The following is a 288358-nucleotide window of genomic DNA, read 5'->3' on the forward strand; positions in this document are numbered from 1 at the left end:
TTCCCCTGACGTTAAGTCCAGTCATGTCTGACTCTGGGGGTTGGTGCTCATCTCCATTTCTAAGCCAAAGAGCCGGCGTTGTCTGTAGACTCCTCCAAGGTCATGTGGGATGACTGCATGGAGCGGCGTTACCTTCCCGCCGGAGCAGTACCTATTGATGCACTCACATTTGCATGTTTTTGAACTTCTGGGTTGGCAGAAGCTGGGGCTAACAGTGAGGGCTCACTCTGCTCCCCCAATTCAAATCTTAGGAAAAGATGTTCTTTTCGAATTCATTTCCTGATTTTGATCATTGCTTGCAACATCAGTAATTTGAGCAGTAAATCTTAAAGGTAAGGTGGAAAAAAGTGATAGATTGTTATCCACTTTCCTCCCTCATCAGTTTTAAAAGATTAACATCCTCTCAGAAAAATTCCAGAGTGAACTTTGATCTTATCTTTTGTAAAAATAGGTAGTTATTCCAAAACTAATATTTAGTTTTGGAATAATACCCTTTAATTGGCACATGTCCTGTGCATATTTTGTTGTTGCTAACTGCTGTGAAGTCAATTTTAACTTAGAGCAAACCTATAAATAAAAGACCTACTGGTTACCCTATGTTCAAGAACCCCAATCAAGTCCTGCAAACTTAGGGCTATGACTTTCTTGATTGAATGTGGTCTCCCTCTTTTCCTACTGCCTTCTACCTTTAAACATTACTGTCTTTTCTAGAGTAATGTCTTCTTAAGATATGGCCAAAGTACAATAGTCTTACCTGGCTTCTAGGGGGGAGTTCAGGCTTGATTTGTTCTGAGAACAAATGGTTGGTGTTTTTAGCAGTCTACAGTACATGTAGACTTATTCTCAAGTACATTTCAAATATACTGTATTGATTTTCCTTCCTATCAGTTTTCGTCACTGCCTAGGCTTTTACAATCTTTCATTGAAATGGGAAATACAATGTCATGGATAAACCTAACTTGAATTGAAATAGGAGAATGCACAAAAAGTACAGACATTTTGTCACAGCTGTTCTTCTAAGTCAAGTCTTTTGATTTCTGCAGTCTCCATTCTGAGCCAGAATATGAAAAATCTTGAACTATATCAGTGCCTTCTTCATCTAACTTTAAACCAGTGGTTCTCAACCTTTTGTCCTCCAGATGTTTTGGACTTCAACTCCTGTAAATTCCTAATAGCTGGTAAGGTGGCTGGGATTTCTGGGAATTGAAGTCCAAAACACCTGGAGGACCAAAGGTTGGGAACTACTGCTTTAAACTATGCAAATACAATCTGTTGTCATTTTGTTCCTTAATGTTCAACCTGTCTTTGTGCTTTCTTCCTTGACTTTCTCAGTAATCACTCCATGTTTTTGATATTTTCTGTTAGTAGTATGGTGTCAACTGCACATATTAAATTGTTGAGGTTCCTTCCTCAAATTTTCACTCCTGCTAAATCTAATCCTGTTGTACCTATGGTAAATTCAGTGTACAAATTAAATGTAACCTTGCATGATCCTCTTTGCCAATTGAAATGATTCAATTTTCCTATAGGCTGCTTAAGAGTAGCCCTTGAGTACAGGTTCTCTTAATTATATGTTACTTGTAACTCTTTTTCTGTACCATCTTTGTATGACTGAAAATCTTGTGAAAGAAAAGCTTGGACATACAAAAAACAGGGTTTACTCTGAGAGAAATGGGAGTGGAATCATGTGGTAAAATACAAGTTTCATGTGCAAAAGGTCACTTCCACCAGCACTGAGTGCAGCATAGGCTGTTTCCAGCACGGAATATGCTGATTTATATCCAAAATACCCACATGCTAATTTTGTGCATGATAGTCCCAAATTGCAAAGATTTTTATTAGCCCAGGATTATTCTTGTCAGTTTCTTAATGCTAAAGAACCATTTTTCTAACCATTTCTCAAACATTGTCAGATATTTTATCCATCTGTAATATTATCTCACCAATCTTTGTAACAATCATTCTAAGATGGGGAAGGATCATTTCTCTATAAAGTGGAGAGGTAATGACAGGGGCTCAGGAAACAGTGTGTCTGATAAGATGACTGACCTGAGCTATTGATCAAATAATGAGTCAACACAAGGCAGATGCTGAGGAACCACTTTCCCTTTCAGAAAAGTAGCATGGCTATCAGAATCTTCCTCTACAAACACTGAGATTATATAGAAGAGAAAGTGAGATTTCAACAAGACCATAAAGATAAGAAAAAAGCATCTTTAATTTTCCTGAAAACAAAGTGTTACCCATGGAATTCTTGTTTGTTCCTAGTTTGCTCCTAGCAGTTATGTGTAGCGGTTAATGCGACTGTCATATACTTGACTAAATTATCTTCTGAATTTTGTTAAATGGGCTGGTATAATACTTGAGTGACAAGATCCTTAGGATGTGTGCAATGGCGGCATAGAGTTGTTTCTTCCAGGAGGAGCATAGCTGCCAGATCCACTGAATATGATAAATTACAACTTAGGTTACAACTTCCACATACGACAACAACAGCCAAATCAGCCAGAGATGATGTTTCTACTATATTCAGTTCTAAAAGCACAGATGCTCAAAGCAGGTTTTGGAGTGGATTTTGGCCACTTTGTGGTCAACAGAATTGAGATCACAGCAATAACCAAAGAAATGAGTTGCAATAGCATAGGTCCATCGTACACCATTGTAATTCACTTCCAGGCTGTGAACTCAAGTTTTTCAGGTGGAATGTCCAGAACTGGTGACATACCTCCATCCCCAGATTGGGATCCTTAATGGCAAGCTTATCTGGATTCAGTTGCAATGTGTTTTTCATTATCCAACCGATTATCTCCTCCTGGCATTCATTCAGGGGAGACACAGTATCCTTAGCTTAAGGATGTTTTTGAAGTCATACTGGGGTGTCACAAGTGTACTGCCCCATGCTTCTGGATGATTTCTCCAAGCAGCTTCATGTAAATGCTGTTGGGAAACCAGAAAGCACCAACAGGGAACACTCCACACCAGTGTTAACACAGAGATCATTCACTAAACCTGGGGTTCCCAAACTATGGCCCATGGGCTGGATGCAGCCCTCCAAGGTCATTTACCTGGCCTCTTCCCTAAATTTTAGACTTATAAGTCGCCCTAATTCAGGAACGACTTGAAGGCACACAACAATCCTAATTAACTGGACCACCTCATCAGCCAAAAGCAGTCTCACACTTCCTATTGAAATACTGGTAAGTTTGTTTGTTAAAATTGTTCATTTTAAATATTGTATTATTCTTTCATGTTTCTTTTAATAAGGTATGTGCAGTGTGCAAAGGAATTTGTTCATGTTTTTTTCCCCCAACAATAGTCTGAGGGACCGTGAACGAGCCCTCAGCTTAAAAGGTTCGAAGACCCCTGCCCTAAGATCTCAATTCCTGTTGGATACATCCCCACACTGAAATTGCCATGTAGTGGCATGGTGCTGTGGATTGAGTTTGTTCTCAAAGCTGCAGTGTAAAAAGCATTACACACAAAATGTTCACTCCATTTTGAATACTAAAAGAGACAACTGCAAATGAATTCCAAGTGAAGTTGTAAAGTGTTTATTATACAAGGATAAATTGTTCAAACATTAAAGTCACTCTTATACAAGTAAATACATGTTATTTAGACATATCGCACTAGAGTACTGGGTGTCAAATTTACATCCTTTATAATGAAATCTCAAAATTTGTAAATGTATTACATGCACTCATTTGAACTTCCCTATTTTTTTAAATGAATTGGATGAAAAGATACGGTATTCTAATAAGCTGCTGCTGCTGCAAATCAATTTCCAAATAAAGATGCAAATCAAACAAACTGAAGATAGAGCTTAACAGATACTTCGGCAGTCTGTCTTTCAACTCCCTTTCAACACACCTTCTTTGGGACATTTAGGATTTAAATATTAAAGTGGTCTCCAGGTTGCACCCAATGCTATTCTATAATTATCATTTAAAAGGGAGTAGTGGCATAGAGCCTCTTATCTTTCTGAACCAGGATTATTAAGAATACTATGTTTATTATGTTTCTTTATAACCCACTTTTTCTCTCCACAAGGAAATTCAAAGTGGCTTACATTGAAAGCATTTCAATACAATTTAAGATCTACAAATATACAAACATTGAAACAGAATTACTGTTTGTATATTTGTAGATTTTAAATTGTGTTGAGATACTTTCAATGCAAGCTGCTTTGAGTCTGGGTTGCTGTGAGTTTTCCAGGCAGTATGGCCATGTTCCAGAAGCATTCTCTCCTGATTTTTCGCCCACAGAGGTTGTGAGACCTGCCATAGATGGGGGCAAAACATCAGGAGAGAATGCTTTTGGAACATGGCCATACAGCCTGGAAAACTCACAGCAACTCCGTGATTTTGGCCATGAAAGCCTTCAACAACGCATTGCTTTGAGTCTCCCTATGGAGAGAAAAATTGGGATATAAATAAACATAATAATAAAAATAATAAACATATTATTATTATTAAATAATAAGAAACATATAATATGGTAATAATAATAATAATCCTGGAAAGACAGTAGAGATAGAGGCCTTTTCCTTCTACTCCCTTTTAAATGATAATGCTAATTCCTAGACATGGCTTGATTAAATTGGCATCTTGCTGAATTCAACAGATCTTACTCCACAGTTAGTGCACATAGACGATTTTACTTTTTGACCTGCCTTTTGACCAATGAAACACATGCATTTATAAGTTCTAGATTAACTGAAAGTGGAGGTTGGACCTATATGCAGCCTTTTGGGCACCGATTCTCCAAAAATATATGGACGAATATAGGCTTTTGTAGATGATAAGACTGGCCACATTTGAGATTTTTTATTTCTCCTCTTAACATCCATTGTTTAAGGATATACCAAAATAATAAACAAAAAAATACCTCGATTCAGGGCGTATTGCTGAATGCGTGCATTTAAGATTGTATTTTTATTACACTTAAAGCTGAAAGTAATTTGTTTTTCCAAGCCCATCTCAGACTGTCCAAACAGATTCATCATTGAATATTCCAGTCTTCAGAGATTATTGATATTTGATAACAGACATGCAAAGGTATTTAGTAGCTAACAGTACTAATAGCTGTTACAGAGCTGGTATACATAAGCCACCGTTCCTTTCAAACTTTCTGCCTTTTTACATGGGTTTGCCTGCCAGGGCCTTCAGCATGTTTGCCAGAGAACCTCTGCGTAATGCAGGGACTTCTGGGCTTTGTTATAGATGAACACTCAGTTCATACAAGGCACAGTTGGGCTTCGCCATTATGAATGGAAAGTGCAATTTCTGGAGCAGCCAACATCCTCTTGTGGTTTTGCACTTCAAAGAAAGATCACAGCGGTGGTCAAGTAGTTTTTTTGAAGGACTCTTGCTCACCACTGTGGATCTTTTTACAATCGCCATAGTCAAATGTTTGAAAAGCTCACACGAGAAGGAATTGGACATTTGCAACATTTACACTCATTTTGGCTCTGGTGTTATAGTCTCTGTGAAATCACCATAAATAGGCTCACTGGTTTCAATGGGACTTAACCAGAACTGACTTGACTCTCTCAACTAGGGACACAACAGTTATTTTTTTTAAAAAACAGGAGATCTAACCATAATGAGTTTCAACTAGAATTGCCTGGGAGGCAGTAAGGGTTGATGCTTCATTTTGAAGAGAGAAATCCATTTTATGATTGAATAAAGAGCTTCCATTCTAAATTCCCTCTAAATTCCTTCCCCTGATCAAGCAGTTCTGGCAATTAAGCCTGACCTCTAGTGGGATATTTGAGAAACGGCCAACAATTTGGCAGTTTTTAATAAAAAGTTAAGAATTATTTGCTGACGAGTGCTAGTTCAGCTGCTTCTGGTGCTAAGTCGCTACTTTGGAAGGTTATGGTACATTAAACATGAAACAAAATCATGCATTTAAAGCATCTAAAACATTTTAACAATTGTTAAAACTTTAGCTGTCTAGCTAATATAAACTACAGGGCAGCAAGAGAGTCTGACCAGGACTGATGGGAGCTGGAGTCCAGATACATTCACTGAGCTACATGTTTCCCAGGGTTTGATGGGAAGAATGTCACTCCAAAGAGAAAAGAAAGGGGTCTGAACCAATACAGCAAGATTCAATATGTATTTATCCAGGACTGACATGACTTATATCTAAAGAATTTGGAACATCCATGCATAAAATTAGGGTATTATATTTTATCAGCTATTTTAGCAGCTTTGTTCTTATTAGACTGGAATAAATATTAAAATTAATATCCAAAGAGTCACACTGCAAGACTTGGCTGCTCAATTTAAAAGGCATGGTGGGGTGGTATTTCAAATTCTAATACAAGGATATGAGTTGTATTGATCAATAAAATGTCACTGAACAACTCTGCAATTTTTTTTTATAAATTACCTTGAAAGCATTCAAAACACGATTAAAATCTAACAATATTTGTAATGTGCATCTAATAATACAATAGTGCTTACTGCAAATATAAATCAGAAAAGTTATGCAAGAATATAATACAAAAGTTGATTTTTACACCACACTATGAAGGGTCACAAACATGGTGTGTTCACTAATCTTTGCCTCCAGGGGCAGCTCTATTTTGTTCATTATTCTAACGACGACGTTACCATGCAATTTCAAAAGGATCTGTATGCATTACAAAATGGGGTGCGTTTTGTACTTATACAGATTAATGACTCACATCACAATACATTTTTTTGAAAGAGCATGTAATGAGGTAGAATTTTTTTAACAAATCAGTGCATATTAACAGACCATAAGATGAGTTCTGAAACACAGTATTGTCTCTGCTAGAAAAGAGAATCCATGATTGTTTGCCACCTGCGTTTTGAATAATGTCTTCATATTCTAGGCAGCAATGCATCAAAAGGGATGCATACTAGAGTTCTGTTGTGTGGGCTTCTGCTTTTAAAATGGAAATGTTTTTAACATTTAATGGTTGCAACAATAAGCTTGAAACACAGTGGACAGCAGACAAAACCTCAGAAGTCAGTGAGGAAGCTGATTGTCAAGTTGTTGGGAATAGAGTTCAGAGCTCTGGTGCTTCCAGTGCTATCTGAACATTTGAAAATGCCTTCTCCATTGGTCCATGTAGAGCATTATTTTGTGTTATGATTAGTTTAAGCTTTCCAAGGTCTCAGGGAGAGGTATTTCGCATCACTTACTATCCAAAGTTTTTCAGTGAGTAATGTGTGGGGTCCGCCTAGAACAGTTTGCATGCAAAACATCTAGCTTAATTTACAAGCTACAGTTCTATTCACATCTGAATTATGCAAAGAAATAAATTCTGGAGATTGGTTCGATTTGCATAATTTAGACAGGTTGTAAAATACCACTTGAGTGCAGAAATCTACTTTATTGCATGTTATACAAGGAGTACAAAGTTTACTGTTTTAGTATTTGAAAACTGGTCTGCATATTGGAAATCATATTGACAGACATTTCCATATAAAAAGCTTTTCTCGTATTGAAAAGTCACAGAGCATAAATACTATTTTAAGAGCTTACCATCCTGAAGCATTACTTATTGACAGGAAAGTTACATGTAATCTAATAAAAAAAAGTTTGGAATCTTACTTTCCCAACCACTGTACATATGACAACCAACTCAATTCCACTACCACCCTGGAGTTTGAGAAAGGGCTATGCTCCAGAGATTTTGCATTGTAAGGACTCTGCGAGAATCTATCCTTTCATTTCTGACTCAGCAGCACCATCTTTTTAAAACCCCACAAAGACTCTTAGCAAAATTACTGGGCTTTCAAATCAGACATTCATTGGCATCCTTTCATTTTATGTGTGGAAAGTACAGTGTTTGAACTCAGTGAAGCAACTAAAATGCTCAAAAATGGGCTTGCCATCAGCAAGCAGACACACAAACACTTCAGAAAGGCATTGTTCATCTCAAATATAACCTTAGAGAAACCAAATTTCTAGCTATTTTCTCAAAGAAATAAGTGTTTGGGTTTATTTTTCATGATAGTTTCTCCTTTAGCACAGAAATAAAGCTGCATACACGGATCACCATTTACCAGTAACTTAAGAATGAACCAAGAATGGCAAGTGCTGTTTCTCTTAGCCAGTCTTCCCCAAATGTTTGCCTTCAAAAAGTCAAAACAACTCTGACTATCCCCAGCCATTTCTTCATCCAGGGATAAAGGCAGTTGTAGCCCAACACATCTGGAAGATGCCCAGACAGGGAATATAAAGAACAAGTATTTTTGGAGTTTGTATAAAAAACATGGATCGGTGCCCACATGATTATCTCATTGGTTATCAAATGTTTGAAATACTGGAAATGTAACTTAGGACAAAATGAAAAAATTTACGAAGAAATGTCAGGTGCAGGAAAAAGAAGACATGGATGCAGAATGTCAAACCCACCTGTCAGTAAACTGGGAAGAATGCACAGAGGCCTGGTTGTCTTTTGCTGGAATTCCCTTTATATAAAACACAGTCTGATGGCCTCCCCTGCCATACCACGAAAGTGAGCTCACTTTTTGGAAAACTGAGCTTACAATCTATCTTTAAAATGGTACAAAACTCTACTGTCACATGATCAAATTTTTAGCCATGAAGCTCATCATAGCCTTCTTTCTTATTAGATGTTAACATTTTCTGAAGACAGATACATGAATGTCACAAATGGATAGCGACAGATTTTACTGGTGTGGATGCAAAGAACCAAGAATGAGACAGAGACACAGTTGGCTATTGCTTAGGAAGAAAATGCTGAAAGAGAAATACCTAGTTATACGGCACTGTAAGAGACCTCTAAGGGCCCTTCCACACAGACATATAACTCGAATATCAAGGCAGGAAATCCCACAATATCTGCTTTGAACTGTAATATATGGCAGTGTGGACTCAGATAACCCAGTTCAAAGCAGATATTGTGGGATTTCCTGCCTTGGTATTCTGGGTTATATGGTTGTGTGGAAGTACCCTAAGATAAGCTCCTCAGCTCTCATGTAGTTCAACAGGCCAAAGTACACACAAACATATGCAACTGCTCAGCTCTAGGTGAAGTTTCAACCAGAAATTTCTTTTCCCCAAAAAGGATGTACAGATACATCATAGTATTTTCTCCAGGGGAGAGCATTTATTATATCCCATCCTCTCCCAAAATTACGCTAGCAGTGTGTGGGTTTACTCCCATTCAGCACTGATCCTATATGGAAAGCAAAGAGAGGGTAACATTTAGTGTAAGATGGGAGTGAAGCGGAGGAAGTGAGTGGTCAAGACACATCTTATCCCTGCAAAACTGGCATATTAAAATAAATAAATAAGGTAATTATCCAACGTTTGAAAACTACAAGGACACATTTTGATAGAACAAGTGAGTACAACTTTTCAAGCATAAACTGCAGGTATGATTTCACTTTGGGAGGGAAAGGAAATGCATATCTTTCTTGTTTAAAGTAACCCAGTAGAAAAAGGAGATATTAATATACTAGGGTGTTGTTTTAAGAAAGAGTGATCTTAAAAACCCCTGAACTATATTTGCCAATATATTTATCAGTCAAATTGTACATAAGTTAATATTCCTTTTTATAGCCTCCTACAATGCTAGCATCTTTGAACTGATTTTAAAAGTTTTTTTTAACCTATGGCACTTAATTATTGCTGAAATCAATGTTTCAATTTCTTTAAAACTAATCCTTGTTAAGAGTCATTTTCTGGGTCTCCAAACTTTTCAGAGTGGTTAATACATGAGCACTTCTCTCATGGATGAGGTTTTTTTATTTATCAGACAGGGACCAAATGATTTCTAATCTCAAACAGCAATGGCTCTTTTGAGTTGCTGGTGCACTTAGGTACAAGTACAGTAAATAATAATAATTCTGTACACTGCTACATCAAAAGGCAAAATATCACAGAGTGCTTCTTTCCCAAAATCCCTGCAGCATTCTCCTATACCTGCAGCTCCCTTCTCCTGTCCAAATCAGCAAGCCAAATAACATGACTATTATTCCAATTAAAACACATCACCTTCCCATATGATTTCAGGATGCTAAACACAGTAGAACTGAGGCAACATATATTCCCTGCTGGCTCTCTTTGTTGGTTCTATTATAGAAAGGATTCTACATTTAACTATAGCAGTGATTTTATTGAAGCTTCTTCAATCTTTTGCAACCTTTTCCAAAACAGATTATTAAAACATATACAAACAATCAAAAAACTCAGAAAGCTGATACTTTTTTATGGGCAGCTGATCACATCACACTGAAATGAGTGATCCATCTCAAATGCTCAGTTTGACCACTATACTTCAATGGAAGCTCAGGGGGCTGGATTCCAGTTTGATTGGTTTCTCTTTTTTAATTTTGAGAGTCAAAGGCCCACCACTTCCTGCATCTTTTTCCACAACCAGTTTTCTGAACTGAACTGCTCAATGTTTGACTGAGGACAATGATGGAGCAAAGTCACTACAAACTCATTCAAAAACAGGTCTTGGTGAATAGGTGTGCTATGTACACCTTCCATCAAGAACAAAGCAAAACAAGTTGATGATTACTTGGTTTATTTCACATAAGTACAGTATCTGCAGTGGAAAAACATGGTAAAAAGTGTTTTCAATGAATAGCGGCAGAAACAATGCCAAAGGATGTGCCAGTATGTTGTTACTGCCAGAGGAGAAAACTTATCATTTCAACAACTTTTTGGCTGATCTTTATATACATGACTGGTAAGCTGTGCAGCTTACAGCAGGGCAAAATGTCTGCCCACCTGCACTAGGCCTGCTCATAGATGAATTCGCATAATTTTGTGACTTTCAAGGCACATCAGTTATAAGCCAACTAACATTAGTCCCTCTGTAAATCAGAAGAGCACTGAGCAACATTCAATTTCGTATTAAGTAAAATATTTTATTCGCTCAAGACTTTTGCAGTAACAAAGATCCATCAAAGGTTTACGCCACAATTCAGCAGCATGTTCTCTTGTACAGGCCTCACTGAACTGTGAACCTCTTCCAGAGCTTTGAAACTTCCATAGCTCTTATTTATTTTCTTATGCAGAGAATGTCCTGCTAGACTGTGAACCCAAGTGTTTGGGCACTTACTAAGAGATCAAACATTGATTCCAATCAATGTCCAATGATACTACAAAGGTGCTCCTATGCAAGACCTGTGAGGACAAATGTTAAGTTATCCAGTTTTTCTTTAGCAACCAAGGAAGAGAAACTGTGCTTCCAGTCTTGGGTGATGGCTGCACAATGCATAAGGGTACAATTTTTAGGTCAGCTAACAGAACTACAGCAGAATAGCAAAATGTGATTAAATCATTTTGTTGAGTTGTTCACAAAAACAATAAATGCCTCTGTGGCATGTAGCTAAGGTAGTGTGCAAGAGAACTGTTTCATAATCTAGGTAGAGAAGAAGATACAGCAAAATCTAGAACCCAAGAAGAGATAAGGGAGCTGAAGTCCAGTTCAGGGAAAGATGGACATCAATTCCTCCCAAACCCTCTTTCGCACAAACAGTCATACAGAAAGACAGGCTTATGGATGCCACCGTGTTCTATCCAGACAGCATCAGTGGAATAAGCAGGAGTAAAAGGGGAGAATGCACAAAAGTACGATGTGCAAATTCAGAGTCACAACAAACAAATACACGCTCATGTAAAGGGCGGGACTAAAACTTTCAATCTTTTCAGGAATCAGAGGAACTCCAAGATTACAAGATTTTTTTTTCTTAAAAAATGAATACTCCAACTAAACTGAAGTAATTTAAAAAAACAAACACTAGATGTTCCTTTCAAGGCCAGAGGTACCTAGAACTTTGGCTGATATAAAGAGACGCGACCACTAAGGCACCCAGAGGCAATCTGACAGTGTGTTGGGGAAAACTTGGTGGTCAGGACCACATCGCCGTGTGAATAGAGCGAGCGGATCTCTTGCAAGGGGGCTGCTTCTTTGGGCAAGCAGTCCACCAGTTCGCTGCACTGGGTGTCAAACCCCAACAAGCGGATTCCATAGCCGTGCGGGGAGGCAATCATCCTGCCGTCGGGGCTGAAACAGAGTTCTTTGATATAGCCCCGGCCCACGTTGGCTTCCTCAATGCAATGAGTCAATCGGAGGGAACAGCGAGGGGAAATTGGCCGCACGGGGGCTCCCTCTTGGAATTCATAGACACAAGTCCACTGCACAAAGTGGGGAGAAAAACAACAGTCAATCCAGACCAGCATGATCAGTTCACCACACACATCTCTGCACAATATCACAACTGTAAAGAAACAAGTGATGCCTTGATGGACGACAGAAAACTTTTCTCAGAAAGAACCAAAGAGTTCCCTGTGAGAGCAGCAACTACCCTTCCCTTCTGTATATTTGTGGGTTTGGTTTTTTGTTTTGTTTTTTTGGTATTTCAAGTGTGCACTCAGGTTTCATTTATTTATCAAGCCCACAGAATATCCCCCCTGGATTCCCAACCTAATACACAGAAGATCCTCTTCTTAGTGGCTGCTCCCAAATTGCAGAACGACCTTTCACAAAATATAAAATATAAGGATGTAAATATAACAAAAGAATATACCATAATTCATTGTATAATCGTCACTACCACATAATCAATGCACCTCTTTTTTTTTTTGGCTCCAAAAATTGGCTTCCAATCTTTCTTTGCAAAATGGCTTATTTCTTCCTTCCTTCGCCAAAAGTAAAGTTTAAAAAAAACTGAAATGAACGTTTCTGAAACTTGTATCTCCCCTCCTTTCTCCAAAGACATACATTCCAGATTTTGTAAACTGCTTTGCCTTTGGAGAAAAAAGGAGGAGAGGGTGAATCTACTCCTTCATCCTTTCTTCCAGGCAAGGCGATTTAAAAAAACAAAACAAAACAAACAGAAAGGGAGGTGTTTGTTTGAGGGTGGGTATCAATCCTCCTCCTCCTGTCTTGGAGGCAAGGCAGTTTATTTTTATTTATGTAAAACAGAAATTGTAAAGTAAAAAAAAGCAGAAATCGGAGAATCAAAATGTTGTAAATAAGTAAATAACTAAAAAAGGGATAAAAGTGCAACTCTTATGCGCTGAAATATGGTAAATGTAAGAAAAATTGAACACCCCGGTTGAAGTGCAAAACTCAATTCCATGGGAAATCTGAGTGCTCACTTGAAATATTAGAAAATGCAAAAAAAAAGCAACCTTGCGGTCTTTTCACCAGCAAGAAAATGTCTTTTAATTTAAAGTTTCGTTTGTTGTACACTGCCTTAGATTCCATGTTGAGAGAAATGCAGGATGTAAATATATATATTAAATAAAAACATAATTTTAAACATCCTTCATCCTTATTTAAAGCCCATAAGATGATGGCTATTGTCACAATCCATGGACTTGTATTATCCTTCAACATGCACTGGGTGATGCAATAGTTCAGACAAAGACTGGGAAAGGTTCAGCCATAAAGTTCACTCAGTGACCACGGACCAGTCACTACCTCTCAGCCTATTATACTTCACAGGTCTGTTGTGAGTAATACCATCCTGTTCTCTTTGGAGGAACAAAAAACAAATATCATGACTGAATATGCAGACCAGGTGTGCATGTGTTGATTCAACTGGCTATGGCTATTGTTCAAATTTAGGTCTATAAATACAGTCACAAAGCTATGGTAGATCACACAAAATCATAAAATTACATTTCTAATAACTTATCAGCAGAACAACAGTTCACTGCTATCTCTCCAAGGAACTTAACAGCAGAAGGAAACTCCAATGTCTCTTCAGGAGAACAATCTGGTGCCTTCTATCCCCACCATGACTTACCTCTTGGTCATCAGTGTTACTTGAGCATCGGAGAAGTGCTGCCCACCCTTTGGGATGCAGCTGCAGCGAAGTGATGCAGTTCCCCCGGTCCCTTTCTCCAGGAACCTCTGGAGTTAAAACCTCAAGGCTATTGCGCGGAGATCCACCTGTGAGGAGGGGAAGTACCATTGACAATCACTATCTTCTCTCAAGATCCAATCTGCACAAAAATCCAAGGAAGTGAGGGAGCGGAAGCACAAGGGGATGAGTTGTAATCACTCATTCCCGCAACTGAGGCCATCGAACAATGAACATGCATATCCATGATTAGCCTACCTAATGCTAAACAGGCATGGCTAGATCAATTTTCTTTTACCAGAAAGCATGTTAAGTATATGTATTCAGTATGCAGAATACCCTGTGTGCAATACCAACTTGCTTCAGCTGTGTTTTAACGCACCTTCTCGCTGGGTGGCTCGTACCGTGTGTTTCTCAGACATGGGGCTTGAATCTCCCTGATGACCTGGTGACCCGGAACTCCTAGGTCCAGATGAGGTGGCAGATGCCAGATCTGGAAATAGAAAAGCAGTATCATGTACATCCACACAATAGTGTATTAGCTAAAATGATTTCATTTTTTTCTCTGCAGGGGTTTCCTAATGTCATTGTCTAATGATCTTCTTTAAGACATTTTCATCTTAAATTATTTGACAATAATATCATTGTTGAAATTCAACCACATCCTGCACAAGCTTGTATTCCGCATCAAGGACTTAGATAGGCAGATAAGTTAGTTGGCAGGGGAAAGTCCTTCCCTCACTGATCCCTTTGCCTCCCTGTCTTCCTTTTTCTACTTCTATCACCTTTCCTGTTATACTGATTCATTTCAGGGACACACCTCCTTTTCTGAGCACATGGCAAGCCTCTGAGTCCCCCATTTTTTTGTTCTTCTGTGAGCATGTCTGCTGTTAGACAACTAAACCCTGTTAACTTTCCTGTCTGGATTTGTAGTTCTTTGAATAAAATCTTTTATTAACTTTGAAAGTTTGACTCTATTCCTGAATTGCTTAAGCTCAATCGCTCTACTGCTGGCACTAGAAGCTTCTGATCTGCTGAACTACTACTGCTGCTACTGCTGTTGTTGTTGCGTTACCATTTTGAATGCTTTTTCTTTTTTGAAAATTATCCCCTGCAACAGTCATTACATGTTTTTAAGTCACACTGTTCACTGAAATAATTACTTGTTCTAGCTAGCCTCAGAGTAGAAAAGGTGTAGAGATTGTTAAAGGCTACAAACATCTATAAAGCAATCATTTGACTGATAGTGCTTGAAGGACCTCCAAATACCAAGAAGTAGAGCTTTAAAGAGAAGATTTGGCAAAATGTTCCTGAAAGGGACCTTGACACATCATCACCACTGACTTTTTCCTCCAGTAAGTGCCACTGGAAACTACTAGATACATCAAGCATATCCAGTTGATTTTGCGGTAATGGGAGCACAAGTCCACTGTGAATGTTCTCCTAATTCTTCTGCAACCTTTGGTGGATCTTCGGGTTGGCAAATTTATTCATCACAAATAGCATGGATTTCCATCTCAAGTTAACTTTTGCTACACACAGGAATAGTCCATATGATAACTTTTTTTTTCTTTGACGCATGGACTCACCTGAATTGGATGTGGTTCTCCTGGCTCTCAAAATGGGGTAACTGACAACCTCTAAAGATTTGGTTAAATCAAGGTCATGCAAGATCAGAAGATACCCAGAGGAAGTTGAGATCAGCATTTTGGAACAATCTGGGGTCAATCTCATGCGCATGAGAAAGCGAGTGTGAAAGAACTTCTTGTGGGGGCAGCCATCTTCTGTGCACCTGCAGACAGAGACATATCAAGCCATGTCCACAGTCATACTCTAGTTCTAAGAATCTAGTTCCCAGACCTATGTTAAAGGTGGCATTTAAAACGAGTATAAATCCCTCTGTCTCCACCTCAAAAAACACAATCAAAAGATCCGTTTGTTTATATTTTTACAATGGTAGCTGGTTGGGTTCTGTTTCCCTCAAAGTTTTCCAAACCCACTAGGTGTTTTAAAATTATTGTTACAAATACACTTTTTTTTTTACAATTCAAGTTTAATTGTTCATTTATTAATGTCTAAACCAGTGGTGTCAAACTTGTGGCCCTCCTTTTTTGGACTTCAGCTCATAGAATTCCTGGCTATTGGACAAGCTGGCTGGGGCTTTTGGAAATTGGAGGCCCAAACATCTGGAGGGCCACAAGTTTGACACCACTGGCCTAGACCATAGGTCATTTGCATTCACACAAATAAATACAATATGTATAAAGGCAACAATATAAAAGAAATAAAAGAGCAACCATACAAAACATTATAGAAGGACAACAATATAAAACATTATGAAGGTACTGCACAAAACAACAGGCATACAAGTCTTGTGTATTAAAATTCAATAGCATTAAGATACAATGTAAGATCAAAGATAAAATTATTTAGTGAACAGCATCCCCATGACAGTCAACTGCAATGTCGGCAGTAAGCTGAGCCCAAATTTTCATTGCTGCCAAGGCGAAAGGAGAAACCTTGCAAATGACCATAGAACTGGTAACACACAGGACATTTTTCACAATTCAAAATACCTCCTTACTCTCTTGAGGGAATGTTATGAGGTCAATTCCACCATGTTTTTGTACCCAGTGAACTGTTTGAGATCCAAGAGAGGCCATTCTTCAAAATTAGAAGTGAATTTTGATTTATTTCCTGGTTGGGGAAAAGTCCCTGCTGGTCTTAAAATAGTTGAGTTAGTGTGTGTGCAAAAACACAGCATAATTTCCCCCACCACTCTGAAGGGAAGGCATATTTAGGCAGCATAGTCTAATAAGGGGCCTGCATGACCCTTGGATCTCAAATACCTATCCAGTACAACTCAAGTACTATAAATATCATGCCTGCACACAACTGGAAAGTTTGAAAATAAAATAAAAAGGAATGGGCATCTTCAAAAATTCTGTTCAAGAAAGGCACACAGTGACAATGTTGGTTACCTGTTGGTATCCCAAATGATAACGTTCCCATCAAATCCAGATGTGACTAGCAGTCTTGTGTTAGTGTCATATTCAATGTTCTTGACCCAGCTGGTGTGACCATGTAAAGTGCACACTTTTGAATCCAACTTTCTCAGATCCCAAAGTGCTATGGTAGTGTCGTCAGAACATGTTGCGAACAGCCTGTTATCAAGAAACCTACAAATAAAAAGGAAAGGATGAGAGGGCCCCTCGTATACTGAAATCCAGACCAAATAAAAAAGCAGCTCTTGGGTGACATCAACAGATATCTGCAGTGACAGGGCATTTCTAAAGAATGCCAACTATGAAATAAAAGAAGTGGACACAAAGACTGATTTTGCTGTGATGGAGATGAACATTTGAGAGCAAGCAGTTGAAAAGAAATCCGGTGAGACATTTACATGTTTGCCATTCTTCTACATTTGGAAGAATTTCACAATTTTGTCAATGTGTGTTCATTACTAAACTCTAAAAACATTTCTGGTTATATATTTTGAATGTTAATAAAATGATCTTATCTATTAAATATTTGCCTGATCTGTAGCTAAGAAGATTTGGAGCAACCTGAGAGACACTGAACCCAATATAGAGCCTGTCTTAAGGCTTCAGGTTTTCCCTCAACAGAAATGTGGACAGGAATTGGTTGAAAAGGCCAGGAGCTACAGCAACACAGTAGTTTATGTTCTAAATTTTAAGACCAAGGTTCAGATATAGCCATGAGCTTAGGTAAGCTTTGTTTGCCTCAGATACCTCCCCTCTCCATACCATTTACTATGTGGCAACAATAATACTGACCTAATTTGTAAGATATTTATTTGTTTACTGTTTATTTACATCCTGCCTTTCTTCCAGAATGGGATTCAAAGAGGCATGTACTAATTTTTAAAAGATATCTTAAAAGATAGTTATTTTAAAAAACACTAAAAATAATTGAACATGCCAAACATACTTAAAACACTTACAGTAATACATTTTATAAGGATAACTGGGATAAAGTATGAAAAGCGATCTTAACAAAACAACAAAACCCCTGCAGATTTAAGTATTAAACTATACATTTGCAATTCCTTCTCAGGCACACACATACTTATGACAAAGAGATAAAACTACAGAACATGTTAATGGTCCCAACGTTTATTTGAAATGTAATTTTTTTAGTTCCTTATGCATAGCTTTACTACTTTTACTACTTTTATTTCAGACTTTCAAAAGCCATCTTTCTTCTGCCTACAGAGACATCCTGCCATTAATTCTCTCAAAGCGATACCGATTCACCCTGATAATCTCTAGGTCCTGAGTAAAAAACCCACAACACTTAAGTAGCTTAAACAGTCAGATGGGAGAGCTGTTATACTCAAGACTCACTGTGGAAATGTGACATCAGATACCAATGAGCTCATTAGCTGACATGCATACCATAGATAGCTTCAGAGTTATAAGAACAAATCTCAGAGGAAGAGGTGCATGTATCTACTGCAGCAATTACACACAACAACAATTACTGCCTTATAGCACTTCAAAATGTTTTTTTAAAATACCACGACACCTTTCAGCCATAAAACATCTGATATTCAAGATACCAAAGCTAAGAGGAAAAAGTGCTCCTGCCAGTCAGAGAAAGGACTGAAATCCAGTAGAGGCTCGAGGTCAAAGAAAAGGGGTGAGATTTCGGGAGTGAAACTGCCTAACCCCTATTTCCTCCCCATACACAGAGTTTCTCTCACTGGAACTCTTGGGATCCAGCCTAAGCTGGTTTTCCACAGAAAGATTTCCCCCCATGAGCCACTGCATTTGCTAAAATCCTAAGGACCATATTTTTTTGGGCGGGGGAGGCAGGGTCTTCTAATGCTTTCAAGAGGAAACATGGGTATGGCACGTGACATTTTCCAAATAGGACTTCTAGCTACCATATACAACTCATGTACAAGCGTAGAAATTTTAATTAAAAAATCAAAGCCCAAAAAGCTGGGCAATGTATGCAGAGGTCAATGTGAGTATTGTGCCTTAACACTCATTAAAAAAAAGGAGTAGACTGGAGTAAGGCATCCTGGGAGAAAGGATAAGAGAACCAACTCTTTCTACTCTCTCCACTATGGTGCTGCTTCTGACCTTTATGAATGACTGGGTGTGGAAATGTTAGTGGCGGGCAGGACTACTGCTTTTCCCTATTCATGGAATGACCCTCGACTTATCCATAGGTCATATGAAAATTCACAATTCTGGGCCCAAAATCTGTCCTTGTCTTATACATGAAGTCAACTTATATCTGAGTACATGTGGCAAGTCTTTAGATCCATCATTGCAACACAGAGAAGGTAGGCATGCCATCCTGTATACAGTGTTGGGGCTCAGCAAGATGCTGGGGATTTCTCAGAGGATGAGGGGGATGATGGGTTTCCTACTGAGGAGTCTGTGTGTGATCAGGGTGAATTGCAGGCCTTAGATCAGAGAGAAATGAAGAAAAGTGACAATGAGACAGATGATGTTTTGGATTCCAATGTTCGTTCCTTAGCAACAGGGGAAAAGTCAATTTCTCTTGATGGGGAGTTTTCCCGCAATATCAGATTAGGTCTCCTAATGGAGGGAGTAAAGGATACATTAATTAGGCGGTCAGAGAGACTCTGTGGGAAGTCCTTGAAAACCAGCTGTCTGAGGCATGACCTCATGGCTTCTTGGTCGGGGCTGGGCTCGAGTTCATGATTCAAGTTTCCTGTGTTGCCTATGTTCCTGAAAGAGTTTTGCCTTGGGAAAAGTTTCTGCTTTCATGCTTATTGATTTATACTTGTGATCTTGACTTCCTGAATTTCATATACCTTGCCATTTTTGGACTACTGCTCTTTTGGAAAATGCCCTTTTTCAATTTGTACATGCTTTTCTTAATAAACTGTAGTTAGTACTACTGGACTCTGGCGTGGCGCTGGGTGAAAAGGTGTCTCAAGGCTGGAGTGCAACATACATTTAGGAACTGCCTCTGTTTTCTGTGGCTGTTAGCAACTTCTGTGACTTCATAATAACCATAGAATTTTGAACTGTGGATTCAGATTCAGCAGAGAATAGAGACTACTGTCAGGCTCCTTGTCTGTGGTCTCACAATCTGCAGATTCAATGAACCATATTTCTCTCATATTTGTCTCATATTTCCTCAGCCCTGTCTGGTGGCCATGTGAGGACCATGATAGAAACTGTTCTGTGGTGCTTCTCTGCTGAGGGTGAAGATGGGATTGGGGAGAAAGCTGCTGAGGTGGGGTTGGGGAGAAAGCAAGAGAAGGAGCTGGTTATTAGAGTCGCCTGGGAATGATGGAACTTGAGTGCATAGCAGTTGTCTTTGGAGTGCGCATGGGGGGAGTTGGATGGCATTCAAGCTCCCTCCCCATTATGAGGAATTGTTACCCATGAACTCAAGAACCAATCCCACATGGGGAAAGAGGACTGACAGTAGTATGATGTATCATATTTCCTACTGGGGGGAGCACCAACAACAAAAAGACTGATATGGGATGTCATAAGTTCCAGCCTCCCCCGTCTACATTTTCAGAACCGAAGAAAACTTTACTGGAATTTTAGACTTCTGTCTTTGGTTTTCGCATGCTAACAAACTAACCTGATATTATTTACACAGTCCTCATGAGCTGTGGAGAGAGTTTTGATGTGCTTTGAAGAGATAGGATCAAAAAGTAGGACTTCAGTCTGTTCACAAGCGACTGTTAGGACTGACCTGGATAGGAAAGAAAAAGCAGCAGGGTATTATGCACAAAGAAACTCAACACCCTCTCACTTATATGCACCTAAGATTAAAAGACATACACATATACAGAACTGAGAACAAAGTGCTGGATCAGGGATCTTCTTTACATGTGCAGAAAGGCTTTACATGGAAGTTGCATCTGATCAGTTTTCCAGATGTTTCCCTCCCACTGTCATTGCACCAAGCTCAAAACATGCAGGAGCTTACATTTCCCAGCTTCCTAAATAGCCTGTACTCTGGGACTGTGTAAGCTTGCTTCAGCCAGCCTAAATCTGGATCTAACCCAAGAAGAAATGCTTTAAGGACAGAGATACTCCCTAGAGAACAGTCTGCAGAATTTCTACACAGGTGTACACCTCTGGCAGAGAAGCTCCTTTACAAAGTCTTTTTATGGCCACATAGCCACCTACAATACTTCTGCAATGCAATAAAAGTTCAGCTGAGAAAAGGTGGGATTTTACTTTTGATGGGCCTGCTATAGCCATGTGTGTCTGTCTAAAACAGGAAAGGTGAGCAGCAGCTGCCTCCCTAATCCTTTACAAAATATGAATAGCCAGCATAATAGAGAAACATGGGGAGAGCAGATAAGTTTGCCTCAACAGTTACCCCCAGGATATTAAAAAGAAAATCATACATTTAAAAGTCACCAAAATTGAAATCATAAGTCAAATTAGGGCTGTGAAAGAAAGAAAAAAAATCATTAGATATTTCAATGAAGCTTTCAAGTGGTCTCTAGGAAGTTCAAAATATTTTATGTTGACTTGGACCTGGTTGTGCTATTTCACATGTGCATAATATTAGTTGTGGGGAAAAAAACACTGAACTGCTCTTATTTATATATTTACAGTATTTATATTCTTTTCTTGTGGTGCAGGAACCTATTTTTATTCTTTCAATTTAATTCTTTCTCTGGTATCAAATTTTCTGTTAAAGAAGTTACACTTAGCAACGCATCAATTTGGCTACGGCACACCTGTATACTAGACATTCTAACAAGAATCAAAACTTGTTGGTTCATTTATACTCAACACTGTCGTTTGTGGCTTGACACATCTTTTATCAACTTCAGTAGCATTCCTAGCAAATGAGCAAATATCAATGCTGCATTCAGACAACAGACTCAATCATAAGCTAGAGACAAGCTGTAAAATATATGCCTTCAACTAGCCAGGTACTCTAAACAAAGAGGAATTGAAATTTGTGCAAAAGTAAAACAATCCAACTTCTCCATCAAGTGGGACCAAGCAATAGTTCATTTATGTTTCAAGGAGTCACAAAGCCTCTCAATGTGAGTAGATGTATTCCTGAATGATAGCCAACAGGTTTGTATGTCAGCTTTTTTTGTCTAATAGTAAAACTGGGCCATTTAATGAGACAAAAAGTATCACTTTGAGACATTTCAGAGCATTTTTTTCTATATATGCAAAAATTTAGTCAGAAATGCAAACATTTCCTCAGAAATTAAAAAGCTGGTTTCTCTCAGGCATAATAGGGAGAGAGAAAAAAAACCCAAGAAAGATATAAATGTAAAACAATTTGTCCATTTCAATGAATCACAAATTTGCTTATAATTTTCTTGTGATCAGATCTCATAATGTATTTTTGATGTGATATGAATCAATGTGGAATAAAAGATCATACTAAGGAGCAATCTTTCTGGAAACATCGCATAACTACCACAATCACCCTTTACAAATAGTAGGATTATATAAAAGAGCAAGTGGGCTTTCAACCAAACCATATAGATAATGGAATAAACCTTGCTTTTAGCCTGAAAATAAAGTGTTTGATACTCACATAATTTTTGTTTGCTCCTACAAATAAATTTGTGAAAAATCAGACACTGTGATTTTCTGGATGTGTTTTCTCATGTTTTCTCTCATAGTTGAGGTCTACCTATGATGTCAATTACAGGCCTCTCTCATCTTTTTAAGTGGGAGAACTTGTACAATTGGTATCTGGCTAAATACTCCCCCCCCCCCCCCCCACTGTAACCTCACTTTTCTGCATTGTCTGCCAGCCTAACTTTCTGCTCCCAGAAGATGAAGTCAAGCATTTCAGTTGGTTTAATCTTCATAATGCCTTGTCAGTTAACACATTACTAAACAAGAGTGACATCGATTTTGGGAAACAGGAGTTGGGAAAAAATAGACCACATAGGCAGGGCCGTAGCCAGAAAAAAAATTCGGGGGGGGGGGTCTGAAAATTTCAGGGGGGGGTTTAACCCCTAGCACACACCCCTCTCCGCTACAAACCTGTCAATATCTGCTTGAGATAGTGCCTGGAGGGGCTCTTAATGTTTTGTGTCTCATAGACTTAGCATGGGGATTTGGTTAACCAGTTAAAATTCATGAGTAAACCAGGGTTTTTTTATAACCTGAAAAATTTTGGGGGGGCGGTTGAACCCCTAAAACTGCCCCCTCGCTACAGGCCTGCACATAGGGCAGTAATGGTGAACCTATGACACGCGTATCAGCACTGACATGCCTAACCATTTTTGCTGACACACGGCCATGTGCCAAGAAGGACGTTTCATCCTTGGCTCCTGCACGGCCAGGTGCAGGAGCTGAGGATGAAACATTTGCTGTAATGTGGCGGCTGCCCCTAATGCGGCAAAAGGGGCTCCACCAGGCCGGGCCATTGCCTCAGTTCGGGGGGAGTGGCCAAAGCCCCGGATGAGGGAGCGGAAAAGGAGGGGGAGCGTCATCCAGGCATAGCGAGGGAAGAGAGGAGGAACTGAGGAAAGGGAGTGAGAGCCACCACCAGCCTTCGAGGTGGGCGTGGAACGTAACCCCCGCAATAAGTGAGGGAACACTGTATTAAATATTGTTACAATTATACATTTTTTGTTATTCGAACTATAAATATCGCAAAATTATGGGGTTTTTCTCGAAGTGACACACCACACAAGTTATGCTTGGTTTTTTGGCAAATTTTGACACACCAGGCTCAAAAGGTTGCCCGTCACTGACATAGGGAATGATCTGAATTATTTATTTGATTTATATTTACTAAAGGCCAACATGATGTAGTGGTTTGAACACTGGACGAGGATACTGGGAATCCAGGGTTCAAATCTCTGCACAGCTGCAGAAATCAATTGGATGACTATGGGCAAGTCACTCTTTCAGTCTCCAAGAAAAGAAAGGGCAAAACTCTTCTGAACAAATTCTGCAAACGAAACCATGTGATAAGTTCTCATGAAGTTTGCCATAAGTCAGAAATTACTTCAAGACACACAACTACAACATATTTACTAAACAAAATATTTTAAATATGCTAAAACTCACAAACATTGACCCAATTAGAAAAAAATAAGCACAATAATGTGGAATACTATATTGAAGCAATACTTTATGTGCAAATGATTTTCACTGGAATACTTGTTTCTCAATTTAATAGGTAGCAGCTTCACATGGTCTGCTAGAAACTCCAGAGAAAGAAACACTGACAATGGTAAACATGTCCATTTAGGACACCCAACAAAGTGTGACAAGTTGTGGTTATCTACTTACCTGCTTCCCACAGAACCTTCCACCGAGGTTGATTGGGAATCTCCTGTTTCTCTATTACTGCTTCTCTGGCCCCTTCTACGCTGCCATATAAAATCCAGATTATCTGCTTTGATAATCTGGATTATATTGCAGGGTAGAAGAGGCCTCAGTTCCTGTCTTTACAATCACTTTATATCATAATGTATTGGAATTTGTGAACCATATTCCCTCACACTGCATAACAGTCACATCCCCATGTTTGCTGTTCCTCACATAATAGTCGCATCATTCATTCACTCATCTGTGCACCTGCCCCCTTTGCAACTATGGAGCTTCACTTGGCAAGTGAACATTATTTTTTTAAAACTTTTTTCTACTGAAAAATAAAGTATTTTGGAAAATTATTACATGTATAAAGCTGTTTTAAAACATAGCCATCTAAAAAATACTAGGAAATAGGGAATGAGACAGAAAGAGAAACTCAGACTAACTGGAATTAATGCAGCCATTTGAGAGCCAGAAGACAAGGAGCCTTTCTGTCTTTGATTTTACCTTTAGGGGCAGTAAATAAGAGACGATCCTCTGAAAAGCAAAGGTATATATTGAGTATCCCTTATCAGAAGTGCTTGGATCAGAAGTCATTTGGAGTTAGGATTTCTGAATATCTGTATTTGCATACTTTTACAAAGTTGCTGTACACCGAAACTTCAAAAAGATAAGGGATGCTCAACCTATAACAACAACAACAACAACAACAACAACAATAGCATTGTAGGCATACTGTTTTCTTCTACTGAATGTGCCATGTTATTTTTTAACCCTTTCCCAGCCTCAAAGCTTCTTGACACCCAAGGATGTATCTGCCTTGTAGAATGAATGCAGTCTGACACCACTTTAACAACCATTGTTTAATGTTATCAAATCATGGATTTTGTACTTTTGCAAAGTCTTTAGCCTTTTCTGTCAAAACGTGCTGGTACCTCACTAAACTAGAACTCCCATGAGTCCACAGATTTTAGCCATGGCAGTTGAAGTGGTGTCAAATTGCATTAATTCAACAGTGTAGATACACCCCAGGTTGCTGCAGGAGAACTTAAAGAGTTAAGAATACAAAAGCATAACAGACACAATTCCAAAAATATTAAACAATTTTTAGATACAATCCAAAAGACACTTCCATGCATAGATATTTTAAGTAATGCCCTAATTTAGAACGTATTTGTTTACAGGTGATACATACAAGTCACAGCATAGTTAAAATAACCCAGCAGGTTCAATTATTGAAGAAGGCAATGTACTTCCAGTATTGTAGTCAAGAATCCTGGATTATTCTAATGACCATTTTTATTGGATACAGTGTGCATTGTGAAAAAAATATTCTCAGGGAGATTTTCTTGTGTGCATTCAAGTTGTTTTCAGTTATGGTGATCCTACAGAGACCCTCATAGGGTTTTCTTGGCAAGCTTTGTTCAGCGGGGATTTGACTGCCTCTGGGGCTGAGGCAGTTTCCATCCACTGCTCAAACCACTATACCACCTTAAACTCCCGCAAGAAGATATACAAGATACACAGTCTTTTTCATGGCACTCAGAGATCACATTAAATGCAACTGGGTGGAGAACATCTTGCACAAGTTCACTGGTGGATAAAACCAACGCAGCAATTTGTAAGGAGTGGAGTTAACAAGGGGCTTGAAGCCTTCCTCTCAAGTTGTAGTGAAACATCTTCAGCAGAAAGTCATTCATGCTGGATAGTTTCACAGCCTGCAATATTGTGCATGCCTTAGCTTAAGACTACAGAATTCTGGGATTTGTAGTTCAGTAAAGCACCCGGGAGCTGAGTGAGCGCCCGCTGTTAGCCCCAGCTTCTGCCAACCTAGCAGTTCGAAAACATGCCAATGTGAGTAGATCAATAGGTACCGCTCCAGTGGGATGGTAACGGCGTTCCATGCAGTCATGTCGGCCACATGACCAACCCCTAAAGTTGGACTCGACAAGACTTAATGTCAAGGGGAAACTTTTACCTTTACAGACAATGTGGTCGCTGTTGCCCCTTTTTGGTCAAAAGATTTTTAGCCACTTGTGCTCCTTCTATTTCTATCAGTACAGTAGAGTCTCACTTATCCAACGTTATGGATTATCCAACGCATTTTTGTAGTCAATGTTTTCAATATATCGTGATATTTTGGTGCTAAATTCGTAAATACAGTAATTACTACATAACATTAATGTGTAATGAACTACTTTTTCTGTCAAATTTGTTGTATAACATGATGTTTTGGTGCTTAATTTGTAAAATCATAACCTATTTTGATGTTTAATAGGCTTTTTCTTAATCTCTCCTTATTATCCAACATATTCGCTTATCCAACGTTCTGCCGGGCCGTTTATCTTAGATAAGTGAGACTCTACTGTATTAAACTATTTTATGCAAAATGTTTTTGATACGAAATAAATACGCCAGGCCTTACCCTCCGGGGGAGTACTCCAGGTTGAAGACGGCGCCGTGGGTGCGGGTGATGGGGGAGACGGAGTCGGCGGGCTGGATGGCGCCGTAGAGGCCCGTCATGGCCCCGAAGGTCTCCCTGGCCGGCTCCACGCAGCGCCCCCCGCGGCCCAGCTGCCGCCCGCGCACCCAACTAAACAGGCCCTCCCCGCCGGTCCACGACGACGAGGACGAGGGGCCGGAGCTGCAAGAGGCGGGGGCAGTGCTGGCGGGCAGGGAGTCCGGGGCGGCTGCGGGCGGCGGGGGCGAGGGGGGCCGCGGGGAGGGCGGGGGCGAGGGCGGCGGCAAGGACAACGACGGGCCCCCCGAGCCCTGGCCCAGCGGCGCCCGCCCGCGCCCCTGCGCGCACCTGCGCGCCCTCCAGCTCATCCCGAGCCCGGCGCCGCCTCTCCGCGCCGCATTCCTCCGGCCCCTCCGCCGCCTTCCCCACTTCCGGTGTCGGGAGCGCCTACCAAGAGGCGCCGGGCGGGAACAGGCGTCCGCCGCGAAGGGTCCGCTGCTATTCCTTTCCTATCAAGTGAAAGAAAAGCGTCCCCTTTGGCAAGAAGAAGAAAGAGGAAGAGATGAAGCAGAAGAAGAAGCGGCAAAAGAAGCAGCAGTAATAATAATAATAATAATAATAATAATAATAATAATAATAATAATAACCCCCCCGCAGGTGCCACCTTGTCGTGGTGGGGGGGCTGACAAAGTTCTGGAACACCACATACCAGACATCACAGTTGTGGAAAAGAAAAAGGTTTGGATCATTGATGTTGCCATCCCAGGTGACAGTCGCATTGACGAAAAACAACAGGAAAAACTCAGCCGCTATCAGGACCTCAAGACTGAACTTCAGAGACTCTGGCAGAAACCAGTGCAGGTGGTCCCGGTGGTGATCGGCACATTGGGTGCCGTGCCAAAAGATCTCAGCCAGCATTTGGAAACAATAGGCATTGACAAAATCTGCCAACTGCAAAAGGCCACCCTACTGGGATCTGCACGCATCATCCGAAAATACATCACACAGTCCAAGACACTTGGGATGAGTTCGACTCGTGATTTTGTGATACAAAATCCAGCATATCTATCTTGTTTGCTGTGGCATAATAAAATAATGATAATAATAATAATAATAAAAAAAACTTTATTTATACCCCGCCACCATCTCCCCGCGGGGACTCAGGGCGGCTTACATGGGGCAGTGGCCCAAACAATATAGGACAAAATATAGGCAATATGATACAAATCACATTATAAAAAGATAAAACGGTAATACAATATATCAATTAAAAAATACAGGATAAAAAATTGCATTTAAAACACATAAATGGTAAAATCGTAATAAATACAGGATAAATTATTAAAAACCCTCTGGGGCTGATTAATTAATGACTGCATCTCCAAAGGCCTGCCGAAACATCCAAGTCTTCAGTTGTTTCCTGAAGGAAGGTGGAGAGGGAGCCAACCTAATCTCCCTGGGAGAAAAACAGTAACAGAAGAAAAAGAAGGAACAGCAGAAAAAGCAGCACCAGTAGTAGTAGAAGCAGCAGAAGAAGAAGAAAGCGAAAAAGAAAAAGAAGCAGCAGAAGAAAAGATCATTAAGGAAGTGGTCTGCAAACATATCTCACAACCTCTGAGGATGCCTGTCATACACCTGGGTGAAACGTCAGGAGAGAATGCTTCTAGAACATGGCCATACAGCCCAGAAAATGTATTGTTGAAGGCTTTCATGGCCGGAATCACTGGGTTGCTGTGAATCTTTCAGGCTGTATGGCCATGGCCATAGAGCCCGAAAGACTCACAGCAACCCAGCCTGGAAAATGCACAGCAACCCAGTGATTCCAGCCATGAAAGCCTTCGACAACACCTTGGTCTGCAAACACTTAGAAATGAGAATTGAGAGTACAGTAATGCTGGACCACTCTAACAACCACTGTTGTCAGACTACACAGAAAGCCACTGAAATCCACAAGCATGTGGGCAATTTCAACAGAACGGAGGAAACCATGAAAATGAACAAAATCTGGCTACCGGTATTAAAAAAAACTCTAAAATCAGGACAGTAAATAAAGAACAACATTCTGAAAATAGAGGAATTCCAGACACTTCTCAACAAAAGATCCCCCCTGGCAGGAAATAGCCCGGCCTTGAAGCTGGCAAGGCCATTAATGCTAATCAAGGTGATTAATTACAACATTCACACTGGCCTCCAACAGACAAGAGGTCTTTCTCTCCCCCCCCCCCCCCCCAACATTCCATGGATATATAGACTTCCTTTACTTAGTTTTCCTAAGCAAAGGAAACCTTTGAAGATGCCTGCCATAGATGTAGATATCTTTTTTCGATAGAGTTGCAGTTTGAAGATCCAACTTTCATGGATTTGACTTTGGATTAAAAGGAGTACTTTTTGCATCTTTGCCCCTTCAAAAGGAAATATGACCTGCATCTGAAAGTTGGGTTCATATAGAAACTAGTGCAGATTTCACAGGTCCAATGAGAATGTTATGTTCTCGACCTGTTGACAACACCAGTAGCACCTGATATGCTGAATTGGGGATAGTATTAAAACATTCAATGGTGGGAGAGGGGGTGACTGGCACTTTGTCAAAAGTAGTGTTTTCGCAGCTCTGTATTTCTTCACAACAGCGAATCTATCAATAAAATTCAAAGTACAGTAGAGTCTCACTTATCCAACATAAACGGCCCGGCAGAACGTTGGATAAGCGAATATGTTGGATAATAAGGAGAGATTAAGAAAAAGCCTATTAAACATCAAAATAGGTTATGATTTTACAAATTAAGCACCAAAACATCATGTTATACAACAAATTTGACAGAAAAAATAGTTCATTACACATTAATGCTATGTAGTAATTACTGTATTTACGAATTTAGCACAAGAATATCACAATATATTGAAAACATTGACTACAAAAATGCGTTGGATTATCCAGAATGTTGGATAAGTGAGACTCTACTGTATGTATGCTTGCTTCTCTGTTTGCGCCATAGAAGCTCTTGCTAGGTGACAGTGCCCCCCCCCCCCCATGGTGTCATTGGATTGGCTGTTGCTAGGTGTCTCCCTGTGATATCACAGTGAAAATAAGGTGACATGTGCATGAAGGGATGGGATGAAGGAAAAGATCTGAAAGATAGGAAAGGAGAAGGGAGGAAGAAGGAAGATAGGAGCCAAAGGACCCAAGCTGCACCATCAACTTTGTTGTTGTTTATTTGTTCAATCGCTTCCGACTTTTTGTGATCTCATGGACCAGCCCATGCCAGAGCATCTTGCCCTTGGTCGGCCCCTCTTCCTTCCATTTTCTACAGCATTATCATCTTCTCCAAGCTTTCCTGTCTTCTCATGATGTAGCCAAAGTACTTCATCTTTGCCTCTAATATCCTTCTCTCCAGTGAGCTGTCGGGCATTATTTCCTGGACTATGGACTGGTTGGCTCTTCTTGTGGTCCAAGGCACGCTCAGAATTTTCCTCCAACACCACAGTTCAAAAGCATCTATCTTCCTTCACTCAGCCATGCTTATGGTCCAGCTCTTGCATCCATAGGTTACTACGGGGAATACCATTGCTTTAACTATGCGGACCTTCGTTGCCAGTGTGATGTCTCTACTCTTCACTATTTTATCGAGATTGGTCAAATGGAAACATTAAAAAAGGAATCTGAAATGAAGCAACAATTTTTTCTGTGCACTTCCCATCCTTCCCTCCTTTCTTCCCATATTCTTGACAGCCTGAAGGATATTGGGAAATACGTTTCTATATTTTTGTGGAGTCCACAAAAATCCCTTGCAGCTCTGATCCCCAATAGCAGAAGTTTGCTCACTTCTCTAGAGGGTTTTCAGTGGGATCACATTGTGTGGATGGCCTCTTTCATTACACACCCAACTAGCCTTGTGTTTCTTGTTTGCTGTTAACAGCAAAGGACTTGGCTGCTGAGAGGGAACTGCTGGAAGAATTCACTATTCTCAAAGTCATTAGCAAGCTTAGAACATATTCTGCCTTGAATTACTGTTTTATGTACTTATTAGTATAGAATACAATTGAAGAAATATTTTATGGAATCTTCTGCAATAAAAGACAATTTTTTTTTCACATTGCAGCCAAATATAGACTTAAAGGCTAGATTCGTTCATATCTGTTATATTAATAAATACTCTATGAAGAATTGGCTAACAACAACTAACAACATATCAGCTGTGCAAAAAATGGACTAAACAAAGTTGACGTTACTGGTGTTAATGAAAAATGCAAGATTTGGGACAGAATTAAAGAATGAAGTAGCTTATGCATATAGTACTTATAGTTCAAATGTCTCTTAGCTCTGTGCAGTAGGCAGACTGAACAATCTCATCCCAACCCATTGAAAACCTGAGCATTCAAACAAGTTGAGAGATGTGAGCGGAAAAGCAGATGTAAGAATAAAAGTTTACAGTACATTATTGGAGATGGTAATGATGATGTTTGTGTGGATTTTACTGGCAATCGAAATTAATTTTTCCATATGTAGCATTCACATTGGACAAGAGTATGGCACATCATTTTAAAAAGAAACGCTTGCACGTTCACCTTTCCTTACAAGTGCCATGAAAATATGTAGACCTTAATGTTAGTTTTAAAAGCTTGGCAGTGTCAGTCTTCAGGTAACTTTCATATCTGTTTAGTTTTACTATATTTATAAATAAATAAATAAATAAATAAATAAATAAATAAATTTATCTATATTCCGCCTTATCTCTCCGACGGGACTCTGAGCGGATTCCAACAGCAGAAGGTAATCATTCAAGGGGCTGGGCTAGCACTGTGGTTTAAAACACCTGTCATAGAAGATCCTGCCAACCAGAAGGTTGGCAGTTCAAGCCCAGGTCGGGGTGAGCTTCTGCTGTCAGGCCTGCTTTTGCTGAGCTAGCAGTTCGAAAACAGCAATGTAAGTAGATAAATAGGTACTGCTTTGGCAAGGAGGTTAAGGTGCCCTGAAAAATATGCCGGCAAAAATTCAACCAGGAAAGATGTCCACAGACAACAGGCTCTTCGGCATGAAAAATGAAACAACAGCACCTCCCCATGGCCAAGTTGAGCACAGCCAGATGCCAGAGATGAAAAGAGGTTAGCCTTGCTTCTGTTTATGTACTGTCTATCTTTGTCAATTGAATGGCGGCATTGAATGTTTGCCATATATGTACCTATAATCCGCTCTGAGTCCCCTCATTGAGATAGAGCAAAATATAAATAAAGTATATTATTATACAAGGTTAAATCCTTGTGTCGGCAGGACTGATGACTTGAAGGTTGGGTTGCTGACCTAATGTGGATGAGCTCCCTCTATCAGCTCCAGCTCCATGCAGGGACATGAGAGAAGCCTCCCACAAGGATGGTAAAAACATCAAAACATGAGTGTCCCCTGGGCAATGTCCTTGCAAATGAGCAATTATCCACACCAAAAGCGACTTGTAGTTTCTCAAGTCACTCCTGACACAAAATAATAATAATAATAATAATAATAATAATAATAATAATAATAATAATACGAAATCCAGCATGTCTATCTTGTTTGCTGTGTCATACAATATAATAGTAATAATAATAATAATAATGTGTGATGTATTTTCGGATGATGCGTGCAGATCCCAGCAGGGTGGCCTTTTGCAGTTGGCAGATCGTAATTTTGTCAATGTCTATTGTTTCCAAATGCCGGCTGAGATCTTTTGGCATGGCACCCAATGTGCCCATCACCACCGGGTCCACCTGCACTGGTTTCTGCCAGAGTCTTTGAAGTTCAATCTTGCGGTCCTGATAGCGGCTGAGTTTTTCCTGTTGTTTTTCGTCAATGCGACTGTCACCTGGGATGGCAACATCAATACATCCGAAAATACATCACACAGTCCTAGACACTTGGGAAGTGTTCGACTTGTGATTTTGTGATATGAAATCCAGCATATCTATCTTGTTTGCTGTGTCATAATAAAATAATATTTGGAATATTTGGAATCATACAAATGCTTGTGCGAAGATTTACAACAAGACCAACAGAGCAGAGATTATATTCTTATTTATTTTACACCCTCCCTTATTTGTATCACCAGAACAGGTTTAAAGGAAGCAAAACAATTAACATGTAAATACATAATTTTAAATTATTAAACTATATTATAAGTCAGAATGATTAAAATTTCTTCTAAAATACATGAAAATGTAAAAAAGTATTTGCTCCAGCTACAATCAATTAAGTGGGCATCTGCTTTCGGAGGAAATGAGAAAGATGTCTTCCTGAATTTCTTTTCCAGTGTTTGAGTAAATCTTCCCAGGTTTTGATCAATAAAAGGTTTTCTGGCACAGATAAATGCTAGGCCAACTAGATTTTATATGGGAAAACCCTGTAGAAAATGGTAAATTATAGTAAAATTACAATCAAAACAAATTGAGCAGCCAGTGTCTGATCTTCAGAGTACTTCATTTCAGTTGGCTCCCTACTGGAAAACCACTCAGAAATACAGATCAGAGGTAAGTAGACTTTTGCAACCTATATCTTTTCTTTTTCTGTCTTTGCAACTTCTATAACACAATGAGTGCAGATTGGCCTCCGTGTATCACTGCAAAGATCTGGTTAGCAGGAAGCTTAATTAGGATGATTTTGTGTCCTGTTTTTCCTTCGGTACTCTTCCCATGGAGAAGAATTCTGGGTTTGGCTTCATGTCTGTCAAGTGAGCAACACGATTTGCCATGGCAAAGAAGGCTGTAATGGTGGCTATATCCCAGGCATCATCTCGGTCAAATCCCTGAGCCTCTAACTTCTGAAAATGCTCTTCAGTTATATTCTCTGCTCGACAGACAGCTAGCGCAAATTCAATCATGGCCTGCTGTCGAGCATCAAGGTCAGCCATCTTCCAGTTCACAATGACCTGCACACAAAACAACCAAAGTTACAGCATATTACACACTTTGACCTAGGGAATACAAGACTTGAATTTTATTATTATTATTATATATTGTTGTCTTTCTGGCGGCAGGCTAAAACCTTTATTTTCACGCAGGGTTTTAAAGCAGGGGTGCTGTGAAGTGTTTTCACCATGTGAATAGGTTTTCAATTGATTTTAATGGTTTTAACTGTTTATTTTAATAGTTTCAATATTTATATTCTATTTCAATGTTTGTACGCTTTCTAAGTTTTAAACTGTTGTGTTGCTTTTACTGTTAGCCACTTTGGGTCTTTTTTAGAGAGATAAAGCTGAATACTACATTAAGACCTAACCAAAAAAAAAAAAAAGCTGACTTGTTCTAAAATTATTAAGGAATGTCCCTCAACATGACCTCACTACCTTTGAGGATGCCAGCCATAGATGTGGGCGAAACATCAGGAGAGAATACTTCTGAAACATTGCCATACAGCCTGGAGAACTCACAGCAACCCAGTGATTCCGGCCATGAAAGTCTTCAACAACACAATGAACTACAATGCTTGTGCTTTCTGAACAGGTTGATCATACGCAGAGCAGTAAAGGGTTCCCATGTACTTGATATATTTTACTTATAGAAGAACTCTGTACAAGTGCAGTGCCTCAATCTTATAGCATGATGACATGACAAGTCACATTCACCCAAACGCCCTTCTATACAATTCAAAACCTGAAGGACAGTTGGCCAACAGCTCTTCCAAAAATTATCTAGATACATTTATCTACTGAAGCAGTACAAACTAATCAAAATCTATAGTTTGGAATATTTAGGTAATGATGAGTTCTGTTCAAAACTTAAGATGCAAGCCATTAACTAACAGTTAACAGATAGTTCCACAATATTTGTTATGCATATGGAGTGTGTAACTCATTTTCGAAGCTGATCAGTGCTTCAAGGGGTACCCCATCTGCCTTGTTTGTACCGCCACACTGCACTGCTTTTTCTTGCTGCTGCACCACTCTACTTCAGCTACGCGGTGACAGCTATCTGTTGCACAATTGGTTATTTGCTGCATTAAGCAGTACAGAAGTCAAAACACAACACACACACCCTCCAAAAGAAAAGAAAAGAAAAGATAAAAGAAAAGGAAAGGGGGAAAGAGCCAAGTAAGAAAGATGTGAGAACTGACCTGGTCAGCTAGAGTTGGTTTCTTGGAAAATATTCGATGCAAAGCACTGTGCGCAGTGACACAGTAGGGACACTTGTTGACAATGCTTGTAGCCACAATAATGAGCTCCTTATCTGCAGCGCTTAGGTTCCCTGTAGGACAAAAGACATGCAAAAGGCAAGTCATATTCCTAAAGTAATCTCACAGTTTGTTTAAAGATAATAGATGTATGCTCCCATGAAATCTTTAACATTTCTATGAAGGTGCAGAGATAGCCCATTAGAGCAGTTTTTAGTCAACTCCAAAGGCTTTCAAAGTTATATTTCTCATCTGGCCCCATAGTTCAAGAATATTATTTGCATGCATGTGGAAGATCCATGTGCTCAAGTGATGGATTAAAATGACTTTGAAGTATCTAATGTACATGTGTCAAACCCAAGGCTCATGGGGTGAATCCATGCTGCCATGTCAATTTATGTGATCCTCCAGATGCTGGACTACAACTCTTGAATTCCTCATCATTAGCTATCATAAGTAGAGCAGATTGGAGTTGTGATACAGCAACACCTGGAAAGCTACAATTTGTTAAGTTTAGCCTGAATAGTGAGGTTAGGATTAAGATACAAGGCTTGGGGAAATGATGTCTGACTCTAAAATATCCTTTAAGCTTTGCCCAACCTCTGCGCCACAAGTGCTCTTGTGTTGCAATTCTCATTATCCCCACATGGCAGATAATTAAAAGTGATGGGTGCTGCCTTCAATAACACCAGGAGACCCAAATTGGGTAAGAACTAATGAGAACTGACAACTACGGTATGTAAAAAAAAAAAACCCTTATAGTTGGCCCTCTGTATCCACGGATTCTCCATCCATTGATTAAATGGCCCTTTGAAGACAACCATGAGCCTAATGTGGCTCTGGGTGAAAATGAGTTTGACCCGCCCGATTTAATGCATCAGTGACATGGAGACAAGCCTTTTCTTAACTTTAGTTCTCAGACTGGAAAGTGCCTTACTGCTTTTGTACATGCGGGAAATGCTATAGAATTCTCTTCTTTTCACCATGGTCATCCAGAGTCAATTGTCTGCAGTACAGCATTGGCATGCAGCATATAATTTGACAAGAAGGAACAAACAGGGCATTCTAGAAGATGGGTTATTTTTGTACCAAGAGTACCAATGCAACATGTGGCAAGAATGTAAAATCAATGGAAGTAGATATTTGCTCCTAATTACTCCTACTGATAGACTCAAGGAAGGATAGCCATTCATTAGCGCCATATAATTCCATCAACCACCAGTGGTTTATTACAATGATATTAGAAAATATATTTTCTCAATTTCCACATCTGGTTTCTTTTCTTACCTGATTCCTTGTTCATGATGGCATTGTAATAAGCAAAGAATGCTCTGAATTCGGCTGGTCGATGAGACATCACTTTAAACACATTGGGTAAAAAACCACTCTGTGAATTAATAAAAAATAGTAAGACATTTGACATTCACAACTAAAAGGTCTTCCAGATGGGCCAATAATTTTGGGCTTTTTAATGGTGTCAGAACCAATTTGAGAACATACTGCAAGTTGATTCTGGTGTGAGAGAATTGGCCATCTACAAAGACATTGCCCAGGGGATGCATGGATGTGTTAGCTAGGAGGCTTCTCTCATGCCCCTGCAAGCTAGAGCTGACAGAAAGGAGCTCACCCTGTCTCATATATTCGAACCAGCAACATTCAGGTCAGCAACCCAACATTCAGATCAGCAGTTCAGCTGGCACAAGGGTTTAACCCATTGTGCCACCGCGGCTCCCTAATAATTCTGGTAATAGTTGGGATATTCTGTTTCAGGATTTTACACCTTGTGAAAGAAAGAAAACCCTATAAAATTCATGAAGTTGCCATAAACTGAAAAATTCCTTGAAGGGACATATCACACAACAGCCATAGAGGTAAATTGCTACAACACTTCGCACTAGAGCAAGAAAAATGAGAAAGAAAATACAGTATATGTAATACTTTGAATGCAGTCGAATTTGCATAGTAACTAGAAATAGTGTGAGAGAAGGAAGGTTCAAAAAAAAGCTTGATGGTACAGATCGAATGGTGATAGAACGTGCCATCAACGGGACTGCTGAGAAGAAGGAATGCAAAAAGAGATGAATACAAATGTGACTTTTACCCTTGCCACTGCTAGATACGGACTCCCTTCAACCCAAGTTTTAAATGTCCTAGCTAGTCCCCAAAATTCAAAAGAAAATAGAGTGTGGAAGGATTTTGTACTTAGCTTTTGTTTATTTAAATTCTCCAAGCCACAAATCTTAAAGGTAAAAGTAAATGTTTCCCCTGACGTTAAGTCCAGTTGTGACCGACTCTGGGGGTTGGTGCTCATCTCCATTTCTAAGCCGAAGAGCCGGCGTTGTCCGTAGACACCTTCAAGGTCATGTGGCTGGCATGACTGCATGGAGCGCTGTTACCTTCCCGCCGGAGTTGTACCTATTGATCTACTCACATTTGCATGTTTTCGAACTGCTAGGTTGGCAGGAGCTGGGGCTAACAGCGGGCGCTTATTCAGCTCCTGGGATTTGAACCTGGGACCTTTTGGTCCGCAAGTTCAGCAGCTCAGCGCTTTAACACTGTACCACCAGGGGCCCGCCCAAATCTTACCAAGCCATGCATTTTTTGGACAATCTAGAGGAGCCCTAAATTGAATTACCATGCAATGCTAATACTATTTCCCAAAGTCTTGAAAATGGCTTATGCACCACTTTGGCTAGGTGGCTTTGGACACACAGGATCAGGATTCCTTAAATGAGACAAATGTAAGTCCTAAGATCAAATGAAAATGATAATGTAGCCGTTTTACTCTGTCACCCACCAAAGAAAGATACGCAACTGTCTGGCAAAGCAGCAACTCACACAGTAGCCTCTATTGCCTTTACCTTCTCATAATCACTGTCTTACTGCTTTTTGCATACTCCTTTCCAAGTACAGCACTTACCTCTGTACCATCTGGTGTAATAGTTCTGTCACACATCCATATCAAGGCAATGTTTATTAGGCTTTGAGTTACTTTTTAAAACTCAACAATTACTAAATACTGTGCAGACTTTTAAGTGCTCCAGAATTCTTCATTATCTGAGAGGTTAAATAATGCCAAAGGCAGGAGAGGGACAGATTGCACACTGGGACATTTCCAGAATGTACTCTACAACAAGGCTTCTTAATGTTTTTCTATTTGTGACTCCTTTCAACTTGTGAAATTTTTACATGCCCCTGGGATAAAAATCAAACATTAACTGATAATAAGTCAGCATTTGCAATGCTAGCTAAACAGGCATGGCGACTTTCCTTTTTTCTGGAGCGCAACTGAAGCATTTTCCACAGAGTCCACTGTAAACACTACATGTTGTTGCATGGCAGGGGGTTGGACTAGATGGCTCACGTGGTCTCTTCCAACTCTAAGATTCTATAATTCTAACATTTGTGTAAACGGCTGGAATTCAGAAACCTTTGAAGCGTTGCCAATTTTTTTGTGACCCCAACAATGAGCTAAGGGAGCTAAGCAGTGTTGTAGACTCTCCCAAAGGTTACTGGGAAGATATACAAACAAGGGCAGCTTTCAGAAATTTGAAAATAGGAAATCCAGCAGTTACTCAGACTTGATCTGTTTGTGATGTGCCACGCAACATCAAAACAAAAACATTCACTTTTGTTCTCAGTGTTTTCCTTTGGCTTCAAACAAAGGCTATGCAAACCACTTTGAAGTGATAACAAACTCTGCACTCAATCCTAGCCAAAAGGCAAAGAAACAATAAGTTTGTTGTTTTTGTCAACCCATGGAGAATGACATTCCTACCTTTACTTCTACTTCCTCCAAGAGCTCTGCGATATCATATGGCAAATCCTTTTTATTGGGTACTGGATAGCGTCCGACAGACTTGTCTATGTTTCCACTCTCGGTGCTGTATGCATGGTTCAGGACCATTCTTTGAGGCCTTCTCCATAAAGTCCCTGATAGATTCTGAGAATGAAGCTAGGAGACAAAAGGGAAGAAAAAAGTCCAATTTGTTAAGGTACAGTCTCCACTTGATTTCAAGCTACAATTCCAAGGATTCCATAATGCTAAGTAGTGTCAAACTGCATTCATTCTACAGTGTAGACCAGAGCTTTCCAAACATTTCATGTTGGTGAGACACCTTTTTAGCCATGAATCATTTTGTGACCCGGTAATTCAGTTTTGCCAGCAAACCAGAGGTTAAACCAACCCATAATAATAATAATAATAATAATAATAATAATAATAATAATAATAATAATAATTGATTAGCCCTTAGGCCGTATCACAATACCAAACCAAACAACAAGGCTTGATAGGACTTCATTACACTCTATGTAATAAAGATTACTGCTGTTTTTACCTGGAGCAATTGTTGTGTTTTACTGTTTTTAATTGGGGGCACTGTGAAGTTGTGATCATTTTATCTGAGTCCACACTGAGTCCTTTGTTGACCATAGTCAGCCATAGTAGAGCACTTGATGAACCAACCTGGACACAGAATATTATTTGAGAACAGAAATGCTGGATGCCTCCAACAACCACCATGTCAGACTACACAGGGAAGACATGGAAATCCACAACCAGGTGGACAATTTCAACAGAAAGGAGAAAACCATGAAAATAAACAAAATCTGGCTACCAGTATTAAAAAAACTCTATAATCAGGACAGTAAATGAAGAACAACACTCAGAAAACAGGGGAATTCCAGTCATGAAACAATCAGGGCCAGGTAACATCTCCCAACAAAGGATTCCTACAGGTAGGAAGCATCCAGGCGTTGGAGCTGCAAGGCTCTTCAATGCTAATCAAGGTGCAACATTCACACTTGCCTCCAATGGACAAGAGTTCTTCCTCCCACCCTGGACATTATTCCACAGATATATAAACCCCAATATACCTCACTACCTCAGAGTATGCCTGCCACAGATGTGGGCGAAACATCAGGAGAGAATGCTTCTGGAACATGGTCATACAACCTGGAAAACTCATAGCAATCCAAAGCAGTTTAAGTTTACATTGCCATATAATCCGTCCAGTTCAAGTCAGATAATCTGGGTGTATAGTAGAGTCTCGCCTATCCAACATAAACGGGCAGGCAGAACGTTGGATAAGTGAAAATGTTAGATAATAAGGAGGGATTAAGGAAAAGCCTATTAAATGTCAAATTACATTATGATTTTACTAATTAAGCACCAAAACATAATTTTTTATGACAAATCGACAGAAAAAGCAGTTCAATACATGGTAACATTATGTAGTAATTACTGTATTTATGAATTTAGCACCAAAACATTGAAATGTATTGAAAATATTGACTACAAAAACACTGACTACTAAAAGGCAGACTGTGTTGGATAATACAGAACGTTGGATAAGTGAAGGTTGGATAAGCGAGACTCTACTCAAATATGGCTCTGTGATCAAGCCTTTGGAAATCTGGTGCTGTAATAACGAAAGATGTGTAACTGACTAATGGAACGGCCCGGACTACGCCTATGGATCACATGTTTGAAGTTAAATGTTTTAACTGTTTTTTAATTGTATCCTAATATTTTATTTTATTTTATTTAACAGGTTGTTTTTTGTACTCTGTTTTAAAGGCATTGAATTATTTTCATGTTGTGAAGCTGCCTTGAGTCCCCTCCAGGGTTGAGAGAGGCGGGGTAAAAGTACAATAAATAAATAAATAATGTATATGGCACTTTAGATGGGGCCTGAGTCTCATAGGGCGCTTCCATATGGACATATAATCCAGAATATTAAGGCAGAAAATGTGTGCAACATCCCGCCAAGTGGAGCTCACTGTCCTGTCGCCAGCCCCAAAGTAAAATCTAACATCACACTCATTTGCTTTTGTATGCAGAATGAAGGCAATGTAACGCAGCAGTCTTGGGGGGTGGGAGTGCAAGAGCAAAACTGCCCAGAGAAGAGGGGGTGTTGCATATACATCTGGATCTGCACTGCCATATAATTGTATGCTTATTGCAGACCCATACAACACAGAGTGAGCGCACTCTGTTAGCCCCAGCTTCTGCCAACCTAGCAGTTCGAAAACATAGGAGCCTCCAATGGCCTAGGGGATAAAAAGCCTTCTGACTTGAAGGTTGGGTTGCTGACCTGAAGGCTGTCAGGTTCGAATCCCACCAGGGGAGAGCACGGATGAGCTCCCTCTATCAGCTTCAGCTCCATGCGGGGACATGGGGCCGGGCTGTGGCATAGGCTGGTAAGCAGCTGCTGCAATAAATCACTCTGACCATGAGGTCATGAGTTCAAGGCCAGCCCGTGGCGGGGTGAGCATCCATCAATTAAAAATAAAATATAGCCCCTGCTCGTTGCTGACCTAGCAACCCGAAAGACAGTTGCATCTATCAAGTAGGAAATAAGGTACCACTTATAAAAGTGGGGAGGCAAGTTTAACTAATTTACAACGTTGGAATGAGGAAGTGAGGAAGTGCCATCAGAGTGGATGATGAAGCAGCTGCTCCCCCCTGTGGCCAGAATTGAACATCCCCTCAGGAGAAGGTTAAATTGCCTCTGCGTCTGTCTGTCTGTCTGTCTCTGTTCGATGTGTTTATGGGCATTTAATGTTTGCCTTAAATGTACATAATGTGATCCGCCCTGAGTCTCCTTCGGGGTGAGAAGGGTGGAATATAAATACAGTAGAGTCTCACTTATCCAAGCCTCTGGATAATCCAAACCATTTTTGTAGTCAATGTTTTCAATATATTATGATATTTTGGTGCTAAATTCGTAAATACAGTAAATACAACATAACATTACTGCCTATTGAACTACTTTTTCTGTCAAACTTGTATAACATGAAGTTTTGGTGCTTAATTTGTAAAATCATAACCTAATTTGATGTTTAATAGGCTTTTCCTTAATCCCTCATTATCCAAGATATTCGCTTATCCAAGCTTCTGCCGGCCCATTTAGCTTGGATGAGTGAGACTCTACTGTACTGTAAATAAATAAACGAGAGAAGCCTCCCACAAGGATGGTAATAACATCAAAACATCCAGGCATCCCCTGGGCAACGTCCTTGCAGACGGCCAATTCTCTCACTCCAGAAGCAACTCAGGTTGCTCCTAACACGTAAAAAAAAAAAATTGTTCGAAAACATGCAAATGTGAGTAGATCAATAGATACCGCTCCGGCGAGAAGGTAATGGCACTCTCCATTACTAAGCCGAAGAGCCGGCGTTGTCCGTAGACACCTCCAAGGTCTACGGACAATGCTGGTTCTTCGGCTTAGTAATGGAGATGAGCACCAACACCCAGAGTCGGACACGATTGGACTTAATGTTAGGGGGTAACCTTTACCTTTGCTATAACGCAGCTCAATCTGCATTACATGGGTCTCTATGCTGGCCATGCAATGTACATCAAACTGTATCATATGGCAGTGTAGCTCCAGCCAGTAGTGTAGCATGACTGTAGTTTTGACAGCACTTCCACTGCTATGGGGACGCTAGAGTTGTGGTTTTGCAAGCGGTTTAGTGCACCCAGTTACACCAAAGTGCCACTCAGGTATAGCAGTTGAAGATGGGGTGCTCCCTCCCTGCCTGCAGGGCCATAGGGGGCAGTGGGGCTACTCACAGCCAGGGGATGAGGGCGGCGGAGCTGGAGGAGGGCGGCGAGGAGAAGGCGCTTCATGGAGCTGCTTTCTGGCGGCGAGGAGCGAAGAAGAAGGAGAACAGGGGCGGAGGAGGAGGAAGAAGAGGAAAAGGAGCGCGCATGCGCGGAACACGCCCATCCTCGCCCAGCTCTCCTGTAGAATCACATCGCAGTGTGACGCCCCTTCGCTCCATTCACTGACCCCAGCGTTCCATGGCAGCCAAAGCGGTACTAAACTGCGTTCATTTTACAGTGTAGGCGCACCCTCAAGTCCGATGGTTGGAATGTGCTCTCCAAAGATTGAGGGTGGAGTATAGCAATCCCTTCGTACCCACAGTTTTGAGGTCATTATTGGGGGTTCTGGTGTTTCTGCCTGGATCTACACTGCCCCTAGGGCCCCTTCCACACAGCTGAATAAAATTCCACATTATCTGCTTTGAACTGGGATATAGGGCAGTGTGGACTTTCAGTTCAAAGCAGATATTGTGGGTTATTCTGTCTTGATATTCTGTGTTTTATTTATTTATTTATTTATTTCCATCATCCTGCTTGTTGATCTTAATGATTGTTTTTATTGATGTTGATGTTTTTTACTGGGATAATTGTTTTATCGCTTTGTTACTGTTATTTGTTTGTTTTATCGGGCCAGGCCCCATGTAAGTCGCCCCGAGTCCCTTCGGGGAGATGGGGCGGGGTATAAAAATAAAATTATTATTATTATTATTATCATCATCACCCGAAGGGACTCAGGGCGGCTCACAATCTGGCAAAATTCAGTACAAAAGATTAAAACAATCCATTTAGCATAATACAATAAATACCTTTAAAACAGTACAATAAAAATACTTAAGCCATTCGTCCACAAAAAACCTTGCACGTAAACCTTAATCCGGACCGAGTCAAAGCCAACATAGTTCATTCATTAAACGCTTGCTCACAAAGCCAGGTAAAATAAATACTAAATGATTAAATAAAATATACAATAAATACTAAAACACACATGAACAATAAATAGAATAATATGCTTAATAAAATAAAATATAAAATAAATACTAAACAAGATAAATACAAACAGGATAAAATAAACAAAAGGAAAATAATACAGAAATGAATACATACATAGAAAATAAATACTAAAATGAATGTAAATGTAAAAATATATATAGAATAAATACTACAATGCATAAAAATACAAATAAATAAAATGCACAATAAATACTTATATTAAAATAATGTTAAATAAATGCATATATATATATGCATTATATGGCTGTGTGGAAGGGCCCTATACCCCAGGATCTGGTCCCAGGTTATCTGCTTATCCCAGATAATTATCTAGCAGTGTAGATTCATGTAATCCGATTCAAATCTAATACAGTAGAATCTCACTTATCCAACATTCGCTTATCCAACGTTCTGGATTATCCAACAGAGTCAGCCTTTTAGTAGTCAATGTTTTTGTAGTCAATCTTTTCAATACATTGTGATGTTTTGGTGCTAAATTCGTAAATACAGTAATTACTACATAACATTGCTGTGTATTGAACTGCTTTTTCTGTCAAATTTGTTATAAAACATGATGTTTTGTGCTTAATTTGTAAAATCATAATGTAATTTGATGTTTAATTGGCTTTTCCTTAATCCCGCCTTATTATCCAACATAGTCACTTATCCAACGTTCTGCTGGCCTGTTTATGTTGGATAAGTGAGACTCTACTGTACAGTAAAGTCTTGCTTATCCAACCTTCGCTTATCCATTATTCTGTATTATCCAACGCAGTCTGCCTTTTAGTTTATGTATTGTTTTTGGATTGTCTTGTCACCACAAATGTCTATTAGTTCATTCTTTGTTTGGGGACTAGTATACTGGGCATTCGTAGCTGCAGTTTTGAGATGACTTTTCAGATCGCGTCCACTATATTGGCTATTTTTGCTATTGCCATGTTAATGTACAGAAAGGTAGATAAGGACAGTGTGAATAAATTATCAAAGTTTGGTTGAGATAGTGGTTGCAGTTCGTGAGGAACTCTTTTTTTTTTTTTTTTTGCTTCTCATAGACATAGCATAGGGGCCCCTGGTGGCACAGTGCGTTAAAGCGCTGAGCTGCTGAACTTGCGGACCAAAAGGCTCCAGGTTCAAATCCCGGGAGCAGAATGAGCGCCCGCTGCTAGCCCCAGCTCCTGCCAACCTAGCAGTTCGAAAACATGCAAATGTGAGTAGATCAATAGGTACCGCTCCAGCGGGAAGGTAAGGGCGCTCCATGCAGTCATGCCAGCCACATGACCTTGGAGGTGTCTACGGACAACGCGGGCTCTTTGGCTTAGAAATGGAGATGAGCACCAACCCCCAGAGTCGGCCACGACTGGACTTATCATCAGGGGAAAACCTTTACCTAGACATAGCATGGGGATTTCATTAACCAGTTACAATTCATGAGTAAACCAGATTTTTTTTAACTTGAAAAATGGGGTGGGGGTGAACCCATAAACACACACACACACATACCCAGGTATGGGCTTGTGTGTATATATATCCTTTCTGCTTCTTTCTTGTAACAATTTAAGGACCTTTTTTGGTGTGGGTTATTCAAGTTATCTTGGAACTATTCCATGACACGTTCATGTTCCTTCATGTTCCTTTTAGGGCATTTCTTTTAGAAATTCAGGTTCTCTACTGTACCAAAGGTCCCACTATACCAAAGGTCTCTCTGATTTTTCCACCCCACATGCCTGATGGCTTTTTTGTCTGGAGGCACTATTTCTAGTTAATCTACCTCCTTCCCACCCTCTCTGCTGGTGTCCTTCACTGCTCTCTTGTCTTCTCCCACTGCCTGTTTGTAGATAGCATATATTTTCAAGGTGCTACACATGGTACAACCACTAAGGACCAATCTGGGCCCTACACACAGTCTGCTTGCCACATGTGTTGTGTTGGTAAAATGTGGTACATGCCAGATAAACAGTAAAGAAAACTAAGTTTTTTTCCAGAGGGCTAGTCCTAATTCAACGGTTAAATTGCTCACATTTTAAAACTCAGACTCATGATATCCCATGCTTCTCATCTCACGACACTGCCCCCGTACCGTCATTAGCCAAGGAGTTACTGACAGAAAACAGCATGCTCCTTGTTTTCTTTGTAGTTGATTTGGAACCAGCTTCACCTATAATCATAGAATTACAATCATGCACATAGATAATTACAATGTAAAACATTAAAATTCATAAAATGCTGTTATAGCTGCGGATAAAACAAGTTGTTTCTAATTGACACAGTCCAGTGCCAATGTGATGCCAACAGTAATTCCTCGGACTAATCCTAAAAAACCTATGTAAGATCAAAGGCTTGTTTAAAAAGCCATGTTTTAAAACTGCAATGGAAGGCTTGATGGGAGGGGGCCAGCCTGATCTCTCTAGGGAGGGCATTCCAGAGCCAGGGCGCCGCCACCAAGAAGGCCCTCTCTCTTGTCCCCACCAACCGTATTTGAAATGGTGGTGGGACCGAGAGAAAGGACTCCCTAGCAGATCTCAATGCCCACGCTGGTTTGTAGAAGGAGATGCGGTCTCGATAGATCGAGCTCAAAGCATATAGGGCTTTATAGGTAATCACCTGCACTTTTAATTAGACCCGGAAACCCATTGGGAGCCAGTGGAGCTGTTTTAGGAGGGGCATGGTATGCTCCCTAAAGCTTACCCTGGTTAGTGATCTGGCTACCGACTTTTATACTAACTGCAGTTTCCGAGTCGTCTTCAAAGGCAGCCCCACATAAAGTGCATTGCGGTAGACCATTCTGGATGTAACTAAGGTGTGGACCACCATGGCCAAGTCAGGCTTTTCGAGGTATGGTCGCAGCTGGCGCACAAGTTTTAATTGTACAAAGGCCCTCCCGGCTACCACCGATACTCAAGCTTCAAGTGTCAGCCATGAATCCAAAAGGATCCCCAAGCTGTGGGCTTGTGTTCTGAGGGGGAGTGTGACCCCATCGAGCACAGGTTGCCACCCCATACCCCAATCAGCCTTGCAAGGACCTCTGTCTTGTCTGGATTAAGCCCCAGTTTGTTGACCCTCACCCAGCCCATCACAGTTGCCAGGCACTGGTTTAGGATCCAGGGAGCTACCCTGGAATTCGGTGGAAAAGAGTAGTAGAGTTGAGTATCATCTGCATAGAGATGGCACCCGACTCCAAAACTTCGGATGACCTCACTCAGCGGTTTCATGTAGATGAACTACATGAAACCTTTTAAGATTCTAAGACACATGCTTAATCTTCATGAGAAAAAGTAGTGTTATTGCATGATTTTTTTAAAGAAATGGGCATTCAATACGATGGAATAGGCAGAGACAGGCACTTCTCATGTGATGAGAAAAATGTGCTTCCATATGCTTAAATTCAGGAAGAGTGTGATGGGGAGAGTTTACTTTCATCTTCTTAGAAGGCGGACTGAGAACTGAACGTGATGGCAAGGCGATTCCTTAAGCCCCTTCTGTCTTTCATGGGATGAGGTCCTAAATTCCATGAGTGTATTTGAGACCCAGAAACCCTATTCCCTGATGCGAAAAGCTCCCTAGATATACTGTCGTGGGATAAAATGTTACCCTTTTCTCCTTGCTATTATTATAGTAGTAGTAGTAGTAAACTTTTATTACGGTCAATGACCATCTCGATTGCTATTATTATGTATTACTACAGTATATGTATTTATATCCCGCCTCCTCTCTCCCAAAGGAGACTCAAAGAGGCTAACACTGAAAATCATGCAATAAATGTACTGTTGTTTTCAAACTTACAGGGTAGTTTGTGAATCATAGAATTATAGAACTGGAAGAAACCCCCATGGGCCATCCAGTCAAATCCAATTCTGCCACGCAGGAGTACATTATCAAAGCACTCTCAACAGATGGTCATTCAGCCTCTGTTTAAAAACCTCTAGAGAAAGAGTTGCCCCTCACTTTCCCAAATTTCCAGACCCCTTAGCCTTGGAGAACTCAACAAATATTCACCCACACTATCCTTCAGGGAAGGTGAGCCCAATATCTTCTGTTGCCGGAGGAGGGACAGCAATCTTTCCAACCCATTGTCAAAACACACAGTAACCATACCTGATCACATTCTTTGGGCACTTGAGGTAAAAATCCTGTAAGTTCACATTATTACTTTGACCTGGGGTGGATCTACACTGACCTCTATATAGATCTTTCTCCCATCGAAGGTGCTCCTATCCTTAGATCAATCAATAAATATTTTAAATTATGACTAAAATAAATTCAATACCATTGTTATATAATGGACAGCTTTTTCAGATATTTCTCAAAATCATTTAATTTAAAGACATTCTTATTAAACCTCATGTCTGAGAATCAGAAACAAACAAAATAACAACCTTTTGCTATGTGAATTGTCGCATGTATTTGAGGCTTATGAGAATATGGTTTGTTGTGTGCCTTCAAGTCCTTTCTGAGTGATGGTTACCCTAAAGTTTACCTTATCACAGGGGTTTTATTGGTAAGATTTGTTCTGTTTGGGGTTGCCATTGCCTTCCTCTGAAGGCCCTTCCAGACAGGTCCTATATTCCAGGAACTGATCCTAGGATTTCTGTTTATCCCAGATTATCTGGGAGTGTGGACTCATATAATCCAGTTTAAAGCAGAAAACCTGGGATCAGATCTTGGAATATAGGGTCTGTCTGAAAGGGCCCTGAGGCTGGCCCCTTCCACACAGCTGAATAAAATCCACACAACCCACTTCAAAGCATTTAATGTGGAGCATCTGTTTTTGATTAAATGACAGTGTAGAAGGCCGCATCTACACTGCCATATAACATCCAGATAGTCTGTCTATATCAACTGGATTATATAGCAGGTAGGCTCATATACGTAGGGCCCCTGGTGGTGGCGCAGTGTGTTAAAGCGCTGAGCTGCTGAACTTGCAGACCAAAAGAATCCAGGTTCAAATCCCGGGAGCGGAATGAATGCCCACTGTTAGCCCCAGCTCCTGCCAACCTAGCAGTTCGAAAACATGCAAATGTGAGTAGATCAATAGGTACCGCTCCGGCAGGAAGGTAAGGGCGCTCCATGCAGTCATGCCGGCCACATGACCTTGGAGGTGTCTACGGACAATGCCGGTTCTTCGGCTTAGAAATGGAGATGAGCACCAACCCCCAGAGTCGGTCACGACTGGACTTAACATCAGGGGAAAACCTTTACCTTTACCTAGGCTCATATAACCCAGTTCAAAGCAGATAATATGGATTATCTGTATTGATAATTTGGATAATATGGCAGTGTAGATGGGGCCAAAAGGGCTTGAGGAACAGAACATATTACTTCTGTTTCACTGGACAACCTCAGGATCATTTCCGCAACGTAATACATTACTATGGCTATATCATAACAAAGCAAAACAAAATATTAAGTTGCAAAAGGCTGATGTCTGAGAACATTATTTACAGCTCTGGAAGTGACAAAGCCACAGGATGGCTTCATTCTTGGTCTTATTCTTCAGGTTCTGCGGCACTTAGTGGATAACACACCAAAAAGAGACATTATTCTCATTACAGGAGATTGGAATGCTAAGGTGGGCAGTCAAATGATAACCGGGATCACAGGCAAGCATGGTCTGGGACAACAAAATGAAGCAGGACGTAGGCTGATAGAATTTTGCCAGGAAAACTCAATGTGCATAATAAACACTCTCTTCCAACAACCTAAAAGACGGCTTTACACATGGACTTCACCAGATGGTCAACACCAAAATCAGATTGACTACATCCTTTGCAGCCAAAGGTGGCGGACATCCATCCAGTCGGTGAAAACAAGACCTGGAGCTGATTGTAGTTCAGATCACGAACTTCTTATTACAAAATTTAGAATCAGACTAAAGAGAATGGGAAAAATACACAGACCAATTAGATATGATCTCACAAATATTCCCAGTGAATATACAGTGGAGGTGAAGAATAGATTTCAGGGACTAGATTTAATAAATAGAGTCCCAGAAGAACTACGGACAGAAGTCCACAACATTGTTCAGGAGGCAGCAACAAAGTTCATCCCAAAGAAAAAGAAAACCAAGAAGGCAAGATGGTTGTCTGTTGAGACACTGGAAGTAGCCCAAGAAAGAAGGACGGCGAAAGGAAACAGCGATAGGGGGAGATACACCCAATTAAATGCACAATTCCAGAGGTTAGCCAGGAGAGACAAGGAACTATTTTTGAACAAGCAATGGAAGACAATAGGATAGGAAGGACAAGAGATCTCTTCCAGAAAATCAGAAACATCGGAGGCAAATTTCAGGCAAAAATGGGCATGATCAAAAACAAAGATGGCAGGGACCTAACAGAAGCTGAAGAGATCAAGAATAGGTGGCGAGAATATACAGAAGATCTGTATAGGAAGGATAATAATATAGAGGATAGTTTTGATGGTGTGGTGAGTGAACTAGAACCAGATATCCTGAGGAGTGAGGTTGAATGGGCCTTAAGAAGCATTGCTAACAACAAGGCAGCAGGAGACGACGGGATCCCAGCTGAGCTGTTTAAAATCTTGGAAGGTGATGCTGTCAAGGTGATGCATGCCATATGCCAGCAAATATGGAAAACACAAGATTGGCTATCAGATTGGAAAAAAAACAATTTATATCCCCATACCAAAAAAGGGAAACGCTAAAGAATGCTCAAACTTCCGTACAGTGGCACTTATTTCCCATGCCAAAAAGGTAATGCTCAAGATCCTACAAGGCAGACTCCAGCAATACATGGAGCGAGAGTTGCCAGATGTCCAAGCTGGGTTTAGAAAAGGCAGAGGAACGAGAGACCAAATTGCCAATATCCGCTGGATAATGGAGGAAGCCAGGGAGTTTCAGAAAAACATCTACTTCTGCTTTATTGACTATTCTAAAGCCTTCGACTGTGTGGATCATAATAAACTATGGCATGTTCTTGGTGGTATGGGGATACCAAGTCACCTTGTCTGTCTCCTGAGGAATCTGTATAAAGATCAAGTAGCCACAGTAAGAACAGACCACGGGACAACAGACTGGTTCAAGATTGGGAAAGGAGTACGGCAGGGCTGCATACTTTCACCCTCCCTATTTAACTTGTACGCAGAACACATCATGCGACATGCGGCTTGAGGAATCCAAGGCCGGAGTTAAAATTGCTGGTAGAAACATTAACAACCTTAGGCATGCAGATGATACCAGTCTGATGGCTGAAAGTAAGGAATAGCTGAGAAGCCTTATCACCAAGGTGAAAGAAGAAAGTGCGAAACCTGGGTTGAAGTTAAACGTCAAGAAAACCAAGATCATGGCAACTACACCTATTGATAACTGGCAAATAGACGGAGAAGACGTGGAGGCAGTGACAGACTTTATATTTCTAGGCGTGAAGATCACTGCAGATGCAGACTGTAGCCAGGAAATCAGAAGACGTTTACTTCTTGGGAGGAGAGCAATGGCCAACCTTGACAAAATAGTGAAGAGCAGACATCACACTGGCAACGAAGGTCCGCATAGTCAAAGCAATGGTATTCCCCATAGTAACCTATGCATGCGAGAGCTGGGCCATAAGGACGGCTGAGTGAAGGAAGATAGATGCTTTTGAACTCTGGTGATGGAGGAAAATCCTGAGAATGCCTTGGACCGCAAGAAGATCCAACCAGTCCATCCTCCAGGAAATAATGCCCGGCTGTTCACTGGAGGGAAGGATATTAGAGGCAAAGTTGAAGTATTTTGGCCACATCATGAGAAGACAGGAAAGCTTGGAGAAGATCATGATGTTGGAGAAAATGGAAGGAAAAAGGAAGAGAGGCCGACCAAGGGCGAGATGGATGGATGGTATCCTTGAAGTGACTGGCTTGACCTTGAAGGGGCGGTGACGGCCGACAGGGAGCTCTGGCGTGGACTGGTCCATGAGGTCACGAAGAGTCGAAAACGACTGAACGAGATCAGCAGCAGCTGCAATAAAATATCACAAGGTTGAAATGCCTCATACTGGTGCATGGAAGGAAGAAAATGAACCCCCAATAACCAGTGCTAGAATGGAGACTTTTATTTAGAAAGTTGCAACACACACAGAGCCCCATATGTCATGGAACCAATCCTCCTGCCTATCCTCCTCCCTCCCTCTCCCCCTCCCTTCCTCCACCAAGGAAACTACAGCTCCCAGAGTGCAGCTGGCTCGTCTGAGTCTGATGTCATGAGGAAGGGACGTTTTCATAGCGAGGGAGCCGGTTGCTGTGGGTGGAAGGAATTCCTGCCTGAAAGAGGAGTCTCTGCAAATTCCTGCTGGAGGGAAAGCAGCTCAGGGCCCTTGATCTTGGAGAGAAAGCATCAGAAGGACCAGAGGAGAGTGATGGGATTTGGAGGCCATGTAGATCGTTGAACCGTGTAAGTTACGGGACTGGAACCCCCCCCCCCCCAAACAACAACAACTACTACTACTAGGCTCTTTGGAGGCCCAGGACTCCTAAGGGCCACAATGGAAGCATCTGCAGCTATTGACCCAGACCTGCACAACCTGTGGCTCTCCAGGTATATTGGACTTCAGCTCCCAGAATTCCTCGCCCTTGGACAAGCTGGCTAGGGCTTCTGGGAATTGGAGTCCCAAACACATGAAGGGCCACAGGTTGTGCAGGCCTGGGTCAAGAGCTACAGCTGCTTCCATTTTGGCCCCCTGAAGTCCTGGGCCTCCAAGGTGCCTAGTTGGGTGTGTGTGTGTGTCTCCAGTGTCTTGATTCCTTCAAAGAGCCTTCCATCCCCTCCTGTCTTTTGGGGGGGGGGCTCTTTAAGGGGGGCTCATGGGGTCCCTATTGGGGTTTGAGGGCAGCTGAGGGGGAGGGAAGCAGAGGGGGGAGCCGGTCCACCCTGGAGGAGAAGACTCTGGCTCCTCTGCCTTTGACAAACCCATCTCTCTGTGTGCATTCTTATGTCCTCTGATTTGGAGCCACACAAATCTTGTTTTTAAAGGTGGGCAGTGGCATGTTTATATATACATAGAGGGGCTGCAGAAGATTGACAGTTCAAATCCCCAGTTGGGGTGAGCTCCCACTGTTAGCTCCATCTTCTGCCAACCTAGCAGTTCAAAAACATTCAAATGTGAGTAGATCAATAGGTACCGCTTTGACGGGAAGGTAACGACATTCCATGCAGTCATGCCGGCAACATGACTATGGACAATACCGGCTCTTTGGCTTAGAAATGGAGATGAGCACCATCCCTCAGAGTCAGACTCGACTAGATTTAATGTAGAGTGGAAATCTTTACTTAGTGGCACGTTTCACACTTTCAGGTGACAAGGGCTTCCAGGTAGTATGGCCTGCCTCTGTGATAGAGGTACATAAAATATGTAGCCCATCTTCACCAAACATTGAGTGTGAAAGGTGCCTGATCAGCTGTTGAATGGGTTCCCACAGGGCAACTACTTTTATCTAGCAAGGGACTAATTAGACTTTTCCCACTCACAACCCCTTTCCACTGGATAAATTTTTACATGACCCCAAGCACAGCCAAGTTATGAACAAGATAGATTCTCTAGGTTTGTTCTTCAATTGAATTTGTATGTAAGTTGGAACAGGGACATTTCAATAGTGTAACTCCAGCCACACACACACACACACACACACACACACAAGCTTTGAAACAAACCCTATGGTTTTTGTTTTGGTCTCTATGCCCCTGTTCAGAAGATTTCACTTCACTTTCTATCCCTGTGATAATTGGATTTTGAAAAATTTGGGAACAAGGATTGGTGAGAAAGCTTCAGTGGAAACACTCTTTCCCCATGATAACTCAGGAGTGAATTTCCCTTCTTAGTGGTAGATTTCTCTCACTTTCAATTGTAACTATGAGGCATTTGTAAATTGGATGCTTGTAATTCGAGGACTTCCTGTATATAGGTATAAGAATCAAACATGACTGATAATAAGTATTTGCAAGGCTTCCTGACCAGGCTGGTTTTTCTTTTTGTGCAGCAAAAGCATTTCCTGCAGAATCCACTGTAAACACTACCCTGTTAACAGATTGAAAACCTGGATGTTTGGGCTGGCCTTTGGAGAGACAGCCATTGGATGACCAGCCTCATTATAATTATAATTCTATTCTGAATGTTATTAGGTTCCTTTCACTGGGATATTTTAATCTAATGATTTTATCTTATATTGCTGCTATAGTCCCCCCACCTTTGAAGTTGACTGAATCGCATTGGTGGTTGTTTGATATTATTACTATTGATATTATTGTTGTTTAAATCTTTGTTTTAACTTGTTTTATCATCTTCTTGTGTTTTAAACTGTGTGTATTGTTAATGTATTTGTGCTGTTACTTTTGTAACATTGTGAGCCGCCCCGAGTCCCCACGGGGAGATGGTGGCGGGGTATAAATAAAGTTTTATTATTATTATTATTATTATTATTATTAAACGGATGGCATTCAGAAACTTTTTTATTGTTGCCATTTTTTTGTGACCCCAATATTGAGCAGGTGGGATCCCATTTATGGTCGGGATCCATAGTTTAAGAAGCAGTGATCTAACAGACAGCATAGTGTCCTATGAAGTTCAGTTCTGTGGCTCAACATTTAACATTTCCGTCTCTCTCCATCCCATTCCCCCATTAGGCTGCCTCATCCAGAAGTGATGTTCTCTCCTGAGAATGCAGCCAGAAAAAGTCTCTGTGGAGGCAAGCCTGATCCACTGCAGACCCAAGGGGTCACTTGCCAGGAAGACCCAAGTGGGGGAAACTTGTGGGACACTTTTCAACTGCTGCAGATCGATGTGGATTGTGAAAGCTCAAGGGACCAGTTTACTTCAAACGAGAATGGATGTTCGGTATGTACAGTGCTAAAGTTAGACCTGGCTTTGGGAATTGGATGAAGAATGGGATGAATAAACCCAGCCCCATGGATGTATCTCTGGTCATTATTACCTAGCAAACACTTTTTGACAGGGATCCTGTTTTGCTTTGAACTGTAAGACTGGAATTGTTGGCTTTGTGGCTCACATAAGCCAAGACACAATCCCTTCTTGCCAGTTCAGCTCACCCTTCACATTTGCAGGTTTCACTTTTGCAGAGTTGATTATATGTGGATTTGATTAACATGGTGTCTCTGGGAATCTTGGGGTCTTCTGGTGTGACTCTGTGGTTAACTTATGCTAGAATTTGATCATAAACTCATGCTGGAAGACTTGGTGATTCCTAGAGAAAATCACACTGTTGAACAGAGGTCCTCAGACCTTTTAAGATGAGTGCCAGTTCAAGTTCTCTCAGACTGTTGGCCTAGACTATAGTTTAAAAAAAAACCATGAAAGAACAACACAATATTTAAAATGAAGAACAATTTTAATCAACACAAACTTACCAGTATTTCAATGAGAAGTGTGGGCCTGCTTTTGGCTGATGAGATAGTCGTCGTGTGCCTTCAAGTTTGCAGACGACACAAAACTGGGAGGGATAGCTAACACTCCAGAAGACAGGAGCAGAATTCAAAACGATCTTGACAGACTAGAGAGATGGGCCGAAACTAACAAAATGAAGTTCAACAGGGACAAATGCAAGATACTTCACTTCGGCAGAAAAAATGGAAATCAAAGATACAGAATGGGGGACGCCTGGCTTGACAGCAGTGTGTGCGAAAAAGACCTTGGAGTCCTCGTGGACAACAAGTTAAACATGAGCCAACAATGTGATGTGGCAGCTAAAAAAGCCAACGGGATTCTGGCCTGCATCAATAGGGGAATAGCGTCTAGATCCAGGGAAGTCATGCTCCCCCTCTATTCTGCCTTGGTCAGACCACACCTGGAATACTGTGTCCAATTTTGGGCACCACAGTTGAAGGGAGATGTTGACAAGCTGGAAAGCGTCCAGAGGAGGGCGACTAAAATGATTAAGGGTCTGGAGAACAAGCCCTATGAGGAGTGGCTTAAAGAACTGGGCATGTTTAGCCTGCAGAAGAGAAGGCTGAGAGGAGACATGATAGCCATGTACAAATACGTGAAGGGAAGTCATAGGGAGGAGGGAGCAAGCTTGTTTTCTGCTGCCCTGCAGACTAGGACACGGAACAATGGCTTCAAACTATAGGAAAGGATATTCCACCTGAACATCAGGAAGAACTTCCTCACTGTGAGAGCTGTTCGACAGTGGAACTCTCTCCCCCGGGCTGTGGTGGAGGCTCCTTCTTTGGAGGCTTTCAAGCAGAGGCTGGATGGCCATCTGTCGGGGGTGCTTTGAATGCGATTTCCTGCTTCTTAGCAGGGGGTTGGACTGGATGGCCCATGAGGTCTCTTCCAACTCTACTATTCTATGATTCTATGATTCTAAGTCATTTCAGACTTAGTCCTAAGTTTGGGGACCCCTGCCACAGAGTCGCACTGGTGGATTGAAATTCCTAGGGAGGTGTTCTCTTGGGTTTAAAAAGTTTTTTAAATTACATGTTTGTTTTTTGTGAGGGTTTTCCACCCCTAACCCTAGCAAATGTAGAGGGCTGACTGTAGCAACAACAACAAAAAAACTTTGCAGTGGTTGTTTTCATTTAAAATGTTTTTAATTATACTTTATTTTGAAGATTCCATTCAGTGAACTAAAACTCTTTATACAAATGCATGCATAGAATATGATTGCTTGATATCAATGTATTATGATAAAACCAGGATATAATATACAGCAACTAATTAAGCAAAATAAATATACAAGAACACAAAACAGACATATAATTTTGCGGTTTCTCCCAGCACGCATAGTCTGTTCTGTTGCATCGAAGCATAAGTAAACTCTTGTTCTGAATGCTGTGCAAAAGTTTTAATACAAAAGTAATGTATTTAATGCATCCCACATTTGCAGCTATTTAAAAATGGCTGCAGAAATAGTTGCTTATCTGTATAGTAAAATTATTACTCCTAAGATTGTGGTAAAAAGGACACAACTGGGGAAAACCAATCTTAACCCACTTAATTTTCACAGACACAAGACATGTGTTTTAGATGGACTGGAGCTAAATTATCAAACCTTTAAAATAAATATAAGTTTAACTGCATTACTTTCATTTTTGACAATAGGATTGTTTGGCTCGCTCCTGAATATTATCCCCTCCTCTGCATAAATATGACTTAGTTTTTTTCTTTTATTCATATTAAGAGAAATGTTTTAAGGAAACAGAGGCACTGGGAAAAGATTGTTTCAGCAAAAAGGAGCAAAAGAAAACTTGAGAGAGAAAGGCGAAAAGCAAAACATGCAGAAGGAAAAGGTACTGTATGTATATGATTTATATCCTGGTGACTCGCAAATGCAATGTTATATGATTAAGATACATTACATAACAGTTGAGTTTAAAACTGATTAGAAGCTTAGAAATTAAAATACTGAGGATTGGTTCAGGAACCAGTACCTATCCAGCATACATGGGGTCCTTTTTAATACTTTGTGGAAAGCTCCGCAGAATGGGAACATCTTTAGCTGCTGGCAGAAGGCCAGTCTTGCCTCCCTTGGAGTTGTTTATCCTGCAGGCACTTTCTTATGCCCACACCAGATATTTTTCTGAAGGTGACAGGACTGAGGAAAGCCCCCCTCCCCCCACTTCTCTGATCCCTAAAGTGGCAGAAACGCACATGAGGGAATCCAATCAGTCAGATAACCTGGTCCTAAATACTATATTTCATCACACAACAGCCACACTTTTAATCCCTTTTTCTAAAGCGCTACTATTATGTGAGCGATTGAGTGAGTGAAGAGTGAGTCTTTGGGTGGATGGGTAGGTAAGTGGCTGGCTGGATGAGCGACTGAGAGTGATGTGCCCTTGCTGAAAGGGGCTGGGCAAGCAGGTAAAGCTTTTTAGGCCAGGGCAGCAAGACATGTGGAAAGGAATGCTTGACTATTTACATCACAGAGACTGCCTAAATCATGGGTGCGACTATTATGTGAGGAATCCTAAAATATTAAAAAGGGAGTGCGACTGTTATGCCATGATAACTATTATGTGGGGAAATATGGGTAGTTTAGGTCGGAGGTTCCTGACTCTTTATTCTCCTAGTGTTTGTGACTTCAACTCTCAGAAGTCCCAGCTAGCTTGGCTAAATGTCAATAATTCTGGGAACTGAAGTCCCAAGCACTTAGAGAAACCTAAGGCTGAGAATCACTAGCTTAGGTCTTCATGGTTTATGAGCAGTACTTCTAATGATGCCCAGAAAGAGACCAGCAGTCTGTGAAATTGGAAGTTGTATGATACAGACACAGGATCCCTGTACTTTTGTCCCTTAAAGCCTTTTTTAAGGCTAGTTTTTTTTTTTGGGAAACTAAGATTCTTTGGAAGCTTGTTAATGGTTCTTCATTGAGAAGATCAGTCATGATGGGCTAACATTCACAAAGATAGTGTGCCCCTGACTGCTAATCTTCCTTTGCCAGGTACAATGACAAAAGATAGTTATTTTGGAATCTTGGTTTGTGTGGAGCATCTTTGGGACTGAACACGTTTGAGAAGATATGCCACAGCCTTCTATTATAAGCTGATGTTCCTTGATACAAGTCAATATAGGAAGGTGTTTATAGTGCTAAAATAGTATGTTCCACTGTTCTCTAATGTGTCTGATTGATTCCCCTCTTATTTTTTTCTCAGAAATCAGTTTATTTGAAGACCATTTGCAGATATTGATAGTAACAAGAGTCAGGTTCAGGACAACCAAATCAGTTATAGCAGACTCAGTCCTTGTTTGAATCTATCTGAAATGACTAGCTAGTGTCCAAAACATTTAGATAATTGTGTTGGGTAATTTCAAAAAAGGAAAAAGCATTTAAAAGGTAAAATGGCAACAACAGCACCAGTTTTAGCAGACCAGAAGCTTCTTGAGCATAGCAGTACAGTGAATGATCTTCAGCAATACAGGAGCAGAGTTAAGCTTGAAAAGTTAACAAATGTAGGGCCTAGCTATCTATCTCTCTGGAGGCATCTTGTCTCTCTCCATGCACACAGGAGAATAGAAATGGAGGATTCAGAAGCTTGCGATGCGGTCATGAAACTTTGAATAAAAAGAAGTGTATCCCTGAAAAGTATCAGTCTAACAAACAAGAGACAGACAAAGAAGACAAGGAAGGGCTTTCCCTTCCAACTGCCTGATATGCCTATTTCCTTGATGAGTATTATATACTTGTGCAGTATGCGGTTGAGTTCCAACAGACTGGACCTCAAGAAGATGTAATGCATTAATGTTTTGTAATCGTTTGTAAGATACACAGAGTTATTTGCATATGAATTGGCTATTTCATCATGCTAGAGAAAAAATCCACTTAAAACCCAGTTTCTGCCTCCTGCAGAATTCTGGGGTTTGTAGTTTAGTGAGGCTGTTAAAGACTCCTCCCTAAACTACAAACCCCAGAATTCTGCAGGAGGCAGAAACTGGGTTTTAAGTGGATTTTTCTCTAGTGTGATGAGGCCCTGAGTTAAAACACATATAGGGAGCTTTGATGGAGCAAGGCTGTGTCAAGTAGTTTCTTACTTTGCCCGGTGAGATCTTGGGCTGTAAGCATTTTAAAATACCATGAGCATTTTAAATTTAACACATTTAATTGGGCTCCTGATGAGGGCTGGATATTTTGCTCCCTTTTCATCCATTTCCCATTTTTGTTTGTTTTTCAGGTTCTGCTCACCAGCTCAGCAAGCGGGAACTAAAACTGATTACAAAAGAACGCCTTCTGGGTGCCAGAGAAACGGGCCCTTGGCTGTGCATTGATTTGAGTATGACCAGTAACATGACTCAAAAGGTAGTAGATCCCACCGATCCAACTGTTTAAATGTTACCCTCGGCTTTCCAGGTTTGGTTCTTATGAGTCTTGGCTCCTCTGTGGAGATGCACCTACAGAAAACATGGCAAGCCACAAAGATGCATTCAGCAGCATTTCATGCTGAATCTGGTGTTGGGTAGTACATTGTAGGACCATAGGCTCAATTTGATTGAAAAGCAGCAATAAGAAACCCGTCTTCACATTTCTGGTTAAAGATGCACTACTTTTGTTTCTTTGTTTGTTATCCTGCATTTTTCCCAAGATTATACAGGTTGAGTATTTCATATAAGAATTACTAATACAACTACAGTAGAGTCTCACTTATCCAAGCCTCGCTTATCCAAGCCTCTGGATAATCCAAGCCATTTTTGTAGTCAATGTTTTCAATATATCATGATATTTTGGTGCTAAAGTCATAAATACAGTAATTACAACATAACATTACTGCGTATTGAACTACTTTTTCTGTCAAATTTGTTGTATAACATGATGTTTTGGTGCTTAATTTGTAAAATCATAACCTAATTTGATGTTTAATAGGCTTTTCCTTAATCCCTCCTTATTATCCAAGATATTCACTTATCCAAGCTTCTGCTGGCCCGTTTAGCTTGGATAAGTGAGACTCTACTGTACTATTATTATTTCTGCCCCACTTTTTCTCTCAAAACAAGAGACTCAATGTGATTTACAGTAAAACTGATACAATTCAAAATCTGAAGAACATACAAACATTAACATAGAATTAAATAGTAAACATATTAATGCCAGGGACCATCCTTTATAAGAAATGTTGGGGATTTCTGATTTTTTTTTGTGATTTTGGAATATCTGTATTTGCATATACATGCATGCATACATCTTGGAGATGGGACCGAAGTCTAAATACAAACTTCATTTCTGTTTCATATAACTTTATACACATAGCTGGAATGTAATTTTATACAATGTTTTAAAAATAATTTTGTATGTGAAATAAAAGTTGTGTATATTGAAGTATCAAAAAAAACAAAGGGAACACTAACTCAGTTACCCATGTGGACCATTTTGGGTTTTGGAGCATTTTCAATTTTTTTTTCCAGATAAGGGATGCTCAGCCTGTGTGAACAGGAGAATTTCTTGTAATCTGAAAAAAAGCATACAAATATTGCTATGTTTGAAACAGTATAGGCCAGGGAGCAATCACACGAGTCTATTGCTCATGATCTTTGGCTGAGTTTTCGAGAGTGGAGGAGAGGACAGCACCAATCTCAGGCACGTTGGGGGACTTTCTGCCCTTTATGTGGCAGTTGCCATGGCCTCCTGTCAGCCTCCCTTTCTTAGACCACAACTGTACTGCCTGCTGCTGTGATTGCATGGCTCATCCCTCTGTCACTAACAGCACTCAAATGCTGACTAGTTCTTCGGTACAACTGACAGCAGTTTCCATTTCTTGGAATAGCTGAGAAGTTGCATGTGGATGGCCCACCAGAAGGGAACAGTCAAGGGGGTCTTTGCATCAAACTGAGGACAAAGGCCTTATCACAGAAAGTATCAGCCTTGCTGGATGTGAGTGGTGGTGTGGGGCACTATTTTTATAAAATACTTTTTCCAACAAAAAACAGACCCAACTATATGGGGTGCTGTTGAAATGAGTTCTGTCTTTGCATTGAACATATCAGTATTCTTGGGTTTATAATGAATATGGCTTTATATAAAATATTTAGTCCAGGGAGTGCTGAGACTGCTTTTAAACAGCGTTCTTTTTCTTTCATTTTTTGTCCTCATGGAAGGAAACAAGCCGACTTGCCACCCAGATAAGACGGCTCTATGGATCTAACAAGAAAGCAGAGAGGCCTTTTTGGATCTCTCTCACAGGGTTTGTAGAAAACAGCCCAATTTATGAAGCATGCCTAAGGATGAATGATGGATTTGCTAATTATCTTGTAAGTACCTCCTTCCCTTGCACAAAACAAAACATGTTCTGAGGTGAAAACACAACCTATCCATCTAAGCTAAAATGATATCATTTGGATGCCCTGTGTCCTATTGCTTCAATCGGATACTTGAGTAAATCTGCTTAATAACAGATGATGCAGCAGCAGTCTGAAGTGGCTGATCTCCCTCCACAAGTGTTTTAGCCAAAAACCTATGCATACTTTCAAGGGAAAGCATCATTAAAATCAGTGGGGATTGTTTCTGAGTTCACATTTCGATTTCCTGCTTCTTAGCGGGGGTTGGACTAGATGGCCCATGAGGTCTCTTCCAACTCTACTATTCTATGATTCTATGATTCAACATTCTTAGGAGTATGCCGCCTTAAACCATTTAGGGCTCACATGGCCAATGTAACTGGTGCTGCTGATATAGCAGGCAGTACTAGTTGGTAGCATAGCACAGCCCAGTAAAAAATTATTGGTGTCTTGGTTTTTAGGTCTGTTTCTGTGGTTATTTGGAGCACTGATTCATAAAATTGCGATGATGATGAGTAGTAGTAGTAGTAGTAGTAGTAGTATTATCCTGCCCTTCTCCCAGAGGGGACTCAGAGTGGCTTACAGCAATGTAACTATAGTCTACAACAGCTCTAGGTTCTTAGATATGGTTATCATGCTTTTCTATGGATGAGCAGAGGGCAACTGCCATATGTTCTGTTTCTCAAAACCTAGAGATGATAAGGGATAACTGATAGCATTTTTGGAACCAGCAGGTCAAATATACCCAGAAACAGGACTAACATTTGAGGCACCAAAATATATGTTGGCCAGTGTAGTTGGCTATGAGCATGGAGCAAATGGACGCATTGCTACAATCCAGTACTGAAAGTCAGTCTTTCTCTTTCCCTTCTTCTGGCTGCAAAACAAACAGGGTTGTTATATGTTTTCCAGGCTGTATGGCCATGTTCCAGAAGTATTCTCTCCTGACGTTTCACCGACATCTATGGCAGGCATCCTCAGAGGGTGTGAGGTTGCCTGCCATAGATGTGGGCAAACATCAGGAGAGAATACTTCTGGAACATGGCCATACATCCTGGAAAACACAACAACCCTGTGATCCCGGCCATGAAAGCCTTCAACAACACATTGAGCAAACAAACATTCAGCTAGACAGAAGACAAGAAAAGAAGTGGGACTGTCTTTGGATCCCCTACAAATATTTTGTAAAAATGAATTTTTTTGACAGAGAATTTGTTGACTGAGTTATGTCTGTATTATGAGAGTAGTAATCCCAAATTGCTCTAATTATATGAGCTATTGGACAATGAGGCAGATTACATTGGAAGGTGGTGAATTCTCCTTTCTTTGGGTTTTAAAACAAATGCTGGGTGGCCACCAACTCGTAATGATTCCATAACAATGTATTTGAAGTAACAGAAGGCTAGACTAGATAACTTTTGAGATCTCTGCCAGTGGATTTGTTGGCTAGGAAGTGCTGGACTTTGAAATAAAAAAATTACCTTTCATAAAATCTTATTTTCAAATAATATTCCGAAGCTCTACTCCATTCTAACCAACACAGTCCTGAAGGATTTGTTCAATTCCAGTTAATGTTTCTCCCATTATTTTTCAGATGGATGTTACTCCTGAGAGTTATCTGGACCTGTTTCCTTCAAAAACCATTGTTTACCTCACCCCAGATGCTGAGGATGGTATGTTTCAGCTTTGGTTTAATAGACTCTCACAAAAGCTTTTGCTTATTTGAAGGGAGTCATAGTAGTTCTAGGGATTTAGAGCCTTTCTTGAAGCATGCTTCAAGTCAAACCTGCAGTAAGTACTCTAGCTATTTTGTATCCTATGTTCTGACCCTTTGCATAAAGCACCAAACTCCCCCTCCCGATCTTGAAAAGCACAGAAAAAATAACCATTCCTTCATGTGCTGATTCAACGTGCTTTTGTCACAACTGAACAGGATTTTCTGCAATGTATGGTTCCACCCTTAGGCTGTGTTCTAACAAAATAAACACTGCCTTCTAAACTTGACCCTCTGAATTTTGCTGAACTACAATGTGAGGCTTGACCTGTTGAAAATTATAGATCATCCTCAGCTGGAGGGCTGTACCTTGCCTTCCCCTATCTACCTCGAAATAATGAGTGTCAGTATCTACCGCAGAAAATAACACAGAGTCTGGACCATATAGTAGATGACCTGTGCAAAGTTTACTGTGAACCGTGCTTGGAAGAAAACATTATTGATTTCTCCAGTGCTGTTGCTACCTTGATACTCTTGTATAAACATGTCGCTGGTTTTACATATTCATACACCTTTTGTGTTCTAGCTCTTGAGGAGGTGGATCCGCACAAAGTATATATCCTTGGAGGGTTGGTGGATGAAAGTATTCAAAAGGCAAGTATCTTTTAGAGAAAAGTTTATGTTTTTTTCTACAAATCTTCAATGTTACCAAATATAAAATAAGTTTGATAACGACTATAACTATAGTCGTTATCAATGCTTCAAGTGCTACACGCTTCAGAGAGAAGGTAAAAGCTATGCTTTTAAGCTGAGTGACTCCTATCTCTTTTAATAACTTTCCAACAGGGACATCTTTTCTTATTTATGTTCTGCAGACAATGTTACATCTTTGCCATTGTTGTGTACCTTGAAGTAAGTTCTGATATATGGCAACCCTAAGGTGAACCTTTCAGGGGATTTTCTTGACAAAAGTTGTTCAGAAAGGGTTTGCTCTGTGGCTAGATGAGTATGTCTTACCCATAGAGGTCTCTATGGCTGACTGGGGATTTGAACCTTGGTCTGGAATCTAGTGAAAGCACTCTGTCCAAGGACATTAGAATGAAAGGTTCACCTTTTATTCGCTGTTTAGAAGAGGGGTGTGTTGCACCTATGCCATTTTCGGTGGCCGCCCCAACTCTGTGGAATACCCTCCAAAAAGAAATTAAAACAGCTCCCTCCTTTTCTTCTTTCAAGAATGAATTAAATACCTTCCTGTTTAAACAGGCCTTCGGTGAAGGAAAGCCCCTGGCGGCTCAGCGGATTAAACCGCTGAGCTGCTAAACTTGCTAACCGAAAGGTTAGTGGTTTGAATTGAGAGTGGGGTGAGCTCCAGCTGTTAGCCCCAGCTTCTGCCAACCTAGCAGTTCGAAAACATGCAGATATGAGTAGATCAATAGGTACCACTTCAGCGAGAAGATAGTGGCGCTCCATGCAGTCATGCTGGCCACATGACCTTGGAGTGTCTATGGACAACGCCGGCTCTTTGGCTTAGAAATGGACATGAGCACCAACTCCCAGAGTTGGACACACTAGATTTAATGTCAGGGGAAAACCTTTACCTTTACCTTAGTGAAAGAAACTAAGCTGGAATGATAAGAAACACCATAATGTTTATGGACTGGAACAAAGTGCAATATGATCTGACATGATACTACAAGAATGTGAATGCATATTATTATTGTGTTAAAGTCGAACACTTCCCAAGTGTTTAGGACTATGTGATGTATTTTATGATGATGATGATGATGATGATGATGATGATGATGATGAGGATGAGCCTTTGAATAAGCTGTTTCTGTCAATGTGGCCCTTGGTGTGAAACGTTGAAAGTACAAGGACCCCTAAGATCTGCTTCTCAGTCTTGATTAGCCATTAGAATCAAATGGAGCCTTGATGGGTGATTTTTTTGGTTAATCTAGGCCAGGCCCACACAAGTTTGTAGTAATGAGGGGATGAAATTAAATAGATTCTAAATCTTTTGGGGTCGCAATAGGTTTCTAGCACCTCACTTTGCAAGTATAATTATTAATTAGTATTGCTGTTGTGTCCCTTCACGTTGTTTCCAGCTTGGGGTAACCCTAAAATGACCCTATCACTGGGCTCCTCTCTTTCTTCCTCAGGATCCAGAGTCCAGGCCCTCCCTCTCTTTCCTTTGCTTTCAGGAGGCATAGTGGCCAGGAGATGGATAGTGGGGAGAAGAAGTCTTGTGTGCCAGGAGCAATGGACAGTTGCTGTCACTTCACCTCCTGCTCTTGGCAACAGGCTTCCTCTCATATCCTCATTCCTTCTCTCCAGACAGAAAGAGAGAAAAATTAGATAGAGAACTGGAGTCCAGACCCTCCAGCTGGTCCCCCTCACTTCTCGTTCTGGAGGTGTAGTGGCAAGGGGATGGGAAGAAGCCCTGTGTGCCAGGAGCATGGAGCTGAGGGTGGCAGCGATGGCTGCACTTTGCTTTTGCTGCTTCATTCTTCAGTGGGCCACATCAACTCCTTGTCCCTGCGCCCTATGTTGTACAGACCTACTCTAGGTTGTATACATTCTCAAGTTAACCAAGAGTTGCATCATGTTGATCACCGTAATTGGTCTAAATTGACTCTGACCCAATATCTGCCTTTTTCTGTTTGATCCATCTTTCTTTCCTTCTATAGTTATCTGGAGAAGGAATTATATCTGTTAGGAGCTAAGCAATTTTTAGGCATTACAATCAAATCCTTGTTCCCATTTGCTGCCTCAAGAAGCCAGCTTCTGCAACAGCAGCCACACAAGTGAGTTGGGGAAAGTCCTGAACTAGAGCTGGAAATAGGGCAACCATATTATGTTGATTCTTACAGCTGCTATGGCCATGAGGGGGCTTCAGTCTGTGTAAAAGTGCAGGAAGTGTAGAAAGTGCCCTGCATGAGCATTTACATGTATTTTTCTCTCTTAATCTGATTTGCACTTTTAGAGCCTTACCTTGCACAAAGCCCAAAGAGAGCATCTGCAGACAGTACGGCTGCCAATCCAAGAGTACATGGTAAAGAACGCCAATGCAAAAAACTATCACTCAACGACGCTGGCAGTTAACCAAGGTGAGTCTGTTGCACTGTTTGGCAAAAGTTCACTGGACTGCACGTTTCATGCAACCTACCACCATCATTATTCCAGTGCAAGTCACAGGGCCTTTTAATACAGAACATTATGATTCCACTTTAACTGCCATGGCACTGTTCGGAGATTTGCTGTTTATGATTTTTTTATCCAAAAGCTCTTCTAGTGGCCCACAAAACTACAAAGTCTCTCATATTGACTATGCTGGCTAGAGTTGATGGATCCCAACAGCATGTGGAGAGGCACAGGTGTCCCACTCCTGGTCAAAAATATGGAATGCCTCCAAAAGAAGGTTGTCTGTTTCAAATCACAATGACTAAAAATAGCAAGTCTTGGCCTTGTTTTCTACTGATATTCTAACCCTCTGCTAGAGATCAAGATGGGATAGTGTCTGAATCAAAATGATGCCATGACTGTATCTTATTCTCTGTTAAGTCCCACTAACCTCTGCAATAACGAAAACATTTGTCTTGCAGTTTTTGATGCCCTATTGAGTTTTCATGCTACCAAGAGCTGGGAAGAAGCCCTCAAAGCTGCAGTTTCTCCTGGAAAAGGCTATGTCCTTCGGGAAGAGACTATTTGAAAGATGAAAGCTGCAAACATAGCAGAAAATTCAAAGAAACTTGCACCTGGTTGGATTGACTCCTAAGTTAGATTTCGTTCCTATTTGTGGACCAGCAGGGCTACCTTTTTTATATCCAACTAGGTCACCCCTGCCTTATTTGACTGAGTCTATGAATACATGAAATGAATAATTAACTTTTTACAAATTATTTTGGCATATTTGTTTATTTATTGAGCTGCCAATTCACTTTTCACCTCAAAATGGGAATCAAAGTGACTCACTGTAAAATTATAGAATCATAGAGTTGGAAGAGACCTCGTGGACTATCCAGTCCAACCCCCTGCCAAGAAGCAGGAAAATCGCATTCAAAACACCCCCGACAGATGACCATCCAGCCTCTTCTTAAAAGCCTCCAAGAAGGAGTCTCCACCACACTCTAGGGCAGAGAGAGAGTTCCACTGCTGAGCAGCTCTCACAGTTAGGAAGTTCTTCCTGATGTTCAGGTGGAATCTCCTTTCCTGTCGTTTGAAGTCATTGTTCCGCGTCCTAGTCTCCAGAGCAGCAGAAAACAAGCTTGCTCTCTCCTCCCTTTGACTTCTCCTCACATATTTATACATGGCCACCATGTCTTCTCTCAGCTTTCTCTTCTGCAGGCTAAACATGTCCAGCTCTTTAAGCCGCTCCTCATACTGCAATTCCTTCTGTTAAGTTCCAAGTCACAAACTTGACTGGAGTCTCCCTTAGTAAGACAGTGAATCCAGTTAAAACACAGAACAGTAAGAACTACTTAATGGGTGACTAGAAGGAAATAATTGCTATCCAGGGGTAAAGAATTCTGCCACCTCCTTGAAACATGAAGGACGATTCACAACTTTTAAATCCAGATCATCCCAGCTTTGAGTGAGTGTTTACTTTTTTGGTTGTTTCAGGGAGGAAGCACTGTGGTAGCAGCTAAACAGGACATTAAATCATCCATGTATTGACAAGTGTTGCTCTGGCCCAACTGATCAATAGTGTTCTTGGATGCAAATTTATTGGAGCAAATTAACCCCAATGATTTTAAAATAAGCAAGGCCAGTCAATATTGCAAGATTGTCAGGATATGAAACATCAAAGGCCAAAGCTTTCAAAACTTTCTGATCATTTCATCAAGCAAACTGTTTCGAATCAAGTGGGATGGTGGCTGATGTTGACGTCTACATGTTCACAGGCATATGATTTTCATAACTCCTAACAACAATCGCATTTCTTCCCACTCCTTATTTGATTGTAACATCTTCTCTGATGAGGAGGTCTAAATACTCCAAAAGCTTGCATAGGTAAAGGTAAAGGTTTCCCCTGACGTTCAGTCCAGTTGTGACCGACTCTGGAGGTTGGTGCTCATCTCCATTTCTAAGCCGAAGAACCGGCGTTGTCCATAGACACCTCCAAAGTCATGTGGCCAGCATGACTGCATGGAGCTCTGTTACCTTCCCGCCGGAGCGGTACTTATTGATCTACTCACATTTTGCATGTTTTCGAACTGCTAGGTTGGCAGGAGCTGGGGCTAACAGCGGGCGCTCATTTCGCTCCTGGGATTTGAACCTGGGACCTTTTGGTCTGCAAGTTCAGCAGCTCAGCGCTTTAATGCATGGTGTAATAATGTTGTTGGGTTAGATCCAAGTTTAGTCATTAAAACCAACAGGACTGAAGTTACAACTGAGTTATAACGCAATACACTGCATGGTAAAGAATTGCTGGCATCTCACATAAGACCCCATAGCTTGTGTACAGGGAATGATTCATAAAGGAAGGATCCCTCCAGGTGTTGCTTGACTACAGTTCCCAGCATTCCTTCCCATTGACTGTGCTACTTAGCACTGAGAAGAGATCCAGTACAGCGATATCTGGAAAGCCATGTGTTTCCAGTCCTGGCATAAAGGCAAGAGATCTTACTGATGCATGGAAAGTAAAAAGCAATTTATACAGAGAAATAACATTTTTATACTTAGGTCCCCTACATCATATCATTGTCTTGTTCTGTGCCAAAGAGTTGGCTGATATTAAAAAGGAAGTTTTTTTATTGTGTCAGAAGCGACTTGAGAACATACAACAAGTCACTTCTGGTGTGAGAGAATTGGCCATCTACAGAAACGTTGCTCAGGGGATGCCTGAATGTTACTATCCTGCTGGGAGGCTTCTCTCATTTCCTCGCAAGCTAGAGCAGACAGATGGGAGCTCACCCAGTCTTGCGGATTCGAACCAACAACCTTCAGGTCAGCAGTTTAGCCAACGTAAGGGTTTAACCCATTGCACCACCACGGCTCCATATTGGAAGCTACTGTATGTACTGCATAGATATTACTTTTTAGATATAAGAATGTTAAACACTGAGGCATGAGCCATCAGATAATGGTGCTGCAATCCTATACACTTTCACCAGCACTTCTACCCCATTACATTCAACATGGTTTTCGTCTTGATAGACACATGGACATTTTCTGGTGTGTTCAATGTATTTATTTCAGAGGGTAATATTGGACCCTTATCCATTACACTCAAATTTCATCTACCTGTTAACTTGGAATTAGGTAGCAGGAAACATCTGTTTAAAATCAACTTTCTGGTCAGGACTTCCAGATTAAAATTTAAGACAAGAACAGCTGTATGGCAAAACTAACTGGTTTATTGTGGCACAGACTTTGACAGACAACAACTTATTCCATACCTGAGACAGGAAGGAGAGAGAAAAACCACTAAGATTACATTCACTTCAGATCCACCACTGCATAAACTGATCCAATATTCTGTGGGCCTGGCCTTTCAGTACACCCACAGCTTGTGGAAAGAGAACAGAAAAGGCAGACCACTGAACACACTGTTTGCTTGTTGCTTTGGGAACGGTTCTTGATAACAGAATACATTTCAAAAGAAAGGACCTAAGTCTAATGAGAAATGATGCCTGGATTCAAACTTTCTGTGCTCCCCATTCTGGCACTTAAAGATGGGCTCATGAAGTTCGAAATCATCTTGGGATCTTCACAGCTAGCACTTCTCCTACATGGCATCTGTAAGTCTCAGGACTAAGAAGAGACTAATATGGAGAACAGATAGTTTGGAGAGCAATTAACCTAAAAGGCACACCTAGTCCTGATCCGCCATGGCTGTCTCTGGACATCTATTTACATTGTTTATACCAGTGTTTCTCAAACACTGCTCCTCCTGATGTTTTGGACTTCAGCTTCCACAATTCCTAACAGCTGGTAAACTGGGAGCCCAAGTCCAAAACACCTGGAAGAGCTGAATTTGAGAAACACTGGCTCATACATCAGGAGCCAGGTTTCAGTGCAAAGGGCACAGGAGCCGGTGTGTGCTTTCTTCAAACGTAATTAATTATTCCATAAGCAAACACACACCAAACCTATTTTCAAGTCCGCATTCTCACAGATTGAGAAAGCATTAATGATTAGTGACAAACTGGCATTTGCTACTGCATGCATGTATCAATTGCAGTTGTTCACACTGAAAGGGACCCTGAGTCATGCAAAAGAGATTAATCTCTTGTGCTCCGTAACAATAGAACAGGAGCAAAGCATATTGAGCATGCACCGAAAGAGGATGCAACGTGAGCATATTGCCCCAATTTCAATTGATCTTGTCAGATTTCAAAAGTTAAACAATTGGGCCTGATTAATATTTGGATGGAAGGTCACTAGAGCTATGAAAAAATCCAACTTGAAACTTTAGCGAATTGACAACACTATGTTATTTGTACAATGGTATATCATAAGGCATGTTTCTCTGACTCATCCTGTTGATGTCACCTCATTTAAGCCATGAAAATATCCATTAGAGAGGGGGCACAACCCATTGAGTTATATGGTTCTGCATAGTTCTTACACACCCACTATGTTTACAGGGAGCATGGGCTGAACAAACAACAGACAACTTAGCTGGATCTTCCCCATTAAAGGACAAGATAGCAGCATGCCGGAGAAGCATCTGGACAGTATCTCCATCTCACACACAGGACATAGCTCTGAACTGTTGGACAAGGCAGAAGAGGGCTGCACTCAAAGCAGTGTACTGGCACACCAGGAGTCTCATGCTCACATTGGGAGAGTCTCTATCACAGGCTTGCTTAGCTGCCTGGACAAACTGATGATAGCTATAGACAACATCCTTGAGATTGATTATCAGGTCTTTGTGCCTCCTACAGCACAGGCCACAGTTTGTAAACTGAAAGCATGCTTCTGTGAGTTGGAGAAGGATCTGGAAGGTCTCCCGAAGAGTATTGTGTGCCTCTGAAGAAAATCCGTGTGTTCTGATAACTTTCTGGCAGCAAGACATCAGCCTTTGTGATTCCATGTACAAGATGTTCTTGTTTTCTGAAAAGTGAGAGGAGCATTTCTCTCGAGGATGCTTTACTCTATTTCCCCAAAACTGTCCCAAAATTCCCTGCAGCTCCACCACATTGTCTAACAAATGTCTAAAATCAAATGGTGTGGCATATATTTTCTCCTTCATATAGCTCAGTGCTTTGATATGAGAGTCTGTAACCCACGTGTTATTTCTACATTCTTTAGAGGTACCATTAACATAGCTATATTCTTGCGTAAGTCTTGTAGAATTAAAGCCTAGAGGCAGTGGGCTTCTTGTCAATGGTGGGGTTGTTAATGGCCTCTCAGACCTACTGCAAGTAGTGGGTTTGGTGCAGTCTAGTTCTGTCTCGTTGTCTTGACCGTGGAAACAACTTGTGTAAGTCAACTGGCAACTACACGTGTCCCTCTTAGATTTTGGTGAAACTGACTCCTTCTTGTGCATTAAAATTGGAGAACTGAAATTGCTAGATGCCGTAACATTTTTTGTTGAGTTCTCAGAACAAAGAAATGACTGATCTGAAATACTGCTTTCCTCATTGGTCCCTGCAGACTTACACGGAACGTTAAATGAAAAGTAGCTGAGTCCATTTGAACTGCCAGCTTTTCTCTGCTCCATATTTTCTTCCTTGGCAACAGTTAACGCACTAGGCAATTTATAATTATAATCCATATTAAGAGTATCACCTGTGTAATTTTTCTTCTCCAGAGTTTGGCCATCAGTCATTTCTGTAAGCAGATACCTGTTCCGAGGAACAGACATGGCTGATGAATGAGGTGGATCCTGATTTGCCGATGAGGTACTTGGGTTAGTGTTAGCCTGGTGTGTTTTATCTGTCTGCTGGCCTATTTTTGCATGCTCAACCGTTGAACTAAAAGAGAGCCTAGAGAGATGTGTTGCTGTCCCCAAACCACCATCCATGTTAGAAAACTGCTCAGTTGTATTTGAGAAATTGAACTGTTTGTTGCCTTCAGGTGAGGAATTTTCTCTTGGCACACCACTGGTATTGTTATGGAGTACTGAGTTGGCACATGGCTGCCTTGGCTCACACAAGATGGGTTTCATTTGGTGAGGATCTTGCTCAGGTTCTTCCTGTTTTTCCACTTTCTCAGCAGAAAGATGATCCTGGTCTGAAGCACAAGGCAACTGTTTGTCTGGGTGGTTGTTAAGGAACTGGGAAGATTTGGTAGTTGTGTGTATTATTTCCTCAATCAATACATAACTGACTCCTGTTTCAGGTGAGGCTTTTGCTGTTCCTAAGCTTCCATTTAGTATATGATGCTCTGTATCTGCAGAACAATGCTCCTGAAGCCCACCAACTGTGTCTGTAACATCTTCTGTTTTTTCATCGCATGTGGTATTAAGAACTTCAAAGTGAACAGGGTTTTTGGACACATTCAGACAATGATTCTGGTGGCCAGCAGCATCTGCAGAGGCAAAAGAATTGTCCTCCATTTCTGTGGAAGCAGAGCTGAAGGAGAGATCTGAACATTCTCTGCTTTTCATGGGATGAATGACATAAAAAGGATACACACTTGAATCCATGAATGACTCACTTTCTAATGAACCTGGCTTTATGTCCACAGAGTCAGATGAAGCTGTTGATTCACTAGCTGGTTGGGTTTCCAAAAGATCAGAATCACTTTTTGGCTCCTTGAAGGAGATTGCAGCAGGGGAAGACAGTGTCCCTGGAAGGACAGGTTCTCCATCACAGCAAGTATGATCAGTGTTCTCAAGGGAGTGAGAGGGAGCGAAAGGAAAAGTAACCTGTGAAGTGAAATTAGTCTGTAGAAAGGACCTTCTCTTCCTCAGATTGCTGGCATGCTGGGGCTCCTTTTCAGGTCTATATCTTGCCCTTCTGCTTTGTCTTGGCAGAAAGTTTTCACCTGAACTGTCACAGGACAAGGTCTTTGAGGAGTTCAAATCTTGCACACTTTTGGGGAATAGACCACCAAAACCTACAAATAAAAAGAAGAATGTGAGGAAATGACGTTTACCTTCTGTGAATAAATGTCTGTTACTCTGAATCATAGCTTAGTTCCTCCCTTCCTCTGGAAAAAAAAAACACAAGTAGAGCACATCATTATTTCATATCAGTCTAGCTGACTTGGCCAATAGTGAAGGATGATGAATATAGTCATTCCTCAATATCTGAAAGGGCAAGTATCTCTCCCCAGGATCAGGTGCTTGCCTCCTCTCCATGAAGAGCTGTGGGAGACACGAGGACTTGTGAAAAAGAGAGCAAAAGGTTCAAAAATATGAACAAGCTGCAAGAATTGGATATTATGTGCCATAGTTGTTGTGTTAGCATCTAAAGTTATCTGCTTAGCTACAGACTGGGAAAGGAATCAATGTAACAGATAATAAAATATAAACATAAAAGGGGATGTGGCTGGGATATTTTGTTTATGAAAAATACACAGTTGGCCCTGCTACATGTTAATTACTATTCACGGATTAGCAAGGATGGCCTGGGTAGTATGCAGAGTGAAGGGCTGTAGGAACAGCCGTAGGGATTCACTTAACCAAGATCTAATGCTTAAATGCTGTCGTGCTTCTTGGGCGCTTTGATGCCATTGTTATTTATAATCATATCACATGTATATCACACTATATTTTACATATATGAAAGGGAAATGAGTTAAGCTTGGTGATGCTTCGTAGAAAACAGCTGGCATGGCTACAGGCTGGTATGGGGAGACCTCATCTGTTAGGAATGTGTTACGGACCTGTTGTGAGAATCTGAAGAGTAAAGTCTTTATTGTGTGAAAGACAGCAGGAGGGCGCGGGGGGGGGGGGGGCAGGGGGGGACTAAACATGTCAAAGCACGCAAGTTGCTGGAATTATCTTACCTCATTCATTAATTTTAGGGCTTTTTAGGTAATTAGATTTTTATTATGGTGTAAGTGTGATTGATTTAGATCTACCACATCTATTTAATGACTTACCTTTTTGGCTAGTTATTAAAAGTTGCACTGATGTGTTTGTTTACTGTTTTGATTTGGTTTGATTTGGTTATATTGTTTATTATGGCATTGAATGTTTGCCATCTTTTGCTGGAAATCACCCTGAGTCCCCCTAGGGAGATAGGGTGGATTATAAATAAAGTTTTACATTGTTGTTGTTGTTGTTGTTGTTGTCCATGAATATATGATACTTGTGATGCTTGCCAGGCCTTACAACAACCATGATATAGAATGCTTGCCTTTTGTTTTCTTAAATAAAGCTTTACTACCTCAGAGAGAGTTTAGTTTTTGAACTAAGGAAGCCTGTATCTGAAAGTCTGTCAGGATGCCTTTTTCGCCACTGTGAGATGCATCTGGAAAGGAAAGGACCTCTTTTCATTTCCAAACTGGAAGCAAGGGATCAAGGCCAAACCTTGGAAAAGAGACAGAGAAAGGCACTTTGGAAGGAATGCCTACCCTGTAAGAACCCATTTGGTTTTAACTCAACTAGTAATTGATGGGAGTTTATTCCAGTAGGCAGAGGGCAAGTGAGGTCATATGAAAAGCTGCTTTTTGATGTCAAGGGGAGACAAAAACTGGGGTGCCTGACTGGATAGGATGCCCATGTTGTAGGAACTTTCTTTAGCAGAGAGGCAGCAGGAACAGAGGCAGAACTCCATGTTCAGACATCCGAACTAAAAAATAAATCCTTTGAATAATGATAGATGGTAACATGGTGAATCATTGAACCAGATCTCTTCAGGAAGAGACAGTAGTAGAAAGTATTTCCCCAAATGCATGGGGACAGGCAGCTAAGGATTACCTGCAATAGGAGTCCCGAGAAACTCCCATTTTGTCCTTTCCCACATGGCTGGCTTCATGGATGAGTGGGCATAAATTTTCCCTGATGACACCCTGAAGGTGAGATCTGGCTGCATTGAGCTGAATGACTGAGAGTTTTATGACCATTCTTGGTGCTTGTTTTGAGGATCCCTTCCACCAAGAAAAAGTATGCACCAGATTAACGACCCTGAGACAGGGTGCTAAATCAGTGACCAAATATGTAGAGATGTTTAGATAGCTGGCAGTCCAGATCTCCAAGTACACAGAAGCTGCAAAGATACTTCAGAGATGGGCTAAGTTCAGGCATCTTAGTGTAAACTTGTTAAGAAGCAACCCAAATACTCTGACAGGATGGTACTGCTGGCTGGAGAAAGTGAAATTTGCCCAGCATAGACAAAGGCTGACTACCAAATTTCCAAGGAAGAAAGGGTATGTCAAGACAATTAAAGTGTAGACTGCATTTCCACTGATGGTATTAAAATGAATCCAGCCAAAGTACATGATGGGTTGGGGATCTCCACAAATGCAGAGACAACCGCAAAGTTTCTTGGTGTTGGTAAATTTTTACAGGTAATTCCTTCCAAATTTTGTTCAAGTAGCATGGCCCTGACTGACTTACTCGAGATAAAAAGATAAATAAAAAAGCACAGGGTCTTAGAACATTTAAAATACTTTTTAGCTTAGAGTTCATTCTGAAACACCCCAATTCTGATCATGCATTTGTGCAATTGGGGCCATGTTGCTGCAAAAGATGAACGGGGGCAATTGCCACCATGTACTTACATGTCAAAACAAATGTACAGCTACTGAGCATAGTTGGCCTATTTGAGAGAAAGAGGCTGCGGCTATAGAATTCACTTTGGAGGCATAGAAACATTTTCTAAATTCAAAGTTTGTACTAACCATCACAATGTGGAAGTCCTAGAAAACTCAGTACAAAACAGGTTTGTTGGACTAAATTCTTTTATAAGTTCACTTTTAAACCAAAATACTTCCAAGTAATTTTTTTTGCAGAGTTTGTAAAGGTTGCTCCAGAATGAAAATCAGAGAGAGGAAATAGCAGACACTTTTGTTCACCCTTAAACATCTGGACTCAAGGCAAGCCAAAGAGGTGGGCCGGGTGAAAAAGTGCCTGATTCTATTCATCAAAGATTTAAACAGACTACTAGAAAAAGATGAAAAAGAGCCACAAGAGGGAGCTAACATTACTAAAATGATAGGGAGACTGGATCTACATATCAGAGGGGCTTCAGCAGAAGATTTTATGCTGGTGTTATGATATATAAGAGCAGGGGATCGCTTTTGCTTTGCAACACCTTTGCACTTGCTCAGGAGCCAATACTGGTTGGCTGATCTGAAATGATTGGTACAGTCTTATATTTCAGAATGTCCAGTTTGTGCAATGTTGGAAAATGAGGAAGGAAAATCATAAGGGCTGCTTCAACTGTTACTGATCTTACCTTGCCCTAGGAAGCATATCAGTATGGACTTTATTGTAGATTTGCCTATGAGCTATGGAAAAATTGTCATCTGGATGGTGATGGGTTTTTTAAAATTTCCAAGCAAGTCCACTTAGTGGCCTGCAGCACTATAGAATAGAATAATGGCTTTGGAAGAGATCACATGGGCCACCTGGTCCAACCCTCTGCCATGCAGGAAAAGCACAATCAAAGTATTCCTGACAGATGGCCATTCAGCCTCTGTTAAAAAGTTTCCAAGGAAGGAACAACAACTAAATTGTTTGTCGATCATATTTACTGATAAGTGTGGCTTAAGGTGATTTCCAATTGCAAAAGTCACTCTATCACCCAATTCTGGAAATCATTTTTAAGACTGCTGGGAATGGTACAATCTATGAGTACTGCTCATCATCTGTAAATGATGGGCAGTACTCATAGGTTAACCAAATTTTTGAACAATACTTATGGTGCTACAAAACCTTCAATAGGATGATCGGTTGGATTGCTGCTCTTTGCTGAGATGGTTTACAATAGTTCTGGGCATTCAACCACACTAGATACCCATCCTTTTAGATTCTATATAGGCAAATTATTTAGGTGTTTCCAAGGCGTGAAGTCATCCAATGATGTTGTCTGATGGAGTGCACAAAGTCTGAAGGGCATGGAATTAGAATTAGAACATGCCAAAGAGACATGTAAACTAATCAGGGTGTAAAAATTGACGCAGAAAAATGTGATCCCCTTTGTTATCTGGCGGGGTGAGCACCCGTCAATTAAAAATAAAAAAAAATAGCCCCTGCTCGTTGCTGACCTAGCAACCCGAAAGATAGTTGCATCTATCAAGTAGGAGATAAGGTACCACTTATAAAAAGTGGGGAGGCAAGATTAACTAATTTACGACCTGGTATGAGGAAGTGCCGTCAGTGTGGATGAAGCAGCTGCTCCCCCCTGTGGCCAGAATCGAACATCCCCTCAGAAGAAGGTTAACTTGCCTCTGCGTGTCTCTCTCTGTCTCTGTTTGATGTGTTTATGGGCATTGAATGTTTGCCCTATGTGTGTTATAATGTGATCCGCCCTGAGTCCCCTTCGGGGTGAGAAGGGCGGAATATAAATACTGTAAATAAATAAATAAATAAATAAATAAATAAATTATTGAATGATGTGAATGCTGAATTGGATCTCTTCCAAAACTATAAACATTTGCATCCTATTCATTTTAGCTTCCTAAAACCAGTAGAAAATTAACTTGTTGCATTAAGACAACCTCATCCCTTCATCACTACTGAGATCAACACTTCAAAGTTGCTTAAATAGTTGACTCACTGAGGAATGTTACAATACTTTATAAAATGAAAACATGCTCTTGTTTGAGAAAAAGAAGGTGTGAATTCAAAGGAAGTTTGTACTCTGGCCCTAACAAATGGTTCGATAGATATCCAGGCAAACCTTAAGAGTCTAGGGATAGGATGAATGACTTTGCGGGGACAGAAAGTCAGGATCTTATGCTTAAGTCCTGCCATGCTTCTTTTAAAAAATATATCATTGGTATGTATAACCACATATTGCGGCTACATATATGCATATTGTATATATTCCGCTATATGTGGTGTACTGTAACAATATATCATCTATTCAGTTAAATGCTTTGTTTCATACACAAAAAGTATGTATGAAGGGTTAAGCTTGGTGATGCTTTGTAGAAAACAGTTGGCTTGACTACAGGAAAGGCCTCATCTGTTAGGAATGCCTACAGGTAAGGGGTGGGGGTGAGGAATCAAAGATGTTTTATCACCTGGTCATTACTGGAAAAGACTACATCAAGCATAACATATACTGTACTTGGGCTAATGAAGCCAAAGCATGCAAAATCATTGTGTTGTGTTGCTGATAAATATACAGTACTTGTGATATTTGCCAATCCTGGCAACAACCATGATATAAAATGTTTTGCTTTAATTTTCCTAAACAAAGCTTTACTATCTCAAAGTGAGATTATTTTTTGAAGTAAGAAGGTTTGTATCTGACATTATCCCTAGTCTAACAGTTATATGACTATATCCTTTCTCCTCATCCTTGATGACCCCTGTATGGCTGAGAGCTAAGATTTCTTGTGAAAACCCTCAGAGTGGCTTTTAGGTAAAGGTAAAGGTTTTCCCCTGACATTAAGTCCAGTCGTGTCCGACTCTGGGGGTTGGTGCTCATCTCAATTTCTAAACCGAAGAGCCGGCGTTGTCCGTAGACACCTCCAAGGTCATGTGGCCAGCATGACTGCATGGAGCGCCGTTACCTTCCCGCCGGAGTGGTACCTATTGATCTACTCACACTTGCATGTCTGCGAACTGCTAGGTTGGCAGGAGCTGGAGCTAACAGCGGCCGCTCAGGCCGCTCCCGGGGTTTGTACCTGGGACCTTTCGGTCTGCAAGTTCAGCAGCTCAGTGCTTTAACACACTTCGCCACTAGGGCTCCATGAGTGGCTTTTAAGAAACTGAATTTCAAAACCTATGAATGGCATCAACTATGGTTCTGCTGAGCCCCATCAACAGCGGCACATATGCTCAAAATGCTCCCTTGGTTTTAGACCCTTCTCAGGAGGTATAATTTCAACCTGACTGCCGAGGACTTCCTTCTGACTCACCTGCTTTCCTCTCTGTTGGCGTCATCCGTTCTGTGGCATCATAAAACTCTTCATCTGAACTGGTGTCTCCAAACCCAGGGGGAGGAGCCAAGAGGAATCTCTGTCTCTCAACTTCGTGGATGCCTTCATCTTCCTCCTGCTCATTTAAGGAGCTGCCCTCCGAGCTGTTGCTTTGGGGGTTCTTCTCCCCACTGCTGGCTGGGGAGATGTTGGCACAGAGACTGTAATACTCCATGACGTTGTTCTCAGCTAGCTTGGATGCCAGTGCTGAACCATTTGTTTCATTTTCTCTTCTGAATTCTGCTTCTGGCTGCACAGGTTCAGAACTGGAAATGCTTGGTGGCAGGAGGAAGGAAAAGAATGAATCCTGTGCCTCTTCTGAGTTCGCCCCCAAGAAGGCCTTGCTATTGCTTGTGAGCTCCTGAAGAGTGGGAACGTAGAAGTGATAAAACTCTGGTCTGCTTGACGAGCAAGTTTCAAAATCATCCTCCTCCAAGGCATCCATAGAGTCACTTGAACAGCTTGTCTTAAGCCCTCGGCTTTCCGAGTTGGCTGAGTCAGAGGCTTCTGACAAGCTGTCATTTGTGTTGTCGTATCCATTGCAAAAGCCCTCACCTTTACCTCCTAGAGCCATCCTTTCTTGCTCTAAGTCCTCTGGATCTCCATCTTCCTTAGACTGAGGCCCAAGACGGCTGAGTCTGGGTGAGTGTGTGTTTGAAAAATGGTCCAAAGCAGTGTCGGGTTCAGAAGAGTCTTCTGAGTCACTGCAGGTTCTCGATTCATATCCTGCAAGTCAAATAGACACAAAGAGTATGGTCCTCTGCTGGCAATCCCCCACTTAGGGCTACCAAGAGTACAGCAGACATGTCATGCCTCCCAGGGATTTCTACAAGAAAGTGAATGGGCACAACTCAGATACTTTTCTGCCTGAATTAAAGGGAACTATGGCATCCCCTCCTCTACTGTCCTCTTTCTTTTAGGATGACACCCCTCTGTCATATGCCAGGTGCCACCTGAAAGTACAGGTGAACCACAAATGAATGCTAGTATGTGGGTAGGGTTCATGTGAATGCCTGCCACTCATGTTTATGGGGAAGGGGAGAGGGGAGAGGGGAAAGATGTGTTACACATGAGGGTTCTGTGATGGCATGGAAATCTCTCCCTTGCATAACTTGTCATCATTGGCACAGTCACACCTATCCACTTAGCCAGTAAGATTCCTCTTGGTCTGATAGTAGCTTAGAGCAGTTTGGTATTTACCTTCCTCAGCTGAGAAGCGGTGTGTTTGGGGCTTTTTCTCCCCCCAGATGAATAGGGAATGGCTCGAATCGACAAACATCCTGTAGTAGCCACTGATGAGGCAAGCCAGATCTTTGGCACTGTTGGATTCCAACATCAGGGTCAGCACCTTTTAAGGAGGGGAGGGCCAAACAGAGATTCAGATATCAGTACAAAAATGAGAAAGGCTGGAGCTAGCACTGGAAAGAAAACTCTCCTCAGTGCCACTCAGGGACTGTTCCCCCAATGCCAGCACCTGCTTCCGAGGAGGGCTTCTTCTTGAACTGAAGCAGGACAGAAAGGGGTTAAATCATACTCCCCACTGACTGCAATCCTCCCTTCTCCAAGCACAGCGCAGTTAGAACCTGCAAACACTGGTGATGCTCATATAGCCATGCTCTTCTTTCCCTCCATTTCTACGGTTAATTCTCCAGTCTAGAACTCACTACAGTTTCTGAATCCTCCAGATGTCTTTTTCCTCTGCAGAACTCTAACTCTGTCTGTAAGCATTGTGAACCCACAAAGTTTTTTATCTACTCCTATTAGGAGCCTCCAGTGGCCAAGGGGATAAAAGCCAATGACTTGAAGGTTGGGTTGCTGACCTGAAGGCTGCCAGGTTCGAATCCCACCCGGGGAGAGCTCCCTCTATCAGCTCCAGCTCCATGCGGGGACATGACAGAAGCCTCCCACAAGGATGGTAAAAACATCAAAACATCCGGGCGTCCCCTGGGCAACGCCCTTGCAGACGGCCAATTCTCTCACTGAAGAAGCAACTCCGGTTGCTCCTGACACAAAAAAAAACCCTACTCCTATTGCCCGGGTGCTTTGTATAATGTAGTAGTTTTGAAAATAAAGAGACTAAAATTTTGTTTTTAAAACAGAGGCACGCTGAATTTCCATTAAAAAAATTCCTATTCTGGCACAGACATTTAAAAATGTGTTGCTACGGGTTTTCCAGGCTGAATGGCCATGTTCCAGAAGCATTTTCTCCTGACGTTTCGCTCACATCTATGGCAGCATCCTCAGAGGTTGTAAGGTCAGACAACATATTTAAAAATGTTTTTAAAGATTTTTCATGGAACTCCTGTGATGCTTTTGTGGAATCCTAGGCTTCCATAGTATACAGTTTGGGAACCAGTGACCTAGAGAGAACACTTCTTTTGGCATTTTGGCATCTTTCAGAGCAATTCTATGCTATGCTCTGATTAAAAGTCCATAAGAAAAAATGGAGTTCTAGATTATATGTGAACATAGTTTTACACAAAGAGTCCTGAAATGGATCCCTTGCAAAATACTGTATATTATTACAGTTTTTAATATGCATTATATGGTCTTTTCACTGGTATTATGTGTCTAATCCATTGTAAATTTAAAGAAAGAGTAAGAAATCATCATAACTATCCCATCATTCTATATAATCTCTACAGTCTGGCATAAATATACCTGACACAGACAGAAATGTCAAGAACATAAAGATAAGGAAGTTAATGAACTTCAATCACTCCCAAATAGTTTTAAATAGATGTAGATGTGGGATGGGATAAAGCTTAAAATGCATGACAGTTAAGACTGATATGAGTTGCAGTCCAACAACATCTGAAAGGCTGCACAGTTCCCATTTTAAAATAATGTTTGGTTTCTAAGGGCTGATATCACCAGTTTTGCTGGCATCCTGGTCTCTCTCAGTATAAGATGGCATTGCACATTCTTTTTCTAGTTACAACACAGAACTGTGCATTTTAGAAAATGATATAATATTCTTCTCACAGCCAGCTATTGTTGAAAGAGGGAATGAAGTTATAATTACCTTTATATCTTGGAGGTAGATTTTTACCATGCTAACTTTTTCAGATTCTTCAGTAAGTTCCAGTTTACTAATATTAGCAAATTCTGCCAACATGGTTATGATGTTGAGTTTGTTGTTAACAACTTGGCTTATTCCATACTTGGCTCCCACCAGGAGGGTAACGCATGACTCTCTGTCCTGTAACTACATGGGAGAAAACAGTCTAAGACTCATTTCCAGAATGCCTTATCAGAGTTCATCACTGAGTAACCATTATACCACATGGGCACCATGTCTTTTTTGGGGTGTCTTGTTTGCACTGATGCCTTTCCATAGAGGTGTATTTATACTCCTTGGCACTATGCCCTGTTTAGCCCCAGGTTAAAACTTATATGTTTATCCAAACAGTTTAAACAAGTGTATTTAACTGACTGATGGAAACAGTTGGCTACTGTATATGATATGAGAATCTCTTATTATATTTTGAACACCAAATTGTTACTGTAAAATGAAAAGTAGTATAAAAAGTTTTACATCAATAAATAATGAGAAGTATGATATTCAGTATGAACTTTACGAGGGTTGAATGAAAAGTAATGCATCCACCTTCGTAACTCCTTAACAGATGGCAGTATTGGTATGCGGCAGGTACTGGTTTGTTCAATAGACAGTTCCATTTGGCAGGAAGCCTTAGCATTGAACGGCTGTGTTGTTAAAGTGCGAAATATGGAACCCTGTGAAGATGGTCGGTTAATGTGACTTAAGCAACGTGCAGTCATTGAATTCTTGACAGTAGAAGGTGTCACCCCAAAGGAGATTCATCAGAGAATGCAAGCTGTTTATGGTGATTATGTTGATGTGAGCACTGTGCTTTGTTAGGTGACTAAGTTTAAAGATGTTGAGGTGGGAACATCTGACTTGCGTGACAAACAAAGAGTTGGACGTCCTGTGACAACAACCACCGAGTTTCACAAGCAAAAGGTTGACAGATTGATTCAGGACGATCGTCGTATCACTCAGAGAGAAATTTCAAACATAATCAGCATTTCACAAGAATGTGTTGGTCACATTATTGCTTTGCTTGGCTATCGGAAGATCTGTGCGCTATGGGTACTGTGAGATGCTAGTTGCGGAAACAGAGTGTCGACTTCTTCCGGGACGGCTTCAGAAAACTTGTTCATCCATTAGCAGAAATGTATCCAATTGTCTGGTGATTATGTGGAAAAGTGAATAGTGGGAGTTAAACAGCACATTCTAGGGATTATTTCTGCATTTGATTTATTAAAATATTCCCATCCTAACCCAAGTAACGTAGGTGGAGGCATTACTTTTCATTCAACCCTCGTATTTTCGAATACCCTTTCACAGCCACAATGTTCTGTATTGTCCTAATGCTCAGCACAAGATGCCACTCCTTCCCATTCCATATAGAAAAAAGACTGTACTATCTTCAACACTGGCAACCTGTTAGCTGCCTCCCTTGACCAATCTGCTACACTGTGATTACCAATATTTGCCTGGATTCTGTCATTAATCCTTTATATCCTTAAAGTCCTGCTTAATTCTAGCTGCAGTTTGAGTTAGTTCTTTCTTGAATTGCAGTAAAAATGACAAAATTTGAAGTTTTGACATCTTCATTGTTTTTCACAGGCAGCATAGCAACGTGAGAAGGTAGTAGAATTTTACTTTCCACCAGCAAATGCTGTAATTTATATACTTGTTGCAACTGGATTATCTCTTCTTGAAACTCTTGATTACCGTCTTTATAGTTCAGAGTGTCTTAGCTTTGGGGTTGGTTAAAAGTGTAATCCAATTACAAATAAAGTGGTTTTCAACTCATGGCTGGATCAGTCTCTATCAACCTCCCGCAGCCAAAAATGAGAGTCTCACTTCCAACATTAAAAGAAAGAACAGAGGAGGAAGTGTTAGCTAGCTAGAAAGTTTGCTCTTGAATCTTCTAGTTAAATTTAGACAGAGATAACTGAGAAGCAAATAAACTTGCCTTAGACTGAGGAGGTTCCCAATGTTCACCCTGCTTTTAAGTTAATTTATTATACTAATTTAGGGGCATTTTTTTCTTGAAGTTTGTCCATTCTGAAAGTTGGGGCAGCTTTCATAGAGGGGCTAAGATGATGACTTGACCTGCTGTCATATCTGTGACCACTATTCCCTTCTAGGCTCATGGATCATTACCTAAGACAAATATTGGGTCATGTGGATAATCCTTTGCTCCCTCTACACATAGAAAGAGTAATGCCAGTTTCAGAGCCTCCGAAACTGGCTTTTCTCTCACATTGAACTGAAGTGACAGAGAATTTGTACTCCAATTCATGCCCCAAAGTCATAGCCTTTTCTTCCAATACCTCACTGCTATCTCCTGGTATCTGCCAAGGGACAGATATCTAACTTTGTGTAGTGGTATAGAAGTCCCTGGCATGCCCAAATGTAGAATCCAACTTATTTCCATGCTTTGCTGAATTTTTGATGACTTCCAGAAATACCTTAAGAATCACTGCTGAGTTCTGACTTGTGTCCCATTTGGAATGTTAGAAGGTAATGCAGTAAACACAACAGAGAAAATATATTTGAGAGAGTTTTAAAAGAGTATTGTTTTATAACGTAAGTCAAAGAATAACCTTACCATGAGTGTTGCATTGAAGGTTTTCCCCCCATAAAGTTTGAGGTCTCCAAGAATCTGAAGATAGCACAGTCTCACTTGTGCTGCTGAGAGGAGATGCTAAAATGTTGAGCAGAAATTGAAGAACAAATTAATATAAGCAGACACCATTTAAGGAAAGGATGCTGGGAGGTGTTGGAAGACTTAGACTCCCCTGATGTTTTTACCCAGCAAAGCTTTGGATAGCAATCGTATGTGTGCAGTGCAGTGGCTGTTCCATGACTCTCCCACCTCATGTGGAAGCCTTGAATGTGGGAATGCATCTATGAAATTCCGCTTTCTGAAGGCATTATATATAGGACAACCATATCAAAGAATACATGGCTAACCCAGCAATGTTACTTCCCTGGGTCACTTTTCACATTTGTATGAAAGGTATACCTTTTGGGTGGCTGTGAATGGTCATGTTCTAGAAGCATTCTCTTCTGATGTTTCACCCACATCTATGACAGGCATCCTCAGAAGTTGAGGGATCTGTTGGAAACTAAGCAAGTAAGGTTTAAATATCTGCGGAATGTTTAGGGTGGGAGAAAAAACTCTTGTCTGCTTGAGGATGGTGTGAATGTTGCAATTGGCCACCTTGATTAGCATTTAATAGCCTTGCAGATTTAATGCCTGGCTGGTTGCTGCCTGGGGGAATTGTGGGCGAAACGTCAGGAGAGAATGCTTTTGGAACATGGCCATACAGTCCGGAAAACTCACAGCAACCCAGTGATTCTGGCTATGAAAGTTTTCGACAACACAGTGTACCTTTTGCCTTGGATCCAGTAAAAGTTGATTCCTCTTCATGTGAAAGCTAATGGCTTTTTTGATGTCCTTGCCTCTCATGTTTCGGAGCAGAGTTGGTGAGATAAAGTTTTCTATGCCCCAGTCTTTTCTGAAGAAAAAGAAATAGAAGGGAAAGTGAATCCTAGGTGATATTTCTGCAGAATCCTTATATTTAAAGTACGATATGACCCCCTTATCAATGGATTGATCATTACAATTTCACTTACTCTTGCTAGTGTTTGTGAGCCTATGGTATGCTTCTGGTCAAAGTATAGTCAAAATAGAGGGCTCACTGTTATCGGCAGTTTCAGGTATTCAAGGTGAGGTACGTGTGTCTTGAAACATATCCCCATGCATACAGGACTGTACTGTAATGATTAAATTAAATTTTGATATATATGTATATGTGTTGGCATATGTAATAACCATGGAAAAAAGAAAGAGAAATAGTATGTTGTGTGTGTAAAAAATTAATTACACATATTTGATAAATTAAATGCTTTCCCTGCCCATTATTTGTTTTTAAACAGAGGAAGGTGTGGGGAAAGGGTACAAGGACATGGCAAATTTAATAAAATTAACATGTGAAATAAGTTTTAAAGGAGGAAATAGTAAGTCTATCTTAATCAACAAATGAAATTGAGTGAATTCAGAAATATTCATCAAATCATACAATGGAAAGTGACCAAAAGGGTCATCCACTCCTACCCTCTGCTATGCAGGAACACACATTTATTTGTTCTTGTTGGGAAAAGAAACCGAAAAGTCTAAAATAGGGTCACTACCTTCCATCCTCTATTTTTTGTGTCATGTAGCCTGATAAAGAATTCAATAAAACTCAAAAATCTGGAGATCTCATTGATTTTGTTTCTATTCATGGACTGGCTTGGCTATCTTTTTTCCTATTTAACTAGGTCATTTGCCCGATTTGACTTACTCTACAAATACATGAAATAAATAAATAGCTTTATTTTTAAACTTGTTTGCTTTTTTATCTATGTATTGAATTTAGATCCCCAAAATGGGAATCAAAACGAGAGGCACAGCAAATGTGAGACAAGCAATTGCAGACTTAGAAATCAGAGATAGAATATAATAATCAAATCTGGAAGTAAAACGTAGTCTCAATTTCATCAGTAGATTTTAACTTGTGTTTCAACTCTGTTTATCTTGTTGAATGTGTTTTAATAGTGTTTTATCTCTTGTTTTAATTATATTGTATCCCGCCTTGAGCTGCAGGGGGAGGCAGGTAATAAATTCGTTGTGGTTGTTGTTGTTGTTGTTGTTATTGTTATAAAAGTTACACCTGTCATCTGCTAATTGCTGCCACAATAAAAAATGTCATCAAAGACTGGGCTTGTTTCCTTTGACAGGGAGTTCCAGAGTCTGGGAGTAGCCACTAAGAAAGCCTTGCATTCTTCACGATCTATTGGAATTTACAAATATACACTTTGTCACTTACTCTATATACTTCAGAGAGACTTTCTGTGGCTGAGCGCAAGTGATGATCCGTTCCTGTATGTGCAGCGCAGCCAGCCGCAAAGCGACACTGCACTTCATCTCGACAGCAAATCTTTCCTGAAGCACATCACTGCAGCTCTGAAACAGACAGGACCGAGTTAGCAAGGGCAGAGAAGCAGGCAGTTATTTGTCCCAGGCTAATCTCTCCCCACTCCCCACCACATCCTGGCAAGTCAACAGTTTGACTCTTGACAGCATTGAGTAACTCGCTTGCTTACCTTCCTTGCACTGTGGTGGAACTCGGGGCTGGGTCACACATGCATGTCCTTCTCTTATGGATTACAGCACCAAGCGCCAACCTGCCTGTGTGAATGGGCTTCACAGATCAAGCAGACAGATAGAGCTTCCACATCACTGCAAGAATAATATTCTTCAGTGGAATCTTTACATTGGTTGATGGTGATGGTGGTGATGGTAATGATGATAAAGAAACCAGGAAGGGTTTATGCATGTATGAAACCAGCCCAAAGGTTTCATCCAACTTTTTCTCTGATTGATGGATACATGAAAATAATGCTTGGTGACTTCTCACAGTTGGCAACTGTGTAGACAGAATGAACTAGATAGACTTTGGGTCACATACAGCAGGGTTCCTCTTGTACTCTTTTTTACATTAAAATGTTTGAATTTATACAACAAAAAAGGAGAAAAGAGAAAACAAGAAATAGGGAAAAAATGAAAAGGATAGGTGGAAATATTGTTAGTAGATTAAACCGTGAGAAATTTAACTTTATTTACTCAAATCTAATGCTCACCTTTTTTTGGCTAAATTACCTTGCAAAAATTATGGTGAACATTAGATTTGCATTAATGGGTCATCTAAGTGCTGAGCCAAAGCAAAGGGGGAAGCTGTTTCAGCAGCAGCTGGAGATCACATTTGAAGGATATTATCTCTAATTTAATTGCCATGGTTCAGTGGTATGGCATCCTGGAATTTGAAGTTTGGTGAAGCACCTGAATTCTCCAGCAGAGAAGGCTCAAGACCTTGTCAAACCACAGCTCTATGATTCCATAGCATTGAACCAAGGCATCATAGATGCACTCCAAGGTTTTATTTTCCATTGCTGAAACTTTGATGTTCCAACACTTTTGTTTTTAAAGAAAGAATTCCAAAGAGGCAGCAACTGTAATGGCCAAATTACAAAGAGTGCATGTTTTGTCACTACGCATTACATCCAGCAGCAAATCCCTTTTTTTGGTATCAGGGTTTTTAAAATTGAAGTGCGCATTAGTTTCAATGGTACATTAGACTCAAGTAAATATGGTAAATATGTCTTCCCTTAGTGTATAAATCTTGGAAAATGCATGGAAGTACAGGAAAAACTCCTGTATAACTTTGTCGTCTCCTTTGATTTGACCTTTTCTCTTCGCCAGAGTTATATATTTTCTTTTGTCTTTCTTTTTAAATGTAGCTACTAACCACTTCCCTGGTTTGCTGGCAATTTCAAAGTGTTTTGTTTAGAGTGGTCCATCATTTCTGTGTTCTCAAATAATATGCTGTGTCCAGGTTGGTTCATCAGGTTGATCCGGTTGGTTCATCAGGTTGCTTCTTGGATTTGATTCATCTTTTTTATTTTGTTTATTTTTGTGTGCATTGAATTGTATTAATCTTCCTCTAATACAGGCTCTTAATGTATTCCATATTATATTAGTAGACAGTCCTTCCGTTTAGTTTATCATAAATAATTATTTTATTTATTCTTTTATTTTTTGCACATTTTCTATTTTTTAAAAAAGATATTCATTTAATTTCCAAACAAAATGTTTCTTTGGAATTTTAATCTCATTTGAGATTGGAGCATGGTCTGCAACTGTCATCAGATGTCTTTCTGTATTTTCCACTAGTCCCATCAAACAATTTGAAATCCATATCATATCAATCCTTGAATATGCCTTGTGTCTATCTGAGAAGGTATAATCCTTTTTGTTTTTCTTCATTTCTTGCCATGTGTTTTTTATTCCATATTATTTCTATAAGCTCCAAAAGGTTTTTGGGAGTTCTCTTTCCCCATTTTGCAGGATCTTTCTTGATTTTCTATCCAAGGATGGATTGACAACTACATTGAAGTCACCTAGGATTAATAATTCTGAGTATTCTACTTCTTTTAACTCTCGAAGAATTTTGATTTATCTTCATTGGGTCATATACATTGACTATCAAAATCTTTTTGCCTTCTACTTGTATCATCACCATTTGATATCTTCCCTCTTTGTCTTCTTTGATTAGTTGGGGTTGCCAAGTTTCTTTATTGTATAATACTAAACCATTTTTCGTGATTCTATTTGATGTTATAAATTCTTTTCCCAATCTTTTTTGTATTAAATATTTTCTGTCTGAAAGCCCTGTGACTTCCATCATCAATGGATCTGAACCAAACTTTGCTCACATAATCATCATGACCAACTTTAAGGACAGATGGGGTTTGGGGGGCAATGACAGAGGATGATGAGAGTTATAGTTCACCCACATATAAAGTGCACTGTGAATATCACTGTTGATATATCTGGACCAAACTTTGCACACATACTCATCATGATCAACTTTAATTACTGACAGGCCTCGGGGGAAGGGGGCTGAACTGGGATGATGAGGGTTATAGTTAAACCATATCCAGCTAGCACTGTGAACTCCACCGATGATGGATCTGGACCAAACTTGGCACACATATCCATCATGACCAAGTGCTGGTACAGTTTGGGAGCAACGATAAAAGATTGTGGGAGTTGTAGTTTACCCACATTCTTATGCCTTTTCTAATGGTTCCATTCATAAACTGAAAACCAAACAATGGCTACTTCTAATGTTTATCCTTACACAATCCCTAACTCGGACAACCACAGGTCATATACATAAAATGTAAGATATTTTCTGAATTTGATTAGAAACAGAACTGATTTCACAGGAGTTCTCAAAACTCTAAATCTGTATCACTTTTTAAAAAATTAAATAATTTAAAAATAATGCATTACTTGCATTGGCTCTGTGAACTATAGATACAAAATCTCTGAAGATTGTTTTTACCATACATTCCAAAATCCTGGTCAGGGCAAAGAGGATTGTAGTGTGATATATATAATGTGTTACCACATCACCTGCAAAAAGAGATACTCAAAGGAAACTGGATCTTGTTGAAAAAGATGCAAGGGATCTTTGGGCATAAAGCAGATTCTGAAGAGGCACCTATAATCATGAGACTCTTTTCTTTGAACTACCTGAAATGAAAAAGAAAGAGAATGATGACTGTGATATGGCCAATTGGTCCAGAATTTAGCTTAAAATATCTGATATTCCTTTTTTTAAATCCAGAAGATGGAGAAATTGTATAATAAGGTTTCAACTAGTCAAGTGAGTGAGGCATCAGTAACCTATCCTTCCATCTGTGTAGCTGGTAGAAACCAAATGATGTATGTAAAGGTAAAGGTTTCCCCTGATGTTAAGTCCAGTCATGTCCGACTCTGGGGGTTGGTGCTCATCTCCATTTCTAAGCCGAAGAGCCGGCGTTGTCCGTAGACGCCTCCAAGGTCATGTGGCCGGCATGACTGCATGGAGCGCTGTTACCTTCCCGCCGGAGTGGTACCTATTGATCTACTCACATTTGCATGTTTTCAAACTGCTAAGTTGGCAGGAGCTGGGGCTAACAGTGTGCGCTCATTCCGCTCCCGGGATTTGAACCTGGGACCTTTTGGTCCACAAGTTCAGCAGCTCAGGGCTTTAACACACTGTGCCACCAGGGGCCCTATGATGTAGAAGACCAGATATTTCAGAATGAAAATGTGAATACTAAGAGCAGTTCCATGTGATCTTTCTGTGTAACTTTTATTGTTTTTAGTACGTTGAGATGCTAAAAACAATATTATTTATTTATTTATTTTATTTAAAGCATTTATATTCCACCCTTCTCACCCCGAAGGGGACTCAGGGCAGAGCACAACATATATACGGCAAGCATTCCATGCTGGAACATAAAATAATTATAAATATACACAAACATTAGACATTAAAATCAGCTATATCTATATCTATATCTATCTATATCTCTATCTATCTATCTATCTATCTATCTATCTATCTATCTATCTATCTATGGTGGTACAGTGTGTTAAAGCGCTGAGCTGCTGAACTTATGGACCAAAAGGTCTCAGGTTCAAATCCCGGGAACGGAATGAGCGCCCGCTGTTAGCCCCAGCTCCTGCCAACCTAGCAGTTCAAAAACATGCAAATGTGAGTAGATCAATAGGTACCGCTTTGGCGGGAAGATAATGGCACTCCATGCAGTCATGCCGGGCACATGACCTTGGAGGTGTCTATGGACAACGCCGGCTCTTCGGCTTAGAAATGGAGATGAGCACCAACCCCCAGAGTCGGACACGACTGGACTTAATGTCAGGGGAAAATCAGCTGTTTAAACCAACTCAGGACACCTTGCTGGCTCTTGTCAGCAGAGTAGGTTTCCTTTTCTTGCCTCATTGCACTGCCCCAAAGGCTTGGTCTCACAGCCAGGTCTTTATCATTTTTCTAAAGGACAGGAGGGAGGAGGCTGATCTAATCTCGCCAGGGAGGGAGTTCCATAGCCAGGGGTCAATCACTGAGAAGGCCCTGTTTCTTGTCCCTGCCAATCGCGCCTGTGACGGTGGCGGGACTTAGAGCAGGGCCTCCCTGGAAGATCTTAATCTTTGTGGTGGTTCATAGAGGGAGATGTGTTCGGACAGATAAACTCGGCCGGGGCCATAATAATGGGTGATGTGGGAGCCTCTGGGGTTGAAGGCTGGTTGTAAATGCATCTGGACAGGAGCTAAAAGGATCTGAAATCTAATGGCATCTGAACAGAACAGCCAGATATTCAAACCCCTGATACAGTATTGTTATTTTGTCAAACACTAACAGTAGCCTTTAACACATGCAACAGGATGTATGCCTTTGGGGAAAAAAGCCTCGTTTTCCATTTACTCACCACCAGGATCATCAATAGATGCCGTCAAAGCACTGAGACTGACCTGTTCAATGAGTTCATCCTCATGGAGAAGATACATCTTCAAAATATTATACTGCTCTTCCAGCACCAAGGCAAAATGATCAATGCTCCGAATTGAAAGCTTTTCTTTTAAGGTAAGAATTATGTCCTGCCAATTATGGATGGAAAAAATCACAAATTAAACAATATAAATGCACTAAAGGAATTGTGCAAGTCCCTATACAAATATCATCATCCAAGTCCTTAATTTTTCACAGAGGTGGCCCCACATATCACGTAAGGTGAGCAGCAGAATGGTGGTGGACATGTAGATTTAATCCATATTGTAGAATCTACTGGAGAGCTATTCCAAGCAGCATTTATTCCAGTTTCCACAAGCTAAGCAAGAGCGCAAAGTTTGTCTGTTTCAGCTACTCTGACTAGTAATTCCAGGAGCCGCTAAACATTTCCAGTCCAAAAATTTCAAGGACAACTGATGATGATAGCAAAATGCAGGTGCAGGAAGGTTTGAATGAAAATAAATTTGGAAGTACAATTTGAGGGAGAAAGTTGTATGCTTAAGAATGTTCTCAGGCCCCATCCTTAGTAGCATTAAATGTGGTGTAGGAAACAGATTAATCTTGGGTGTCCAAATGACACACCAAGCCAATCCGTTTTAACCTGGAATAAACCTGATTATGCTGGTTTATTCCAGATTTTTAAAAAGACACCTTACTGGAAGATCCAGGCCTTTGCTGGTATGGAGGTAACAAAAACTTTCCTGGGATCACCATTTGTGATCCCAAGAGATAGTCCTCACAGGCATCCCTCCTCCCCAGGCTCAGGCAAACTGGGAAGGAGGGATGTCAGTGTCAGTCTCCCATACCTGCCTCCCATTTTTAAAAGCCTTCTTATGGAGGCATAACACTTGCTTTATCTTCCTGGATCTTGAAAAGGAAATTACGGAGCTTTAGACAGGAGAAGGGGGGAATTCCCCCTTCAAAGCTTGGGTGGGTATCTGGCCACCCACCAGCCAAAAAGGCAGATTTTTGTCCCTCCATGTGGCCAAGAAATGCTGAGTGCAGAGAGGCAGGTGCTCCAAAGGGTCACCACTTCTGCACAGAGAATCATTGGTTGCCCTCTCTCCTCTTGGGAAGAACTTTATAGGCCCTGCAGCCTTCAGAAAGCTCAGAGCATTCTTGGGGATCCATCTCACATAACATATTCTTTTTTAAATTACGGTAGTTTTGCTTATCCAACATAAATGGGCCGGAAGTATGTTGGATAAGCGAAAATGTTGGATAATAAGGAGGGATTAAGACTATTAAACATCAAATTATATTATGATTTTACAAATTAAGCACCAAAACATGTTTTACAACAATTTGACAGAAAAAGCAGTTCAATACACAGTAACGTTATGTAGTAATTACTGTATTTATGAATTCAGCACAAAAAACATTGCAATGTATTGAAAACATTGACTACAAAAACATTGACTACTAAAAGGCAGACTGAATTGGATAATACAAAACGCTGGATGAGCGAAGGTTGGATAAGCAAGACTCTACTGTATTGCCATCTGGCAGACGGTACAGGGTGAGTAAGACAAAGACAAACAGACTGAGAGACATCTTTTATTCTACAGCTGCAACTATATTGAACTCCATGGTTTCAGACTGATGTGGTATTGGGGACTGTGCGGTGGTGGTTGAGGTGTGGAGGGATGGGTATGTTGTTTTGTGGTGTAGGCTAGGGAAAGCATTTAATTTTGTTGTGCAATAGCACAATGACAATAAAGCTATTCAATAAAACCAGCATTTTAAATGTCATTTTCTCAGCATTTTCAGCAGCATAGAAGGACCCTTAGTAAAACTTAACTGTGTGCATATTTGTATACTGCAATGCAGTAATGGGATATATATTAAACACACATTGTCTATTTGCTATAGGAAAATTTCCCCTGTCATGAAGCCAAAAAGTCCCTGCCAAAAAGACTGTCATTCATTCCCTCTTTCCCCCCCTCCTCAGCCAAGCACTAACCTGTGCAGCAGGTTTTCAATAAAGCTCTCTCTTCATTCCCTCCACCCCATAACACACCCCATGTAGGGGCCTTTGATGTTCAAGCATACATACATACATACTTTCACTTTCAGAGAGAGAGAGAGAGAGAGAGAGAGAGAGAGAGAGAGAGAGGGAGAATAAATACAACTGTAGGTTTAACAGAAGAAAAAGAAGAAGAAGAAGAAGAAGAAGAAGAAGAAGAAGAAGAAGAAGAAGAAGAAGAAGAAGAAGAAGAAGAAGAAGAAGAAGAAGAAGAAGTAGAAGTAGTCATCAAAGGCTTTCATGGCTGGAATCGCTGGGTTGTCCATGCTGCACTAGATTAAGTTATAATGTCTTTAGGGCTGTATGGTCATGTTCCAGAAGCATTATTTCCTGACGTTCTTTCCCACACCCTGGATATCCACAGATATATAAACCTCACTTACTTAGTTTACAACATCCCTCAACCTCTGAGGATGCCTGCCATAAATGTGGGTGAAATGTCAGGAGAGAATTCTTCTGGAACATGGCCATACATCCGGGAAGACTCACAACAACCCAAGAATAATAATAATAATAATAATAATAATAATAATAATAATAATAATAATGGAAACAATAGACATCGACAAAATTACGATCTGCCAACTGCAAAAGGCCACCCTGCTGGGATCTGCGCGCATCTTCCGAAAATACATCACAAAGTCCTAGACACTTGGGAAGTGTTCGACTTGTGATTTTGTGATACGAAATCCAGCATATCTATCTTGTTTGCTGTGTCATACAATAATAATAATAATAATAATAATAATAATAATAATAATAATAATAATAATAATAATTTATTAGTATTCCGCCCTATCACCCCAAGAGGACTCAGGGTGGATTCCAGCAATCACAAACATGAAGGAAAACATTAAATGCCTTAAAAACAGCCATAAACATAAATACAATTACAACCCACTCAAATCCCAAAGTAAACCAACATCTAACCACGAACTGTAACATAAAACTAAAATTACATAATCAAATTAAATTATATTTAACCTAAAAACACGAACCTTGATTTCAGAATCACTAAAGGTTAAATTAAGAAAGTTTTAAATTAATTATCAACATACTTTGACAGTTGTGCTGGTTTCAAATTTGAAAGCTTTAGTCTGCCCATTTTCCAAATAGACCTTGAGAACGTTAGGCATGCACAGGAGAGAACTACCCTGGAAAACAAAACAAAATACAACAAAACAAACAAACAAAAACACATCAAGTTAGTATGCAGTATACCTGGCTCTCACATTCTGTTCAACTTCTAGATGTCATTCCTTCTAGAAAGGTAAATTCACTAGACCAATAAAGATCTCCATGCTGCATTGGATTAAGTTATAATGTCATAATCTATGTTGTTTAAGAGACAGAGGCCCTTATAATCCGTGGCCCTAAGACATTTTTTGCTCATCCTGTGCATAAATCTGGGAATTTATGTCACAAATACATCCCCAGCAGAAAATAAGTTTCCTCCATTGTACTCCATGCCCCCTTCTTAGGGAAATATGCTTTAAGTAGCTTCTGTTCAAAAGGAATATCCTGGATTTGGAGGAGAAGTGAAGAAGTAACTTTTTGGTATGACCACTCCCACAAATCTCAAGTCATGATGGCTATAGACTGTTCCAAACTCTGATCTGTTGTGTTTTAGATTAAGCTGTCAAATCACATTTAAAAATGTTCTTTGTTTGTGTATCTTGGAGTCTGGTAGGAAAGGGAAGCAACTGACAAATCCATAGCTGAATGGCCAGTTAAATAGAGATCTAGGTGAACATCCCCAGTTAAATAGAGATCTAGGTGATGCACTGCAGTCTCATGGGCGTGACACAGTACACCCATCCACCCAGAGCTTATGGTTTATCCTGCAAACAACCTTAGATGACCCAACACTCACGTATAATTTTGCCACAAGACAATGAACAAGAATTGCCCTGGAAAATTAAGGCTGAAAAGCATTTGGCCTCATCAACAATTTATGCCTTCAGTTCAAGAGTTGATATTTCTGCTCTGTGAAAGCACTCCTGGGCCTTTTCCAAATAAAACTATCTTTCCAAGCAATGCTCCCTTTGAAATGGCCATAGCGATGGGTTCTTTCAAGCAGATTATTACTCAGTTTCTGGAAAGCACTAAAGTTCCCAGGAATGCTCCTTTGCAGCATTGGCATAGTAGCTGTGTTTAGAGGGATCTTCAATTTCTAGCATATTCAGACATAAGAAGCAATATGCACTTGAAAAGGAATCTATGGGGAGAACTCCCATGATATAACATTTAATGGCTTTGGAGAAAGGTTTGTGATGCCTCTGTTTCTTCCAGGAGATGTGAACGTTTTGAACTACAGATGTGCTTTGAATGCAATTTTCCTGCTTTTTTCATGTCAGGAGCGACTTGAAAAAGTGCAAGTTGCTTCTGGTGTGAGAGAATTGGCAGTCTGCAAGGACGTTGCCCAGAGGATGCCCGGATGTTTTTGATGTTTTACCATCCTTGTGGGAGGCTTGTCTATGTCCCCGCATGGAGCTGGAGTTGACAGAGGGAGCTCTCCCTGGGTTGGATTCGAACTGGCAATTTCCAGGGCAGCAACCCAACCTTCAAGTCAACAGTCCTGCTGGCACAGCAGTCCTGCTTGTTGGCAGGGGGTTGGCAGGTGTCTTCCAACTTTATGTGGAGTCCCCCAGAAACTAGAACTGTAGTCCAAAAAGTTACTTTTATAAACTCTGAAAGAATCATGGAGCCGCAAATCTCTCAACAAGGACATTACAATGAAGCTTTAAAAAGCTCTTTAGTTGCCAGTCCTTGCCAGAACATCAGATTTTATCAGGATAGAAAATCATTTTTGTCTAACCCCAAGTGTGCAGCATAGTATTTTGGTAAATTTAAAAGAAGATCTAAAAAAATTGATTGACACCCCCCCACTCAGCTTGATGTGACTACATTTGCACTGACCTGAGCATGACCATTCACTACTACTTCTTCAGCAAAGCGAACCTTAACAGGATTTGTCTTTAATCTGGCTCTCTTCTCCGCTGTAAGAAAGGATGATTTAGGGCCACCCTGGAAAACAATGGCATTTAGGTTTGCAAATTATCACATAACATGGAAAGATTTACTGGTAGCTCAATCTCACTATGTTAGGAAAGGGCAAACCTGGGTCTTCCAGATGTCCTGGATTTCAGTTCCCAAAAGCCTTCACCAATGAGGGATGGTGGGATAAGTATTCCAAAACATCTGGAATGTCAAAAGTTTTCCACTCTTGATTCATGCAAACTCTGCTGCAGAAGGGGGGTTGACCCAGAATATGAGAAAACTAAGGGCATCAGATCCAAAGAAGCCTCTTTCTGAATCACACCCAAGGTCCATCAAGCTCAGTATTCTCTCCTATAGCAGCCAGCCTGATTCCTTTGAAAGCATGTAGAAGAAAGCACAAAAATGATGGCTTTCACTTTTCTTTAGTCAACACCAGAACTTGTGGCCATCATTAACTGATAATGAGTTCAATAACTTTACTGTGGCCGCATTCTACACTAATCACTTAATGCAGTTTCAAACTGGTATAGGTGAAGGTGGTTTCACTGTGCAGATGATTACATAGGAAAACCTGGAACCAATTTGAGATCGGGATGGTGAATACACAAAAACACAGAGCAGTCATGTGTATTAAGGACTTTCTTTTCCATGCTTCTGTGGGAACTACATTACATGATCAATGTACATGGAACCACAGTCAGAAATAGCTAAGAATGTGTATCTTTGATTTGGAATTGTGTCTTACGTTTAGAACTGTATGCTATTATTTTTTTCATTCAAAAGTACACCAATTAGCTCCATTACATGAGCCTCAATTCTTGGGTTATGAGACAAACTTAAAACTTTTTTGAACTATCTGCTACTTTATACACTTCTATCATACCTCTTCTTTAGTGTAATATTTCTTTCCCACAAATCCCTAGATTTGAAATTGTTGGAAGTGTAACAACAGTTAGCACTGCAATAGTCAAGAATGCCACAGGGTGGGCAATACTAATCAGCCAAATAGTCTTGAGTGACTGACAGCATTCACCTTCCTTGTCTATCCTGGTTCTTCTAGGGGATGAATCAATGTTCTTAAACTTTCTACCTTAGACTTTCTTTCTGCCCATGAATCCACTTTTCTCCCTTCAAAGTTGCAGCTAGGTTTGATCAGCACTCTGAGTTACTTTCCTATCTAGAATGAAGTTCTTATAATAAAGTATAGTTTGTTTCTCTAAATCATAAGCATGTTTGCTCCTTAATCTCTAACTGTTGCACACCCTCTAATAGGTTATGGGCCCAGATTGTTTTAAGAGATTTAATAAAGGATTAAGGTAGATCAGAGGGTCAAGCCATGTGTGGTGAATAAAGTCATATGCATACTAAACAAAAATAACTCCAGATTTTAAAGCCTTTTTTCACACAGGAGACATTGCTACTTCATGGGCACTGACAGTGGTCACAGATAAAGAGCAATTGTGTGCAACTGAGGCATTTAGAAGCAGAGCAGCGTAATGGTTCAAATACATTCTAACACAGTTATCTGTGTAAATTAGCAGTGTGTGAGGTAGAACCTTGGAGTAATCCGAAATGTTTGGGCTTTAATCCCCAGAAACCCTAACAAGTTCAACCAATGATCAAAGTTTATGGGAGTGAGATTCCAGAATATCTCAGACATGATGATATAGTAATGCCTTTCCGTAAGATGACCCAGAGTCTGACTTGATAAAAGTTAGGGTTGTACATTAAAATGACCAACCCAAGGTGGTAAGTATTATTAATAATTAAATCTATTCTGGGTCTATTTAGTCCAGAGCAAAAATTTGCACAGCATTTTAGTGTAAATAGCCTATTTAGATAAAGCTTTTTTAGGGGTGGGGGTGGGAATTAGGCAATGGAAAGAAATAAACACACTATCCCTTGTTCACTGCAAGCTTCAAATCTACTTCTCTTCTCTTGATTCCAATGTTTTGCCTCGTTATGTCATTTTGAATACAGAAAAACCATATTTGGAAGATAGCCATGGAAAAAGAAAAAAAAACAGATAGCAAGGGATAAGCTTCCATTCTAAGCTCTAAATAGGCTGAATGTGTTGCTCTGACCTGAGACCAGTACTCTCTGTCTGCTATCCTACAAACACATATTATTCTGAGTGACAACATTATGACAAGATATTAATCCTTATGGCAATGAATAGCCTCATTCTCACTGGCAGAGATCTAAGACAGGTACTCAATTCCCATTATATACAGTAGTCTCTCACTTATCCAACATAAATGGGCCAGCAGAATATGTTGGATAATAAGGAGAGATTAAGGAAAAGCCTATTACACATCAAATTAGGTTATGATTTTACAACTTAAGCACCAAAACATCATGTTTAATAACAAATTTGACAGAAAAAGTAGTTCAATACGCAGTAATGCTATGTAGTAATTACTGTATTTACGAATTTAGCACCAAAATATCACGATGTATTGAAAACATTGACTACAAAAATACATTGGATAATCCAGAATGTTGGATAAGTGAGACTCTACTGTACAATAGAATAGTAAAATAGTATCCCTTATATATCTACAATGCGAAATCAAAACTTTCTTTTTAAATTGTTTTTAGTATTTTCAAGCCAAATATGATTGAATGTATGGATACAAAATCCATGGATGTGAAGGCCTGACAGTAGTTTCTCTAGTCGGTGCATAGCTTGCCAAGCCTACTGTTATGGTTACCTCCTGGAATGTCTCATTTGTGATCTCATGTGTATACCAAACCCTTACCCTCCAAGGAACAATTCAAACACCAGTGGCATATGAGGGTAATTTACCGAGATACATCGAAGAACTGTAAGCTGGAGGGTGTCTTGTGATTCCCTGTAAGATCAAAATGAAAGAATGAATGGTAGCGGTTTTCACCATGGTAAACATTTTTCAAGAAAAATATATTTAATAATCTGTAGCAAAATATATTTCATCTGCATACATGAAATAAACAATAGCATGCATTACATCACATGATGAACAACATATAGTACAAGCTTGATTTTTTCAGCATCACCATCACTGAATTTAACTTCAGAAAATCTTGTAAGTGGCCTTCCAGTCATTCCTGCCATTGAATTTGGGCACTGCACAGTGGTAGGATGGGAAACATGGGCTGTGAATGGTTTCCCATCCCTCCCAATCTCTGTACAAACGATATCTAGTTCTATATTTCTGTACTTGTACTATTTCCCTCACTTCAGTTCTCCATCTCCAACTGATTATCCAATACTTAAGCATGGATGCCTCATTGCCATCTCAAAGTCAGTGCAGGAGGAGCACCTCTTATCCTAAATGTTTGAGAGCAGAAGTTTGGATTTCAGATTTCTTTGGATTCTGGAATACCAATAATTGCATATACATATATAATGAAAAACCTTGGAGACGGGACCCAAGTCTAAACATGAAATTCATTTTTGTTTCATATACACCTTATATGCATAGACTGAAGATAATTTTATATGATGTTTTTAATAATTTTGTGCATGAAACAAAATTTGTGTGTACTGACCATCAGAAAGCAAAGGTGTCACTATTTCTGCTATCTGTGTGGATGATTTTGAAGTATTTTGAATTTCAGAATTTTGGATAAGAGATGCTCAACCTGTCAATTTTGAATGAAATGTCTCATGTTTTCTTCCAGACACTGCTCTCCTTATATGTTTTCCTTATTCATTAAGAAAGTTTTTAACAGGTGTCTGCCCTGTTAAATATGCACACAGCTGGCTTTGTCTTTACTTCCACCTTTTTCTTAGTACCCTGTTCTTAGTCTGCTGCCTCAAACCTACACCTATTGATAGATTTTACAAGCTAGCTGGCATTGCCCCTCTGATGTGCAACTGGCAGTTGCTGCTAACTGTGAGAGAAAGAAGGTTGAGCACCGTGAAAGCCATCCTCTGCATGGCTATCAGCTTCCTCCCAGTAGACTCAAATCAAGGAAATGCTTCATGAGAACCACCAAAGTGGTGTCAAACTGCATTTAATTCTACAATGAAGATGCACCTTTACTTTCTCAAAAGGCTTTGCTCTTTCCACTGTCTTGCTACCACTCTACACTGGAACTGTCTGTAATGCTATTTCTCCTAGTTCAGCGGTTCTCAACTCGTGAATTTTGGCCTACAACCCCCAGAAATTCCAGCCAGCTGTTTACCAGCTGTTAGGATTTCTGGGAATTGAAGGCCAAAACATTTGGGGACACACAGGTTGAGAACCACTGCCCTAGTTCCTTCAAATTCCTCATCATAATTTTCCATGAAGTCTTTGAGACAACCTCTGGATTCCCATTGCTTACTGTAACTTAAATCTGGAAACATTTCCTCAAATTGGGCTGCTGTAAGTTTTCCGAGCTGTACGGCCATGTTCCATGAGCATTGTCTCCTGACGTTCACCTGCATCTATGGCAGGCATCCTCAGAGGTTGTGAGGTATGTTGAAAACTATGCAAGTGGGGTTGATATATCTGTGGAAGGTCCAGGGTGGGAGAAAGAACTCTTGTTTGTTTGAGGCAGGTGTGAATGTTTCAATTGGCCACCTTGATTAGCATTGAATAACCTTTCAGTTTCAATGTCTGGCTGTATACTGCTCGGGGAAATCCTTTGTTGGGAGGTGTTAGCTCGCCCTGATTGATTCATGTCTGGAATTCCTCTGTTTTCTGAATGTTGTTCTTTATTCACTGTCTTGATTTTAGAGTTGTATAGTTTCCAACATACAACCTCTGAGGTTGCCTGTCATAGATGCAGGCAAAACGTAGGAGAAAATGGTTATGGAACGGCCATATAGCCCGGAAAACTCACAGCAACCCAGTGATTCCAGCCATGAAAGCCTTCATCAACACATTTTCTCAAATTATATGACTAACATGTTAACTTAAACTTTACTTTTTAAATATTCAAAATTTCAATTCATATAACAAAAACCTCATCTCAAGTCTCTTAAAACGTAATATCTTTGAAATTGATTGTCGAAGGTTTTCACAGATGGACTCACTGGGGTGTTGTGTAGTTTCCGGGCTGTATGGCCATGTTCTAACAGCATTTTCTCCAGATATTTCTCCTGCATCTGTCATTGGCAACTTCACAATGTTTGTGCTAGAACATAGTCAAACAGCCCGGAAACCACACAACACACTTTTTCAATTGTATGCAAAGTTGAAAGAAGAACATTGTTTTTGTTTAAATATTTAAAAGAAATGTATAAGGTTTTGATGTATTGTAAAGTGCAAAGGCAGAGGTTTATTATTTGGCAAGGCAGTCAACTACACGAAGAAGAAAGATCAGTAATCCCCATAGACTAGTACAATTCCCTGGTGTGGATCTAAGCAGATTTTTGGAGTCTGGCCATAACATTTACCCTCATAGGCACACTCTCCCCACAACCCTCCTCTTTGCCCATCACCTTAAAAGAGCAGCTGCTAGTTCACCAGTGACATCTTCCACTTCTTCGTTGTTCACGGCAAGAATGTGATCACCTGGCAGAAGCTTCCCATCAGCAGTGCTGCCTGAAAATATTGGGGCTTTGTTAGGATAAATTATGTTTATAGCCTTTTTTCTTTAAAAATCAGCCCAAATTACAAAGCAAATGATATCTATTTAGAAATCTTTGAAAGTATGGACAAGCAAATCAAAGTTAGCAGAATCATCCCACCTAATAAGGGATAGGGAAATTGCAACCCCTGAACAAACCCTCAGAGCCCCCCCAACTTAAAAAAATTGGGGGAGCTTTTAATCTAAAAATGGGGCTGCTGTGGCGCTGCAGGTTAAACCACTTAGCTGCAGAACTTGCGGACTGGAAGGTCGGCAGTTTGAATCTGCGGGATGGGGTGAGCTCTTGTTGTTAGCCCCAGCTTCTGCCACCCTAGCAGTTTGAAAACATGCAAATGTGAGTAGATCAATATGTACCGCTTTGGCAGGAAGGTAATGGGGCTCCATGCAGTCAGGCCGGCCACATGACCTAGAAGGGGTCTGCGGACAATGCTGGATCTTCGGCTTAGAAATGGAGATGAGCACCAACCCCCAGAGTCAGACTCGATTAGACTTAATGTCAAGGGGAAACCTTTATTTTTACCTTTCATCTAAAAACCTTAATGAAAGTCCTCCCATGTGCAAAAACACGCCACCCCAATACATTTTGGTTTTTGTCTGAGCTCCTCTGAAAACTGTTTTTAACCGTTTTTACATTTTAACAATTATATGTTTAATTCTGTTTCAATACTTATATTTTGTAGGTTTGAAACGGTATTGTTTTTAAAGTTGTGAGCGGCTTTGGGATCTTGCTCAAGAGAGAAAGCAGCATAACAACAATAACAAGGCTTTCATGAAAATTCTGAATGGTAATCTTCAGGAAAATGGATGTATTTTGATATGCTGGGCAAGGTGCAGTCAATGGGAAGAGGGAAAGAAGACTGGTCCCTAGCCACCAGAGACTTTTTTGTCCTGTTAACAATGTCCCCATAGTAACAAGTACTTCTTTCCTAGATGGACCCTTTGAGAAGTTAAAGAAGGTACACCATCCTCAACATGGTATGTTGCATCATCTAGAAACTTACTTTTGAAAAGCAAATAATTATCTAATTTATTGAAAATGAGCATACCTCCCCTGCACTAGTATCTTATTATTATCATTGGATGGAGGAAAACCAATTTGTCATCTCAGTCCTGGAGCCCCTGGTGTTGCAATGGGTTAAACCCTTGTGCCAGCAGGACTACAGACCAAAAAGTCAGCAGTTCCAATCCAGGGAGCGGGGTGAGCTCTCGTCTGTCAGCTCCGGCTTCTCATGTGAGGACCTGAGACAAGCCTCCCACAGGAGGGTTAAACATCCGGGCATCCCCTGCACAATGTCCTTGCAGACAGCCAATTCTCTCACACCAGAAGCAACGTGCAGTTTTTCAAGTTGCTTCTGACACACACAAAAAAATCTTAGTCCTTACAGCACTTATTAATTGTTCATTCTGTGTAGTCCCTTTTAAAAATCCATCAGTAGAGGTGGAAGGTAAAAGCACTTTAAAAAAAGGAAACACTTTTAGCTCCTCAGAGGAAATGGGGAAATGTAATGGGTAAACATTGCCTGGTACATGGAAAAACAATAATAGCACTACTAGCCATTGCTTTCTCTATTTTTTGGGGGGGGAAATGCCATCAGAAAATAATAAGAATCGCCTGTTGCCAAATCCCATTGTCACAGATGGTTGCCTTGTTTTTGTCTTCACCTTGGCAATTGGAAAACAAGTGAAAAACGGATTTGGGCGAGGGGGTTCCATTCCCCATCCCATTTTATCTAAGGCAGGGGTCTTCAAACCTTTCAAGCCGAGGGACAATTCATGGACCCTCAGACTGTTGAGGGGCCTGACTATCAATAGTTTGAAAAAAACAGGAATGGATTCCTATGCACACTGCACATATCTTACTCGTAGTGCAAAAACAAACAAACAAACAAACAAAACAATATTTAAAATGAAGAACAATTTTAACCAACATAAACTTACCAGTATTTCAATGGGAAGAGTGGGCCTGCTTTTGACTGATGAGATAGTCAAGTGAATTCGGATAGTTGTTGTTGTTGTGTGTCTTCAAGTTGTTTCAAACTTAGGGAAAACCTAAGTCTAAAATTTTGGGCAGGGGCCAGGTAAATGACTTTGGTGGGCTGCATCTGGCCCATGGGCCTTAGTTTGAGGACCCCTGCTCTAAGGGAATGTGCAAAGTCAAGCAAAATGTTTTGGCAAACAAGACAGAAGATCTCAGAAGCTCCTCTCGCCACCCTGCAGCTAAAATTATTACCAATTTGCAGCCCTTTTGTTACATCCAAAATGTGCTGGAATGCAGCTTACTTTGGCTAAAGATAGGGTTTGTCAAGTGAAGGGACTGCTGCATAGGTAGTAATGAGGTGGCTCAATTCAGAGAAATTGATCATTAATCATTATGATTATGATGAATATGATGATGATGATGATAATTATTATATTTATTTATACCCCGCTTTATCTCTCCTGAAGGAGTCTCAAAAAGGCTTACAATTAAAAGTATGACCACACAATTTAAAATATACGAATACCAAGAACATGCTCCTCAAATGACCTGGAATAGCTCTAGTGGAGCCTATGCTGCAGTAATATACTGCTGGGACTGGGAGGGTAAATGTAGCCATCAGGTTATAGTCAAGGACATTCTTAAGAAGGCTTCTTTTCTAAGGACAAAGCTCTGTATCCTTCCAGTTTATTCTTTCAATGCCTTTGGGTATCATCTTCCTTGCTGATTACACTCCCCCCACATTGGAGGGCAGATGAAACACACTCCTACTTACCTGCAGCAACTGCTGTGATAAGAAGAGGAAGGGTTTGGGAAACCTCAAAGCCATAATGTCCAAGAAGCACATCTTTCTGGACCTCTATTGTGAGTTTCACACGACTTGGAGGTTGACCAATGCCATCTGATGGTTTGTCACTCACTGATGCTCTCGCTCTGCAAATTAACAAAAGGAAGACGTGAAAGAGTTCTCCAGATATTCCAGATTTGCTAAACTATCTCAACATATGCCCTTATCAAATCTTTCTGTCACCATAAAGATATAGGTGGCACATTAAAGGACTACCAAAGTGAACATAGTGTGTGATGTCATTATGGTCTACGTGTGGGGACATGAGAGAAGCCTTCCACAAGGATGGTAAAAACATCAAAGCATCCAGGCGTCCCCTGGGCATGTCCTTGCAGACTGCCAATTCTCTCACACCAGAAGCAACTTGTGATGTGGAAAAGCATGGCCTAGTTTGTATTGTAAATAATGTATGGTGTTTCTATATCGCAGAGCCACAGATAAGAAGCTTAGTTGTTGCTTAGTCTTGGTATAACCAGAAAGCTGTTTACAACGATACTCGTCACCTGTTTATGTAAACATGGAGTAGTTTGCTTCAGGATTACAGATGTGAAAGCCCAGAGAAAACTAGATACATTGAGATACCTTTCAAACTCAAGTTTTTTTGTGAAGTCTTTTTTCTTGGAAAAGAAAGGTTATTCACATATTTACCGTCACAAAATCATTCCTAATAATCAATGTACGATGAAGACTTTTATGTACAACAATGTTGGCCAGCTGTCTTCCATGGAATTCTAGGGTTCCGGAAAAGCATTGTAGCTGTGGGTTCCATGAAAAAATATTAAAAATCTAATTTAAAATGGATTTTAAAATTAAACCACAGAACGCCAACGATTTGATTTAAAGTCGCCATAAATAGCTATTTTGCATTACAACTATTGTTATCCATTATGTAATTACTGGCGAAACATTTCAACAACAAGAATGATTCACACGTAGTCAATTTTTCATGTTTCTTTCTTTTTAAAAAAATTCTACAATTTTTGAGATAAAATACATTTGCGATATTATTCATAAAATACCATGAGTAAAAATCTAATTAAAATTAGCTATTATATAGGAATTTGGGAGACACATTTGAATTAGCATAAAATAATTTAGAATATATTTATATATTTAGAATATATATTTAGAATATATATATTTTTATAATTGTGCATGTCTTTTGTCTATTGTTGTGTTTTATATTGCTATTGTTTTTATTCAGGCTTGGCCCCATGTAAGCCGCTCTGAATCCCCTTTGGGGAGATAGAGGCAGGGTATAAAAATAAAGTTGTTATTATTATTATTATTATTATTATTATTATTATTATTATTATTATTATTATTATTATTATTATTGGAGTGTGATGGAGTCGCCTTCAAGGAGATTTGAAAACAGAGGCTGGATAGCCATCATAGGGAGGGCTTTGACTGTGTCTTCCTGTGACAGAATGAAGTTTGGACTGGATGGCCTTTGGGAGTACCTTCCAACTCTATAATTCCATGATTCTATGATATTTTGATTCAACAAATTATGGATAGAGTTAGCCTTCCGTGGAAAATAAATGTCGTTTGAAGGGATTCCATGACTGAAAAGGTTTGGAAACCACTGAGTATTGGATCATTTTAATTCCTGGTCTCTGGGTGTATCTACATGGTAGAATTAATGCAATTTCATACTACTTTAGCTTGCAATAGCTTAATAACATGGAATCATGGAAGCTGTAATTTTACAAGGTCTGTAACCTTCTCTGCCAAAGAGTGTTGGAGCCTCACTCAGTCCCCATCTACACTGCCATAAAAATGCACATTATTTGTTTTGAACTGGATTATCTGGCAGTGTAGACTCATATAATCCAGTTCAAAGCAGATAATATGGACTATCTGCTATGATAATCTGGATTATATGGCAGTGTAGCTCCAGCCTTAATCACAGATCCCTTGATTCAATAGCATTAAGGCATGGAAGTTAAAGTGGTATCCTTTATATTCAGGATTTTTGCTCCATTTGTACTAAAATGCATTTTTTAAGTAAGTTTAATAAGTTAGTTTGTGGTTATATTCTAAATAAATTGTATTTTTATATAAAGATATTTTAGGCCAAAGCAAGTTCTATACAAGATCATGTTCCTAAAATGACCAAATGACTTTCAATCTGCAAAGTGTGCTAATATTTCAAGTTTTTTTTAAAAAAAAGGTTTTAAAATGCCTCCTTCCCATGACTTTCCTGATACAGTATTTACATTTCTCCTCAAGATTCATTTTATGATCAGCAAGTTAATCTATGGACTGATTACTACATATGATAGAGTTCCCATCATGACATTTCTGAAGTTAACAGTACCAAAAATTTTAAAAGAGTAAATTATTTTCAAAAGGATGCATTTATAAAATTAACAATACCAAAATGTCTAAAAGAGCAAACCCTTTTTAAAGGGGTGCATCTTCATCGTCACATGAAAGCCCTCCTCAAAGTTGACAGTCTCTCATTAAAATGCCTACCTAGCTGAATTATCCCGTGACCGACGCAGCCATTTTGCTACCATCTGTTCTATCCGACGTGCTCTGCGTGTCTCTAGATCTTCCATTTACCTGTGAGGGGAAAAAGATATTATTCCTTTAGCATGTTTTCAGGTATAAAATCAGGCTCTAGTTCCAAATACTGATTTACAGACAGAACCCAAAGAGTATTCAATTCATCATTTTGGAAAGAAGTGGCAAGTACAATGCTCAGAGATACTGTCCTCCTGTGCCCAGCTTTATTCAATATATTTTTGGATGACTTGGATGAGGGAGGGGGAAATGCTCATCAGATTTGCAAATAAAATGAAACTGGTAAGGAATGATTAAGGCAGAATAAAGAATCAGAGAGTACGAGCTGTTCAACAGTGGAGCCTCAGAATGTGGTGGAAGCTCCTTCCTTGGAAACTTTTAAACAGTGGCTGAATGGCTATCTGTCAGGTTTAGTTTGATTGTGCTTTTTCCTGCATAGCAGGGGGTTGGACTATATAGCCCATGTGGTCTCTTCCAACTCTATTATTATATGATTCTATGATTACAAATAATGGATTTCAAGAAGAATACATGTAAAGTACTTCATGGGTGCAGGAAAAACCACACGCACAAACATAAGATAAATGACATCTGGTTAGACAGCAGTACAATTTGGAAATGAGCTGGACAACTTTGCAGACTATAAGCTTTATGTCAGCCAAAAGCAAGACAAGTCTGATGACAAAAAGGTCAAAGCAACCCTAGGTTGCAACAATAGAACTACAGTGCCCGGACCAAGGAAACTAGTAGAACAACTCTACTGTGCAGTTGTCAGATTGCATTATACCACTGTGTATATTTCTGGCTACTACATTTTAAGAAGTGTATGGACCCTGGTGGTACAGTGTGTTAAAGTGCTGAGTTGCTGAACTTGCAGACCATAGGTCCCAGGTTCAAATCCTGGGAGCGGAATGAGCACCTGCTGTTAGCCTCAGCTCCTGCCAACCTAGCAGTTCGAAAACATGCAAATGTGAGTAGATCAATAGGTACAGCTCCGGCGGGAAGGTAACAGCGCTCCATGCAGTCATGCCGGCCACATGACCATGGAGGTGTCTATGGACAACGCCGGCTCTTCGGCTTAGAAATGGAGATGAGCACCAACCCCCGGAGTTGGTCATGACTGGACTTAACGTCAGGGGAAAAACTTTACCTAACCTATGGACCAAATGCAACATGTCCTGTGCATGCTGACTAAGATGGTAAAAGATCTGGAAACAAATCATGTTAGAAATTATTGATTGATGCTGTATCCACATTGCAGAATTAATGCAGTTTGACATGATATCAACTGTCATGGCTAAATGCTTTGGAATTCTGAGATTTGTAGTTTTGCAATATGTTCACCCTTCTTTGTCTTGTGTCACAACACACTAGAAAATTCCAGGATTCCACAGTATGTACCTACAACAGTCACAGTGGTGTCAAATTGCTATAATTCCACAATCTGGATGGGGGATGAGAGGTGATATAACAATCCTCAAATATTTTTAGGGCTCTCTTGTGCCTCTCCCGAGAGTAGGATCCAAACCAGTGCACTCAAATTACATGAAATGAAGTTCCTATTACACAGTAGAAAGAAAATATGGGTGGGAAAACCTATTCAATAATAGGATGTTGTATTCCAGTCTGCATTTGAGCTGTCACGTGAGCCTGGGGTTGGGCCTGTTCAGCCTGTGATAGTACCTGCACCTGAACTGTCAGATGAAACTGGGTTGGGGCCAAGGATTTTCATGTAGCCAGAGGTAAATGATTCTGTACAGCCAGAGTTAGATGAGGCTGCTGTTCCTGAGGATTCTGGGAGCAGGCATACAATGGTTTCAAGCAGGCAGCTTGAATTGCATTCCTTGGGAGAGTCAAGGTCGAGTTATCCCTTGGCAAATGGGCATTCCAGTCTTGATAAGAGTAATGAGGTTGACAGAAAGAAAGCAAAATGTCAACAGAGACAAGAAAGGGAAGTTTTGAGAAGGAGCAAACGGTTACTAATGAGAAAGGGTTTTGAGCAAACTTCCCACGGAAAGAGGTCTTGATTTTAGCTTTAAGAGGAACTAATTCTGAGAGTAAATTCAGAGGTGGTAACTTTGTTCATCGAGAGGTGATCCTGCTTCATGGACTTTTGTTTCATGTTTTCTTTGGACTTTCATGCCAAGTTCCTGTAAGTCTTGTATCTTGAGTTTAGTTCTAGTTCTTGTTCCTGGGTTTTTGGATTAAATCAAGTCATGTTCCTGAGAGCCTTGCATTTTGAATCTCTTGTTCTAGTTCAAGAGTCTGTTATTTGCTCCAGTTCATGATCCTGTTCTTGGTTCTAGTTCATGATCCTGTTCCTTGGACTAATTTTGATTACCTTGATTGAAATTTATTTTTGTGTTTGGATTTCTATGGACCCTTGCTTCAAGATTCTCAAGTGCTTCGTACCTTGTGGACTAAAATCTTGATTTGCTTATGCTTACAAATTATCTTCAATAAACAGCTTCTATTGCTTATAGCCTGGGGCCCCAGTGTGGTTTTAAGGTGTCTCTGCAGCCTAGGGGTGCAACAGATAACCCCCTCAAAATGTGGTAGACTCCTCCTTGATGGAGATTATTAAACAGGTTTGATGCCCACCTCACTGAGGTACTTAGGTGTATATCTAGATGTATAAAATAGGCATACAAAGCAAAGCTATCTAGGTATATAAGATAGGTATAAAATAGGTGCTTAGATATCTAGGTGTATGAAATAGGCATACAAAGCAAACATTTACTGATAACAAATCAGCATTTGCAAGGCTTGCTAAACTGGGTGATTTTTCTTTCTGTGAAGTACAGCTGAAGCATCTTCTGCAGAGTTCATTGTAAACACTGCACAACAGATTTGTGTGTGTGCCTGAAACAGCCACTAGGTGACATTCAGAAAACTTTTACTGTTGCCAAATATTTTGGGATAATCATTGAGCTAAGGGGACCCATTTGGGGCTGAGACCCACAATTTAAGAAGCAGTGGACTAGTTGATCCTTAGAGTACCTACAAACTGCACGATTCTATCATCTACAGGAAGTCGTAAATTTGCCAATCTACTGAAAATCACTTTGAGCTCCTAACTGTTCAACTTGACTTACTGCCTGACGTGGCTTTACAGACGTTACTTAACCAATATTGAGAGAATTTAATGTGCTCAAAGCATTTTAAAAACCTATATAAATACAAATGAAAGTCTAAGGAACACGCTTTGTTCAAATGACAACTTCACGCTTAAGGAAAGCAGCTTAGCTCTCCTCACTATTCTGGTTCTTTGCTCTTGCATTTCTACATTAATATGTTTTATTGGCTTAATAGTTCATTATTGCATTATTGCTGGAGTGCTGATGGTCATATCGTTCCATGATGCAAGCTTCAGAGTGCAGCTGTGTTGTCGTGTAACATAATCACAATCTACTAGGCCGTCAGACGGAAAGCATTAACAGTATCAACAATAATATAAGACATACATGCCATTTTGTCCCACAGAACAGGAGCCGTTTAGCTTCAAATGGCCAAGGACATGGGAAGAGGATATGTTTGTAACAAATGAATTATTTCAATTTGCAAGATTTTTACAGTGTGATCTGGTGCCAATATTCATAAGAATAGAAAATGCAAAAACTAAGCCTATCAGTTTCAAGAGTCCACTAAGACAAGTTAAACTGATGCCCAAGGAGGTCCTGAAATTGCACAAATTATATTTTAATGAATTATACTAGCAAGAGTAATGTTAGGCTTGAAATGATTAAATATAAAGATATAACATAGAGGTTTTCTCTAAGATCAATCTGGAAGTGGATGGAAGTGGCATATATGCCAAAGGATTTATTTATTTTGTGTCAAAGTATTGCACAATAAATAAGTTTAAAACTGATAAAACAAAGCGATCACAAGCAGCTAAACTGTTGTTGACCAAAAGTGGGCAACAGTGACTGCATTGTCTGTAGCTATAAACAATTCTTCCTCTGTACATGAGACAGGGCATTGTGGGCAAGCATACAGATGCTGAGCTGTTTGTTCTGTTCCACAGTTGCACATGGTGGATTCTTCTAGGTAGTGCCATTTTGCCAGGTTGTCTTTTGATCTGCTTCCAAGTTGCTCATTCTTGGTTTGCCTCTGAAGGAAGACCTTCGTGGGAGGCCATCCAGTTGGAATTGCCTGGTTTAGCTGCCCACAGGGATACTCTTGCTGTTGCTGGAGGAAAATTAAGAGAAATTGTGGTTCTCATGAAGCTATTTCTTGATTTCAGTCTACTAGGAGGAGGCTGACAGCCATGCAGTGGGTGGCTTTCACAGTGTTCAACCTTATTTCTCTCACAGCAGCAACTTCCCATCACACATCGGAAGGGCAATGTCAGCTAGCTTGTAGAGTTTATCAATAGGTGTAGGTTTAAGGCATCCTGTGATTATTCTGCTTGTTTCATTCAATGCTATGTTCACCTGCTTCGTGTGGACAGACTTGTGCCAAACAGGACAGGCATACTCAGCAGTTGAGTAAGACAAGGCAAGGGCTGATGTTCTTTTAATTTTGGATCTTCACCTCATGCGCTGCCAGTAATTTATTGCGTGCAGCTAGGATGTTATTGTGTGCAGCTATTTTGTGCTTGGTATTCATATAGTGTTTCCTAAATGTTGGTGTTCAATCTAAGGTGACACCAAGATATTTAGGATGGAAACTATTCAAGCTCTTGGCCTTCCCAGGTAACTTTCAGTTTCCTGTTGGCTTCATGGTATAATAAAGGATAAATATTATAGATGAGAACATATTTGGATAGGTGGTGCTGTATGTCATAAATACTAGCTTTGAGGTCACTTTGGCAGGGACTCCTCCTTGAGCCAGGTAACATTTTTCAGGTCAAGAATATGACTCAGCTTACATGACAATAAAGACTATTTGCTTTTCTGGGAACAAGGACTGTGTGGACAGAAAAGACAAAAGTCACCTAAATCCACAATGTATGGTGGAGCACTGATCCCTTTAGACTTCCTGTAACTTTGTGACTGTGGTAGCTGGTAAACCCTGTTTGCCTACTGTCTTTTCAATAGATTGCAGAACCTGAACTTTTTAACTTGTGCTCAGTATCCACATGCTGTGTACTAGACTTGGGCATGGATTCGTTTTGGCCGTTTGCCTTCAGCTTCTTTGGTTTGTTCAGCTTGTTCACACACTCGTAATGGCAAGGGCTCTGCTGCCATGTTTTTTGTCAATTGACCCGGACCATGTGGCTGCCGGTCGTGGCTACCTTCTGCTCTATTTGGGATCATGTGGCACGTGGAGAGGCTGCTGTGTGCTCGCACGGGGTTTTCCTGTGAGCCTGCCTGTTGGGCCAATCAGAATGAAAGAAAGCCGTAACATATCTTATGCAAGCTGTGTCTATTGAATAGGGCGAACACCTCCATTGCTCAGTTACGTCATGGCTCTAGAGAGATGCTTCAGTCTGATTGCCTTGCCACTTGCTCTCAGCTTTAGCTTTTGTCTTGGCTTCACCTCTCTCTAGCATTGAATCTTTTTATTTCCTTGATTTTCCTTTATTTTCTCGATCCTTCATATAGTGGGACTGGGAGTTGGAAAGGGTGGGAGGGTGGGTGTGCTTTTCTTTTAGGGTGTCTTCTTCCCTTATCTCTCCTCCCTCCTCTCGTTCAGAAAGTGCTTTTAAAAGATTATTGTTATTAATGATAATTATAAGATAGAAGAATGGCTAGTTAAAATATTAGAAATAAAAAATATGGATAGGTTAACCTTTTTGATAGCCAAACAGCAAGGAAGACCGAGAAAAGAAACCTATTGTAGACAATTAGAAAACTACTTAAAATTCAAAAAAAAAAAAATAAATTAAAAAAGAAAAAGTTAAGAAGTTTGAAAGAATATGGGAAAATCAAACTACTCCTCTCCGGTAATCGATACTGAAGACAGGGAAAACTGATACAAATTATTGAGAAAAGAATGTGGAGCTATATTAAGAACTCATACAGAACAAAAAGGAAAATGATATGTAACCAACAGGATTGTCCTGGAAGTACCTACCCCTTATCCCTACCCCAACCCTGACCCCACTTTACCTACCCTACCCTCCCCATTTCCTTTCCCTTCTTTCCCTAATCTCAACCCCCATTTTTTCCAAAACGTTTTTATGTGTATGTATCAAATTTTAAATAAAGATTTTTTTAAAAAAATAAGAATTATAAGAGTTCCAGCAAACAGCAACGCCTTATTCTCAGAAAAACCTATCTACCTAAACCTACCACCAATACCTAATAATTTCTTTCCTTTCCAATCTCATCACAAATTCTCTTTTGCTTTATTATATTTTTCTTTGCCTTCCTAATTACACTTAATAATAATAATTTGACTTCTGCCACCTAATAATAATAATAATAATAATAATAATAATAATAATAATAATAATAATAATAGATTTCTGTGGAAGCTTTGCCAAGCCAACAGAACCTATTGTCTCTCTTCAATTCCAATTTCCATCGGGAAATAAAAGATTATTATTATTTGTAGTCATAATAATTGTACCAGCAAAACACCACCTTCCAAAGTCAAGAAATGCAAAAGCTCTGGAAGAAGTTGTTTTTTTTAATTAGTAAAGAAAGTGTAATAGTGGGCTGTGTGATGTGGAAGTGTATCTTTGATATTTGACAGGAAGGAATGGTGCCCTGCTCCTGGAGAAGTTACAGGGTGGGGTCCATGGGAGATATACCTTTTTGGGAATTTTTAAAGGAGATTTTATTTCTAGAAAGAAAAATAATCCTAAAAATCAGAAGATAACCCAAACATTATGAAACTTGGTGGAATAGCAGTAGTAGGTATGTCCTCAAAGTGTGGCCATTTTCATCCTGATAGACCTCTCCGACTCTTCGTGACCTCATGGGCCAGTCTACGCCAGAGCTCCCTGTCGGCCATCACCTCCCCCAGTTCCTTCAAGTTCAAGACAGTCACTTTAAGGATACCGTCCATCCATCTTGCCCTTGGTCAGCCTCTCTTCCTTTTTCCTTCCATTTCCCCCAGCATCATGATCTTTTCCAAGCTTTCCTGTCTTCTCATGATGTGGCCAAAATACTTCATCTTTGCCTCTAATATCCTTCCCTCCAGTGAGCAGCCGGGCATTATTTCCTGGATGATGGATTGGTTGGTTCTTCTTGCGGTCCAAGGCACTCTCAGAATTTTCCTCTAGCACCAAAGTTCAAAGGCATCTATCTTCTTTTGCTCAACCTTCCTTATGGTCCAGCTCTCACATCCATAGGTTACTATGGGGAATACCATTGCTTTGACTATGTGGACCTTCGTTGCCAGTGTGATGTCTCTGCTTTTCACTATTTTGTCGAGGTTGGCTATTGCTCTTCTCCCAAGAAGTAAACACCTTCTGATTTCGTGGTTGCAGTCTGCATCTGCAGTGATCTTCGCGCCTAGAAATATCACTGCCTCCATGTTTTCTCCCTCTATTTGCCAGTCATCAATCAGTCTGGTTGCCATGATCTTGGTTTCTTGAACAACTGCAGCCTGGCTTTTGCACTTTCTTCCTTCACCTTGGTGATAAGGCTCCTCAGCTCCTCCTCACTTTCAGCTATCAGAGTGGTATCATCTGCATACCTAAGGTTGTTAATGTTTCTTCCAGCAATTTTAACTCCAGCCCTGCATGTTGCATAATGTGTTCTGCGTACAAGTTGAATAGCGAGGGTGAAAGTATGCAGCCCTGCTGTACTCCTTTCCCAATCTTGAACCAGTCTGTTGTTCCGTGGTCTGTTCTTACTATGGCTACTTGGTCTTTATACAGATTTCTCAGGAGACAGATTAGGTGACTTGGTGTCCCCATACCACCAAGAACATGCCACAGTTTATTAAGATCCACGCAGTCGAAGGTCTTTGGAATAGTTGATAAGCAGAAATAAGATGTTTTTCTGAAACTCCCTGGCTTCCTCCATTATCCAGCGGATATTGGCAATTTAGTCTCTTGTTCTTCTGCCTTTTCTAAACCCAGCTTGTACATCTGGCAACTCTCCTCCATGTATTGCTGGAGTCTGCATTGCAGGATCTTGAGCAATTCAGACTAGTTTGAGGTTATGCAGCTGTTACCTTCATCCCACAGTTGGAAAACGTCTTTGCAAGGTCAGTTTATTCCAAGCCTTGCTTATCTCCCGACTGAGTTCACAGTGTGACTGGAATGGACAAGCTTGGAGGAGGGAACAGTTTAGTTCAAAAAGCAAAAATCCCTGCTTGATGTTAATGGCCTCTTAAGCCTTTGCAAAACAGTTTTATGAATGCATAAAATGGATTAGAAGAGTACGGTACTTAGAAGTTCAAAACTTGAAAAGTTTATGAAGACAGCAATACAGGGGATCTGGGGACAAATTGTTCTCTTTCAACATAAATATTATATACCTCTAGCCTAGTCTCTTCTAGCTGAGGGTCGACAAGCTTGTTATTGGGGTGATTAGAAAAAGAAAGATTCTTAAGTGGATGTTCAGTACAGTTTTCTTTTCTTTTCTTGTTCTAGGACACAGAGCATAATGTAATGGAAACAAAGCCAATTATAGTTTGGAAAATCTTGCTAATTAAAGATGCTGGATAAATGGATCATAATTATAAATACTAGCAGCGGTGACCCTGTCAGGATCGTGTCATTATGGGAGCAGAGGGGCAGACAGAAGTGACTCACGCAGGGCAATTACATAGGACCTTATTTGTTCCAACCCCCCACTAAAATGAATGGGAAACTCCCAAGGTTTACATTTGTCTGAGGGAATCATCCAATTTTTGTCCAAGACTGACTATACATATGAGACAGTCCAAGATCTCTGTTTATTCCACCTCTGCAAATCTGATGCGATCCAGATATGTTGACTGCAGTCACTAGCCGACAACTATAGAAATTGTGTTCCAATATATCTGGAAGAAACTAGCTTGGAGCAAGGTCGATCATGCAGTGGGTCGAAGCCAACTTTCCCAAATCTGGCTCCCTTGAACTGTGTTGGGTGACAACCTCCATCATCCACAGCCAACATAGCAAATGGTACTTCTGTGCTATGTAATATAAGGTATAATTATTTTAGTCACATAGAAACCCCCTATATGATATGAATATGAATTAAATACCCTAAAGGTGCCAGATCCCATCTGATCTTGGAAGCTAATTAGAGACGGCCCTGGTTGGAATTTGGATGAGAGACCACCAACAAATATCAGGTGCTGTAGGCTATATTTCAGATTAAGGAACTGGCAAAATACCTCCAAGTAAACCTTAGCCTATGAAATTCTTGGGATCACCAGAAGTTGATAGGTGGGCTCGGGCTGTGGCGCAGGCGGGAGAGCAAGCCAGTGCAATTAACTGCAATGAATCTCTCTGACCAGGAGGTCATGAGTTCAAGCCCTGCTCGGAGCCTATGTTTGTTTGTCTTTGTTCTATGTTAAAAGGCATTGAATGTTTGCCTATATGTGTAATGTGATCCGCCCTGAGTCCCCTTTGGGGTGAGAAGGGCAGAATATAAATGCTGTAAATAAATAAATAAATAAATAAATAAATAGGTGACTTGATACATACACATAAATACAAGACTGTCATGGTCATTTGAATCTTTTCTGGGTGCCTTCACTATTTGGACCAAGAATGGTGGCTAGAAAGGACAGAGCCCTGTCTGTTTTGCAACTGTGCTATGATTGGATTTTCTTTCTTGAGACAGCCCTGGAAAGTTTCTTTCATATATTGCAGAAGCAATTTAAATCTATCTAACTTGCAGATTTATTGCTCTGGCAGGCTGCTGGGACTGGTTGATCACATCCTGTCGAATGGAGTTACTGAGCTTGAGCTAATTGTTTTCCCCCAAGGATGTTATTTTTTGTTTTGTTTTAGACAGCCAAATTTATTTGTTTACAACCAAAAATTCATCACAAATCAAGGTTCCATTTAGAACATTAAGACAGATTTGCTAGCTGCAAAGAGACTAAATGAATATAGCCATTAAAGATTGCTATGGTTACAAGGACGGATATCTAGAACAAGAAGCTTGTTAAATGCATTCACAACCATTTATATGGAATGATTGCCAGAACACAAGGCAACAATTACTTGTATTTCCTTGAGATAGCCATTGCATAATAGTGTCACCCCCATTTTTGGGGTCCTGGTTTTGATATTTCTGTTTTCCTCATGTAATAGTTGCACCTTTGATTTACTGTTCCATCCACTTGTCATCTGCCCATCCACCCAAAGACCTCCCCATCTGCTTTACTTACTCACTTGCTCATCTGCTTGTCCAGTCAGTCAACCCATCCACAAGCTCACCCATTCATTTACTGACATCCCCTTCCAGAAACACTGTTTGAAGCTGTGTTTTTGGAAGGGAATGGTCAGTGGATGGATGAATAGGTGGCCTAGAGATAGACTCCTTTCTATCTGTTGCAAAAGTAATAGGCAGCTTATAAATTTTTTAAAATATACAAAGATAATGAAAAGATAAAGCAATCAACAGAACTGCTGGGAAAAAACAGAGAGATATTAGGTCAAAAGTTAACACGATTTTCCTAAAACCTCGGCAGCCCAAAATATTATGTTCCTTCTGAAACTGAAAAAAAATGCTCAAGGGGAGATGGCAATTCTTTAAAGAGGGGCCAGACAACCAGAGAATTCCCTAATCTGGATATGAGCATTAGGAAGAGTTTTAAAGAGACAGACACAATAGTTTGTATCAGTTTTTTAAAAATTGGAAAGTTGTATATGTTTCTCTTCTCTCAGCCAAGGACATCTCTATTGTAAGCGGGATCGGCCCCTGCTAAACACAAATTGGGCCACAAATTCTTATTTAATTTAATGTCATTTTATTTTAAAAATAGTAGGTGAGTGGAAATCTGCCTGAGTTGCAGAAGTAACTATTCAGATGATTTATGGAGTGGTTATCCTATCTGCTTTGCAAGTCATTGCCATTTACTGTTTTCAAGATTGTTTTGTGTGGCTTTGTCTCATTCTACTATTTTTGTAAGCTGCTGTGTAAGAGTGAGAACAGAATTATGGGGTCAGAAAGATGGGGTCATTGGAGGTGAATATATTTCTACACATCATAAAACACATTAAAATGTAATGTGAAATGAATAGGAATGAATAGGAATATCACTAAATTGCTGCAATCTTCAGAACTGAAGAGCTGGCCAAGTGTTGCTTTGGTTGGTATATATGGGGGAAAAACTTCTCTTATGTTCTCCTGTTTTTTTTTTTTAAGGTCATGTTACAAACAGGTTCACGGTTTTATCACATAGTCATTCTTAGCCATCACGATTTTTGCCCTAATTTTATACTCAATTTTTCACAAAGTATGGCCAAAATGGCAAAAGGTATTATGCATAAAGAATGCAGACTACTTTTGCACTTTCAAATCAAGCTGGATCTATAATGCAGTTGCAGCCCCATAGAATGCAGTTCCAAATTGCATCATATGACAGTGTAGATCCAGCCTCCGTTTGCAGTACGCAGAAACAAGGGGGGGGGGGGGGGGAGAGATGAAGAGACAGGAACTGGAATATTTTAAAGGCAATGAAAAGAGTGATTGGAGAATTAATTGGGAGTGTTCCTTTCAAACTGGTATGTCCCTTGCCTTTCTTTCATTACAATACATTCTTACTAGATGTGACCCATATGATTTATTAAAACTATCATTATACTGCTGCATTTACTCATGTATAAGACAATCTCATGTATAAGATAAGGGCACATTTTGGACCCAGCATTATAGATTTTGATATGACCTGTAGATAAGTCAAGGGTCATTCCGTGGAGAGAAGAAAGCTGTCCCTGGCTGCTGCCATTTTCCCACCTGGACATTTTTTTTCGTGTCAGGAGCGACTTGAGAAACTGCAAGTCACTTCTGGTGTGAGAGAATTGGCCATCTGCAAGGACATTGCCCAGGGGACACCCGGATGTTTTGATGTTTTTACCATCCTTGTGGGAGGCTTCTTCCATGTCATCACATGGAACTGGAGCTGATAGAGGGAGCTCATCCACACTCGGCAACATTTAGGTCAGCAACCCAACCTTCAAGTCGTCAGTCCTGCTGGAACAGGAGTCTAACCCACTGTGCCACCGGGGGGCTCCTAGACATTCAAAAGGCCAGAAGTGATGCCACAACAGTGCGGGTTGCTACTTCTTTTCAGTTCTCTTGAGGCAGCTTAAGCTCTTGCCTTTTGTCACTCTACCCAGAGAAGTGGATCGCTCCCCTTTTTAATAAGTGTTAAGATAAAATACTCACATTGACCAATATTTTTGGGGTTGATTTCTTGCTAAAATTTTGACTTATTCATGAATATGTACAGTCTGTCTGATATGATGACTTTGTGGATTCCTACACATAACAACAAAAGGGGGTTGCCATTGGTGGTTGACTTTGAAAAGAGGGATGATTGGAGTATATGACATTGAAGAGCGGTAAGATGATGACAGATCACGAAGCATCAGGAAATGGCTAGACAAGGTATTTTTGGCAATCTGTTTAGCTGCACCAAATGTGCTACTTTCAAAGCAAGACACTTTTGACAGAGCCCTGTTCAAAATCATCCAAACGACATGTAAGATCACCAAGAGATAAGCTTCTGCCACAGTACAAATAATCCAGCAACAATTCTTTCAAAGACAAAGGTGTGTCTGCCTTTGGGCTTCATGTTTTATCTTATGTATGACAGACTGGTTAATATTGCACTTTAGAGAGCCAGGGAAAGAACAGTGCCCAATAACTGAAATCTTTGCTTAGCAGTCTGAGGTCATTATACACTGTTCCGGTGTTGTGAATAGTCTCATTTTGGCTGAAGGCCATGTGGCTTGAAAGCTTTAATCTCCTATTATCAGTGAGAGTGTGACAGCATTGTTCCCAGACTGTGGTGCATAAAGGATCTGACAAGTTGAACATGGGTCCTCTAAAGATCTCTGTGTGCTAACTGCTCCCTGGAAATGTCCCAGCAAAAGCTGTCACATTTGGCAACTGTCTGAGCGGTCCCTGCATTCAGACGTGCAACAAAGTGCTAATTCTTACTGGATTTATACGCAAGCTACATAAGCTATAATTTATACTATGGGACAGCAACTGTGGGGCCCTCGGCTAAGTGAGGAGTTAACAAACGGCCAAAAAATGCTGAAAAAGCACAACAAAAATAGGAAGTTGCCATAAGTCAACTTCTGGTTTTGAAAAAATGAGTCTTAGTCCTATGGTTTCAAAGGCAATTTATTTTATTTTCTGAATTTTTATTTTTAAGCATTACACCAAGACGGCCTGGATAAAGGTTTCGATACTGGACTATAACCCTGGAGATCAAGGTTGAAATTCCCACTCAGTTAAGGAAACCCAATGGGGATGTCACATTATCTCAGCCTCTGAGCCCCCAGATGGCGTAGTGGACTAAGTGACTTGAAGGTTGGGTTGCTGACCTGAAAGCTGCCAGGTTCGAATCCCACCTGGGGAGAGTGTGGATGAGCTCCCTCTATCAGCTCCAGCTCCATGCAGGGACATGAGAGAAGCCTCCCACAAGGATGGTAAAAACATCAAAACATCCAGGCGTCCCCTGGGCAACGTCCTTGCAGACGGCCAATTCTCTCACTCCAGAAGCAACTCCGGTTGCTCCTGACACGAAAAAAAAAAAAGCCTCTGAGAAAGGCAAAGGCAACCCCCCTCTGAACAGATGCTGACAAAAACCCTGTGATAAGTTTATGTTACATTTTTTCATATGTGGTGGTCTTGCCTTGTTTATTGACATATTTCATTTAAAAAATCACATTTGAGAAAGAATGGTGGTCAATGAACAAAGCAAAGTACCCATGTAAAGGGCACATCCTTGGGAATCACAGCAAGTGATCAATCAATAGTCCTATGGATATAATATGGTGCACCCCCATTGCCTGGAACTACCTCATTGACTGATTTGGTTTTCTAGATGCTTTATTAAGCCAAACGTGGTTACAAAGTGCAAGCTCTTGCAAACAAACTGCTGAAGTAAGTGGACTCTCCTGCAATTGAAGATTGCTCAGCATTTCAGTGCATATTGATCACTCTGTCAGGATCTTTCCAAAGTTCTTCTGCTTAAAAGATGGAACAACTTCTGTTTATTTGTTTTTCTCCCTCAGGATGGAACCCAGGTCTCACACTTGGCTTAGAAGAACAGAAACACTCCAAATGTTAACCTCATTTCCTCTAATGGAAAATTTGGAAATGTTTAACCATGTTCCATCTTGCCCTCTTGCCTTCTCCCCTGAGCTGTACTTAAGAGATGAAATCCGATGGCTAAATAAGGATAAACAAAAGGAAAGTATCTGCTACAAACCACATCAAGTTCACATTATGGAGTTGGATGGAAAACTATATCTAAGTTACACTGAGAAAAATATAATTCAAAAGGTTTCTTGAACTTTTGTTAAGAGTCCATGGCTCCACTGGACAGCAGTAAGGAGACTCCAGCAAGGCAAGAAGCTGAATAAATAAAAAACTGTCTTCAGTTTGTTTCAAAATCACACTCAGAATGTGAAACTCAATGCATTATTTGCAGCAAACTTTGACCATAATTGAGGTATTATTTTCGGATGCTTAATTATAGCAAAATAAAATAAACCACAGTTACGTTGCAGTTTTTGGTATTTGTTTTCAGATTATTTAATCACAATTATTTACCAACAGATTATAATCTACAGTTCAGAAGCAGATGAAAAATATAACATGATGATATTAATCTAGAATAGAAAGATTTGCAATGTTAGGAATTCTAATGACCTGGGGTTCATCTAGTTTGGTAGAATCCAGTTTCATTGTGCAGGTGACTAGATTGACATGCCTGGAAAGGTGATTACATTAACTTAGAAAGGTGGCCTCCAACTGGTTCCAGGTGCCATAAAATGCACCCCTCCCTCATTTCCCTACCAAGATGCATACTGGTGCTCTGGAGACATATAAGAAAAAACAAGGGAACATATCAGTTAGCAGTGGAGGTAATCAATTACCTGCTCCATGAAGTCAGTTGGCTTCCTGCTGACCTTGGAGTGGTTTTTTGGCAGCCCCCCTCTCTCATGTTCCAGATTTTACAAAGCGCTCCAGTACACAAAGTCTATAAAGCACTTTGTATTTTGCAAGCTGGTTTTGCCATGCAGTGTGGTTTAGATTTTAGGGTCTGCTGAAGCGCATAGATTTTGTTGGGCTTTCCCCCAACTTTGCTTGATGCTCTTTCTTTCCCTTAATTTGGAGTATAGTGCGCTTTGGCAGCATGTGTTTTATAGCCATCATAGCCTGGAGCTACCTTTAAGATGGATTTTATGGTCGGTGTAGATACTACCCTGGAAGAGAATATCAATCACTCTTATGATTAATTTAGACTCCCTATGGCTAGCAAATAGCTGGAGGAGCTGCTGTCTGCTTCATTTCAATCATTACTATGATCTCCTAAAAGACAGAATCTTATATGGCACTAGGTTTTGGAATAGTTTCACTACAGAAATACAGCTGGCCTGCAACCTTTCCAAACATTATATTGAGTGATTTGCCATGATGTTCTTGTCCTAATCCAGTGGTCCCCAAACTAAGGCCCACAGGCCCAGATGTAGCCTTCCAAGGTCATTTACCTGGCCCCCGTCCTAAACGTTAGATTTAGGGTTGCCCTAAGTCTAAAACAATTTGAAGGCCCACAATAACCATCCTAATTACCTTGACTATCTCATCAGCCACACTTTCCACTGAAATACCGGAAAGTTTATGTTGGTTAAAATTGTTCTTCTTTTAAAATAATGTATTGTTCTTTCATTTTTTTGCACTAAAAAGCTATTTACAGTGTGCATAGAAATTTGTTCATATTTTTTTCGAATTATAGCCCAACCGCAGATTTTAGGGACATCTGATGGAAGTTTATTTTTTTTCTTTTTTAATTCTTTCTGAGATGAGCTGGATCTTATATGCGCTCATGTGGATATCTAACTGTATACGCAGGCAGATTTCTTATCCTCTCTCTTCACCCAACTGGAAATTCAAGCTCTGTTTAATATCATAAACATCAGAAAAAAGGAATGCTTGCAGAGAGTTCTAATTGTAATAGTTTTCCATTTGTGCTTCCATTTAGCCACTTATATGTCTGTGGCTTCTTTTTTTGACAGTCCTGATCAGCTGTTTCGGGATTTTAAAACATGCACATGCACTGGAACAGTCCATACTAGGGCATACGAACAAAGATATGTTTTCCATGACTGCAAGGGTATACAATCAATATGAACATGCACATTTTTGGTAGGAATCGGATTCTAAGTGTACCTTTTTAACACGTGCTTTTCAGCTGTTAACCGATTTAGAGCACATTTTTGCAAAATGTCATTTAGCCACCCCCAGTTTCTTCCAGATTTTAGGGCATGTGTAGAAGGGCCATACACTGCCATATAAAATCCAGATTTTCTGCTTTGAACTGGATTTATATGGCAGTGTTGAAGGGTCCTGAGCCTTACAAGCTTCAACAGAAACCCAACCAAAAACATATTTCACAGACGGCAAACTGCCGATGGTCAGATAATAAGACTAACCTACCTATCCCATCAAATCCAGACAGAAAACACAATATATTACACACAAACCCAGGGCAAAATGCACTACATCAAAACAAACGAGCAACCTGAAACAGAGAGTGAGGCCCCTTCTACACTGCCATATAATCTAGATTATCAAAGCAGGGCTGGGAAAACACATTCCCTGTCTTCTGAGTTGCACAATACCCATTAGCTTCATGTTATCTTTTTCATTTTTTGAGTAGCCAGATGCACTTCAGAATAAAGCTCCTATCTGCAACTACGTGCTATTTTTATTTTCTATAAATGTTTCGAAAAGCCAAGACACAGCCCAGAGGTGTTTCTGGAAATAAACTTGGTGCTGGAAGCAGGAATTTCACATTTTACTTCAACTGCTACTACTTTTCAGCACACTAGCCTCAGAATTGAAAAATAATATATAAAAGCTGACTAGAAGGCGGCAAAGACAACTGCTATCTGCACAAATCTGGCCAAGAAAGCCCCATGACAGGTTTGTCTTGGGCTGGTCATAAGTTGGAAATGACTTGAAGGCAAGCAACAACCACAAAGAGAAGCATTGTTGTGCTGCTGAGCTTTGATAAATAACAGCTGCTAGATCCATGCAAAATAGACCACAGCCCTGTGGTCAGCCTGGAGTCTTCTTTGTATGAAAAAGCAAGAATCCTCCCCTTCCCTAGAAATAAAAGAATCTGGCACAGTCTGTCCGTAATGGGAGGAACAAGACTGATTGGCCTCCGCAGTAAAGTACAAAACTGCCTGTTCAGTACAAAACAATGTGGCTTCTTCTGCCTCTTGAATGCCTGAAGAAAATGCTTCCTTCAGGAACGCTATGAAGTAATATGCATGTTTTAAATGGGTCACATCCATACAGTCATTTTAGAATGTAGCCCAAACAGTACAAAAATAAACAGCTAGCTGCAGGCTGGTTCCAGACTTATTTATCTTAAGAGTTAGATAATGATATAAATGGAACAAGTTAGACCACACACTATATTTTTAAACAAGAATTGCATATTTTAAATCAAGATGTTCCATAATTTGCTTCCTCTATCAGTGTAAAAATCCAAATTTTGCATAAAACATTAGATGACTACAGTGCATCTTAGCAGGGTTTTTTTTAGCAGATATCTTATTCTGCATAAAATAAAGATACGAGGGCCAACAAAATCAACTCTCCCCATTAATTTAGAGGTGAGGGTGAAGAGCGGTGTAACTTTGCTATTTTCTAGCTCAAAGATTAAAAGGGGCTTTAGCAGAGTTTCCCCTCTACCTGTTGACTCTTTTCATGTTTACTGGAATTATTTCCATTATTTTGTGTATTATGTTGATTCAATTGATTTGTTGCTTACTTTTTCCACATCATTTTAATGATGCTTGTTAGGTGCCTTGTTTACTTGATTTCAGAAAGGATACAATGTGAAAAATGAATAGTAAAATATAACATGAAGTCAAGAAGCTTCTTGAACTCCCTTCTGTCCCAGGTATATAGCAACTAGACTTGTGCGCGGATTTAGTTTCCCCCATTTCCTTCAGTACAGAAGGTAAACATAGATTTGTACTGGAGAACCTAGAGATTCCTAGAGAGAAAATTTTAATCAAATCTGTGAATGATCAAATCCACAAAAGTCACACCCACAAATGTGGAGGGCCGACTACTATTCTCCAAAAGCAAGAAGTCACGATTTGAATGGGTGACTAACAGTAAAAGGAATTTCCTTGGGATTGTCATCCTTGATGGAGGACACTGAACCAATTCAAAAGGAATTGGACACTGGAACCAATTCAAAAGGAATCGTTTTCATTGCAAAGTGATTAGATTGAGAGATCTAGAACTGGCTTGAAGTCCAAAAGGTGATTGTTAACAAGAAATCAGACCCCTCCTCCTTCAATATGAATTGTATAAAATATATAAATTAAAAAGATGTGGCTTTATTAGAAAATATAGCCAGTCACGTGATCATTTTAATTGCCCCCAAAAGTAACCTTCCATGAATGTCATTGGAATGTTGCTTCACCACAGCTTGGGCTCCAGAGAACAATGCCCCACATCACCATAATCACCTAACAATGGAATAAAGCTGAGGTCACAGAAGATGTCCAATGCCATCTTTTGCCCTTTTCCTGGGAAATATTCAGGTTGATTAACTTCCATTGTTTCACCAGCACAGAGCATTGCCCCCACCCAGGCTGGGAAAACTACCATGATTAGCATCCATGTCCTCTGGATGTTAGACTGGGCAACTTGGAAGGTGATGAACAAATGGATCTCTGGCATCACGAGTTGCAGAGCCAGTCTTAAGAAGTGGAGTCCATGACATGCGAGTTTGGAGAAAAGCAAACCATAGCTCACTTACTACAATCAAAGCCGGCCCTAGGTATTTTTCAAGTGTAGGCGAACAGAATTTTGGCGCCCCCCCCCCCCCAAACCAATCACTGAAAAATAAAAGCGTTGGATAAGCGAAATTGTTGGATAATAAGGAAGTATAAAGGAAAAGCCTATAAAACATCAAATTACATTATGATTTTAAAAATTAAGCACCAAAACATCATGTTTTACAACAAATCAATAGAAAAAGCAGTTCAATACATGGTAATGTTATGTAGGGATTGCTATATTTGCAAATTTAGCACTAAACATTGAACATATAGGGCAGTGTGGACTTAGATAACCCAGATAGCCCTCAGTATTAAAAAAAAAACCCCTCTAAAATCAGGACAATAAATAAAGAACAACACTCTGAAAACAGAAGAAATCCAGACAGTAAACAATCAGGGACAGCTAACTCCTCCCAAAAAAAGATTCTCCCAGGCAAGAAGAAGCCAGGCCTTGAAGCCACAGGGCCATTAAATGCTAATCAAGGTGATTAATTACAACATTCACACCTGCTTCAAAGAAAAGTTCTTTCTCCCACCCTGGACCTTCTACAGATATATAAACCCCACATACCTAGCTTCCAAGTTCCTACAGACCTCACAATCTCTGAAGGCCCCAAAGGTGGGCTTGCGTGGTGCGAAGGTGGGTCTGCGCCGGCCGGAAGGCCCAGCGCGGCCGCTGGAAGGCCCGAAAGAGAAGGAGGTGGAGAGTGGTGCCCTCCTCCCAGGACGATGGTGCCCCCGGGACGATGGCGCCACAGGCAAATGCCTATTTTGCCTTATGGTTGGACCGCCTCTGACTACAATGCAACCTGAGCCCTGCCACATGCACAATGGAGGACCTTTTTACAGCGACACCAGAGGCACTCCAAGTGGAAAGCTTCTGGTCAAAGGAAAGTTAGTATAATGCCAAGTTTTAAACTTTGTTTCTAGTTTTTTTTTTAATACATTATAACCGTATTCTCAATTCACTTCTGACATGATAGATAAATAAATCTATTTTCTCAAATTCATTCCTTCACACACCCATGAGAGGTGGAACTAATAACAGTCAGAAAATTTCAAACTAAGCAATGACAATTTATTAAATTTCCCACCTTTCCTCTGGATGGCTCAGAGGCAGCAGATCCTAGCCAGCACTTTCCAGGGCTAATGGAAAACCAAGCAGACAAACTCCTTCTCCAATGAGGCTGCAGATCATAGCCAGCACCCTCCAAGACCAATGGGAAGCCAGTACGGCAATTTTCAATTGTTCTGTACTGCTATAAATAACCCATGTATGCACAGTTGGTGTATATCAGTACTTTGAGCACTCACTCTGCTGATATCCTTTTTGGCCATTGAGAATTAAAGACCTCTGTTTTTGCCTTCACACCCATCTGTGCTTCTATCTGGCTGCTTTGCACTCCGGGCGTCCAAAGCCCGCAATTTTAGGGAAGCTGAAATCACACAACACGATTATATTGAATACAGAATCTTGCCTCAAATTGATTTGCAGGGTGTTTTTTTTTTTCATTTCCCAAATAGATGCACATCAGTGCACCAGAGGCATACAGGTTTTAAAAAGGGAACGTGAAATATAGGAGCAAAGGTAATCCATTACCTCTTCCACCCTATTCTCCAGTCATGCCCATTTTTAGCAGCCCCCTTTCTGGATTCTTCATTGTGATTCAGCAGGGGCAGGTGTTTATAATAAGCCCCACATTTTACAGAGCCAATTTCGTCCTGAATCTGGGATACACAGGGATCAGCTGCAGCACATTTTTTTTGGCTGAACTCAGATTTTCCTGTGTCTTTTTTAAAACACTGTATCACTCTTGATGCACATTGAAGCACACATTAACTGTGCCCATCATAGCCTTGATTTGGCTTCGCACTTACTATAATGTCAGCGCAGAAGGGCCATGCGTGTCCACTCATTGCTGACAGAACTGGGGAAAGTTATTTTTTAGAGAACATACCCCAGAGCTCCTTGGGCAACATTGCCACATTTGGGAGCTTTCATCCAAACAAGTAGTTTTTCCAAGCTCTGATTCCTAGCATATTCAAATTTTAATTGCTTATACAGTAGAGTCTCGCTTATCCAACCTTCGCTCATCCAACGTTCTGTATTCTCCAACGCAATCTGCCTTTTAGAAGTCAATGTTTTTGTAGTCAATGTTTTCAATACATTGTGATGTTTTGGTGCTAAATTTGTAAATACAGTAATTACTACATAACGTTACCATGTATTGAACTACTTTTTCTGTCAATTTGTTGTAAAACATGATGTTTTGTTGCTTAATTTGTAAAATCATAACATAATTTGATGTTTAATAGGCTTTTCCTTAATCCCTCCTTATTATCCAACGTTTTCACTTATCTACCATTCTGCCGGCCCATTTATGTTGGATAAGTGAGACTCTATTGTATTAAGTATATAATAATGACTTCATGAGCTTGTTTGTAAATGTTTCTTATGATAAGTAAATCCTTAATAATAATAATAATAATAATAATAATAATTACAATAATTTATTTTTATACCCCGCCTCCATCTCCCCGAAGGGACTCGGGGTGGCTTACATGGGGCCAAGCCCAGATAAAACAGAAAACCAAAATAAAATAACATCAAGAAATACAAACACAGGCATTAAAATTTAACACTCTGAACATAGTAAAAGTATAAAATAATAAACATAGTAAAAACATGGATTTGGCACCCAAGCAGAGAGGGTAAAACAAGCTGGGCAAAGTACGACGAGTGAATATTGTAACACGAGGTAGTTGATTAAGTGCTACCATCAATGGGAGAGCAACTTGGGGCAGGGCGGGCCCTGTGACTATAACAAATTGAAAGAGCAAGATAAAGTGCAACAGACTTATTTCCAAGGCTGTTATATAAGGTCATACTTGTATTTCCATTATGATTTTGGAATGGAGGAAGAACAGAAAATAAAGCATGTAAAATGGTCTACAATCCTAAACTGTGCATATTTATTCCAAATACGTCCCATTAAGTTTAACCCTCCACATTCACTGGGTTAGTAGCATAGAAGTGCTAATTTTTTACCTGACAGAACTCTGCTCTAGACTTTTCTAGGTCTTCCAGCTCAGCTTTATGATCCACTTACGCTAGAAGCTAACCACAGAATCACACTGGAGAACCTAGAAAGTTCCAGAAAGGTGTTCTCTTTAGAAATCTCTAGCTCCTCCAGTATGACTAGAAGAAGTTTACCATGAAGGAAGGAGAGAAACCTAGAGATAACTTTTTTAATCAAACCTATGAATAAACAAATCCTCAAATATCAAAATTACAAAAGTGGAAAGTTGTGTTCCTAAAAAACTGTGAAAATCAGTTGACTTCAGATGTTTACTGAATTTTGTAAAGGTGTAATGGTGCCTTTAACTGTATGGTCTTAAATAATGACTTCATAAAGCTCAATCTTGTGACTAATAATAATAATAATAATAATATCCAGCATATCAATCTTGTTTGCTGTGTCATAAAATAAAATAACTACTACAGTAGAGTCTCACTTATCCAACATAAACGGGCCGGCAGAATGTTGGATAAGCGAATATGTTGGATAATAAGGAGGGTTTAAGGAGAAGCCTATTAAACATCAAATTAGGTTATGATTTTACAAATGAAGCACCGAAACATCATATTAGACAACAAATTTGGCAGAAAAAGTAGTTCAATACGCAGTAATGCTATGTAGTAATTACTGTATTTATGAATTTAGCACCAAAATATCAGGATATATTGAAAACATTGACTACAAAAATGCGTTGGATAATCCAGAACGTTGGATAAGAGAGTGTTGGATAAGTGAGACTCTACTGTACTACTACTACTTTATTTTTGTATCCTGCCTCCATCTCCCTGAAGGGACTTGGGGTGGCTTACATGGGGATGAGCTCGATCAAACATAGATTAAAAACATGATTTAGTAACTTAGCAACTTGACAAAATTATATGCAGAGATCAAGCATACAACAGTACTTTGAATCCCCAGCAAGTTCTCTGAAATTACTCCATTTCCAACAAGAATGAAATTTATAAATTTGATTCAATTACCCAAACTAGTTGAAGGTGTCCGAATTAAAATGCCTTTCTTTTCTTTCAAAGTGTGATACAGGTATGTCTAATTCACTGAGTAGTTCTCCTGAGAGGTTTGATCGTTTAATGCAGTGGTTCTCAAACTATGGATCCCCAGGTGTTTTGGCCTACAACTCCGAGAAATCTCAGCCAGTTTACCAGCTGTTAGGATTTCTGGGAGTTGAAAGCCAAAATATCTGGGGACACACAGGTTGAGAACTGCTGTCTTAATGACACTGAATCAAACTTTGCCCACAACCCAGCCCTTCTTAACCTGGTACCTTGAAGATGTGTTGGACTACAACTAATATAAATTCCCTAAGTAGTGGTAAGGTTTATGGATCGTGAAAGTCATAGTTTAACACATCTAGGATGCTGTGTTGAGGAAGATTACTACTTGAGTCCCCTAGGGGAGATAGAGCTGACTACAAATAAAGGATCATCATCATCATCATCATCATCATCATCATCATCATCATCATCATCATCATCATCATCACAGTATTATTACACAGTTTGAAGCCAGTTTACCACGTCTACACAAAACTGAAACTCAAATTTGGAAGCAAAACAAGACATACATTTTAGAAAGTACTCAGTTTTATTATTTTTAAACAAATATTTTCGATATTTTCATGACTAAAGCAAACTCTGAGAGCCAATATGGTATAGTGGTTTGAGTGTTGGACCACGACTCAGGACACCAGGGCACATAACAACAACAACAACAACAACAACAACAACAACAACCTTCAGGTTTACAATAAACTAGGAAAAGCACACCTATGGTAGCAGGTTCTGTTGTCTAATGCATGCACCATCAATACACTTCAAAATAGTTTTGCATCTGTTTGTAAAATGTTGGTAAAGTGATGACATGCAAGCAGTCTGAAATATAAGTGTGTTGCGGTTACTTCGATTCTGCTTTTCCTGAATGGCAGGGTGTTGGACTGGATGGCCCATGTGGTGTATTCGAATTCTATGATTCTATGAACGAGTGTACTCCATTAAAGAAATCTTGTCCACAGCACAAGTTTACCTGGAACACAAGATGTCTAGCATATCTCTTGTCTGACAAATCCAGTCAACCTGGAAAACAATTTACTGAGGACCTCATTACATTGATGAGGTCCTCCAGATTGATTTGCCAGCCTCTGTGGAAAATTGGGGGGCAGCGGGACAATTCTGGTGCCCCTCATCCTGCCTTGCCAGCAGCTGACATGTGGGAAAGCGTCGCTGCGTGGCTTACCCCGCTGTAGCCCCATTGTTCCAAATGGAACATGGGAGGCTCCAATATTTGCAGTGCAGTGTCCTAAGACGCTTCTGCCCCAGTTGAGCCCCGGAGCCCTGCCAGAACTGAGGATACATTGTGTGATAGGTGGCATGGGGCTCTGTGACTCAACTGGGGCAGAAGTGTCCTATGACACTGATATTTCCATGTGTGATGAGGTTGTAACTTACCATTGACCAAGAAATATGGTATACTATCATCTTTTTATTATGGTCTAAAACTAAGCCAGGAAACTCATGTCAAGATATTACCAAATTTTCACCTGCTCGCTTAGATAGGACAATATCTGCCATCAAGCTGATACTCAGGATGGTTTTGTGCCACAGTGTGACTGCTTCCAGATCCTGCACTTGTCACCTAAGCTGCTGTTAACAAAGATGTGAACCTCTCTCCTTCATATCTATTGAGAAGGCAGGAGTTGTTTTAGGTCTAGTTCAATGGGATACCCTGTTATCTTCATATCTGTCTCACACAGATATTATCGCTGGTGGCATTAACATCTTGGTAGATGAAGGCCCCACTGTTTCTATTCTTTCAAAGCTATATTTGGAGCAACCCACAAAGCATATCACACTTGCACAGCTAGCAAGTGTTGCTTTTAAATACCTTTTATAAGAGGTGTGGCTCCAAAGGTAACTTTTCCAAGTTCAGCACACTACTTAAAACCCTGACCTCTACTTTTCAATTTTCCTCCCACCTTCCTAAATGTTATCGAAGCTAGCCTCCTAAAGATGCACGACAAGCCTATGGATGGTCTATCTTATCTATATTCTTCATTCCCACCACACTAGCGTTTCTTATTCTTTTCCTCTTCATCGCACCACCCAAGAAAAACAACTTATCTGGAACACATGGTTTCGTCGTTGCAAATCTCCTTAATAGGATTACACTGTGCAACATTGCGTCAATTACTTATCTGATAGTTTCTCTCCAATGGCCTAATTTTGGCTACTTTGGTGCTAGGAAACAATTTGCTGGTAGAAAGAATGGAAACAACAGTTGAGTGATCACTGCTATTTCGTGTGTGTGTGTGTGTGTGTGTGTGTGTGTGTGTGTATTTCAAACAATGGTCCAAACAATTCCAGCTTTATTCTGGCACATTTTGACAGGTTTAACACATTTCAATAAGGAAGCTTCATACTGAGGAAATGAGAGCTTTCTGATCTATTATCCCAATTATGAAGGATAATTAATGGAGCCTCATCAGTTTACTGTCATCTGGGCCAACAGCTTGGCAATCCATGCAATGGTTTTGTGGCATAACAAAACCATCTGTCTTTGATGGAACCATGTTTGCCCCTCTCAAAGTTCTATTAATGTAATAGTTATTGTGGCATTATATCAGAGAGTACCATATTTATGGATATTTAGACCTGTTCATACAGGAGAAGGCTATGACAGTTAACAGCTGATACAGGAGCCCACAGGAATGCCCTTTCTCAATGCTGCATTTAAAAAAAAAAAAAAACACAGCAGCTTCCCTGTTTCTTTGCCAGTGCTGCTAGATCGGGGAAAGAGAGTTCATGAGGAAATGAATAGACAGAATGTGATGATAGGAGAAAGATAAATACTGAGTTTCCAGAGGTGACATCATGAAAGCTGCTACAGTCACATCAGAATAAACTCTGTGATGGGCCATTCACATTCACTGGAATAAAAGGTGCAGAATCCCTGTGGAAATGGAAAACCTGCCAACAAAAAGCACTTTTTTAAACCCGCGAGAACAGAAAACTGACCACGGAATTGTGCTGGAGAACCTACAAATGCATAGCAAACTTTCTCTCTGAGAATCTCTAAATACTCCAGCATGACCTTTTTTTGACCAGGAACCACTTTGACCAGGGATCACTCCCAACATTAGTATCAAAGGGGTTACGGATCGGTTTTTGGTCAACTTTAGATTTGGTTCGGTTATTTGGGGTGTTGGTTCAAAAAATTGCATTGGACAGACATCAGCTTTAGTTTCTGATACAGAACATATGCCATTCAGTAGTCACCATCTACTTGCTCACAGAAAACCATATTTAATAATTAAGAACTGATGTGGTCTATCCAATGCAATTTTCTGAATCAGCACCCCAAATAACCCCAGGAAGAGGCCTAAAAATGAAGTCACCAAGAATTTATTTGGTTCGGCTACGTTATTATCTGTAGTAGCAACGGTGAGGCCGTGGACCACATTTTAGTTCTTGTGGACCTCTGGTGGTCCATGGATCACAGGTTGGAAACCACTGCTCTATGCTCAACTTCCAAAACATACCTAAAGCCACAAATGTGGAGGGCCAACTTTATTAATATGGAAAAGAGTTTTGTGGCACAACTATAGTAAAAGGTAAAGGTTTCCCCTGACGTTAAGTCCAGTCGTAACCGACTCTGGGGGTTGGTGCTCATCTCCATTTCTAAGCCGAAGAGGCGGCATTGTCCATAGACATCTCCAAGGTCATATGGCCGGCATGACTGCATGGAGCGCCATTACCTTCCTGCCAGAGCGGTACCTATAGATCTACTTACATTTGCATGTTTTCAAACTGCTAGGTTGGCAGGAGCTGGGGCTAACAGCGGGTACTCATTCCGCTCCTGGGATTTGAACCTGGCACCTTTTGGTCTGCAAGTTCAGCAGCTCAGTGCTTTAACACACTGTGCCACCAGAGGCACAACTATACAGAACCTTTATCCCAAAGCAGGGAAGGGGACAACTAGCTCCATGGTGTTACATGACACGCAAAGCTGATGCAGGTGAACGCATTAACAAATTCATGAGTTGCTCTGGAGTTTTTCCATAACTTGGGAACAAACCCAAACTTTGAGCTTATATAAACAAAACCACCCACAACTGTTTACATTGCTATCCCAGGCTGACCAGGGACACAGAACGGCACTTACCATCTCTGTTTAATTCTCGTCAGAGTGGCAGCTACCAAGTCTAAAATTGTGACTGGAGTGACATCAACTGGAGTGCAAAGTTGATTGGAGAAAAAGGGAAGGAGAAAAGCAAGGATCAATTTTCCTTTCTCCACATCTGTGTGGCTTTGGATTCCCAACCGATGTCCCTCCAGGTGACGAGCAACAGACACCAGCCATTTTGTGGCTGGTAGTTGATGTTATGATGACATCAGGAAGGGGATGATAAGGTCTAGCAGTGTGCAACTGGCTTAAGCATCACTGGATGGTCAGGACTCCTTCCCACCTCTCCAATGGCCAACAGGCTGGCATTGAGGTATCCTTCCTGCCTTTACAGCATCCAGGAGGCTGAACAAGACTCCTCATATAACTGTTGTGTGTATAGAGGGGCCCCTGAGGGACATAATAATCTAATTTTAGGTAAAGCAAACTTTGGTACAGAGCTTGTATCCTTAAAATCCACATATAATATAGATCCAGGTTGCTTTAGTCATTACATGACCATCCTAGTCAATCTGGTTATTCCACTTACTCCTGCCATGGCACATAAATGTCACTTGAACACAAACAAGAGCACCCTTAACAGTGATGTACAACAACTCAAACTCACTGTGAAAAAGCTGGATGTGCAAAACATACCACAGAAAGGAAAAGAAAAGTGATCCAAACCCCATCTCTGCTTTGATTGTTAACATGATTGCTGACTTTGAAGAGTCTTGATGGCATACACTTTGGGGAACAAGTGAGAAACATAAGCCAAAACTGAGGAAGATCTCACAGATAGGAAATAAAAACAAACCTGTCAATTTTCTATTAATTGGCATATAGCTTTCTTAAACAAACTACTGAGCACCTCCTGAATGTCAAACATCCTGCTGAGGAGTGTGACCACAATCCAGGGAGCACACTGTGTGCATAAAGTGTTTTACAAAAATACAAATATATAATATTCCTAACAACAACAACAACAACAACAACAACATTTATATTTCAACACCATCTCCCGAAAGGGACTTGGCGAGCTTACAAAATAGCACAATAAAAGTGTAACACAGAACACATAGAATACAACAGAATTTGCCAAAAACCCCCCCAAAAATGGTAAAATCAATAAACAGCATCAATTAACATAACATAACAACTAACAAGATTAACAGATTCCTACATGTGTTAAGAAATACTTGAAAGAATATGTGTGTGTGTGTGTGTGTGTGTGTGTGTGTGTGTATACACACACACATATAGGGTAGGTAGATGCGAGAGCAACAATACAAGTGTAACTCAGATAACAAAGTAGATATATTCTTTGACATTGCTTCTTTAATACAAAATATGGTCTCAGAAGCAGAAATAAAGAAAACTTCTCTGAATAAATCTTGCCATGAAAACTACATGACAGGTTTGTTTTATGGTCACCATACGTTAAAAATGGCTTGAAGGCACACACAGCAAGCAATGCGTGTCTATGTGCCTTCAAGTCACCTATTTTTTTATGGCGACCTCATGAAATTCAGTGTGTTTTCTTAGGCAGGGAAAATTTAGAGATGGTTTGCCTGTTCATCATGAAATATAGACTATAGCACTTGGCATTCATTTGCAGACTACCATCTAAGTACTAACCAGAAGGAACCTTGTTTAACTTCCAAAATCACATGGGATTTTGTGCATTTGGTATATTTAGATCTACACCACAACAAATGAAGACAAATTCAACATATTTCAGCAAATTTGTCATTCAAAAATAAGAAAATGCATATAGGAAATGAAAGAACCATGTCAGGTAAGCTTTGTATAAGTAAACTAAAATATACTTAACCTTTTAAGGAATTACTGGAAAGTTTATTTCAAAATATGCATGTTTTTTCTTTTACTGAAGCCCACTTTTCTCATGATTTTCATTTTGGTGATCAAACGTACAGAACTCTCTCTCTCAGTCTCTCTCTCTCTCTATATATATATATACACACACACACACATACATACAAATACACACTGTGTATAGCTGGTAAAGTAGACTTTTGGTTCTATTTTCTATTTTGCTGTTCACACATGCTCAGTAAGCAATTATGGAGCAGCTGCTGTTCATCTTGCTTGCTGTAGACAGGAACACACAGCAACAGTAGGATCAGCTCTAGTGCAAAATCCTATTCTTTCCCCATTTTAAGCTTTATTGAACTTTTTATTGCAAACTTGCTCCTGCCACCTTACATATCCCTTTAGACCTCCTTAAATAATAATAATAATAATAATAATAATAATAATAATAATAATAATAATAATTCAAGATTGAACTTCAAAGACTCTGACAGAAACCAGTGCAGGTGGTCCCAGTGGTGATGGGCACACTGGGTGCCGTGCCAAAAGATCTCAGCCGGCATTTGGAAACAATAGACATTGACAAAATTACGATCTGCCAACTGCAAAAGGCCACCTTACTGGGATCTGCACGCATCATCCGAAAATACATCACACAGTCCTAGACACTTGGGAAGTGTTCGACTTGTGATTTTGTGATATGGAATCCAGCATATCTATCTTGTTTGCTGTGTCATACAACGTCGTTGTGTCAATAATAATAATAATAATAATAATAATAAAAACAAATCTCGGCTATCAAACATCTAAGAATTCTCACAAAATTTCGCATCTGATGTACATGGATGACCTGAAGCTGTATGGAAAAACGGAAACTGAAATCCAGTCTCTGACCAACACTGTCCGAATTTTTAGCACTGATATCAGCATGGAGTTTGGTTTGGACAAATGTTCGACAGTGGCATTGAAGAAGGAAAAAAATCACTGAAAGTGAGGGCATAAATATGCCCAATGGCCAAACAATAAGATGTCACCAGCCAGAGGCCTATAAATATCTGGGCATATTGCAACTGGACAACATCAAGCATGAACATGTGAAAACTGTGGTCAGCAAAGAATATACACAAAGGGTCAGAAAAATTCTCAAAAGCAAGCTCAATGGAGGCAACACCATCAAGGCCATAAACACCTGGGCCATACCTGTCATAAGATATACTGCTGGCATTATAAATTGGACACAGGTGGAACTGGACAATTTGGACAGAAAAACAAGAAAACTCATGACCATTCATCATTCCCTGCACCCTCGCAGTGATGTTGACCGGCTCTATCTGCCTAGAAGATCAGGGGGCAGAGGACTCTTGCAAGTAAAACAAGCAGTCAAAGAAGAAGAACATGCCCTGGCAGAATATGTAAAGCAAAGTGAAGAACCTGCTTTGATTGAAGTCAAAAATCAGAAACTCCTCAAAGCACAGCAGACAAAAAACCAGTACAAGAAAACCGCACTACAAACTAGAGCTGACAGCTGGCACAACAAAACAATGCATGGAAAGTTCCTTGACAGAATTGAAGGAAAAGCTGATAAGGAGAAGACCTGGCTCTGGCTCACGAATGGGACCCTGAAGAAGGAGACAGAAGGCCTGATCCTTGCAGCCCAGGAGCAAGCCATCAGAACAAATGCAATCAAGGCCAAGATCGAAAAATCAGCTGATGACCCAAAATGCAGACTGTGCAAGGAAACCGACGAAACCATTGATCATATCCTCAGCTGCTGTAAGAAAATTGCACAGACAGACTACAAACAGAGGCACAACTCTGTGGCCCAAATGATTCATTGGAACTTATGCCTCAAGTACCACCTCCCTGCAGTAAAGAACTGGTGGGATCACAAACCTGCAAAGGTTGTGGAAAATGAACACGCAAAGATACTGTGGGACTTCCGAATCCAGACTGACAAAGTTCTGGAACACAACACACCAGACATCACAGTTGTGGAAAAGAACAAGGTTTGGATCATTGATGTCGCCATCCCAGGTGACAGTCGCATTGACGAAAAACAACAGGAAAAACTCAGCCGCTATCAGGACCTCAAGATTGAACTTCAAAGACTCTGGCAGAAACCAGTGCAGGTGGTCCCGGTGGTGATGGGCACACTGGGTGCCGTGCCAAAAGATCTCAGCCGGCATTTGGAAACAATAGACATTGACAAAATCACGATCTGCCAACTGCAAAAGGCCACCCTGCTGGGATCTGCACGCATCATCCGAAAATACATCACACAGTCCTAGACACTTGGGAAGTGTTCGACTTGTGGTTTTGTGAAACGAAATCCAGCATATCTATCTTGTTTGCTGTGTCATACAACGTCGTTGTGTCAATAATAATAATAATAATAATAATAATAATAATAATAATAATAATACTTTATTTTTCTATCCTGCTACCATCTCCCCAAAAGGACTCGGGGCAGCTAACATGGGGCCAAGCCCAAAACAACAAGATATAACAAGTTAAAACATGTAAAACAAAAGCAACACGACAATCAAGTAAAATAAACAAATTCAAACACAATTATACAATAAAAACCATAATAACCGGATAAAAGATAAGGTAATAAAAACAACTTCACCACCAATGGAGAAAAAAAGGGGGGTCAAGTCAAAAAGTGCATAGTACAAAACCATTTAATAAAGTGCCTGGACAAAGTGTCACAATACTCCCAATGCTGATGCTGTCAAAAAGTCTAGCCAGCTGGGCAGGTGTAGAAAGGATTTGTGAAAAGGAGATGTTGTTAGAGGAGGAATGCCCGTACTTTTGTCACTACTTCAGACCCTCAATCATAAACCGGGCGGAAAGGGGAACTAGGATATGTATTTTATTAAACATCTTTGTTTTGTTAAACATTCTTACATTCTGCACTTCAGCCCTGAAGGTTCTTTTGACTGATTGACAAAAGAAGGCAGTGTTAACAATTAAAATGCCACTCATCTTAAAATATAAACTTAAAGGCCAATTGAATTTGTCCAGTTTGTTTACAGGACTAGTCCAAATCATTTTTTTTTCTGCCTGAGGAGCAGGAACAAATGGTGCCCTCCTCAAGAAAGGGGGCACTTTGGCAGGAAATTGCACACTCTTTGTTTCCATGAGTGCAAAAATTATTATTATCATTGTGTGCCTTCAAGTCATTTCTGTCTTATGGTGACTCTACGATGAACCTATTGTAGGATTTTCTGGGGAAAATCCAACACATTAAATAACTAACAATTTAGACATTGCTGTGACTTTAGGACAATCTGAAACTGCTGCCTATGACAGCTGCTTCCCTAGCCTAACAGTAGGGCTTGTCCTGTTCATTTAAAGTTGTTTAATACATATATTTTAAAATTCACAAAAGATGCTCCAGGGTTTGGAGATAATCTCAATGCCTTTATCTTCCTTCAAGCAGAACACGAGAAGATAGGAGCATGTTTTACTTCCTACTGAGCAGCTTAGCAGTACATTGCCCACATATTTTCTCTTTTGTTGTTGTTAACTGGCATCAGGTTGACTTGAGACTAACAATGGGAGACCTCCAGCTCCTCCTATTATAAACAGCCCATCTCAGGTCTTGCATGATCAAGGCAGTGGCTTCCTTTTCTTTCTTTCTTTCTTTCTTTCTTTCTTTCTTTCTTTCTTTCTTTCTTTCTTTCTTTCTTTCTTTGAGTATGATGATCTTTGGAAAGGCACGATCTTGTTAGAAATCACAACCTTTTAGGAAATGGAAATCTCTATAACCTTTTGGAAAATGGCATTAACTGCCATTTTGGGAAAATCAGGAATCTCCCTTAGAAGAATTACAACTAGTTTGAGTCAACCTTCTCATTAGTGGTAAATAGTCACTAGTATTCATGCAAGGCAGTTAGGTTTCTCAGCTGTTAAACTGATATACCTAGATATCTCTTTGAACTGTTAGGGACAAATAGATGCCAATGCACAAATATATATATATATATATATATATATATATATATATATATATATAGAGAGAGAGAGAGAGAGAGAGAGAGAGCAAAATTCCAGAAGTGTTCTTTCAGTTGCCCCAAAAACACCCCCTCTTCCTTAAAGCATCTTGGTTTAAATCATGCTCTCAAGAGACCAAAAATAAGTAGACTTCTTTAAAAGTAACATAGGTGGTTTACTCACAAATTTTATGTATTCAGCATACAGGTACTTTGTGTATCAATTCAGTTACAGACAGAATTTGAAGTAGTTTCTCTGTGCAGATAACACAGAGCATCTTTCTTATAATCTTTACAATCTATAGTCTAAAGCATCTCTCTATTAGCATCTCTGTCTAGTCTGAAAGTCCAGTGGAATCTAAACTGTACTGTTTCTACTGGCTTCTGAAAGAGTAATGTTTCTAAAATGGAGTCTGAGTCCTGAACAATCCCAGATCTGATCATATGGTCTGCAGCTTCTCCCATAACATAGAATGAAGGAAAACTGCACACCAATACACACATATACAACACAGTAAGCAATCTGGATTATATACATAACAAATAACTAGTGAAGGCTTGAAGAAGGTTGCTACTTCCAACATCTTTCATTGAGTCTATCCATCTGTGATGTGGCCTTCATTTTTTCTTATTGCCTTCTACTTTCCCACGCATCCATGATTTCATTTACCAACATTAAAAAAATACCCCTCATGTTTGACTCTGAGTCTTCCAGTGCAATTCTACGGTATGCTTCCTGCCCAGTTATAGTCAAACTATAGGGTTTGTCATTATTATGTTTTCAGGTATCCATGAGGATGATGGTGGTCTTAGAGTTCATCCACCACAGATATGGGATTGTACTAAATTATCTTTCCTATTATGACTGTATATACTTCTGTATAAGTCTAGATTTTTTTTGCCAAAAATTTGACTTAAAAATTGGGTCAACATTTTCATGGGTCAATGTGAGTATTGTATCTTAACGTTCTTTTTTTTGAAAGAAACTATCATCTTCTCTGAGTAGAGTAGAAAAAGGCAAGAGTTTAGTCTGTCCCCAGAGAGCCCAAAAGAAGCGTTGGTCCCCTCTACTTTCTCCACCATGATGTAGTTTCCGACCATTTTAAAATACTGGGCAGGAAAAAGGCAGCAACAGCAGGGGAACCAGCCCCGCGAAGCGGCACTAGCCTTTTCCCCTCTCCACAGACTGCTTCTCTTTATTCATGCATCATATTATTTGGGCCTCCAAATCTGCCCTCGACTACTTCATGAGATTCAATTATACATGAAAATATATGGTAGTCTCTTGGTAAAGGAACTAGAGAGTGTCTCTTCACAAGAAAAATTAAATATATATACAAGCTGGCAATTTGGGGAAGAGGATTGGAATGCCCCTAAGGGAGCCAGCCACACGCCATACTTTTGGTGCTGTGTCCTTCCTTCCATGTATTACGTGCAAGCGGGACATGGTGCAATTGTCACTGACAATATTCTGAAATGCTAAAATGCAGCCGGACTTGGCACACTTTGGCTGTGGCAAGTGGCCCCTGGAGGATCTGGTTTATTTCAGAACACACGCACAAAAGATAATAGGAATATTGATGCTGGGGTCATGTTACAGAACAGTGGAACATCATTCTGAAACAGAAAGGCTAGTACGTGAGAGCTAGGATGGAAGGAATCAATAGGTTGCCTTTTAAAGGGTTTTGGTTCTAAAAATACACCTGAGCGAAGTGTGGTGCAGACGTCAGTTCCTCAGACAATAGCAGGTTGAGATAGGAAAAACAATTGCCATAGATATGGCGCTGCATATTCACTTTTCTCACTGACTCCTTCCCCTTGTCTAAGGTCCCACCATTACAATCATCCACTTCCATTCCCATTGGAACACAACCTGGCCCTTTGCACCCCACAGTTTTGCAGGAACACAAATCACTACTGAATATAGTGCTGTAGGAAGAATCTAGCTGCTTCAGAACCTTTGCTTCAAGACAAGTAATAGTAATGCTGGTATTAAGGCATCTCCATGCAATTGGGTTGATTCTGTGAGCCTTCTTTGCCACTGTAAAGACTAAAATGTCTTATAATGGCAAAGAAGGCTTGTGGAATCAACCCAGTTGCATGGAGCTGTCTTAACACCAGCATAACTACTAGATTAACATAGAATTATAGACTTGGAAGAAACCACAAGGAACATCCAGTCCTATCCCATTTGGTGAAGCACAGAATTAAAGCACTCCCAACATATGGCCATCCGGCCTCCATTTAAAAAAAAATATATTGGGAGAAGGAGATTCCACCTTCCTAACATTTAGGTGGAATCTCTCTTCCTGCAATTTGAATTCACTGCTCCACGTTTGCTCCCACTTCAGTATGACACCCTTTCGTATTTTTAAACACAGCTGTTGGTTTCCCTTCTCTGGACATTGTTGTGGTCAGTTCTTGAAGGTTCCAAAATTGCCATTTTCATTTTGCTGAAAGAAGTCATTTTATCAGCAAGAAGGGCCAATTACATACTGTCCTTAATATCAATTCCTATCCTTTTTAGCTGGATATCAATTGTTCTCAACCCCAGTTAGTACTGCCAGTGGTCAAGGAAGATGGGAGTAGTAGTCCATCTCAACTTGGGGGAACCACCTGGAGAAAGTCCATCTGCATACGAAGCGTAATGAATTCATATGATGTAAAAGATCTTACCCATATTTACTCGAGTCTAATGCGACATTGAATCTAATACGCACTTCAATTTTCAAAACCCTGAAACTGAAAAAAATATTTGCCACCAAATGTAATGTGTACCGGCAAAAAGAGCACTCATTGTAATTTGGCCAAAAAAGTGTGCATTACAGTTGCTGCCTGCTTATACAGCAGAATCTCATTTATCCAACATAAACTGGCCGGCAGAACATTGGATAAGTGAAAATGTTGGATAATAAGGAGGGATTAAGGAAAATAATATTAAACATCAAATTATGGTATGATTTTACAAATTAGAGGGGGCCCCTGGTGGCTCAGTGTGTTAAAGCGCTGAGCCTGCTGAACTTGTGGACCAAAAGGTCCCAGGTTCAAATCCCGGGAGCGGAATGAGCGCCTGCTGTTAACCCTAGCTCCTGCCAACCTAGCAGTTCAAAAACATGCAAATGTGAGTAGATCAATAGGTACCACTCCGGCGGGAAGGTACTGGCGCTCCATGCAGTCATGCCGGCCACATGACCTTGGAGGTGTCAACGGACAACGCCGGCTCTTTGGCTTAGAAATGGAGATGAGCACCAACCCCCAGAGTCGGTCATGACTGGACTTAATGTCAGGGGAAAACATTTACCTTTCACTTACCTTTACAAATTAAGCACCAAAACATGTTTTACAATAAATCAACAGAAAAAGCAGTTCAATATACAGTAATGTTATGTAGTAATTACTGTATTTATGAATTTAGTACCAAAACATCGCAATGTATTGAAAACAATGACTACAAAAACACTGACTACTAAAAATTGACTACAAATAAAGATCAAATTGCATAAAATGAACTTACAGTAACAACACTGTCGGAAGTTAAATCCGTAAAAAGTTCAGTCCTTGCTGCCTAGAGAAACAGCTGTGGATCTGGGTGGGAGGCAGACTGTGTTGGATAATCCAGAACGTTGAATAAGCGAAGGTTGGATAAGCGAGATTCTACTGTAATTCCTTCTTTAACAACAAGAGTGCTAGAAGACCAAAGCTTTCAGCAATGGAAAAGGAAACCTTGGGGCACATCTATGCTGTAAAATGAATCCACTTTAACTGCCCTGGCTCAATGCTATGGGGTCACGGGGGTGGGGGTGGGGGTGTAGTTTGGGATGATGGGACTGCCAAAGAATACTAATGCCTCACCAAACTACAAATTCCAGATTTGTATAGCATTAAGCCATGGCAATTAAATTAGCAATGACGTTTCCCCAAATCGGAGCTCCAGTTGCTCTTATAGTAGCTTCCCCTTTAGCTTTGGCTCAGCACTAAGATTACCATATCACATGAATCTACTTTTGGGATGGTAGGTAAAGGTTTTCATCTGACATTAAGTCTAGTCATGTCTGACTCTGGGGGTTGGTTCTCATCTCCATTTCTAAGCCAAAGAGCCGGCATTGTCCGTAGACACCTCCAAGGTCATGTGGTCAGCATGACTGCATGGAGCACCGGTAACTTCCTGCCGGAGCGGTACCTATTGATCTACTCACATTTTCATGTTTTCGAACTGCTAGGTTGGCAGAAGCTGGGGCTAACAACAGGTGCTCACAGCGCTCCCCGGATTTGAACCTGCGACCTTTCAGTCTGCAAGTTCAGCAGCTCAGTGTTTTAACACTCTGCACTACCCGGGGCTCTTTGGGATGGTAATTTAGTCAAAACAGGATGAGCATTAGATTTGAATACAGTATTTTTACTGAAAAACTCTGATGACCATTTGTTAGCATATAAAAATAGACATCTACTTCCACGCACAAGTAATTTGGAATTACACTAAGCATACTTTGTTTTATAATTGGTCACTGGAAGTTAAATAGTGCTTTAGTTTGCAAGTCTTGCTGAGGTATGTACCTTTGAGGAAATCCCATTGTGGGAGAGGACAAGATTAATTCTAGGCAACAGGCATTCCCTTATTATACAGTATGACTCACAAGCAAGAAAGGTTTATACAAGTACATCTGGGGCAAACTGTAGCAGACAGCTCCACGCCTTTCAACAGTGTCTACTTTTTTTGGCTGAGTCTCCTCTGAATGGGAAGAAGATCAAGCTAATGTATATATCCAGGCAGGGGATGGCTTGACAAATGAAAACTTGAAAGATATATCTAACCTTTTAAAAAGTTTCAATCATTCTGTGACCCTTTCCACACAACAGCTTCACACATTATGCATATTTTGCTGTAATGTCAATTACAGTAACATACAAAAACCAACACAACTAAAAAGAAACTTCATAAGTAAAGCTGTTACTGGCATGGAGATTATTGGTTGGAAACTTTCTTTGACTAGGCTGGTATGTGTTGATCAAGTCATATTCAAGGTAAGATCAAGGTAAGAGAATACAGATAGCAGGTTTTCGAAGCAAGATTGTCAATTTTAGGTACGTATAACTCAATTGCTTCATTGTTTTCTTCCAAATTGTCGACCACAAAGGAGGCTTTGGAGTCAAGCTCAGTAAGATAGAGGTTTGCAAGAAAGCAAAAATAGTCGCAAAATTATTTCTCAGGCATTCTAGATTTCTGAAGGGCTACTATGCTGCCAGCCTACAAGTTTCACTTCTTGGCTTTTTGGAATCATTCATCTCTAAGATGACTGCGTTAAAATACCATTCAATGTAAAATGCTACAGGAGTTTGGAATGAAACCCAGTCATGCATAATCCTCCCCAAATGAAAACGGAGAAGGAAGAAGAATGCTAGAGTGGGCAGACATTAAAAAGAACACAAAGGGATTGTTGTCACAAGCAATCCAGTCTAGATTTAGTAATATTTTCCTGTGTTGTCAAAGGCTTTCATGGCCGGAATCATGGCCATGTTCCAGAAGCATTCTCTCCTGACGTTTCGCCTGCATCTATGGAAGGCATCCTCAGAGGTTGTGAGCTATATTGGAAAAAACTAAGCAAGGTAGGTTTATATATCTGTGGATACATATTTTCCCCCATTGCCCTCCTTCTTTAGCAATCATAGTTATTGACTAGAAATAATCAATAACTGTGATTGCCCCGGTGGTGAAGTGCATTAAAGCGCTGAGCTGCTGAACTTGCAGACCGAAAGGTCCCAGGTTCAAATCCCAGGAGCGGCTTGAGCGCCTGCTGTTAGCTCCAGCTCATGCCAACCTAGCAGTTCGAAAACATGCAAATGTGAGTAGATCAATAGGTACCGCTCCGGTGGGAAGGCAACGGCGCTCCATGCAGTCATGTCGGCCATATGACCTTGGAGGTGTCTACGGACAACGCCGGCTCTTCGCCTTAGAAATGGAGATGAGCACCAACCCCCAGAGTCAGACATGACTGGACTTAACATCAAGGGAAACCTTTACCTTTACTATGATTGCTAAAGAAGGAGGGTAATATGTTATATGTTATATAGTTATTGACTAGAGATAATGGAGCCCCCAGATGGCGTAGTGGACTAAGTGACTTGAAGGTTGGGTTGCTGACCTGAAAGCTGCCAGGTTCGAATCCTACCCAGGGAGAATGGGGATGAGCTCCCTCTATCAGCTCCAGCTCCATGCGGGGACATGAGAGAAGCCTCCCACAAGGATGGTAAAAACATCAAAAACATCCTTGCAGATGGCCAATTCTCTCACTCCAGAAGCAACTCAAGTTGCTCCTGACACGAAAAAAAAAAAAACCCTAGAGATAATAAGTCCTTATTATTATAGACATAAAGGACAGTACGCCCATCCAGGACTAATTGGGTACCAGTTTGGGATTGTCCCAGGCCCTGAGGTTTCTGGGGTAGAAACCTGAAATCTAAGCATGGTCCTTGTTGGTGTAATTAAGTGTTATGCATTAAGTATCATCCGTAGTTGCTCACTGCTTGCCATTTAAACATGCACACAAGGTATTTTTCTATTTCGAAATTAAACTAAATGATTGTTCCTATATCAACCTAAATGAAATCATGTCTTCTCACCTACTTAGGAAAATGGGATGGGGGTACCATCTATTAGGAATTGTGGAAGTTGAAGTCCAAAATACCTGGAGGGCCAAAATTTGCCCATGGCTGAAAGTAGAGGCAGAGCAGAGTGGAGGGTGAGTTCTGATGTCACAATGAATGAACGGAGGAAAGGAAGATCATTACGTAAATACTGTCAGCACTCCATATTTGCTGGTGTTAGGGACACAGGACCTCTGAGAAAGTGAATACCTATTTTAATTGTGTTTCTTGGCTGTTGGTCAATAATTTTTTAAAAAGAACTTTTTTTTACTTGAGAGAAAACCTTCTCAGGAATTTCCAAGTCCTCCAGCACAATTCTATGGCCAACTTCAGCTTTGAGTTTTCTTTGTGGAGAGAAAAAGCGGGGTATAATAATCATAATCATAGTCATAATCATAACTTTAGTTATATTTTGCTCTATCTTCCCAAAGGGACTCAGGGCAGCTTCCAACAAAAAATGGCAAACATTCAATACCAAAGACAAAATAAACAGCCCCGCCTAATCCCAAAAGTAAATTCATAACTATAACAAAGTAACATAAATAAAATTAAATAATAATATAATTATAAATAATAATAATAATAATAATATAATTGGACAACCACAACATATCTAACATTAAACATAAACCTAAGTCTAGTCAAGACTAAAAATACATATAAAGCTGTTAAAATTATTAAAGATTAAAAATTATTAAAGCTAAAGTAAGATGCCTTTTTCAATCAGAAGTACTTACACCTGACATTCTAACCCTCCTCCTCTCTATATGCTAGGGAACACAGACGCGTTTTTAGCAGTTTTTAAAAATAAAGAGGGGGGCATTTTTATTTCTTTAGGGAGAGAATTTCAAAGTTGGGGGACCATCATGAAAAAGATCCCCTCTCACACTCCCACCAGCCATGCTTGAGACGGGACCAAAATAAATCCCACTGAATTTCTGGAGACTTGGAAAGTCGGTATTTAAGTTCAATTCATGCAATCAACCTATTATTGTTGAATCAAATAGAAGTGTTTAGGTCTTGGCTTCCTATAACTTGCCAAGAAAGAGGCCCAGGTTGCATACCTCTAAACCTGTCTCTGTTCCCAAAAGGCATCTGAAGCTGGAATGCAATCCTACACGATATTAAGGAAAACTAAGGACGGTCCTTGATAGAGGCCTAAAATGTTAGACCCAGCTGAAGTAGGCTCGCTAAATTAATGGAAACTTGGTAAGTCAATAATGATGTAAATTACACTAATCCCATGAGTTTATTCTAGTTTGGCCCCTACCACTCTCAGTCAAAAACCATTCTGCAGGTAATCCATCTTTTTCCTCTTAATGTTTTGGAGCATGATGCTAAGTAAGAGGGTTGCGTGGGTTAAATTAAAGTAATTCTGAGTCTGTTACTGGCAGTGTTCATACCAAAAGCAGAAGCAGATTTTAAAAGCACTTATATCAATTTTTAAAAATGAGATGGAAAATTTTGCATGGCAGAAATGTCTCTCTGAACTCCTCCAATTGTCTCTATTTGACAGGAGCAGTCCCCGTGAATCCTCTGTGACTCCACTTGGGGAAAACAAGCAGTTGCAGTCCCCCAGTATTTTATCTGTTCTTCCTTGATGATACTTTTTGGAGAGCAAACCTTAAGATCGATACTCATTGTAAGGTTAGGTTTCCTGTAGTTTGTAGTTCTACAAGTGGGAGAGCCAGTATGAAGTAGTGGTTGAAGGTGGACTATCAACTCAGGACATCAGGAATCCCTACTGTAGAAGCCCATGGAGTGGCCCTTGGACAAGTCTTTGCTTCAGAAAACCCCATGATAAGGTAGTCATAAATCAGAAATGACTTGAAGACACAAAACAACAACTTTGTGTGCAGCTGTGTTCTATCTGAAATCCTTTTTTTAGATCTATATCTCTCATAGATTGGATGTATTTGGCAATGGCCTTTTTGCATATTTTCAACCTCTTTTTGGTTGCTTACAGGAAGCACAGTACATCTCTCTCAGTCTATTGTCAAAGTTATACAGGGCACCATGTATGATAAGAAAGAGGACATCTTCTACACTAGCAATATGTGTGTGTGTGTGTGTGTGAGTGAGAGAGAGAGAGAGAGCGAGAGAGCGAGAGAGCGAGAGAGAGACTGAGTCATAGAATCATAGAATAATATACTTATTCTTTACTGGTGGCCAAGCCTTTGCCCAGTAAAGTAATGCAGAACAAGAAATAAATATGGAATATGTGCAATCGACAATTGGAATGGCCTCAATCTACGATTTTGGATTACTGGTATGTGATTTTAATGTTTATATTAAGTGGTTTCAATTCTATGTCCTCAGGTCTAAATGCTTTTTTATCTTATGTTTAATTGTCTTATTGATTTTAATGCATAGCTATATGTTTCTTGTTTAGATTTTATGATTCGGTTTTATATGTATGTTAGACTTTGAATTTTGCCTTTATTACGTTGTAAACTGTTTTGAATCCCCCCCCCCCCCGCCCCGGGTGAGAAAAGTGGTATATAAATACATATAAAAACAGTAAATAAAAACAATAGTTTGAAGAGACCATATGGGCCATCTAATTCAATCCCCTGCCATGCAGGAAAAGCACAATCAAAGCACCCCTGACAGATGGCCATCCAGCCTCTGTTTAAAAACTTCCAGGGAAGGAGTTCTAACACACTTCGAGGCAGAGAGAGAAAGAGAGAGAGGAGATATAAACGGGGAGGTAACATCACTTGAGATTGGTAGTGATACACATTAAGAGAAATGGAAAAATTCCCAAGTGACCATTAAACGCTTGAAAATGCATGTGTGTTTTTGTCTAAGTCCAAGATGTAGGGCCAAAGAGCATGCCTGAAAAATGTACCTAAACAGAATACTCTGTCAGATTATGGAAGCCAAGCAAGGTTAGCACTGGTTGATACTTGGATGGGAGATCACCAATGCATACCATGTACCATTAGGTAGATTTTAAAACAAGGGAACTGACAAAATCACCTCTGAGTATTTCTTGCCTAAGAACACCTTATAGAATTCATGGGGCGAACACAAATCCACAAGCGACTTGAACATACACAGGTTGCAGTGTGTGTCTTACAGCATTTCTGACTTACGGCGATCCTACGCTCATCCTATAATAGAGCTTTCTTGGCAGGATTTGTGATGTATTTGTCTTTGTCTTCCTCTGAGGCAGAGAAAGTGTAACTTGTCCAGATTACTCAATGGGTTTCCATATTTGAGCAGGGATTTCATCCTGCTCTTCAGAGCTGTAGTCCAACAAACCACAAAGTACGTCAACTGTATTGAAGGAGGAAAAACCTGTATCCCCACTTAGATTCACAACATCAGTTTTCTGTTTTCATTCAACTCTTTACTTTTAAAAACAAAAATAAAAGTACAACATAAGAACAACTATCAGGTCACGTACAATGAAAAGTGTACTCAAACATCTGTTTAGGAGACTGTTGGTGGATAACATACTGTGTCCTTCCTTTTGTTTTCCACTCTGATAATTTTTCTCAGAGACTGTTGGCAAGCACGTAGTTTGAAAATTAAAGCTGTTGTTGTGTGCATGCATACCATGCATGCATGCCATTTTTAGGCAGGTGCAGCACCTCAGTCCAGATCACTGCTTCTTATACTGTGGGTCCCAACCCCAGATGGGGTCCCCTTTGCTCAATGTTGGGGTCATGAAAAATTTAGCAGCAATAAAAGGATTTTGAATGCCATCTGTTTACACACACCTGTTAGCAAAAACATGTAGAAAATGCTTCAGCTGTACTTCATAAAAAGGAAAATCAGACTGTTTAGCAAGCCTTGCAAACACCAATTTATTACACTATGTAACACCATTTTTTGTTTCTGGGTCATAAATGTCATTTCCTAATTGGTTCTATCATAAAAACATGAAAAAAGTCTATTACACTACAAAAACTTTATTTTTACGAGACATCCTGCAGCACATTTTGCTATAGTTTTTCTATTAATATCTCATAGAGTCTCAACCTCTTTAACATATTTTGTGGCAGCCACAAAAATGAAGTTTCTGGAGTATAACAACTACTTTCAAAGTAAGTACCACACAATTAAACGGGAGATGACACTTTCAAACAAGGAACAGAACATTTTTCAAATGTGGTTACATAGTGTTATCGGTCAATGTTTGATTTTATACCTATTTTATATACTTATATACCTGGCACCATGTAAACATCTCTCAGTGGAGTCTGGTTCCAAGTGCAAAATGTTTAACAAGTCCTGATTGAGTCCCCCCAGGGAGAAAGGTGGGGTAAAATTATGTAAATAAATAAATAAATAAAAACAAGTCTCCATGGCTGTACACTCCAGTCATGTAGGTTTCATTTTTATAGATTTGATTAATTGTCAATTTGATTTATGTGTTCTGTCTTTATATGTCCTCTTTAGGAATTTCAAAGTTTGCTAGCACCATTTTGCGGTAAACTTCCAATGGAAGTGCTGGAGCACACTGAGGTGCCCTCAGGTTTAAAAATGTTTTTTAATGCAGTTTTTCCTCTTTTGAGTGAGTCCTGCACTATTATCCCTTGCCAAAGAGGAGGGGTTACTGTAATATGTTTTATTTTGCATCAGTTAAAATGTCCAGTTCTAAAATGATATCTTTTCTCTTTTGCAAAGCATAAATAATGTAACATGCCATCTGTAGCCAGCCCTTCAATTTAAGGTCACCAGTCCTTGACACTCTCTTGAGTTCCATAGCATCGATTACACTATGTAACACAGTTTTTGTTCCTGGGTTATAAATGTCATTTCCGATTTGGTTCTATTATAAAAACATGGAAAAGGTTTATTAAACTGCAAAAAATTGCGTTTTATGGGACATCCCGCAGCACATTTTGCAATAATTTTTCAATGAATATCTCATAGAGTTTCAACCAATTCAATATTGTTTGTGGTGGCCACAGTAATGAAGTTCCTGGAGTATAACAATGACTTTCAAAGTAAATACTGCACAATTAAACAGGAAATAACACTTTCAAACCAGGAACAGAAAGTTTTTCAAATTTTGTTACATAGTGTTATTTTAGGTAAAATCTAGTTCTTCTCCTTGAACCTGTGCCTCCTGTTAGCATACTTCCTCATAAACCTTTAATTACTTGCACAACCCAGAGATATAATTACAGCAGTACTCTTCAACCTGATGCCCTCCAGATGTTTTGGATGACATCTCTGAGCACTCTGAGATGATGGGGTTTGAAATGAAAAACAAAATCCCTGCAGGTACCAATTTTGGACTACAAAATCTAAGACTGGCTTTAGTTTCTCCTGGAAAATCCAATAGCAGCTTCCCGGTGAAACTATCCGACACAATTGCAAAGCTTTGGAGTAATTACATTCTTTGCAGAAGTCATTGGCCAGTAGGACATGCTTATCAAATGCTTCATCTTTCTGTCCCTCATCTTTCTGCAAAGGAATAGAGCAGACAGCTACAAGCAATCTGGCATCCAGGCAGGAAGAAAACAGAGCAAGTGGGAGGAAATTACATAAGGCATAATTATAGTGCATTAAGTCTATCAGATCTGATACTAGGCAGTGTACTCACGAAAGAGGAAATTCAGCAGCTGGAGACATGGGGTGCCACTTTATTGTCAATGTCACTCCTGCGCCTTTAATGGCAGTCTAAACACGCCAGAAATTAATATGCCAAAACTTATCTCCAGGTTAGGGAAGTCTTTACTTGTATGTCAGGCTTCTATAAGCATGCAGGAGCAGGCAACGGCACACAGAACTGCCTGTATATCTTGGCACGTAAATGTGTACAGGGTTTCACTATCAAGTCTGAATTGATTCTCACTTTTTAATAACACCGAAGGCTCTGAAATGATGGATTACCTGGCTTTTAGCCAAATTAAATTTAGGTAAATCTATGAGCAAAACCACAATATAGACTCTCCAGGAGTGAAGTGAAAGAAGTAAGTGAGAGAATTTGAAATATAACAAGTCCAACCCCAGTATTATTCATCAATGAAAGGAAAGGTAGATGTTAGTACTTTCCCCATTGTCTATTTGCCAGGAACAAACAAAAAATTTATCCATTTGAATGTAGAGCTCCACCTGTCTCCTGCTCAGTAATAGGAGAGAGGGGCCTAACATTCAGCTGACACTAATGTTCTTCACCCCAAGATTCAGTGACTTAATGGGTAACCATAGAGAGATTTTACTTGCCTTTCTCCCACCTCCGACTTTGCAGAAACAGTCCTTGTGTTTCCCATGGGAAATGAGAATCCTATCCAAGACTGAGCAACACATGTGTAAAGAGACTGGGAAAGAATAGTTTTAATCTAAGCAAGCTATCTTATATTGCACGATCCCTCAGGCATAACTTAATAGTAGTTACAAACTTATTCCACCAAGGTTAGAAACAAAACGTAAGTTCTGATGCAAATAGCTAAAGATTCCTGATCTGTTCATGATATGGATTGTGTTCTGAGTCTCTGAATAATCATGGGAGTCAGGATCCTTTGTCCAGATTATGGGCAAGCTTCTCTGTGGATGGTGAGACAGGAAGTTGGAAGCCTGTATTTCTCCATCAATTCCTTCTTGAAGCACCCTGTTTATGACCTCTTATCTTGGAAGCATCTCAAACATTTCAGACTTTTCACAAGCTGGTCACTCACTCTGGGCAATTGTTTCTTGTAACATCTATCTATAGGTGGCCCCATCATATCATTACCTCTTTGTTCAGCTGGAAGAGAGCTGACACCCCTCAGTGGTGTTGCTCAGAAAATGGGAGACCCATGATCTGATTAAAATTAGTCCTCATTGCTTAGTCATGTAAAGCTTAATCAATTCACCAGTAGAATAAAGAATGCACTTTTAGTGGGGGGATTGTACTGAAAATAGCTCCAGATTTCTCCAAGATCATGAACCTATTGTGGTAGATACAGGAACTTACATTTACTCTGAAAATCCATGCCAAAACAGAGGTAAACCACAAAGAAGCATTTAGCTAATCTCAACGCTAGAAAAAAAAATGCTAGTGACCTTGGCTCTCTTTTGTCTAAATCACTCCGCAAAAACCTTGCTTAGCTATGCTGGAAAACAAAAACCCACACAGCCAAAGTTAGATCAATGCTTTTGGATATAAACATCTGCTTATTTATTACCCATTTAGAAAAGCACTCCAGGTGCAAGAATAAGCATGAGAAAAGACAGGAGGGTACTTTGTGATGTCTATAGAATGCAGTAGTTTACAGGGTCGCATCATCCTTGGAAAATGACTCCCACAAAGCAATGTGCTGGGAGTAAGAAGAGATGTTATTCATCAGACTAAAACAGTATGAATGTTGGGTTGTTGTAGGTTTTCCGGGCTGTATGGCCATGTTCCAGAAGTATTCTCTCCTGACGTTTCGCCCACATCTATGGCAGGCATCCTCAGAGGCTGTGAGGTATGGAGAAACTAAGCAAGGAGGTTTATATATATCTGTGGAAAGTCCAGGGTGAGAGAAGAACTCTTTGTCAGTTGGAGGCCAGTGTGAACGTCAGGAAAGAATACTTCTGGAACATGGCCATATAGCCCGGAAAACATACAACAACCCTGTGATCCTGGCCATGAAAGCCTTCGACAACAGTATGAATATTATCAGTTGTTATGGTATTATAATTATTACAAACAGCATTTAAAAACAATGCTGTTGTGCCTATAATACTCCCAAATATAGACATCCAGTGGGATTTATTAGCCTGGATGTTGGATTAAGCCCCCTTCCACACAGCAGAATAAAATCCCACATTTTCTACTTTGAACTGGAATATATGGCAGTGTGGACTCAGATAACCCAGTTCAAGGCAGCTATTGTGGGATTTTCTGCCTTGATATTCTGGGTTATATGATTGTGTGGAAGGACTCTTAGACTCTGTAGACCTGAATTTAGATCCCTGCTTGGCCATGGCAACCTACTGAGTGACCTTGGGCAAGTCACATACTTTCAACCTCAGAGGAAGGCATAGGAAAAACCTCTCTGAATAAATCTTTAAGAAAATCTCATGATAGATTAGCCTTAAGGCTGCCATAAATCAGAAATAGCTATGCATACAACAACTCTCAAATATAATGTGTTACACCTCGAATGTTAGTAGTGATACAGTACCCTAAGTTCTGCTTGATACCAACACTTCCATGGCTGCACATGGCAGAGGATGATGGATTTGATGAACAAACTGTGTACCACAAAAGTATGTCCACTGCTCCTTAACTTCTCACCAAGGAACTACAGAAGACAGTGTGAAACTTCTGTCACAGAGTATTCAGGAAATATTAAACTATTGTGCTGCTGAACTGCTGACCTGAAGGTTGGCAGGTCGAATTCGCAAAATGGGGTGAGTTCCCACTGTCAGCGCTAGCTCCTGCCAACCTAGCAACATGCAAATGTGAATAGATCAATAAGTATTGCTTCGGCGGGAAAAGGCAAAAGACGCTCCAAGCAGTCATGCTGGCCACATGACCAGGAGGTGACAACGTAGGCTCCTCAGCATGGAAATGGATAAGAGCACCTCCCCCAAGAGCCAGAAATGAGCACCACCTCCAGAAGCTGGAAATTAAAGGAGAAGCCTTTGTCTGTGTATGTGTGTCTCATTGTATTGTAACAAAGCATTGAATGTTTGCCTGTATCTGTTTATATACTGTAATCTGCTCTGAGTCCCTTCGGGGAGAAGGGCAGAATATAAATAAAGTGTATTATTATTAAGGTGCTATCAGGTTTGGTGGGAACTTTAAAGGAGCTCTCAATGGTGCTGAAGTGAGTCTGAGGTTAGGGTTCAGTACCTTGGAGAGCTCATTTATACTAGCCTGTATGACAGCAGATGTACCTTACCATGCAAGGTGCACTTGATGATATATGCTCTTCCTCAATGTTAGCACTACAGGGATCCTGTCCTCTTTTTTATGTTCCCACCCTACACAAAAACTTGAACAACAGAACACTTAAAGAAAATCAATTGATCCTCCATTGGCACATATGGGTGTGCACATGTATGTATATGTATGTTTGTGTGTGTGTGTGCATAAACACCACAGGAAAAATGGTAGGATGAAACTGACTCTCAGATCTTAAGGAAGATATTGAGTAAAAACATGAATTGATATTCTTTTTAATTTATCTTTGAAGAACGAAGCATGGAGTTTCTACATTGCAACATTTAATTCCCCCAAAATGGAACTGATGTCAACTGTTTCTTGAGGAATCCCATTCACTCCTTGTGATCTCATGTTGTTTATTTACACATTTATAATTACAGCTCTCTAGTACAAAGGTTTGGAATTTGGAAATGATCTAGTACAAAAGTACTAGATAAGGTAGCCTACATCATTTCTAAATTACAGTTCTATAAATGCAATCTAAAAACACCAGCCCAGGAGACAGGAACAACCATTGCAAGCAAAAAGATAAAAAATACAGTTTGCCAGATCCAAAAGCCACAAAAAGATTGCTGAAATAAAACATTCTTCAACACCCAGTGAAAAACAGCAAGGTTACAGGCAAACTATCCTTCGTGGAAGAAGGCATTCTAATGTAGAGACATTTTCTGAAAAAGCCTCCATCCTCCTTCTCTCATTTCCAACACAAATCCTAGATGGAACACAATGAAAGAGCTGCTTCTAAGGATGATAGGGAAGAAGGAGTCCCAGAAGTATAGGTTTTAAAGCCATGTCCAGCTTTAAAATTAATCAGCAGCTCTTCCAACTGTGTCTGGAAAAAGAATAGTGACTAATCTGTTGTAATGGTTCAATGTCTGGTTATAACAAACCATCCATTAAGCAGTTACCCTAGACCAGTGGCGCTCAACCTTTTTTTTTGACCAGGGTCCATTTGACCAGGGACCACTCTCCAACATTAGTACTAAAGGGCTTACGAATCAGTTTTTGGTCAACTTTAGATTCGGTTTGGTTATTTAGGGTGCTGATTCAGAAAATTGCATTGGATAGAGCACATCTGCTCTAGTTTCTGATAGAACATATGCCATCCAGTAGTCGCCACCTGCTCGCCCACAGAAACCCATATTTAATAATCTAGAGCTGATGTGGTCTATCCAATGCAATTTTCTGAATCAGCACTCCAAATAACCCCAGGAACAGGCCTAAAAACGAAGACACTAAGGCATCTCTGCTTCCAGGCGCCACATGGAATGGCTCCACTCAGGGGGAGGGAGAAGGAGGAGAAGCAGCAGTCAGGAGACTTGTTGTGCCTTTTGTGGGTAGTCAGCCTCTCCCCTCCTGATATCCCCATTGCCTCGGCATTATAAGAGAGTTTCGCGAGACAACTCTTGTTGTAGTAACTGTGAGGCCGCAAACCATATTTTAGTTCTTGGAGACCACTTGTGGTCAATGGACCACAGGTTGGGAGCCACTGTCCTAGACAATTCTCACTTCATGCAGGGCTTGTTGACCACAGGGAAGGCAGCTATAGCCCAAGACATTTGGAGGGCACATAATTGAAAACACTAGCATGGCATCATTCCATGGACAAACCCCCACCAACTTCCTTGCAGCCAAATGTCAGATCTGCTCAGTAGTGGTGCATGTCAAAATAACCCAGTTTGTCTCAAAGGAGCTACTGGATTCCTTTATGTCTTGTCCTCACTTGCTGCATGTGTAAATTGTCTCAGTAGAAAAGGTTGGTGTTGTAAGGTGTCATTGAGAGGGACAAAAGGTCTTGAAAGGAAAAGGACATAATGACATTATGCTAAATACATGTAGAACTGAGCCATGGTAGAATGATGCTCTGGGACCCAGAGCATCCTCCTACCACTACCCAATTAAGGATGGCTTCATCATCTCACAACCTTCAAAGTGATATTATCATACAAGTTGCCATTTGCTGTTACAGTTAACCAATGAAACTGCAAGTGGGGCAGATTTTGAAAATGGATGGCTGTCCAGATGTTGCCAAACTACAATTCACATAAACCCCAGCCATATGGCCAATGGTTTGAAATGCTGTGAGGCACAATTTATCAAACTATGTAAGGTTGTATAATTCCCATTCCTTCACCATATATAAAATCCTGGCCACAGTTACTTGAAATAAGCCTCCAGAGGACCATATCTCAGACATCATTATGTGGAGCTTAATGCTGACTAAACCTGCCTAGGATCCAGCCAAAAAACCTGGAAGGATGGCTCTCTTGCAGAAGGAAAATGGTACCCTTTGATGCATCCGTTCATATTATATAGAGAATTCAAATCTCTAGAGGCGTTCGCTTTGCAAGAACAATTTAGCCAATCAACACAATTATTAAGGGAGCTCCAAGTGCCAGATCTATTCCTCCCGATTGGAAAATGAGAACATAACCTTCCCTGTAAAATCTGGCATGAAAGAGGAAGCATTTGTTGTTGCCATCATTGTGATTTCAAAGACAAGGCTCCACTGATGCTGTGCTATTTATTATCATTTTATTTTAAAGGGGGCTGAGATGCAAAGTGATCCTTATCTATTAGGAAAGCTTTGCTCCTATGCCTTCAACAGCTGGATAATACATAGATAATTTCATGCAAGGGTGGGAATTCCTGCATCCATCTTCAAGTCCATGTTAGAAAAGATTTCATATGCTTAATATCTGTATTGTCAATCTGCTCTTAAAAATGAGGACAGGGCCAAAGCAACGTAAGGATGGAGAAATTTCAAAGGGGAATTTCCATCCACATTGGCAACGGCAATCTAGAACCAATGCAAAATTTTCTGAGTTGCCTAAGACATTTTGATAACCCAATACCAAGGTGACAGGTTTGCTATTAATGCCTCTGTCCCCCTAGATCAGTGGTTCTCAACCTGTGGGTCCCCAGATGTTTTGGTCTTCAACTCCCAGAAATCCGAACAGCTGGTAAACTGGCTGGGATTTCTGGGAGTTGTAGGCCAAAACACCTGGGACCTGCAGATTGAGATCCACTGCCCTAGATCAAGAGACATGAAGTGAAATCCAATGCTAGACCCTAATAAAATAAATGAAATAAATGTGACTTGTAAAGCATTACTTATATACGTTTCTATTTATATGAATGTAGTTACTTTAATCAGGATGAGAATTGGATTTAACCTATAGTTTTCCATGCATTCGGCGTTGTTTTGGCACCAGAACCAGTGAATTCCACAAATAGCATTTCCCCCCTCATCTGCTCACTGTGGAATACAGTGATAACAAATTAAACAAACAAGGATTTGATGTCTTTTCATTACAACCCAAATTTGCTACCTAAGCCAACTGGCTCCTCTCTGCACAATGGCAGGACCAGCCCTGAACATTTCCACTTGTGGAGATATGTGCTTTTTATACAATTCCTCGTAAGCACACAAACATATAGCTAAAGAATTGGAAAGATGTTAAGTCCTGTTTTTACTAAACAACTGGATTTAAAACAAAAACAAGCTGGGCCTGGTCGCTATATCTTTGTGAAACTAAAATCATTAGCTTGTAAATATTTTATGCCCTTGCTCCCAGCTGGCAGACAGGCACAGCTAAAGTACTTTCAGATCCGCACCTGGGATCTTATTTCTGTAAGTCCAGAAATCACGACACCTTGGCCAGATATTTTATTTAAGAGGGATCACCTTTAATTGCAGTGTTAGGGAAAGACTTATGGCTGGGGCCAGCTTTCCTCCCTTCTGCTTGGCAAATCTGTCTGACTGTCCAAACTCTGTCTTAAATGCAATAATGACAAAGTATGCCATTTCTATATAGTTTGGGGCCACACAAAGGGAGGAGGTACAGTTCTTGGGCAGAGCATTTTAGTTCTTGGGTTCAAATCTGATACATCCAGATATGGCTGGAGAAAATTCCCGTCTGAATTCCTGGGGAGTTTCACCAAGCTACAACTCAGGTTATTTTTAACTATATTCTCCAAAAAAAAATTGCAGGAAGGGTGAGCTACAGTCATCTCTTATTTAGTAACTCCCATCCTCCTTCTCCATCATTAACTATGGTGGCTAGGAAGTCCAACAACATCTGGAAGGCCAAGGAAACTAGAGAACTAGTTGATTAGGGATGTTGCCTGGGGCTGATAGGAGTTGTAGTCCAGCACCACCTGGAGGGCCACTGGATTCCCATAATTATCCAAGTGAGGTCCTGAGAAGCGTATATCCATTAGATTGAATGTCTATCCTTAAGCTCACAAAACTCTAGAATTTGAGGAATCACCACTGGAAAACAAACACCAAACTTGCCCTTAGCATTTTCAAGGACAAGGTTGTTTTTTAAGTGCAGAATGACAAGTGATACCCAAGTCCTGATTAATGGGAATTGGAGTAAAAGGGAGTTATAAGCAGCACAACCCAAGGCAGCTTTGCCCAGGGCCCTTCCACTAACCCAGAATATCAAGGCAGATAATCAATGATATCTGCTTTGAACTGGATTATCTGCCATACAATCCAGTTCAATGTGGATTTTATATAGCTGTGTGGAAGGGGCCACAGAGGAAAGTTCCATTTAAGTGGAATTGAGTTCACTCTCCAGGAAAGTAGAACCAGCGTTTCATTTCTCTTTCTGCACACCCTTTTGCAGGACTACACTACACTTTAGTTTATAGAGCAGAGGTGTCAAACACATTTTCATTGAGGGGCTCATCAAAAGGTCAATGAATCCATGTACAGAGAATCCATGGATATAGAGATCCACTATATTTTTTTAGGTAGTGGTAAATGTGTTGTTCAAGGCTTTCATGTCCCAGATAAGAAACTATCAAGGCCAGCTAACACTTCCCAATAAAGGATGCCCCCAGGCAGGCTTTGAAGTAGCAAGGCTATTCAATGCTAATCAAGCTGGCCGATTGCAACATTCACACTTGCCTCCAACAGACAAGAATTCTTTCTCCCACCCTGGACCTTCCACAGATATATAAACCCCACTTGCCTAGTTTCCAACACACCTCACAACCTCTGAGGATGCCTGTCATAGATGTGGGTGAAACGTCAAGAGAGAATGCTTCAGGAACATGGCCATACAGCCCAGAAAACTCACAGCAACATAGTGGTAAGAGCTCCTTAGTTTTTATCCCAGATGTTATTGAATGATAACTCCCACCACTTTTGATTATGCACCACTGAGGATAATGGGAATTGCAACCCAGCAGCATCTATGGCTCTGAGGTTGGTCAAAAATTAATCAAGGACATTTTAACCTCAGACACAATCTCCACGCGCCTTGTATCTCAATCCAAACTTCATTATCCTGACTCAGCAGAACAAACTGCAGCCTTCCAGATGTTGATGTATCCCAACTCTCATCAACTCTATTCCTGATGTTGAAATATGAGGAATACGGGGATGCAGTCCAGCACTTGGACGACCACATAAAATGACATGAAAGGCCAGATTCGGCCCCAGGACTTAGAGTTTGAAAAGTGTGTTAGCGAGTGTGTGCACCCACTTTAAATTCTTTTGCAGAATGTTGGGGCTTGTAGTGTAGAACCTCTCTTTGGATTTTTTTTCATGTCAGGAGCAACTTGAGAAACTGCGCTTCTGGTGTGAGAGAATTGGCTGTCTGCAAGGACGTTGCCCAGGGGACACTCAGATGTTTTACCATCCTGTGGGAGGCTTCTCTCCTGTCTCCACATGGGAAACTGGAGCTGACAGATAGGAGCTCACCCCACTCCCCAAATTTGAACTGCTGACCTTTTGGTCAGCAGTACTGCCAACACAAGGGTTTAACCCATTGCGCCACTGGGGGTTTCTCTCTGGCTGAGAAGGCTGAACCCCTTCTTAAACTACAAACACCAGAATTCTGTAGGACAATTTAAAGTGGATGCACACTCTATATGCCTACTGTTTAAAGTGTAGTGTGATGACAGAAGCCTCACTGAAGACCTCTCAGAATTAAACTGAGGTGTGAGTGGCGTTTGGGGGCCCTTCTACACAGCCATATAACCCAGAATACCAAGGCAGATAATCCACAATATATGCTTTGAACTAGTGCCCTTTCTACACAGCTGAATAAAATCCTACATTATCTGTTTTGAACTGGAATATATGGCATTGTGGACTCAGGCAACCCAGTTCAAAGCAGATATTGTGGGATTTCCTGCCTTGATATTCTGGGTTATATGGCTGTGTGGAAGGGCCCTGGGTTATCTGAGTCCACACTGCCATATAAACCAGTTCAAAGCAGATAATGTGGGATTTTATATAGCTGTGTGGAAGGGGCCTAGGGCAGGGAGTGGCCGGGTCAGGACAGTTTTTAAGTCCTTGAACCCAGAGCGGGAAATCTGAGGCCCTTCCACTCAGCCATATAACCTAGAATATCAAGGCAGAAAATCCCACATTATCTGCTTTGGACTGGGTTATCTGGGTACACACTGCCATATATTCCAGTTCAAACCAGAAAATGTATACATACTGTATATACAATATAATTTACAATAACTTATAATAATATATTGTATATGCACATAATATTAATAATATTATTTTGTAATACAATATAATACTAATACAGTAATACAATATAATAATATTAATTATCTATATATATAAAAGAGTGATGGCATCACGGCGACCCACAAAACAACAAAACTACAGGCCCTCCAACCTCAAAATTTGACAACACAACCCATCATCCACACCTCTAGGTTGATACAACAAAAAGAAAAGAAAAATAAAGTCCTAATTAGAAAGAGAGGAATAATTGCTTTTATCCAATTGCTGCCAGTTAAAAGGCTAAGCTCCTCCAACATGGTCTCCTAGCAACCCAATAAAAATAATAAAAAAACACTAAAAAATTAATACAATAAAATACTATAATAACAGAAAATAACTAAAAATAATACAAGAAAATAATAAAATATAATAAATAAAAATATAACTTGCAATAAAATTAATAAAAAAATGCAAATAAAGTCAAATAAAAATTACACAATTTTTTTTAACCAATACCACCACCACTTTGCCACAGCAACGCATGGCTGGGCACAGCTAGTATATTATATATTACAAGGGCCCCTGGTGGCAGAGTGCATTAAAGCGCTGAGCTGCTGAACTTGCGGACCAAAAGGTGCCAGGTTCAAATCCCGGGAGCGGAATGAGCGCCTGCTGTTGGCCCCAACTCCTGTCAACCTAGCAGTTCGAAAACATGCAAATGTGAGTAGATCAATAGGTACCGCTCCGGCGGGAAGGTAACGGCGCTCCATGCAGTCATGCCGACCACATGACCTGGAGATGTTTATGGACAACGCCGGCTCTTCGGCTTAGAAATGGAGATGAGCCCCAGCCCCCAGAGTTGGTCACGACTGGACTTAACGTCAGGGGAAAACCTTTCTTATTATATATTACATGAAAGATTATTAATAATATTACAATATATAGATATAGTACAATATGGTAATTTATTTCCAGTACTGTGCTATGCTAATAATATAATACTGTATGTAAATTTAATTTGTAAGCTGCTCTGAGTCCCCTTCGGGGTGAGAAGGGCGGGATATAAATGTATTAAATAAATAAATAATGTGGGATTTTATTCAACTGTGTGGAAGGGGCCACAGCCCTATAATCCCAGAATGTCAAAGCAGAAAATCCTACATTGAGTGTGGACTCAGATAACCCAGTTCAAAGCAGATATAGTGGGATTTTCTGCCATGATCTTCTGGGATATAGGGCTGTGTGGAAGGACCCCGGGGCCCCACCTACATTGCCATATCAATCCGGCAGCGTTAAATCATAGAATCTTGTTCAAAGCAGAGAATCTGGATCCAGAAACTGGATCATATGGCAGTGTAGATAGGGCCTTGGTGCATCCTATGGGAATGCATCCTCCACTGGAGAAATCGATGCAGTTTGTCGTCCCTTGAATGCTAGAGATGGGGTATTACAAGGTCGTTCCCTGCCAAAGTTGGAGGAGCATCACCAACTCCCTATCGAGAGCATCCGACCTCGGAAAGTGCAAAAGCTGAAGGCGCAAACAAAACTCCGGTGGCTCCCTTCCAACCCAAGAAAGCTTTGGCGGATCCGAGAAGGAAGCAAGCCCCCCAGCCGGGGAAGACGCTACTAAAAGTCGCGCCGCTTACCTTGAGGTTGGCCCCAGGGATGCCCCCAGCGTTGGACCTGCTAGCAAGCGGGAAGGAGGTTCGCCCTCCGTTGTGCAGCCTCCGTCCCAGATTGGCGGCAGGTAGGCTGCCGGCTGAGCGCGGAAAGGGGGCGGAGCTAGGTTTCAGGGCAGTAAAGCCACGCCCACCTCGGGATAGCCACGCCCCCTGTCCGGGTGGATGCATCGTCCCTTCCTTAATTAAAGGGAGACGCCTGCCCAAGCTCTGACTTCTTTCAGTAGGAAGTCCTCTTTTTTTGCAAACTCTGGCCCCTTTCACACAGCTGAGTAAAGTCCCACATTATCTGCTTTGTGGGCTCGGATCATCATGGCCATCAGATTGGAAAAAATCAATTTACATCCCCATACCAAAAAAAGGGAAATGCTAAAGAATGTTCAAACTTCCGTACAGTGGCACTTATTTCACATGCCAAGATCCTGTAAGGCAGACTCCAGCAATACATGGAGCGAGAGCTGCCAGATGTCCAAGCTGGGTTTAGAAAAGGCAGAGGAACAAGAGACCAAATTGCCAATATCCGCTGGATAATGGAGAAAGCCAGGGAGTTTCAGAAAAACATCTACTTCTGCTTTATTGACTATTCTAAAGCCTTCGACTGTGTGGATCATAATAAACTGTGGCATGTTCTTGGTGGTATGAGGATACCAAGTCACCTTGTCTGTCTCCTGAGAAATCTGTATAAAGACCAAGTAGCCACAGTAAGAACAGATCACGGAACAACAGACTGGTTCAAGATTGGGAAAGGAGTACGGCAGGGCTGTATACTTTCGCCCTACCTATTCAACTTGTACGCAGAATACATCATGCGACGTGCGGGGCTTGACGAATCCAAGGCTGGAGTTAAAATTTCGGGAAGAAACATTAACAACCTTAGGTATGCAGATGATACCACTCTGATGACTGAAAGTGAGGAGGAGCTGAGGAGCCTTATCACTAAGGTGAAAGAAGAAAGTGCAAAAGCCGGGCTGCAGTTAAACATCAAGAAAACCAAGATCATGGCAACCAGACCGATTGACAACTGGCAAATAGAGGGAGAAAGCGTGGAGGCAGTGACAGACTTTATATTTATAGGTGCGAAGATCACTGCAGATGCAGACTGCAGCCAGGAAATCAGAAGATGTCTACTTCTTTGGAGGAGAGCAATGGCCAACCTCGATAAAATACTGAAAAGTAGAGACATCACACTGGCAACGAAGGTCCGCATAGTCAAAGCAATGATATTCCCCATAGTAACCTATGGATGCAAGAGCTGGACCGTAAGGAAGGATGAGCGAAGGAAGATAGATGCCTTTGAACTTTGGTGCTGGAGGAAAATGCCCGGCTGCTCACTGGAGGGAAGGATATTAGAGGCAAAGATGAAGTATTTTGGCCACATCATGATGAGACAGGAAAGCTTGGAAAAGATCACGATGTTGGGGAAAATGGAAGGAAAAAGGAAGAGAGGCTGACCAAGGGCAAGATGGATGGACGGTATCCTTGAAGTAACTGGCTTGACCTTGGAGGAACTGAGGGCAGTGACAGCCGACAGGGAGCTCTGGCGTGGACTGGTGTCACGCCCAGGCAGCGGAGCGCTAAGAACCAGACACAGAGGCCAAATAGAATTTAATATCTTTATTAAGGAAATATTATAGAAGAATAAAAACAAGTAGAAAATGTAGTCCAGGAATAGACCTTTCAAAGAAGGTCAAATATAGTCCAGAATTATTTTGTCCATTATATTATATTAGAGTTCAAAGTTGTAATCCCATAACCGAAACACACTCTACTTTCAAACCGTAGAGTGGGGAAACGTCCAACGATGTTTTCTGAGGATCAAAGTAAGTCCAAAGGCAAGAACTGGAGACAAGACTAGATACTTGAGACAAAAATCCAAGGCTGGAAACAAGACGAGATAGTTCTTGAAAACTTGACAAGGCAAAGCTAGGCACGGCAAAGGCAAGGAAACTGGGGTTGTAGACTTAACGCAGTCTACACTAGAAAAGGAGCCGAAGTTACTCCTGAAGTTGATCAGTTGACTCCGCATGGATTTCCCTGTGTGGGTAACTTTTAAGAGCTTCAATCTTCCTGCAAAGCAGGTGTCCAAAGCTTCCTTTCCCAAGGGAAAGAGAAGCGAAACACATATTTCTGCGGCTGCAATCCTCCCTGCAAATTCCCAAGAGAAACTTGGCTAATTAGAGTCTTGTTTGGCTGCTAATCGGAGACTTCTCCTTGTTATTTCTTTCTGGCTCCGACTCGCCGCATAGGAATGTTTTCTCGAAAAGGGGGGAGAAACACTGGGAGAAACCGATTCAAGGTCTCTTCTAATTAAGTCCTGGGTAGATTCGTCAACAACAGGCATCTGGAAGAAATCCATCTCTTGCTAAGACGGCAGAAAACCCATGTTTTCGTCATCATTATCCATGATGGCTCTAGGATCAGAACTCTGAGACCCATGAGACATCACACTATCCCTTCTCCCAAGGCCCCTCTCCTCCAAGGCCCCGCCTCGAGATCTGCGGGGACGCGGCTTGGAAGGGTACACCTGGTGAAAGCGGCGGACCAAGTCAGGGGCATGCACTGTGGAAGCATCTTCCCAAGAGCGCTCTTCAGGTCTGTAACCCACCCAATCAATTAAATATTGAAGGCGGCGGCAATGTAGGCGAGAATCCAAAATGTCCTGGACCTCGAATTCCTCCTCGCCGTCCACTAAAGTCGGGGCCGGAGGCGGGCGTCTCACATCTGGACGGACCCCTTCCGCCGGAAGGAGGAGGGAACGATGGAACACTGGATGGACGTGCATGGAATGCGGAAGTTGTAGTTTGAAAGTCACGGGGTTAAGTTGAGCTACCACTGGGTAGGGACCAATGAATCGGGCATCTAACTTCCGGCAGGGGCGCTGGGAGGGCAGGTGGCAAATGGACAACCACACCCGATCTCCTACCTTGATCTCGGGGCCAGGCTGGCGATGGCTGTCAGCATGACGTTTGTAGTCCTCCTTGGCTTGATCGAGTTGCTGATGCAATAGATCCTGCACTGCCGTGAGTTCCTGAAGCCAGTTCTCCGCTGCAGGAACTTCCGAAGTTTCCACGACAGGAGGGAAGAAGCGGGGGTGGAAGCCGTAGTTTGCAAAGAACGGGGCTTCCTTGGTGGAATTTTGGACACCATTGTTAAAAGCAAACTCCGAAAGTGGTAACAGGGCTGCCCAATTATCCTGTTGGTAGTTGACATAGCAACGAAGATATTGTTCCAGGGTGGCATTGGTGCGCTCAGTCTGCCCATCCGTTTGAGGGTGGTGAGCTGAGGATAAACGAGAGTCTATGCCCAATAATTTTTGGAGAGCTCTCCAGAAGCGAGAGGTGAATTGAGTTCCTCGGTCTGTGATCAAACTCTTTGGCAAGCCATGTAATCGAAATACATGTTGAAGGAATAGATCTGCGGTCTCCTTGGCTGTAGGAAGCCCTTCACAGGGGATAAAATGGGCCATTTTCGTGAATAGGTCCACCACCACTAGGATCGTGGTAAATCCGAGAGACTGTGGTAAATCTGTAATAAAGTCTGCGGAGATTATCTCCCACGGGCGAGATGGTGTGGGAAGGGGGTGCAAAAGTCCTGCAGGCTTTTCCCTTCGTGACTTGGAACGTTGACATGTTGGACAGGTGTTGACATAGTTCTCCACATCTTTACGGATTCTGGGCCACCAGAAATCTCGTAAGATCAAATGTATAGTCTTAAACAGTCCGAAATGCCCAGCAGGCTTGCTGTCATGACACAATTTGAGGGCTTTCTCTCTCTCTGGTCCTGGAGGAATGTAGACATGGTAGCACAGCAGGTCATTTTTCAGTGAAAATGGGAATCGTAATCCTCGTCGGATCTGTTCCTGGGCCCAAGCATCTGCCTGCTGACTGGCCCTGATCTCCTGGGTAAAAGGGGAAACTGCGGTCGTGGGGTCTGAAATAGGTGAAGTTGACTTAACTGGAGTAGATTCGGTATTTCCCACAGTGAGTGTGGCAAAGTTCTCTGGTTGTAACAAATGGGTCTCTGGGATGTCCTTACGCCCTGCTGTGTACTCCGGCTTCCGCGATAGGGCATCTGCTTGCTTGGTCTGGGCAGGAGTCACGTAGTGGATCCGGAAATCAAAACGCTCAAAGAACAAAGCCCAGCGCTGTTGCCTTTGGTTTAACTTCCGTGCAGTCCTCAAGTGCTCCAAATTCCGATGATCAGTATGAACTTCTATAGGGAAATTGGCTCCTTCCAGCCAGTGCCTCCATGTTTCAAAGGCTGTTTTTATGGCTAAGAGTTCTTTTTCCCAGATGGTATAGTTCCTCTCCGGTGCTGTTAGCTGGCGGGAATAATAAGCACAAGGTTGGAGATGCTCCCCCTCCTGCTGCATCAACACCGCTCCCACAGCCACGTCCGAAGCGTCTGCCTGAACTATAAAAGGGGTCTTGGAGTCTGGATGCTGCAGAATTGGCTGGGTCGTGAATAGCTGTTTCAGTCTCTGGAATCCTTCCTCAGCTTTCTCAGTCCAGCGGAAAGGTTGCTTTCCCCGGATACAGCTGGTGATGGGATCAGTCCAGCAGGCAAAATCTGGGATGAACTTTCGATAATAGTTCGCGAACCCCAAGAAGCGTTGTACTTCCTTTTTGTTGGATGGCGCCCGCCATTCCAGTACGGCCGTTACCTTTGCCGGGTCCATGGATAGCCCTAGTGGCGAGATGCGGTATCCCAAGAAGTCTACTTCTTGTAAATCAAAAGCGCACTTTTCTAGCTTAGCATATAGCCCATGGTCCCGTAATCTCTGTAGCACCTGTTTGACGTGCTGATCATGTTCTTCCTGTGATTTCGAAAACACCAAAAAGTCGTCCAAATATATGAGCAGGAAATGGTCTAGATAATCTTGAAAGATATCATTGACAAAATGTTGGAAGGTGGGGGGGGGGCGTTGGACAAACCTTAGGTCATGACCAGGGACTCAAATAATCCATATTTGGTCTGAAAAGCGGTTTTCCATTCGTCTCCTTCCTTCATACGGACCAAATTATAAGCCCCACGAAGGTCCAGTTTAGTGAAGACTTTGGCTCCTCGGAGTCAGTCTAGTAGATCCGGGATCAATGGCAATGGATAGCAATTCCGTTTTGTGATGTTGTTTAAAGCCCGATAGTCCACACAGAGGCGCAGTTCCCCTGATTTCTTCTTTACAAACAGTACAGGAGAGGCTGCCGGGGATTGTGAGGGTCTAATGAACCCCTTGCGGAGGTTTGTCTCGAAGAACTCCCTAAGAGCTTTTTGTTCTGGCTCGGTCAGGGAATAGAGGTGTCCTCGAGGAATGGGGGCCCCCTCTACGAGGTCAATGGTGCAATCATAGGGTCTGTGTGGAGGTTGCTTCTTGGCTTCCTTCTCGTTAAATACATCCCAAAAATCCGAGTATTTCTTGGGCAAAGTGATGATGGGTTCTGAGTCCGTGGAATGGCAGATCTTAGCTACTAGACAGTGGTTGTGACAATACTTCGAAGCAAACTGGAGTTCTCTTCGGGACCAGGAAATATTTGGGTCATGGAGTGTTAGCCAAGGAATCCTCAAGATCACGGGGAAATGGGGCACCTCAGTGACAAAGAAGGAGATCTCTTCCAAATGCTCTCTAATCCACATCCGAGTGGGCTCGGTCCATTGGCTAACTGGCCCTGTCTTCAGCGGTCGTCCGTCGATGGCCTGCACCACCCGGGCATTCTTGAAATCATGATATTGCAACCCCAACGAATTTGCATCTGTCAATGAAGAATATCAAGGCAGAAAATCCCACAATATCTGCTTTGAACTGGGTGATCCGAGTCCACACTCAGATAATGTGGGATTTTCTGCCTTCATATTTCGGGATATAGGGTTTTGTGGAAGGGCCCAGAGTCCTAGCAGCAATACAGTTGGAAGCGACCCCAAGGGCCACCCAGGTCAACCCCATTCTGCCATGCAGGAATACACAGTCAAAGCACTCCTGACAGATGGCCATCCAGCCTCTGCTTGAAAACCTCCAGAGAAGGAGGCTCCAGCCTCTTCCACACAGCTGAATAAAGTCCCACATTACCTGCTTTGAACTGGAATATATGTCAATGTGGACTCAAATATTCTGGGTTATGTGGCTGTGTGGAAGGGTTCCACACTATGGCCCCATCTACACTGCCATATAAAATCCAGATTATCTGCTTTGAACCTTTATTAAAGGTTTCTCCTGATGTCAAATCCAGTCGTGTCTGACTCTGGGGGTTGGTGCTCATCTCCATTTCTAAGCCAAAGAGCCAGCGTTGTCCATAGACACCTCCAAGGTCATGTGGCCAGCATGACTGCACGGAGCGCCCTTACCTTCCTGCTGGAGCAGTACGTATTGATCAGGGCCATAGCCAGAAAAAAAATTCGGGAGGGGTTTTGAAAATTTTAGGGGGGGAGGGTTGAACCCCTAGCACCCCCTCCCCCGGCTACAGACCTGTCAATATCTGCTTGAGATAGTGCCTGGAGGGACTCGTAATGTTTTGCATCTCATAGACTTAGCATGTGGATTTGGTTAACCAGTTAAAATTCATGAGTAAACCAGGTTTTTTTTATAACCTGAAAAATTTCGGGAGGGGGGGGTTGAACCCCTAGCCCCGCCCCCCCTTGCTACAGGCCTGCTATTGATCTACTCACATTTGCATGTTTTCAAACTGCTAGGCTGGCAGAAGCTGGAGCTAACAGAGGGAGCTCACTCCGCTCCCCAGATTCGAACCTACGATCTTTCTGTCGGCAAGTTCAGCAGTTCATCGCTTTAACACATCTCACCACCGGGGGCTCATAGACTCATAATCCATTTCAAATCAGATAATGTGGATTATTTGCTTTGATAATCTGGATTATATAGCAGTGTAGAAGGGGCCCCAGGGCCCTTCCAGACAGGTTCTATATCCCAGGATCTGTTCCCAAGTTTTCTGTTTACCCCAGATTATCTGGCAGTGCGGACTCATATAATACAGTTAAAAGCAGAAAACTGGGATCAGATCCTGGAATATAGGGCCTGTCTGGAAAGTGTCATAATAGGAAGAATGTAATCGTGTAACTTTTACTATTAAACATCCCAATAATTGTATGTTCTGTTATGTTTTTCCCATTTCTGAATAATAAAAAGTATTTATTAAAGAGAAAGTAAGAAAGAAGAATGAAAGTACAAAAAAAATCTTTCTCCTTCCTCCCTTTTTTCTCCTTCTTTTCCCCCTTCATTTTTCCCTCCTCTTTTTCTCTGTTTTTCCCCCAACTCTTTTATGTTTATCTATATAAAATCTCAATAAAAATATATTTTTAAAAAGTAAGAAAGAAAAAAAAAGCAAACAAATATGTCACTGTCTCAGCCACTCATGAGGACGATATTGGAATATTCTGGATTCTGAAATCCTGGATAAAGGATGCTTGCTTAAACGACAGCCTAATGCACCTTCTAATACCGACCCTTTTCCACGTGAAATATCCTGTTGAACCTCTGAAAGAAGCGTCTATTTAATCTCCCTGAAAAACCAAAGACCGTACAGCTGCTATTGGATTTTATGTTGGATGTTCTTCTTATGCCTTATGGGTAATTGTGCAATGCAGAAATTGCTATGTAGACTCCCAGATTAGTGTGTGGTCAGTACTGTAGAGATCACTTAAGGTGAGGGAAGGCTCTATTTTCAAATGCTGCTTTCTTAAAGTCGCAGCCATCAAACTGCCCCAAGGAGCATCCTAAGACTTAGTAACCTTTTTACTACCTCAAAAATTTTATAAACTGCTGTGTGTGTCAGTTACCATGAAAAGGAAATTCTTAGTGATTCTGCCTAGGCCTCAGGCCCCTTCTCCACTGCCATATGAAATCCAGATTATCCATTTGGAACTGGATTATATGGTAGTGTATATTCATATAATCCAGTTCAAAGAAGATAATGTGGATTATCAGTTTTGAACTGGGTTATATGAGTTATAACTCTATGTAACAAAATTTTAAAAAGAATTATGTTCCTGGTTTGAAAGTGTTATTTCCTGTTTAATTGTGCAGTCTTTACTTTGAAAGTAGTGGTTTTACTCCAGAAACTTTGATTTTTGGGATTCCATAAACTATGTTGAATTGATTGAGATTCTATTATAAGATATTCATTGAAAAACTAAACATTACAATGTTTTCAAAACATTGACTACAAAAACATTGACTACTAAAAGGCAGACTGCATTGGATAATACAGAATGTTGGATAAGTGAAGGTTGGATAAGCGAGACTCTTCTGTATGACCAAAAAGTGACTGCTTTCCTTTCTGGTGGTTCACTGTAGGCTAGCTTCGCTTTGAGCACAAAATTATGAAAAACAGTGTGGGTAAAATTTCCTTTAAGATGTGTATATTAAATGTCAGTGAAGCTTGTGTTTAGACTTGGGTCCCATTTCAAGTTGCGTCATTATGGACATATATGCAAATACAGGTATTCCAAGATCTGGGGAAAAAAATCCCAAATCCCAAAGCACTTCTGTTTCCAAGGGATGCACAACCTGTCTTTCTTTGCAGATGCTTTGAGGCGGTGTTTGATTATAGTAGCAGGTGGCCACTTAGGTTAATTCCTTATTGGAATACAGCTTCCAGCATTTTTCCCATTGGTATGTCTATCATTTGGTAGGGCATGTTGAGGGCCCTCATGTTGAGTTGTAATTTGATGTCCCAGCCAGGGAGGTGAGGTGGGATGATGAAGTCTGGATTGCATATAAGGAAACCACCTCTTTGGCAAAAGGTCTGCAGCAAGGTTTTAGGCAAGGAAGGGGACTGCCATAATGATGCCTTCTGTTCTAGTTGAGTCACTTAGTGCCCTTGCTTGAAGGGAAAGGCATCATATAAACAAATAAAATATAGGCATATCCCAGTTAATAGAGCCACTGGCAATGAAACTCATATTTAACCCTGTCTAGCTTGTCCTCCTTGTCCTCTGTCTAGCTGGAATATTTTTTTAGCAGCGTCAGCACCAGGACAGTGGAAAAGAATAGCAAGAGAAAGGCACACTTTCAGTATTGGGTTACAGTACTATGTCTGCAGTAAATAATGGAATGCCATAGAACCTTTGAGACTAATAGAGAGAAAGACGTGCCATAACTTTTGTAGATGGAGGGTGGTTCTACACAGGGCTTGAAAATGTGGAGTGTTATCAGGTAGCACTGAAGCACTTTTAAAAATGCCCCAAAAAACCCCAGTTGGTCAGAAGTTAAATTATTACTCTTCTGGGGAGGGGGGGGGGGGGACCACATCATTCCCATAGGAACTCTCACTTTCTGATCATTTCTTCTCATTTACTATGCCCTGCCAAGGTACAGCACTGATCCTGAACAGTGGACTGGTTAAGAAAACACATCCTGGTCCTGGTTCTGATCCACAATCAGCATTTACTGTGGCCACTGTCCCATTCTCAGACTGGATCCTGGGGCAATTGTGTAGGTGCTGCATAGTGGAACCAGCTCCTTTTAATACACTCCCAAACGGTTTTGTAGTGTCTGTGTCAAACAGTCCTCAGTCTACTTCATGAGATGCATCTGATGTTTAAGGTGGAATCGGGTGTCAAGCAGGGATGTGTCATTGCCCCAAACTTATTTTCCATCTTCATTGCTATGATACTTCACCTCGTTGATGGGAAGCTTCCCATCGGAGTGGAAATCATCTATCAGACAGATGGCAAGCTATTTAACCTCAGCAGACTGAAAGCGAAAACCAAGGTCACCACAACATCTATTATAGAATTCTAATATGCCGATGACAACGTAGCCTGTGCGCATTCAGAAAAAGACCTACAAGCCACTCCTTTGCAGAAGCATACAAGAAGCTCGGCCTCTCATTGAACATCGAGAAAACCAAAGTGCTCTTCCAATAGGCACCAGTTAATCCCTCTTCAATGCCAGGAATACAGCTTAATGGTGTAACATTAGAAAAGGTTGACCATTTCTGCTACCTTGGCAGCCACCTCTCCACAAAAGTCAACATTGACACTGAAATACAACACCGCCTGAGCTTTGCGAGCGCAGCATTTTTCCGAATGAAGCATAGAGTGTTTGACGATTGGGACATCCATAGAGATACCAAGGTGCTCATTTATAAAGCCCTAGGCAGCGAGAGCACTGAAAACCAACACAGAGGCCAATAACAATATAATATCTTTATTAAAGCAAATAAAGTTCCAAAAGCAAATAAGCAGCAAAGTTGAATAAGCGATTGACCTTTCAGGAAAGATCAAAATTAGTCCAATAAGTGAAAGTCCGATATTAAAGTCCAAAGTCCAGAAACCAAAACACACTCAAACTCGGCTTGAGTATTGAGTGGGGAAAAGGAGCAAGGTGGCAAAGAAGAGTTCTCTGGAGTAAATGTCCAAAAGCAGGATTTCAGGGTAAGGCATGAACTGGATGTGCAGGAGCTGAAACTTGGGCAAGGAGGTGCCTGGTCTACTCAAGAGTAAGCGCACCTTCAGGCCGCTTGGATTTCAAGAGCTGGAGACGATGATGCTTCTCAGTAAGAAGTAAAGTTGACACCGCACAAGAAAGTTCCCAGCGCAATACTTCTATTGCAGTTCATAAGCTCCCCCAAACCAGGTGCCTGACTCCCCAATTCTTCCCAAGAGAACTGAGCTTGCCATAGTCACATCGCCAGATGCCTGACTCCCTAATTCTTCCCAAGAGAACCAAGCTTAGCCATAGTCACCACGCTCCGCTAATCTGGCGCTTCTCCTCAAGTTTTGTCTCTGCGATCTCTCTGTTTTCAAAAAGGCACTGCGATCAAACGCTAACCCGTCCGGAGAATCTGGGAGAGCCGGCACTGTTTCAAGGGCATCCTTAATTGGCGCTGGCTCAGCAATGTCAATAGAAGGCATCTGGAAAGGAGTTGAATCTTGCTGACTTGGAAGAAAACCCAAGTCTTCTTCGTCCTGGTCAGCAAAAGTCACAGGGTCAGGGGCCAAAGGTGCCTGAGGCATCACACCCAGTGTGTGCCTGCCCCACTCCCTCTTGGCCCGGCCCTCTTGGTTGGGTTTCAATGCAGCCCCAAGACAACAAAGTTTACCCATGCCTGCCTTAGCTGCTTTGAATTGCTTTTTCCATCATTTCAGTCCACCTCCCCCCCCCCCCCCATTTTGCTAGGGAGTTCAGGGTTGGCGCATTGTTTGCGGGGGCTGTTTTAAAAGGGCTTTTTTGGTCAATTCTTTAAGGCTTAACTTTGTGTTGGTGGTTAGTAAAGGGAAGGGAGGGGTGTTAGCCTGACTCCCTTGAGTCTCCACAGAAGAATTTCTTTTAATCTCTTTTCCATCCCTCCCCAGCCCTATCTATCTATCTTGCTGCCTGTACTCTGCCCTGCGCCTTCCTTCTCCCACAAAAAAATATATTTAAAAAATTACAAAAAAGCCCATCTCCTTCACCTCTTTGACTCTTATTTCTTTCCCTCTCCTGCCCTACATGTTTGGGCTTGTGTACCCTTGCTGCCCCAGTTCATCTGGCTTGTGTGTGTGCACACGCAAGTGTATCCTCAGGTGGCTTTTACTTATCCCACTGCACCGGTCTAGCAGTAGCAGCCTTCCTCAACCCAAAGACTTATTTAAAAAATAAACGAAGCCCCTGGAAGTTGTTTGTAATGATCACATCTTTGACTCTCTCTCTCTCTCTCTCTCTCTCTCTCTCTCTCTCTCTCTCTCTCTCTCTCTCACACACACACACACACACACACACACACACACACTGCTCTGATGCTGATGCTCCCTGTAGAGACATTTCAGGAGGAATTTGGGGTTTTAAAAAAGAAATTTCATTTCATGAAAATTAAAAATATCACTTAAAATGGTGGGATGACCCAAATATTATGAAACTTGGAGGGCTTGCAATGGTAAATGTGTCCTCCTAGTGTGGCCACTTTTCTCCCGATAGCTTTAAAAATGACGGAAAAGGGAGCCTGTGAAGCCTATGGCCAGATTGCTCCCAAAAAGCCGGCTATCGTCACGAAAAATGGTACGCTCATTCCAAAAAACAAACGTTTCCAGAAAATGGATGGTGTGCGTGTGTGTGTTAGAAAACGGCACGAAATTCAGGAAGGATTTTCCCTGAAATGCACACCCTAGCAGACACATCCCAACCTTCGATAGCGCACCTCTCTTCAATTGTGCAGTTGTGCTGATTCAGCAGTTCACAGTCCCATGATCTTACTTCCACATATATGTGTAATCTGTGCTGCTGCTGTTACTTAGTTTTTTATATTTATTTTTAGAGCAATTTTGCAATTCCAGTTTGGAAAAAAAACAAGCAACTATAACTATAAACTAAAAGGAAAAGGGGCAGCTTGGGAACAGCAAAGGGGAACAAGAGGGAGAGGAGGAGGAGAAATCATGCAATTGCTGGCATGACAGCACAGAGGCAGAAGAGACCCATTGCACCAAGATAGGTGGCAGAATTGGGAGCTATTGACTGGTTTTACCGGTCAATAGCTAAGGATGGGAGAATCACAGCAAGGAGTCTGTCTTGCAGTGGGATATACATAGCATTGTGCAATCTCTGTTTCAAATATCTAGCCAGCAGCAATGCCAATTTGCCTGCTTCATGTAATAATGTTCTTAAACCTTTTCAGGCCTCTTTATACTGTTGTTACTTTAAATGTTGTATAATTTAATTCATTGAATCTTTGTTTTTTAAAAGTTATATTCAGGGAACTGCCTAGAGGACGCTTTATTTTTTAAAAATAGTTTTAAAGTATTTAAAGCAAAAACCTCGGAAATGTGTCATTGAATGTTGACTGTTTAATTTGTCTTGGTATCCTTACCAGATTTATGACAAGGCCGGAAAGATAAGGAGTAGAAATGCTCTCAAAATACCCCATCATTTTTCATTTTCAACCTTGAACAAAAGAGGAAATGACAAAAAGATAGGTATTTTAAGAGCATCTCCTATGTTAATAAATCTAAGAGCAGTTCTGTAAACCTTTCTGAGTAGGATTCTGTTTCTGTGCCTTCTCCTGCCACTGCCTCCCCCACTCTGCAATACAAAATAGTGCATCTGCCTGCATACTTTATTGTGGGAAAACACCACAAAACCACACAACACCATCAGCACCACAGGACCTTCACTTGCTCACTCAGCAGCTGCAGTCCCAGCTATAAATACACCTGCCAAAGTTACCAGTGGTGTTCTGCAGTAATGTTTTTAGGACAAAGTGCAGAGCATGGAAAAATTACTTATTTTGGATTATAATTTGAAAAATTGCTCCAACCATTGAGTCACGCAATATAACAAGAGGAACTCTAATGCACATTGCAGATATTTCATGCACATTGAAAAGGCTAAGAAGTATTCAATTTACATTGAAGAGGCTCTTATCAATCAGGATAGAAAATGTCCCACCAAAAATGTAGTGGCTGTATTCCTACCTTGTTCCTATCCTCAAGCTCAACCAAATGAAGCTCATCCATCCAAATGGGATAACTCAGTCATAGCCATATAACTTGCCCCCGTGTGAAATCTGAGCAATTTTTTTCCAGCAAAGTGCTTTGAAAACCCATCACAGTGGGTTGCTTACTGACGGATCCAGGCTATATTCATCCCAGACACTTCCTTTGGAAGATATTGTACCTATTCCAAAAAAGCTGAGATGAAAAGCTTTCTTGCAGCCAATACTGCCAATGGAAGGGACTATGAAGATAACAGTAACCTATGTGTTATTTGATCATCCTAGGTATTTTTCACCCAGCCCTCTCAACAGCACCTTGACTGCTTTAAGCTCCTCAGAAAACTATGATGCTAAAGTGCTTTGTGGTCAGAGATTGTTTAGGAGCAATTGTGTCAACAGCTCAGGCATATTCCCAATTCTACAGTTCAGATCAGGGCTTTTACAAGATTAACAGCTCTAGAGACTGGAAAACTAGTGTTCTGAGGCTTTCTAGTGCAGTGGTTCTCCACCTTTGTCTTCCACGTGGTTTGGACTTCAACTTCCAAAAATTCCAGCTAGAATGGCCAATGCTCAGAAATTCTGGGAGAACCAATGGCTGAGAATCACAGCTGTAGTGGCTATAGTTGTACTGATCTACAAACAACATCCCTGAATCTATGGCCTAGCAATACCATAGACTCTTAGGATAAATCACACTAATTGATTTCTTACTTACAGCAAAGACTGAATCCCAGCAAATCCAAATCTTAATAGGAAGTGATCAGCCCATGATAGTGTTTTCTTCTCACTCATGTGCTGATTTTAACCTCCAAAGCTTTAAATGGAAGCCAGGTTACCTGGAAAAGGGTCTTCTCTATTACTATATACCCAGGCTCCAAGGTTATCATCCAAATGCTCCAATCTAATGAAAGCGCTTTTTCAAGAGGGGCAACACATATTTCATATTCCTCTCAGTGATGCCTGAAAATGAGGCATTTTGTTTACTTCTGTCTTGACATTTTTATTTTCTGGCATTGCTTTTGTGCTCTTGGTTTTATTGCATTTTGTAGTTTAAGTTTTGAATTAATTTGCACATTGCTCAAAGAAATATGATTATTTTTCAGTCTTACATAAATGCACATGACTACAGCTCAAAGATCATGCTGTATTTTTTTTTTTGGGGAGGGGTTGTGTTTTAGGGACAGTTCATTTTTCCCAATGGCTCCTGTGCATTTGCTGCATGTTTTAATCCCATCCTGTAAATAGCACTGAGATCACATGTTGCCTTTTACTGTTTAATAGCACACCATGTCCCACTGTGATTATATACCATATTCGGTTCTGGTGGAAGCTTGTCTCTCTCATGTTAGAGAAGAAGTGTTAAATTGTCTTCTCAGATTATAAAGGCCTTTACATGAACTCCTGACATTTGGACAGCAACCAAAGCGGATCCTTGCTTGTAAAGCAGTCATTGAGGGCTCTTCCACATAGCCATATAACCCAGAATATCAAAGCAGAAAATCCCACAATATCTGCTTTGAACTGGGTTATCTGAGTCCACACTGCCATACATTCCAGTTGAAAGCAGATAATGTAGGATTTTATTCAGCTGTGTGGAAGGGGCCAGACTCAATGGAGGCTGCCTCATTTCCAACTGCTCATGTAAACGATACAGTCAGGATGAAAATCAGCTCTGCTCTGCTCTGGAGGAATTACATTATGAGACATCCAACTTCCTATTCTTTCTAGGGATCAGCTGAAGCACAAGTCTTTTTTTAAAAAACATGTTTCTAATAAGACAAAATTGCATAATAAAAAATTAAAAATGTAATTAACTATTAAATCATTAATTATTTTTTCTTCTTTTTAAAGAAATAATTAGAACTTTATTTAAAATAAACCAATTTGACTTAGCAAGTTGAAGTTTCTGTACCAAAATTTCTAATAAATAAATTCCATCATGGCACTACATTTCTATGAAGTGGAGCTTTACCAAGCATTACTGTCTTTTTTAATGAATCAGGCCATCTTGCAATATGTCCAAAGTATGAAATTGCCAGTGTAGTCACTGTGAATTCTATGGAAGAGTTCATGTTTGATTTGTTCTTGGATCTATTTGTCTTTTTGGCAGCCTACTGCAGAACATTTCCTGACTTACAGAACATAATATCAAAAACACTAAGGCAGTGGTTCTCAGCCCGGTGGGTCCTGGTGTTTTGACCTAGAACTCCCAGAAATCCCAGCCAGTTTACCAGCTGTTAGGATTTCTGGGAGTTGAAAGCCAAAACATATGGGGATCCACAGGTTGAGAATCACTGCACTAAGGGGAAGCACAGATAGAAGTTTAGATTCTAGCAAGAAATGAATTCACAGATTGTCTAGCAGGATATTAAAAGAGCAAAAGGAGACATGTCTCAAAATGTTGGGAGGTAGTCTTGATCAGCTAAAAAGATCAACACTTCAAGCTTCATGGAATTTTAAGGAAACCCATTGTTTTCTCCAAAATTACATGTCTGACGAATCCGGTTATATTCATGGTATTTACAATAATTTCTTCTTTCTAAACACATTTCATAATTTAGGAAAATTAACACTTGACATTGTAATATATAATACACAAACATCCTTGTTATATGTGCATAATATTCTCTATGGCAACTTGAAATAGCAACTTGAAATAAAAACCAAAGGGATTTCTGAGCAAGGCACTCCAAACCTTTAGCTCAGTAGTTCTCAACCTTCCTAATGCCATGACACCTTAATAGAGTTCCTCATGTTGTGCTGACCCCCCAACCATAACATTATTTTCATTACTATTTCATGACTCTAATTTTGCTACTGTTATGAATCTTAATGTAAATATTTGATATGCAGAATGTATTTTCATTCACTGGACCAAATTTGGCACAAATACCCGGTAGGCTCAATATTGTTGGGGTTGGGGGGGGGGGAGGGGGGAACGATTTTGTCATTTGGGAGTTGTAGTTGCTGGGATTTATAGTTAACCTACAATCAAAGAGCATTCTGAACTCAACCAATGATGGAATTGAACCAAATCTGGCACACAGAACTCTTATGACTAACAGAAAATACTGGAAGGGCTTGGTGGGCATTGACCTTGAGTTTTGGAGTTGTAGTTCACCTACATCCAGATAGCACTGTGGACTCTATGATTCTATGACTCAAACAATGATGGATCTGGACCAAACTTGGCACGAATGTTTTCTTATAGTCTTTGGCGACCCCTCTGACACCCCCTCGCGACTCCCCCAGGGGTCCCGACCCCCAGGGGTCCCGACCCCCAGGTTGGTTTAGCTAATCAAGATTCTCTTTTATTTTGCTGGAAATTCTTTAGTTGGCCCTCATTGTTTTCTGTTCTTTTTCTGTCATCAAAAGTACATCAAGCCCCAATTAACATTGTTTAGTGTTTTTCCCTTTGGGAAAATAATGGGGTTTTGGCCCATTTTCACTCCTCTTTTTGCTAAGCCACTCTTTCTGCCTAGACATCATTGGCGCAGCCCTCCCAAGCACAAGCACTGCCTACATATACTTCTGGCCTTTCCACCTGCTGCTCCCGAGGGCCCTTGCCTCTACAGTGCTTCCAATCTCTGCCAGCCAAAGGAGTGAAAATGAATTATAGATAACTACTAATTGCCAGTGTGTGAATGTTACTCCCTAGACTCAACAGCCTTTATCTAACTTCTTCTGTAAGTGCACAAGTTGAATGCCCAACAGTGACAAAGCACTTCCATGACTTAAGTCCCAATCCTGGAGGGTCTCTGAAGCTGGAGATATGTGTGATGGAGAGAAGCTTCTTTGGATCCACACATGGACAAACAACATATGGGATAGTGGACATAGTGTGTTATGTTCTTGTCTTGGCCCACTCGGGTGGCAATGAGTGCTGTTTGAAGTCCTCTATTTGAAGGATTTCCCATATCATCATCATAGGCTATCACTTGTGGCTGAGTATGATTGTCTTCCAAAAGTAGAGTCTTGGTGGTGGGTCTGCAAATGACAGTAGAGACCTATTCTCTACTGTTTTAATCCATGTTTTTATTAGTTCTTGTTTTTTATTGGCTAATGTTTAATTTTATTTTTTATTTTTTATTGTGCATGTTTTTGTCTATTGCTGTGTTTTATACTGCTACTGTTTTTATTCGGGCTTGGCCCCATGTAAGCCGCCCTGAGTCCCCTTTGGGGAGATAGAGGCGGGGTATAAAAATAAAGTTATTATTATTATATTATTATTATTCTGAATCCGCATGGTCTTTTGCATTGAGGACATATATTTCCCGATGGAAGATGGTCCCAACAAGGGTTTGCTTGATGTGCCATCCTCTTGCCATGTTTCTCTTTTTCCTCTCTATTTGTGCCTCTTTAAAGAGCTGCGCAGTTCAAGGGCTACTTAAAGATAAATAATTATAAGAAGGGTGGGAGAGATGAGGCCTTGAAGTTGCACATTGGGACATGCATCCATATCCTACCTTGACTGAAGTTATAGGCAAAAGTACTGCGCTAGTGAGAACATAGCAGGCTTAGGGGTTCATGGCTCCTCCCAGTACCATTTCTTGCCAAAAGTAAGGACAAAAACTTATAACTGCTACTTTGGGATTTTTGTTTCTAACAGCGGGTTGTGGTTGTTCTTCAGAGAATGGCGTAGGTGGCTAAAATGAAGAAAAATGTATTGTTTTTGAAAGGAAATGCAGGCTTCATCTCACAGTGTGACAGATGTTGACTTAAGCCAGACTGAATGGCTGTTCCATTAATCGTGTTACCATCACAAGCAGCAGGAATGAATTCCATATTGTACCACAATTAAATTATGCCCCTGTTGTGATACCTAGCAGCTCGCAGTGGGATGAGCAGGCATCCTACCCAGTGGATGATTTGTGATCAAGGTCACTGGCATTAGGAAATTTTCTTCCAACCTGTTCCCTTGTCAGAAACTGGCCCTTTAAACAGATGGACAGCCAGGGATCCATCTGTGCTTGGACTCTCCATCTTATACCTGCTATTTCTTGTTTTTTGTCTATCAAATCCTTTTGAACACATGTATTCCCTTAAGAGCCATTGTTATTGAGCTGCGACATTATCTAAGGCAGATTGAAAACCATCAAATTTGTAATATGAGTGTAGCAGCTTGTTCCATCTGTTGTACATAATGCTATCAGACTGTTTATTAGTTGATGTGTACCTTCAAGTTGTTTCTGACTTCCAGTGACCCCAAGGTGACACTAATATGGCAGGTTTTGATAAGATTTGTTTGGACGGGGTTGTCTTTGCCTTCTTCTGAGGCTGAGAGTGTGTGACCTGCCCAAGGTTAGCCATGGCTGAGCATGGAATTGAAAACCGGTCACCAAATGTATAGATCTTCATTTCTGTGCTTTTATTTGCATAAAGTGTAGGAATACACAAGATGTGGATCATCTAATTAAAATTCTTGGATGTCTCCATTGTATTTTATAGGCCATCTCTGCCTATTTAGAGAGGCTAATCTTCAAAGCCCTAAAACCCAGCCTGAAGACAAAAGAAGTGTGAGTCAATCTAGAACATTGTTTCAGTCTAGAACCCAAAGCAAGTCCAATATATTCCCCTCTAGCCTCTACTTGAAAACCTCCAGAAAACTCACACAGGCCCCTTCTACACTGCCATGTGGATTATTTGCTTTGATAATCTGGATTTTTTTCGTGTCAGTAGCAACTTGAGAAACTGCAAGTCGCCTCTGGTGTGAGAGAATTGGTCATCTGTAAGGATGTTGCCCAGGGGACGCCCAGATGTTTTTGATGTTTTTACCATCCTTGAGGGAGACTTCTCTCATGTCCCTGCATGGTGCTGGAGCTGATAGAGGGAGCTCATCTGCGCTCTCCCTGGGTTGGATTTGAACCGGCAACCTTCAGGTCAGCAACCTAACCTTCAAGTCAGCAGGCCTGCTGGCACAAGGGTTTAACCCACTGCACCACCACCATTGCCATAATTGCACAGTAGTTTTCTTTGCAAAGTGAGCCCTGAATTGAAAGTGAGTTATATTTTAATACCTAGAAGAACTGAACCAATTGGGCCTTAAATGCAATTGGCTTTTATATAGACAACTGCGTGGTAAATTTAAAGAACAACTTAGAACCTCGGGCTTCCAGACTGCAAAAACATGGTTTGATGTGACGATGTTCCAGAAACCAAAGGGACTTATATCTTATATATACAAAAACCTACTGACTTGGCACACAGAAGAGGAAGTAGTAAAGGACTCAATGGTTAGATGGGCTCAAAACATCAGCCAAGAGATAAAAATGGCCCAATGGGAAAAATCATGGAATAGAAGAAGTACACGGCATGTCAAAACCTAAAAGAAAACATCTACAAAATGTACTTGCGGTGGTATCTCCCTCCAGAGAGATTAGTGAAGATGTACAATTGCACCAACAAATGTTGGAAATGTGGGAAAGAAAAAGGCACATTTTACCATCTGTGGTGGTCATGCAACAAAGTAAACAACTACTGGAAACACATTCATGTACATCTAGAAAAGTCCTAGGTAAAGGTAAAGGTTTTCCCCTGACATTAAGTCTAGTTGTGTCCGACTCTGGGGGTTGGTGCTCATCTCCATTTCTAAACCAAAGAGCTGGTGTTGTCCATAGACACCTCCTAGGTCATGTGGCTGGCATGACTTGCATGGAGCGCTGTTACCTTCCTGCTGGAGCAGTACCTATTGATTTACTCATATTTGCACGTTTTCGAACTGCTAGGTTGGTAGAAGCTGGGGCTAACAGTGGGAGCTCACTCCGCTCTTGGATTCAAACCTGCAACCTTTCGGTCTGCAAGTTCAGCAGCTCAGCGCTTTAACACACTGTGCCATCGGGGGCTCCACACTGCCATATATCTCAGTTCAATGCAGATGTGGGATTTTACTCAGCTATGTGGAAGGGGGGGCGGGGTCAAAAGTATGCTTTTGGAAATCTAACCCATGTAGGAAAGAGACGCAACATGACAGAGAACCCACATTTCCGATTATTATTATTATTATTTGAAACACAACAAGATGAGTCCACAGTAGATACTCTGCTGGCTGTTGAATTGGATCACACATTGGACACTTCCCAAGTGTCTAGGACTGTGTGATGTATCGACGAATAATGTGAGCAGATCCCAGTAAGGTGGCCTTCTGCAGCTGGCAGGTGGTAATATTGTCAGCACCGATTGTATTTAAGTGCAGGCCAAGGCCTTTAGGCACTGCACCCACTGGGACCACCTTGACTGGCTTGTGCCAGTCTTTGTAGTTCGATCTTTAAATCCTCATATCGTGTCAACTTTTCCAGTTGTTTCTCCTCAATCCTGCCGTCACCTGGGATTGCAACATCGACAATCCATACGTTGTCTTTTAATATGATGTGAGGTCAGGAGTATTGTGCTCCAAAGCCCTGTCTGTCTGAATTCGAAAGTCCCAGAGTAGCTTGACATGTTCATTCTCTGTAACTTTTCCGGCTTGTGATCCCACCAGTTCTTTGTCGCAGACACATGGTATTTTTGGCACAAGTTCCAATGAATCATTTGAATGAATTATTATTATTATTATTATTATTTGTGTCAGGAAGGACTTGAGAAATCTTCAGGTCAGCAACCTAACCTTCAAAGTCATCAGTCCTGCCAGCACAAGTATTTAACCCACTGCGCCATCGGGGGTTCGTTGATTCTCAATCAACAGCAAGAACCTCTCTTTCAAATGAGTTCGTTTTTATACCGGAAGTGTTGACTGCAATCGCGGAAGAAGACAACGCTGGTCTCTTTTAATGGACGAGAAGGGCGAAGGCAATCAGTTTGTCCGCAGTGGGCGCCCGTACGCAGAAGGGCGGGGCGACGTGAGGCAGTCGGGAGCGAAGGCGAGACTGGCGTTGCTAAGCGGGAGGAGGCAGGCGAGGCCATGTTCCGTATCGAGGGCCTGGGGCCCAAGCTGGACCCGGAGGAAATGAAGCGGAAGATGCGCGAGGACGTCCTCTCCTCGGTCCGCACGTTCCTGCTCTACGTGGCCCTGCTGCGCATCAGTGAGTGCCTCGGGCCTGCCTTCTTTCCTTCCACGTGGAGGGAGCAGGCCTCATGGAAAGGGGAGGCCGCCCTCGAGGGAAGAACCGGTTATTACACACGTTGGCTATTAACGTAGTTCATCGGGGTGGGAATCTTAATTAATAGGGCCGCAACGAGCCAACTAGACTAGGCTAGAAATGTATCTACACCAGGCACGGGCAAACTTAACTCCCCTTTGGTGTTTGTGTTGCAGTCTGTGCCCCTACTCAGAAGATTTCACCTCTGGGTTGCTGTGAGTTTTCCGGGCTGTGTAGCCATGTTCCAGAAGCATTCTCTCCTGACGTTTCGCCCACATCTTTGCCAGGCAACCTCAGAGATTGTGAGGTCTGTTAGAAACTAGTCAAGTGCGGTTTTTATCTCTCTCTCTCTCTCTCTCTCTCTCTCTCTCTCTCTCTCTCTCTCTCTCTCTCTCTCTCAGGAATACCCAGGATGGTACCCAGATACCCAGAACTCTTGTCTGCTGATACCCAGAACTCTTGTCTGCTGAAGGGAAGTGTGAATTATGCAATTAGTCAGCTTGTTTAGCTTTTAATGGTCTTGCAACTTCAAGGCCTGGCTGATTCCTGCCTGGGGGAATCCAGTGTTGGGAGGTGTTAGCTGGTCCTGATTGATTCAGGTCTGGAATTTCTCAGTTTTCTGTGTTGTTCTTGATTTGCTGTCCTGGTTTTAGAGGTTTTTTTTTTTTTAATACTGGTAGCCAGATCTTGTTCATTTTCATGGGTTCCTCCTTTTTGTTGAAATTGTCCACATGCCTCAGCCAGAGCAGAATACCTGATGAACCAACCTGTACACAGCATATTATTTAAGAACACAGAAATTCTGGACCATTCTAACAACTACTATGTCAGACTACACAGAAAATACATTGAAATCCACAAGCATGTGGACAATTTCAACAGAAAGGAGGAAACCATGAAAATGAACAGAACCTGGCTACCAGTATTAAAAAAAAACCTCTTAAAATCAGGACAGTAAATAAAGAACAACACTCTGAAAATAGGAATTCCAGACATGACACAATCAGGGTCAGCTAACACCTCCCAAAAAGGATTCAGCCAGGCAGGAATCAGCCAGGCTTTGAAGCTACAAGGCCTTTCAGTGCTAATCAAGGTGATTAATTACAGCATTCACACTTGCCTCCAAGAGACAAGAACTCTATATCCCACTTTCCACAGATATATAAACCTCACTGACTTCATTTCCAACATACCTCACAACCTCTGAGGATGCCTGTCATAGATGTGGGTGAAACATCAGGAGAGAACGCTCTTGGGACATGGCCATATAGCCTGGCAAACTCCCAGCAACCAAGTGATTCCAGCCATGAAAGCCTTCAACAACAGATTTTACCCCACTTTCTGTCTTTGTGATATACTTGGATTTTGAAAAAAAAATGGCTTGTTGAGTATTATTTGGTGACCTAGGGACTGGGCATTTAAAACGAGGGACTAGTTCTCAAATGATTTCTGGAACATCCAGGTTTTCAGATCCCTGCGAAAGGAGGACAGTGTGGGGGTTTGCCTAATCTCCCTGGGGAAGGAGTTCCAAATTTCAGGGGCCACCACCGAGAAGGCTCTCTCCCTTGTCTCCACCAGCCATGCCTGTGACGGTGGTGGAAGTGAGAGGAGGGCCTCTCTGGCACATCTTAGAGCCTGTGCCAGTTCATAAGGGAAGATGCAATAATGAAGATAGGCAGGGCCTGAACCATTTAGGGTTTTGTAGGTCCTAACGTGCACCTTGAATTGGGACTGGAAATTTATTGGCAGTCAGTGGAGCTGCTTCAACAGGGGTGTCATGTGCTCCCAGTAATTAGCTCCAGTTAGAAGTCTGACTGCCGACCTTTGCACCAGTTGCAGTTTCCAGGCCAGCTTCAAAGGTAGCCCCATGTAGAATACATTACAATAATCCAATCTGGATGTATCCAAGGCATGGACTACTGTGGCTAACAATCCTGGATGTAACTTGTGGACTGTCTGTAGTTTAAGAGTAGAAGGAGCATGTGTCTTTAAGAATCTAGGGTTGGAAAGAACCTCACTGCAATATCAGAACACAAAATATGTTTGGCTGAATATATACTATATTTTATGGCATAATAGTCAACATTGCATAATAGTTGGTAGAAGGCAAAATTCTCAGCATAATAGTTGCACCCTTAGTCCAGTCATCTGGGCAAGTAAATTAAGGGTGCGCCTACTCTTTTCACAATGCCAAACCTGCAGTGCCAAGGAAAGGGGACAGAGGGGCCAGGGAGTGAGTTCACCCACCTTCCTGCCCACCTGTTCCCTGTAAGCTATAGAGGAGCCACTGTAGCTCGGAAGAGAGAGGCTAGCGAGACCTCCCTCCCTGCCCATTCCTAGCTTGTCTCTTCGAAGCTTATAAACAGGGTGGAGAGGGGGATGTCACTAGCTCTAAAGGTTCCATAGCTCAGAAGGGAGAGGCGGGTGGATGGGTGAAGTCGCCCACGCTCCTACCTCTCCCCTCTGCAGCTAAGCTTTGAGGGCACAGCCTCCTGAATGCCTACCTGTACAGCTGCATCTTCAGAAGGACTACTATGCAGTGGACCCCCCCCCCCCCAAAGATATCTTTTTTCACAGCATAATAGTCATACATTTTCCCCCAAAATGGGGAAGTGCGACTATTATGTGATAAAATACAATACTCGCCCGGTGCTTATATTTGGATAACCTACAGCTCTCTGGAAGTTTAGGCTGAGTATCCCTCATTCAAAATACTTCAGAACAAAAGTTTTCATTACGAATTATTAATTTTTTTGGATTTTTGAGTATTTTTATTTACATTTGTCTGCATAATGAAATGTCTTGGACTCTACAAATCCCAGAATTCCATAGCATGAGCCATGGCAGTTAAAGTTTGGTCAAACTTCATTAATTCTACAGTGCACATGTATCCTTCGTAGATGAGATACTAGCAAAATCATGAAATTCTTTTTTTTTTTGCATAAAAGTTATTTTATAAGGCTTTCAGAAGCACACTGGGACATGAATAAGTTACATGGAATTCAAAGTTCTGGAATTCACAGTTGCCTTATTGCCATTGCATGGCATACACAGGGTTTAGAGATAGTATTGATTAACCATAGCTCTTCAGAAAAACCAACTCTATTTAGGGACTAGCTAGAATTGATGCTTGTTACTTGTTTCTCTATTTCCTCCTCACACTCTTTTGTGGTGTATCAGGTTCTCTAGTAGCACCTACAAAGAAGGAACAGTGTACAAAATATTTTAAATAATGCTGTAGTCCTTTAGGCACTTACTTGGGAATAAGTTCCATTGAAGTTGGAAAGACATGCATGGGATCGTACTTTTGGAATCCGTACTATTTGAAACAGAATTTTGATTTGAATAGAGAATAGAGCTGTATATAAAATTGGGACTTGCATTTGGAGAAAAGGAATATGGATTTGTATAAGATTCAAAAGGTGAGACTGAAATAATTCTTCAGTGACTAATAGTATGTAGATACAGATAATTGATTTTTTGGGGAAATGAAAGAGGCAGCTGTAAAATGTTTAACATTATCATGTGGTGTTTAAGGTAAGATCTAATAGTGAGAATGATTAATTTTTCTCAATAACAGGAAAATAACTCAATCTATTCACAGATAAAGCCATTTATGTTGAAGGGGGTGGGAAAAAGATTCTGAATGCAGTTCCTGCTTTAACTTTTTAATTTGCTTTACTGATGATAAATTTATGGAATTTATTGTTATAATAGTGGTGACAAGCATCTGTTTCTTTCATAAGCTCCATACATTTTAAAGAAGCTGGACAGCATATGAAAACACAGGAGATTAAAGGATGTCCTGCGTCGACAACCAGGTGGACTGTGGCTGTTGTGCTACTGAACAGGCTGCAAAGAAGAGGCTCCATATCCTGACAAACCATTTTGTACGTTTCTCATAAAGATGCCTGGAAAGCTATAGAAGCGGAAGAAAGAAAACCAATAACAACTTGTCACTGTTTTTTCCATGTGTCAGAATACTGTTTCTTTCCATTGGTTCAAATGTGATCTTGTTCAGAGAGCCCTGATTTGGGGAACCGGTAAACAAAGTGGGATGGAACTCTTTCTTTGACGTTTTGGAATGGCATTGTTGTCATTGTACTGCTTCTGTATGAAGGTTGTCATCATTTGAAGCCTCGGGATAAATCCTGAATGTTTGAAATAAAGTGGAGCATATATTCACATCAAAGTGTACTGCAGTATTTGCAATTAAATAAGTTATAATCATTTTTTAATCAGATCTTCCTTAGATTGGAATACAACTAAGCTCTGTGGTTTTGTTGATCTATATTGTTAGAAGAGATGAGGTTTCATCCCCTCTCCACCTCTCCGATGTATCTTCAAAATCTTCTCCAATGAAAATACATACTTCCACTTGAGCACCATTGGATTTTGTCCTGTGTTCATGTACTGCAAAAGCAGATAAGGGAAACAGAAGTTCAGTCTGGATAGACGGGCTCTAAAGCATTGGTTCTCAAGCTGTGGGTCCCCAAGTGTTCTGCCCTACCACTCCCAGAAATCCCAGCCAGTTTACCAGCTGTTAGGTTTTCTGGGAGTTGAAGGCCAAAACATCTGGGGTTGAAATCCACTGCTAGAGCCTTTTTGAAATGAAAGATGTTTTAAATTCTGCCACAACTGAAGCTAACACTGTGGTGTTCCTTCCTTTTAACTTTCCCAGCCTTTGACTCAAGATTTAATCAATGTACATTTACTGGGATAAAACTGTGAGTGGAGGTTTAAGCCCTCTTGCTAACACAGTGGGGAAGACCTGCTCTGATCAGAAATAGTCCATTTTTGCTCACATTTTTAAAAGAAAGTTAAAGTACTGTATCTGCTCTGTATTAAAATGTTGCGTGCAGTACTGCAAAAGCAATCACTGAGATAATGTATAAAGATATCCACCAGATGGCAGCAACAAGCTGCTTTGGCTTAAAAATTAATAACAGGAGGGTATTTCTATAGTTCAGCAATCAGGTTAAGCAACTTCTTTGTACATATCTTTGGTCAGAATGGAATCTTGATTTCAAAAGCTTGTGAGGAGAAGTGGTAATTTATTTTATGCCCTAATCACTGTAATAGTGAAGCATAACCCTGTGTGGTCTGTTCTAAAAGTAATGAGAATGATTTATTTATTTTTATTTAACATGCATGCAATTACAGTTTATCTCCTTGAAAAAAGGCTTCTTGTGATGGAATACAATGATTGCAGCATTGCCACCACTCTTCACAGCAGTAAAGGAAGTCTTCACTTGAGATGTTGTTCAAAGCCCTTGTCACAGCTGCTTGGACATTTCCAGCTGTTTCAAAATGACATCCTTTGAGGTGAATTTTGAGTTCAGGGAAAGAAATCACATGGAGCCAAGTCTGGGCTGTATGGTGGGTGGATGGGCATTAAGAACTGTCTTCACACCAATAGACACATTGTTCTTGTTTCTCAGTGTTGAAGGATGCTGCTCCAGATCCCTCTGCTTTTTTGCTCATGACAGGACACAAAAGTTTTTTTTCACAGCTATTAATCTTGCATGAAGCAAATATGTGGTTTGTCTCAAAAGTAATGAGAATGATTTTTACTTGTGCAGCACAGAAGGGCCAGAAAAGAAAGGAAGAAGTTGAGGCAGAAGGGCATATAATTTGAGCTTCCTCAGTTGAGTCTGCGCCTTTGTAGCCAAGTGTGTATTAGTTTATTAAACATCAAGATCTGTGCATGTAAGCTTCCTTGTGTGTGCAAATGTACATTTTAGGCCCTGCCGAAGGTCTAACTTCCCTCTTAAGCACCTAAAAACTCCCACCTTGAAAAGCCTCTGACTCACAGAGCACAGTGATTCCCTGCTTCATGGGGAGTTGGCAGGATTGCTGAAGAATCTAGCTGCCTCCCCATAGTAAGACATACAATAATTACATCACCCACTGGGATCCCCTGCCCTGCTCTAATCATATTCCGTCTAGTTATGGGGATGTAGCCAGATGCTTCTACAAATCTGTTTGCTTCTCATGGAACAAGATACTGCTGGGGGTTTCAGAGGCTTTTCAGTAATTGGTGGTGGGGGGTTTATATAGCTGAGTACAGCTTCAATCTGTATGTGGACCTACGGTGCTCTTGAGTCCTACAGGATTGCAGCCTATACAAGTGATATTTCAGGAATGGGCAGAAATGGATTTCCAAGTGTTGCATTTCCATTAGCCTAGACAGGATAGCCAATTCTGTGGTATGGGATTTGCAATCTGAAACCTCACAAAGCCAGTTATCCAACCTTGGCATAATGTCTGACATTACCAGAAGAGAGTTGTGCATCCTACATATATTCCCATGTGAATATATGTAGGATGCCCCCCCATCCCTCCTCACCTATCAATTACAAAAGTGTGTTAAGATTTAAAACTCATTTAATTTCTGCATAAAGAAAATTGCTGTCAAAAGTTATAAAACCCAGGTCCCTTCTACACTGACATATAAATCAGTTTATCAAATCAGATAATCCACACTATCTGCTTTGAATGAGATTATGAGTTGAGTCCCTGGTGGCACAGCAAGTTAAACTGCTGAGCTGCTGAACTTGTTGACCGAAAGGTCGGCGATTCGAATCCAGGGAGCGAGGTGAGCTCCTGCTGTTAGCCCCAGCTTCTGCCAACCTAGCAGTTCAAAAATATGCAAATGTGAGTAGACCAATAGATAGCACTCTGGCAGGAAGGTAATGGCGCTCCATGCAGTCATACCGGCCACATGACCTTGGATGCATCTATTGACAATGTCGGGATTTTTGGCTTAGAAATGGAGATGAGCACCAACCCCCACAGTCAGACATGACTAGACTTAATGTCGGGAAAATCTTAAAATTATGAGTCTATACTGCTATATAATCCAGTTCAAATTAGATAATCTGGATTTTATATGGTGGTGTAAAAGGGACCTCAGAGAAGAAAAATGTGGCAATCCTGTTAAAGATTCAGCACAAGCAATCTTTACCACTGGGCAGTGAAAAAGTCAAAATGATAAATTCTCAGTCTCCTTTGATTTAATTCTACAGGTAAGAGTTATACTTGAAATTTGTAGCTATTGTTAATTATACTGAGACAGCTGGCACTTAGCTTTGTTTTCAAGATGCTGTATTGTAAAATATATTTGAGAATATCAAAACAAGTAATTTTAAAATATTACAAAAACATGCTTTTATTGAGAATTTGGTACATACATCAACTACATGGTCAATATTAATCAGACGTTCTAGAAAAGGGTGTAAAAATTGCAACAGTAAGCCAGAAGAACATCAAGACTGTCTTCTAGTCCTTGACAGGTACGAAAGTAAAATACTAATTCACAGGTTTCTAGTCTGCTCAGCTCCAATTCCATCAGAGGTCATTGCTTCTTCCTGTGGGAAAGCAGAGGAGAAATGGTAACAACAATTGTAGGAGTGTTACGGGTCCTTGCATGTACACAAAAGCAGAGGCACACTATTCAGAGCATGGGCAAGGGAGAGGGGGCTTTTGCCAAGGTAGAGGCCTGTATTGCTATTTAGTTGCAAAACAGTCATGTTAATTTTTCTGAAACAACTGAAGAATGATCTAAAAATAAGAAATGCTTTTCTGGTACACCTTATTCTCTTTTTTTGTCCTCTGTCAGAGGATACCACAAATTAGTAGGGAAATAATGGAAATTTGTCAGTTTTATGATGGAGTTCTCAACTACTCAAGAAACCTACGTGGAAAGAAAAATGGCAGATCAATAATTCCCTCAAATTGCAGCAGGCTTCTTGAGTAGCATTGTTTCTGTTGGTGGATTTTGCACATTTTGTTGGACAACATTTTGTTGAGTAACGTTACTCTTTTATGTAGAAAACAGCAATGATGCTGGGCAAAATCAGCAATGTTGCAGAAAAATAGCTATATAGTTTTGCCATACAGCATTGCTGATTTTGCATATTTTTGTTAATGAAACATGGCTGTTTTCTAGATAAATGTTGCAAGGTTGCACAACAAAAATATGCAGGTCAACAATGTTGCCAAAGCATGAGCCAGGTGATTTTCTTCTGAACATTTTGTTGCTGCTTCTATGTAAAAAAGCAATATTACACAAAACACATGTGGCTGCTTGAAAAGAGTTTATTCCATACCAAAAGCTACATAGTTCTCAGAATAAGCTGTGCAGTGGTTCTGATGTTTTCTAGGCAAATTGCACAGATTTGCATGGGGAAAAAGCCCTGAGCATCTTTATTGTTCACATTTTCTAGACCCTAGAAAAATTGAGATTCACCATCCCTGCAGTCTTAGGTATTTGGAATTCCTCTATTGTCATGTTCTTTCATGTTGACAGACCTATGGTAACCCTATCCTTGGCAGGATGTATTCAGAGTGTTTTTGTCATTGCTCTCCTCTTAGGATGAAAGAGTATGGAGGTCAACAAGTGGCTTTTTATGGCTGAGTGGGAACATGAGCTTCAGTCTCAAATCAGTATAATATAATAATAATAATAACTTTATTTTTATACCCCGCCCTATCTCCCTGGAGGGACTATACCACTCTGGGGCTTGGATTTGCTTTGTTATTATTATTGCTGTGTGCCTTTGAGTAATTTCTGACTAATGGCAACTTGAAGGGGAACCTAGCAAAGGTTTTCTTTTTGAACAAATTTTTAAGAGGGGGGGTTGTGTTGCTTTCGCCTTCGGCAGAGAGAGTGTGATTTACCCAAGGTCACCCAGCCCGTTCTAACAGCCAAGGGGAAAGGGATTCAAACCCCAGTCTCAAGAGTCATAGTCTAACACTCAAATCACTAAACCACGTCAGATGAAATTTGCTTGTCCCATCCCACAATGTATTTCTAATGCTGAAAGCTTCCAAGTTTTGAAACAGCATTATGAGAAACAGAATCTCTGAATGATTTTTCTTCTTTTTTACCCCCAAACTAGATAAGCTTTGAAGAGTTGATATTCATCTTAATTCATGTGCACAACTGGAAAAGATCCCCCAACTATAAATGCAAATATTCTAGGTGTGTTGGCTTTTAGGCCTGTTCCTGGGGTTATCTGCGGTGTTGATTCAGAAAACTGCATTGCATAGACTGCATGCATTGGCTCTAGTTTCTTAGATATGGTTAAATTTATAATGGAAAGTTTGCATTATAAAGATGTGCTTTTGGCATAAAATATGAGGTTTTTGTGTAGTCCACTTTTCTTTCAATGTTCAATATGTATCCATGTTTAAAAAGATATTAATTTAAACACTACATTAATATATTCTGATTTTTTATGGGTGAGCAGAGTCAAGACTGGTATATGGCATATGTCCTGTATTCAGAAACTAGAGCTGACAGGGAGAAACTGGTGCCATTTTTGGAATCAGCAGGTCAAATATATTGTACCCAGAAACAGGGTTGACATTTGAGGCGCAAAATGTGTTTTGGCCAGTGAAATTCTTGGACCGCTCATTTTCCTCTGTGTTGGAACTGAAACTACATGCATCTCTGATAAGAACTTATCCTTTTTATATCATTCCGTAGGGTAGGGTATGTGGCCCTGAATGTTGTTAGACAGCAGCTCCATCATCCCTCGCCATTGGCTAGGCTGGCTGGGGCTGATAGGAGCTGCTATTTATGAATGATAAAGAGCAGTGCTTCTTAATCTATCTGATGTTGGGTTCAGCAATGTGCCAGTACCTGGTTCCATATTTCTTTGCTGGAAACACCCCAGTAAATGTCAGTTGATGGCCTGTGGATTAGAACTGGTCCATGGACAATGACTATGAGGAGCCCTGATTGTTCCATTGACACGCTGCCATAAAGCATCGTGAACAAACAAGTATTTGGGGTTGTATGTATTCCGGGCTGTATGGCCATGTTCCAGAAGTATTCTTTCCTGACGTTTCGCCCACATCTATGGCAGGCATCCTCAGATGTTCTGACATATGGAGAAACTAAGGAAGGAAGGTTAATATATATCTGTGGAAAGTCCAGGGTGTGAGAAGAACTCTTTGTCAGTTGGAAGCCAGTGAGAATGTTGCGGTTCATCACCTTAATTAGCATTGGAAAGGTTCATTTTCTGGCTTTTCCTGCCTGGGGGCATCCTTTGTTCAGAGACATTAGAACATGGCCATACAGCCCGGAATACATACAACAACCCTGTGATTCCGGCCATGAAAGCCTTCGACAACACATTAAACAAGTATTTGATTGCTGATGAAGTATGAAAGCTGTTTTGGAAATGTACTCCTAGAATAAAGTGGACTATTAGAACCGCCATTACCTTGATTCTACTTCATGTCTTCTGATGCTGGGAAGTAAGCCTTCTTATGTTTATTTTGTTCCAGGACTTTAATATTCCCCTCTGCCTGTGTTTCTCCCACCATATTTGCAGCATGACACTGGTAAACCCCCTCGTCTTCTTTTGTCAGTGGATTAATCTGCAGTGTTGGGTGAGGGAAGGGGAGAGGAAGACACATCCACAAAGATGAAAACCTTAAGTGTAGCAATGAAAAGAGTTAGTGCATGTCAATGCAATTCTCAAATATTTCAACAGTGTGGGAACTGTGTGACCCATGGCAGCCTTTTGTGTAGTTCACGGTGCTTCTGAACTTCTATTCCAAAAATTAATTTGTAACTTCAAATGGAAAACATGACTTATAGAGACCTCCCAGGTGTGTATGCAAGTCACTAAACTGTTTACTTTTGCTTCTTATCTGTTATTGACTGCTTGAAGAATTTCATCAGTCATCCACTATGATTTCTCTTTCTTCTTGACTGCTGATAGTGTCTTTTTGTATTTCTCCCTGACAATCCCACTAGCTTCAGTTCAAAGTTTTTCTGGTTCCCAGTCAATTGGGCTTAGTACATAAGACCAATTAACATTATTACATTATTTTAAAATTCTACAAGACAATTTTTCAGATTGTATTTTGAAATGATGGTTAGTTTAATGTTCTTCCTTAGCTGTACTATAGTTTTTGATCAAAAGTTCATGATTTGTACCAGAATCTGGTCCTTGTCTTATTTTTGCAGAGTTGATTGAGCTTATCCATCTTCTGCACCCAATTATTTGAATTCTACACCTGCTATCAGGTGATGTCTATGTATATAGTTGTTTCTTTGGTTGCTTAAAGAATGTATATGTTATGGAAAAACTGTTTGCCTTGCAAAATTCAATTGGTGCTTTCCTGTTTCATTCTCTGCTTAATTTTTTCTACAGCTTTTGATTCTGCTTTTTTCCTACTTTTACATTCCCGTCACCTATGATTAACAAGTCCTGTTTTCATCTATAATCCATTTCCTCCTGTGTTCCAGTATATAATTTTTCAACTTGATTGTGTATTCCTACATGGGAATGGGTTGGATTGGATGACCCATGGGATTTCTTCCAACTCTGTGATCACTTGATTCTCATCTCTCTTCTCCCATAAGGAAGAGACAGTTTGCAACAAAAAAAATATTTTTTTCATCCTGACACAAACTTACCAAAACCCAGCCTGTGCTCTCATGTTTAGAAGGACCTCCTCGAACCTGGACTGCCATGTTGACTCTGTCTCCAGGCAATTCTTCTAGGAGCTGAACTCCCTTTGGGGACTCAGTGACCTGCAACATTTAATCATGTGAGAATGCTTTAGATTTGAGATTGATGACTGCTTTGAATTTTGAGGAAAAATTTCTGCTTGTGGGACTTTCCAGGAGTTAAGTACACTGCTACTCATCCATAGTAGAAGTCTATTCATCGTTTTAAAAAACAGGTATTTTAAAAGAAATTTAAATAGCTGTGAATTGCTTTTCTGGACAGTTCCAAGAAAGATAATCAGCTCTGTTTTGGAGAGGGAAATGGTGTAAAACTCTGGAGGATAGAAAGCTTCAAAATGGCCACAATGCGCCCCCCTCTGCTTTAAATATAACTTCACAAGCAATCATATCAGATGTGGTCATTTATCTCACCCTTTCTGTGGAGCTATACACCTTGCATATTCTCACATTGTCATGTTTAACTCCACTAATTTGTACAGCAGTGGTTCTCAACCTGGGGTCCCTAGATGTTTTTGGCCTTCAGCTCCCAGAAATCCTAACAGCTGGTAAACTTGCTGGAATTTCTGGGAGCTGTAGGTCAAAAACATCTGGGGCCCCAGGTTGAGAACCACTGCTGTACAGGATCAAGGTATATATTTTGAGATATATCTGACCATAACTTTTTGCCTTCATCACTTTCTGGTGTCTCCTCAATGAGTTCATTTAGTATTCTTCAAGCATTTCTGCCAGGAACGGGTTTGTAGAGGCTAAACTGTCAGGGGATGATGGGTAGCAGAGTGAAGTCCAAAAATTCACCATCCCGGTCTTCACCTCCTTCTCTCCAGACTGTCTCCCGGTGTGGAAAAACAGCACTGGACAAACACACTCCAGCAGACGAGGGTTCGGTTGGAAATCCAACGGCAATCAATCTTTATTTACATGACTATATACAAAATAGAGTAAATCAGTCCTTCTCTCCATGAGTTCTCTTGCCGAAGCGACTCATGCACACACAGAGTACACACTGCTCTTCGCTCTAGACACTCCTCTGCATTCCACAGGAACAAGAAAGAAAGTCCCGGTCAAAACAAACTTGACCCCATTGGTCCTGTGATACGTCAATCATAGCAGACTCTCATTAACTCCATAACTGCTGAAATGCCTTGCCGAAAAACTAACACATAAGGCATTTCTAATAACCCAGATTGATTTTAACATTTCACAATACACAATACCCTGACATAAACTACCCGCAGTGTCCCACACTTTAGGGTTTCAAGCTAATATAGAGTGACCTAACTGCATAAGTGTGCTCTTGCCAGGTTTGGGTAAATAAAAAGGAGTGTGACTACCCATTGTAATAGGTCTTGCTAGGAGTCTGGCAACTGTCTGAAGGTACCAACTGTATCCTGGCACCAGATCTTACTTAGAAGAAGATGGGCTGGTTATACAAATAGCTTTGAACTCTGCAAAAAAAGAAAAAAGAAAGAAAAGAAAAGAAAAGAAAAGAAAAGAAAAGGAAGAAAGAAAGAAAGAAAGAAAGAAAGAAAGAAAGAAAGAAAGAAAGAAAGAAAGAAAGAAAGAAAAATGGGGAGAGAGAAGACCCTTCTTAAAGCCTGAAGAGATATTTTCTCCAACCTGGCATTCTCTCGAAGGGTTAGACTACAACTCACAGAATCCTACATTGGAAGGATTTTTAAAGTTGCAGTTCAACACATTTGGAAATTATTAGATGTGGGAAGGTTTCAGCACAATGGTCATGTCAGAAGGATGACTATTAAAGTTCCTGTAAGTCATTTAGGTAATTCAAAAGGGCTACTTTTTGAAAACATACTTTCTTCCAGGTGATGATGGGAGTTGGGACTGCTTTGACTTCGCAGGACAGATAGACCTGTGCTCCAGTTACATTGTGAATCCTTTTCGGTGGCACGATAATTGCAGGTGCTGGAAGAGGAAAAACAGAAACAAACCATACATTTCAGAATTACAACTTTTCTAAATGTAAATGGGCTTGAATACTTCCCCCCTTCGGCATACAGATGTTCTACAGAATGGGAAACCTGTGATCAACAATAGTCTATTAATGCATTTTTGTTCAATCAGCTTAATTCCCAATGTTAGACAAAAGCAATCAAGTAAAATGTATTCAGTTGCCTTAAGGTTGTATTTAAATTTATTCTCTTTGAAAGTTTATGTTCAGCAATTCAAGATTTGCAATTGGATTCAAAGCCTGGTGCAGAATGCAAATTTTTGGAGGATAAAAAAAAGCCTAAACATTTTTTTTCATTTTCAAAGAGTTTCACTCCCGTGATGTAAAAATCAATTTGAAAACAGCAGTACAAGAAAAAAAAAACAGCAATGGAAGAATCATGTGGCAATTATCTAAGGTGTGGAACCATACTGTCTCATGGATCCCAATTCTCACCCATATTACTTCTCAAACTCATAGTTATATTCTATTACCTCCCAATTTGTTGTGAGAAGTTTTGTGATCCTGGAAAGGTCATCTTAAAATATGGAAATCAAGTATTGCTATGCAAAATAAACACTGCTCTGAATAATTTTACAATACAGTATCTGCAGGAGATACCTATCTGTGGGAGATACATTCCTGGCTGGACCACATTTATCTGAAACTGTAGCTCATTAAATTCACTGACTTTTGATCCCAGCATACCGTAAAGTTGCACTGGAGGACCTAGAGATTTCTAGAGATATAATTTCTCTAAGATTTTGTTAGGTTATCCATTGCAACTTTATGGTAACTTCCTGGAGAAGCATACCATAAAATTGTCTGGAGGATCTAACACTATTTCCTCCTGGGTTTTGGGTATTGGTTTCGTGGTTATGTATTGGAAATTTCATGAATCAAATTTGTGGAAGTTATGATGATCTGTGTTAGCCTTCCACAACCTGGTGTCTTCCAGGTGTTTAACATCATAACTCCCATCATTCCCAGCTAACAGTGCTGGCCTTGGAGTGATAGTCTAACCCAGCTGGTGGACAGTAGGTTTGAAATGTCTGGCATATGTTCCATATTTCTTTTTCTTTTCAGGTTTTCTGTTAAGATTAAACTTTTGCTATATCCAACAATATTTTATTTGATCAAAATACAGTTTCTGACCACGGCTGCATTTGCTTAAATAAATTTACATATCTTGATCCTCTAGATATTTTTGACTTCAAATTGCAGACACAAAGCCAGCATGGTCAATGGGAAGAAACTGGAGGAAATGAAATATAAAACATTGAAAAGGGTGAAGTTTGATTATGGGTATAATATAATTCATAGTTCCATTCAAACTATACCAATAGCTAATGATTCCATTCTAGGTTCTATAGGACCTATCCAGGATTCTGAACACATTCCAAAGATTAGGTATAGCACCTTGGATAAAGTGGTATACAGGTTAGACTAAAATCTGAAATGGCTTTACAACCCCACTGACAAAGAAACCATGTACCCCCTCCCTGAAATATATCATATATCATAACCAACTCCACAACATTCTGGTTAATCACTAAGCACAGAGTTTTCATCATTGGAGGAAAAGATATCAGCTGAAGACACACACAAGCATTTCAGAAAGTTTAAAGCAGCGAGAGGGGACAATGATAGAATCAGAGCCTGTGAAGTACACAAAGCTTTCCATTTTATAGCTGTTGCTTCTGATACAAGATTTTGAAGAATTTGGGAGCAACATAACAAAAATCCCTGCAAAACCTTGTTTAATGGAAGCAAAAGTAGAATGAGCACGCATGGCAGTCGGCAGTTCCTCTTTTCAAAGCTGCTTCATTTCTCAGAAGGGAAGAAAAGCATGTCTGACTCCAGCCTGTGGCACACAAAGGGAATACAATGCTTCCAGGTGCCTTAATTTTTCCATATTTCTTTTTTTTTTTTATTTCACGCAGATTGCTTGCCTAGCTGTATCTATGGCAACCTTTCAGGGGGACGGGAACTCTCCTTGGAGGGGTACCCTTGCAAAAATTAAGCCAATTTTCTTTTTCAGTCCCCGAGGAAAATGCAGACACCCTGGGCTCTGTCAACATTAGCACTACTTTTCTTTCAGATGGCAATTATCACAGGGGGATATCTATGATCCAATCTCTAGGAATACGCTATTGCCTGTTATAGAAATCTTCCTTTTTATTATGCTTTGCTTTTCAAAATTTGCATGGCTGGTGTTTGTGCCACTGAGCTGGTACCAACACACCTGGCAAAGTGCAGATGTTGGGGAAACACTGAAGAGACTCAGGAAGGATGGAGGGCATGGACTTTCTTCCCTGATGGCACCTGTCTTTGGTCACAGAAGGGAAAAAACACTCAAAAGGAAATGCCATGGGGAGGAGGATAAGGCCATCTGTTAGGAGAGCTCCCATCTGTAAAATTACCATTGACAAATGCATATTTGCAGTAATGCTGCTTAACTGAGTCTATAAAGAAGTGAAGCATCCCACACAGAATGCAGAATAATTCCCTTTGGATCCAGGGATTACTACCTGCTGGGTCTCTTCTGTTTCAAGGAGTAGGGTAGATTAATGACATAATTGTTCACATCTGCTATAAGACACAGTTGACCGTGAGATATAAATGTGTATGATACGGGGGGAGGGGGGGGAGACAGATTATAATGTATAATGAGAGATGACAATTGTACGTCTGTGCTTGGTTTACATTTTTTGAAGGTTGTCTGTAGTTCATTTTAGCAACTTCATTAAGTGGCCCACAAATACTTTTGATTGCTTGAAGATTTAAATTTTGCACTAATGTACTACATGAAAATTATCAGTAAAAATATGACCCCTTTATCCAAGATAGGATACATTCCTGGATTTTACCCAGATATGTGAAATTGTGGATAATAGCAAACCAGATTATTTTTAATGTGCAAAATGATGGAATACTGATAAGAGGATGTAGCTGGTATAGGAGGCATTAAGTGAATAGCTGAAACTGGGCATGTTGCACTCTGGCACTGAAACACCTTTTCACCCAGCATCATACCAGAGTACAATAATTCTACCTAAAATGTTTATTAAAGAAAGCAGATAAAAAGGGGAAAAGGGCAAGTCCAAAATGGTCAGTAGAATAGAAAATACTAAATAGCAGTAATCAAAAAAATGCCAAAGTACATAAAGTCAAGACAACCAAAATCCACAGCAGTTCTTCATACATAAACCCATAAACATGAAAACAGGTAAACCCTTTCAAGAAACAAAGTGATGAACCAGAACAGGAAATCTGAGAATGCTTGAAGCAAAGACTTGAGAGCAGAGACAGGAGAGCCATCCCTTATGGCAGTGGGAATATTTATTTATTTCTTTAATTTATATACCGCTCTTCTCCCCCAGGGGGACCCAGAGCGGTCTTACATAATGGCAAGATTAATGCCACATATAATACAAAATATAGTAAAAACAATCGTAAAAACACACTTAAAAACCAATATCATACCCCATTAAAACAGTAAAACACTGTGTGACCGTTACAACAAGGCCAGTAGCATTGGGCCAAAAGTCAGAGCCAGTCTGTATTCAACTTCACATTAATCCAACGAATACATCAGATTATATCAACCGTGTTTTAGGATGGGCCAAAAGCTTGGTCCCACATCCAGGTCTTCAGCTGCTTCCTAAAAGACATGAGTGAGGGGGCTTCCCTAATCTCTCTTGGCAAGGGGTTGTTAAGATTTCTGGGAGTTGAAGGCCAAAACACCTGAGGACCTACAGGTTGAGAACCACTGCCTTTTGGCAACGTTGTCTCCTCTAAGAGGTTTGAAGCCCATACCACTTAATTTAAGTCTGTCCAGAAACCCATGAAATCATGCCAAAGACACCTGGCCTTCAGTGCCTTAGATCTGATTCTATGAGAATATCTGGTTTGTCTACTTTTCACTCCTTGTGTTCTCAGGCCTAATCTAGTTTCCCGAGAACATTCCCCATCGGGCCAAGGTCTTTTCTCAAGGGAACTGGAACTTTCACATTCCCCTGTTGCCTGGTAATGAGGGCAAGATTTTACAACATTGGTCTCATCTGCCTGCAGCTCTCTCTGATCAGTCACAGGCTCCTTACCCATCTTTCCCCTCATTCTCTGACTCATCATCAGAAAAATCCTCTGCCACTTGCTGAGCTACAACAGTGCATAAGTGAAAACATGTATATCCATTCTGCAGTTACAGGGATTGTATAGTACCTCTTTACAATCAACTCTTGTTTTAGCATTTCCTAGAGCAGAGAGAGCAGATTTCGAACTGTTATTTTAGGACTTCATCTCACAAAGTGTCAAATTGAAGCAAGACTGTCACATTTGGTGATGGTTCCTATTGGATGATACTGTGTGCAACCCGTTGCCAGTCTGCCACCTCCCAGCAACAAACCTGTCCTCTCTTATTGATGGAAAACTGGCAATAGCTCAAAATTATGCCATGGTCCTGGCATTTGCAATGTGCAATATGGCTGATCTGCTGTTGTGTTAGCATGCCAACACAAATGTGACAGGGTTATCCCCCTTTCCCTTTCCCCTTGCAGCAATTAAAGATTTCGTTTTGATTTTGTTTTTTAAAAAAATTCTCTGAAATTGTGAAGTTGTTTTTAATGAATTGACTAAAAAGAAAACAAACAAAACAGCAGAACTGGTAGGAGGGAGACAGAGGATAGAGTTATGCCCCTAACCAGAAGTATGGCCACTGGAGCATAGATACATGAAACATCTCAGTTGCACGATGTTTCAGGGTTTAACAGAGAATCACACCATATTGGTAAGCTGTTGCTACCCATGATTGCATAAATCGTATAGTGCGATAAAGACCCTGAAGTACTGGACTACATGGATCTAATATAGTTCTATCTATCTTTTTAAAATCTTGAGGGATCCTATTTTTTTCCAGATAATGAGTGAAGATCAAAATATATGCCCCCCCCCTCCCCCCCCAAAGATTGACTTGGTCAGGCTGCATAAGACATTTGGCACATCAAAAGCTTCATGGTTTTGGATCAAACAGCATTATTTACAAACATTTATAAGCATTGTTTATACTTATAAACTTTATTTACAAAGTCAGAATGAGTTTAAGAACTGGATAGATGGAATATGTTTATTTTGCAAGAATAATTCACTATATGTCATTTCCTTATGAATCAAACTGGACATTTTTTGCCATACCCTGACAAAAAAAAAGACTCAAACGGTGTGACTGGGGATTAGGTAGAATTGCCTCAGGGAGTAAACCTGGTCCATAGGTTATTAGTTTGGTATCTTTGAAGTAGAAAACAAAAGCTGTCAAAGAGGAAGGATATTGCCTCTCCTGCCATTGTGCCGGTGTGATCTTTTTAAATGATATTTGCCTGGTGGTGGTATGTTTTGTTCACTGTCTGGCTATGAAAATGTCACATAAAACAGAACCAAAGCAGAACCCAAAAGTACTCTTGTGCGAATGGTAAGATTGTGTCTACCACAGATATCTTGAGATTTTACTGAAATGTAAGAGTGTGTTGGAATTGCAAAATAGGTTTTTCGTACCCTTAAAAACACGACGTTCTGTTTCTTCATTCTTTTGGCAATGCAACACTGCTTTTTAAATAAATTATTCTGTAGCACATTTCTGACAAACTGTAGTTCATGGAAAGAGACCTAGTGAAGCATAGCTGAAGGTTACTTAAAACTACAAACACCAAATTCACATGTCTCACTCAACCATTAAACTAAATGGGTGACTGTAGTATAGGGTTAAACAGTAGTTGTGTAGTACAAAAATGTGTGTGTGGCAGGGGGAGAACCCTCATGCACACCACACTCAGATCCTTCAAGACTGGACACGATAAATATATACAGTATACTACCCCCCCCCCCCCCCCAGTATCAATGGTTTCATTTATCCACTTCTGATTTTTTTTAATCGTGTCAGAAGCGTCTTGAGAACATACTGCAAGTTACTTCTGGTGTGAGAGAATTGGCCATCTACAGAGACGTTGCCCAGGGGAGACTCGGTGTTACCTGCCTGCTGGGAGGCTTCTCTCATTTCTCCGCAAGCTAGAGCTGACAGATGGGAGCTCACCTGTCCCACGGATTCAAACCGGTGACCTTCAGGTCAGCAGCCTGGCCAGCACAAAGGTTTAATGCATTGCACCACCGCGGCTCCACTTCTGATAAAAGATGGCCTCTAATTTTCTAGGCCCTCTACAATGACTCTATAGCATTGTTTTCCAATCTGGATGTTATGAACACATTAGTGTGTCGGCTCCAGTGTATAGGTGTGTCAATGAATGTAATGAGAAACCTTTGAGTCTGTGTCAAATAAGCAATACCACTGAAATGTGGAAGTTTAAAAATGCTTGATGACAATATGTGCATGTTTTTCTTTATCTAATAGTCCACCAAATATTCAAAAGCTATGTTCATCCCATCAATTTCAAACATTCCATTGTATTGATAAGGCGTTATTTTATTAGTGATACTTTTAAAATACTTGCACATATTAACACATTGTTACTCATGACAAAAATCTCAGAAATGTATATTATTACCTTATAAATAATATCTTCTTAAATATACTGTAATTGAAAGATTTTCATGAGATTTTTATGGCCCCATACATTTCATTATTATAATTTAAATATGTTTCTATATCTCTTATCACAATGTATAGATGTTTCTATATCTCTTATAAGAGTCCCCAATGGCACAGCGGGTTAAACCACTGAGCTGCTGAACTTGCTGATTGAAAGGTTCGGTGAGCGGGGTGAGCTCCTGCTGTTAGTCCTAGCTTCTGCCAACCTAGCAGTTCGAAAACATGCAAATGTGAGTAGATCAATAGGTACCACTCTGGCAGAAAGGTAATGGCCCTCCATGCAGTCATGCCGGCCACATGACCTTGGAGGTGTCTACAGACAATGCCGGCTCTTCGGTTTAGAAATAGAGATGAGCACTAACCCGCAGAGTTGGACACGACTAGACTTTATGTCAAGGAAAACCTTTACCTTATATCTCTTATAAGGGGTCGGTTTGCTAGTAAAATGTAAGTATTTTGTCACAAAATGATGTATGTGTAAAGTGTGTCACCAACATGAGGTATTTGAAAAGCTCTCTACCGTTTTCTTGGGCTGGAAGTTCTTCATTTCACTATTATCCATGGTTTTGTATATCCACGCAAAATTCAGGACTATTTCCCCATGGATATGTGGGTTGTACTGTATATAATGGGCTACATTTTAGTTCTCCATATTTTAATATTTGTGTCCAAAGTGGTTTCAGGTTTAAAAAAACAACTTCTGATAAAGCCTTTTATCCACCCCCAAATTTGACTATATAAAACTTTTCCCCATTTCTGCCTAGCAGCTCTTCCCATTTTGCTATGTTCAGCATTGAGACACAGGAAGAATTTCTATGGAATGCCAAAACCCAATGTAGTCCTCTCCCCATGCCACTTTCTTATCAGCACAGATGTACAATTCTCTCCAGGCAAAATTTGCCCCAGTTCCATTACAATGACTGAATATATAAGGGATTTTTTTGGTGAGTTTACACCAAGTTGGAGGCAGGCAAAATCATTATTCACTAGGGCTGTTATTTCTTTCTTGCTGTTTAGCTTCTAAGCGAAGAGGAAAGGGGCTGAAATTAACACATCCTTTTCTCAAATTTCTCAACTATCACTACCGTGTTTCCCTGAAAATAAGACAGTGTCTTATATTAATTTTTGCTCACAAAGATGCACTAGGTCTTATTTTCAGGGGATGTCTTACTTTTCCATGAAGAAGAATTCACATTTATTGTTCAACAAAAAATGAACATTTATTATATACTGTAAGTAGTTGTCATCACAAACCAGCATAACCAAACTGTGAATCCTATCAAGAATTTCATGTTACAACCATTGTTTCCATGTACAACAATCTATTGTACGTACATTTACCGATCCTGCATGCTCTGATGTTCTGTTCAGTGGGCATGCTTCCAAACAAAAGCTTTTCTAGGTCTTACTTTCAAGGGAGGCCTTATATTTAGCTATTCAGCAGAACCTCTACTAGGTCTTATTTTCTGGGGATGTCTTATTTTCAGGGAAACAGGGTATTAGCTGAATATAAGGGAATGCCATGTACACAAAACACATACTCACATATTCTTTTTCTACCTTTCACTTTAAAAGCTATTGATCTAAAGTTTCCACTACTCTTCTTGGTTCTGTCCACACAACTGAGACCCAGCCATGCATAAGCTTCACTAGAAAACCAAACCTGTTATTCCTTTGTGTTTTAACAACCCTCGTAAGTGTTTGCTATTGTGATCAGCACACTTGAAGGCAGAGATGCAAATAGCTGAGTATGCATTTCCCAACAAAGGTATCGATTTCACACCTCCTCAGATTGATAGAGGGACAAAGCATGTCTAGCCGAAGAAAGCCATCCATGAGTGGAGGCATCTGCGTTCTGACAAAGAAAACTATGCGTTTCATTTGAAAAATGTGCACAGCTAGAAATATTAATATTAGAAGAACTGAGGGGGTGGAAGGGCCATGGTATGTGTATTTCAAATAAATTATCAGAGGAAGCATAGAAACGTGTAAATTTAGAAAAATAATGCATTGTCTCCGTGTGTATGGTGGGGAATTTATTATCTTGTATGGAATTGGGATGGATTGAGAATGCCCCTGGGATACCAAGAAGTGGGATGGAAATGAAACTGACAAATGTTCACATTCCTACCTGAAAGACCAGAACATTAACTTCATTGCTTTATTTCCATATAAGCCGTGCTGCAATTTTTGCAGAGGCTTGGTTCACTTTCCATTCTTAACAACTACAGAGATTTTGGCACAGTTTACCTCTTCTGTTGGACCCAGAGCCCTTCCACACAGCCTTATAACCCAGAATATCAAGGCAGAAAATCCCACAATAGCTGTTTTGAACTAGGTTATCAGAGTCTACGCTACCATATATTCCAGTTCAAAGCAGATAAAGTGGGATTTTATTCAGCCGTGTGGAAGAGGCCTCAGGGTGTTACAGTGATTTGATCATTGGATGAGAACTCTGGTCCCTCCGTGAGTGTTCAAACCCATTAGCTAATCTTGAGCAAGTCACACTGTCTCAACCTCAGAGGAAGGCAGAGGCAAATCCTCTCTGAACAAATCACGATAGGTTTGTCTTAGGGTTGTCCTAGGTCAGAAATGACTTGAAGCTATACCATCACCACCACTTCTTCTGTTCCATAGTAATACTCTGATGGGTATTGAATGGCTGTTCTTTCAAGAATAAATTGCAGGGGTTAAAGAATGGCAGACGGGGCAGCTGAGGGGCAAAAAAGGGCTTTTCCTAAATAAGAGAAGATAAATATGTCTATATCTCATCTCAAGTTTTCCTATTAACTGTAGCACTTTGGTCACCTACTCTTATTTTCCAGTTTACAATATACACTTCAATGTACTTTGGCCCAGTTTGCTTTTATGAATTTTGCTCATGTTTTTAAAGTGTGTGTTTTGATGTCATTGTTATTTTACTATGTTTACATGTATAATTGTATTTTATCTGATGTGTTTTTATTTTCTAATGACTGTATTTACCTGGGCATGGCCCCACGTAAGCTGCCCCGAGTCCCTTCGGGGAGATGGAGGCAGGGTACAAAAAAAAAAGGTGGTGGTGGTGGTGGTGGTTGTTGTTGTTATTATTATTATTATTATTATTATTATTATTATTATTATTATTATTATTATTATTATATGCTATAGGGAATGGAGGCTTCTTGGCCCAAAGGCCACTGGCAATTCAATGGAAGTGGAAATCTACTTTGGATATTAGTCTGGATTTAGCTATCCAAAGACCTAGACCCAATAATGAAAATGGGTTTGGCAACACAGTTGGTTCCTTTAAACTTTGGATCAAATTCCAGAGCAGATTTCTGTCTTATTTGAGGCAAAAATCCACCACCTGCTGCTACGCAGGACTACGAAGAGCACAATATTGTATACATTGTTGTGTCCTTTCAAGTAGTTTCTGACATATGTTGACCCTAAAACCATGGCATTTCCTTGGCAGTATTTTTTCAACATGTGTTTGCTTTTGCCACCCTCTGAGGATGAATGTGTGTGACTTTCCTCAGGATACTAGGTAGATTTCCATGCTTAAGTGGAGTCTCATTGTGCTCTCATTGTGCCTATATCAGCTATATCTTAAATATATAAACTTTATGGACAATACATCCCATAAAGTGGTGAAAGCATCAGATTATGTTCCATTGTGTCAGAAAGCAAATCATATTATTTCTCATTTTTCACCACACATTGTTGTTTCTGGCCCTGTGTTCCAAAATTATCCATTTTCAGATTTATCACATAAAAGAGTGCAGTTCCCGCCCACTCTCTTTTTTGGGTAAAAAACAAACCTTGTGAACTTCGAAATTGCAAAAGAAAAGGCAGGAAAAGCGCAATTACAAAGGGTCAGAATCAAGTGAAAGCAAAATAGAGATCTCTGCAGAAGCAATATTTCTAATGAATACTAATTTTTAAAAAATCTATGCAAGGCAAGGATTAGATGGCTGGATTTTGGGAGACTACCGGGGCATCACTGCTTTGTAGGACACCGTCCATAAAAATGCCTATTCCCCCACGTCACAAAATCAAATCAATTCAGGCAAATCTGACCGATCCCATCCCACGTGTTTGTCACAAATTTCACCAGTTTTATCGTGAAAATGGTTCAGAAGACAATTTCTGTCCATCTTCTCTTTTTCCCATTTCTTAACACTTTCTTAACACTTCACTAATGGAGCATGATGAATACAAGGTGGAAGTCTCCATGCGTCATGTGATGGGCTCCGTTTAACTTCATTTTTCAACCATTTTCTAAATATTTAGAAACGATGTGTGTGTGCATAGGATAATGTCTAATGAAAATGAAGATGGTCTTTAAACAAAATTGCAAAACCATATCAATACATTCAACCCAGAATCTTAATTAAGTGACGAGTCAAAAATATCCATACCAGATCTGAAAATCAGGTTTGTTTTCACCACTACGATAAAGCCATAGTGAACACCAGTCAAATTACAATGTTGTCCTAGCACTTACAGGTAAAGCTTCCTTTAAACAAATGCATATATTATAAAATATATTTTCTGTGACCCCCCCTCCACCACAACTGATTAACACCTTTCCCCCACCAAAGAGGGGGAGAGATGGAAGTAGACTAAACATTTCTGGATTTTCTGACTGAGCAGATAAATGTGTAGGAGTGACAAGTCAGCCCCAGATGGTAAACCTCAGCTGTTTAAAAAGCTCCTTTGTGTACCTTCCCAGCAGGTTTCACTCCCTTAATCTTTAGTGTATGTAAGGTCACAAAGAAGGCTTATGAAGAAGGAGTGAGAGCAGATGGGTGACATCCAATGGCATAGTAGATCAAGGGTTGCTAGAAATACAAGAGGAAGAAATATAACAAAAAATATTGAAATGTAACATTTTTGTTAATCTTTTTCTTCTTGGTTAAAGAAAAGAAATTGAGGTTCACTCCTTTCTAAATTTAGTTATTCTCTAACTAATGAAGTCAGAGTGACATAGTAGTTTGAACACTGGACTATGACTGGAGACTAAGTTTGGAATCCCTGCGCAGTTAGAAAACCCACTGGGAGACTTTGGGTAAGTCACATTAGGCAATGGTATCCCCCAATCCTGAACCAAAGTTGCCAAGAAAATCTCATGAAAGAAAGCATTAGGATCGCCATAAGTAGGAAATGACTTGAAGGCATGCAACAACATGGTGGCAAATTTGTTCTGGGTTTAATTTGAAATTCCTAAAGTGCTACCTCTTATCTCCAAAATATGAGCTTGGAGCAGCAGGAGGGTGTTGGGGAGAGGTCTTTTAGATGGATAAATGGACACTCCATCAGACAGGTGGGGAACAATGCTTTACTCCCCCTCGATGGATTGTCACCTTGCTGTGGTGAGGGGGCTTGCATGTTCTGATGAACCTGTGGGCACAACCACTGGAGTGATGCACTCCCAGGAGTGGCCGCAGGGGAGGATCCAGACCAAGCACAATCCAAAGACCCAAAGACCTCAACAGCGGAGCAGGCGGAGGATAACATGGTACATGTTACAACGGCTGTGAAGGCGGAAGAAGGCTGCAACAGACTGAGAAGCCACTCTCGTTGTGTTAACCACACCACTGCTGGAACCTCACTCTGTGAAGACTGTGTGTTGACCGGCCGTGCACCGACCTCCACACATTAAAAAAAATCACGCACAGGCGTCTTCCAACAAAAATAAAAACAAACCTAAGAAGAAGAAGAATGCTTTACTCAATAAGTCCACCATCTGCCCCTGAATGTGTCTTTTTAGGGGAACAGGGCACAAAAGGCTACCTTCCCGCTTAGTGGTTCCAAAACTTTGGTTCTCCAATTGTTTTGGATCTCAGTTCCCAGAATTCCTGACAATTGGCCAAGCTTTCTGAAGCTTCTGGGAGGTGAAGTTTCAAACACCCGGAGGGCTAATTTTTGGGAACCACTGCTTTAATAATTTATGCAACATCCAAAACTACAGCCCACAAACTGACAAATCCTGAGGAGGAGCACTGTTACTATTCTTTACCAATGGCGGGAAGAACAATTCAGGAGATTCAGAAATTGATAAACAGGCTCATTTTGGCTCAGGAAAAAGGAAATGAGAATGTACCCACAGGTGAAGTGTGCTGTCCCATGCTTTCCCCTCAGAGGTACAACACTGTATTTTCTTCCCCTGTAGGGAAGCTGCAGCAAGAGTTTGACAGCTCTGTGTGTATGTGTGTGTGAGTTCTGACCATTGTGCAAAGGGCTAGAACAGAGCTTTCCAAATTGTGTGTTGTGACAATTAGTGTGTCGGCTGCCATGTGTAGGTGTGCGGTGTGAATATAATGACACACCTCTGTGTTTATGTGAAATAAGAAGTAAATAATGAAAGGTTTTCACCAGATATGTTGTGTCTCCATGCATTTCCATACTACAATCTATGTATGTGTCCATATCTTTTATAAGGGATTGGTTTAGTTTTCTAGTAAAATTGAATTACTGTGTCACAAAATGATGCGTGTATAAAGTGGTGGTTCACCAATATGAAATGTTTGGAAACCTCTGGGCTAAAGGATAATACCTTGGACTTTTGCCACTGAGATTTGGGAAGTTGTAGACATACACTACACCCCCGTTGGCGCAGCGGACTAAACTGCTGAGCTGCTGAGCTTGCTGACCGAAAGGTCGGTGGTTTGAACCTGGGGAGAGGAGTGAGTTACTGCTGTTAGCCCTAGCTTCTGCCAACCTAGTAGTTCGAAAACATGCAAATGTGAGTAGATCAACAGGTACTCTTCTAGCAGGAAGGTAATGGCACTCCATGCAGTCATGTTGGCCACTTGACCTTGGAGGTGTCTACGGACAATGCTGGCTCTTCGGCTTAGAAATAGAGATGAGCACCAACCCCCAGAGTCGGACATGACTAGACTCAGGGACTTCCCACATCAAAAAGAGGGCTGTCCAGATGACATTTCTGGAAACCACAAATTAATTCACCACAAACCAGGAAAACCAAGTGAATTAATTTGTTAGTGGGTTTATTCCACATCTTCCAGGAAGGCACGGGATAAACACACTGTTTATCCGCTGTCTGGACTGCAATCTTCAGACAGCTGTCCTGCGATTTTCTGGGCTAAATTAGCCCAGAAAATTGCAAGGACACTTATTCCCGCCCCCAAAGCCCTCCAAACCGCTTTGAAAAGTAAGAAAAAACTTACCTTCCTTCCATTAGTGGTCTGACAGCTTTCCTGGCGTGTAGCAATGACTCTCCTGGCACATAGCAATGATGCGCCAAGAGAGCATGGGGGGGGGAGAGGAAAAAAAATCATTCCTCCCCCCTTGCTCTCCTGGCATGTCATTGCTACGCATCAGGAGAGCTGTCGGACCACTAATGGAGGCAAAGTAAGTTTTTTCTTACTTTTCAAAGTGGTTTGAGGGGCTTTTGGGAAGGGGGTGACAGTGTTCGGATGTTCTCCGGGAAAGTTCCAGGAGGCCATCTGTACACCTACCCTAGAAAGCACGAGCTTTTAAACACAAATGTTCCTGGGATAAATGCCTGTCTGGAAGCGTCCTTAATGTCAGGGGAAAACCTTTACCTTTAGACATACACTTGTCTTTTTCTGTAAGCTCTTTCTCCCCATCAAACTAATAGACTACATTTCTCCTCTTCTCATATGGAGAACGGCAGCCTACTAGATTCACTAGTTTGGGCCAGGTAGCAAAAGGCCCATTGTAGCCAAGAATATAGATATTCAAGGCAGTGCAAGGAGCTTACATTTCAGATTCCATTGAGTGTTTTTTGAAAGCAATCCCCATTTCAAATGAGTGCCATAGTAATTGACTACATTTTGAATAAATAAATAAATAAATAAATCCCTCTCACAAATAATGCAAATATCCTGGGGCAGTGTTTGCAATCTGACATTTGCAGGCGGCAAACTGAAGCAAAGGATCAGTTCCTAGTCCTTCTGAAGCTGCATGAGGTGGCAATGCAGCATGTGTCCCCCTGGGGTCTGTCATCTTAAGCCATTTCTGAGTTCATTATGGTGCCAATTGTGCTGTCTAGGATATTCCATACCCCTGAGAGCCTTGAACTTTAACTCTTCATTAGCTGATGCCCCAGTTCCTGAATTGGATGTGGAATATCCTTTGTATGCAAATCCAGTGATACTCAGATGGTTTTCCTCCAGCTAATTAGGGCCTGCATACATCCCACCCTTGGCATTTGAATAAGAAACGAGCTATATGTTTTTAAAAAAATAGAATATCGAGTATAGTGAATGCCCAATGTTAGAAATATAAGAACACATGCTCTAAATGGGGAAAGCTACAAGAGGAAAATAAGAAAAGTTGAACTGAGATTCCTAGTAGCTGCCTTCCTTACCAGGAGAAATGATTATTATCCTCCAAAGCAGCATAATGAATTATTGAGAGACACACTGTTACTATGTTCTCTGATCTCATATTTTGCCCAAAGTGACATCAGGCAGACACGGATGCATCTTTCCTTCAAAAGCAGTTTTCAGTTATTATATCCACAGGAGGGAAACGGAAGAAATAATTCTTGACAGTAATGGGCAATTTGATCCTAGGCCTTCTTGAGCCCTGTCACAAAATACATCACAGGGATACACCTTCAGTTCAGTATATCTACAAATGTGAGTTGTGAATTCATTAAACATGTATCTGCTACTTTGTATCCCACGCATGGATGCCTGTTCGGAGCTGATTGCAGGGTCCTCTTAAGCCCACAGTATGAACCTAATACCCAGAGGTATTCCTGGATTTCCCATGGATAAATGAAACCAAGAATAAGAGTGAACCCTATTATTTTCAATGGGACAAACAATGGAAATACTGAGAAAAAAGGACTCATCTTGTACAGGAGGTCATAAATTAGTAACTAAAACTAAGGATAAGTGAAACTGCATATGGTATATTGTTTCCACGATTTTATGCACAACTTGGGTACTGTATAATAGCTGGAATCCTGTTGGTTAGTCCCTAGTAGAGTTGTTCCCTTCAATCAGTTGTTGGGTGGTGAGTCAGTGCATATAAAAACCTACTGGATGCAATGGATCATCTCTAGTCAGGACTAATAAATAATAATAATAATAATAAAACTTTATTTATATATCGCCCTATCTCTCGGATGGGACTCAGGGCGGTTTCCAATCATAAAAACAACACAAACATTACATAGCAAACATATTATTTATTTATTTATTTATTTATTTATTTACAGCATTTATATTCCGCCCTTCTCACCCCGAAGGGGACTCAGGGCGGATCACATTACACATATAGGCAAACATTCAATGCCTTTTAACATAGAACAAAGACTAACAAACATAGGCTCCGAGTGGGGCTCGAACTCATGACCTCCTGGTCAGAGTGATTCATTGCAGTTAATTGCAGCTGGCTTGCTCTCCTGCCTGCGCCACAGCCCGGGCGTTAATAAGCAAAGTAAAAATACAATTATAGAAATAAATAACACTTGCATGACCTGATCAAGGGGACGGGAACCATAAATCCAATATATTAAAATGTATCATTTTAAGTTAGAGAAATCTTGTGCAATATATTCAGGCCCAGAATATATTAAAGGAGGATTTATGGCAATGAGTGAAACTGAGTTGCTGTCCCAATTCAGTACAAATAAGGTCTTGTTTTACCTCCCCTTCCAAGTTTTAGGTACTGACCAGTAGGCATAATATTTGAATGTAGGCCAATTGGCATTTTGATTCCTAATACTTCATGTCTCAACCAAGGAGAGAATTAGGGAACAGGACAGTCCATTTGAGAAGGTGACTAGAAAATGTTTGAGAGAGGAGAAAAAAGCGGCAGGAGACTTGTAGATACAAATTTTAATGGTAAAAGAAGAAATAATAGAGGAAATATTTCAGATCTGGAGAATGGATACGGAAATTGAGAGGGAAGATATCCAAAGGGAAATAACTAATATAGCAAAGGAAAAATATAATGTACTTATGGAAGCAAGAAAGAAAATGTTACAAAAATGGTATGGGACTCCTACACAACTTTCACGTTTTTTTTAACCAGAGGTAAAGCACAGGTGTTGGCATGGTTGTAAACAAAGAGGTGTGTTTAATCACATGATATGGGAATGTGATAGAGTACAGGCATATTGGAGACTGATTGAAGGAGAAATTAATAGAATGTTAAATTTTCAAATAATAACAGCCAATAGAAATGTATTACATGCAAGGATACCAGGAGTGTATAATGTGCAAAAGGAAAGAGTGGTTGAAAAATTAATAGCGTGTGCGCAAATTGTTTTAGTGATGGGTTGGAAAGATAAAACAAAGTGGACTCTGACAAATTAGTATAATTATATACTTAATATGTTAAATGTGGAAATATCAAATTGTAGATTGAACAATATAGAGAAAATAGAAAATGTTATAACAATTAAGAACATGCAGCATCCAGTTAGGAATTATTTAGATAATGTATTCAGATGTGGCATGGAAAAATTGAGATTAAGACTGATATTTCAAATGTAATTTCTGTAGTTTATTGTATAAATGGTAAGTCCAGGGAGGAGGGGGGTAAACAATAAAATAAAAATAAATATTTAAAAAATGACTCAACCAAGTTTTAACCAAACCATCCTTTCACAAAAGTCCTCTTATAGTAGTTGTGAATTCACTACTGAGGATACAGGCAAGGTTTAGCACAGATTATCTCACCTTGCTCTTCCTCTTTGCTGTCTTGGGCACCTTTACTTAAAGTATTTATTACAAAAGGGGGAAAGCAGGAGCACTGGTTGTTACTCCAGGCTATCCTGATCAATCTTTCCAATCCACTTGAATATGTTGCTTTATGCCAGGGATGGACAACCTATGGCCCTGGTTAGATACCATGAGTGCTTCAGTTTAACAACATCTGGTGAGTCACATTTGCTCATTCTTGACTGAGGCCCATCTTGAAATACCTTGCCATTCTTCCTGCTATAAGTTGCTAAACCCTCTCTTTTGGATAAATCTTACCAAAGAACCCTGCAAGCATTGCTTGGATCCTGCTGAATATTTCCAATGTTGTCTTTGAATGATATCTTCCTTTACCCAAATTAAAATAAGTTTTCAGTGACTTTACAATTGCCCAGGGAGAAGTGTTTCTGAAAACAGTCAAACTCACTTTACGGTTGGAGTCAACTGCAAATGTATGCCTGAACAACTGCAGCACATCTAGACAAACCCTCTCTTTCCCTCCTTCCTCACCCCCTTTTCCCCCCTTTCTGAGTGGCATTCAGCAACGATGTGATGGAGCATGAAGAATGTAGTGCAACTCCCACATTGGGCGTTAAGGTGAAGCAGAATGCAGTCACAATTTTCTATAGGAGCCTACTGTAAAAGCTTGTCTGTCCGTATAAAAAAATGACTGAGCCTGTTTCCATATAATAGAGAGGCTTATGCAGCAAATCCTTATTACAAAGAGCTGCTACTGTTCCACACCACCTCAAGCACCCAAAATGTCAGATGCAAGTAGCACATTCTTTAGTTTCCCCACTTTAATGCTGAATGTTATATGGGTGGGAAAAATGGGCGAAGAAGGAGGAAATAAGAGAGAACTGTTTTTCTTTCTCCAGTTTGGGAAAGGAAGGGGGTAGGGGTGGAAACTGCTCACTTCCGTCTCTTGACACTGGCTTCGCACTGGACCCCCACTTGATTTGTATTTATCATGCAAGTTGCTTTGTGGAATGAATGGCAATGTGATAGCTACTTTATACAAAATGTGGTCATTTTCCAGCCTCAACACTTCAGCTGTATACACAAGGGATTCTCTTGGCTTTTCTGACTTCATCATTGTTGTTTCCTTGCTAAATGTTATTCAGGCATCAGGGAAAGTGAAAGGCGATCATTAGTGATACTGGGATAAAAGCTGTCATTCAAAAGAAGGGGAAGAGGGAATGATACCTTGTACTCAGTACTGATGCTTGCTCTTCTATCAGATTCCAAGTGATACCTAACAACTTCACCACATACATCCTTCTCTGTCTGTTTCAGGGAAACAGTTTCACACTTTTAATAACGAACAGCATTATCTGTGTCACTATTAAATGGATAAAGTCTCTGCATGTGTTGGGGAGAATACAGGAGACAAAAGCAGCACTCTGGCCTCACATCTATATAAATAAAAATGTAATGTCTGTCAGTGAGGGACCTCATATCTCCAAAACTACTTCACCAATGGCTACGAATTTTGTACACAACATAGCATTTGAACTGTGTGTTTTAAGCCTACTCTCAGAAACCTGACATACCTGAGAAAGGTAAAATCATACCCCTAAGCAACGGCCAATCAGTCTCCTCCTCCCTTAGCTACCGTCCTAACAGACGGCTCCTCCCCTTAGCAACGGCCAAGCAATCCCCTCCTCCCATAGCAACCATTGCAACAGAGGACTCCTTCCCTTAGCAATAGTGCAAGCATTGACAAGCAGTCCTCATCTTTTAGCTAATGGAATGGGCAGGGCCGCAAGGGAAGGTTAGGCCCGTCTCCTCACCACTCACGAGGAGTTACACAAGGCTGAGGCTCTAGGGCCTAGCCGTGAAGAGGGTGTCAGGAGAGACTTCAGAAACTGCAAGCAGCAAGGATGTTACCCAGGGGACACCCAGATGTTTTACCATCCTGTGGGAGGCTTCTCTTTATATATCTGTGGAAGATCCAGGGTGGGAAAAAGAACTTTTTTCTGCTACAGGCAAGTGTGAATGTTCCAATTGGCCAACTTGATTAGCATTACTTAGCCTTGCTGGTTCAAACCCTGGCTGCTTCCTGCCCAGGGGAATCCTTTGTTGGGAGGTGTTAGCTGGCCCTGATTTTTTCATATTTTCTGAGTGGTGTTCTTTATTTACTCTAAGAAATGTTGCAATTGGGCAACTTGATTAGCAATTAATAGCCTTGCTGCTTCTAGTGTTAAGAGAACTGGCCGTCAGCAAGGATGTTGTCCAGGGGACACCATGTTTTACCATCATGTGGGAGGCATTTCTCTAAATATATCTGTGGAAGGTCCAGGGTGGGATTAAGAACTCTTTTCTGAGTTTTTTTCATTGAACCAGACTGGGCTACAGCAATGCGTGGCCGGGTACAGCTAGTTAGTAATATTAATAGATCTGCATTGTTGGTTTCAATTTATAAATAAAATTGCATTATCAAAGGAGGAAAGATATTTGATATTAAAGTCTGAATAATATTAATGTTTGGTAAATGTACCATATAGTTTCACCTGAGCCGAGCAGCTTGAGCACTAAGGAATGTGTCACATCCTAGGGGAAAATTATTTGCCGTATTTTTCCTCTGCCCATGTAGACCCTAGGCCTTCCTCTATATTATTCTCACTATATTATTCTCAATTACAGGGTGTGTTGTCAACATTATCTTGTTTTCTTATAAATTCTTAAGGAAAATAAAAGACACAGGCAGAATATAAACAAGATGAGTGACAAGAGAGAGATGTGGATGTAGGAAGATATGACCATGTGAAGCTAGGCCCTTTCATCCCATCCTGAGGCCCTTTTTTAAACACAGCACTTTACCCATCTACCTCACCCATTGGGTTTACAACTTACACCCTTGCACTTTGGCCCAGCTCGCTTTTGTTTAACCTTGTTTTTGTTTTACCTTTGTTTAACCTTTGTTTTAAAATTATGTTTTACTATCCCATTCTTGTTTTTTGCTATTTTGTTATGTCATTGTGGATAATTGTATTTTATCTTGTCTATTTTGTATGGTGTATGTATTTTATCCTGTTTTGGTATTAGCCGTCCCAAGTCCCTTCGGGGAGATGGAGACGGGGTATAAAAATAATGTTGTTGTTGTTGTTGTTGTTGTTGTTGTTATTATTATTATTATTATTATTATTATTATTATTATTATTATTATTATTGACTACTCTCCTTGCCCTCTCCACATACCTATGGTACTCAAGTCCCACATTGATGACTTCTCATCTCCATGTTGGAGGAAACAGCTAAAAAGTAACCTCTACCTGCTCCCAACTTATTGTTTCGTCAGGTTTGAAGCTTCTCCAATCTTGCCATACCTGGGTAATACAAGATGCTAACCAGGCAAGGACACCTTATCTCATGTAGAGGGTATCAATGGGACATGGGCCCCACCTAGCCAGGGTAGCTATTTAATACAGAACATCATCCAACAACATATTCATATACTGTAGCTGTTAACAAAGAATAGTTTTATAAAAACCGATCCTATCTATCTATCTATCTATCTATCTATCTATCTATCTATCTATCTATCTATCTATCTATCTATCTTTATTCCAGGCAACATTTATAGGATGCTGTGATCAACACCAATGACACATGCAGATTTACAGCTGATTAGTTTAATGAATATAACAACGCTGAGAAATATGTCTACTAATTGATGGTGAGATCAAGATATCCTTGCATGCAACTTGCTGCACTGCTCCTTTTGAAAGTGAAGCCCGTTTGAATAGTTCTCATGCAAGAAGCCTACCCCCCACCCTTTTTGTTCTCCTTTCAAGATCATCCAAGCTTTTTCAGAGTTGCCTGGTAACATGCCACAAACAAGGCTTAGTTGTTTAAGGATTCCCAGTATTTAAATTTTGTTAAGCTTTTGCTGTGACAAACATGAGCCAAAAAGTCATCATTATTTACAGTGTTACGATTGCAGCAGCAAGCCCTACTGGCTTAAAAGATTCAACATAATTGACTCATTTCTCTTAGCCTGACAAAACCTTGCAGGCTGGCAGATGGAGGCCTATTAAGTGTAAATTTCATCTTTCTCTGTATATTCTCTTGATCCTTTTCTGCTTTGCATGGCCTGTCTGCTAGAAGAAGCATCTGAACTAATTTTTAAAAGGAAAGTGGATCAGCATAATGGGAGGGGGAAGTGAAGAGGCGTTTTGCTTTAGTATTTCAAGCAATTTGCTGGAATTCTTCAAAAGACATTTTTTTCTTATTTATCTTGCTTACACAGTGTCTAACAGCCACAAATTAGTTGGAGCTAAATTAATAAAGTAAAATAATTGAATTATAGAAATCCTTTAATTTGAAAACGTTTTGGTTTAAAAGTAAAAAGTAGAAATAAACATTTGTGTGATGAGATTTCCCATACAAAATATTGCTGTCTGCCCTTTTCTTCTCTCTCAATTTCTGTTTTAAAGACTGAATCTACTTTCTCTTTAAATGGATGACCAGGAAGAGTGATTGTTGTTTTTGTTATGTGCCTGTCAAGTCATTTCCAATATTTACCCTAAGGTAAACCTATAATAGGTATGTATGTATGTATGTATGTGTGTGTGTGTGTGTGTGTATATTTGTTCAGAGGGAATTGTCTTTGTCTTCTTAGATGTAGAATCCATCGATATGGAGGACATATTATTATGTTTGGGCTAGTAACTTTTGTAAGACTTCATCCCACTGAACATGTCAAGTGTTTGGAAGAGTAGGTTTACCATACAGTGCAGGCATACACCATTTTGAAATTAAATGGATAATTTTCCAATTTCCATCACACAACTGTTTTCAAAGTAAGGACTACACAATGAAATAGGAAATAACACGTGCAAACTAGGCACATATTTTCTTTATTATTATTATTATTATTATTACTATTATTATTATTATTATTATTACCCAGAGGCAAGATGGCCATCAGAAATGCCAAAGGCAGAAGGAAGGAAGGAGGGAAAGAAGGAGAGGAAGAAGAGGTAATGCATAGCACACACTACACACAAGGAAGGAAGGAAGGCCCGGGAAAGTGCATGAGATAGAAAGGAACACAACATACTGCTGATCATCCCTCCTCCATGAGCAAAAGGTAATGGTAGAACTTTTTCTCAAAGGGGCAATTCGACTCCTCCCACAAATTGTGTAACCATATCATTTTAAAGCTGAGAACGACGAATACATCACATGACAAGAATTTGCCATTTTGCCCATCTCTGTGTAGATAATTTGCAGAAATGTCACTTGTCAACCAGCTTAGAAAGCAACTGAGAAGATAACCCTTTGCAACCTTTTTTAACCCTAAGATATCTCTACTTTACACTTGAAGCCTATGTCATGTGATGAACACAATAGGTTGCCATTTCTTAAGTGGGTGGTTCACTAATATTTAATGAATGTGATGAAGTGGGTAGGTTGAAGCTGTATTATAACACCTTTGTACTTTAGTTTCCTCCCTCCTTCTGAAAACCATATATAAAAAATCTTTGCTTTATTTTTACTTAACTTCTCAAAGCTGTTTCTGCAGCTCTGCCTATAGGAATCTGTTTGTGAGGGATGGGGCGAAATTGTCTTTTGACTTCAAGCATGGCAAAACCTTTTATTAAAGGAAGGATGGACATCTGGCAGCACTTCAGGAAAGGAGTCCATTCTCTGGATTAGTCATATTTTGGAGTGTTCAGGTACAGCTGAATTTGTTGTTTTTTAGTTCATGCATTGTTTGGTCAGCTGCCTTTCCAGCAACACCAAAGTTTTTAGACAAGGTGTCTGAACAAGAGATATGCCCTGATGTAGCAGAACAAAGACCTTTGATCTGGCGGCAGAAAGACCGGGAGATAATCACAGTTATGGGGCTCAGTAACTTGCATTTTGAACAGCTGGGACTTCTGCAATCTCTTCACCCAATGTCCCCCTTTGACCAATACGCTGTTATGTTAAGGGATAGACAGAACAAAAGGTGCAGTGACCACAAAATGACCCATGAAGTGTGACTGGTTTCAGGCTTTGTTTCTTCATGGTGCCTCTCATTTCTGTTGCTTGCTGGGCTGGCTTAATCTGCGGGTATATCTACACTGTAGAATTAATGCAGTTTGACACAATTTAACTGCCATGGCTCAATGTTATAGAATATTTCCTTGGCAGTAAAAGGGATGCTTTCTCTCCATTCCACTGCAACTTAAAGAGGGAGCCACTGGAGCCAAATCTATTTGTGTCCTTGGTCACCGCAAGGCTGAGCCCTGTGGTGGTCAAACCCCCAATGGGAAAGAGGGAAGGTTCTTTGTGTCCTCTATTTGGGAAAAAAGGAACATTCACAGGGGTTCCTGAGGCCCAAGTGTGTCCAGCCCAGGCGGAATCTAGCTTTCTGATTCGAGTAAAGAGAGCGGCCTGCAAAACCCATGTCCCAACCAAGCCAATGAAGTGCATTAGTAGGTATATTAAAAGTACAGTTCATTTTGACAATAATTATAAGGTCTTGAATTGGCTTTGCCTATTTATGAGAATCAAGCCCAAGAACTACAATGCAGTAAACTGAAAGAATCAACATAAGTAAAACAAAGAAAAGTCTCCTCTTGTGTCAAACAGACATAAAAACTCATTCTCATAAAAAGTACTGAGCCAAGAAAACCAGTAACCAGAGCTGTAGTTATCTTATATTGTACATCTTTCCTTCTCAGACTGAGATGTAGTAAAATTGGCATTTTCTGGGTCAGGACTGACAGTTATTTTAATGGGTAACATGGAAGGGACCGGTTATCCCATCTCCCAGATTCATTTGCGCACAGGCTTTAACATTTCCCTGTATAATCTTATGCTCTTCTATTTTAGTACTTTGTGTATCACATTACAGCCAATAGACACCATTAGGATATAAACGTAGTAGGACTCTATTACTAGAAATAAATATAGATTCATGTTGCTTATCTTCACCAAATGACATATAAAGAGAGGGGGTAAAAACATCACACTGTAATGTCAGTGTCATATTATAGAAACAGCGTATGTCATCATAGGGCTCAAAGTGACCTATCTCGGAAAGGACTAAGAAACGACTAAACTAGCAAAATAATATTAGTAATTTTTTTTGCTTCCTTTGTCCTGCTGGAGACTTGCTCAACATTTGAACAACGAGGCCACAAACTAATTTCAGATCACACTAAGAGGAGATCTGAGCACTGGAAGCTAGCAATTGTTACTTTTTGAGATATGAGCACAGGAAAAAAGGAAGGCTATTTGTGTTGGAAATGGCAACCTTCTTCAAGCTCCACTAGTAATTTGTTTTGTATATGATTCTGTTTGCTTACTGTATTGTATATGTATGTTTTGGTATGCAGCTTTCTCTTAATGTTTCCTGAGGTTGTGGGAGGGGCTGCAGAGTACATTATCAGATCTGAGACTGCTCAGAGTTGACTCTATTTTAGAGGACAGATACCATTAGACTTTGGACTGTTAAGAGCAAACTCATGTTGCTGTTGATTGTAAGAAAGATGCCCTGTGTTATCTGCACAGAGAAACCACTTCAAATCCAACTGTAACTGTCTCAATTTCCCTTTCATGATTGTGTGAGTAGCTTTGTTGTTGTGCCTGCTGCATTCATTAATTTCTCATAGTTTTTCACATGCGCTCAAAGCTATGAAACTTTTAAGAATATAGAAAAAAACATGAAAGGAAAACCCTTTCTCAAATGGAATAACTTAGTGATAGGAAATAGCTGAGAAACTGTAAATCCCAAAAGCGAAATGTAAATGCTTTATGAACAGTAATGCTGTTTGACAAGCATGGCATTCTAAGCTAGTAGCAGAAAATCCAGTTCTAATCTTCAGAAAAATGAGCGTGAGAGACATCAAGGGCATCATTTCCAAACACACTGATATTGTCATGTACCTCCTAAGGGCTTTTGGGCTAAGAACTTCTAAGAAGCATACAGACACCATCCATGGAAAAGTCAAGTCCTTCTCTATCACATTATCCAAGAGAGAGCATATAAGAGTCAAAATCAAAAAGAGATGCAAGAACTTACAGGCTGCCAGCTCTACTGCACCAGTGGGATACAGAGTAAAAAAGGGGGAATAAGTTCCTTAACTCACTTCACTCCTGTCTACTAAAAAATCCTACTTTGTACTGCTTTTTCTCCTGGAAAAAGAGCAGGAAAATCACATGCTTCCCCCTCATGGACAGGAGATCTGGAAAAAAGGGTAAAAGTTAAGTAATTCTCTACCATGTTTCTTTTCTCAGTTGCAGTTTCTAATGCTGGAGTAGACAAATGGGTAACTTGTTGGTCAGATGCAGCTCCATACTCCCCTTTTGCAACAACCACTCCTTCCAAAGCCCACCAGCCTCCAGATATATATTTTTTAAAGTCAATGTGATTTTGGTCTATTTTTCCTTCACAAACCATGCAGAAAACCCTTGAAATGCATGAAAGAACACGTGTACATAAGAGCAAAAAAACAAAAAACAAAAACAAAACTTCCAAACTCCTACAGTACTCCATCCTTTTTTTCTGCAGTCCCTCTCAAAATAGCAACAGGATATGGTGCAACATCATTTTCTGTCACTATTTTGAGAAGGACTGCAGAGGAAAATGGGGCTATTTGAGCTTGTTGATTGTATGTATGAGTTTGCTGATTTCAGGGGTGTTGAAGAAGAAACTGGCTCGAAGCCCCTTACTGTTGCCTACCTCCCTTGCTTTAAATAATGACAGCCAGAATGGTTAAGGGTAGAGCTGTAGGCCAGTGAGGCTCACATTTGACTTGCTGGTTCACCTGAGCCAAGCCATTATTTTTCAGCTTAAGAACCCGAATAGGAATACAGCCAGTCTCCGAGTTACAAACATCCAACTTACAAGCAATGAAACAATGGGAAATGAGAGAAATCTACCCCTCAGAAGGGAAATTCGCCCCTCAAAGGGTTTTCATGGGGAAAGGGAAGCTTTAGCACCAATCCTTGTTTCTACAACAAGCCAAATTGTTCAAACTCCATTTCTCACAGGATCAGAAAGTGAGGTGAAATCTTCTGAACAGGAGCACAGACAGCAAAACAAACTCCACAAGGGTGTCAATCCTTCCCTATGCTATCCAAAGCCTCTGTGTGTGTGTGTGTGTGTGTGTGTGTTTATACATATACATATAGTTACACTTTTTAAAGTATCTGTTCCAACTTACATACAAATTCAACTTAAGAACAAACCTACAGAACCTTTCTTTGTAACTTGAGGATGACCTATTTTCTGCAGTTTTTGTTCTGGAATTTTTCCTTACCTTACAACCTCTGAAGATGCCTGCCATAAATGTGGGCAAAACGTCAGGAGAGAATACTTCTGGAACATGGCCATACAGGCCGGAAGACACACAACAACCCAATGATGATCTTGTTAAGAATCACCTCAAATGGAAAGACGTTTAGCTCCTCTACATTCTACGTTATCGTTATCGGGGAAGTCAAATGATAATGAACAAAGGTTAAGCCAGAATTGGTTGTTAGAAATATAGTAGGCTTTTGTGAAATTAATTGCAAGGCTACTTAAGCTGTTTGTTTATTGAGGTCAGTTGCTTTAGTTTTTGCTCTTTGTTTAAACAAGCAGTTTGAAAAATAGAACAAAACCCAAAGGGCAATGAATCTCATACCATTTCTGTTTCAATCAACTTCCACATTATACTAAGGAGTAAGTAAAAAAAGTACCCTGTGAGCATTTATCTTCTGAGCTCAGCATTCTCCAGGATTAACTGCTTAATGATGCAGACTTAACATGAGACAAAGACTTAAAAGTGATTAGTACAAAATCTTATTTAAAACAACTCCTTTTTTACAAGAGTCGGCTGAAATCCTTCTGTCTGGGCTCACAAAACAATGTAAGAAAAACACAACTTCTGTTCTAAAAGCATCTCTGAGACTTCCTGCACTAGCCTTGTTTAAGGTGGTGATGAGAGCTGGAAGGGAGCCTTTTTAGACCATGGAAACATTATATAGCAATCACAAACAAATCTCTATAGCCTTCTCTCTAGAAAAGTACTTTTTCAAGCAGGTAGACACAGGTAGAAAAACAAAAATTCTCCAAACACCCCTTTCCTTGGTAAGAAAGAGCTGAGAATGTACAGAATACTGATTCAGTTGCACCAACACTGCAGCAATTGTTAAGTGGCCCACTATTGGGCACATCACTGTATAAATGCTAAGTAAAGCATCTACAGCACACTTTAGCATTGCTGCTTAATAGAAAGAATAACAGCAATCTTCCGCTGCTGCAAATCTCAAGAGAAGCATTTGAACACTCCATTTTAAGGCACATATGAAATGTGGGCCCTGGTGGACTAAATTTCTGTTGTGGTAGTGAATTTAAAAAGCACATTAGACCCATCGCACTCATAAAGACTTTTATCAGCTCATTTGCCTAGTATAATACTATAGCTCTGAGATTTGGAACATCATGGAACACACAATTCTCTATCTGACATGGGCAACAACTGTATTGGGTTCTTTTTATTTCATTTCATTTGCATTGCAGGACTTTTCTGTAAAAAATTCATATGAGATTAATACAGAACTTTATAAGCAAAAACATTTTTGAAGAAAATATAAGTTCTTTATGTAAATGATTTTTAAACAAAAAGTCCCACCATGTGAAAAATAATTAACACACAAAACCTCCTGTAATCTTGCCCAGTGGAAAGAAGATTTGAAGCTATTTATTCTCATGCATTTAGATGCAATACGTGAAGATTAACATCCCCAGACACAAAGCCAGGGAGGTGCTTAACCCTAATTCCTACCAGTTAGTTTCCTTGAAGCATCTGAAAGTGATTTTATCCATGTGGTGTTCAAGTCCTATTTTCTAAGTGGAAAATGCATGTGCTCAGGGAGGTTTTATGGGAGAAGATCTTTTTCCCCAGTCTGAGGACAGCATTCCCTTTTGGTTAACCTGCCAGGTACTACCTGCCAGTGCCAAATGGTGCCACCTCATAAGATATTTCATAATTGATCTCCTTTCCCATGTGGCATTTAGGCTTGACATCCATATTTTCTCACTTCAGAGTTAACAGAGAGATGAAAAAAAGGGGAACCCTTGCCTCTTTATGTCCTTGTCAATTGCATAATGGCATTGAATATTTGCCATATATGTACCTGTAATCCATTCTGAGTCCCCTCAGGGAGATAGAGAAGAATATAAATAAAGTTTATCATCATGATCATAATCATGATCGTGATAATCACAAAAAAGCCTGAAACTAGAAGGGAAGAGGAAAACAACCAGAGGAGAAAAGATTGAGAAAGGATTAGTCTCCATACACAGCCCTAAATACCATCAGAATACCAAATCCTGTCTGATTTGGAAGCTAAGCAGGGTGCACTTTGGTCAGAACTTCAATGGGAGGCCCCAATGAAATTCCAAGTGCTGCAGGCTATATTTCAGAGGAAAAGCCTGGCAAAATCACCACTGAGTATTTCTTGCCTAAGAAAATCCTATGAAACTCATGGTGTTGCCATAAATCTTTCTCCACTCCCACTTCCAGTCTTCTATGTAACATTACAGCCTTTGGATCTACTTTCAGTACTTCTCTAAAACAGTATCATAAATAAAATGTGGATTTGCTTTCAGTATTTCTATGGCCCTTTGCCCTACTTGCTGCATTGCTTTCTAGCTTTGATTTAGCATCTGGGGCTCTCTTCATCTAAGCCATAATAGCTACCTATCCTTGCTAGAAAGGGCAGGAAAGTGTGAAATTTCCCACTTGACAGTGTTTGCAACCAATTTGTAGAAAAAGAATTATAGCAAGAAATGCCAATACCACATCTTGTCAGTGCCAACCACAACTCCCCTTGGTATTGAAGGGACCATGGAGTGGAAAACTATCAGCTAAGACCATGGAGTGGAAAACTATCAGCTAAGAATTTTCAAGTGAAAATTTGTCAGCTGAAACAGTAGGCTCTGACAAGGTGAACGTTCAAAAGCAAATGCCCAGAAAGAAGCAGGATGGGGAATCTGAGGAAAAGTTGGTACTGGTAAGAGCTAGCATGTGAAATGCCAGAAGAGAACAAAGAAAGAGCCATAGATGAGGCACAAGTAGGAGAAAATACCCTGTATGGATGCTCAAGGTGCTTAAAGTGTTGACTATAAAATCTGAGCTGTGTCTCAGTCTGTATGGCACTTTTTCTTTGTTCACCCAGCAGGGTGATTTGGCCAAATAAACCCATTGAACAATCTCCTTGCTTCTAGTGTTGATTGGACAGAGAACCCAGAGGTTTTAGGGGTACTTGGGAATAAAGGAAAATGGCAGAGCATCACAACAGTATCACAACTGTTGTGACTGTTGTTAGTGCCACTTTATCTTCTACTCCACAACCCAACAGAGCTGCAGTCCACAGCAACCAATCCCACCTTTCTATCATTATCTGGAGTTCTTTGTAGAAAAATCTGAGTAACCACAGGCCTCTGACTGGGATAGTTGGTTAACATGTTATATTGACTACACTGGGCATTCCTAGGAGTGATAGGAAGATAGGAGGATGGCATAGTGAGAAGCACAATATGCTGGTTACTGGGCTCCACTGCAAACAGAACTATGCCAGTAAGTGTGACTACTGTGTGGGGAATACCTGGTGGTGGTTACATTATGGGAAGGAAAATGTGGCAATGATAACCACAATTGTGATGATGCCCAGAAGAGGCATCGTTGGCACAGCCAGTGTTGGGAAGCCCTAGCGGGGTTGGCAAAAACTTTGTGCTGGGTCTTGTAAGAACACATTATTCATACCATCTGCTCAAATGTGCTTGGTAGGGAAACTGAGCCTTCCTGGCTCCCACTGTTGGTGCTCGACTACAAAAGGCAGAAATGCAAACCATGTTAGATTTTAAGAAATGATTGGCGTATAGGAATTTGAAGACATGGCTATGTTAATCTGGAGCAGATTGCAAATAGAACTTTTAACACCTTTGAGACTAAGGAGATTATCACACCATTGCCTAATAGCAGTGCAAACCCATTTAAGCAGTGCAAACCTATTTTTGTAGAAAGCTGGAACATACCAGGATAGGCCCTCTTCCTAACATCATCCAGTCTTGATAGAAATCTCTGAACCTCTGGTATTCGCCAGTGTTGAGAGTATTACATTTATTCAAGTCTAATACTCATAGTTTTGGGCTAAAATTTAGGTACACATTAGATTCAATGATGTGTTAGAATTGTGTATCTAAACCCACATGTGCTGTTGGGCATGAGACCCCAGCCATGGGCAGAGGAGGGAGAGGCAACAGTACCCATGAAAAGGCTGCTGTGAAGATGATGGAGGCCATGAAAAGTCTGATGGGAAAGCCAGATGTAGGGGCATGGCATGGTGTACTACCAGCCTTTTTGTGGATACTACTGGCTTCCCAGCAGGCCTGACACAGCACCACAGCTTCTCACCAGCCTTTTCACGACCCCCACCACCTCACATTACATTCAACAGCAAATAGAATCATAGATTCATAGAATAGTAGAGTTGGAAGAGACCTCATTGGCCATCCAGTCCAACCCCCTGCCAAGAAGCAAGAAATCGCATTCAAAGCACCCCTGACAGATGGCCATCCAGCCTCTGCTTAAAAGCCTCCAAAAAAGGAGCCTCCACCACAGTCCAGCTGCCGAACAGCTCTCACAGTAAGGAAGTTCTTCCTGACGTTTAGGTAAAATCTCCTTTCCTGTAGTTTGAAGCCATTGTTCTGCATCCTAGTCTCCAGGGCAGCAGAAAACAAGCTTGCTCCCTCCTCCCTATGACTTACCCTCACATATTTATACATGGTTATCATGTCTCCTCTCAGCCTTCTCTTCTGCAGGCTAAACTTGCCCAGGTCTTTAAGCCGCTCCTCATAGGGCTTGTTTTCCAGATCCTTGATCATTTTAGTCGACCTCCTCTGGATGCTTACCAGCTTGTCAACATCTCCCTTCAATTGCGGTGCCCACAATTGGACACAGTATTCCAGGTGTGGTCTGACCAAGGCAGAATAGAGGGGGAGCATGACTTTTTTGAAATGCACACCTTCAAAATTGATGTGCACATTACTTTCAAAGGCACATTATACTTGAGTAAAAATGGTATTTAGTTAGATTGACCAAAGATCCAGTTCCATATATCATCATCATCATCATCATCATCATCATCATTTAATTACTTATTAATCGCCCTCCATCCACGATGCTCTAGACGATTTACAAGATAAAATTGTAAAGGATAAAAATACATACATACAAATATTGATAAAATTAACATAGATTAAAAGCTCTAGTAAAGAGCCAGGTCTTGAGTGTTAGGGTATATGGGTGCCATCTTTATGTTTTGCCTTTTCCTGAGTAACATGTACACAGGAGGCTGAGATATGATTGGAAAACTATCTTCTGATATAACATCAAAGTAGAATAGTCCAAGTAGGCAATACATGGAGGCAATAACTAAGAATCTATATTATGAGAACTCAAGCTTCTTTATACTGATTTGGAAAATCCCTTAATACATAATCACCATTCTTGCTACAGTATTTTTGGATTTTTAGCAAAGGCTTTCTTTTCATCTTCTCTCCCTGCCTCCCTTGCCTGAACAAAGGCTCTTTTGCCGCTAAAAATAAGCATAGATCCTTTCCTAGATTCCTACTTTCAGCGAAAACCTATAGGTGCAAACCATCTGTTGGGTGGGAGATTTGCACCCTTGAGTTCATCTGAGTTCAACATTCCAACCAGCTCAAGGCCTCAGTCAACAGGAAACTGAACCAAGCCAAAGCTAATTCTGTTTCTTCCTGACGATCAGCTATTGCTGGACAGATATCTTTGACCCCCTTTGATTAATTTCTGCATCACTGCAGAAGAAATATAAGATGAGTCATAAAGCATGAATGTCTGTGCTTCGACCTGTCTGTATTCCCTGTTACCCTACCTCCTCCCCCGAACTGGAGATTTCCAGTTGAAACAGAATGGGTTTGTACATATCACTAAATAAGCTATCAAACAAGCTGGGTCAGCATCCCCTACCATGGTGAATAATTGTTGGACTATAAAGCCCAACATGTTTTGTGTCCAGGTTACCTACAGGATCACCTTCTGTACAATCCGCTCTGAACACTAATATCGTCTGGGGACATCTGCCGCAGCCTGCCAGAACCTGACTGGCAACCATTACCCAGAGGACCTTTTCATCAGCTGCCCCACAACTGTGGAATAACCTGCCAGAAGAGCTCTGAGAGCTAAATGAAGTGTTCGAATTTAAAATGCAATTAAAGACCCATCTCTTCTGGAAGCTTTACTCAGACAGTTTTAATGACACATTTTAAACTTGTGCCTTATGTTTAATCTTTGTTCTGTGTTTTAATATGTATTTTGCAGAAATATGTTTTAATATATGTTTTTTACAGAATGTTTTCAGATGATTGCATGTTTTAGCAATGTTGTAGCCTGTCTCGAGGCATGAGAAGAGGTGGGTAAGAAATAAAAGTATTATTATTACTGGATTGCTGTGAGTTTTCTGGGCTGTATGGCCATGTTCCAGAGGCATTCCTTCCTGAAATTTCAGCCACATCTATAGCAGACACCCTCGGAGGTTGTGCAAGTGGGTTTATATATCTGTGAAATGTTCAGGTTAGGAGAAAGAACTCTTGTCTATAGGATTCTTTTAGACAGGAAACAGCCGATAACTGTTTCAGAAATAGCTGAAAAGCTATTCAATGCTAATCAAGGTGGCCAACTGCAACATTCACACTTGCCTCAAACAGACAAAAGTTCTTTCTCCCACCCTGCACATCCCACAGATATATAAACCCCACTTGCCTAGTTTCCAGCAGACCTCACAACCTCTGAGGATGTCTGCCAAAGATGTGGGCAAGACATAAAGAGAGAATGTTTCAGGAACATGGCCATACAGCCCGGAAAACTCACAGCAACCCATTGATTCTGGCCATGAAAGCATTCAGCAACACATATTATTATTACAATTATTCCCATCATCTCGAGCTAGCACAACTATAGGCTGAACAAATGTAGATGAAACCTTTCAGGGGTATGCCATGGGATCTCAGGCATTGTCCCTCTGCCAAGAATTCTGCCTACTATGAACTTTGGTCCTCAAATTTCTAGCATTGCATAACTGAAAACTACAGTTGAGCATTTTGAAACACAGTTTAGGTTTCAAAAGAAAAGAAGCAGTAAGAGTGATGCAGGGAATGCAAACAATGCAAATCTAGCTGTGAACAATGCTCAGTATCTCATTCTCTGCAGTGGTGGAAATTATTTGTGAGAATCAGAATGCTTATTTAAAGGGGAATGTCTTCATCCTTCCTCAATCATTTAGTTAGACCCTCACTGCAAGAAAAGACAACCTGAAGAAAAGCCACCATAGCGATGAAAAGCAAAGCTCACCCACACTATATCAAACTGTAATTATGAAAATGGCAGCATAACCACATTGACAGTGAAATGAGCAAAACTCCAGACTGACCGTCTATTGGTCGAGTCAGTAAGAGGATTATAGAGTGTGAAATGCGCTGGTGGGGATGAAAGGAGATCTGTCATTTCTGCCTTGATCAATTCCGAGCCTCGTAAAAGCAAGGGAGCAGCTCAAAGGAATCACAGGCTCTTTTGAAACAGAGTCCAATCTCATGTGAGACTACCGTTTCTCCAAATCCAGCCCGAAGCGAGACTGACTGAGGTTGTCAGGGCCAGGGGGTGGCAGAGAGGAGTGGGAAGAGGTGTTGGCTTTGTTTCAAGAAAACACTACAAAGACATTAATGAAAAGATCTGATTTAGATGAAACAACATCACTAATGCAATAGAGGGCTCCAAGCTTTGAGTTTATTTACTGGCATTCCAGTAAATAAATTGAGCCATGCCCAGGAAAAAGACAGATCACAGATCTTTGAAATGTGTTATTTTACTTCTGAAGCAGCCTTGCGGTTGGCAGCAAAAATCAAAACCTGAATTGGGGTGGGAGGGAGAGAAAAACAACTCCACAATTCCAAAACCTCTTCTGTTTGCCCCAGTGCTCATTAAAACATGAATATCAAAAAACTAAAAAGGACTGCCTTGATTAGAAACAAAAAAAGAAGCAGCTGTTCCACACAATCCACCTCCCAAGGGAGACTGTTAAATATTACTCTATTGATTATACATGAATAAATTAGTGCCCTAGGGTTAAGATATAATGAGGTACTTACTGACACATAAATGCCCCCTCTTTGCCTAAGTTTCCATGGCTGTCCAACAGGACAGCTGGAGATGAAAGGGTTAACAAAATAGCCACCATCAAGGGTCTGTTGATAAACAACAGTTTTTTTTTTAAAAAAATGTTATTTATTTCATTAGATAGAGAATAAGAGGACACAACAATATTCTCTGTCTAATGAACATTACCTTGTTCATTACTTTGTTCTTTCATACTGGTTTGCAAGCACAATTCTAAATCCTGTACCTGAAGGCTTGTACAAGGACTTGTACATGCTTACATCTTCATCTGTTCTCTTTTTGTGCCCCCATTCCCTCTCCACAGTAGGATGGTGCCCACTATGGCAGAGTGGCAGAACCATATGGGGGTGAGGTGGACAGATTTGTCCTCATCTGCAACCCTATGAGAACTCAACATCCGGGGGCATTTCCCTGGCATCCTGAGTGTGGAAATAACCCGAGGGCATGATGGTATTTCTCAGCTGAAGTGTGAGATGGAACTTCTACATTTTGTGCTTCAACTGAGAGTGATGAAGATGAGGAACAGAGTGCTCTTGGCTGGCATTTGCAGGCACCAGCTGACTCCAGAACAGTTGGCACTTATCAGATGCAGCTGAGAGGGTGACTTAAAATGATTAATGGTCTGGAGAACAAGCTCTATGAGGAGCGATTTAAAGAGCTGGGCATGTTTAGTAGGCTTGCTCAAATAATTCGTTTTCCCCGTTAACCGTTATTAATTCGTTATTTTCGTTTGTTTTGAAGCAATTTTGAAGCATTGGTTGTCCACACGTCTGGATATCGCGATTTCGAATCGCGAGAGGCCGTTTTTCGTTATGTCGTCGTTTTTTTCGTTAGGAAAAAAAAAGCTTTTGCAAATCACCCAAACTCCCACCATTCAGGCCCTTTCCTTTTGCCCCTCAGCAAAAGGGGCGTCACGGGCTCAGCCAATGGGAGGGGGCGAGGGGGAAGGAGGCCGAGGAGGAGGAGGAAGACGGAGGGGGGAAATGGCCGCCGCCGCCTCGCCTCAGCTCAGGCCTGGTGTCTCTCTGTGAGGCGGGAAGGCAGCGGATGGAGCCGGGAATGGAGAGACCGAGAGAGACAGAGAGGGGCCCGGCGGTGAGGTTTTGACGTCTGTGCGAAGCTAGGCAAGTGGGGTTTATATATCTGTGGAAGGTCCAGGGTGGGAGAAAGAACTCTTGTCTGTGGGAGGCAAGTGTGAATGTTGCAATTGGTCACCTTGATTAGCATTGAATAGCCTTGCAGCTTCAAAGCCTGGCTGCTTCCTACCTGGGGGAATCCTTTGTTGGGAGGTATTAGCTGGCCCTGATTGTTTCCTGTCTGGAATTCCCATTTTCTGGGTGTTGTTCTTTTACTGTCCTGATTTTAGCTTTTCTGTAGCTAAAAATGCATATAAAATTGATTCTATAGGGAGGATAAATGATTGGATTTCAACTCCTACAGCTTAGCTTTCTCTGCCAATAATGGTACCATATCAAACTAAACCTCCCAAGATTCTGTAGCAGTGAGCCATCTTGGATATTGTAAGGGATTTATTATTATTATTATTATTATTATTATTATTATTATTATTATTAGACCTTGCTCCCAGGAAGGTGCCTTCACTGTGGCTCCCAACTTATCTATCTATCTACCTTTCCACATATTCTCCACATTGTGTGTATGTGTATGTATATTATATATACATGAGCCCCGATGGCGAAGTGTGTTAAAGCACTGAGCTGCTGAACTTGCAGACCGAAAGGTCCCAGGTTCAAATCCCGGGAGCAGAGTGAGTGCCCGCTGTTAGCTCCAGCTTCTGCCAACCTAGCAGCTTGAAAACATGCCAATGTGAGTAGATCAATAGGTACCGCTCTGGCGGGAAGGTAATGGCACTCCATGTAGTCATGCCGGCCACATGACCTTGGAGGTGTCTATGGACAACACTGGCTCTTGGGCTTAGAAATGGAGATGAGCACCAACCCCCAGAGTCAGACATGACTGAACTTAACGTCAAGGGATACCTTTACCTTTACCTATACACACACACACACACACACACACACACATTATGCAGGGACTATATACACAGTATATATCACACACACACCAATTTAACAAAGTTTCAGCCACAAAAACAAAGTTTCTGAAGTAGAACAATGACTTTCACAGTAAAGACAACCCAATTTAACAGGAAATAAGACTTTCAAACCAGGAACAGATTTCTGCAATTATTAAAAAATGGTTTATTTTAAAAGCTATGAAAATTCGCCAAAAATCAGAGGATAAGGGAAACGTTCCAAATTTTGGTGAGCTATCAGTGTTAAATGTGTTCTACCACTGTACCAAGTTGGAAGAAGATCACTCAAAAAATGAGGGTGGGAGAGTCCTGTAAAGTCCTCTCCCCCTGTGCTGTTTTTGGGAATTGCGCATGTGCGTCCGCCATGAACGAATTAATTTAGAAAATAACGAATTTTCGTTAATTTTGAATTTTTTGGGGGGCCAAATTCGGAAATACCATCAGAAACGAAAAGCTGCCCCCCTCTAGTTTTGAAACGAGTTTAGAATCAAATTTTTCGTGGATCGATCAAGCCTAATGTTTAGCCTGCAGAAGAGAAGGTTGAGAGGAAACATGATGGCCATGTATATGAGGGGAAGTCATGGGAAGAAGGAAGCAAGCTTGTTTTCTGCTGCCCTGGAGATTAGGACGCAGAACAATGGCTTCAAACGACAGAAAGGAGACTCCATCTGAACATTAGGAAGAACTTCCTCATTGTGAGAGCTGTTCAGAGTGTGGTGGAGGCTCCTTCTTTGGAGGCTGGATGGCCATCGGTCAGGGGTGCATTGAATGTGATTTTCCTGCTTCTTGGCAGGGAGTTGGACTGGATGGCCCACAAGGTCTCTTCCATGATTCTATGATTCTAAGAGAATAGTAGTTTGAGTCCTTTCTTCTGCTTCCCTATTTGGGAAGCCTGGGTGACAATGAGAAGAGGGAATTCCTAACATCTCCAGTCTGGTAATGAGATTCCCTCTTCCTTTCTTTGTTAGCTGGAAGAGGTAAGGATTTGGAAAATGATGGGATCCAGACCTATATTAGGTTTCCTGGTGGGAGGCTTTGTTCCCTCATCAATGGCAGCTTGTTCTATGCAATGCCACCCATTTTCCTAGATACCTATCTAGTCGTACCTCTTCTCCACCATGGGATGGGCTGAAATGATTCTATTAAAGATGCCTTCAATCTAAGAAAGGTTGGGTAGAATTACACTATGGACACATCCACACTGACTATTTAATGCAGTTTCAAACCAGTATTGAAGAAAATGGTTTCACTGTTCAGATGATTACATGGGAAATCTTGGAACCAGTTTGAGGCCCAGATGATGATTAAACAAACCACAGAGTACTGTGGCACAATGGGTTAAACCCTTGTGCCGGCAGACTGCTGACTTGAAGGTTGGGTTGCTGACCTGAAGTTTGCCAGTTCGAATCCAACCCAGGGAGAGCGCGGATGAGCTCCCTCTGTCCACTCCAACTCCATGCGGGGACATGAGAGAAGCCTCCCACAAGGATGGTAAAACATCAAACATTTGGGTGTTCCCTGGGCAACGTCCTTGCATATGGCCAATTCTCTCACACCAGAAGCGACTTGCAGTTTCTCAAGTTGCTCCTGACACAAAAAAACTGATGCATATTAAGGACTTTCTTTAGCGGACTTTCATTGACATTTATTGCCTAGCTATCACATTAAATGGCCAGTGTAGATGGGGGTTATGTGTGTCCCTGAAAGGGTTCTGTTCAAATGTGCTTTATTTTATTGTTATACATGGCATTTTGTTCTTAAGCTTTAAAAACTTTCATCTAGACAGGGAGCAATTTTCAGATGCTGCTGTTTGCTGATTGACTGCCTTGTGAAGGTTGAAGGGCTGCATATTAATGTTTGAAATAAATCAAAGACATAAATATTACATTATTTAAATGTTTGCTTAGCATTAACCACTCCCGTGTCAGCCCATAACTCTTCAGGAACAAGGCTCTAGAAGGAGATTTGCAGATAATATTTTGCAAAGACAAAGACGACTTTTGTTATTGCACACACATCTTTCCTGAGAAATAAGGGAGCCAGATAAATGTTGTAAGGGCCAATTTCATATTAAGTTATTAGAGATGCAAACTTTAAAAAATCTTATTCCAATAAGAAAACCTGCTGTTCAGTTTTTAAAATCTCTGTCATCATCAATTTCCACATTAATATCCAAAGATGATTTAAAGAGTTTTAAGGTTAATTTTCACTCATTATTTTTAAAAAGCACTTTCCAGTTGTTCAAAGAATTCCAAAGTAATGTTTGCATACATACTTTCAACTTAACTAATCTGACATCATTTGATTGTTTTCCCAAGTGAGATTTTGGGAAATAAATAGAACAGCCTTGCTTACCGCATCCCGTTTTAGGCTGGCTAACATAGAAATATTTGGTTAAGTAATGGAATCATTTCAAGGGTTATATTTTGCATGGCAAGTAAATAAATAGCAATTGATAGGCTTATGTGGGATAACTCTATTGGGATATAGAAAATGAGACAAAAACTATCAGGTGCTTAGTCTCAGTTCTAACATTATTTCAAAGCAGGGACTGGTCCACCAACTTGACTGTGGATAAACTCTGGCCCGTGAGGTCTCTTCCAACTCTACTATTCTATGATTCTATGGTTCTATGATTCTACATCAAAATGGCCCACTACACTATGATTAACTTTAATTTCACAAGTATTTTAAAGCTGAATTCAGGCTCATGGTAAACCATAGTTAAGGGAGTACAATCATTTGGTGGTGCCATGATCACAGTATAGTGGCTGGATAGATGATGATGATGATGATGATGACGACGACGACGACGACGACGACAACAACAACAACAACAACAACAACAACAACAATTATTTCTTGCCCGCCTCTCCTCATGGCTCGAGGTGGGTTACAACATTGTAAAACACACATTGTTTTGTTTTACAATGTACCAGCACTTGCCATGACATTGCCATTAAGATTCTTCATAAAGGGAGTCTAATAAAAAGCAGACAAATTGCCCATCTATATCGTTTGTGTGCGCGCGGTATGTCTTCCCCAACCGTTGCTCTCAATTGCACAATTCAGACCCAGTCATCCTCAAATACTTCATTATCCAGTAGGGATACCTCACAATATATTGTTGCTAGGAGAATAACACCTCTTGCCTATAGCTACTGCAAGCACAGCAACTAAAGTTGAAGGCATGGAGAAGTATGAGGAGATGTAGCAATGTACTGAAATGCTTTTTAATGTAAGCCATTTTGAGTCTCCTTTGTGGAGGGAAAAAGTGGGGTATAAATAAACATAATAACAATAATAGCAAATGATGTCACCATGTTACTGCCATTGCATGCCTTCAATTCATTCCCAACCTACTCCAACCCTATTACAGGGTTTTCTTGATATGATTTCTTTAGAAGAAAGTTGCTATTGTCTTTCCTGAGGCTAATTCAAAAAGTCCTATCACATTGAGCTGGTAAGCCTTGGTTTCACTACAACACTGGAGGTAACAGGAAGCAGGACTCCAACCTGACAAATCCAGCACATGCTTCTCAGCATGCCACAGGGGGGTCTTGTTCCCTGGGAAAACTGCTGTTCAGTTGTTGGCAGCTGTCTTTGATTATAGCATGCCCAGATGGCAGTGCCCATAGTCTCAGCTGGGTACTACAGTCGAGCCCTGCAGAAAGTGTCTGACTCTAACAGAGAGCCAAGAATTCTCACCCCCAGGACATTCTTATGCTTCCCACAGAAGCCATCCTGCTGGTGGTCCAATCCTGGCTTTGTCAGCTGTGTGGAGCAGCAGGAGACTAGGATGGAATGGAAGAAATGGTGAGGGTTTGAAAAATTCTGGAAGAGCATAGCCAGATCATAACTACAGAGAGAGAGATGTGAGGATGGGGGCTTAGGTGGTACCCTTTATATCAGAGCAAGCAGCATCAATTTATACCAACTAGAAAGAGTCTTGTATAAATAATACAAAGAGAATCAAAGTGATGTAATGGTTTGAACAATGGACTAACACTGGAGATGATGATTTGATTCTCCGCTTGGCCATGGAAATCCACTAGGATGAGTCACATACTCTTAGCACCAGAAAAAACCATGGCAGGGTCACCTTAAATCAGAAATGACTTGATGGCACATAACAACAAAATATAAATAACATGATGACTGGTCGAATTCAGCACTAGGAGTAGAGAGGCTGCTATTGAAATAAGCAGTGTTTGGAATAACTCTTTAGTTCTCAGACACCACTGGGAGATTCTTGAAGTTGTAGACCAAAAGAGAACTTTCCCAAACCTTGCAAATGAGAGTGGCAGAAGCAGATTAAAGATGATCACTTTTTGAGAGTCATCTTCAAGTTTCAAGTAAGTATCAGATTAGGCTGAATAAGAGCCCCCACTCTTTCAGAGAAAAAAACAAATTTTTCTCCATTACTCCCCAACCTTTCTATTTATTATTTATTTACAGTCCAAAGGGGACTCAGAGCGGTTTACAGAAGACACATACGGCAAGCATTCAATGCTGCTGTACAATTAACAAGGACAGACAATACACAAACAGAGATAACGGCATTTTTCCATCTATTTCCGGCATCTCGGAGGCTGTGCTTGACTCTGGGCACGGGGGGGGGGGGGGGTGCTGTCTCTCCATCTTCTATGCCAAGGAGCTTTTTTGTCATTCTTAGATGTCCTCCTGATCAATGTTCTTAAGGATGCCTTTTTATTACCTCCCCGCTAAAAGCGGTACCTATTTACCTACTCACAGTTCTGCTTTCAACCTGCTAGGTGGCTAGGTGAGTTGGGGCTGATGGCGAATGCTCACCCCGACCTGGGCTTGAACTGCTGACCTTTTGATCAGCAGGATTTTTTGCAGCACAGCAGTTTAGCCCACTGTGTTAAGCCCGGACCCTTTCCCTCTTCAGGGCCCTGAGTTCTTATAGTAACTAGGGATGATAGAGTGCAATTGGGAGAGGACTCTTAAGGTCCCTTCTACGCTGCCATATAATCCAGATTATCAACTCAGATAATTCACATTATCTGTTTTGAACTGGATTATCTGAGTCTACACAGCCATATAATCCAGTTAAAAGCAGATAATCTGGATTTTATAGGGCAGTGTAAAAGAAGCCTAATACTCTAAGGATTGTTTAGAAGAGGGAATATCAACAAGATAACAAGCAACACCTCTTGAAATGCCATCTTCAACACCACTATGAAATGGAAAGGAGCCCTCTCCAGTTTTCACCCTGGCAACACTCACAGTAACATGTGTGATTATGCACATGACTGTAAGCTAATGAGTCAGATATCAGCAGGCATCAAAAGGCTTCCAAAAAGGCCTGCATAGTTGCATACAACAATGAAAAACAGGCCATCCTATTGCATTAAGTCTTATGCCCCTCACATCTTACTCCTCATGGTACCTACAGACAGACAGTGCATCTCCAATGTAGAATGAATGCACTTTGGTACCACTTTAATGGCTATGGTTCAACACTATGGAATCCTGGGATTTGGTGAAGCACCAGCACTCTTTGGCAATGAAAGCAAAAGACCTCTAGCTCCATGATTCCATAGTATTGAGCTATGGCAGTTAAAAGTGGTGTTAAATTGCATTCATTCTCTAATGTAGATGCACCCAGAATGTCCAAGAAGTTTCCCTTGTTAACAGTACTGGACAAAGATATTTTGCTACATCACTTGAATAGACAACATAATACTCCATATTATGAAGGCTGACTAGATTAGTGATGGGGACATGTCCTCCACTGCCCCTTAGATCAGCTGGGAGGCTGTGTTACAAAATAATTCTGTCATCTAATAGAAGGGAACAAATGTGAAATTCTGGAGAGCAGCCAGGAGAGATGAAAGGGACTCTTCACTGTCAAATCCCAGACATTCGGGGATCATACCAATGAGGAGAAGAACTGTTAAACAGTCCAGGATGTGCTGCTGCCCAGGATGTAGCAGGAAATGGGACTAAATGGTGAAAGTAGCTCTTGCAATTTGCCTCTTTCTTGGATTGCGAGGTGAAATCAACAACAGAGCTCTTGTCCCTTTGGTTGTCCAGAAAAGGGAATTTCATGAGAATTTGCTTGTTACCTGGTTGCCTGCAAAAACACCTGATAAAATCCCAACTTTTGCACAACCATTAAAGGGACAGGGCTAGCACATTTTAACCAGCAACCCTACAAGCATGTTCCTATATCACAGAAAAATAGGACAATAATGCGAAAGAATGATTGTCCGGAATCTTGTGATATTCAATACATGAGTTCCGAGCACAGACTGCATCGGCTTACAAAAAGATGTTCAACAGTGAGTAAAATGAACTACTCCCAGAGAAAAGTGTTACAGGACTGAAGCCTGTATGTTTGTGTGTTTGTGCAACAGATGTATAGGTACAGGGTAGAGGGAGGCAAAAAAAAATCCTCCCCCCCCCAAAAAAAAATCTCTCCAATCTCCAAATATCCAGGATTGCAGAGAGTGACCCTGAAAATTATTCTTGCAAAGTTCTTATTATCACATTCTCTTGGTAACTTTCTTTGCTTCATTTACTGAATTTCTATTCTTAATGTTTATCTGGAATTTTAGGTTATTGGAATGCTTGGAATATGGGCAGTAAAAGGTAGGTAAAGGTTTTCCCCTGACATTAAGTCTAGTCATGTCCGACTCTGGGGGTTGGTGGTCATCTCTATTTCTAAGCCAAAGAGCCGGCATTGTCTGTAGACTTCTCCAAGGTCATGTGGCTGGCATGACTGCATGGAGCGCCGTTACCTTCCTGCCAGAGTGGTACCTATTGATCTACCCACATTTCATGTTTTTGAGCTGCTAGGTTGGCAGAAGGTAGGGCTAACAGCGGAAGCTCATCCTGCTCCCTGGATTTGAGCTGCCGACTTTCCAGTCAGCAAATTCAGCAGCTCAGCAGTTTAATCCGCTGCACCACCACGGGCTCCTAGAATATGGGTATTTAGAGAAAAATTCATGGAGGAGGTTTTATTTGTGGGAGCAATGCCTTCACTTTGCTCCTTCTTTTAGGAGTGTGTGTAAGGGAGTAAAATCTTAACTTCAAGGAAGGAACTATCCATACCTTTTAATACTAAACAATTAATGTATTGTCTAGGAAGCTGCCTTGAATTTATTGATTAGGATGCTACCAGTTTAAACTTCCACCGCAAAACAAGTTTAAGTAATAGAAGCTACGTGTACATCCCAAGAAGGGGCTGTACCAAGCAATTCAAAGCCAGATGTCCAGATTACAGTACTTGAAGGTAATATCAAAACATACTCAGTGCAACTTTGTCTTGATGGCAATGGCAGGCCTTCTTAGGCCCCTTCTACATTGCCATATAATCCAGATTATCAAATCAAATAATCCACATTGTATCTTTGAAATGGATTATATGAGTCTACACTGCCATATAATCCAATTCAAAGCAGATAATCTGGAATTTATATGGCAGTGTAGATGAGGTCTAATATAACCCTGGAGGAAACAAAGTGTATGTGTGTACAAAACAAATGATCATGCTGCAAAAGTACATACCCCAGTGATAATGAATCACAGTCCCTACCATCCCTATTTATCTCAGCTGTTAGCAGAGGCAGGTCATTATAAATGTTGCATGTATGCATGCATGTTTTTACAAAAGAGCAAAAGCACAGAATATCATGAAGAAGAAAAATACCACAAACAGCCAACATTGTGACTGCCGTGAAGGAAATGACAAAATCCATTGCGCCACCGAGGGCTCCTTTTAAATTACGTGACCTGTTGATAGCTGTTTTGTTACAAGAGAGATGCCCTGGCTGGCTGTCATAAGGAACCACCTCAAAGATATTAGAAACTGGACTAATAAGTTTTTGTACCTATGTGTGCGGAACACATTGAAGTTTTAAATAAACTAAATACATTATTTCAATCAAAGTCTACTTCATTTTTGTCTCTTGAGTGTATGATATGAAACAAGTTGTTTTATGGGATAGTATGTTTTTTGGGCACTGAAAAAACACTTCGAACACTCTGCTGTTTTTATGCACTGGCAAATCTCTGATTTCCTGACAGATTAAAGACTGCACTTTATCCAGTCTAACAACTAAAAACATTGCCTAGCATAATATATTTGGTTGAATACTACAAAAGGAGATCCTGCTCTAAAGGGTTTTTTTTGGCTCTTCTCTAAAAGGTTATGTTCTCTAATACAAAATGTTTAACTGTTTTTTTAAAATTTATTTTTACTGGGTTGCTGTGAGTTTTCCGGGCTGTATGAAGCCCGGAAGCATCCTCTCTGATGTTTCACCCACATCTATGGCAGGCATTCTCAGAGGTTGTGAGGTCTGTTGGAAACTAGAATGTTCCAATTGGTCACCTTGATTATTTATTTGTGGTATTTATATAATAATAATAATAATAATAATAATAATAATAATAATAATAATAATAATCTTTGTTTATACCCCGCCACCATCTCCCCAACGGGGACTCGGGGCGGCTTACATGGGGCCATGCCCAGAACAATACAATATAATAAAATATAATAGAACAACAAATCATAGCACATTAAACAACACAATAAAAGAAAATATACACTACATTAAACAAGATCAAAAGAACAATAAAACCATATACCGCCCTTCTCAACCCCAGAGCGGATTTTAGGGAAGTTCACAGTACTGGCAACAATAATGCCCTCAATAAAAACCAGCATAAAACATCAAAGTTGATAATTCCCTAATAAAACATTAAACACTATTAAACACATCACATAATATAACATCATACATCACACAAATACATAGTTTGTAAACAGTCCTGGGTCATTGCACTTCCAACTTTCACTTTCACTTTAAGTATTCCTATGATGGTCTGAATGCCTGGTTCCACAGGCAAGTCTTTAGCTCTTTCCTAAAGGTCAGGAGGGAGGGGGCCGGCCTGATCTCACTCGGGAGTTCCACAGCCGTGGGGCCACCACTGAGAAGCCCCTGTCCCTCATCCTCACCAGTTGCACCTGTGAGGCCGGTGGGTCCGAGAGCAGGACCTCCCTGGAACCACTGAATAGACTTGCAGCTTCAAAGTCTGGCTGCTTACTGCCTTAATCCCTTGTTGGAAGGTATTAGCTTCCAACAAGGAAGCTAATACCTTCCATGTCTGGGATATCCCTGTTTTCAGCGACATGAAACAATCACGTCCACTTAACACCTAACAGCAAGCGATTCCCTCAGGCAGGAAGCAGCCAGGCTTTGAATCCGCAAGACCATTAAATGCTAATCAAGGTGATCAATTGGAACATTCGCATTTGCTTCAAATTGGAACATTCGCATTTGCTTCAAACAGACAATTGGAACATTCACATTTGCTTCAAACAGATCAATTGGAACATTTGCATTTGCTTCAAACAGACAAGAGCTTTTTCTCCCAACCTAATATATAAACCAGGAGGTTTGTAGTTTCCAACCTCACAACCTCTGAGGATGCCTACCACAGATGTGGGCGAAATGGCAGGAGAGAATGCTTCCGCAACGTGGCCATACAGCCTGGAAAACTCACAGCAATCCACTTATGGGATCATTTTCATTTTTTAGCTATCTTGTATTCCTATGAAAGGCGGGATGAAAGGAAAGTACAGTAGAGTCTCACTTATCCAACACTCACTTATCCAACGTTCTGGATTATCCAACGCATTATTGTAGTCAATGTTTTCAATACATCGTGATATTTTGGTGCTAAATTCGTAAATACAGTAATTACTACATAGCATTACTGTGTATTGAACTACTTTTCCTGTCAAATTTGTTGTATAACATGATGTTTTGGTGCTTAATTTGTAAAATCATAACCTAATTTGATGTTTAATAGGCTTTTCCTTAATCCCTCCTTATTATCCAACATATTCACTTATCCAACGTTCTGCCGGCCCGTTTATGTTGGATAAGTGAGACTCTACTGTAAATACAAAAGAGTAGTTAATACTCTGCTTTCCCTCCTGGGACTGGGTTGAAAGTTAGGAGAAGGCTGAAGTCTACGTCATTGGCCCTTATAAAGTGCGAAGTCTATGTCACTGGAGCTTAGAAAGAGGAGGTGAGTCTGGAGCGCTCCCCTATGGGGTCTCTCCCCCCACTCCCGGTTTGCCTTTGCCCTTTCTCTCACCTAGCTTGCACTCTCCATCGTGGGCTTTCCGGACCCGCTCCCGCCCGCCGTGCAGGGCGCGCCAGCTGTGGAGGTGGAGGGCGCAGACGCTGCCGTAGGAGCGCCCGTCCGAGCCGCAGACGGCGCCGTCCTCCTTGCAGACGCAGCGCCCGGTGCCTTCCTCGTCCTCCTCCTGGTCCTGGTGCTCGCGCTCTTCCTCCTGGCGCTGGCTGACGCAGACCATCCCCGGACCGCAGCGCGCGCCCCGGGCCCCTCCGCACCGCTCTCCTTCGGCGCTCAGGCAGCGCGCGCAGCACCCGCACTCGTCGCGCGCGCTCAGCTCCGGCGCCAAGCAGCGCACCAACGGGCAGCGCTCCGGGTGGCAGGGAGGGCACGCGGGACCTGCCGAGGCCGCCACCTCTTCCCCTTGCCAGGCCAGCAGGGACAGCCACAGTCCCAGCAGCAGCGGGATCCAACGCGGGGAACGCATCTTGGGAGAGAGGAGTGAGAGAAAGAGAGGAAGGGGCGACTGGCTGGCAGCTCGGGAAAGGGGCAGCCGTCGACTATGCCCAGGAAGGCAGCTCAGGCAAGGCGCGCCGGGGAAGGCCACGCCCCCTTGGAGGCCACGCCCCCACACTTCATTCAGGGACAGAGCTCCCAAGGAGGGAAAGATCAGGCTACGACAGGGGTCCCCAAACTTTTAAAACAGAGGGCCAGTTCACGGTCCCTCAGACTATTGGAGGGCCGGACTATAGTTTTTTTTTTTTTTTTTTTTTTAACTATGAACAAATTCCTATGCACACTGCACATACCTTATTTTGAAGTAAAAAAAACAAAATGGGAATACAGCCTCAATGTTAATAATAATTATTATCATCATCATCATCATCATCATCATCATGAAAATAATAAAGAGGGTTGGAAAAGACCCCTTGGGCCATGTAGTCCAACTCCCTTCTGCATTTGTCCCCTAAAAGCACAAGCAAAGCACCCCTGGCAGATGGCCACCCAGCCTCAATGTTAGTAATAATAACAATAAAAATAATATCAAGGATTGGAAGAGACCTCTTGGGCCATTTAGTCCAGCCCCTCTCCTGCCTTAGTCCACCACAAGCAAAGCACCCCTGGCAGATGGCCACCCAGCCTCAATGTTAGGAATAATAATAAAAATAATACCAAGGGTTGGAAGAGACCCCTTGGGCCATTTTGTCCAGCCCTCTTCTGCCCTTGTGCACCATAAATTAAATAATAATTAAAATACCTTTGTAAACACAAGCAAAGCTCCAACTCCAACTCCAGGCAGGCACAGGGCAAGGAAGGAGATGGGAAAGGCCAAAACGGAGCTGCAACAGCGGCATGCACCTTTCTGGGGGGGGGGGGGGGGGGAATAGGTGCCTTCCAAGGGCCTGCGGGCCAATGTGGCCTGCTGGCCGTAGTTTGGTGGCTCTCAACTTTCCTAATGCCACGACTCCTTAGTACAGTTCTTCATGTTTTGGTGACCCCCAAACCATAACATTATTTTCGTTGCTACTTCATAACTGTAATTTTGCTACTGTTATGAATCGTAATGTATATATCTGATATGCAGGATGTCTTTTCATTCACTGGACCAAATTTGAATACTGGTGGGGTTGGGGGAGATTGATTTTGTCATTTGGGAGTTGTAGTCAGGCCTGTAGCAAGTTTTTTCAGGTTATTAAAAAAACCTGGTTTACTCATGAATTTTAACTGGTTAACCAAATCCCCATGCTAAGTCTATGAGACGAAAACATTAAGAGTTCCTCCAGGCACTATCTCAAGCAGATATTGACAGTCTTGGCACACAGATCTCCCACGACCAATAGAAAATACTGGAAGGGTTTGGTGGGCATTGACCTTGAGTCTTGGAGTTGTCGTTCACCTACATCCAGAGAGCACTGTGGACTCAATGATGGATCTGGAACAAACTTGCAGGAATACTCAATATGCCCAAATTTGAACACTTGTGGAGTTTGGGGAAAATAGACCTTCAGATTTGGGAGTTGTAGTTGCTGGGACTTATAGTTCACCTACAATCAAAGAGCATCCTGAACCCCACCATTGATAGAATTGGGCCAAACCTCCCAAACATAACCCCCATGACCAACAGAAAATACTGGAGGGATTTGGGAGGAATTGACAGTGATTTAGGGGAGATGTAGTTCACCTACATCTGAAGAGTGCTGTGAACCCAAACAATGATGGATCTAGTCCAAATCTGGCACAGATTTGAGAGGATTTGCAGTCTGATTCCAAAAAGGAAGAGAAAGAGAGGCGGAGAAATCTTCTGCCTTCTCTGTCAAAGGGTTCCTAAGACCATCAGAAATAGGTATTTTGTGGTGATCTTTGCCGACCCCTCTGACACCTTCTTGTGACCCCCTGGTTGAGAAACACTGATTTAAGGACTTCATCAGATGGGACTGGGGAAAACGGGGAAGTGTCTTTTCTTCTTTGCCTGGGATTCTTTAAAGAAGAGGGAGGACCCTTCCAAACAGCCATATAACCCAGAACATCAAGGCAGATGATCCACAATAGCTGTTTTGAACTGGGTTATCTGAGTCCACAGTGCCATATAATCCAGTTCAATGTGGATTTTATACATTTGTGTGGAAGGGGGAGGAGAATGTACTTATCTGTTGTAGATCAGCCAGAGGCTGATAGTTTAACTGAGGATTTAGAGAGGATTGTGGGTTTTCCTGTGGCACAAAGTGATGGGCTCTCAAGTCTGGGAAATGATATTTCTCTCTTGGAAAGAGCAGGGACTCAAGGCCAGTCCAAGAAGTAAATAGCAGACAAGGATTTGAGTGAAGAGCTGAGTGATAAGGTGGGTTCCCAGATTTTGGGATCTACAGAGGTCCTGGAACCAAACCCTAGGAGATAACAATTGGCCACTGTAATCAGTTGCAAAATTGCCTAGTTTTTCATTTTGTCCCTGAACTGTCATTTACCTACTGCTAGGGTAAATTCAAAGGCAGCTGTGTTTTTAAGACAGAAAGTCAAAGACCCACCCTTATCCACTTTGTGTTATCCTTTTAATACCAGTCAGCAAATACCTACCCAGCAAAACCGAGAGGCACTTCTTCTATTCTTCCCAGTAAGCTGTTACAGCTAATAATCAAATGAAAAGTCTTGCAAAGCAGTGGTAGCAGAGGACTGCCATGTCAATAGGGAGCTGGCCAAGGTACTGAACCTATTTTGGAAGAAGTGAAGTTCTGTACATTAGGTGGATACAAACTATGACCTGGGTAACTTCACTATTGCATGGAGCCACTACACCTGTATTCTTCACTGCAGTGGCACAGTCCTAATTCTTTTGTAGAGTACAACACGCCTTATCCATAGACCAGATATTCACAGTTTCACTTATGCGTAGTCCTGAAAATACTCTAGGTCCTTCAGTATGATCCTATGATATGCTTCTGGCCCAAGGATAGTCAAAATATAGGATTCACTCTTATCCATTGTTTCAGGTATCCACGGAGGGTCTGGGAAAGTATTCCTCCACAGATATAGGGATAGTACTGTGTTATATAGCCCTGTTCTGACCGGATCCAAATCTACATAGATCCTAAGTTGTTTAGACTAAGAAATCCTAGGAATGATTTGCTGAAGTGTAGAGAGAGATGTGTCTACTGTGTCACAATCAGCATGGAAATATCATCTGGAGCAACAATGTTTTGTGTCCTTTGCGTCTTCCAGTTGATCCTCTGTTTTTAGCAAGGCTCTTCCAAACTGCTCTACAGACATTTCTTTGTTGGGTTTTACTAATTCTTGTTACTTCCATATCCATTTGCTTTCCTCTTTTGTGGGGCTGTTTGTAACCATTTATCAGAGATGCACTTATGTGTGGTTTGCAGGAGATGGACATAAGGTTTGAAGGGCATTTTTCTGCTTTTTTTAGAGTCAGGGTTAGGAGGAGGGAAAATGGAGAAAGGAACACCAACACATTTAGATAAGTGGATGACATCAAACTACTTGTATAAAGTAGCAAAGTCTTGGAACTATTGGTGAAAGTTAAAATGGAACATTCAAAAACAAGGTTATAGCTAAATGTTAAGAAAACAAATTATGACCACAGATCATTTCTATAACAAACTAGGTAGTGAAGCCATCAAAATAGTTAAATAAGGTAGTTTGAAACCCTTTTCAACTCAATTTTTGAAATGAAACAAAAACACCCAGAAAACGAATGAAAAAATAAATAATGGAGAACAAGGATATGATGTTGTTAATACTAACAGGGGAGTGCTAGATATGTTCATGGGAAAGTGCCTGTTTTTCAGTCTTATCAGTTGCCTCTCAGTCTCTGCAAAGGAATCTTTGGGAGGGAAGGCAGCACCTTCTAGGTCCTGTATCTTTGGCTGCCACTATCAGAGCTAAATTCAGACATGAGGCTAAGACAAGGAATAAGATGGTGACCAGGCTAATAACAGTATCACACTTCAATTTGGGGCCAAATCCTGAGGGCAAGCTAGTTTATGGGGCAAAGTATAGGCTGGGAGTAGGTGGGCACAACTATTTGGAGGGAAGCAACTGGTATAATCCCCAGCACTTGCCATTGATTGCTGTTGCTATCCCAAGAGCAACGTTTTTTAAAAATAAAATAAATAATCTTCATTTTTATGCACCAGTATTGGAAAGCAGAGTGGTATGTCTGAAATGGCAGATAGAGAACACTGGTAAATACTGACAAGCATTTTCTTCAGTTATGCTGTAGAAGAGAAGACCATAAAACTGTCAAGTGCTACCATACCATGCTATTGAACTGGGTGGGAATAACCAATCATTACTGCCTTTGGTTAAATATTGATAGATGATAGTGTTGCAGCTTTTAGAGGTTCTTTCTTTCTTTCTTTCTTTCTTTCTTTCTTTCTTTCTTTCTTTCTTTCTTTCTTTCTTTCTTTCTCCCTTCCTTCCTTCCTTCCTTCCTTCCTTCCTTCCTTCCTTCCTTCCTTCCTTCCTTCTTTCTTTAATTTATATACCGCTCTTCTTCCCCAGGGGGACCCAGAGCGGTCTTACACAATGGCAGAATTAAATGCCACATATAATACAAAATGTAGCAAAACCAAACATAAAACACAATTAAAAAGTCGGTATCCAAATCAAATTAAAACCATGTGACCATTACAACAGGGGCAGTTTCAAGCCAAAGTCAGATCCAGTTCATGTTCAACTTAATATTAATTCACAGAATCCATCAGGTCATATCAACTCATATCTTAGGATGGGGCAAAAGCTTGGTCCCACAGCCAGGTCTTCAGCTGCTTCCTAAAAGACATGAGTGAGGGGGCTTCCCTAATCTCCCTTGGCAAGGAGTTCCACAGTCATGGAACCACCACTGAAAAAGCCCTGTCTCTCGTCCTCGCCAACCGCACCTGTGACGGCGGCGGGACCGAGAGCAGGGCCTCACTTGAAGATCTTAATCTGCGGGACGGCCCGTTGGGGGAGATAGGTGCTGAGAGGTAAGTTAGACCAGAGCTGTTTAAGGTTTTGTAGGCCAAAGCCAATAGTAGAATTAATGCAGTTTGACCCCACTTCAACTGCCATGGCTCAATGCTATGGAATCATGGCAGTTGTAGTTTTTCAAGGCCTTTAGCTTTCTTTGTCAAAAGGTGCTGGTACCTCATCAAATTACAACCACCACAATTTAGATTAGTGGTTTCCAACCTGTGGGTCCCTAGGTGTTTTGGCCTACAACTCCCAGAACTCCCAGCCAGTTTACCAGCTGTTAGGATTTCTGGGAGTTGAAGACCAAAACATCTGGGGACCCAGAGGTTGAGAACCACTGATCTAGATGTATTCTCAGTTGTGCATTCCTATGAGGCAGGAGTTTAGACTAGATGGCCCGTGCAGCTCCTTCCAACTCCGTGATTGATTATATGAGATTGATGGGATGGGCCAGAGAAAATCTGACCCTGGAAGTGAAAAAAATAGGGTTACACACAGTCGCCAATTTCGCTGATCACCACCTTGCCCCAAGTAACACAATAGCCACAATCAGTTCACATCCAAAAGGATCGAGCTGCAATTGCACTAGAAGAGTAAATATTATGATGGACCAGTGCTTCACAGGGTATGCTTGTAAGTGGCAACATGACGAGACTGTGACTAAAAGAATATCAGGACAAAGGAATTGAACAGTTTACAACTAATCCCATCTAGTTTCTTGGGAATAAATGAGCAAGCAAGCTATGTCATACTTGCTAGAGAAAATTGTAAAATGAAATGAAAATACCTGAAGCATGTATCAGATGGGGTTTCTAGCTTGATAGGACACTTGTAGATAATCTTTTATTCAGTTTTATTCAGCTATCCCGGAGTCCCATTTTGTGCCAGACTACAATGTCCAACAAAACAATGTATGTGTTTTGCCCTTGCTCCTCACCAGTCTCTTGCAAGGTGAGAATTTTGGCACATCTGCCCTGAGCTCAGCTCAGCCCATTCATCTGCTGAGTGCTTAATCCTTGCTCAGTGGCAAGAGATTGTTTAGAGAGGCAGCTTCCAGAGGAGCATTGTGCTCGGCATAATAGCTCACACATTCCCACAGCAGTTATTGCTGGGCTGGGATTAGCATTTCCAGTCTCATGCTTTTAATGTGATGAAAGAGTTTGTTTTTCTATCCTGCAGGCTGGCAGACAGACTTCCCTCCCAATCTACATTGCATAATTATAGCAGCTTGATATCTATATTGCATAATTACAGCAGTTTAAGATCACTTTAACTGCCATGGCTTCCTGCAATTTGGAGATCTGTAGTTGAGGAGAGACTTAGCATTCCCTGCTTAGAGCTCCAGTGTTAGAGTTCACTGGCGGTAGACTATTGCTCTGTAGCATAGAATTCTGAGTATCTCACTGCATTACAGATCCCATGATTCCATAGAATAGAGCCATTGCAGTTAATGTGGTCTCAAACTGCTCTAATTGTAAGGTGTAGTAAATTTACTCTTCTAGTGCCCCCTTGCAGTCAAAGGGGGATGTCCTGACATTTAAATTCTACTCAGTCTATTGAAGGGTTCTTTTTTCTATAGCAGCGTTGTTTGCATGGAGGCCAGTCTGGGAGAACCAGCTCTTGTAAGGAGGAGTGCCTTTGTTAAAGCTCACAGTCCCTAAGTGTAGGGGTAGACATATTTCAATCTATTTTTCTGTCATTCTTTTGCTAGATCCTGAAGAACCAACAACTGGAGGCAGATATAATATGATCCGGGAATAGGGTTACACAACCTAAGCTGGATGGGGTCACATTCCCCTTGAAATGTCAGGTGTGCAGTTTGGAGGTCATCCTTAAACTTGGAGGCCCAGGTAGCAGCAGTGACTAGGTTGCCCTTCACACAATTGAAGCTTGTGTGCCAACTGCACCCATTCCTGGAGAGATTGGACATAACCACAGGGGTACATGCAATGGTTACATCTAAATTGGACTATTGCAACATGCTCTACGTAGGTCTGACCTTGAAAAGTTTTTGGAAACTACAGTTTGTACAAAGATCGGTGGCCAGGCTTCTAATGGACTGATCTCAGGGAGCATCCCACCCTGTTACTGGGAGAACTCCACTGGCTTCCTATACATTTCTGAGCCCAGTTCAAGGTGCTGGTTCTTACCTATAAAGTCATATATGGCTTTGGTCCAGGCTACCTGGAACACCGTGTCTCCCTATACATACTGCGTTGAGCACTGAGATCCTGTGGGGAGACTCTTATCTCTAACATGCATGTATGTGGGACCAGGGAAGGCTCCTTTTCAGGGGTGGCACCGGCACTTTGGAATTCCCTTCCAGAAGAATTAAGATCTGCCCTGTCCCTGCTGACTTTCCAGCAGGGGGAAAGACTTTCCTATTTAAGGCTTTTAACTAAAGTCTGATCATACCGTATGCTCTAGAGCTGGGTTAAGTTTGAAGTTAAATTCCTGTATGTTGAAGGGCTTTTATACGGGGGAGGGGTTAATTGGTTATATTGTATATGTGATTTTAAATAGGTTTTTAACTTTTGTATTGTATTTTTTATATGTTGTAAACTGCCTTAGGTCTGCTGCGGAGAAAGGCAGGGTAAAAATATCATAAATAAATAAATAAATAAATAAATAAATAAATAAATAAATAAATAAAAGACAGAATGAAAAAATTCTGACCATAATTGTTTTGGATATGAAAACTGAATGGACCTCATAATTCTTGACCTCGACTCTTACAAAGAGACCATAGAGGAACCATTTAAATAAAATAAAAAAAGGGGGGGGGGGGGTGAGTCAGGAATCCTGAGTACTTTTAAACAGGTAAAAGAAGGATTGCAAGCAGCCCAGTTATTCAGACCATGCATGCAGTCATATCTTCTTAGAGTACAGCCTGGGAAGTTCCTAATTAGAATTAGTTACTGTTGCCATAGTTTCAAGGCCCCTCTTCAATGCAGTTATTTGACACAATAGTTACTTGAAAGGATAAGCTCCATTCAAGAACAGGAGCAGATTGTGGCATGGACCATAAACAGCTAATATCAAAAAATAGATCAGGGCAGTGCTGTCTGTTAAACCACTGAGCTGCTGACTGAAAGGTTGGTGGTTCAAGTCCAGGGAGCAGGGTGAGATCCTGCTGTTAGCCCCAGCTTCTGCCAACCTAGCAGTTTGAAAACATGCAAACGTGAGTAGATCAATAAGTACTGCTCCAGTGGGAAGGTAACAGCGCTCCATGCAGTCATGTCAGTCACATGACCTTAGAGGTGTCTACGGACAGCTCTGGCTCTTCAGCCTAGAAATGGAGATGAGCAGCAACCCCTAGAGTTGGACACTGTCAGAGGAAAACCTTTACCTTTACCTAAATAGATCAGGGGCCGCGGTGGTGCAATGGGTTAAACTGCTGAGCTGCTGAACTTGCTGATCAGAAGGTTGGCAGTTTCAATCCGCAGTACTGGGTGAGCTCCCACTGTTAGCCCAGCTTTTGCCAACCTAGCAGTTTGAAAACATGCAAATGTGAGTAGATCAATAGGTACCGCCTCGGTGGGAAGGTAAATAGTACTTCATGCAGTTATTCTGGCCACATGACTTAGGAGATGTCTTCGGAGAATGCAGGCTCTTTGGCTTAGAAATGGAAATGAGCACCACTCCTCAGAGCCAGAAGGGGAAACCTTTACCTTTATATGTGTTTGTTGTTTCTAGGCATTGAATGTTTACCTTGTGTCTGTGTTTGCTGGAATCCGCCCTGAGTACCCTCGGAGAGATACTTCACATAGTCTTTTCTTGCCAGTTTCACTGAAATTATCAGTTTTCAGATTTATCCCACAAGCCAGTGTAGTCCCCCTCCACTCCACTTGATTTTTTTTTAATTGAGAAAATACTTTATGAGATACTTGACTTTCCCCTCTGGTCCTGCTACACTAAAGTAGACCCAAGCTACTGATCTTAAATATGACATCACTTGAGGAGAAACCAAACTTTAAAAACAATTACCATACCAGGCTCATGAAGCAGGATTCTGGGAGAGAAATGTCAATGCTTGATGGAAGACTGCCCACAGGAATGCCTCTTACTCAATGTCATTGAAGCGATTCAACCCGAGCAAATTTGACAGCCCCTATTCTGTGTGTTTTTGGGTTTTTTCTCCAGTTCTATCCCAGTTCCTGAGTCCAGAAGATCATTTCTGACTGTCTTCTCTCCCCTTCCTTTTTTTGGATCTGTTTCAGATGTGTCCTAAACGAAGCATGACATACGCTGACAGGAAGATCCCTGTGTTGTGGGAAGGACTCTGTCACAAATCATGCCCTCAATGGATTCAAAGTTTTAGAAATGGGGAGCGGGGCAGCATGGAATAAGGTCCCTGGCCCCCAGAGTCATATTACAATGCTCAAACTACATCACTCTACTAGTTTGGGAACAACCGAATTGAGAGAGGAGTTAAGCTCACTCTTATTTTTAACCAAGTAGAAGAAAAAAGATTAACAAAAATGTTACATTTAGATTTTTTGGGGTTGTATTTCTTTCCCCCATACTTCTAGCTACCTGTGATCTGCTATGCCATTGGGTGTCACCCACCTGCTCTCACTCCTCCTTCATAAGTTTTCTTTGTGACTTTACATACACTAAAGATTAAGGGAGTGAAAGTTGCTGGGAAGGTATGCAAAGGAGCTTTGTAAACAGCTGAGGTTTGCCATCTAGGGCTGGCTTATCACTCCTACACATTTGCCTGCTCAGTTAGAAGATTCAGAAAATTGAACCGCTGAGCTGCTGAACTTACTAACTGAAAGGTCTGCGGTTCGAATCCGGGGAGCAAGGTGAGCCCAGCTTCTGCCAACCTAGTAGTTTGAAAACATGCAAATGTGAATAGATAAATAGGTACTGCTCCGGCAGGAAGGTAACGACATTCCATGCAGCCATGACCTTGGGCGTGTCTATGGACAATGCTGGCTCTTTGGCTTAGAAATGGAGATGAGCACCAACCCCTAGAGTTGGACACAACTAGACTTAATATCAGGGGAAACCTTTACCTTTACTAAAAGGGGACTTAGCTCATTTATAGTGTGGACTAAAATTAAGAAGGATTGAGCTTCCCACCACTTGTGGTATGCAAGCTTCTAATGCTTCAACATAAGGATACATTCTATGGATTCAATTGGCATGGTCTAATTTTAATTAACAAGAGGATCCAGGCCATGTTGAAGTAAGTCAAGGTGAGACGGAGCGATTGGCCAAAGTCAACTAGTGAATTTCTTGGTCAAGTGAAGACTTAGACTTTAATCAGCATGTCACACAGACTCCTAATGCAATGGAAAGTGGGAAGACACAAGAGGTAATGCAATGATATTCCCAAAAGCAGATTTCTGTCTTTTTTGTGCATTATGTAGGGTTATGACTTAATTGGCCTTCTGCAAACATTTCCATTTTGTAGTAATGAACAAACATCAGCAAGCATGCTGATCTGACTAGCTGCTGTAGTCATTCACTCCATATTGTATTATTGCATTTATTTATTTATTTATTTATTTATTTATTTATTTATTTATTTATTTACTACTTTTATACCCCGCCCTTCTCACCCGAGGGGACTCAGGGCGGCTTACAAAAATTGGCAAAATTTAATGTCCAAAATAAAATCATAAAAACAAAACAATATAAACAGATCCATTAATAACATTGTTAAAACACATTATAAAAACCTTAAAAACATATATATAATTAATTAACTATTTTAGCATTCCTTCACTCCACATTTTATTATTTCAGATGAAGAAATTGCTGTGGTATATATGGAACTCCATTTAAGCTACACTTTAATTGTCTCAGATGAAGATGGATGCTGCATGCATTTATAGGGTGGATACTTTCTAGATCTGAACAATGTTTTCCACTCACTTGACCCCCCCCCCACCCCCACGCTCAAGCAAATGAAGGACATATCTGCTTGGAGATTGGCTGCCATCTTGTGGCAATATTTATGCATTTTTGTAGCTTTTCATTGATTTTTTGAAACTGTCCCCTATGAGTCACTGAATCACAGGGTGGTCTTTACTCCCCTCTCTCCTTCCATCTTCTTTACCTTTTGGGTCATGTCTCTTTATATTGTATGCATGTAGGCAGGGCATGTTCTCCATTGATCACCAACACATAATGAATATGTTTTCTCAGTTTATAATGCAGCAATTGTTTTACTTGTGGTTTTTCACTTTCATGGGGGGTGTCCCATGCCTCTAACCCCAGTGAATGTGGAGGGTGACTGTAAATCTGTGGGATAAGTGGACCCCTTGTTGTATGACAAAAAACACTTCTCTATTTTATATAGCCATTGTGGAAGTCCTGAGTATAATTCTTAGAGGGAAAAACCCTTTCAGCATTATGCTGTATCTTGGGATGTTTGGTGGGCAAGATAAAGGATTTTTGTCTTGCAAAGCATGAAAGCCAGGGGCTTTTGGCTTTTCCTCCATGTAACAATTAGTGGGCATCTTGGCTTATGGGATGGGGGAGGTGAAAACTTTTTAGTGAATCATGACAAGTAGTTCCATAACGCAAAATAATTTAGAACTCAGGCTCCATTGATAAACTTCAATGGACACTCAAGACAGATAAACTGGCTGTACTTAACTGGAAGGACTGGCTCCATTGGGAGGTATCAACCTGTCTCCTTCTGGAAGATTACACTATGTAACAAAATTTGAAAAAAAATCCTGTTCCTGATTTGAATGTATCATTCCTGTTTAATTGTGTGGTACTTATTTTGAAAGTAGTTGTTATACTCCAGAAACTTCGTTTTGGTGGCTTCCACAAACTAATTTGGATTGGTTGAGACTTGATGAGATATTCATTGAAAAACTATTGCAAAATGTGCTGCAGGATGTCCCACAAAGCCAAAGATCTTTCAGTTTAATAAACTTTTCCCCATGTTTTTATGATTGAACCAATTAGGAAATGACATTTATTAACCAAGAACAAAAATCATGTTACATAGTGTTATAACTGCTTTAACAACAAGAGGATGCGAGTGTGGTGCCCTTGTAGGGTGCTAGTCCTAGTTCTTGCCTTCATCTTAAACATACAAAGATCAGAGGGAGATGACACAAAACTTCAGAGAGCAGTGCTTGCTTTTGCTTCTCCTCAGACCGCAAAGCAAATCCAAAATACATTAGAAAAAAGGACTACAGTGGTACAGAAACTAAGGGTTACACTAAGCATTAAAGGCAATGTGTATTAATTATGAATGGCCTTCTTTCCTCCCCACAGTGATTTTCTTATAGTAACATGCCTCAACATTCAAACTTGCAAATTAACCTTTGCAACCAACAAGCAAATCATGCTAAATACAAGATACGTCAATGAGGAAAACCATATACTGTGACAGACTAACGTCTTTATTTGCTTGAGAGAACACCTCCTGGCAATACATTTATCACATAATTACAAAAGCTTTAAAGCTGATTAAAACAACATGCAAAAAATAGTTTCTGGAGCAGGAGACATGATTTCTGCATTAACACATGGGTGTTTTGTACAGAAAAGAACAAGTGTATTCATGCACAGAACATCTTTTTGATGCACTATACCACATACAATGAAATCCCTCGCTACATACATTTAGTGGAATCTAATGTGCCATTGAATCTAATGTGCACCTCAATTTTCAAAGCCCTGAAACAAAAAAGTAGTATTTGTTGATTAATGTAATGTGCAGCAGCAAAAGGCACTCTTCGTAATATGACCATTATAGTTTCTGTCTGCTTAGAATTCCTTCTTTAAAAACAAGTGTTAGAATACCAAAGCTTTCAGAAATGGAAAATAAACCTTGAGTTGCATCTATGCTGTAGAATGAATTCACTTTAACTACCTTAGTTCAATGCTATGGAATCATGGGGGCTGTATTTTTTACAAGGCCCTGAGCCTTCTCTGCCAAAGAGTGTGGGTACTTCACCAAACTAAAAATCGATTACATAGCATTCATCTATGACAATTAAATTAATGACACCCCTCAAATAGAAGCTCCAGATGCAGCTCCTTAAGCACCGTCCCTTATTGCTTTGGCTCAGCACTAAGATTACTCTATTACACAAATCTAATGTGCACCCTAATTTTGGCAAGGTAATTTAGCCAAAAAAGGTGAGCGTTAGATTTGAGTAAATACAGTATTTGACTGGGAAATGTAATGGCAATTGTTTTATTTCCATCCCTAGTACATGCCCCAAAACTCTCCTTTTGTATTTCAGAGTAGAGAAAAATAATGAGGAAAAGGAAAATGCTGCTTGACAGCCAAGTTATATGAGCTCCATAAATTCAGATCAAGTACTTAGACCTTTGGCAACATTGCTAGCAGTGATGTCACTGAGACTTACATTTCTGAATTTATAGATGAGATTTTAAGGGGCTTATAGTGCTTATTCAAACAAGAGGTATTCATGTTGACCTCCTGCCCATTTTTTTCTGCAGCCATTGCAACTCTTGAATTATGTCACTCTCCATCAAACCAGCCAGCTCCAACCTTCCCAACTTCGCATCCCCTGCAGCTTCCTAGTCTGCACTCATCCTCCAATGTTTCAACCCCTCTCCTTTTCTCACAGGCTGCAAACAGGTTGGATGCTCAAAACACAGCAAGCTGCACCCGGGACTATGATTTTACAAAAACTATCCAGACCCAGTCCTGTAGTGAGGGGGGGAGGGTTAGGGGTTCAACCCCCCCCCCCAAAAAAATTTCAGGTTATAAAAAAACCTGGTTTACTCATGAATTTTAACTGGTTAACCAAATCCCCATGCTAAGTCTATGAGACGCAAAACATTAAGAGTCTCTCCAGGCACAATTTTCAAAACCCCTCCCGAAATTTTTTTCTGGCTACGGCCCTGTCCAGACCCTCTTAGAAAACTGCAGCTTCTATATTTCATGTCAGGAAAAGTAGATGGAGGAGGCAAATGAATGGTCAAGGCAGTGTTCTTGGACTAGTTAACATTTATAGTAAGGATCAGCCACAACCACAACTCACAAAGAGATTCCTTATGCTGATGACCTTGGCCTAACAATACAAGTAAAAGACTTTGAAACAGTTGAAAACTAACTGACCAATGCCCTGAAAGATCTCTCCAGCTACTACAAAAATAACTACCTGAAGCCTAACCCTTCCAAGACACAAGTGTGTTCTTTCCATCTAGGTAACTGTGAAGCCAACAGGAAAATGAAGGTTACCTGAGAAGACCAAGAGCTCGAACACTGTTCAACCCTGAAATATCTTGGCGTCACCTTAGATCAAACACTAACATTTAGGAAACATTGTGCAAAAACCAAGCACAAAGTAGCTGCACGCAATAACATCCTGTGGAAATTTACTAATAGCGCATGGGGTGCAGACCCAAAATTAATAAGAACATCAGCCCTGGCTTTGTCCTGCTCAATTGCTGAGTATGCCTGTCCTGTCCAGCATAAATCTGTCCACGCGAAGCAGGTAAATATAGCACTGAATGAGACATGTTGAATAATCACAGGATGTCCTACACCTGTTGATAGACTCCGTAATCTAGATAGCATTCCTCCCCCCCTTGATGTGAGATGGGAAGTTGCTGCCAATTGCGAGAGAAATAAGGTTGAATACTGTGAAAGCCACCCACTGTATGGCTATCAGCCTCCTCCCAGTAGACTTAAATGAAGAAAAAGTTTCATGAGAATCGCCACTATTCTTAATGTTCCCCCAGCAACAGCAAGAATATCCCTGTGGGCAGCAAAACCGGGCAATTCCAACTGGATAGCCCCCCATGAGGGTCTGCGTTCAGGGGTAACTTGAAGTCCCTGAACAGACTCAGAAGCGGAGCTGGCAGATCAAAAGATAACCTGCCAAGATGGCAATACCTGGAAGAATCCTTCACCTTGTGTGACTGTGGAGCAGAACAAACAACTCAGCATCTGTATGCTTGCCCACAATGTCCTGCCTCATGCACAGAGGAAGAACTGTTTAAAGCTACAGAATGCAGTCGTTGTTGCCCATTTATGAGTCTAAAATTATTCAGCTGCTTGAACTCCCTCTATTTTATCAGTTTTAAACTTATTTATGCAATGCAATGCTTTTGGCAAAAAATAAAAAAACAAGCTGCAGCAATCAGGAGAGGGGAAAACAAAAATACCCCTATTGATGCTGCCTACAGGCCAAGTGTAATATAGTTTGACCTCAAAGGATGGGGCACTGCCATCTCTTGAGGGATTTTTATACAACATTGTAGATAGGAAGTGGGGACAAAGAGGGAGAAAGAAAGTAAGGAGCGAAGGAGAGAGATTATTTCCTTCTGTTTTCCCTGCAGAACCTGGTAGCTCTTAAGCAGAGAGTGAATCTGCTGCTGGCTTCATTCTGAACTTTATCCAAAGTGTCAAATATGCTTTGCAGACTAAGAATAACATTGCAAACTTTGTAAAATGTCTAAATAAAACCAGCCGCAGATTTTAAAAAAAATCAAATGTGGAAGAAAGTGAAATGGACAAATTTTTCTATCCTTTTCTGAAGTGGATACAATCACATTTTTGATATTGTGGCAATCCGGAATATGTAAAGCATAATTAGCCACTGACTCTAGTGTCAGTGGGGTGATAAATTCAAACTGGGGTTTGGTTTGAATTTTAGAAGAGATACCCAAATTATTTATTTATTTACTTAATTCACTTGTGTACTGCTTTTCTCACTCCAGCGGGGGGACTCAAAGCAGTTTCCAATATAATTATGGCAAAATGTAATGCCTCACATACAGAAACCTAAAAGGTAAAGGTAAAGGTTTTCCCCTGATGTTAAGTCCAGTCATGTCTGACTCTGGGGTGTGGTGCTCATCTCCATTTCTAAGCCGACTCCAAGGTCATGTGGCCAGCATGACTGCATGGAGCGCCATTACCTTCCCGTCGGAGCAGTACCTATTGATCTACTCACATTGGCATGTTTTCGAACTGCTAGGTTGGCAGCTGCTGGAGCTAACAGCGGCCGCTCACGCCGCTCCTGGGGCTTGAACCTGGGACCTTTCGGTCTGCAGCTCAGTGCTTTAACGCACTTTGACACCGGGGCAAAGAAACCTAACATAACAATAATAACATACAATTATCAATGAAATCATAAAAACATCATTCAACATTAAAACTTAGAATTAAAAAAACATATCAATATAAACATTAAAATCACACAATCCAACAATCATAATCCAGGGCGTTCCAAATATCGTATCTACTGCACATAATCCCTGATTATTCCTTGTATTGCTTACTGCCCAAAGGCTTGACCAAGTTTTATCTTTTTTTTTCTGAAGATCAGGAGGATGGGCACTGATCTAATTTCATTGGAAAGGGAGTTCCATTGTAGAGGAACCACCACTGAGAAGGCGCTGTCTCTCGTCCCCTCCAGTCACACTTGCAAGGGAGGTGGAAACAAGAGTAGGGCCTCCCCAAATGACCTTAATCTCTGAGATAGTTTATAAAGGAGATACGTTCTGACAGGTAAGGTGGGCTGGAACCATTTAGGGCTTTATAGGCTAAAGCCAGCACTTTGAATTGTGCTCGGTAGCAGACTGGCAGCCAGTGGAGCTGGCGTAACGGGGGTTGTGTGCTCGCTTTACCCTGTTCCAGTGAGTAATCTGGCTGCTGCCTATTGGACCAAAATAACTGAACCTGTTTTGGATCACAGTCCAGCATTTTCATTGCTACACTAAATTTAGAGTGAAAGCTGACATGGAAACTGCAATAGTACTCTTGCATTGCATGCAGCATGCAGGGCTACTATTGAAGAGCAAGGAGGAAAAGTTGAGGTGGTAGAGGTGGAGAAATGAAAAAGGCAATGGAAAGAGAGGAGAAGGAGAATCCAGGCAGCCTCTGACTGATCTTCTGAGTGGTGGAACTGTTTATTCAATAAATTATTATTGCTATAGTATGTGCCCTTAACTTGTTTTTTGACTTAAATGAACTCAAAGGGATTTTCTGAGGCTAGAAATGTGTGATTTCTCCAAGGTGCGTTCTCATGGTTGAGCAGGGATTTGATCCTGTTATTTCATGTTATAACCCAATGCTCATACTACTATCTGGGCTCCTGATTCATCGATAGTTACTGCCAAAGCAAACAAAATCAAGAAGCTGTCTATATTTGTGTCACATCTGTTTTACAAATGTAACAAAATCTGTTGTGAAGTTAAACAATCTGTTAATGCTTACTCCGATTTTTGAAAAGCAGGTTAAATGATCAAAACATCTGCTAGTTAAACAAGACTCAGAGAGAGATTATTGATGTGGGAATTGTGTATCACTGTGTCAATTCAAGATGGGAAAGTATATAAGCAATGTTTTTAAAAGTAGCCATGAGAGGGCAGTATTTTCTAAGTTATTAACACATCTCTTTTTCTCCCTCTCCCTCTCCTTTATTTGAAAGTAGAAGGTCACCAAGATGTTTCCTTGCAGATATGTTTATTGGGTACATTTAGTACAGATTATTTTCCAGCCCGGGCTTTTTCATTACCACTATACTCATTCAACATCGGCAGCCCATGGCCCTATCTCTTTAGATTAGATGGAGTCGAAATTGGACTTCAGTAAAAATAGTTTTAAGGAGAACATATTGGAAGGGCAGTGCAGCCAAGAGCATATCTGATTTACAGATACCAGTGTAACCACTAGAGATCCATCCTATAGAGTTTACAGACTATTATAATTTGGTGAGATATTTAGAATTCTTTGATATAGAGCATCAAGAATTAATTCCTCCCTATGAACTCCAGCATTAGAGCTCTTTCTCTGACAGAGATGTCCATTGTCCAAGTACTTCACAAATCTGCAAATCCTGGATTCCATAGGAATAATGACAGTGGTATCAAAGTGTAATAACTATGTAGTGCAGATAAACGCCAGGAATAGAGAAAATATAAAAAGAGTATGTATTGGGGGACAAGAATGATGTATTTTTGAGGGAAGGAATGGGGTGCAGAAGTCTCCCCACTCATGCACATGGCGGAGTTCCCCGTGCTTATTTGGAAAATGGAGAAAGCAGTGTATGGAAGGGAAGGGCTTACAGAAAGTGGTAAAATGGAAAGAAACCTTAGATATATGCCATAGGCTTGACTGCCAGCATCAGGATTTCTGCCAAATCCAGGTTGGGACTAATCTATTCTTCACCTTCTAGTTTCAAAAACTGATTTGGAATGATCTTGCTATGATCCTCATCATGAACATTAAGCAGAGAGGATTCTGATAAAGAATTTGGAACAGTTGAATTGGTAAGGGCAGTTGTACTAAATGCAGGAGGACCTTTTCTAGGCCTTGAGAAACAAGGCTGAATCCAATAGCCAGTATCCCTTGAAGGACTGAGAACCCAGATGCCCAAATTCAGACTGCAGCATGTAATGAAGAAAGTTTTAATTTATATTTTCATAAGAATTTCCCCAAATTTGCCATGTTCTGAATGGCAAGACTGAAAGAAGTAGTACTACTAATAACATAGTAGTAAAGATATATTTGTACCTCAAAGCCCCAGGCTTTAAAGGCTTAATTCTCAACAATCTGAATTTTAAATCCCATGTGATCAACCAGATTAGTGCTGATTTATAGGTTTGCATCTCTTTTTTTATGGGCTCCTCAACTCAAAGACTTACATGCCAAGCACATAGAACAAGGTGCTCTTCCTGCTACTATGTATATCTGTATGTACTCGATGCCTGCCAATATATTTTATATTCAATCTTTTACATCGTTTATTGTAAGTACAGTAGAGTCTCACTTATCCAAGCCTCACTTATCCAATCCTCGCTTCTGGATTATCCAAGCCATTTTTGTAGTCAATGTTTTCAATATATCGTGATATTTTGGTGCTAAATTTGTAAATACAGTAATTACAACATAAGATTACTGCATATTGAACTACTCTTTCTGTCAAATTTGTTGTATAACATGATGTTTTGGTGCTTAATTTGTAAAATCATAACCTAATTTGATGTTTTAATAGGCTTTTCCTTAATCCCTCCTTATTATCCAAGATATTCACTTATCCAAGCTTCTGCCAGCCTGTTAAGCTTGGATAAGTGAGACTCTACTGTATATTATTGTTGTATGCCACCATGGACTATTCCGGTTTATGTAGTTTAGTCTCTCCTCCTGCCTCCCCTTTCTTTTTCTCTCATCCTCACACACACAGCAAATACATCAATTCTTTGTTACTGTGTTATTGAGGACATTGGTGAGGTTCTAATAAAATGTTATTTGGTTTTATCAATATATATTTGGGATCATAGCTAGATGTTTATTTATTTGTGACATGATTGCCTCCATCTCATGAGAGTTGGCAGCCTAACTCCTAATGCAGAGCAATAGCAGTGGATGCCTCTCTAATTTGGTTCTAACCTACTTGCTTAGCCAGCACTGATATAATCATGGCTCTATTACAAGCTTCTCTGTGCAGAAACCGTTTTGAGATGCAGTACCACATATTTCATATTGATATCAGCTCCCACACAAGCTAGTGCCTTATTCTAATCTCATTTCGAGCTGCATTAGCTGCTAGATTTGCTACTTCATAAACCCAATCTCATTTTGAATTTTGAGAGCCCAGTTTAAGAGCTTCCCAAGTTTGTGATGATAGAAAGAAGTGGCAGCACACCTAGAGCTCTTACATTATCATAAAGCCTGGCTTTATGTCGCCTCATGGAATATTTTCTGTTCTGCTTAGCTTTACAGCTTCATCACAGACACAAAACCACAATCAATCACCTAAAATCTCATCAGTGATATTCAGCTATTGATTTCCTCTTCCTAAGAGTTTAGGGAGTATTCTGTGCAGGTTTTTAAAGAAGGCATGTGTGATAGTAAGAGAATAACTCCACAATCCTATATATGACTTCTCAAAAATAAAGCCTGAGGAGTGCAAACTCAGTAGTATAGGACTACAACCTGTTTTCTTTTAATCTGCATTTTCTGGAAAAAATGGAAATACACAAAATATGAATTTTCTCCCCTTCCACATTCAGGAGGTAGTTTGTTTATTGTTGTTAACTGCCATCATTAAGTTGACTGTGACATATGGCAACCTTATGAATTAAAGAACTCCAAGTCAATCCATGTACAACAGTCCTGCCCAAATTTTGCAAATGTATGGCTCTAGATTTCTTGATTTATTCTCTCTGTATCTTATTTCTTCTTACTGCCTTTTACCTTACCAAGCATTATTGTCTTCTCTAGTGAGTCATGTCCTCTCATGCTATGACCAAAGCACACAATCTCCATTTAGTCATTTAAGCATCTATTGAGAATTCAGGCCTGATTTGTCTGGGACCCATTTATTCAACTTTTTAGTATTCAAACTACTAGATTTTCTTCCCTCCAGCTTTCTTCACTGTCCAGATTTCAAAAACATACATAAAAATGAGAAATATGATGACATGGACAATCCTAACTTTAGTATTCAACTATAAGTCTTGGCACTTCAGGATCTTGTCTAGTTCCTTCACAACTACTCTTCCAAGTCCTAGTTCTCTAATTTCTTGAAGAATTTTACCTATAGTCTCCATGCATTGCAGTCTTCATTCATATTAATGACTGAGCCAAAGTCTAGAAAATCTTTAAATACTATATTTCAGTGTCTTCATTGTCTCCTTTAAAGTGATGTAAATAATCCGTGGTGATTACTGCACTTTTATTTTCTTGTGTTCAGCTATAAAACTGTCTTTGCATTTTCTTCAGTAATAATTTCAAGTCTTTGCTATTCTGGGTTTAACTTTTGTGGATTTGATTATTCACAAGCTACATCCAAACTACGTTCAGGAAAAAGGAGAGACACCTGGGGCCATATTGCAAACATATGTTAGATAACGGAACACACCAAAAAATTTCAGAATAAAATCTACTTTATAGATTATAGCAAAGCTTTGATTATGTAGATTATGAAAAACCATGGATTACTGTTATAGAAATAGAATTGCAACAACATTAGATTCTCTTGATGTATAACATTTAATGAAGGATTAGACTTTGAGGAAGAAGGCATGAATACTGAAGGAAGGAATATCAATAATGTAAGATATACCAATAATACCATACCACAGTCCTCCACATTCACAGGTATTAGGGGTGAAGGACCTCTGCAAAAGGGAAAAACTGTGAACATATCTAGGCTCCCAAACCTTTACTCTTAATACTGTTGACCATATTTAAAACACAAACAATACAGTACATACACAATTATGATAACTTTTTTTGTTTTCTCTACATTTTCTAGTCTATGCACACTGTCTGCAACTTTCCACAGTAAGCTGCAACACCCCCATTCCCAAAATCATATTTTAGTATTGGTGGCAAACTTTCAAATAATGAAAGCTGCAAAATCTAAACCTTCAAAAGGAGCTCTTGAATCTCAGCCTATTTCAAACTCAATAGTCCTCATAAGAAAACATAAGAAGACACTTTCAAAATCTGGGTATCTTGCAGTCCTGAGATGATGATGAGGCATACAGAGGCATTTATGTTGGATGGAAAAAATAATATATTTAATTTAAGATGAAGTCATACAGTCATAATGTTTAGGACTGGAGCTGAAACCTACACTGATATAATCTAGGAAGGTTTTCTGTGTCTGGTGAATAACAGGAAAATGGCACAGCATCAGATATTGACTGTTCTATGTCTGCAAGTCTCATCATCAATCACAAATATCTATGCGTTTGGCAGTAAATTAAAGACACTCAAAAGCCTTGACAGAGCACCAGTTAATTACAGGTCTAATTTATAAAAATGAGGCAACTGGTGATCATTACGCTAGGATAATGTGACATGGCATCCTTGATTGTTGTACCATAGAGAGAACTTCTCAATAACCCCATGTGATCATTCAAAACGTATGCAGGACACTCACTAATGAGAGAAACTAATTTTCTGTTAAGATCTTTGCCAAGTTTTGCTTGTTACCATTTTGAATCAGAGACAGTCCATGCATTCATCTGAGAAGCATCAAGTTATAGTAGCAAGTGAAGCAACATACATGAATATGCCACACACTCCCTGAACAGCACTGCAGGTAAAGCCTAACTTGGTTACTATTACACTGACTACTGTTTTCCTTAACTGGAGTATGCTTTTTTTTCTTAAGAGGTTAATTAAAGCTATATCATTTAACAAGGTGGCAAGCCCGGCTCATTATCTGTCCTCTGAGCAATCCTGGTAGATATACAAGAAGTGTGGAAGTGAAGAAGCAGGAAATGCATATAGGAGCAATTGTGGGATGGTGGATGACAGTGTATAGTGTAAGAGTGCATTTACACTGTACAATTAATGCAGCATGGCACCACTTTAACTGCCATGGCTCAAATCTCCGTCACCAACCAGACTTTGCCTGCCTTTTCCCCCTGGGTTCTCAATTTTCTCCCTTTCTTTCTATAGGTTCTCCTCTTTGCTGCTCTCTAAATGCTTTGCTGCCATTAGCTTAGCCAATTGTTGTCAAAATGTATTACAATACAGATGACTCCACATTGTGGGTTTGACTTGATTTAAATCTTTGCTCTAGGAATCTCTGGGTCCTTCAGTGCACTTTTATGTTTAGTTTCTGCTGGAGGTTGACTATAGAGTCATGCTGGAAGATTTAGAGATACCTAGAAAGATGTTTTCTCAGAAAATGCATTTTTTATTTTTTGGTTTTTCACTTTCACTTCAGCAAATGTGCAGGATGACTGCACTCATTTATAAGCACATCTATACACATGGCAAAAGTGAAAATGTGTATGTGTGTATGTGGCAGGGCTGTCCAACTAAACAGACAAACTCCTGCATCCACAAACAGCTATAATTCCCACCACTCAGGAGACACCAATGGCCTTCCCTCCAATGACATTGTAAGTTATACCAAGCGCCACAAATATGTCCTCCACAAACACCATACAGCCCACCACACAAGTGACGGTTTTCACGTGGGGACAATTTCATCCTAGATTTTCTGTTTTTCCTCCACCACAGACATCCCAGAGTTCCTTACTCTCTCCATTAGTGTGGAATTTGCATGACTTCACCCACTGCCTCTCCCTTAACTCTTTCCTATCCTTTTGTATGGCACACAGCTAACAGAGGAATTAATCAGCAACTGAACATACTGGAGTGGCTTGGGGGACTGATTCAACATGATGAAAGTTGTAGTTCACTCTGCATCAAGACAGAGTGCTGTGATCGCCTTCAACAATGTACCAGGACTGCATTTGGCACACAGAACTCTCATGAGAAATACTGGAGAGGTTTGGGAGGAATTCACCTTGATTTATAGGAGTTCTAGGTACTGGGATTTATATTTCACCTACATCCAGAGAGCATTGTGAATCCAATCAATGATGACTCTGAACCAAACTTTGCACACATACCTGATATGCCCAAATGGGAATACTGGTGGGTTTTGGGGGGAGTTGTAGGTACTGGAATTTATAGTTCACCTGCAATCAAAGAGCACTCTGAACCCCACCAAAAAGGGAATTGTACCAAACTTGGCACACAGAACCCCCATGACCATCAAGAAATACTGGAGGTCTTTCGGGAAAATTCACCTTGATTTGGGGGAGTTGTATTTCACCTACATCCAGAGAGCACTGTGAATCCATACGCTGATGGATCTGGACCAAGCTTGGCACACATACCTGATATGACCAAATTTGATTACTGGACGGGTTTGGGAGGGATTGCCCTTGAGGTTTTGGAATTGTAGTTCACCTACAACCAGAGAAACAGTGACCCCCAAGAAGAATGGACCTGAATCAAACTTGGCACAGAACCCCCATGACCAACTGAACATACTGGAGGGGTTAGAAGGGAACTGACCTTCATTTCTGGGAGTTGTAGTTCACTCACAACCAGAGAAACTGTGACCTCCACCAATGATGGACCTAGTCCAAGCTTGGCACACAGAACCCACATGACTAACTCAACCTACTGGAGGCGTTTGAGGGAACTGACTCACCATAGTGGGAGTTGTAGTTTACCCTACAGCCAGAGAGCACCCTACCAATGATGCATCTAGAGCAAACTTGCCCAATATAACAAACTTTAAGTACTGATGGAGTTTCTCGGGGTTAACCTGGCATGATGTCAGTTGAAGTTCATCCACAATTGTATAAGTAAAAAATTGACTTTTTAAAATAACCTGGGCAATGCCAAGTACCCAAGCTAGTTGAAAATAAATATTAATAAAACTATAATGTAAATTATCCCCTATACCTCGGATCACTTTACTTGGGGGAAAAGCCTGTGTTTTCAAGTAAAATGAGGGGTGTGATACACTTTCTGTTAGCTTTAGTGGAGTGTAAAGCTATACTTTTAATAGAGCTGGAAGGCACTCCAGGAATTTAGATCACAGTTCTCTCATTTGGCAAACTCTAAAGTATGACTTTCATATATAAACTGCTCTGTCCTGATAAGTCTACTTAAGGCTGCCTTAAGTCCATGATTGGTTAGATGAAGTCTCTGCAATTTGGAACAAGTCTAATCTGAAATAATTGGAAGCCTGGAATTTTCTAATTGTGAAGGGATTAGTGCTGTGTTTATGTATTTAGAAAAACCTTATCTTCTGAGGATAGCACAGATGCCTTATTTTTTTGTAGCTCTTAGGGAAGTTTGGAAGGCAAACAATATTTCTGACTATGGCACAGAACAGGGGAAGAGCAATCTGCAGTTGCAAAAAAAAATGGGACTGGGATTGTACATCAATCTTTTCATTGATACCCTTGCCTTTTATAGGTTTGACAGGATATCTGTATATTATATGTGTGGCAGGCCCTCCAGCTGGTATTACTTCTTTGTGTCATTGTAGGAGGATCTAGTGCAGTGGTTCTCAACCTGGGGTGCCCAGATGTTTTTGGCCTACAACTCCCAGAAATCCCAGCCAGTTTACCAGTTGTTAGGATTTCTGGGAGTTGAAGGCCAAAAACATCTGGGGATCCCAGGTTGAGAACCACTGATCTAGTGGTAGACAGAACATGTTAGTGGAAAGTGAGCACTTCTATCAGGAAATAGCTCTTTCCCAGGTTTTAAGGAGGCTCATATGTGTGGTTATTTGTTCATTGGTATACTATATAGGTGTTAGTGCACCTCCACTTAACAGAAAATACACTTACCCATGTGCATGATGGAGAGCAAAACTGTATTGTCTATATAGCCATGTGGTCAAAAAATAGCAAAAGATTGGATATGTGGAACACCCCATAATAGTAAGGTGAATTCAGCAGGGATAATGTGTGGCTGGTTATGACAAAGCCACCACTTTGCATGTGGTGGTGGTGGTGGTGGTGATGATAATGATGATGATGATGATGATGATAATAATAATAATAACAACAATACATCTTTTTTCGTATCCTGCTTTTCTCCCTAAACGGGACCCAAACTGGCTCACAACATTATGTAAAAAATACAATACAATATATATGTGTAAAAAAATAACCTATAAAAATATTTACAGTAAGAAGTAAATAAACATATTTAAAACCCTTTATCTAATACAGTTATTGGGATCAATGTAGGTCCAATGCAGGCTGGGAAAATGTGGTTCATCCGTCAACAACAGGGCTTCTGAAACATTTCCAGTCAAAACCCCTTTTGGCCTGAGAAATGTATATATGATCCCAGGTATATAGGTATATAACTAAGGTATAAAAGTCAAACATTTACTGATAACAACTCAACATTTGCTAGGCTTGCTAAACAGACTGATTTTCTTTTTTATGAAGTATAGCTGAAGCATTTTCTGCAGAGTCCATGGCAAACACCACACAACAGATCTATGTACATGTCTAAAACAGGTAGTAGGTGATGTTTAGAAACTTTTTACTGTTGCCAAATTTTTCAATATCCCAACATTGAGCTAATTTAAGGGACCCCATTTGGGCACCGGACCCACAGTTTAAGAAGCAGAGATTTAGATAAGCCCATATTTTAATTTCATGCCACATTATGATACCTTATTTCATTTCCTTAAATCAGCAACGTATTTTACTTGTTCTCTTTCCACCTTTGCTTCTAATAGTTACTTTTCATTAGGAGTGGTCCTTTCTCAGCTCTCCCTCCCTCTTCCTATTCCTATGGTGTTCCATTCTTCCTTTCATCTCATCTGACCTTCCTAAATCAATAATAATAATAATAATAATAATAATAATAATAATAATAATAATAATAATACACTTTTTACATGAACAACAACATACAATAGCACAGATATGCTAAAGGCCTTCCCCTTTTTTTCTGTCTCTGGCATCAGGAGGTGATGCTCAACTTCCAGCCATGGGGAGGTGCTCTTGTTCCATTTTTCATGCCGAAGGAGCTTTGCTGTCCATAGACATCTCCTAATTTTTTTTTGTCAGCATGTGGGGCACTCCTTTACCTTCCTGCTGAGGCGGGTACCTATTGATCTACTCACATTGCATGCTTTCAAACTGCTAGGTTGACAGAAGCTAGGATTGACAATCGGGAGCTCACCCCAATTTGTGGCTTTAATAATAATAATAATAATAATAATAATAATAATAATAATAATAACTTTATTTTTATACCCCGCCCCATCTCCCCGGAGGGACTTGGAGCGGCTTACATTTGAACTGTTGACCCTTCAGTCAGCAGCCTTTCCTGCAACTAGCGGCTTTAACCATTGTGCTACTGCGCTGCCTGTATGGAATATCCTGTGCCTTCTTTTTCTGTTCATCATGCAGCATCTACTTTGTGAGTACTTGGTACTAAAACCAACCCTCCTACATGTAATCTACATGGGAAAAATAATGCAACCTTATCTCAGTGTCTGCTTAAGTTTGACACATAATGCTTATCCCATTTTGAGTTCAAATTACAAGTTGAGTATCCTTTATCTGAAATTCTGGGAACCAGAAGTGTTTGTATTTTGTATTTTGTATTTTTTTGCAAATCTTGTATATCCATATACATGGGTAATAAGCCATCTTGGAGATGGAACCCAAATCTAAACATGAAATCTATTTGTCTTATACACATCATGCACATAGCTTGAAGATAACTCTATACACAATATGTTAATACTTTTGAGTATGAAATAAAATTGATGTCATTATCTCAGCCACTCGTATAGGCAGTTTGGATTTGGAAGACTTCAGATTTCAGAATTCCAGATAAAGGATGCTCCACCTGTACTACTTTTGTAGGCCACATTTCAAAGACCTATTGTGTGAATGTTCACAGGAAGCCAGTGTTACAAAAGTTGCCACACCATGCATTGTCATTTCAAATCACATTCACAGGTTCTTCCAACACAGAGTTGAAGCTAACAAAAGTTATGGAGCATCTCTGGTGTGAGTGCAGACTTGATCATGGGCAGAAAGCATATTCACCACTGCCTTGTATCTACATCTCTCTCTCACACGCTGAATGCCTAATCAGCAAAGTAAAGAAACAAAAGGAGAAAGAGCCAGCTATATTTACAATTCATAGTTGTATACACAAATCAAATAAATTTGTGCCTGCCCAGCATATGTAGACAGCTGCAAGTCTATAAATTAAAGACCTCCCTCTCTCAAATACGCATGTGCATACAAATTTGATATTATTCCTTTCTTTGTGTGTGTGGGGTGAATGTATATTGGAAGATGGGTTTGCTTACCACATTAATAGAGCAGGATGGTGTGCAGAAAGAAGGAGAAAGAGAGAGAATTAATAACTCTGAACACTGCAGTTATTGTGAGTGATGGTTGTTTGTGTACAACCATGTTTTTTTACACATGAATATTTATAAAGTGCTTTGAAAGTCTCAGATGACAGCAACTAAAGCCAAATCCTATTATTTTGACCTTAGCAAGAAGAAAACCCCAGTGAAGCTATTTAACTATTACTTGGCTGATACTGTATACTTTGTGGATACAGAGAAACCAACAATTTTACATGAATGCAGATCTTGCTTCTAGAAAGAATATTTAGGGACACCAGCTCATTCACTTCAATCTGATTTTTGTTGAATATGTTATACAAAGAAGAGTAAAGCTTAGAAAAAGTACACTCTGATCCTAGTAGTCCCAGAAATCAATTTCCCAAGATTTACTGAAGAGTCAATTGACTGGTGTAAGTGTGTCTTGAAGTCTCCTGTTAACTTTTAGCAGTCCCATGAATTTCATAGGGTTGTCTTAGGCAAGGACTGCTCGGAGATGGTTTTACCAAATCCTTCCTCTAAAATGGCAGTCTTTCTTGGCTCCCAACTAGGGCTGACCCTCATTAGCTTTCATGATCAGTTTGGATCTGACTACAATGCAATCCTAGATATTGGGAGTATTAGTATCAACCAGATTTTGAACTAGAAACCCCAGAATTTTATATGAAAGCTGAGGTTTCCCACTGATGAACCATTCAAGATTGCATAGTGGCAGAATGATAAAGACATGTTAAGATCCCACACATTCCACTTTCCAGGAAACCACATTAGATATCTTCCCTTTGCCAGGTCATAAATATATACAAGCCAAGCAAGCAACTGCCAATTGGCTTTACATTCAAATGTATTCCTGGTGAATACAGGCAGTCCCCAAGTTACAAACATATCTATATATATAAAAGAGTGATGGCATCACGGCGACCCACAAAACAACAAAACTACAGGCCCCCCAACGTCAAAATTTGACAACACAACCCATCATCCACGCCTCTAGGTTGATACAACAAAAAGAAAAGAAAAATACAGTCCTAATTAGAGGGAGAGGAATAATTGCCTTTATTCAATTGCTGCAAGTTAGAAGGCTAAGCTCCTCCAACTTGGTCTCCTAGCAATCCAATAAAAAATAATGAAAAACACTAAAAATAATTAAAAACACCAAAAAATTAATACAATAAAATACTATAACAGAAAATAACTAAAAATAATACAAGAAAATAATAAATAAAATATAATAAATAAAAAGATAACTTACAGTAAAAATAATTTAAAAATACAAATAACGTCAAATAAAAATTCCACAACAATTTTTAACCAATACCACCACCACTTTGCCACAGCAACGCGTGGCCGGGCACAGCTAGTGACTTATAAAATACTCATATTTAAGAAGAGGGATGAGACACAGGAAGTGAGAGAAATCTATCCCTAGGAAGGGAAATTCACTCCTGGAAGAGTTATTATAGGGAAATGGTGTTTCTACTGAGGTTTTATCCCCAATCCTTGTTTCCACAACAAGCCACAATTTTCAAAATCCAATTTTCACAGGGAGAGAAAGTGAGGTGAAATCTTCTGAACAGGGGCACAGACAGCAACACAAACACTACATGGGGTGTTAACCCTTCCCTATGCTATCCAAAGCTAAAGAATATACATATTTGGCAGGAGATACACTTAACAAATTTACCTATTCCAACTTACATACAAATTCAACTTAAGAACAAATCTGCAGAACCTATCTTGTTCATAACTTGGGGACTGCCTGAATTTAATTTACAATCTGTCTTCTTCAATATTTCCTATGGTCCTTTCCCCCTGCAGGCTCCCTCTCCCATGGCTCCTCCTTGCTACAATAAACAACTTTTTCATAACTTGGGGACTGCCTGTATAGTCTTGCTTCCTACCCTGGAGTGGTAGGAAGTTTTCCTGGAGTGTTGACAGGCAGATGGCTTCTAGAGCTCCCAACCAAAAGACAAATTGCGCATCTATTTTGCCTTTTCTTTGACTGAATTTTAGTGAAAGGTAAAAGACAAAGGCCTGAAGTGTATTGGTAGTCTTCACTAGAGCAGACCCATTGGCTCATTTGTTGAATGGTGAGCCAACAGTTACATAAACAACTCATAGGACTGGAGTAGCAAGAAATACAGTAGAGTCTCACTTATCCAACATTCGCTTATCCAGTGTTCTGGATTATCCAACGGAGTCTGCTTTTTACTAGTCAATGTTTTTGTAGTCAATCTTTACAATACATTGTGATATTTTGGTGCTAAATTTGCAAATACAGTAATTACTACATAACATTGCTGTGTATTGCTTTTCCTGTAAAATTTGTTGTCAAACATGATGTTTTGGTGCTTAATTTGTAAAATCATAATGTAATTTGATGTTTAATAGGCTATTCCTTAATCCCTCCTTATTATCCAACATATTCGCTTATCCAATGTTCTGCTGGGCGTTTATGTTGGATAAGTGAGACTCTACTGTAGTGGGAAATCAAGAATGGGTAAAGGTAGAAGAAAAGATAGTGGTGTCTGGATTTGCACCCCACATTACTAAATTTCTTCAGTGAGGCAGGTTGATTGCATAATAACAGCCCCATGATCTTCTCCCTAGATGGTTTGTAGACTGTATCTTACATCATATCTCTATTTCTCCAGCTCTGATTCTTTGTAGTGTATGTCATTGTGATGAGATGCTTTCATTTGTCATAGGCCTTTGCTTTCTGCACCCATATTGGTCTTCTAGCAGATCACTTCACAGCATTTCACTAGGCTCCTTATCACATTGAGTAATTTCCCAGTGGTAGGACACTTCAGCCTCCTTTCAAGCATGGAGAGGCACTGAGCTCATCATATGAGTTAAACTACTGGCTGTCATGCATAACCCTCCTGAAAGAGGCAGAAGTCTCCTGAAAAGCGGGAACTCCGGCAATCTGACCTCATCACATTGAAAAATTTCCACACACCCCAATGAGGGTCATCGGAGTAGTCACGATGCATTGTGATTCCAGTGGTCATGTGACACGGTTGTTATTCTGATTATGAGATTCTTATAATTGCTCTCTCTGAACTTCTGCACTGGCTGTCTTGCTTCTGATGTTCCATCTGCACTGCCATATAATATGGTGTCTGCTCCCATATTATCTGCTTTGAACTGGATTATATGGCTGTGTAGATTCATATAATTCAGTTCAAAGCAGATAATTTGGGCTAAGAAATTGTATTATATGGCAGCCTAAAGCTTAGTTGTCTCTTCACGCTCTTATCTCATAGCTCCATTTGAGGCCTTGAGCTGCTGTCATTACTTAAAATCATAGAATCATAGAATAGTAGAGTTGGAAGAGACCTCATGGGCCATCCAGTCCAACCCCCTGCCAAGAAGCAGGAAAGCACCCCCGACATATGGCCATCCAGCCTCTGCTTAAAAGCCTCCAAAGAAGGAGCCTCCACCACAGTCTGGGAGAGAGAGTTTCACTGCTGAACAGCCCTCACAGTGAGGAAGTTCTTCCTGATGTTCAGGTGGAATCTCCTTTCCTATAGTTTGAAGCCATTGTTCCGCGTCCTAGTCTGCGGGGCAGCAGAAAACAAGCTTGCTCCCTTCTCCCTATGACTTCCTCTCACATATTTATACATTGCCCTCATCATGTCTCCTCTTAGCCTTCTCTTCTGCAGGCTAAACATGCCCAGCTCTTTAAGCCACTCCTCATAGGGCTTGTTCTCCAGACCTTTGATCATTTTAGTTGCCCTTCTCTGGACGTATTCCAGCTTGTCAATATCTCCCTTCAACTGTGGTGCCCAGAATTGGACACAGTATTCCAGTGTGGTCTGACCAAGGGAGAATAGAGGGGTAGCTGCTTTCCTGAAACTTCTTGTGAAGCAAATGGGTTGGGGCCACTGATCCATGGAACCCTTGTACAGAAATGTATCCAAGTTTATTTTTAATGGCAGCAGCAAGAAATTATTTTTCATTGAGACTCCACTGTCTACGGTGGTTTAAATCATATTTCCTTAGCCTCCGTCCTGATGTAAATCACTTGCACACCCTGATAACTTGCCCATGTCCCATTGACTCTAATAAGAACTTTTAGAATTTCAGGTGGAAGTCATTCCCAGCTCTGTGATCTGAGATGCATTAAAAAAGAGATGGTGTGGATTGAATTCAAGGCCTTGCTGCATAGAAAGCTATCATTCATACACTGGACATCTCATCTGCCCCATAGAAACCAAGGGCTCATGATGGATGTCTCTTCATTATTCCTCAATATCTTTGACCATCAGCAACCAATTGAATAAAAATGGATCTGCTGTAGTAAGAGAAGGGAGAGAGAGGAGGAAGTGTTTCTACTCGAGGAAAACATGACAGTTTACAATAACCATTATAGGCATAATCTGAATTCTTGCAGAGGATTTCATAACTTGTTCCAGTGTCATAATGATGGATTGACAAGAAGCATGCTTTCTCTTGAAAATTGTGGATGGCTGAAGAAGGTTATCACTGAGTGGTTTTTAGCTGTGGGAAAAACTCTATTATGAAAGAAGAGTGAGAAAGAAAAAGAGATAATAAAAATGGTGGGTGGCCTTGAAGCACATACTCTGGATTGTTTCAGGAGGAAGATCTTTTTACTACCTTGACCTGCTATAGTAGACTCAATCGTGCCTCAAGTTAACATTCTTTACACATGAGAAATATTCATATCCTTGGGGGACAATGCCACTAGGAATTGCTACACGGGAGAGCAATCTTTTTTGGTGCTCTTAGCACTTGCTGATGCAAGAAATGATACTCCAAGGGATAATAGCAGGGTATCTAGCTGAGGTGTTACAATGGCTTCAGCTAATAGAATGGATAAGGAAAATGAGCATCAAGTAAAGGGGGGGCAAGGAGAAGAACGACCTATACATGATGTTTGTCACCTTGGACAGTTGTTTGCATTTTGTTTCATGCCAGTTATTTACACCCATAAGGGTACGTTTTCCTAACTTACAGGTCAGTTGTGCAGGAAAAAAGTTCATCAAGTTGTTGCTGCCAACTTGAATGCTGTATAATAATAATAATTATTAGTTTATTTATATCCCACCTCCATCTCCCCCGAAGGCGACTCAGGGCGGCTCACAGAAATATCAAATAAAAACAGTAACAATATACAATACATCAATAGACAAAAACATGCACCAATTATAAAATCTGAACATTGTAGTATAGTCATCTGTCAACATTTGCAGGTTTAATGTTTGTGGAATTGACTATTCACAGATTTGATTTGATTAATATCTTATCTCTGGGAATCTCTATAGTCAATTTCCAGCTACAGATTTCTAGAGAAAATGTTCTTCTGGGCATTTTAGGTCCTCCAGCACAATTCTGTGGTCAACCTGCACTCCTGGAGGGCCTAGAAATCCCTGAAAAGTGTTCTCTTGGCTAAAAAAGTGTTTTTTCATTTGTGTTTTTTCCATTTACTACTCTTCTCACCTGCTCTACCCTACAGCCCTTGTCCTGGGAGGTCCCATAGAGTTCAGTACTGTTTCCCCAAGGTGTTTAGCATCTACATGAAGCTGTTAGGGGAGATCATCCAGAGTTTTGGAGTCCAATGCTATCTGTATGCATACCTTGAGAAGCCAGACTTGCCGCGGTGGCCTATGCTCTCATTACATCTTGAATAGTCTACTGCAACATGCTCTACCTGGGGCTGCCTTTGAAGATGGTCCGGAAGCTCCAAGTAGTCCACTCACTCCCTTTATTCATCCCACATACTTGTGTGGGGCTTCTTTCCCATTAAGGCTGTCTGTAGGTGGAGAGAGAGAGAGAGAGGGGGAGAGAGAGAGAGAGAGAGAGAGAGAGAAGGCACATCAGCATGTGATGAGACTCTTCCCCAACATACCCTCATATATTCATGAGCGTGAGGTATGTGCGTGCTTGGCCACAAATGAAGGTCATGATCAGGAGACAGATTCATACTGCAAAGAATATAACTCATACAACTTTCCTTTTAATCTGTAAGACTATAATGTGATTAATGTAACATGTAGGTTATCTCTCGCAACTTTTTTTTCCTGATCCCCATCTGCAGCACATTCCTTTGCAGTTCCTTACCACTGGCTTGCCCTCCTCACCTGACATCTGACTCTTCTCTGTGACTATAGGCAAGTGTTCCTTTAAGATAACAACTTCTCACCATGGTTTTTCCCAATGGGACATCCAAACAGTTTCTTTCTATACTATGTTTGAAGCAGCCTGTTATTTGTTTGCTTGATACTTTACGAAGTATAAGCACTGATCCTTGGGGCACTACTTCAGTGTTGATCTTCAAACTGAAAAAGCTTAGATGGATTTGCTGGCAACTAAGCAGTGTAGTACCTAGTGGCGGAGAAAAATACATTTGGTTCACAATTCAGCAGGGGCCCACCTAATTTGTACTTCCTGAATCAATGCGTAGAACAGAAGCAGACAATTATTTTTTGACTTTTGCATTTTTCTAAATTTTGTAATTTAGTGTCTTAGTCAAATGCAGTGCACAAAAATGCAAACAGCCATAGAAAAATCAGCTGAAGATCCCCTGAAGATGCCAGCCACAAATGCAAATGAAATGTCAGGACAAAATGCTGCTAGAGCATGGCCGTACAGCCCAGAAACACACAACACCCCAGTGATTCCAGCTGTGAAAGCATTTGTCAATACATTAAAGAGAAATAGTTTAAAAAATGATGTAAACATCCAGGCATTAGAGAAAATAATTTTAAAATGCAGATATTGGCATGTGTTGTGCAAAGGGGCATATGTGCATATGTGCGGGTTAAACCACTAATTTGCAGACCATGCTGACTGGAAGGTTGGCAGTTCGAATCCACAGGACGGGGTGCGCTCCCATTGCTAGCCCAGCTTCTGCCAACCTAGCAGTTCGAAAACATGCAAATGTGAGTAGATAAATAGGAACAGCTCCAGTGGGAAGGTAATGGCACTCCTGCAGTCACGCCGGCCATATGACCTAAGAGGGGTCTACGGACAACGCTGGCTCTTTGGCTTAGAAATGAAGATGAGCACTAACCCGCAGAGTCAGACTCAACTAGACTTAATGCCAAGGGGAAACCTTTACCTTTACTACTTTGCAAAGAAATTGTAGACCCATTTTCATGTATACAAAAAAGTCCATAAAACATATGTGAACTGCTATGTTGTGGGAATGTATATTGGAGCACACTGTGTATAAAAATTGTAAGCATAGACAACAGAGAACACGGTTTAATTTTTGTCTTGAGTCACATGTTATTCTTCATCAACTTCCATGCATTAAAAACTACATATTACAATTATTCTGCCACCACTTGACTCATTCGCTTTGAGAACAAGCAGCAATCATAATAGCTTCAAGGTTTAAGCCAACAAGAAGATTGTGAATCCGCATTTCAGGATGCTCAAAGAGCTAAAATTATTAGCATGTAAGGTTTCAACTACTTTGTAATTTTTCTGGGACAGTTAGTGAAAAATCCATTGATTTTCTTTCAGAGAAAAAGCCCTGAGCAGATACAAAAATAGATTTTGGGTTGTATTTCCATACAATGGAGATAAATTAAATAATGCAGATATCTATGCAATTAGTGCAAATTGCTGAACTGATTCTTATTCAATGAAAATTTAATGACCAGTGCTTAAGAACAGACTCCAAACATGTTCAACTGCTATTTATCCAAAGCACAGCACATAACATATCAATAAGAAATGTATATGATTATTACAAGGCTACAACCAACCCGTTCCATCTTTGTCATTACATCAGGGGAATTTGCAACAAAAAAGTACAACTAAAGTGGAGGCGGTGGGGGGGGGGAGCATCTAAAATTCAGGAGGAATCTTGGGTCCAATTACAGCCCATGTAACATTGCATTGACTGAAAATGATACATCTTGTTTTCTGTCTACCTCCTAATTACAGGCTGCATTAGTTAAATTAGAGAAAGTGTCAGAGAGAGCTAGACTGGCCATTAGGGAGAAGACAAATCCCCATTCACATCTCATTTGTACAAGAATCAACTAAACCAGAGATTCTTTGGCCTATTTTCAGGGGGAGGGGGACTCTGGCTGCTGGAAATGAGTACCGACCTGTCTGATTCATCCTGAGACAAGGCATTCATTAGAATTCAAAAAGAGAAGGTCACTCAAACACATGCAGGAGAAACACGCCTTTCCTTTATGCTTGATCCTTTGTGGCTAATGAGGGAAACAAGGAATTATCTTTATATAGGACTATAAGGATTTTCCCAATCCCCAAAATCACAAGTATTCTTTCTAGAGTCTCAGAATCTTTCCTTTCAAGTTTGCCCAAAGGCACAGAAGGCACTTCTCTGTCACAGGGACACATACCAGCAATAACTTCAAATGATGAATTGATATTGTTTTAAATATATCAGAGCTGATGTAGTTTTAGATACAGGATACAACCTGAAAAGATCACAACATTTTGAGTATCTTTTTATATGGGACACATCACTTGAAGTGGATCTGAATCCAAAATAAACTCAATAGATTAGTGAGCTGGGCCAAAATTAACTAAAATAAGGTACTACACTTAACCTCCCACTCTCCAATTAAATGCACAAATATAGAATGGGTGATACCTGCCTTGACAACAGAGCCTATGAAAGAAGTCTTAATAGACCACAAGCTGAACATAAGTTAACATGCTGTGAAAGCTTAAAAGGTTCAGTGTGAATCTAGGCTGTGTCAATAGGGGCACAGTGACTAAATCAGGATTGTCAAACTGATTTTCACCTAGGGCTACATCAGCCTGATGGTTGCCTTCAAAGGACCATTTGTAATAAATAAATGGTATAAATGTAACTATGTTGCCCTGCCATTGAAAGCCTTGTGGGCCACATTAAATTATGTGGTGGGCCAGATTCAGCCCACAGGCCCTTTTGTTTGCCACATGTGGTTTAGATTATGGGAAGTAATAATACCATTTTATTCTGCTTTGTTATGATTTCACCTGAGATACTGGGTCCAGTTTGAGCACCACATTTTGGAAAGATATTGACAAGCTAGAACATGTCCAGAGGAGGCTGACCAAAATTATCAAAGGCATGGAAATCATGGCCTCTGAGGAGAGGCTTAGGGAGCTGGGTAATGTTTAGCTTGTAGAATAAAAGGTTAAGAGGGGATGTCATGTATAAATATTTGAAAGGATGTCATACTGAAGACAAAGCAGACTTGTTTTCTGCTGCTCTAGAGACTAGGACCCAGAAGAATGGATTCAAAGAATGTTGTACCCTAGCACAGAGGCACCCATTCACTCAGCACCAAACCAGAGGCCAGTAGTTCAGTAATAAAAGAATATAAAAAGGGAAAAGGGTCAATTCCAAAAAGAGACAGTCAATATACAACATGCAGAATACAAAGATCAATAGCAATAATTCAGAGATGCCAGGAAAAAAAATCTCAGAAGCAAAAATTCCAAAACTATAGAAATAATCCAAGGTAATTTCCACAAACATGAACACAAAAATCACTCTCAGGTAAACTCCTTCAAGGTACATAGGCAAAGACAGGAACATGAAACGAGAATCTGGCCAATACAGGAACCAGGAACTTGGAAACAGACTGTTTCCCCTTTAGCAATGTTGTCGCTTCTGAAATGCTTGATGCCAAGCCACTTAATTTAAGCCCCTGGGAGCCCACGGTAGTGCAGCGGCTTAAACTGCTGAGCTATTGAACTTGCTAACCGAAAGGTTGGCAGTTCACATCTGGGGAGTGGGGTGAGCGCTCATTGTTAGCCCCAGCTTCTGCCAACCTAGCAGTTCAAAAACATGCAAATGTGAGTAGATCAATAGGTACCGCTCTGGCAGGAAGGTAATGGTGCTCATGCAGTTGTGCCGGCTACATGACCTTGGAGGTGTTTATGGACAATGCCGGCTCTTCGACTTAGAAATGGAGATGAGCACCAACCCCCAAAGTCAGACTTGACTAGACTGAATGTCAGAGGAAACCCAATTTAAGCCCATCCAGGTTCCCATGAAATCATGTCTAAGTTACCTGGATTTCAAGGCCTTATCTCAGATGTGCTGGGAAGACCCAGTTTGCCTATTTTTCATGCCCTGCATTCTGAGATCTAATCTGCATTCCCTTGAAACCTCCTCGATCTCCTCCTCATCCCAAGGCCTTTTTTCCCCAAGGAAGTGATACTTTCACTTTCCCTAGTTGCCATGCCTGGTAATGATCTAAAGAATGCAAAGCATCAGACGGGTCAGCCTGACCTGTCTGCAATTCTCCCTGAACATTCTCAGATGCTTCATTTTGACTCTCAGACACTTCACAACCTCTGAGGATGCCTGCTACAGATGTGGGCGAAACGTCAGGAGAGAATACTTCTAGAACATGGCCATACAGCCTGGAAAACATACAATAAACCTGTGATCCCGGCCATGAAAGCCTTCGACAACACATCTCAGACACTTCATTTTGAAATCCCTCATCCTCAGAAATCCTCTGACACTTGCCAGACTACAACAAAGAACTTGATAGATAGAGCTGTTTAACAGTGGCATGTGCTGCCTTGGAGTATGGTGGAATCTCCTTTGAGACTAGATGGCCATTTGTCAGGAATGCTTTGATTGTGTATTCCTGCATGACAGGACGATGGACTGGATGGTCCTTGTGGTCTCTTTCAACTTGGTGGTTCTTCATTGTTCAGAAACTGTAACCTCCATGATCAAACCATTGCTGATTGTTATTTGTAACTTTTCATGAGGTGAAAATAACGGGAAAACTGAGATTTTAACAAATATGGTTAAAAAAACCCCATTAGGTCCACCAATGGATCACATTTTACCTGGGAAAATGTGGCAGGTCTGACATTTCAGAACTTTCGCTTTCACAACAAAAAAACAAATAATCTGTACAGGATTGTTACCCAAGATCTTCTAAAAGGCCACTAGACTGCATATATTCCATTATAACAATTATATTTTTCATCTATAATCTTTTTTAGATAATTACATTCCATTTGTCTCCTGAAGCTAAAAGTATTGCACACCATTTCTCCTTTTTCAACTCACTTCTATTCTAAGAACATATCTGTGAAGTAGGTTAGGCTGGGAAGCTATGATTAACTCAAAGTGATCACGAGAGGGTTTGGGGCACTGAGATTTGACCTACTCTAAAAAGGGCATTGGGTATAAAACTGTCAAGTTGGAAATGGTCTCATAAACCATTGAGTTCAACCCTTGCTCAGTGCAGAAATTCTCTGAAATTAGGACCAGGTCTAATGGTTTGAAGTCACAGGAGAAGAGACACTACCTTGAACATTAGAAGGAACACCTTGACAGTAAGTGCAGTTTGGCAATGAACTAGTTACATAAAAAGATGGTAGGATCTTTTTCTCTGAATGTTTTCAAAAGGAGTCTGGACAGCTACCTTTTGGTGATGCTGTACCATTTTATGATTCTATGCAACATGTGTGCATAGTGGGAGGATATTTACACATACAATGGATTTAAGAGAAATTTGTAATTTGGACAGGTCTGGTAACCCCCCACAGATTTTAAAAGAATCTATATATATAAAAGAGTGATGGCATCAGGGCAGTGGACAAAACAACAAAACTACAGGCCCCCCAACCTCGAAATTCGACAACACAACCCATCATTCACAGCTCTAGGTTGATACAACAAAAAGAAAAGAAAAAATAAAGTCCTAATTACAGGGAGAGGAATAATAGTTTTTATCCAATTGCTGCCAGTTTGAAGGCTAAGCTCCGCCCACTTGGTCTCCTAGCAACCTACTCAGTCCAGGGGACAGGCAATGTTAGGCCTCACTTAGGCCTCTTCCACAGATTATCAGATTTTAACTGGATTATATGGCAGTGTAGACTCAAGGCCCTTCCACACAGCTATATAACCCATTTAGAATCTTATATTATCTGCTTTGAACTGGATTATGTTGACTCCACACTGCCATATAATCCACTTCAGTGTGCATACTAAACATAAAGACAACCATACAACAGATATTCAATACCACCATTACCTCAACAATTTCTCACCAACACCACCAGACAATGCCACAGCAACGCGTGGCCGGGCACAGCTAGTGTATTATATAATATCATATTAACTCATAATCATGTTGTGTATATTAATGCACAAACAAAGAATACATTCATTATTTGAGGGTTTCTTTTTCTTTTTCAGGCTTTCCTAAACTTTGTACATAAATAACAGGATTCCTTGTCTTAAAATTTTGTCTAATTTTGTGTAATTAATACCTTTTGCCTGACCAGAACCTTTTAACCACAATATGCTGTTTCTCGGCCACATCTGTCCTGGTTTTCATCTGTTGGAGAGTATCTTCCATACAGATCTCAACCAGATCTCTCTGTCTATATGTCTGTTGATTCTGTCAAGGAATTCTAAAAGGACAGTGAAGGATGATTCCCTGCAAAAGATACCAGAAAGAGTTTTTGTCAGCAAAACCCTTGCTCCTCTAAATATAGTACCTGCAGCTTTAGTTATGGCTTTCCTGGAACACACATTGCATTAACAGGCCTCAAATTCCCAAATTCTTTCTAGATCTGACCCCTTTTTAAAATGTTGGCATGCTGTCAATGGCAACCTGCCAGTCTTCTAAGTCAGAGGCCAACTTTGGTGAGACGTCTGTTAGAATTTGTACAATTGAGCTCTCTATCTTCTTAAAGCCCCTGTGAACTGATATAAAAAGCCCTAGAAGGCCATCTTTCACCATTTTTTTCCTGACTTTTCCAGATGCCACTCCCAAAAATGTTCTCCAGGTTTGGGTAATGGGTATCTATCTCACATCATCTGCAGTGACTTTTTGTGTCTCTTATTATCTTCAATGGCTCCCTGTTATTTGTAGATCTGCACACCTTGCCGCTCTGCAAGTTGACCACCCATTTTCCCCACATCAGATGTTGTTAATTTTTCTTGCTCTCAGTTTGCAAAATCTTTGCTGCTTTTTCTAATTGTGTTTAGCCAGCTGGGATGAGTCTGTTCTCTTGCCAACCTGATGCTGCGCTTGTTCTGTTTCTGCTGCATATGCTATCAAAGGAGAGCTGACGGATGCAATAGCATCTCAGTAAGAAGGCGTTGTATGTAATGTCACAAGGTTGCTTTGATATGAAGTGCTGTGCAGACATTTCTCCTTGCTTTTACTTCCTTCCTCAACTTCAAAGGCCCCAGCTTTGAAGAACATTGCGGAATTGAGTTGTCAATGTTCTTCCACCTACACTCTCAGTTTAGAATGCATAATAGATGAATATGGCTTTTCTCCTGAGCCTGATGCTCCTTTTTTCACACTGCAAGTTTATAAAGCTTGGAAGGAAGGCATTTCAGTGTAACCATAGCTTATTGACAGCATACTGTTTTGATCACAAGGCACTCCGTCTCCAAGCATCTAAAGGTAACAGGCCTGTGAACTTGGGTATAGTAATAAAGCTTCTTCCTGTACCATCACTATCTATGTCCAGATGTTGAACTGACAGTGATCATAACATTATGTGCAAGTCAGTCCATGTTTTGTTACATTGCTGAACTGGGGTAGATTTTGATCTTGTGGAAGTGGCTTCCACACTGAAGGGGTTGGTGTGAGCTAGCTGACTAGGGGGTTCTGGGAAATATAGTTGCAAAAATAGTTCTTCCAAACTGAATTGGACATGACTTGAGAGTTCCAGACTCAAATCCAGGGGTGGGCAAATGCAAAGCATGCATGCCTGATATGGTACATTTCCTTGTTTCGGGACTCCAGTATTCCAAAGCAGTGACGTCACTATGGTTGGTGTCATCCCAGTACATTCTCATGGTGTCAACTACAGGCAGGCAGTCATTCTGCAACTCAGTTGAGTAGGAACCAACATCAGGGATCCAGTCTTGGGAACCAACATCAGGGACCCCTGCCTCTGAAGCAAAGACAGTGACAAGAAGAGACTTGGACTTGGCCCTCCAGGAATCTTCTGACCTTGCAGAATTGTGGGACGAGTAGTGCCAAGAGGAAGGCCCGTCAAGCCAACCCTGACCGAGACCACCTTCCACCTGGAAACCAATGTCCTCACTGCGGGAGAACATACAGATCAAGAATAGGTCTCTTCAGCCATCTACGGATCCATCCCCAAGATAGCGAAGATGGAGGACCATCATCCTCGAACTACAAGGGATCGCCTAAGTAAGTAAGTAAGAAAAAGGAGTAAGATGTCACTACTGCCAACCTCCATATTACTGGTAGGCAATGCCAGGTGATGAGTCTCTCCCCCCCCCCCCCCCAATGTGTGGGATGCACAACTCTGAGGAGAGAGTGGTAAGGAAGGGGCACTGGAAGGAGAA

The 288358-nt window shown here is 40.6% G+C and overlaps 6 protein-coding genes across 10 annotated transcripts; 2 read left to right on the top strand and 4 right to left on the bottom strand.

The window, feature by feature from the left end:
* Window positions 1-3535: 3535 nt before the first annotated feature.
* Window positions 3536-27024, bottom strand: dcaf10 (DDB1 and CUL4 associated factor 10). Its single transcript, XM_003223328.4, has 7 exons — window positions 26550-27024; window positions 20442-20555; window positions 16820-17017; window positions 15428-15630; window positions 14221-14331; window positions 13782-13927; window positions 3536-12162 (listed from the first exon to the last, which is right to left on the bottom strand). The coding sequence occupies exons 1-7, from the start codon at window positions 26951-26953 to the stop codon at window positions 11794-11796; spliced, it is 1545 nt and encodes a 514-aa protein (XP_003223376.2). The 5' UTR covers window positions 26954-27024; the 3' UTR covers window positions 3536-11793.
* A 5587-nt stretch (window positions 27025-32611) lies between these two features.
* Window positions 32612-42455, bottom strand: LOC100559338 (uncharacterized). Of its 2 annotated transcripts, none has more exons than XM_003223343.4 (5): window positions 42299-42455; window positions 38498-38674; window positions 36007-36106; window positions 34663-34793; window positions 32612-33478 (listed from the first exon to the last, which is right to left on the bottom strand). In XM_003223343.4, exons 1-5 carry the CDS (start codon window positions 42353-42355, stop codon window positions 33200-33202), a joined length of 744 nt encoding a protein of 247 aa, XP_003223391.1. In that variant the 5' UTR covers window positions 42356-42455; the 3' UTR covers window positions 32612-33199. The 2 variants fall into 2 exon arrangements, with proteins under 2 accessions (XP_003223391.1, XP_062827644.1); XM_062971574.1 differs by lacking the exon at window positions 42299-42455 and adding an exon at window positions 39060-39212.
* Window positions 42456-51502: 9047 nt separating this feature from the next.
* On the top strand, window positions 51503-66636 carry trmt10b (tRNA methyltransferase 10B). The gene is made up of 9 exons (XM_003223330.4): window positions 51503-51698; window positions 53925-54135; window positions 56438-56546; window positions 58929-59053; window positions 60844-60996; window positions 62618-62696; window positions 63324-63391; window positions 65721-65844; window positions 66340-66636. Exons 2-9 carry the CDS (start codon window positions 53944-53946, stop codon window positions 66444-66446), a joined length of 957 nt encoding a protein of 318 aa, XP_003223378.1. The 5' UTR covers window positions 51503-51698; window positions 53925-53943; the 3' UTR covers window positions 66447-66636.
* Window positions 66637-69073: 2437 nt separating this feature from the next.
* On the bottom strand, window positions 69074-164422 carry frmpd1 (FERM and PDZ domain containing 1). Of its 3 annotated transcripts, XM_062971576.1 has the most exons (17): window positions 164321-164421; window positions 127676-128017; window positions 107630-107719; window positions 105077-105234; window positions 102175-102277; window positions 99568-99613; window positions 96678-96785; window positions 94817-94912; window positions 91696-91821; window positions 89794-89913; window positions 86642-86778; window positions 85162-85288; window positions 84376-84471; window positions 81756-81938; window positions 79931-80078; window positions 78671-79456; window positions 69074-72745 (listed from the first exon to the last, which is right to left on the bottom strand). In XM_062971576.1, exons 3-17 carry the CDS (start codon window positions 107713-107715, stop codon window positions 70428-70430), a joined length of 4638 nt encoding a protein of 1545 aa, XP_062827646.1. In that variant the 5' UTR covers window positions 107716-107719; window positions 127676-128017; window positions 164321-164421; the 3' UTR covers window positions 69074-70427. The 3 variants fall into 3 exon arrangements, with proteins under 3 accessions (XP_062827646.1, XP_008112828.2, XP_062827647.1); XM_008114621.2 differs by lacking the exon at window positions 127676-128017 and having other exon boundaries at window positions 164321-164422; XM_062971577.1 differs by lacking the exons at window positions 89794-89913; window positions 91696-91821; window positions 94817-94912; ... (5 more) ...; window positions 127676-128017; window positions 164321-164421 and adding an exon at window positions 86919-89508.
* Window positions 164423-185526: 21104 nt separating this feature from the next.
* Window positions 185527-190028, top strand: tomm5 (translocase of outer mitochondrial membrane 5). Of its 2 annotated transcripts, XM_062971578.1 has the most exons (3): window positions 185527-185786; window positions 186020-186150; window positions 189590-190028. In XM_062971578.1, exons 1-3 carry the CDS (start codon window positions 185666-185668, stop codon window positions 189602-189604), a joined length of 267 nt encoding a protein of 88 aa, XP_062827648.1. In that variant the 5' UTR covers window positions 185527-185665; the 3' UTR covers window positions 189605-190028. The 2 variants fall into 2 exon arrangements, with proteins under 2 accessions (XP_062827648.1, XP_003223392.1); XM_003223344.4 differs by lacking the exon at window positions 186020-186150 and having other exon boundaries at window positions 185568-185786.
* Window positions 190029-192988: 2960 nt separating this feature from the next.
* igfbpl1 (insulin like growth factor binding protein like 1) lies at window positions 192989-246535 on the bottom strand. The gene is made up of 5 exons (XM_003223332.3): window positions 245966-246535; window positions 199151-199260; window positions 197284-197400; window positions 196079-196235; window positions 192989-193213 (listed from the first exon to the last, which is right to left on the bottom strand). The coding sequence occupies exons 1-4, from the start codon at window positions 246432-246434 to the stop codon at window positions 196086-196088; spliced, it is 846 nt and encodes a 281-aa protein (XP_003223380.1). The 5' UTR covers window positions 246435-246535; the 3' UTR covers window positions 192989-193213; window positions 196079-196085.
* Window positions 246536-288358: the final 41823 nt, after the last annotated feature.

The sequence above is a fragment of the Anolis carolinensis genome, chromosome 2, assembly GCF_035594765.1.
Source record: "Anolis carolinensis isolate JA03-04 chromosome 2, rAnoCar3.1.pri, whole genome shotgun sequence".
Lineage (NCBI taxonomy): Eukaryota > Metazoa > Chordata > Lepidosauria > Squamata > Dactyloidae > Anolis > Anolis carolinensis.

Excerpts from the sequence above, each read along its gene's own strand:
- frmpd1 (XM_008114621.2), bottom strand. The coding sequence starts at position 107,715 with ATGGAAGATCTAGAGACACGCAGAGCACGTCGGATAGAACAGATGGTA. Across the intron at positions 105,235-107,629 it reads TCACGGGATAATTCAGCTAG|AGCGAGAGCATCAGTGAGTG; the intron begins GTAGGCATTTTA and ends GTTAATTTGCAG. Across the intron at positions 80,079-81,755 it reads TCTACCTCCAAGATATAAAG|GTGCTGACCCTGATGTTGGA; the intron begins GTAATTATAACT and ends CCTCCTTAAAAG.
- trmt10b (XM_003223330.4), top strand. The coding sequence starts at position 53,944 with ATGTTCTCTCCTGAGAATGCAGCCAGAAAAAGTCTCTGTGGAGGCAAG. Across the intron at positions 56,547-58,928 it reads AAAACATGCAGAAGGAAAAG|GTTCTGCTCACCAGCTCAGC; the intron begins GTACTGTATGTA and ends TTTGTTTTTCAG. Across the intron at positions 59,054-60,843 it reads CCAGTAACATGACTCAAAAG|GAAACAAGCCGACTTGCCAC; the intron begins GTAGTAGATCCC and ends TCCTCATGGAAG.
- LOC100559338 (XM_003223343.4), bottom strand. The coding sequence starts at position 42,355 with ATGAAGCGCCTTCTCCTCGCCGCCCTCCTCCAGCTCCGCCGCCCTCAT. Across the intron at positions 38,675-42,298 it reads GCCGCCCTCATCCCCTGGCT|CTTCATTCTCAGAATCTATC; the intron begins GTGAGTAGCCCC and ends TTTGTCTCCTAG. Across the intron at positions 34,794-36,006 it reads CATCATGAACAAGGAATCAG|GGAACCTAAGCGCTGCAGAT; the intron begins GTAAGAAAAGAA and ends TTTGTCCTACAG.
- igfbpl1 (XM_003223332.3), bottom strand. The coding sequence starts at position 246,434 with ATGCGTTCCCCGCGTTGGATCCCGCTGCTGCTGGGACTGTGGCTGTCC. Across the intron at positions 197,401-199,150 it reads CCATCATCACCTGGAAGAAA|GTCACTGAGTCCCCAAAGGG; the intron begins GTATGTTTTCAA and ends TAAATGTTGCAG. Across the intron at positions 196,236-197,283 it reads AGAGCACAGGCTGGGTTTTG|ATTAATCCACTGACAAAAGA; the intron begins GTAAGTTTGTGT and ends CCAACACTGCAG.
- dcaf10 (XM_003223328.4), bottom strand. The coding sequence starts at position 26,953 with ATGAGCTGGAGGGCGCGCAGGTGCGCGCAGGGGCGCGGGCGGGCGCCG. Across the intron at positions 17,018-20,441 it reads GACTGTGTAAATAATATCAG|GTTTCTTGATAACAGGCTGT; the intron begins GTTAGTTTGTTA and ends TTTTATTTGTAG. Across the intron at positions 12,163-13,781 it reads GTAACACTGATGACCAAGAG|TGGACTTGTGTCTATGAATT; the intron begins GTAAGTCATGGT and ends CACTTTGTGCAG.
- tomm5 (XM_062971578.1), top strand. The coding sequence starts at position 185,666 with ATGTTCCGTATCGAGGGCCTGGGGCCCAAGCTGGACCCGGAGGAAATG. Across the intron at positions 185,787-186,019 it reads CGTGGCCCTGCTGCGCATCA|TCTGTGCCCCTACTCAGAAG; the intron begins GTGAGTGCCTCG and ends TTTGTGTTGCAG.